Consider the following 288,358-nt stretch of genomic DNA (forward strand, 5'->3'; position numbering starts at 1 on the left):
TCACATTCTTTTTTTCCTGACCTGTAACCTGTTTTCTGCCCCTGCTCTCTCATTTATTGATCACAGCAGCATTGCTTATGAACTATCCTAATGTGGGGGGTTTCCCTTTTTGTCCAGCAGGCTCCTGTGCCTTTCACACAGTACAAAGCTTTTCTCCTGCTAAAAAAACAGGTGGGGAAAAATGCTTCAAAGGACTTGCAACCCTGTTTTTGAAGCCAGCAATAGTCTTATTCCTACTTGCATGAAATTGAACGCATTAAAACCAGTCTGGGCCACATAGAACTTTTTTTTTTCCAGTGATGTTTTCTCAGCTGTCACACATTTGTGACTGTGCAGGGCTGGCCAAGGCAGGGCAGCGCCTCCCTCAGCTGAGGGGCTGTGACCACATCTGTGCCTGGCTGTCCCTGTCCCATTTCCCACCTCCCATGGGGCTGTGCCTGGCACAGCTGGATCCCAAAATCCTTCTCCTGCATCCCGCCTGTCTGGGCTCTGCCCCTTTGCCTTACACTTAGAAAACTCTTTGGAGCTGGGCCATGCTTGATTTTGTTCATCCTCAGGAGAGACACATGCTTTCTCCTCACTCTTACTTCCAGTTTTTCTGGCATTAATCCAATAGCATTTGCTTCTTTTATAAATGACATCTAAATAGCTTGGCAGCACATCATTAATATGAGACTAAGTTCACCCCTAGTGTAAATCTAGTATTTTTTCCAAATTATTTTCTACAGCATTTTAAAGGGTTTATCAACTATTCAGCAGGAACACAGGCAAAATAAAACCAAAAAAAGAAATGCTGCAATGGCTCCTTTAAAGCTGTTTTTACAGAAACAGTATTTTAAATCACTTTTTATGATTTTTTTTAAGTGTAGAGAACACTAAACATTTCATTACAAAAGCTATTCATTTCTGAAGTGGAATCTCAAACCCCAACACTTCCCATCATGACTAGGGGTATAGGAGAGGCAAAATTTGTTAAAGGAGAGAATAAATTTTATATCAAGAGACTTAAATCAGCAATAATAATTGGTACTATAGAAAAGTCCCTCTCACAAACACAGTGCCAGTGTCAGGATAGTGCAGAACTCAGGGGCACTGAGAGGTGGGATTCAGGGTGTGGTGAAGGAATAAAGGGAATTACTTTTCACCTGGGAATTACTGTTAACCTAGTAATTTCATAACAATCTAATTCCAATCTGAGGTTTTTAGTCACAAGGCAATCATTTGCAGTACAGCCAGCAGAGGGAGTGTTTAAAGCAAAGTCTGCTGCAGCAATTTCTGAAACCACACACTGTCAGACAGGAAGTGTTATTGTGGGAATTGCAATAATATTTGGGGCAGCCCATCCCTGACTCGTGAGTTCATGCAGACAAGGCAGGGAAGTCGCGCCAGTGGGGAATTACTCAGAGTTCGTGTAAAAAAAATCCAAAAAAAACCCAAACCCCAAACAAGCACTTCATAACCATTCCATCCCAGGGATACCCCATCCCTGGAAGTGTCCAAGGCCAGGTTGGACATGGCTTTGAGAAACCTGATCCAGTGGAAGGTGTCCCTGCCCATGGCAGGGGGTGGAACGAGAGGAGCTTTAACATTCCTTCCAACCCAAACATTCTGTGGTTCCTCAGCATGAACCACTCAGCTCTTGGCAGGCTGTGAGGATGTTTTCCAGGTGACCTGGCCCTTAGTTCAGACCCTGGACCCAGCTGGGGTGTGTGCAGTGACCCAGGTTTGCTGCAGCTGCAGAACCAGAAGGGCGATGGAGTGCGCCCAGGGGAAATGTGCTGCTCTGTGCCCAGGGCATGGTGCAAGCTCATGGAGAGCTGTATTTTCAGGGGAATCTCCATGGCCTGCACAGACATCTGTCTGTGTTAGAGAGGGCTGCACGGAGGCATAAACAGCATCTCCAAAAACCTACAGAGAGCTGTGAGTGTCCCTGGAAATGGTGCAGGCTAATACCTGAAGAAGTGAGGCTATTTCTGCCCTTGTGCTGTGGCATCTCCTCTCTTTTAATGGTGCATAAGGCACCTCATTGTAAGAAAAAGGAAATTTTTACAGCCCTTGTACACCCTGCTCCTGATGCTGGCAGGAGATGACCTTTTCAAGCACCCCACTGGCAAAGCAGCCCTGATGCTCTGCTCTGGAGCCTGTGGGAGCCAGGGCTCTATGGCACAGCCAGCAGCTGGGGTTTGAGTTATTCTGGCTGCCAGATGAGTTACCTTTGGTGTTTCTGACACCCAGCCATGTGCACATGTCCCACATTTCATTAGCAGCCATTGCATCCTCCCACAAGTGTTCTGTGGGTTCTGGAGAGCTGCAAAGCCACAACAGCTCAGCACAGCAGCTCTGCACATTTACTGTGACTGCATCTGTTCATAAGGGGTTTTTTCCTCCCCAAAAAAACCTGTGCTGAGGAGCATGCAAAGGCAGGAGTCAGACATGCCTCCTCATCTCCCTGTGCAGCTGGAGAGGCTCAGTATGAGGGGTCAGGGTCTGCACCAGCACTGGGGCTCCAAAAACCCCTGCAAAAAACCAGCAAACCCTGCAAAAAACCCGAAAACTCCCAATTTCCTTTTGTGTTCCTATTTTTCATCACCAGTTCCCCTGCACAAGTGCAACAGGGCTTCCCAGCCTTTGAAATACCATACCATTGCAAATCCTGGCTTTGGTGGTCTGTGTGGACAGCCAAGGGAGGGAAGATGTCACTTGTTATTTCACACTCACAGCAATGCCCCAGAGGCACAGTCTAAGCCTGGATTTGAGCACAAAGAACCAACTGCTTAGTTCAGGTCCTGTGTGATCTGCTGAAATAGCAGGGGGTTAATCAGAGATCAGGTATTGTACATTTGTATTTCATGTTTAACCCCAGAGTGGTGGCCTACAGACAGGACATTTGGAAGGGAAGGAATCTCTTTGACACAGACACAAATTTACCTGGGTGTTGGCCAGCTCCACAGTAAAACTATGAAAAATCAAAGACGGGGTACAAAAGTGATAAAGTCCTATGGAATTACATGTCTCACCATGAGTGACACAGTGATGCTGCTCAAACAAAAGCTTTCACCCTGAGCCAATGTATATTTTTAAGCACACTCTCAGAAACTACTTGCTATAAATTATACCTGTGCATATGTATATATACACACACATATACATAGAAGTTGCCATAGTACAAACCTAGGACCACTTCATAAAGGATTGTAGGCTGGCTCTAGATTTATAATGGTCCTTTTAGTCAGGCTAAAATTACCATATTGGTATGAATTTGGGCTCAGGCCTTTTATTTTCCTAAGTGTCATCATCTTGGCTTTTGGGCTGGTGATCTTCTCACCTGAATTTCCAGGGGAGTTTCTGAGTTTAAGCAAGATCTAAACAAGTCTGTTGAGCTATCACCTTGAGGCAGATTCATACATTTACTTCATCAGCCACTCATGCAATCTGTTTGGGCCTTCACTCCAAAATGCAAATCCCAATTCTAACTTACTCTTTAGTGTCACTTTGAAATGCTACTTCAGCTTGAGTAGTGTTTATTTTTATCATGTCACCTCTCCTGTGCCTGCTCAGACCACTATCTCCTGAGCTGTAAAAAGCCATTTGCTGTTTGCATGTTAATGCAGCAGAGCCAAAACAACTGGGTGCTCTTCCTCCTAAAACTTCCTCAACAGGCTTGTTTGCTAAGCTGCAGTCAGTTAAGGGCAGCAGGGTTAACTCTGCACCTCTTTGTCCCAGCTGACAGCACTCACCACACTGTTCTGCAAACATCCCAGCAACTCCCCTTGACCCAGACTCAGTTCCCAAAGCTGGAGCTGGGAGCAAAACCAACTATCTATCCACTTCCAAAACCAACTGTCTTTCCACTTCCAAATCAATCAGGGCAATCATTAAAAGCTCATCTGTGCCAGGACCATAATGAAATTGTGAAGTCATTTATTTTCCAGATGAATAACAAGTTAAAGCAGGTGATTTTCCTGTTAATACTTCATCCTTTCCCAAAGGGCTGTCTCAGGAACCAGGGGATCTTTACTGAGTGGGAAGGAGGGCATCGAGCTTGGGGAGAGGAGAGTTTAAAAAGCAACCAAGCCAGCAAGGGTTGAAGATCAGCTCTTGGGTTAAACTTTGTGGGTTAAACTTCTGTGTCTGCCCCAGGCTGGGAGCAGATGTCCCATGGGCAGGGACAGCCCCAGCAGGGCAGAGATGGCTGTTTGCTCCAGGCTGGGCTGGGGAATTCCACCCCTCCTGTCACTGCTTCCCTAAGGCTGGACACCAGCCAGCTCTCCAGAAAACGAGAGGCAAAACAGTGGAGGCTTTTTCTCGTTCAGGCTTGCAGGAGGAGATTTGAGTTCGGTGACAGAGAGGGTTTGACAGCCTGGGGAGCTCCTTGGTACTCTCCAAGGGAGCAGCCTGAGGCTGGGATTCACCAGCTCAGTGCTCAGACACACACTCCATATGATTTCTGTCTCCTGTGCAAGGCATTGCAGAATGCACCAGTTCACCACAGTGTCAGCAGTGTTTATTCAGGCAAGGATTTTAGGACACAAAAACACCAGCAGCCAGTGGGCTGGCACTTGCTCTAACTGAGCAGGTTTGCTTTTTTCATCCTTGGCAATGCTCCTACAACACCAAGCTGGGAGCATGGAGATTAACACTCCTCACAGCTGAGGAGATTCAGCTATTTCTTAAGGAAGAATTATTTGAATATAATATACATATTGTCCTTTTAGACAATGAATATACATGTTATCATTTTAGGACCTTAACAACAGTCTGCTGAATCCAACAGAGAGATTGACATTGTCCTGAGGAGCTCTGGGGCCACAGCTGACAGAGAGGGAGCCCCAGAGCCCAGCAGGAGCTGCTGCCCCAGCCAGAGGGGTCTGTGAGCATCTCAAGCTGTGGCAGTGAGGTTTGAATAGGGATACACCTAACTCAGATTAGAAAACTCTTGCCCACATTATTTGTAGCTGCTTCATCTAATGTGCTGGTGAAGGAACCTCTGACACCAGAGTAAGGAGAGCAGTGACTGGCACAAACAAACGTGAGTGGGAATTTATCTAACTTTTATAAATAGGCAAACTGCAATACACATAGGAAAGGTCAAAACTTTTAGAGCTGGTGCTTTCCACAGTATCAATAAAATACTCAGCCAAGGAGGGAAAAACACTGCTGCTTATCTGCTCCACCCCTCCACTCAGCTTGTTTCCCTTTCCCTGAAATGCTTGAAAATAAATGAGCCAGTGTGGTTTTAGGAGAGTGCTTCAAATATTAAACAATCTGCTGCTCATAGCTAACAAGGAAGGAGGCTGGCCAAAAACCCTGCCTGTTTACTGACTCAGCCCTGCCCTCCTGGAGCCAGGAGGCAGCACTGAACAGAAACCTTGAGAAATGTTGGAAAATGTTGGGAATTGTGCAAATTCGGCCCTTCAGCAAAACCTTGTTGGAGATATCCAGACCTCCCCAGCCAAAACCAAACCCCTTACAATTGAGGAAAAGACTACTTTAACGTGCTGTGAAGTGTCCCATGAACCTGAAGTTTTGTTTGCCCTGGGTGTAGAGAGTTTCATTTCTGTTTTCTGACGGAGCAGTAATCATTAAATGAAACAAGTCCACCTGGGCAAGGTTGCCTGGTTTATACACTCTTTTACAGCCTTTATCAGGACCAACAAGAAATGATAAAATGCTGCAACAGCACACAGCCATAGGTATCTTGCTCCTGGCACTACCATTCTTAAAAAGAACCTGTTCTTCCACTAAATGCCTGTAATTTCAGCTTTTTTTTATAGCTGGGATTTAATGTCTCAGGTATTTAGCATGCAGGGCTGGAAATGCAGACCCTGGGTAAGGAAGATGTCACCTTTCTCCAGTCTGGTCTGTTTTTAACTTTTCAGAGGTGCCAGCCTGTCTGTGGTTCCATTATCTCACTGGAGATGCAGACATGTCACCACTCACTTGGACTTGTCCAGATTTGTCTTTCTCACCCTTTTATTTCTCCTGCTCTTGTTTCTTTAGACATTTGTTTTCTTTGGGAATTGTTTCTTGGTAGCAGTCACAGGTAGGGAGGAGGTTCAAACCGAGAGTGACAGGGATTTTTGTGAGGTTTTTGCAGTAAAATCTTCCTGCAGTGGTGTGTTTCTACTAGGGGTTAAGAGGTATATATTTATAGTGTTTGGTGAACTATTTATATGACTGATAATACATTCTCACCGTAAAGAAGGCCATAAGTGAGTTGAGAGGCACAAGTATAAGGCATTCGTGGATTCTCAATTTCACTGATAAAGCAAACAACCTGGGTTTGCACTGTTAATACCATTGCAGGTTTTCTTATCTTATCAGGAACTTTTTTCCCCCAAAATATTTTCACAGGGAAAGAGCTACAAAAATTTCAGTGCTGTGCTCAGCAGTGATTCCTTCCAATTTGCTGTAGCTGCTTTCTGTGCAAGAATTTGGCTTTTTTTTTGATCATGCATCTCATTTTGGGGATGAAGATTGAGGGACATTTGTACTCTCAGCACTTAGGTTTGCTCCTTGCAAGATTCCACCTTGATTCTCAAGCCCATGCTCCCTGCTGAGGGAGGAAGGATCCAGATGCCCAAATCCCATCTGAGCTGCCTCTCTCTGCTTTTCATCACAGACCAACTTTGTTTATGTAAAAGTTTGTTTACATAACAATTTGAGTTTACACACAAATATTTTCCACGGTGCAGCAAGTCAAACATGTTACCTAACAACATTGCCCAGCTATCTGCAAACATTTTGAAGCCTGAATAATATTTGCTTAATTCAAGTTCAAGTTTAGACCATACTCACCAAGAAAAGTCAGGTGAGGCTTTCCAGCATGGTGACATCTTCCTTTCCTTTCCTTGTACAAACAGGAATGCTCATTCCAATTAATGTAGTCTTCTGAGAAAAATAAAATCTGCATATGAAATCTAATAGCACAGGTAGATCTGCAGGGATTAACAACATGAAGGAGAACATTGTCAAGCATGTAATGATTTCTTTTGTATGTCTGCTACAGCTAATGCTTTTAATTGTATTTTCCAGTTTAATTCTAGTAGCCAAAGGCACGATGCACAAGGCAAATAAATGACAAGATCATTGGCATGCCCAAGTGCTGCTTCTCCACATAAATAAGGCAGACAGCAAATATGAGTTGAGCAAAGAGATCGCTGTGTTTCAGTTTAATTCACTCAAGATTTCATCAAAATTAATTTTACACTGCAGGATGGAAAAAACAGGCCTGGGAAATGGATTGAAAATGTCAGGAGGGATGAGAGCCACAGAAAACTCCTGTGACATTGCCACCTCACACAAATGTGAGAAAGCTTTGTCAGCAGAGTGGCTGGGGAGGAATGGATCAGACAGAGCATCTTGCTGGGTGCAGTTCTCCATGCCCTGCATGCCTGAGGTGCTTTACTGAGAGAGCTCCTTCTGTGGTTGCAGGTGCAATTGGTGAAAGGCTTTTAAACAGAAAGACATTCCTACCAACCTGACAGCAGCAACAGATTTAATTATCCACACCCAGCTGGGTTTTTTTTAAGACATCAGCCGTGCAAGTCCAGTGGAGGTGAACTATCACAGCACTTCCATTGGTGCTGCTCAGCTTGCTTTAATGTACCCAAGGAAAAAAAGAAATGAGTTTGACTGTAAGCCCTTGAGGGCTAAGATTACCTTTATGAGCTTAGACAAATACACATTACCAGAGCTTTGTTTTTAAGTGCATCAGAGCTTAAAGGTGAAATAAGTAAAAAGACAAGTACTTTTCCTTGACTTCTAAGTCAAGGTAGGTTTTCTCCTGTTTGATCTACAAATCCAGCCAGAGTGAATAACTTCTAAACTGAAAATAATCATTAAACTTAAAACTCAAGGAACCCTTGGCAACTCTTCACCTGTTTTTTTTAAGCATTTTTTTACTAACTATGAAGAAAAGCATGTCTGTATTTGGCTTTTTCACAGATTATTTGGCCATCTAACCTAACAAAACACTGTAGTGATACTGTTGATCACTTTTGGAAAGCCACACTTTGTTGAGAAGAGTATTTCCAGGCTGTGAGCCATAAATGAGCCTGTTCCTGCTGCAGCTCATGTGCTGTGAATTGGAACGAGAGCAGGCTCACATCCAATGCAAGGTCCCAACGACACTCACACATATTTCACACCAAAAACCATCGGCTGTGAAAACAAAACATTTGGGGAAACTCCAGCCAGGGAGCAAACTGCCAAAAGCAATGATTCTCTGTTTACGTGGAGCTGTTTCCATGCCTTGTTTTGCTCGTGGGCTGGCCCAGGGCAGGGACAGGTGAGTTCTGCTTCCTGGGAAGCAGTGGGACAGGAGCTGAGTGACAGAACAGTCCCTTGGCAGCACCCAAAGCCATTTCTGGGCTTTGCTGCAGGGCGAGGTTGCACCCTGACATTGCAGTGCTTGTTCCAATAGACCCCTCACTGTATTCCTGAAGGGCATTTTCCCCAATAATCCCATCAGCTGGGTGAGTCCCCAGCACAGGTTGTGCCTCTGGGATTCCTGCAGGGATCTCTCCTGCCCCTGATGTCTCAGTGCACAGCTCTGTGGTGCCTTCCCTCACCTGCACATGTACAATTTTCAGTTCAGTTCACAATTTACAATTTTCAGTTCAGGTCAGTGCTACGCTGAGCACTTGTTTACAGTCAAAAAGGAGGTGTTAGAAGGGATGGAAGGCAGATGTCCTGTGTTTATCCAGTGCCAGTGATTTCATAACAAGAAAGTCACAGCAAGTCATGACTAGATTATCTCAGCTGCCAGCAGCACAGCCCAAACTGTGCTCCCTCGACTCAGCACACCCACAGCACTGAACTGAGCCACAGCAATGTTAAACTGCCATGACTGGGAAGAAATGCTTCAGAAATATATGTGTGTATATATATATGTGTGTGTGTATATATATATATATGTGTATATATCTTTTTTTCCTTTTGAAAACTGGATTTCAAAAGTAGGTACCACATACCTTAAAGACTTTGTGCTCCTTGAAAGCATTCAGCTCCATGGTGTGACCACTGCCTGACCTTCTTGCTGGGGCTGCCTGAGTCAGGATAAAGCACAAATCCTTCTGCAGCTACACAGATCTGTCAGCACTGATACTGCTGGCTCAGCAAATAGTGTTGTAATCTGAACACAACCCAAAGCCTTTCTATTAATTCAGCTAAAGCTTTCTGCACCTGGACATTTCAGAAGATAAATGGCTTGTTTATGATCACCCAACTCTTACACCCTGCTCACTTTCTCTTACCCTTACAAGACTTTTGCAGTTTCCCATAACAGCTGAGACTCCACCAAAATGCAGAAATTAGGTGAGAAACTTTGGAAGCCAGGTTGGTTATTACACCCTCTACCAACATAAAGCTGAGAAAAAGAAAGAGGTGAATACAAGATGTTTTACAAGAACTGGAAATTCTCCAGATCAGCGTAAATACACATTAAACATACATCAAACCTCTGCTCCAGGCTGTCAGAAATAGCAAAGTAACTTGACAAGAAATTTGGAGAGCTACACCCTTACTGAACAGTGGACAGTATTTGCTTGAAAAATGAACATTCTCCATGTTAAGAAAGTGTAATAGAAGGTGTCCTACAGGCAAAACACATATTTTTCTCAACTCTACTATTTTCCAGAACTCCATCTGGGGATGAATGTCATCCAGAGTTTAAAGCACAATAAATCAAAGTTTTGCTAAGTGCACCAAACCAGGATCACCATACACTGGGAGCAATAGATCTGTCATATATACATTTATATATTCAAATGTCTGTGTGCAGGTTTAGGTAGGAGTGTACATCTATTCATAGAACAGACCTCTGCATCCATACAGACATGGGGACTTCAGGTCTGGAGCAGCACCATGTTCAAGGATTATCTGGTTAGCAAGGTTTTTAAGCAGTCTGTTTCTCATGACATTCCTTCCCTGTGGAAAGAAAGCAGAGGTTTGTCAATAAATCAATAATTCAGTCTTAAAAGTCAATTCCCACAAAGTGCTCTTCAGGCATGAATTCTTCACAACCCACCTGGGGGGATTGGGTTCTGGGATTTCTTCCACCTGATGGTCTCCTTGAAGACAGTAACACAGCATGGAAGAAAAGCTGAATAATCTGGCTAAAGTGAGAGGAGAAATCTGACCAAGAGCCCAGCATAGCTCCCAGGAGCTCTGAGCTGGCAGATCTGCCCCTGGGTCACATCTCCATCAGTTTGGTGCTGTTTGCTGTCTACAGAAACACCTCCTCAGAAACAGGTGAAAAATCAAGCACAGATTCAAAAATGCTTGCTTCTTAAAGAAAACAAAAGCAAGTTTCCAGCCCTGAAAGCTCCAGTAAGAAGTTCAGAGTTCAGAGAGACCCAAAACAAGGGCAGGGAGCAGAAGATGTTTTCTCTTCAGACCTGTGGGGACCTGTCAGCCTGTCCCTCTGAGGAGGGTGCAGCCACTCAGCCTTCAGCCAGACTTAGCCAAGAAATTGTGAGGTCAGAGGGAATTTTTTTCTCTCTCCATGCACTCCACCATGAGCAGTGACAAAATCTCTGGGCTTGTGGAGGCTGTTCCAGCAGGACTGGCTCTAAGGAGGGGCATGAGAAAACCAATAACTCACAAATTTCTGTCTGGTGGGATGCCAGTGAGCACCAGCAGCTGAAGGGTCACTCTGCAGACACATTCCCCACTTGCAAGTCATGCCTAAACACAGAGCATCACTAACTGCTTTGTTCACATGCAGATCTGGAGTTAAAACCACGATGTGACCTCAAGGATCAGACACAGCCTAAGTCAGACCCACAGCAAGCCAGGATTACAAACAAGGAATGCAGCCTACCCTTCAGGCCCCTCTTTTGTTTTGCAAAGTGCAAATGAAGCAGAAGCTATTGCTTTTTTCCTACAAATCTTGCCTCTGGGACATTTTTTAAATTTGGGGAATTTCCTGTATTGCATTTTAAGAACCATACTCTGGAGACCCTGGCAGTCAGCTGAATGGCAATATTGCCTCTCTCTGATTGAAGGAGAGACTTGCAAGAGAAGGAGAGAGGTTATTAAACCTATTTTTGATGTGCAATGGACTCTTTTCTGAGTAAGGCAGTGATGAATCTGTGAATCACTGCCTTTAACCTTCAAATAGATTCGGTGTTGAAGAAAACTGATTCACTTTTAACACAAAGAAACTTAAAATCTAAAGCACCTTGCTGAAGTGGTTGCATCCAGCTTCTCCCAGCTCTTTTTCCTTGTGGCAGACTCAGCGTTAAAATTCCCCAAGGTGGCAGAACCAACCTGATGCCTGCAACTCTGGCGTTGCTCTTGTTCTTCCTGCAGTGTTGCTTTTGATGCTGGGAATCAGAGACCAGCCTCAGGGATGTATTTAGCAGAGATGGAGCCTTGCTGATCCACACTCAGACTCGAATCTGGGCTGGCATCAGCGCTGGTCCTGTTTGAATGGGAGCCTGTTCCTGCTCAGTGGGGCAGGAGAGATGGTTTGGTGGAGAGAAGGGGATTCCTCTGTGAGCTTTGGCAGCTGCAGCATCAAAACCCACCTAGGAGCTTCAGTTCTGTAATACTGGGCTTGACACAGCTCTTTCAAAACAAAAAAGTGCCTCCTCAGCAGGCAGGAAGAGGTGCTTGGAAAGGGAGTTTGGACAAACCCTGTGTTCACATCTGCTTTTCTTCATACCAAAAATTTCCTCCTGCCAGCTCCCACCTCCTGCTGCCATACCCTCCCCCAGACCCAGACCCCAGCCCTTCCCCTGGCTGACTCAGACATGCTGGATTCTTCGTGGGAGGTTTCAAAAGGCTTTCGTGCTTTGTCCTGCTGATTTGCAAAAGTATTATCACAGCAATCTCTGCTGTCCCTATCCAGCTATTGTGCTCCCTGCAGAACAAATGCCTGTGTAGCTGTGCAAGGCAAGCACAACAAAACAAACAGATTACTGCTGTAAATACCCAGGACATATCTGATTTGCCATACCTGCACACAAGCGTTTTCAGGTCTGCCTGTTACTCTTTCTGAAAGAATCTGATTCACTCTGAATGTGGCCACAGGTGGCAAATGTGAGCCTGCAGGAGGCACGGCAGCCTGGGGAGAGCTGCTGAGCATCTCGTTACAGCCTGACCCTGAGACAATTTCTGAGCAAGGAAATAGGAAATGAGCATAATAAATAGGCTATTTTATTTATAAAGTATTTCCTCCCTATTAATATCTTGCAAGGACAACGAAATTGCTGTTTCATAACCAGCTGCAAAAAAAAAGTGGTTCTCTATAGCAGCATCCTTGTAGACACTTTATCAGTTTCAAGTGACAGAAATTAAATAGCATCTCTTCCATGTGGCAGAGGGGCAGTGGTGGTAAATGTTTCTTAAGAAGACACAGAAAAGTAAAGAAAAAAGAAAAGAGAAAAATATTTTTGTATGTATGCACAGAGCTGAGCACTCTGGGTCTTCACTCCCATCAGCTCTTGGGCAATCCTAATAACCCTTCTCTCTGGATTTGACAGCACCTCATTGTCTTCTGCTATCCTGAATTTAAATAAATTCTGCTTATCTATGAGCAATCAGCAGAACAGAAGCACTGGCAAACACGATGAGCTCTATAGCAGCCTCACTGCTCAAATAAAGATTGCAATTCCACTCTCCATCCTGCTGTTTCAGCTGATGGCAGTGAGTTCAAAGGTCTCATGTTAAAAATGCACATCTGCCCCATGACATCCACTGTGACCCTCTGCTGAAGGTGTTACACGGGACAAGGGACATGAGGCAGATGTTCTTCACACAGCTGGGTGCTCAGGGAGTGACATCTGCACATTTTTACATCTGTGTGGGGAGCTCAGGTGGAAGGAGGCATGCAGGGGACTGACCCAGCTCAGGCCACAGCCTTGGATGGGGTTTCTCCCCTGCCCTGCATCCCCTCACCTCTTAGGGAAGTCAGCAAAACCCTCAATGTGACCACACCACAAACCTGCCTGGGGAACTGAATTTTTCTTTCAAACACAGTGAGAAGAAGTGGGAGCTGTAAGTGGGTATTGCCACTGGGATGGTCAAACCACCAATTCAGGGAAGCTGCTGGTGATTTCTCTCAAGCTGTGTCTGACAGCACAGGTTGCTCCATTCCTGGAAAACACTTGAAGAAGTGGCTGGTGGCAGAAACAGAAAGCAGGTTCAACTGAGGCTTTGTGGGCCACTCCCTTCAGAGAACCTTGGTCAGATATGAAACTGCTAGGAACAAAGAAAAGGAAAACAAAACCCATGATAATCACACTGGAGGAAATAAGCATTGTGTTTCTCATAAAGAGAGTTTTTTCCCAAAATGAGTGTTACATAACAGGTAGGATTTTCCTCACTAATATCTTTGACAGGAAAGTTTCAGCAGCCTGAAAGCACTCACTAAAAAATTATGGGAGGGGTGATGAGAAAGCCATTCATTGACTCTTTTCCTGTAAAATATCAATTTAAAAGAAACCAGTGCCTGAAGATGAGCCAGATCCACACTCTGCACTGACAAAACCCCTCAGGAGTGGCTGAGGCTGATGCTGGATGGGCAGCTGAGCCCTCCTCCTGGCCAGGGAAGGGTCACATCCTCACCCTGGCTGGCTCCCCCCTCTCCTTGCACTGCCCTGGGCTTGTGGGCTCTTCACTGAGCCACTCCTGGCTGCTAGCACAGTGGAGAACTTTGTGGTGTTTTGTTGGAATAATGAGCTGTATTGGCTCTGATGAGCACCAGAGCTGATCCAAGGTAAGCAGCAAGACCAGGGAGTCAGGAACAGCATGGGAAGAAGGCAGCAGTGCAGCTTTCTTCTGTTGAGAAGGGGTGAGCACATCTAACACCTCACTGCATCTCCCAATCACCGCTCCCCATTTGTGCTTTGTCTGGACAGGGGTATCAGATCCCAATCCAATTATCACATCCTGCTCCTGCCACTGGCACCAGCCACACCAACAGAGGGGGGAAGTTATTTTTGTGATGCCATATCATCATCTCCTGGTGTTTTCCTTTCACAAAACTGCATCTGCCTCATTAAGGTCCATTTTTAAAAAATTAAGTCCTTGTGTCACACACCAGGACAATCTCTGTGCTGGGAACAGCTCTCTGCTGCCAGGGTGAGCGATATTTCTTCTTCAGGTGATTAAAGACCTAATTGTCCCAAATATGTTATTGGACAGGAGCCTTAGAGAAGACAAGGAGATCAAATTCACCTGCCTCCAAAAGTCATAAAAAGGGACATATTATTTTAAGGCAAGTCCCTTGGTAATTGTTTTAATTAAGTCAGTCATGGAGGTATTTTTACAATCTAACTGTGCTGAAGAATTATTTTAGTGGCTGATTGCAGTCATCAATTATTTTTCAAGTGCTCTTTGGTGATAATTCTTCCTAGTTATACAGAAATTACTTTTGCATTTATTCCTTTAGTGTAAACATGCTGTTGCAACAGTTCCAATTTTTTCTAAACCCCACAAATCCTTAACCAGTATATACCCAAATCCCCAAATTATCCAGGAGACTAAAGAAGTGCAAAATCTTACCCAGTCAGGTCACATTGGCATGAAACCAAACTGTTTCACAGACCTCAGGCTGTACTCCTGCATCTCTATTTATGTCCATGTAGCTTCAAAAAGGGCCCAAACATCTTCCCCAGCCTTTCCATGGCAATCTCAGGCACTGATTCTGCCAAAACAAGTTTCCAACACTCATCATTAAAATTATTTTACTATTGCAAAATATTTTACAGGCAAGTCTGGATTCCTTTGATATCTGTGCTCATGTTTGGACCCCCAGCACATATTTTAGCTCTAGTTCCAGTCTTTCCTCCTTCACTGTCAAATCTGTTTGTTTTTTTTTCTTTTCCTTATTACAGCCACAAATCTTTATAAACTAAATAAAGGTCACCTATATCAAGATGATGGCACCATATGGACATTTTCTTTGGCAGAAAAACTGCTTCAAGTGTTTCCTTCCATTCTTCTCTGCCCTTATGCAGTTTGTTGTGATTTCAGCTGTGTCCTTGTAGAGGTTTGGTGCTCCCAGAAAACCCAGAACCAACAGAAACCTTTTAAAAAGTGGTGGTTTTACCCTTCCTCTGTGAGCTGTCTTTGCAGCACAGGAAGGGCAGGCCATGCTCTGCAAAGGACACTTGGGACAGTGGCTGCAGGGGGCTCTGGGGGTCCAGGCTTGCCTGGCTGCTCTGCAGATGTGGGGACAGAAGGGATTTTCAAAGCCTCAGAGCCACTGCAGGACCCCTGAGCTCACCCTTTGTGCCACCTCTCACAGCCTCTCCCTCCCTGGAAGGACCTGGTGGTGTCTCCTCCTCCCAGTTCAGAAACTGTGGCTGCACCAAGGAGAGTGCAGAATTTGAGGGGTTTGTGTTTCCAGCTGTAGAAAGACCCAACAACCCTAAAAGTCCACCTGGAATCCCTACCCAAAATGAAATCCTGAATCCTGTGCACTCTGGTCTGAGGAGACACCTGGAACAATGAAGGATGATGCTTTGATAAGGTTCAAAGCACCTCTGTGAAATTTCATTCCTTCCAAGTGTTTACATCTTAAATTTTGTTTTCAGACTGCCTTTATTTGCATTACCTGAATCACCTTTCTGGTTAATGGATTACTTAAAAAAAAACTCTGACCAGAGCAGCAGTTAATCTGATATTGTTGTGGTGTTCAGACAAATAAGAGTAATGACTGAGCCAAGTTGGAAACACAAGTTGGGAATGTTTTGCCTGCTAAGATATGAGAAAAGTCTCCAGGGTTTGTTTGGTGGAGTACTCCTGTATTAAGTTACATCTCAGGGCTAGCTAAAAATTAATGGAAAAAGACAAGTGCTGTGGGTTACCCAGAACAAGCAAATTGATTGCTGTGTAGCAATCACTAACTCTTAAACCAGTGGGGTTTTTTTTAAAAAAATATGTTTTCTACCTTAAGATTTTTCACATTAGTTATTTATTGTCAGGAGCCCTTTCCAACTTCCTTTCCATATAAATAAGGAAATCCTGCTTCAAAGAGCCCAGGGAAGTGTTTGTTGTATTCCCAGACACCCAAGTTCTTGTTTTGCCAATCAATGTTAGCTTAAGTTGAAAATTAGTGAGGAAAAGCAAAAAAAATCCAGGTCCAAGAGTAAATATACTGCAGCTCGATGAAGTACACTGCAGTTTGCCTTTAGTTAAATATTGTTATAGTTATAAATGTCTTTTTTCAGTTAAATATTACACAACTTTGGAGAAGGAATGATGAAACTGAAATGCATACTGACCCAGGAGACTGCTTCACTTTCCATTCTTCCTTGAGCTCTTTGTGTTTACTGAGTTTCACTGCCATACAAAGCCAAGAAAACATCTTGCATCTGGCAAAATTTGCTATCTATTATCATGTCCAGATCAATTCAGTCTCTGTTCTTGTGGCAAACTGGCCCCAGAGCTGTTTCAATGCTCTCTTTGGCAGCACCTATGGGGAATTTCTGCTCCCTCCCCATTTTCAGGACAGCAGGCAAATGCCTTCACAGTTAGGTGTCACTGGAAACACCAACTGGTCACCAAAGATGCAGATTCACAAAATTCTATTGCAATGTCTGTAACTGACATTTATCCAGTACCTTTATAACATAAAGCACATGTATTGTTTATCATCACTGTGATTGATTGGCATTTTCACCACAGCCAAAGCTTCCTTCGAGCTTTGCTCCAACTAATTGATAACCCAGCAATCTCCACCAGTAATTCAAGTTCCTGCTGTCTTGCAGGGGTTCTTGCAGGGGTTCCACTGACTCGTGTTGCCTGCTCTCAAGCCTCATTCTGGCTAACCCTGACTCACCTGGCTAGTCCCTGAGCCAGCCCCCCTGAATTCACAGAGAGCCACATTTGAGGTACTGCAGGTACCCTCACACTGAAGGATTTTAAAGTGTTTCTTGCATGAAGAAATTCCCAGAAATTCCCCTCATTTCTCTTCCTCAGGGTAAAATAGCCACAATATTCATGGCTGTATTCTCTTATTGTTATTCCCTACTTTTTATAGTGATCATAGAGGATGGAAGACTGAGCTGAGGAGTTTTTCTAGCTACTGGCATGAAGTCTTTCAACAGACATTAATGAAACAGTAAAAGAACCTCTGTGTCTTCAAGTAGTGTGTAGAGTGAAATATGCAGCACTTGATCAATCATCCAGGAGCTGGATCCACACAGAGCAGTCCAGGATCTGTGCCACTCCTCAGAACCAAACAGCCACCAGGCAGTCCCAAAGCCTCCACAGCAGCAGGACTGAATAAGAATAATAAGAGTGAATAACAGAGTGAATAAGCCCAGGAAGTGCACACACAGCAATGGGTGCCACCTTCTATGTCCCAGTGATGCTCTTGCTGCAGATGAGCAGCTGCAGATACAAACAAACCTCTTCCCCTCTCCCATTAGTGTGCTCTCATGAGGGCTGTGCTGACCTAAATGCAAAATCCAATCCACACATCCTCAACACAGACTAAACATGTTGTAGATGAAACCCATCTATGGCAGCAGGACAACAAGATTCTCCTGAGAATTTAATTCACTCCATGCTTTTTTTCAATGACAAGAGAAGACACAGCCCATCCAATTCATCTGTCATGTCCTAGTTTGCCAGGAAGAGGGAAAAGGCTTCATGGAAGTACAAATCATCCCCACCTGCTTCTCCCCAATTGCTCTGCATCCCCAGGATTTTGCTGCCAGCTGGGAGAGCACGTCTGAGCAGAGCCCTGGACATGATGCCAACAGCACAGAGGACTGTCAATGGCAGATTCCCTCAGCAGGAAACAGAAATCTCCTTCATTTCTCTACCTCCAGCCTTGTTACTGATTTTAATCTGTCCTAGGAGGAATCTGTAGCCCAGATGAAGATAGACAGGTGTGTGACAGATGCTTTACTGAAAGCAAAAATAAGTAATTTCTCTGCATACACAACTGGCACCCTTACGAGAAATACTTGTCTTCCATTTTCAGTGGAGTTTAAAAGCACTCACCTATGGTAAAGAAAATCAAATTTCATGCTTCAAGGCTTAAGCTGATTGCATAGCAATGCTTTGCTGTGTGCCAGGGACAATTCTTCCTCTTTCTGAAGTGTTGTGGAGGCAGATGGATGTGTTATGGATCTCCTCCCTGCTCCCTCCAGAGCTGAGACTGCAATGAACCTATTTCAACATTATCACTTTGTTAGTGTAACACAGAAAAAGACTCAAGAGCATCTATAAACATTCCCTTTGCTCCCTGAGCCTCATCTAGGGCTTCACACAAGACTGGTGTGTTACAAGGGAACAGCCCCATGGCCAGTCCAGCTTTGGAATCTGCAGCTGAAAGGAGCTGCTGCTGCTTCAGGGATCTCTGGGGAACACAGGAAAGCAGAGCCATGTATCCCTACAATGAATACATTGTTGTATTCAATAATGTATCCTTATTTAATGTATTCTTATTGTATCCAATAATGTATCCTTATTTAATGTATTATTGTATCCCTGACAATGAATACATTGTTGTATTCAATAATGTATCTTATTTAATGTATTCTTATTGTATCCAATAATGTATCCTTATTTAATGTATTCTTATTGTATCCAATAATGTATCCTTATTTAATGTATTATTGTATCCCCTACAATGAATACATTGTTGTATTCAATAATGTATCTTATTTAATGTATTCTTATTGTATCCAATAATGTATCCTTATTTAATGTATTCTTATTGTATCCCTTACAATGAATACATACATTATTACAATGATAAAATAGTTTCAATTCTTCCAAAATGACGTATTCAGAAACTTTCCTTTAACCAAAATCTTTCACTCTTAGACAAACAGAAATGTTGAAATGTGAGACCTTCCCGTCAAACAGAAACTCTCTGTTGTGGCACGATAAATCCTAATTAAAACAATGACATGGGAATGATTTGTTGATAAACCCCCACTGTGAGAAGGAATTGTGAGTCAGGGCACCTTAGTGAAACCAGCTGTGTTAATTCAATAACCATGGGTGCTTTCCTGGGATGTACCTTGTGACAAACCCTGGTGCTCGAAAGCTAAATAAATACTATTGTTAGAACAAGGGGGAATGGCTTCAAACTGAAAGAGGACAGATTTAGATGGGATACAGGGAAGAAATTCTTCCCTGTGAGGGTGGTGAGGGTGCCCAGAGAAGCTGTGGCTGCCCCTGGCAGTGTCCAGGGCCAGGCTGGACAGGGCTTGGAGCAGCCTGGGACAGTGGAGGGTGTCCCTGCCCATGGCAGGGAGGTTGGAACTGGATGAGCTTTCCCTTCCAACCCAAACCATTCAGTGATTTTATGATACTAAATCTCTCAAAGAAAGATTTCACAACGAGCACTCATAAAGGACAATACACTTTTGGAAGTGTCTCTATATAACTGACAAAGTTAAGAACACACTTAAAATATATACAATATATTAACAGGCAAAAGGTATTTATTTTTAGTTAAGTATTTTCTTAACCAAAATAGAGAGATCCAAAGTTGGATCTGGAGTACTGTTTCTACAGCATTTTTGGACATGATTGTGGCATGTCCATGCACAGATATTGCCTGCTCTTTTTATTAAATCCAGTGCTTGGGGCATTAAAAGAGAGATGTCAGGTCTGACTAATCTAATCCATAGGTGTGTTTTGGGCCAGCCAAACCATTACAGTTGTTTGTGTAACACCACAGGCCAAGAGGGCATTACAGTGATAGATAGATGCTGATCCCATGACAGCACAAATCACAATGAACTCAGATTTGAGACAGTTTACAACTGACAGTAAAACATGAGGTTGGAATCTGGCGCAGGGATCATGAAGGAATGAACAAACCCAGGAGCCAGATGTGATCTGTCCAGCACATGTGCAGGGCTAAGCACCACCCTGCAAGGTTAACCCTGTGCTGGCTGCAGCCTCCTGTGCCTGCCCAACTGGGGGGCTTGGCAGGGTGAGGCTCTCCATGACCTGTGCCCTGAAGCTGATGTGCAGTGCCCCAGGGATGAACTGGGAGGCTGCAGAGGTGGGCAGGGACTTCCCTTTCCCTTCAGGAAGGAGAGGAGACAGCAATCTCTCACTGTGCTCTCAGAGCCAAACAGCAGCAGCTTCATTGGGAGACCTGATAGCTGGAGCAGCAGAGCCCAAACCCAGAGCAGCACTCAGGTTTCTGCTGGGGGGAAGGAGGAACAGCTTCATTCCCCCTCTGCAGCTACAGCGCTGTAATTACACTTTGTGATGGAAAACACCACCCCCTTTGCTGATCAGCAGAGAAATCAAAGTCAAGAACTGCCATGTACCAGAAAGTCAGCTCTGCTTTGTCTGCCTTGGAAAACATCCTCTCTGAAAACATCTTCATCACCCCAGTCACTGAGGAATGGGAACTGAAGGACTTTTACAAGTCACTCTCTCTTCATTTTTACACATTTTCTTTACATTCTCACACTGCTGGGGGACAAGGGTGGCAGGTCCCCTGCCAGGTGTTTCCTTGACATGCCAAGTGACACATCCTAAGTCCACAGGACAGATTAAGGTTTATCTCTAATTAAATGGCTCACTGAGTAACCTTTAATAGGATGAAGGAGCCAGGAAGTATCAGAGGTTTTGTTGGGGAAATGCCCTGGTCTAGCACTACACAAACACACGTGGCTTGGTTCTGTTTATAAACATGCTTACACTACTTCTTCCCGTTGGTGTCAATGCCCCAGGTTTACTGTGGCAAAATTTCATCAAAACACTCATTTTCAACTCTTGGAACCTTCAAAACAAATTATTTTCAGTATAAATTTACACTTATTAGAGACAAAAATTAATTCCAGAAAAGTGAGCATTGAAAGTAGCAAAGTGCATTCAGTGCTGGAAATGGTTGGAGTTTCACTTCTGGAATATCCTATGTGAGTGTGGAAACTCCTAAACTGTTTATCATTGTGTAATGAAATTTTCAGATCTTAAATCTTCAGATAGATAGTGAATCCATAATTTTTTGAAGAGATGGATTTGAGTGTGCTTTTCCCCTTGCTCTTTTCAAATCATACCTCATTAATTTTGCCTTGCAGGACTGGTGTTAATTAAGCAAGTATTAAATCAGAAACACCCATGGAGAATTTTAAATGATGGGTCAGGGGTACACAGACCATGCCTGACAGAGGGCAGCAAAATGAGTATATGCATCTTGAAAAAAATCTTGCCTCAACTGGTATGCTAACCTACAAAATAATTCTGTGAAAAGTCAAAGGGTGAGGAAAAAGCCATGAAGGGGCTGGGAAAATAGAATCCATGCCAACTCCTGACTCTGAACAAGAGTGCTCTGTAGTGCCCTGGCTCTCTTTCACTTTTGTTTCTATTCTTTTTGAAAGGAAACTCCCTCAAATGAGATAGGACCTCCCTAAACAACCAGAATGAAAAGCCACAAAAGCTCCCTTCATTAGGCAGGAGACTCCATCCAAGTTAGCTTGCCACTTTTTATCTGATTCTTCACGTGACTGTCTCAGATGAAATTTGGTTCTTAGGAATTTTTGAACTGTGATAAACAAAGCAGAAGAGTCCAAAGTGTCACATTGCCTTTCCTGAGAAGGCGTAGGAGGGGACCATGAGCTCACTTTTGAGAAGTTATCTTCTCCATCTGACATTTGTGTTGGAATTACACAGATCTGAACTGCTTTGGCACACAGATTGAATGTCTCAAAGAGCCAGACTCAATAAACTGTCTGCTGCCACGTTGAACAGGGATTGGGGGATTATTTTGCTACATTATGATGAAGAAAAAACAACTATTTTTCCTTAAATGGATGAATGCAATGCAGTTACGCCTTCTAAAGATTACCTCAATAGTCAGGGGAGGTTAAGAGATCTTGATTTTAATTTTCCCATGTAATTATGAGAATTCCCACCTGCATCCTGGCATTTGGATTGCAGATGTTGAGCAGGAGTCAAAATTTCATCCCATCCTGCAGCCAACAGCATGGAAGTGACCTGACTCAAATGTCTGCACTTGGATTACAAACCCCAGTTTTCCATGGCTGTCCAGTCAGCAGAGGCACCACCTGCTGATTCAAAAGTATGAGCAGTTAATCATGGATTTGCTTGTAACTCAGTCTGTGTGAGGTGAATGTGTCAGAACCCCAGGGAAAGTTCATGGGCACACCCTAAAGCGTGGACATGCCTTTGGAAAACATCTATCTGGGCGGAACAGTTTGGAGAAAAGTTTGCAAGAAGGAGCCTTAGAGATTTGAAAACCAACCAGCCAAACCCCAAAGCACCAACAGATAAAGCTCAAAATGTACCTGATGTCCATGAATTGTGGCAATAATCGTGTCATGACCAGGGTGCAGAAGCACTGGTAGCACTGGGATTTTGCTCCTGGCACTGGTTATTGCTCACAAGCACCTTTCTGTGGTGTTCCAGCTCTGCAGAAGCTGCAGAGGACAGGACACGTTTAGGACAGCTCAGGAAGGACATGGACATGTTGGAGCGAGTCAGATCATGCTCAGAGGGCTGAGCACCTCTCCTGTGAAGAAAGCCTGAGAAAATGGGGCTTGTTCAAATAAAAAAGACTCCAGGGAGTCCTCAATGAAGCCTTTCAGTATCTGAAAGGGGCTTATTAAAAATACAGGGACAGAGCCTGTTTCAATAGAACATGGGGTAAAGGTTTTAAAGCGAAGGAGCGTTAATTCACATTAGGTATAAGAAAGAAGTTTTTTACAATGAAAAGAGTTTTACACTTAGGGTGGTGAAAAATTGGCACAGGTTGCCCAGAGAAGCTGTGGATACTCCATCCCAAAGCCATGTTGGATGGGGCTTGGAGCAGCCTGGGACAGTGGAAGGTGTCCCTGCCGTGTTTGGGGTTGGACGAGCTGAACTTTAAGGTCCCTCCCAACCCAAACCAACCTGGGATTCTAAGTTTCTATTACACAACTTGAATTCGGGAAACTCCCCGACTCTCTGCGCACATAACCGGAGCCTTAATGTCTTTAAAAAAAAACAAAAAAACCAGCTTCCACCGTTCTCTGCTGGCAAACTCCCAGACCGTTTGCTCGGAGATGCTGAAGCAGCGCTGAGCGGTGACCGCAAATCTTTCAACATCCCGCTCCTCGGAGAGGCAGGTGGGAGGAAATCCCGGGAAGGCAGCGAGAGGAGGGGCAGAACAGAACAGAACAGAGCAGAGGGGAGGGACAGAACAGAGGGAGGGAGGGTCTCTCCGCCCCAGCCCGCCCCGCTCCGCCCGCTGCTTGCCCGGCGGGGCGAGCTGAGCCAGGGGCGCATTCGCCACGGGACCGCAGCCGTGAGCCCCCGGAGCCCCGGGCAGCCCAAAGCAACACCGGGCAACCCCGGGCAAACCCAGGCAGCCCCGAGCAGCCCCGGGCAGCCCCAGGATGCTGGCGGCGGGCGGCCCCAGCCCCGCGCAGTGCTGCGGGGCCGTGCTGCTGGTCGCTGTGCTGCTGCAGTCCATGTGCGTGGCCGTGACCTTCCTGTACTTCACCAGCGAGCTCAGACAGGTCTGTGCGGGCTCTGCGGGGCTGTGCGGGCGGGGGGGACCCAGATCTGCCCCGGGACAGCCCGGCTGTGGGCAGGGAGCGATGCCACAGCATCCCTGAGCGGGACAAAGAGCCGCGCTCCCTTTGTCCGCAGCACGGCCGGGGGTGAGGGGGAAGGAGGGCACGGCCGGGGCCGTGCAGAGTGTGAGGGGGAAGGAGGACACGGCCGGGGCCGTGCAGAGTGTGGAGGAAACAAAGCTGAGCGGTTCTGCGGAGATAAATGTGTTTCCCATTAGAGCGTCGCTTTTGCGCTGTCAGCTGCACAAACGAGCATTGGCAAAGCTCAAGCGCCTCGTAGATGATTCCTGCAGGACAATGCATGGTTTTAATGACCAGCCCTAAAGGAACTGCACCAGACGGCGAGCACCCTGAATTCCCCGGAATAACTTGTAAAATACTCATTGTATAGTCTAGATGCTTTGTTCTTGCAGCCTCCCTTGAGGTCTGCCAGCTGCTGCTTAACTCTTCCCTCTTCTTGCAAAAGATCGCTTACACTGCAAGAAAGTTGAGTTTAGTGATAGTCCCGTGTGTGTGGCCCTGCTTTTCAAGGACCTTTGTTACTCAGGGTTTCCATGGGTCTCTTACCCCAAATTGACTGTCCTGCTCTAAGTTGTGCCTGGATGTTGCTACTCCTGGCACGCAGGTAAACCTGCCTGCAGGTGAGAGTTCTGTACATCTACAACTTCAGAAAGTATTGTATAAATGTCATTTACTATTGTAAATATATGTGCTGGGTAATGCATAATTAATCACATCATTAATAATAATATAGATATGCATATTATGCTATATATGTATTTATATGCTATATATGTATTCATTCCATGTTAGATTTAATAGGTGGAGTCTTCTGAGATGTCAGAGTTCTCTGTGAGGCAAAGGGTGTGCAGTGTTCTGCAATAGGAGCCAATGCTCATACTTTAAAAATGTATAAAACAGATTTTCCTGATAAATTTATAGCTGTGGCTGACCAGTGGGGGAGTCACAGAAATGTGCTGACTTTATGAAATCAGGTTACACGATTGCTAATGAAGAGAAATATGTAAAAGCATCCTTGTGCACACGGTTCAGAGTCCCTTACTAACAAACGTGCCAATCTAACTACTTAGTAACTAACTTATCTTTTCCTTCCCTCTATTCAAACAAACACACCTGGGACACAACCACATCCCAAGGACTTGCCAAAAATACAGCTCAGTTTCTGAAGAATAACAAGCCTGCATTTGTTGTGAAGGGGTAAATCTGTCCAAACTGAAGTTGTGCTGGGCTGCAAACAAAGTTTGCTGGCTCTGGAGGGGGTACCTTAACACATATTCCTGCAAGTGCCATCTGGTGCACAATAAACAGGAAAAACCTCATCTAGACCCAGCCATACCCCACATCCACATGGTGCACGTGGAATAAATCTCTGTAGATAAACTATGATTTTTTGTCTGCCTATTTTTCTTCCCTTTTTTTGTTCATAATACTTGCATTTCTACACTTTCACCAAATGACAGACTGCTGGTATTTCTATCTTTACAAAAAGCATGCTAGTAACTAGCAGGGTTTGTCCACTACTGTAGTAACCTGATTAGGACTAGGAGTAGGACGTTTGTTTAACTGTTTTGCTTTAAGAGGAAGTATTGAGACAATAAAGTCCTTAAGCTTCAGGATACAGGGCAAGGAAAACAACCTCTGGCTTCCTTCTGCTTCAAAAACAGTCCAGTGACCACTCCTAGCATAGGAGAGAGGCTCTACAAGATAAGATTCCTGCAGGAATTGTGTCCTCCAAGGGTTCAGTGCTGCAGATAAACCTCATTTGAGTAAATCTTACAAGAGAAATTCCAGTCCTCAGTTCCATAATGTGCTGCTGCAAGGCTGCATTCCCTGAGGATTACTCTCCTGTTTTGGGGAAAAGTGAGCAGGTAAGGTGGAGGCAGAGGCACAGGGCTTTGCTCCCAGATGGGAGGGCAAAGCTGGGAGCTGAGCTGTGCCAGGTCTGCAGGAGAATGAACAGTAAACTCTCACCTTGCCTAAGTTTGGCTTTTTTTCTTAAACTCGTCAAACTACTTTTTTATAGAAGCTCATTGTACAGTTAAATCAGTCAGAGCCCGTGGTTTTACATCAGTGAGCACGTAATATTAATCACTGTGAGTTCTTGAAACCTGGTTTTAAAATACCACTGTGCTCCTTGGCAAAGACACAGAAACCCTCACAAACACCTTTTTTCTTCTGCTGCCTACAAAATACATAATTTTCAGTACTAGCTGAAGCTCAGTGGAATCTGCTGCTGCAAACTAAAGGTAGGACTTAGGGAGGTGAAATCTCCTCCCCCTGTAGCAGGAAATCTCTCTCTAAACGCCTTTGTTTTCCAACAGCCAGGAAAGGCATGGAGTGTGAAGGAGAAAATCCATTTGTTGCTTTCAATACCCAGTCTCAAAGGCAGCTAAAAAAGTGGTACTTGTAGAAAAAAAATGCATCTGTTTAGCAAACCAAATAAAGCTTCTTTACCACAACAAAAAAGTGAAATTGCAATGCTACTACCAGGATTCCATCTGAATGCTTTGCAAGTTTCTTGCTGTTACCTCCAAGTTCCTGTAGTGCTTTGCTGGCTCCACAAGCCTGAGCAGCCTGCAGCTGATGCAGCAGGAGCCCAGTTCAAAGCAAACAAGGGCTGCTCTCAGGTTCTGTGCTCCCACACTGACCAACAGCGCCAGCTGGAGTCACATCCACAGAGAGCTTTCCTCTAGGAAAACACTCCCAGAGTCACTTGGAGCCAAATAGAGTTCTGCCAACTTCTTCAATCTCAGCAGAAAAAAAAAAGTTTTCTCCATGACTAGAGGATACAGATATTTGATATTTTCATGTTAAAAACATCTAGCATTATAAATTTATTTGGACCCAAGTGTAATTTCAGTTGTTTGGACTGTAAGGACAAATGCTGTTAGGAGAGATCTCAAACTGGATATGGGGAGGATTTGGTACATATATATGTAACAGCAAAGGTCTGGATTATAAATGCAATTGGCTGAAAAGACAGCATAGAAAGTACTTTTAAGTTGTTGTATTTGATTTCATCGTCAATAATTGGTTTTAAAAAAATCATGTGCAAAATAAATGTTTCTTATGCAGAACTAGAGAATCTAAAGAATTTCCAGCATCAGGGATTTGGGTGTAGAATTTTCACAAAGCCTATTAAGTTGAATACTGGATGCCAGATTTATGTCCATGGAGATAATCCAAGCATATTTTCTCATGTGAGGTATGCCCTCATATTTAAATATGTGAGATTAGGATGAATTAAATCCTCTTGTTGTTCATGTAGCCCTACTTGCACCATACTAGCAAATGCTTTAGAGAAAAGTGTGTTTCTTAGAACTTAGTGAATCTAGTGACATACCACAGCTGCAACACATGGATGATAAATCCTGGTTTTCCCTGTGCTGCAGCTCCAGGACTCGTACTCCAAGAGTGGCATCGCTTGTCTCACCGGGGAGGAGATCGGGAATTCCATCCAAAACTTGGATCTCATTGAAAGCCAAGACAGAGAAGCTGATCCCTGCTGGCAAGTAAAGTGGCACCTGGGAAAGTTAATTAAAAAGGTATTTGGGAACAGTGTGCTTGGTGATGTTACAGCTGAAGAAATCCTAATAGCAGAATAAAGGAGGCTCAGATTGTTTTATCACAATGCAATTGTGTCAGGCCACAGCTCCAGCTGCAGAGTGCTTGCATTGAAGCTAAAGAAAAAACAGCCCATAAATGTGGTTTCACTGCTTTCAGGAAATAATAAAGCAAAGACTATCAGCTTTTACTAAGCAAATTCCACTGATAGGTTGGCTTGTCTGAAATACCTCAGGGTAAAGGTTTTCTATTTGACCATACAGATCATGGTGCTATCAGAGCTGCCACTGCCTCTTTGGAAATGCAGGGAGACTGGGGAGAGAAAATGAGATTAAATGTAACACAGGGAGAGCACAAAGGTGCCTAAGGAGTGGTCCAGTCATGAGCTGTGTGATGCACTGGTGGAGGAAAGAGCAAGTGAGCACACAGCATCAGGCACAGAGCCTTCCCAAAGAGCACCTGCTGCGTGACTTACACACAATACATATCATTTTGGCTACAGAGAACAAAGTCAGACTGGCTGAAAATCACAGAGGCTAAAACCTTCTGGAATGGCTTTCAAAATCCCACCTCCAGCACATAAACAAGCTCATCCATAGAAATTCTCTTCTGGCTGAAATTTCCTGGCAAAAACAGATCTTGCAGTCCAAAACAGATTCTCTGTTTGAACAAAACAGATTCTCTATTTCTGTTCAGAGATCTCAGCTCCTTTGGTGGAAGCTCTGCCAGTGAACTCCCTGAACATCTGCACTGTTCAATGCACTAAAGCATTGTTTGAGTTGGTGGATGTTTACACACCTAATATACCTACTAGCTCCCTGTAGCCTGGGTGCTAGAAATAAGTTACAATTATGATAATACTAGTATTGCTATTAGGATAGATGGATCAATGGAAATGTGGCAGGACAAAACCCATCAATAATTGGCAATACAAGCCTTATTAGCCACCCAAGTAAATCATCATCACACTTGCTGCTGCTGCACCACTGCCAATACTAAACTGGTTTGTTTCAGCAAACAGTTATGAAGAAGGGGAATGCACAAAGTAAAATGTGCTGGATTAAGAGCTTAGGTAGAGGTATAAAAATAAATAAAATGTAATTCCTCAGATCTAAGACCCTGTAGTTCACACTGCCAAGTATTCTGCAAGTGGAAGCTGATGCTTGGACACTTATTTGACAGAAGCATGAGATTCAGATTTTTCAATAGACTTGTGCCTGAGCTCTTGAAAATTATTTCCCTTGTCTTTCATTACCTAAAAGATGTAAACATAGAATTTCTGTATTACAACAAACTAATAGGTGCTTTTTTTCCCCATTTGCTTGTTGATCAAATCCAGAATCCTCTTTATTCATGAGTAAAAAAAGGTGTATCTTTTTCCTGTCAGCCCCTGCTGACAAGCTAATTCATTTTCACTGTGTTTGTTTGCAGATGATGTCAAGAAGCTACCAGGAAAACATACCTGCAATCAATGGTATTGTAATAATTTTATTAACTGGGGTAAAAAGGAGCCACTAGTGGCACTTGATGTATAATGACTTGATTTTTTAAAAGTGCAGAAAATTGACTAAGATTTTGCACTGGCATCAAGTCATCAAAAAATGATTACTTGTTGCGAGAAGGTAAATTTTCAGGAGCCAGAATTACTGTCAAGTGGTTAGAGAAAGGTAACCCAGGAGGATGCAGAGGACTCAGCCTTTAGAGTTCAGTCCCATGTGTCATGGGGGATGTTTAAAATCTCTGCCATTACCCCAGCTCCTGGAACATGCAGCACAGAGCTGCAGAGATCAGTTAAAGAATAGCTCTGCTGAAGCTCACACTAAAGACATTGGGTGAAAGCATTACAACCTCCAAGGGGAAATTCATGGGGAGATAAGGAATATTTAACCATAAAAGTGAGTACTATGGGTAATTTTCAACCATAAAATTGAGTACTATGGATTATTTTCTTTGTTGATAACTTGATGGCAGAGGAAGGAGAAAAAGAACAGAGTGGCACAAATTCACAAGCAAGAGTGAAAGCGGAATTTGAGCCTTATTAACCAATAATTAGCCATCAGCCTATGATTCACTCAATTAAAAAGTGACATACCTATTCCTTGAAGTCAAGTCAGGTGGAACAGATGTGCTTTCTGGAGTCCTGGCTTCTGAGGTGGGTGTGTTTTTCCTTGCAGTGGGGAGCACGCTGCCGCTGCCGCGCGCGGAGGGGCAGCAGCCGCGCGGTCCCGTCCGCAGGATCGCCGCGCACCTGACGGGCAGCAGCAGCAGGAGGAGCTCCCTGGCCCCACGCAGTAAGGACACACCTTCAGCAATGCTTAGAGACCACAGAATTCATTCAGTCACTCTCCCTTTGCTAGCTTTGCTGCTTGTGTTGAGTTAGGAGTAGGAAACAAATGGTCTTGCCGCACACATTGGGTTTTTTCTGCTAATTCTCACCAAACAGAGAGAAAGCCCATTTCCTCTGGGTACCTCCCCAACTCTTCTTTTGGAACCTTCATTAGGGGGAAAAAGATATTGAAATGTCCTTCCTAGTGTTAAGTTTTCCTATTTTCCTTCATTTCCTTCTCTTGGCTGTGCAAGTCCCAGCTGCTATGGTGACAGACTTATTAGAAATGTGAGACAGACAGGAGAGACTTGACATTCAGACCATGTTAATGAAGGGCTTGCTCAGCTTTCTGCAGTTTCTGAGGGCATCAGACACTAATGGGTATTTTAACTTTATTACTAAGTAAAAACGTCATTTTTTCCCCCCTAATTTGGGAAATAAAAGTAAAGGCAGTTCATGTTAATTCCCACATAAAGGTTACTTATGGACCATCAAATTTTTGAGAATGGATCTAATGAACTGCTGGGAAGAGCAGGTTTCCTGATTTTATTTCCTTATTTGTTATTAAAAACAAGGCTCTTCAGCTAGCAGACACTTGGCTTCACTACCTGTTTTTTAAGTTAACATCTCTCTCTTTTTTTTTTTCCTTTTTCAAGTAAATTCCTTGCCCAGAAGAGGAAATGGACACAAAATAAACAACTGGGAATCATCAAGAAAAGGCCACTCCTTCCTTTACAACGTGGAGTTGAGAAATGGAGAGTTAGTGATACCCCAGACAGGCTTTTATTACATCTACTCACAAATTTACTTCCGCTTCCGTGAGAACGAGGACTCAGACTTGTTGGGACAAATCAGGAACCCCAAACAGCTTGTCCAGTATGTTTACAAACAGACTGATTACCCTGAGCCCATCCTGCTCATGAAAAGTGCACGGACAAGCTGCTGGTCTAAAAAGGCGGAATATGGACTTTATTCCATCTATCAAGGCGGTGTGTTCCAGCTGCAGAGAGGGGACAGGATTTTTGTCTCTGTCAGCAACAGTGACATAGTTGACATGGACAAAGAAGCAAGTTTTTTTGGAGCTTTTATGGTCAGTTAGAACATGGAAATCATGATCCCAAACAGCCCAGTTTTTCTAGTCAGGGACAGCTTGAATTCCTATAAAATAGGGGATAACAAGCAAAAGCTGTATTGATACCAACAGGAGCAGACTGCCCTTACTCACCACGCTCTGTCCCAGCAGCAGAAGAGCAGCAGCAGCTGGCTGTGGTTGGCAATGCTCTGTGCAGGCACAGGCAGCCAGGCTGGGAATGTGTGATGGATTCACAGCCCCCAGGTGACACCTTTGGCCAGAACCCCGGGCAGGAGAGCACTCACCAGCGGCACAGATGCTCCAGGCTGGCTCAGCTGTGGCACGAGGGATGGCGGATGCTCCAGGTCTGGTAACTCAAGGCTGAGACTGGATATCAAATTTTGTGGTTTCCATTAGGACCCTTTCTTAAATCTGTCAGGAAGCTTTGTACATACTGTGCCCAAGTGTCTGTGGAATTTCTCCAGAAGTTTTTTGAACAGGAGTTTTGCAGAAGCTGCACATCTTCATCTCGTCTAACAAAGCACTTAAGCACCTAATTAATTTTAAGCACACAAACAGTCTGACTACATCAGGGTATCCACATGCTTGAAATTAAGTATGTGCTTAAGCATTCTCCAGGATCATGTCTTGAGTAAACACATTTGTCTTATGTGGGATATTGTGCATAAGAACAGCTGCTGGAATGGCACTGAAGTGCTTTTGAAATCAATCTGTGTTTTGATCAACATTTTGTAACAGTGCCTATTTACTTAATTACTGTGCTGCAGACATCTCACCAGGCTCCCAATAAGTTCAGTAATGCAGTTGCTGTTAGACTTGCTGACAGCAAGAACTGGATCCAGAAAAAAGAGGTGGGTTGCTGTAAATACTGAATTTCGTGAGAAATTTGCAGCAAGTTAGGCATGACAAGATTCTTCCATGTTTATTTGTACTGGTCTGTGTTTGGGAGGATGTAATGTAGAATAACACACCCCAGTGACTAACATTTTAAGGAAAAGAGGCACAACTATGTGTACTTACAAAAATGCTGCTTATTTAGGTAATGCTGTAAATATTTGATTTTATTTTTAGGAATCAGAAATTTTTCACAATTTTTTTTTGTAAAATACATTTTTTTAAAAATGAACAATATATTTTTTAACTCTGTGAAAATGACTATTTTGTATTAAAAGGATTTGAAAGTTTATGGGCTCAGTGCGTAGCAAAAGTCAGTTTGTGTAAATCAGCACATCTGTAGCATTGTCAGTGGAGGAATAGCAAATTGCACCATGTGTGCATTTTGCCCAGATTCAGAGGAAACAGTGGGAAAGGTAAAAAAAAAAAAAAAGAGGGAAAGGAAGACACTTCTGCAAATGTTACTTTACATCAACAGAGTGATGGCAGGATAAAGTCTGGCTTTTTTTAAAGTCTATTTTTTGAATACACTGGGGTTGCCGTGGGAACCCTCCCCTTCACCTGCATGCTGTGGTAATTAAATCACAGCAGCCCCTGCACATGGGCCTCACCAGTAAATAGGAATTGTTCATCCTCCTGCCCAGCCAACAGCAGGGGGTTTGCAGACACCAGCCCCTGTTTATCTGGCTATTCAGACAAGCAGTACCTTGGCTCACTTAAGTACCTGTGTTGGAGCAGCAAGACAAGAATTTCAGGAGCATCTTTCTTTTGGCAGGTTAGGGCAAAAAAACCCACCAGTGTAAGCTGAAAATAAGGAGTTTTAACTTCTGCCTACTGTTTAACAGTGTCACACACGCTGTTTTCAGTGGCAATCAAATATGTGAAATTCTTCACCATTTACTGGAACACTGTGGATTGCCTCCTTCTCAAATCATCTGTTTTGACAGAGAACAGAAAACATTTCTACAGTTTTCCTTCCTGATTTCAGTATTTCATTCAGAAATTTTCTCCCTGCCAGAAAAGCTGGAGAAGAGAGCCATTCCCTATATACCTGTATGTCTGTTACCTTGGAGAAATGACTTTTGTAGGGTCTCCTTGCAGATGGACTGGGCTTGATGATTTCAGCCCAGAACTGACCCCTGCTATCAGGTTTGGTCTCTGCATGCAGAGCATATTGCAACAGGAATCACACCAAATAATAATTCTCTGAGTGATCTAAAGGCATGTTTGCCAGATGTTATCTTGGGGGAAGATTGTCAAGGGATATCAGACAGGACACCTTTGAAGAAGAATGGAAAAATATGGAAATTTCTGTTTGTGGTGTGTCCTGACTCACACTTCTCATCTCGCTTTATGCTGAATGACATATGTAGCAAATTTTGATAGGTTGCATTAACGTGTGAATATTGTAAATTTTTCTACAAGCTTTTTATATAAAATGTTTTTACTAAACAGTCCTTTAGTCTCACAGTGATTATTGGTGTCATCCTATGGCTTCCATAACAACTCTGTCTTAAATAATTTCCCTGACATTGATTGGTATCAGGTATAGTCCACTAAGTGTCAGAAATGGTTCCAATGCAAAGGACAAAATGCAAACCATTGAGCAATGCCATATTGTGTAATTCCACATAACTGGCTTCCAGATGCCACTTGGTGAACAGCATCTGGAGGCAGTAGGCTGAAGAAATCACTGAAAATGATCTTGTGACCAGAGAGCATTTCTCTTGAGGTACCTCTCATGTTCCTGGGCTTTAGCAATTATTTAAGCACTGAGCATTCTTATTTAGTAGCAAAACATCTGATCCTTACCCATTACCAAACTACAGCAGAAGGTTTGTTCAGCCTGGAGAAGAGAAGGCTGTGGGAGACCTTATAGCATCTTCCAGGACTTAAAGAGGCTCCAAGAGAGCTGGAAAGGAACTTTTCACCAGGGCACAGAATGGCAGGGTGAAGGGGAATGGACTCACACTGCCAGAGGGCTGGGTTACATGGGATATTGGGAAGGAGTTATTCCCTGTGAGGGTGGGCAGGGCTGGCACAGGTTGCCCAGAGAAGCTGTGGCTGCCCCTGGATCCCTGGAAGTGTCCAAGGCCAGGCTGGAGGGGCAGCTGGGATAGTGGAAGGTGTCCCTGCCCATGGCAGGGGTGGAACCGAGGGATCTCTCTGGAGCTGGGGGGTGAGTCTGAGGAAGAGGGACAGGATGCCCAGGTGTGACCCAGTGACACAGTGAGCTGAAGCACGGCCAAAATGAGTCTAAACCTCTGAATTAGTGACTGCAGAGCACAGCTTTGCTGATTAATAAACTAGCAGTGTTTTGAAGCCTGCTTGCAGATATTGCTGCCACACAAACAACTGTAAAGTAATTTGAGCTCATTCTGTGTTTTACTTTATTAAGCTGGATTACTGCTATTCCATCAGCACTCCTCAGTGATGAGAGCTGCTAAACCATAACCTTTGAAAGCATACACCAGGTGCTACCTCCTGCTGTAAAGCACATTTATAACAACAGTCAAAACACCTTCTGTCCCTGGATATAATAAAAAATGAATTTGCTTTTCTCTGAGTTTTGGAGGAGCATCATTTAAAAATGAATCTCTACCTTGGAGTCTCTTTTCCGGTTTCTTCTTCTCTCCACAATAAACACATAATGATTGTAGATTCAAAGCCTTCAGATATTTCCATGACAACAAACACTGATATAAACAAGAATTAGAACTTTACTGGATGAGAAGAAAATTGAAAGAATGGAACAAAGGAGTGAGATCTCAAAACTCCACAAATAGAAACTCTTCTACCTCATCTCCAGTGCTCAATGCAGTTTTGAAGCTACTGAAGAGAAACAGAAATAATTTAAGACTTCCATGAAAGGTAAATGCCCAGTATAATGTGTTTTCTAAATTATCTTTTTAATATCTGGTTTGCTCATACATCCAGTGGATAAATAGAATAAAAAGTACTTCAGCCCCTTTCTCTCACTGCAGTAAGACAAATGACTTCACTCTTGTCTTGTTGCCAACATGAAACTAATGTTCTTGCAGCTGAGGGCTAGTAGAAAACTTTTTTGGGAGCCTAAAGCCATCTTCTCTCACAGTTCTTACCTGTCCTGTCGCCATTCTCTGCACCACTGTCCTTTAGCATGTGCAAAGCTGAAGCAGGAATGCAGCTTTTGTGGGATGACAAATCTTTACATTCCATCCAAATTTGGCCTGCAATTGCCAAAGAAATAAAAAAGAAAACTAAAGCTGCTTTTCTTCTCTCTTAACTGACATTTTTTTCTGGCCCTGACCCAGCCCCAGGCAGCCAGAGGAGCCCTTGACTTGTGATATCCTTCTAAGAAGGAGATCAATTGCTGGATTTGAAGTACAACTGCCAGTTCTGATCAATTTGCTCATAACACATGAAACTCCCAAAGAATTCAGGGTCAAATCATTGCATTGCAAGCTCAGGTTGTCTGGAATGTACAGGTCTGGTGCTCACTCACTGTGGGGTACTTGATTTTGGTATATACACCACAATTCAGGTATTATTCTAGAAAAGAATAAATTATTTTCCAAGGAGGGTGACAACAAACAAAAACCAAAACACAACCAAAAAACCCAATGCTTTTCTCTCCCTGGGGAAAGAGAAATGGTCATTTTTGACAAGACACAGTTCAGCAAAATCTGAAAGAATTTCATGAAGGATCCTCTCTACGTAGAAAGTCACATTTACAGATTTGGGCCATTTTCTATGGTAAATATCAATGTCCTGCAGCCAACACCACTGGTCTGAGAATGTATTAGGGAAAAGAAATTAAAAAAAAGGAGTGAGCTAATTCCTTTTAATAATGCAAACTATTTGGCAGCCTAACCACAGAAGCAGTTGCCATCTCCATAATATAAAGCAATGTCATGTGTATTAGGTTGGGGACACAATTCTGATATGAAATAACCGTATCTTAGTGGCACAAAGCCCATGATTTTTATTCAGAGACATATAACACAGCTATGCAGGCAACTAGGTAGACAAAGTGAGAAGTACATTAGGCTCTTCTTCCTTTTCAACTGCAATAATGTGCAGCCATCCCTCATAAAATTTAGCAACTGTTGAGTAACTTGCTGCAAAACTGTCTCACAGTTCACGAGCAGGAATGAGAATACTGATTCCAGTGAAACTGCAAAAATACATCATCCAAATTAGGATATGGACAAGGCAAAAAGGCTAATGCTTGCATGATTACAGAGGCACAAATTACAGTTCACGGGCACATTCAGAGGCACAGGCAGAGCAACTCAGCATTGTGTCACACCACCCTTGTGCTCTATCTGCCCCTCAGCAAAGCCCTGCAGCTGTGAAATGGGAATGTGCTGGAGTGCACCCAGGGAACAGCAGGAACCTGCCTCCCTGCTCAGCTGGGGCAGCCTGGCCTTGGAAGGTGTCCCATGGCCAGGGGTCGGAATGGGATGAGCTTTAAGATCCCTTCCTACCCAAACCATTCCACCATTCCATGGTTAAGGTGGATTCAGAGCACTGGTTGCCCCTGTGAGATGGGACACAAGAGATGCAGCCCCACTAGACAGACAGGAGTGAAAAAGGACTGTGCAGGAGCACACAAACCCTTACAATCTGTGGGGACAAGGAAAGGTGGAGAGATACACCCTGTACAGACGTGTGGGACGTTACTTTATCACCTCTGATCTCACCTTGTTCTGCTCACATCTTATTTCTCGGGTACAATATTATCCTTTAGTACAACAGAACCTGCAGCTGGGGAGGCACGGCTCTGTCTGTGCCTGCAAAGGGCAGAGCAGAGGACGGCAGTAACACGCTGAATCGAAATTTAATTGCAGGTAAATCATGTAGAAGCGGGTGACTGCTGCAGCTTCGCTGAACTGGAGCCTGGCCGGGCTCCTGCCAAGATCCAAGGGCAGAGCAAAGAGAGGAGAGAGGAGGCAGCGATCTGCGGGACAGAACCGAGAGCAGAACCCGAGACAGAACCGGGAACCGAGCCCTGCTCCGGGGGCACGGACAGAACCAGAACCAAGAGCTCTGACAAGGAACCGAGCCCTGCTCCGGGGCACGGACAGAACCAGAACCGAGAGCTCCGACCGGGAACCGAGCCCTGCTCCGGGGGCACGGGCAGAACCGAGAGCTCCGACCGGGAACGGAGCCCTGCTCCGGGGCACGGACAGAACCAGAACCGAGAGCTCTGACAAGGAACCGAGCCCTGCTCCGGGGCACGGACAGAGCTGAGAGCTCCGACCGGGAACGGAGCCCGGCTCCGGGGGCACGGACAGAACCGAGAGCTCCGACCGGGAACGGAGCCCTGCTCCGGGGGTAGGGACAGAACCGAGAGCTCCGACAGGCGGCACCGGGGAACAGGTGCACGGACAAGCAGCACCTGGGGACAGCACCGGGGACAGCACAGACAGGCGGCACCGCACCAGGGCACGGCACCGGGGAACGAGAGAACGGGAGAACGGGAGAACGGGAGCACGGGCAGGCGGCACCGCTGGGGCGGGCGGCGGGGCAGGACCGGGGGCGGACGGGCTGAGCCGTGCAGAGCCAGGAGATCGAGAGGAAAGTTTGGAGGCTCGGGCAGCGGGCGCGGGGGTCGCGGCGGGGCCGCTCCGTGCCCACGTCTCCTGTGACGCGGCAGCGCCCGCCCGCCCCGGGCCGGGGGGAGCGGCGGAGAGGCGGAGCGGGGCCGCCTGTCCCTGCCCGTCCCTGCCCGTCCCTGCCCGCCCCCGGCCCCGCACCTGCCCGGGAGAGCGGCGGGGATCGCGCGGGGCCGGGGCCGCCGCGCCGGGCGGGGATGCTCAGCCCGCGGCGCCAGGATGCGGGAGGGGAGCGCGGGCGGCCGCGGAGCGGAGAACCGGACGGGAGCCGAGCCCCCGCTGCACCTGTTCCCCGTGCCCGTGCTCACCGGCATCACCGTCGCCTGCGTCCTGCTCTTCGTCATCGGGATCATCGGCAACCTCATGACCATGCTGGTGGTGTCGCGGTTCCGGGACATGAGGACCACCACCAACTTCTACCTGTCCAGCATGGCCTTCTCTGACCTGCTCATCTTCCTCTGCATGCCCCTGGACCTCTTCCGCCTCTGGCAGTACCGGCCCTGGAACTTCGGGGATCTCCTGTGCAAGCTCTTCCAGTTCATCAGCGAGAGCTGCACCTACTCCACCATCCTCAACATCACGGCGCTCAGCGTGGAGCGGTACGTGGCCATCTGCTTCCCCCTGCGAGCTAAAGTCATCATCACCAAGGGGAAGGTCAAGCTGGTCATCCTCTTCCTCTGGGCCATCTCCTTCATCAGCGCTGGCCCCATCTTCATCCTGGTGGGGGTCGAGCACGAGAACGGCACGAACCCCCTGAGCACCAACGAGTGCCGAGCCACCGAGTACGCCATCCGCTCGGGGCTGCTCACCATCATGGTCTGGACCTCCAGCATCTTCTTTTTCCTGCCCGTGTTTTGCCTGACCGTGCTGTACAGCCTCATCGGGAGGAAGCTCTGGAGGAGGAAGAGAAAGAACATCGGTCCAAACACTGCCATCAGGGATAAGAACAACAAGCAAACTGTGAAAATGTTAGGTACGAGTCCTCTTTGTTTTTCCAAAAGGATGTGTGTGCTGGTGTGTGTGTGAGAGGGAAAAAGATGGGGAGCTCTCTGATAGTTTACTATAGCTCCTTCCAAAGGAAAGAAAATGTTTCATACAAAGGGTAAACCTCAGGCTAGCTGTAGAATAACTCTCCTCCTCCCAGTTAGATTTATTTCTAACTGGTTTGAACTGGGGACTCCCAAACAGTTAAAGAAACATTAATAACAATCCCTGACAAGGACAAATACTACAGTTATAATTAGCTTGTGCCCTGGAGATTTTTGAGCATTTTTGCTCTTTGGTTGTGGATACCAATGTTATTTACAGAGAACAGTTTATTTGATTTTTAAACAAAACTAAACCCTTCTCAATCCATGAAGTTGAGCTGCAGACTAGAGCCATCCAGGCAGAACATGATCTGCACTTAAGATTCATAGGAAAAGAGTATCAAGTTTTTAGCAAATTGGGGTTATTTCCTACTATGGTCGTGTAAGCTCATGAAAATTAATCTGCATTTTCATATTAGCAAAACCCCAGGGTATGCTGAACGTGGAGCACTGTGTCTCCTTTGAGGTCTGTGATGCTGTAAAATAACACAGACCATAAGAAAACAGGATCAGGACAACAGACACTCATTCCTAACTTTGTATATTGACACTGCTGAATGCTTTAAACACTTGTGCTTGGCACATGGAAACACAAGTTTTAATGCACTAAGTCAGTGCATGTAGTAGCAGTTTGATACATAAACCTAAAAAGTTGTCCTGCAGTTTAGTGTCTGAAAACTGCAGAATCCTGCTGCTGCTTCTGCACACTTTTATCCAAGCCAGGAGTCCTCTGCAGTGCAAGTCATCCCGTGGATTTTGGGGGGACGAGATGCTCTGCAGGAAGAAGCTTTCACAGGCTCCTTTCAGCAGGGCTGAAGTGGTGGGCTAATGAGGCAGACGAGAGATAGCAGTGAGTGCTAAGTACCTTAATTATCAAATAGGAGCCTACCTGATCTTTTTGTTCATCCTCCAATTTATTACTATGTAGCAGCAGGAAGAATAATAAAACCCACAGCATTCTTTATGCGCTTTCAGCTACATTTTATGATCAATAGAATTACTTCAGTCTGGTAAGCGTGACCTTGGAAGTAATTAATTGTTTACACTTCTAGAGGATTATGAAGTTCCACTGACTATAAGTAAATTACATATATTACTACCATCTTTATATTTTCACATACTTAACTGTAAAGAATTTGAAATAAAATTTATTCCTGCCCTGAAGTATTGCAAACAAGCATTGCAATATTTCAGGCACTTTTGTTTTTTTCTTCCTTTTACCAGGTCTGAGAACAGCCAGGCAGTGGCAAGACTGTACTCTGACAGAGAGCCAATATTCCCTAAATGATAACAGTCTGAAGCCTGATAGAAAGATGGAAATAAGTTAGTGAGGGCTCAGTGGCAGCAGATGCTCAATGCAGTGAACTCTCACTGGTGTTAATGTCCTGCTTAAAATTTAGAAGGCACTTTCTGAGGCTTTATCAAGTCATGGAACATCAAGTAAATGGGATTAGCATCAGCAGTTCTTTTAACTGTAAAGACAGGTTATGCTTCTGGGTCTGAAATTAAGCACCTAAAATGCACAGCCTAACTTGCAAAGGAGCTATCACACCCCATTCCTGTTGAAATCCATGGGATCCTGCATGCATGAAGATCAAACTGTCAAAAGCCTGACTGGGGATATTGCTTGCCTACACGTGCTTAAAATTCTAGTCATAACAGACTGTGCTTTAAACTCTGTTCATTCATAATGGCCATCATGGTAATATTCATTACATGGATTCAAATCCCCATGTGAGCTAGGGAATCATCTGAATTTTGGAGTGAAGATAGTGAGGGAAAACTGGAAGTGGTTGGCCCAAGAAGATGCAGAGCTGGAAAACCTATTCTGAAGCTCAAGCTCTGGTGCTTTCCACTCCACCACAGTCCTGCATAAGCATCCTTTTAAACTTGGGAATGCTGGTGCAGAATTTTTGGGGAAAGATGCTTCTAACGATTATTCTCAGCAATTTGAATTTTATTATTTCTGAGCCATGATATGAGGATGTAAGGGTTGCTAACACAAGCAGGTTGCTAACACAACCTGCCCACCAGGGCCAGGTTGGACTGGACTTTGAACAACCTGGTCTCGTGTAAGGTGTCCCTGCTTATAGCAGGGGGCTTGGAAAAAGATTTTCTCTGAGTTCCTTTCCAGCCCAAACAATTCTGTGATTTCATGAACAGGTTAACTGTAAAAATTGCTTAAGACTGTCAGAAACCCTTGCTCAAGTTTTCTGTTTTTTCTCTCTGTGGTATATTAATAGATACACTCAGAGCAATATGAAAAATCATAAAGGTCAAAGGCACACAGGAAATGAACAGAAACAGTTTCCCTTTCTCTCAGATGAAAATTCCAATGGGCTACTGTTCAGAGACACACACATTCCCATTATTATACAGACATGATATTTACATGTAAATGCAACCCCTGTAGTAACACAATATTACAGAAATACTGTATAACTATAATTATGCAGTTATATATTATACATTTAGTTTTACTCTTCTTGGGAGTAACTCATGTTCCAAAAAACGGTCAAACTGGAGGGGTGCACCACTCTCCTTCTCTTGGCATATGTGCTCTACAAGTCCCCATTCTGTGTTTTATTTTGGGGCCTTTGCCTTTATCAATTTTGCTTTTTGTCTTAAATAATTTTGCTTCCCAGTGATTACATTCTTCATTATAAACCACAGTGTTGAGTCTATCACTTATAATTTGCTTTTGTTAAACACTGCAGATGGTAGATGATTATACTTATTTTGTCACCATTTGGATTCTTTAACGCTCTGTTGATGCAAACATAAGTTTTATAGGTCAGAAGTTTGCTACATCAGATTAGTTGGGCAATATTCAGGCAGCCTGTTGAGATATGATCCAAGTGTATTAAGTATCACCAATTTATATTCTCAGAGAATGTATTGAGACACAACTGAAAGCTTAGGGGAGGCATTTTCACACTCTGATTAATTTGTTAGAGGAACAGAGCTGCAGAACAATGTTAATCACCTGTATGTCAATACTCACACTTAACACACTTTCTCCTGCTGTTTTTATTTTAGTCGTGGTGGTATTTGCGTTCATACTCTGCTGGTTGCCTTTTCACGTAGGACGGTACTTATTCTCCAAATCCTTCGAAGCTGGATCCCTGGAGATAGCAGTGATCAGCCAGTACTGCAACCTGGTGTCCTTTGTCCTCTTCTACCTTAGTGCAGCCATCAACCCCATCCTCTACAACATCATGTCGAGGAAGTACCGCGTGGCCGCCTGCCGCCTCTTCGGACTCAGAGCCCTGCCCAAGAAGAGCCTGTCCAGCAGCAAGCAGGGCAGCTCCCGCGGGTGGACAGAGCCCAGCCTCACCACATGACACCCCAGCATCCCCAGAGAGCCGCCAGGGCAGGGCAGGAGGGCGAGGAACGGCAATGCCAGCGCGGAGAGCGGCGCTTGGGTCATCGCTGAGAGGCAGGCACAGATCTGGGGGAAAACACCCAAAAGTTTGGGACTCTGAGAGGAGAGACGCGGTCACGGAATTCGGCAACGCTCCAGGTGTTGTTTTTGTGCTGCTTTTGCCCGTTTGATTTTTTAACTTTAGCCCAGACCTAGGCTGTGCCACCCTGACCAGGCAAACGTGGCCCACCTCACTCGAGAGTTTGAACGACTTCAGCAGCGCCAATTCGAGCTGAATTTTTCCAGAGTTAGCTTTAGTTTTGCTAAGAATTTTGCTAGCATCTAACCAGACCCTAGAGAGAGAATACTGAATTGCCTTTTAGGAATAGTAAACAGGAAATTTGATACACTTTTCATAAAACCAATTTTTAAGTAAGCTCACGTTGTTCTTTGAATGAGGAAAATTATTTCTTAAAAAAAAAAAAAGAGATATAAAATGGATCATTTTTAAACACGCTAAAAATAAATAACCTTCATGTCACATCCAAGTAGAAAGGAAACAGAAAAAATGCCTTCACAGAAGTTGCTTAGAATGTGACTGTACTGAAATATTTTTTTAAAATATATATCAGTGGGACAAGGACAATGCTGACTTCAGGCCTGCAGTGATGCTATAAAAATGTGGAATGCAATCACCCACCAAAGTCTCTCCTTTTGTTTTTTTTTTTACTAGCTAAATCATCTTTACTTGCTCTGTTCAGTCTGACTGTGAATGACTTGATGTGTTTGAACTTGGAAGCTTTTAATTGTTTCAGTATTTGTTAACGAGTCTGTGGCTACCTGTCCCTAACTGCTCCACTGCACCCCAAAGCTTGCTGAGGACAGGTATCCTGCCTGTAAACCCCCCATATTTCTGTTTAAAGTCTGCTCCCAGTGCCACATCCCCCTGTAAAGCCTGGTGTGCATTTGTGCTTGTTTGCTGCAGTGTTGAATTGAGAACATTTTGCATTTTTTAACCACCGTGACCTGAGAAGGTAATAGAAAAATCTGCATAAAAGGACACAGACAGACACATTCTCATACTTGATTCATAAACCCCTTAAATTAGATTTTTATACCTCAAGTGTGCCATTTCAAGGCGAACCAGAAAACGTCCCATCCTCTGTGCTAATGAGTATTGGCTTATACTGTCTCTCCAAAACGTGGGTTTGGTGCCCCACAGAGCTCACAGAGCTTTGGAGCATGCATGAGAGCAGCTTCCTGTTCACTTGGTTCTAGTGCTCATCCCCACCTGGTCCACAGCCCTTTCTCCCTGGTGAATTTTAATTCTCCCTGGTGAATTGTGTGTTAGCAGAACTCTGCTGCCTTCCATCCCGCTCACACCAACGGGCCACGTCCCCCTGTTACACCTTCAGCTGCTCAGGTTGAACTCCCAAGAGAAATTGGCCTCTTCTGTAAATCCAGTGTCATTTCTGTCACCTTTGCTGGTGCCAGGGGCTGGTTGCTGCTCCTTGGTGGCACCTGTGCCCTCCCCACTGCAGGAGTGCAGGGTTTGTGTGCAAACACTGAGGCACTGCAGGATCCCTCCTGCTTCACCTGCACCCACATCCACCTAGCTGTTCTCTCCCTCACTGGCTGACAAGCAGGTCTGGTGGCAGAATTCATGCAACTCAGGGAAACAAGACATTTGGGAACCACGGAAAGAGGGTGCAGATGTGAGCTCAGTAACAACCTGTCTGTAAAACACCCGGCGTCACATCGGTGTTCTGAACCTCAGCTGTGTCTGTGCTGTTAAATGTGAACAGAAAAAGAAATAAAGTGATGAGACCCTTTATAACCCTGTGGCTCTGTGGTGGGGGAGGATCCAGTATGATTCACACAACTGGATTTTCTTTTTCATATTTATATTTTAATTTTGTTCCCCAAATCTGTATAACTAAGTTGATTAGGTTATTTTGTTTAACCAGAGTAATGCAACATGGAAGCCCCACATTTGTGCACACAAACTACAAACATACTAATAATTTCATTTAGCCTAAACATTTCATCAGGAGAAAATGTAAATTTTAGCTCTACCAACACTGTAAAGTTTCCACAAATTGTGTATAGAATGAAATTGAAAACATTTGATCTGAGGTCATAGAAGTCAGAAAGAAAGGGTCTGGCTGCTCCTTGGGAGGGAGGACAGAACCTCTTCCTTCATTCCCAATGAGGAGATAGACTTGATTTTACAAATCCTTGGACAAATCTAGCAAAACACACAAATTATTATTAAAGAAAAGTAGCCACCTTCACAGACTCTTGCACAAGCAGGAAAATAGTTCATATCCAGCAGGGAACACCAACATTTAACACACTGTAGCTGTTGCTACAACAGCCTTTAGTGCTGCTGCCCTCAGTACCAAAACTTTTCTATGGATTCTCTAAAGTCAGTGGGGTCACACCAGCACATGCTGAGTGCAGATGGTGAATAGGAACTGCTGCTTCAAACTGGTACCTAATGAATTGCTTTTATATGGAAAGCAGGGAAAAAAAACCACCTAAAACCTGGATATCCCTCACTTTTGCATCATAAAATCAACTTTTGTCTGATTCCTCCAAACAGATACACACATCTCCACCTGCACTGATGGATGAATCCAGCTTTGCTTGTCTTGAGTGTTACTCAGAGAATCACAGAACATAAAAGGGACCTTAAAGACCCTCTAGTCCCAACCCTCTGCCATGGGCAGGGTGCCACCCTGGGCCTCATCCAACCTGTCCCTGCCCAAGTTGCAAGAAATAACTTCACTGGGAGAAAAAAAAAGAGTGAGCAAGATTTGAAGGGCGTTTTTTACCTAAGAACAGTGAAGTCAGTCCAAGGTAGGGATCATCAATCTGTCTCAGGTGCCAGCAAGGGGCAAAGCTCCTCCTGCCTTGTGTCTGGCAGGGTGAGCAGGGGCAGAGTGGATGCTGCAGGTGCAGAGGGCAGTGGCAAACAACCTGTGCTGGCACAGGGATGCTGGCACAGGGATGCTGGCACAGTCACTGCCTGCCTCACCCACCAGAGCTGCTCCTCATCCTCATCCTCAGCCTGGCAAACACTTCCCAGCTCAGACAAAGCCTTTCTCCTCTGCTTCCCAGGGCATTTCTGCAGCACCTCCTGTTCCTGGCAGCTTCTCCCCAAAGCCTTCCCTACATGAAAGGGCACAGCTGTGCCTCCCATCCAGATTTGGGTCTGGACATGGTATTTGAGATGCATTTTTCATGGGGGGAAGACAAGAGTCCTTGCAGGCACTGGGCTGTTCTTTGGCATGGCAGACAGGGCAGCTCTGCAGGGAAGAGTTTTTTCAGGCTGTTGAACCTTTCCATTTCTGGAAACTCTTCCCTGTGGGAACAAACCTTGCCAGTTCTGACTGGAAAAAAAAAAAAAAGCATAGAGGCTTTAGGAGTCAAAATTTTGCTGTCTTCTTAGTGACTTGAATGTGAGTAGCCCATAGAGAAAATTATTGGAAGTTCATTTATTAAACATTCACAGCTTTAGGAGTCAAAATTTTGCTGTGTTCTTACTGACTTCAATGTGAGCAGCCCATAGAGAAAATAATTGAAAGTTCATTTATTAAACATTCACAGTTTTAAAAGCTTTTCTACCTCTACATTTTGTATCACAGCTTCACAAATAAACAAGAACAATTTGGCTGCATTTTCTTTCTTGGCAAAGAGTTAAATTGAAATATGTCAAAAGGACTTTATCAGAAAGCTTCATACATTTTACAAAAGTGCCTTTGATGGAGACATGCACAGGCAGAAAATCATGTCCTATTGTATTTCTTGCAAAAAAATAAAATACACTGGAAAACCAGCACTTTCTGTCAAAATTGGAATGGATAGATATTCAGCAGTTATGTAAGTTTGTATCAAATGACATTTCCACAAGCCTCTATTAAAATCAGCAGTCTTTTAGATACCTAAACACCCAGGAGAACCCCCTCTCTGCCATGGATCTGCTGGTTTTAGGGTGATGCTGCTCTGAGCCCAGAGGACATTTCTGGATGGGCTTCCATGGAGCTTGTACCTTTGGCAAAAATCCCGTGGCCTTGAAGAGGTAAATTACCTCTTGAGAAGTAAATTCAAATTTGGAACAAAAAAATCTCACTCATCTCCCCTGCTGTTACTTCCCCACATCCTGAACCACCCTCCTCATCCCTGGCTGAAAGCACCACAACATTTTACCCTCACAACACCCAATAAAAAGCCCCAGCCCTATTTTACAAAAATTAATTCAAACCTCTTGTCATTCCAACCCCTTGCTCAAACCCTGCTGTCCCAGGGTGAAGGGCTGTGGCTCTGCTTGCATGCTCTGGGTGTCACTCCTGGGTTTGGGCTGGGTCTGGCAGCTCCCACCGTCAGTTTTGAGTTCCTGAGCTGTGCTACCAGAGTGCTCAGCCCAGCAGTCCATGGAAAGCTTTATTTGGGAAAGAAGCAGCCTGTGGGTGACACTGCAGACACCATGTGCTCTGTTTGCACAGCCCTGCTGTCCATGGTGACCCCACACCTGCAGCAGGGTTTGTATCCACACAGGAATCCTTCACAGCCCTGGGCCTGCATACACACAGGAGCTTCCCAGAAAATCCTCAGGATGAGCAGCAGGAGCTGGGTGCCCAGGGCCCCTGGCAGTGTTTGACACCATTTGGAGTCAGGCACAGGCAGCTGAGTCACCCTGCCAGCAGCAGCACCTGGAGAGCTGGAAGCTGCTGTGGTGTTAATGGGAAACCTCTGCTCCTCTGGGCAAATCCATCATTCAGAGGGCAGTGACACCCCCTCAGCCACCTCCTCCCCCATCCCCACCTGATGGACCACCTGGAATCCTCCCAGCTCCCCATAGGCTTCACAGGAACAAAAGCAATCTCCTCCCACAGACATGCTTGCCAATGGCTTTTCCCTCTGAAACACAAGTTCTGGTGAGACAGGTAAAACCCACAGGGCTTTGGCTTCATGTCCCACATCCCTGGCCAAACTTTTGTCCAAAGCAGGTGTTAGATGATGGGGTCCAGCTGTGCCAGCTCTGTCAGATCATGAAACCACAACCCTGCCTGCTGCTGTTCAGGTAAAAAAGCAGAAAAACAAATGTTAGATCAGAATCTGCCTCTTATATCTACATTGTGATTATGCAAGTACAGTGGAGAAAGGGAAAATTTAATCCATCTTGTATTAATGCAGGCTAATGATTTTCTGCAGTCACTCACTGTCAAGCCTTAGTCCAGTTGTCATTCCAGCACCCCATATAGCACATCAGCTTTATCCCATGTAACTAACACACTCTGTGGGTCTTTAACAGGATTCCTCAGTGCTTTTCCCAGCAGAAAGGTCTCCATTCCCTTGCAATTCCAGTGCTTGTGTGCTATGGCCCTTCTGAATCTCAGCTGTGGATGGGTGCATGCCATGACTTCTCCTCTAAGACCAAAATTCAGAGCCTCTCATGAACCCAATTACCTGGATGAGAACAAAAAGCACCTGGGTTTCCTCTTGGAGCTGACCTGGTGATGCTGACTGCTGGTTTCTCTGAGACCTGCAGACACACTGACCTGGTTCTGCTCACTGAGAGCACCTCCAAACCCACTGATGTTCAGCATCCCCTGGATCCCACCCCTGACACCCTGTCACTGCCACAGGAGTGGGCTGAGAAGGCAGCAGTGTCAGCAGAGCCCACAGGTGTTATGCACATCCCAGCAAACCACCCCAAGGATGGGAGGAGGAGGAGGAGGAGGAGGAGGGGGTGACTTCTAAATCAGCATCCAAACCACCCAGCTGCCAACGCCAGCTCTCATTTCTGTGTACAAATACACCCTTCTGAGAGCTACAGGGTGCTCCTCCCGTTGTATTTAACGATAAACCACTTGTGTTTCTCCAGATAAAGACGTTTTATGGCTTTCCACACCTGCTGTGATTCTTTCACTGGGAGCAAAACAATGGTTTTGTGACGTGAGTGAATGCACAGGGCAAAATTGCTGTCAGAGACTGTTCTGAGGGCTCAGGAAATGTTCTCCCAGCACTTGCCCCTATTTTTGATGCTACTGGATCAAAAGATCCTTTGCTATTTTCTCATGTTCTGATTGATTTTCACATGATTGCAGCACTGTCCATGAGAAAAAAAGGGCACGGCTATTTCCAAGCCTCTATCCACATTGTTCTTCCCTGCACAGCCTCCTTCCACTAATGACCTGGTGCTGAAATCATGGCTCATTAAGGTGGGCAGGCAGGGAATCTGACACCTCGAGCCTGCTCTGCAATGAGACTCACCAGGACGAGCTCTGAGGAAAAGAGATTTAAACAGTTTTAACACGGCAGTCTGAGAGAAGACAGCAACAATGCACACTACAAATTTTCCCAAAATTGAGCCAAGATCCACGGTCACACACACAGGCAGACATCCTGCCCAGTCAATAGCACCTTGGGGTTTTTATCAAGCAGTGACAATAAGATTGACTTTTCCAAAATTTGCTGTGCTGTGCTGGGAGCAGCAGCATGGGGCTGTGGAAGGTGCAATCACCCGAGTTAGTTGTGATTGAATGTGGAGTTCTGAACCCACTGAACTATTGTTGGTTTGTGAGGAGGGAAGTGGGCAGCCAGCACAAGGTTTCTGTGTGCCTTGGCTGGTACCCTGGCTCTGGGAGAGGAGTGCTGGTGTGGGCTCATCCCTGGGATGCCTGAGGATCTCTGGACTAATGCTGGTATGTACAATCATGGGATGGTTAGAGTTGGAAGAGACCTTAAAGCCCATCTAGTCCCACCACCCTGACATAGGCAGGGACATTTTCCACTGTTCCAGGTTGCTCAGAACTCAGTCCAACCTGGTCATGAGCACTTCCAGGGATGAGGCACCCACAACTTCCCTGGGGAACCTGTGCCAGGGCACATCACCTTCCCAGGGAAGGCACCTCAGACCAGCTTGGGGTCAAAACCCACGAGAGGTTTGTATTTACCTGCTTCCTTTCAGTCTTTGCTGTGGGTTCATGCCAGATTTCCCAATCTGGAGCAGTGCCAGTGCCACAGGCTGTGCCCAGATCTGCATCCAGCACCCCTCCTGGGACAGGCTGATGGGAACCAGGGCAAGGGGCTTGCACCATCACTGCCCACACAGGGCTCATTCAGAGAATAACCAGAGGCTGGTACAGCTGGCATGCTTTGGGATTCAGAACACTGAACCTGACACCTTAAAGAAGACAGGACAGAGCCATGAAGAGCACGAGGAACTCTGAATCCCCTCACCGGAGAGAAGGAGCAGCACTGGCTTCAGTGCTGTGATCCAGAGCAATCACTAATCCAGAGCTACAACAATACAAACTGCACACAGCAGCATCCCAGGGGATATCTGGCCCTGCTGAGAGCTAAGACCTGATTTTCTCAGCAAGCCCTGAGGAGCTGAAGCCATGGCTGAGCAGGGACCAAGTGCATCCTGCCCAGAGTGCAGCCAGGGAACACCAACATCACCAGTGCTGCCTCTGAGCCCAGGACCCCACCTCCAGCTCACAGGCTTCTCATGGAAAGAAAAGAGCAGTTGAGCTATAAATTAAAAAAAGACAATATTTGCATTGGATTAGGGTGAATTTCTCAAATCTGTTCACAAGTTAATCCTCAGAAGACTTTTGCATCCCTACTGTTTGCTCCATTTTATTTGTAGAGAGTAATAGCTTTCATATGACAGAAAGTGAGAGAGATGAGCTAATAAAATTACTAAGAAATGACATCCACTGAGCACACTGACCCAAGCAGTTATTTATTAACCATGTCAGGAGACCTAAAAATAGCTTTGATTGCATGCAAGACCATCTATGCCACCAATTAGTGCAGTAAATGTAACTACTCAAGCTAATAACAGCACATTCAGTTAGGTAACAGCAGATCCCAGGCTAATCCGCTGTGTTTGAAAGCATCTTGTGAAACTTCTTTTTATTTCACTGAGCCAAGAATCTGGGTATTGTAAGAGCAATTGTCAAGAGCAAAAATAGATGTAATTATTCAGAATGTAGTACCAATAAAATAGCCCTTTCAGGGGATCTCAGCTGTCCACGTTCATCTCTACTTGTGGTTCTCACTCCAAGAAAAATAAAGATAACATTTGCATCTTTACTCCAGGCCAGGTTAAGGACAGAGAATATAGTTCTACACCACTTCAATAAATGACAATAAATCATGAACTGTGTAATAATTCTAGAAAAAGATTTGCTGAGGAAATATAATGTATACTTCATATTACCACACAAATTTCTTCTTGTCTCTAACACCTTTGGTTGCAGGTCTAACAGAACCATCCTGTTGATGTAGATCCCAGTGCTGGAGATGATGTCCATGTCCACAGGCCACCAATTCACAGAATGGAATCACAGAATGGTTTGGGTTGGAAGGGGCCAGCCCAAGTATGTTCAGGGGGATTTTAAATACCTGAGCTATGCTTTGAGACGGGAGGGACAGGCAGGAGAGCCTTGGTCCTCTGACACAACACTGGTGCTGTGACCCACCCCCCTTCAGCTGTTTTCTTTTTAATAGCACACTGGATTTGAGCACCTCCTAAAATTCAAAGACACAGGTGAGTTTGTGGAAAAGCTCCACAGGAGATGAACAACAGGGACTGATGTCACTCCAGATCCCATTTGCTTCCCAAACTCGTCCTGGGAGCGCGTGGCTCAGCTGGTGCCACACGTGGCTCTGACCCCCTTCCATGGGGCTCAGCTCTCCTGCACCACACCAAACGTGCTGGGAGCTGGCAGGAGTGACTCAAGTAAGGAGCAAAACAAATTCCAGGCGTTGGTTTTTGAGCAGCTCAGTGATTACTGAGAGGAGAGAATCGCCGCTGCCATAGAAACGGCAGCGCCAGCCTGGGGACCACGCGCTGCTGGGGCACACCTGGCACTGCTCACACTGTGACATGTGCCAGGGCCACAGCCCTCTGCTGCACCACCCCAAAGGTTGCTGGCAACACCACAAACATACCCAAAACACGAGCTTCTGCTCTCCTCCAGAACTTTTCAAAGCTGATACTTCTCCTGCCAGCAGGTAAAGACATGCTGGTAAATCCAGCATCACCCAAGCCCGGGTCCAGTTGCTCTGTGCTCCCTCACAAAACAAAATCCATGGCAAATTTAGTGCTACTTACCCAGCTCTGCACAGTCTGGGTGTGGGAAAGGCACCCAGCACCTCTGCAAAAACCTGTGGGTGATAACAGCACAAGGTAACACTCAGAACCCCAACAGCAAATGTTTAAATCCTGCTTGGCTCCCATGGGCTCTCACTGCCCTCCAGCACCTCTGCAGACACCCCTGACAATAAACCAGGGACCACTGAAAATAAAACATCTCCTCAGATGACAAAGATTACTATTTTACATATTTAAAAGATTTCGTTAAAGAGTGTCTTGGCAAGCACTGCTCAAATAAAAAAGCTGAGCAACCAAGTGAAAAAAGTTACTGTATTCCCCTAGGAAAACCCCACTCATGTTGTAAACTGCAGTAATTAAAAAAGCAAACAAATCAATTGTGTTGTGTTTATGCAGTGACTTGAATAAAAGTATTAAAAAATTAACATGAATGTGTTTGACAAGAAACATGTATACATACTAGACTAATTCATCATGATGAGGAATTGAATTCATTGCACATAACTAGTAAGTTAAAAGCTCTAGTATTTCAAGTGTTTAATTACTAAGAGAGAATTACCTCATTTCCAGATTATCACTATAAACTCTTCAAAAAACCACAAAAATCACTCCAATTACAAACCAGAAACATCCTGAGGTAAATTCAGGGCTCCCACCCTTGCTCCAGGATGCACAGCAGCACTGACCTGCCAGAAGAGAATGTGTAGACCCAAAGGGCTATGTTCAATTAAAATAAAGAATTAAAACAGAAAGAATTAAAACATTTATTGGGCATAAATATATTACATATACACTACAGATACAGTTAAGTCTTACATACATAGTGTAGTATTTGCAAAATCTATACATTAAAATTGATATGGCAGTTTTAATATAATGCATATGAAATAGTCTAAAATTTACAATACAAGAAAACTTCTGATTATTTTTTTTTTTAAGTTGAAAAGCTTGGAATGTATGTTCCCATAGTGAGGTAAAAACATTTTATTTTTCTTTTTCAATTTAAAGAACTGTGCAAGAATAAGGTTCATACACATTCAATTAGGGCACTTCTCAATCGTGACACTGAATACTGAGCTACTGGAGCCAACAAACAGGATTAGAAAACACTTCAAGTTCATAAAGAAAAAGGCAGAACAATATAAAAACATCTCTCTCCTTCCTTAAGGGTATTAAATACTTAGTGTTTCATTCTACCTTTGTTGGTGGTGGTGATTTCTGTGAGAGCAGAGTGCCCTGGGGTTGGATCCAACACTGCTGGACCAGAGGAGGTTTGGGAAGGGCATCAGCAGTGCTGAGTCAGGGACAAGGACCTCAGAACAGAAGGGACATCAGAGATCTTTGTCCCTGACACACCAGTGACAATCAGATCAGTGTGGTAGGAGATACAGACTGAAAATGTCAAATTCACTGGGCCTGCCCCAGCACCATCTCCCAACAGCTCAGCCTTGGGCTGGGGGCTCTGCTTGGTGTGGCTACAAGAGACCCAAAAATCAGCAGTGCCAGAGATGCTTTGGGTGTGGCTGATTCTCTCCCCTCCAATTCTGCTCACTGCTTTTAGTAGCACTTGTATTTCCAACTTTCAAAATTGCTAATCTAGAGCACATTGGGTTTTTTCCTTTCTTTATTAAAGCAGTTTTGTTTTTGTTTTTTTTTCCTTAAAAAAAAGGTGTCAAGCTCGGATTTCATAGCAGCACTGCTCAAACAATATACCAAAAATAAAAAAAGGGAATCTATTCAAATTTCTGGGTTTTTCCAAACTAGCGGTCTTTTCATCCTTTTAAAAAATACACTCTTCTCCCCTCCAATGAAAACAGCTGTATACTCTTTGCTCACAAAATACAGATGCAAGGTCACAGAGTTTCATATCACAAATAAATTTAAATAAGATGTAAATAAATTTGACAAGCCATGACTTTGGCAAAAAACAAAAAAATATATATATTTAGCTCAATGCCATTAGTTTGCAAGGCTAAATCAAACTAATTATAGTCAATAACAAAATACAGAACATTTCTAATATTTGCTACATCTAGAGAGGCACACAGAATAATTCATTGATCTTAGCACTTTCTTTCCAGAGATGATTTTGTTTTTGGATACATGTAAACGTTTGAATCACTGATAATGGGTTTTTTTGGCATTTAATGTACTAGATGCTCCCATCTTCAAAAACACAAGAAAATGCAAGAAGATTAATAATACTAGGAATGCTGCCAGGTAAAAAGTTGACCTAAAGTACAACAGTATAAAACAGACAAAATGTAACATGCTATGGGGAGGATGGAGAGGGGGATTAGATTAGTACATAAGTACACTTTTTATTTTTTATTTTTTTTTACAATAAATAAAAAGATTGCACTGTAATTGGTATTTAAAGTACTGTATGCAGTATATAGTATAAATAAACCTAAAAACAAAAATAATGTTGTTTTTTTCCCCATTACTTTGGTTAAGGGAATATTATGCTAGTACAGGACACTGAATCTTAGACGATGGAGACAGAGCACAAAAAAGCTAGGACAAAAGCAAAATCAAGTAGCAAAAATATACAAAAACAAGAGGCAGGGAAATACACTGTGTCTGTTGCACCCTTTTGGAATCTATTTGCACCTCCAGCTCATTTATGTCCCTGAGGTACTCGCACAATGTTGACTTAATATAAATAACCCCATGACTCAAGAGTTAAAATCTAGTGTCTCGATGGATTAAAATGTGTCTGGGAAGGGGGCAGGCAGGAGGGGGACACTGCCACCAGAGCAGGGACCATTCCTCTGCAGGACTCTCCTCTCACTTTTGCCAGGTACCAAGTTATTTCAGTCAGCCCCATGGTAAGAACAGCATAGACACCCTCTTAAGGTATTAAAAACGAACAGATGTGATTTCTGACACCTCCAAGAAAGTTCCATAAAATAGATACCCCTCAAAAAAATAACAATAATATTAATAATAAAAAAAAGATCAACTGACAGTAAAGTTTGCTTCCATTGAGTGTAAATCTCACCTAATTCAGTAGAGGCAGTAAGCTGTCACCAGCTCGAATCATATAAATCAGGCTGAATAGAATAATATCTAGTATTAGATTAGGAATAGTTATATACAGTGACAAACAGACAAGTTAAAGCAGCTTTTAAATAGCTGAACATGGGAATAACTAACTATTGCACAATGCCCTCTTACTTAAAATTACTGCTAGGAATCAAAATGGTAAAAAAAAAAGTCTATAATGCTTCGTAATTTATATGCAGTTTGGTTATTTGATTTCTTATACAGGCAGTTTATAGTGTTTGTAAAAATAACAGGCAACTAAAAAAGTTTTCCAACTGCAGGATGCTGTTCCAATTTAAATGCACTAAACAGTTAAAACAACAACTTAGGGTTTTGTCTTGAAAAACTGGGGCAAATGTAGTGAATAATTTGTAGGCAACATTGCTAATACTGTTCAAGGAAAAACTGGTACTTGACTAACACTGTATCCTAGTCTTACCACTATACACACTTGTGACTAATGTTTAGAAGGAACATGAAGAGACAAAAAAAGTGACTCATGATTAAAAATTCCTAAATAGTAAGATAAAATAAGAGACTGCATGAACTTCAGTGAAAAAAAAAACCCAAAACAACATTGAAAAGGCAAATTGGTGACACTTTTGAAATCGTGAAGGAAAAACAAAGAAATCTTGCTTTTGGTATCTGGTTTGCTTGTTTCTCCAGTTTGACCACTTCCTAGTTCTGAATTTCAAAAAGGTGCATCAAAACACTGATTTATCTTTCTTCAAGCTAGAACCGTAAAAACGACAGCGGTATATAAAACGCACGGTAGAACGAAGGATTTCCCAAAAAAAACCAACAAAAAAAAAAAAAACGCAAAAAAAAAAGAAACAAAACAAAAAAAAAAAAAGAGGGGGAAAAAAAGGAGGAGGACTATCTGAATAAATGTGTGGATTATAATGCGTAGCATTAGTTAAACCTGTATTTGGAGCTCCGGCTGAACCGCGTCACTTCATAAAGAAGTACTGTAGGATGCAGGCGAAGATGATGGAGAGGCTGGCGAAGCCGAGCACGATGAGGGCAGCGAACTGTTCATCCGTGGGCACCATGGGCTTGGCCTTGGGGTCGTGGGCACTGCCCGGCTCGCCCGGCAGCTCCAGGGCGCCGCGCTGCAGCGCGAACGCCGCCGAGGGGCTGAAGGGGCCGCTGAGCTCCTGGCCCGTGTCCCCGCAGCGCCGGCAGGCGCACACGCGGAACCGATAGTCTGTGCTCACCTGCAGGCCTGAGATGTGGAATGTGGTTTCTTCTCCCTTGTACACCTTTGGAAACAAAGCAGGCAGCCCGGTCAGACACAGCGATGCCTCCGGCTTCCGCGCGCGAGGTTTGGCGGGGAACGCGCCACGGGAGTTCGGGCTTTTACTGATATAAAAGTTTTAGATTTTATATTTTTCAGATCCTGTACTGTGTTAGTGAATCACTCTGAACTCCACACAGAGTGTTGGCACCCTTTTCCACATTTTGGGCAGACAAAACAATCCTTCCAGGTCACCACTGCAGCCCCAGGACCCGAAAAATCTAAACAAAAATGAATTTGGGGGACCAAACTGGGGAGATGTGACTTCATTACCTGAAGCTGTAACTGGATAATTAAACCCTGATATGCAAATAGACCAAACTTATATCTGTCTGAAAAGCTTGTGACCAATATCCTTTCTTCCTAATAAATAAACACCTACTTTATTCTCTGTCTAGCCTCTGTTCCAGGGAGCCTCTCCAAGTCTCTAAGGAAATGCTTCTCAAAGGAAGGAGCTTTCTGAGTCAATGCAGGTTTTGGAAAAACAGAGGCAGGTGGAGAACTTCTCAACAAGCCCCAACACAGTGCACACAGGGACAAGTAACCTAATCTTTGTGGGTGTGATAAATGCTACAAACGTATTTCTGCACTCTCAAAGTGTGACTGTACACCCAAAACATGTCTAGGACATAATTGCCCTGTCTGGCCCCAAAAGGAAGAAAACCTGGAAATGAGGTTATTGCAAGTTATTCCATGTGTAGCTGTAAAATTGCACACAAATGTCATTTTGATGTATTTTCCCCTCACTTTTCTCTCAAGAAACAGAAATCTTGCCAGAAATTGCACTTTCAGAACTGTGGAAATAATAAAATATTATTAAGGTATGAAAATTTTCCTCTTGATTGCATTATATTTGGTTATTTACTAATCCAAACCCATCACATATTTATGTTAATCAAATGTAGGTACCACATGACTCAGAGCATAAGTCATGGTACCAGAAAGGAGAGAAAAAACTGAGTATCTGAGACAATTTTGTAACTTAAATGGAAAAAAACCACTGGAAACATTCACAAACTCTGTAAACAAATAATTTATATAATGGAGACTGATATTTCATGACATGAAAAAAGTGTCACAGAGTGCCTGTGTCTGCTGGGAAAAAAACATCCTGAACTTCAGCTGCTTCTTCCTCTGCTCATTTACCAATTCCCTTCTCTTTGCTTGGAACAGAAGTTTGAGAGCATCTCTGTCCTCCCAGAGGCAAGAAAAGGAGAGAAAGTGGGAAACTAGTCCCAAGCCCACAGAGGATTTCCTGTGTGTTACTCTGGAGTAAGAAATGAGGAGAAAAGAGAAGAAACCTGCTCAGCTCAAGAGCACTTCTGGAGCTCAGCTTCCCAGCTCTCCTGCCCTGCTTGCCCCTGAGACTCATCCCTTGCCTAAACAGCTGGTTGCTGATTTTTTGAGGTCTATGACAAAGAGATTAAGGTGCTCCTTTCATTTTTCTTCTCCTTTCCTTTCCAGCTTTCACAACTCTTCCAGATGCAGTTTGAATGATGGTGAGTCTGGGTTTCCAGACTAAGCACAAGTCCTCTAACTAGCTCATGTTTCTTGGACCCGAGGCACAGACCAAGAAACAACATTTAAATAAATATTGCCTTACTCAAGTACTGCTCAGTATTTGCAGGAAGTTCCCTCTAGTGACAGGACAACAGCAAATTCCCCCCTAAACCCCTGACACTGGGCACAGCCATGCACTGCTGCCTTTCTTCTTGTCTTTGTTTGCCCTCCCAGTGCCAGTGAGGAGTGTCACTGGGTTACTGTAATTGCAGGGAAAACAACACTGGAATTCTGTAGCTGCCCACAGAGTGATGTGAGGGATGAAACATCTGTTTGCAGAGCAGCCCTCATCCCCAGAACACCTCTGTTCTCCAAGGACAATTCCATTTCTAACACTCCCTGTTGAGGGCAACTGTGGGCACAGGACTGAGTCAGGATTCTTCCACCTAACTCCCATTTCTTTAGATTCTGAGTCAGGGCAACTCAAAGCCCTCACAAAACAGCTGTCAGCAGGATTTGCTTTCTGGTGCTGCTGTAATTAATAATCAAAAATTATAGCCAGAAAAGCTCTACATGCCTTTGCCACAAATAAGCCTTTGCAACCAGTATAACCAATTCTGAACCAAAATAAAATAATCCAATAAAATCCAAATAATGACATTTAAAAAAATTTACAATCTAAACTTCATAATTTTTAAGAGATACTAGGGACTGCACATATACAACCTGTCTGCACTGAAAAACATCCTGCCCAATAAAAAAAAATCCTTGTTTTTTTGCTTGTTTTGTTCTGTCAGGATGGTGAATGCCAGTGTAACTGGAGGCCAAATTTGGCTAAATCAAAGACCTCTATCTCCATTACAGTCTAACAAGTACAGATGGCTGAGTTCACTCAAGCCAGCTATTCAAAAACACTTCTCAGAAAAAGGCCAGACAGCCAAGTGAGAGAAGAGTGCATCTGTAAGGGAAGTTTGAAAAACTGTTGAAAGTAGACAGATGATGTGAATTAATATTCACCAATGACAAAGACCAAACATTTTCTGCAGTAGCACTAAGACAGTTATAGAAATTGTTCTGCTTTCAGTGGTTTGAGGAGTATTTACCAGCAGTGGACCTGTCAGTACCAGGTAAACAATTATTAAATTGTTCCCTGTGCCAGGGGCTGCAGAAGCACCTCAGAGCTATGGCAGGATGCCCCAGCACAAAAACATTTGGTTGTGAATAGTTACACTCTGTGAGTGGACTTTACACACACAACAGAAAAAACCCTTGACAACTATGAATAAGGTCTTTAAATCTGCTGAACAAATATGAAATCAGATATAACTCCATGAAGCAGCAATAGTATTTTATATGTAGCACATTATGCTTTGGTGGCCAGCAAGCCAAAGTGAAGTGCCTATCTAATTTATCACTTTCAGTTCCTAAAAACAGCTTTTTGGTTTGGACACTTGAGAATATAATAAAAATGTGGTGAGCTTTTTGCCTGGCTCCCTCAATGAGAATATCATCACAAGTAATAAACTGCTGCTGAAGCCTCTCGTGGTATTTGATCCTACTGATTGAGCTACAGAGACAGAGAATTCCTGCAGGCAAGGATTTCTCAATTTCACTGATCTCATTAAATAATTCCAACCCTCTCTCCCTCCTTTCCAAACAATAACAATGACAGTCATAATTGCCCTATAAGCAACAACTGCAAAGTGCAAGGTAACCTGACCTGGTTACTGAACCCAGATGCAATGGCCAATTCTTTAATAATTAATAAAAGCCTATTTTATATACTGATAAAAAGAATCATAGAATGGTTTGGGTTGTAAAGACCTTAAAGATCACCCAGTTCCAGTCCCCTGCCATGGGCAGGGACATCTTCCACTGTCCCAGGCTGCTCCAAGCCCTGTCCAACCTGGCCTGGACACTGCCAGGGATGGGTTGCAATCCATGTCAAAAACATGCCCATTCACAAGTTTAATTTCTGCTAAGTCACTTGACAGGTTTCTTTTTAAGAAACTGAATTGTAACTTCATCCAAACTCAACCTCATTTTCACTCACTCCACTGCTGAGATACTCAAACTGGCACCAGGAGGCAGAGGGAATACTCAGTGAATGTGGTACTAAATGCAGCAGGTACAGTGTAATTCTGCCATATTCTGGCACAACCAGCACAAGTGCTTTTGACTTATTGAAAACAGAGAAGGAAACCCAATTTTTGGCTGACTAAAGCTTTACAGAAATTATCATTTCACTAAAGCATTTCTGTGTCTACACAATCTAATCCAAATAAAAAACAATAATTTAATGAGAGCTTGGTAAGGCCAGCTGAGCTCTCCCAGGCACCCACCTCTCAGTGCAGACCTGAGAACTGCTGGGGGATTTTCACACACCCAGTGCATCCTGCCCATACTATTTCTTCTTCTGGAAAGCATTTGGAGAGAGTTTTTTTTCCCAGAAGAGATGTGGCAGCAGCTGATGGAACACTGCTGCCTCCAAATTCTTGGAAATTTCAAAGGTAGAACATTTTGCTTCAGTGGCAAACAATTTAAGGATAACGAAGCTTTAAAAAGCTCAATTCTCACTTTCCATGGCCAGTTGTTAGGAGGACCTGGGTCCTGGGTGATTCCATCCCCAAAGCTGCTCAACTGGGAAACCAAACCTGTTATCCCAAAGTGCAGCTCCTGCAGGTGCTGCACAGCCCAGCCCACTCCCCTAAATCCACATTAAAGCTTTGCAAACACAATTTAATACACTCTGGAGCCAAATTCTGAGTGAGTAAGCTATTCTAGATAGAAGTGCAAGAAACAGAAAAACAAATCCAGGCCACTGATTCCTGGAATTTCCTGTGGCTTACATCCTGATTCATAAACAAGGAAGATTTGATTTCCTAAAAAGAACTGTCCTATGCCATTGCTTTTTAAAAATTATCTGTAAAGATAAAGCATTCAAATACACAAAGAGGAACACACTGTGTGAGAAACCAGGAAAGGAGTAATTAGCATTTCTTAAAATACACTTTACAGGGAGCTAAAACGTTACTTGTTTAGCTCCAGCAAATCCAGCTCTTCAGGCAATTCTCAGCAGAGAAATATTTACAAAATATTCTCCCATAGGAGGGCAGGGATGGCTGTGGTCCCATTCTGAAAAAAAAGGGCTTTTGAGTACTTTTGAGTATCACCTCTGCTAGATCAAATGGTGGAAAATCAGCAGCTTTTGGGCTGTGGAGGGCTGCAAACACTGGGGTGCAGGGGAGGGAGACAGCTCAGGTGGGACAATCTTCAGAGAAATGACAACTTTATCCAAAAGCATATCAGTGGCTGATGTTGCATTCTATGAATAGCCTGAAAATCTAGAGTGTATTTCATTTGTGCCATCCTTCTAAACAATTTGAAAAATGCTATAAAATAATATACCCCATATGCAAAGTATGTATGTCACTTGCAGGGAATAAAACATATTTAAAAATAAATTTAGGACTTGCACTTCAAAGGTAATTAACTCATCACTAACATTAATGAATATATTGGTGACAGTATTTTTCAATTAAATAGTAGCAGGTGATCACAGGCATGTCAAAGCAGAGGTGAAATGCATTAGCCAGAAAATCACTGCAAGGTGTTTCTGTGTTTTATCTTCTGTGCCCATTGCAGGAGCTCAGAGCACACAGCCACTGCAGCTCAGGGACAGGGATGTGCCCCAGTGCTCAGACACCACCCACATTCCTGATGGAGAAATACATCTTGATGGGCAAAGGGGAATTCTGTGAAGGTGAAACAGTGGAGTCTCCCTCTTTACCATGGCTGGTTATCAGCCAGCACACCTACACAAGTCCCAGTGGCATTTGGAGCATCCCAGCCAGGAACTTCTTCCAGGGAGTTACTGATGAAAATTCCCACAAAACCCCCTTGTGAGGCTCATGCTTCATGAGAAATGAAGACCTTCAATATAAGAAGACCCTGAAAGTATTTTTTACTTCCTTCACTGCTGTTTTTTCCCACCACACATTCTGGACTGTGCAGATGAAGCCATCACTTCTGTCCCAGGAATATGAAGCTGTGCCCAGCTCTCCCCAAGGACCCCAGAACATTTTAAACACTGGGGCTACATTTACTGAAGCTGTACCTGGAGGTAACACACCAAAGCTACTCTGTACATCAGGCAACAGCAAAACAGCTCCACTTATCTACTTGCCACTGACATGAGGCCAGCACAGAACATGGGGGTTTCATTACCTACACCAGCACAAAGATCATTTCCTGACAAAAACAATCATTAGGTTTGTGAATCTTTATCGCCCCCATGAATTATCTTGCATTTTTTGTGTTATTTTTGATAATTCATTAGTTCACAGCAGCACTCAAAAACAGCCTGAAGAGGAACAAAACCACAGTTGTAAAGAAAGCACTACCTTATACATGTTTTTAAGAGCTTAATTAGCACAGAGTAAGAGTTTAATTAGCATAGCATATCTCATTTCCCTAATTTGGATTTATCTGGAATCCACATGACACCAAAAGAAAGCAGAGGAAAAAGAAAGCACACAGATGAAGTGCACAGAAAATCACCCAGCCAGAGGTGTGACAGATGAAATAAAAGATCCAACTGTGAACGAGCTGTTCTGTGTCAGGTGCTCTGGGCAAGTGTCCACTTGTGATGTCTAATCCAGACAGACAAGGGAAGAAGGATCAGCTGTACTTCACTGCCTTTGCTTCCACAGTGACACAAAGGATACACAGCAGTTACACGTGCATCAAAACCTCAGACAGGAATGAGACAGATGAACAAACCACTCAAAGTGTACTTGACTGAAAACCTTGATGGACAGTCTTGGAATTGGCTTAGAAAGATTCATCTTCTGACTTCATCTCATCTCCAGATAATGGTTAAGAGCAGCCAGCTCAGAAGCAAGCATGGACAGAATTGTAACATTTTAAAGGCTAGTACAGTTAAAAATAGTGATTAACCACAGAAAGAACACAAATCACTCCAATAAAATAATGATGTTCTATATACTCCCTTAGGGGAGAAAACAGCCCATTACAGCCCTTAATTTTGACTCAGCCTTTACCAAAGTGCACCTGACACATCACCATAGCTTGTAATTCAATACAGTAGAAAGAAGCAGCACAGTGGACTTTCAAAACCATTTCCATTATGCCATCAGTTTAACAATATTAAATCCAGACCATTTCCCTACCTGCTTGTATTCAGATTCTCTTCCAACCAGTACCTGCAGAACATAACCAACAGGATCTCCCTTCATGGGTGGCACCATTTCCCAGGTAACTTCACAGGAGTTTCCTCCCAGCTGTGTCACTCGAGGGGCTACAATAAAAGGAAATGTGTTCATGTTTAATATAAAGACTGCACTGAAATCTTGTTTTATAAGCACTGCAATATATATACCAGGGCATGTTAAAAATGGGAGAGCACCTCTTACCTGTCAGCTCTGTGAGCTGCTACAAAGGAGGAGTGCATTTAGAGAAAACTTTCAAAACTTAATTGCAGTGCTGTGCACTGATCTTTTCAAAGCAGAAGCCAATGCACAAACTAGACAGGCATTCATAAAAACAGCAATTTGTGAAGTTCTGAGCAAACACCTGTGCCAGTGGAGATGCCTGCACATCCCTCCCATGCTACATGCCATTGAAAGAGAGGAATAATAGCAAACATTTCATTCAGGAAAAACAGGAGAAGGAACATGAGAGGAGAGGCTAAAGAATCTTTTGTATTAGAGATGAAGTCCAGCCTGGGAAGCAAAAGGACAAGCACAATCCTCAAGACTTGGACTTGAATATAACTCTGAGCCTGACACCCACTCACTCAGACCTGCTATTTCTAGCCAGACTTAGAGCAGTGCTCTCACTAGAACTCCAGAGAAATTCAATTTGTCAGCAGTTACAAGGCTGCTGTCCTTGGCAGAGGCTCTCACCAGCTGAAAGCCAAGGGATGCTGTGCCTTGATCCACAGCAAGCTCACAGGTGAGCCCAGCACAGCACACACAGGGGCAGCACATTCTTGGTACAACAAAGCCTCTGCCACTGGAAGGCACTGGAAAAAAAACTGCAACAGCAGCCAGGGTCCACCAAGCTCTTGATCAGGCAGAGCCAGCAAGCACAATAGCAAAGAAGAGAATGAAACTGGGAGACACAGGAGTGCTGAACACTTGTACCAGGTGGTTGACACGTGCACGTGCAAGGACATGAGCTTGTTAAAGGCAATCTAGAGCCCCAACCCTACAAAAACAGACAACAGGAGGGTCTACCAAAGAAACAAATGCTGCTGCATACATTACACGAATTTTAGACTGATTTGTTACTTCCCAAGAGGAACACATGAATCATGAAAGCCCAAATGTAATCAATATCCATTTACTTCTCTCTGCACATCTGCTAGTGTTGAGAGACTGATAATAGATGCCTTAATCTTAGCTGACAATGACAATCTCAATTATTTTCCCTTCTCCTTCCATCCCTCACTTCAATACATGTAGATTTTTGTCTGACACTTACAAAACACTGCCATTAACAACAAAGCTATTCTAGGGTTGGCATCACTAAGAGAGTGATGAGGAGACCTTATAGGAGAACAAACACTTTATTCTGATAGATAAAAAGCCAAACTAAGTTTATCACATAAATTCCTTTGTATTTCTCTGAGCACAGAAGGGAATCAACACTATCATTCTGCATCAGACCACTTCTCCTCAGCAGTGTTCATTAGTTTTGTCATGCCCTTTTCTCTGGCACAGCCAGTGCTCTGCCAGGTACCCGAGGTCCCAGCCCACACACGACCTGGTATTTGCACCACACCATTGATACTCAGCTTGATACTCAGCCCAGAGGATGAGTCACATCTAACAGGGACTCAACAGGCAGACTGGGAGCTCAAAACAAAATCCCAGGTGAGGTGAGCTGAATAAAATGGGTTTTTAGCCAACAAAATGCAAGTGTGACTACAGTGCATGCTGGAATTCTGGGTGATGCCACATGAGTTCCCTTCCCTTGGCTGGGCAGAACATCTCCCACCCCTGGAAAGGTGTGGATCAGGATATCTCACCCCTGGCTGAGCATCCTTACCCTCAATCACATAGGCATGTTTTGTTGGACAGTGCTGTTCTCCCTGGGGGTGGCTCAGAGCACCCCAGCAGTGTTCTCCCCTCTCTAAATATTTGGTTACAAAAGGTGTCAAAATCACCAAAGCCAGATTTTAAATACAGAGAAGCAAACAAAACCTCTCTGATAAACTGACAGTTGTTTCAGAAAAAATCATAGGGCTTGACAGGGAAGAGTTCTTTCTTTTCAGGAGAAAAGGTGCATTTGATTTCAGCTCAGCTGCTCTGACAGCCCATAGAGCAAACCCACTGCCTTTGGAACAGGCCAAAGAAGGACTAATTGGGCCTAGAACAAAAGGCTTAATTACATAAAGTTTATAATTAAACATCTTTCACTGTGGTTTTTACTTTTGCTCCTTCCTTCCTTCCTCTTCCTCCTCAGGAGCATAATTACTTAGGAAAAATTTACACATAGTAAAAGACATTTCATTATAAAACTTCATTTAATTAGGCCTTTAGTTGTCCCAGTGGAACACATGCTGAGTTCTAAGTCTAATGCTCTATATGTGAAATACCATAATTAATTTTATACATTAAAGTAAAAATAAACCCTGAAGATCTCCACTGGACATCACACACTCAACAAAAAACATTAAACTTTACTAAAGCTTAAGTAGGTAGGTACACTACAGCTGTTAGATCCTTGTATAAATGTGGTAATCCAGAGTAATCCCTGGTAAACTATTAATAGCAGCAGTATTTTAACAATTTTTATTACAACAGTTGCTGACATAATCTTTATGTTGTTTGTGTGATTTTTTTTGGGTGGTAATTTAGCTTCCCACTATTAAGTGACTTCACAACTCAGGAGAAACCTATAGTCAGCACAAACTGGCTCTTCACATTTGTTACTACTTATGGTAACCCTTACAACCTCCCCTCACATTTACCAATTTACATAAATATTTACATGTTACTTACATGTAAAAAAAACTTACTACATACCTTTGATTGCAGGTGGGACTGACTTAGTTGTGCAGAAGGTGGAGATTTCTGAGAAAGGTCCCTCCCCAGCATCATTGACTGCCTGTATTCTGAAGGAGTAACAGGTGGATTCTGTCAGCCTCTGTATCTTGTACGTGTGACTTGGTCCCCTATAAATTGGGATAAACCTGAAACAATAAAAACAAGAGTATGTAGTTACACTGGGGTGGCACTGACTTTTCTGGCTATTGCACTCATCAGCTCCAAGAATCCTTCTTGTGAAAACTGGCAACATGTGCCCTGCAGGGCTGTTCAATGCACACATAAAAATGTCATATTAATCACACACTGATGATGAGGAGGAGGTCAGGGAAAGCAGAAGTTCATTGTCCCTTTTGAAACTACTATTACCTTGCAAAATGATTACATGAATTATCAGGAAGAACATCTGTCAGTGGGTTCCCTACTACCATAGAATCAAAATTGATTGAGCCCATGTCCTGCTACAATACACCATGTGTGCTGCTGGCTTACCTCTATGATGGAATCACAATTAATATGTTGACTCTTTAATGGATTTGGACTTCATTTGCACATTAAGACACAAAGATCATGTCTTGCAGCATCTGTGCCATCTTCCAAAACACTTCCATAGACAAGAGCACACACAAACTTGTCCAAAAATGTAACACTAAACAAAATCAATGTCACTTTAAAAAGAAAAAGTATACAGCTGCTAAAGAGAATCTCATGTCTATTTTCTATTGTTCTGCTCAGATAAATGTTTTTCACTAAAAGTTGTAAGTCAGCCAGCAATTTCTAGCTAAGCCCCTGACCCCAGGAGCTGAGCACAGTGGGGATGAAAGCAAATAAAGAGGAAGCACCCAGACTGTGCATCCATCCACTCAGCCTCCACCAGGGAACAACATCTTGCATGCAATAGTCCTGGCCTTGGAGAACAGAAAATTTGTAGGATCACACACTATTTTTTGATTATTTAGTTCCCTTATTCAAGTACCTCAACCATTTCAGAAGGTTTTAAATCACCGGGAAGCCAAGAGAAATTTTTCTTTGACCTCCCTATCTAGGTGCAAGCTTTATCCTTTGGATTTGGATGAGATACAGAGTACAACCAATTTGAGCATTTCAAAGAAACTGGGTCTGTCATTAGCTCTCAGGGACAGAAATCAATTTGTATTATGTTATGATTGCAATCCATGTAAGTACAAACAGAGATCAAGAATCATCTGCAATAAAAGGGAATATTCAGGTAATTCAAATTGCTGCAAATGTACTCTGAGGACTAATGTGACTTACTACTCCCACTGAGTTTTAGTGAGAACTACACCTTGATAGCAAACTAAAGATCTGTGCCCACAAGATTTTAAGGGAGAGCTCAGAGCCAATTTCCAAAGATTGTTTTCTTAACCTTATGCTCACCCAGTTTAAGACCTCCCTGCTATCCCACAGTTCTGAGGCTCACATAAGCAGCCCCAGCATGTTTCAAGCATGACACAAACCTGTGCTTATGGAACAGAATTTCCTGAGATTCACCATGTGATGAGTAAAGAACACATACCCAGGACAGCATTAAGACTCAAGAGACAAGAGATTCTCCCTCTGCACTTCCTGCAGCTCAACCAGGCAGCTGGGCTCAGAAACCACTGCAGTGCTCACAGGAGTGCAGAGATTTGCCTCTGACCCTGATCCAAGGGCAAAGAGAGCTAAAAAGATCCTATGCCTATTTTAGGCTAATGACCTCTTTGCAATCATTTGTGGAGTGAGGTGAGCAAGGGAGGATAAATGTATCTTCCCAGCTCACAGACCAGCACATCCTCACCCCAGGTTGGGCTCAAGGTACATTTCCAGCCATTCATATGGCCAATAGCAGTGACTCAAATTCCATTTTCACCTGTTGGATATGACTAAGGTCACTAACACTTGCTAACACTGAGGAAGTGATCTGGAAAAACATCTGAGCTCCTTCTGTTATTTGGGAACTGGACTAATATTCCCAGTTCAGTTAATACCAATATTCCCATCCAGTTCCCATCTCCACTCATTTCTACTTCTCAAAAAACATCTGTAAGGAAAGCAAGAACTGTGACAGAGGAGCTTGCACCACAAGACTGTAATGGAAGCACACTTAAAACTTCTAAGATTTGACCATCTTTGAAGAAAAGGGGCTTCCCATTTTGAAAGAAGAAAGGTTGATGGCCAAGCCAATCAAATTCAGTTGCTGTTGGGCTTTATTGTGACACTAATGCTTTATAATTGTGTTTGAAGATGCAGATCATGATGTAAGGCACATAATGAAGATGAAAGACTAACCTCAAAATGCTTGTGATTTTTTGATAAAGTAGTATTTTCCTCATATGTAAAAGTAGGCATTTCATGATCCTCCAGGATTATTTCTGTTATTTTTTAAAATATTGTAGTTAGTTGATGTAGTGGCTATAGTATGGAACAGTCTTTTTTCAGTCTCCTGGGGAACCACAATAAACTTAATATTGAGTCAATCAGTGCAACTGCACATTGCTACTGTGAGGTAGCATATGTTAAAAAATATCTTAACTAAGGTAACATGTTCACGTTATTGCAATTTCACTTTTAAAATCTAAATCTAACTTTAAAAGCACATTTGAACATGAGCTCTCTGTACCTTTGCCTTCTTGGCAAACCTGTTGCTGTTCACTGTGCTTCATCCAGGCCTTATTCCATACATTGCCTCAAGAACAAGTCAGCACTGAGCTTGTTTGCAAGGACTTAATCTCTCATGCACTGAAAAGTTGACTTAGTCTGTGTATGGAGACCTTCCCTGTGCTCTGTCTCCCTCTTACCTTCTTCAAAACATTTTCAAACATCAGAGATTTGCCCAGCTGAAATCAAAAGACAATAGGCTAAATACCTTAACTGGCACCTTGCCTTTGAAAACATGCAGCCTCTGTGGTTACTGCCATTCTCAATACAGCTGTATTTTTTTTTTAAAGATTGCACCATCCACAATTAAACCTGATTTACTCTAATTTTCCATGCTGCAGTGTTGCCTCTCCTCTCCACTAAATTAACAGCAGATACCAAAAAGAAAGCAACTTTCTCCAAGGATGGAGACACTCCCCCCAAAAGCAACTTCTCCCTCATTTCAGAGTGATCCCAATTTTCCTTTCCCAGACATTCTCACATCAGCACAGATTATTCATTTACCTGCACACAGCAGAGGAGGAGAACATCATGTTCTATAGCAATTGTTAGGGAGACACCACTGCTGTTAGATTTTCATCAATACCCTTTTATTCCCTTGTAGATGTTCCTGGAAGCATTTTGCATGTAGCAGCTCTTTTGTTTCCTCCACTTCAGTCACTTCCAGTCAGGCAGAATATGAATGTACTTGCTCTACCTCTGCTCATTAATCCCCAGCACATTTTGAGCAGCAGGTTCCCTTTCAAACTCTTGGGTTTTGTTTATATTTTGGTAACCTGTTGGTTCTTACAGGAATTTAGTTTGAAAGAAATTCTACCATACAGCACTAAGTAAGATCTTGTGGGGAGGCACAAAGGCTGAAAGAGCCACCTGAATGATTCTGTTATTGCCTCTCAAAGTATGTGGGCAGATGTCAGGATTTTGGCTGGAGAGAAATCATTCATACAGCACCAGTCTGACCTGAGGCTTCACATCAGCACACAAAGGCAACTGCCTCATTAGAAACTAAAGTACAAGAATTTCACAAACCAGCAGATCTTTTAATATTATTAATGCTACATCACATTATCTACACATTTACTGTCCCCACCTACTTTCTTAGACTGTTCCTCTAATTTGGTTGCAGAACATTATCAAACACTCACTGATTTATGTGATTTTCTCTCTCCACCAGCAGCTCCCTGTACTGTGGGTGACAACAAGGAAAGCAAAGCTTCACACCAAAACCATCCAGAGATGCAGGAGTAAAGTCAACACACTATTTTTTTTTAATTTCTGCTGTATTTTAAAACATTCTGCTCAAAGAAAGAGTTTCCCATCTGCAGCATCTCCCATCCCCACACCCATCACTGTTCCTATAACCAGGGTGACCCAATATTTTCAGCTTTGGGGCACTTTTCCAAGCCATTCTTTGGGATCTCCTTTAGCAGGCAGGTGCTGAGGGAAAGCAAAAATATAACAGGAGTTCTTCAAAACAGTTTTGTGCTCCCACAATCTCTCCCAACTCTGGTTTCCAGTCCTGAAATGAGGTGTGGACCAAACAGGTGGGATGCACCTTTGACCTGAAGATTCCTTTTCTGGGAGATTCCTTTTGGAAAGTTTTATTCATAATACAAATTCTATATATTATCTGTATTATAATAGCTGCTCACCACTGCCAGTATGATTTTTGTTTTCATGGATAATAATAACAACAACAGGGCTCAGTGAAGGAAACATTTCCCTCCTTATATTTTGAAAAGCAAAGCTAAGTGAAGAACAGAAAAAGGCAGGAAGAGAAGCGATAGCAGTCGGATGGGAAGAGTGTGGTTTTCTTCCCTGAATTATCTAGCACATCTACAGGCTAGAGAAAGGGTACTTGATCCCAAAAATCAATTTTTAGCCTGTTTCTACTAGATTATCTTTCATCTGCTGCTCAATTTGTGTTTGTAACCTATATTTACAAAAGTCACTTGTCAGATGTCTGGAATTATTGAGAGTTGAAGCATTTCAGCCTACAGAAGCTCCTCCACAGCAAGAAAATTCGGTTTTATTGGAAGGAGCATCTGGGCACATTCAGGAGGAATGGAAGACAGAGCAGCAAAGTGCCTGACCCAAGATTCCTGTGTGCAGCCACATCTGGGGGCAAGGAACAGGCAGGGAGGACAACACTGAGCACAGCTTAAATGGGAATTAACAGCACTTGGATGGAAGATGTGGGAGAAATCAGGGAGAGCCTCTTGAAATTATACAGTCAGAAAGAAGTAGATGATGAAGCAGCTACAACACCTTGTCAACAAACAACATTAGATATAAACAAGTGAACTTAAAGCTAAAACCAGAAGAGAACAAACACAGTTCAGAGCAGTAAACCAATATTCTTAGAGCCCTCCACATGTTTATGTTCCCTGTGCAGCATTAGAGCCACTTTCCCAGTGTGGCAGCACTGAACAGTGTTTATGGGGCTTCCAGTGATGCTCACTGAGCACACTGTGTCCAAGTGCTGCTGTGCCAGCCCCAGGAACTTGGGCAGAGCTGGAACAGGGAGCCAAGCTCAGCCTCTGCTTCACCAATCTCAGCAAAGTGAAGCTGGAACCTAAAAATGTGCTCTTGGAAAACTGGCCAATGTGATCCTGCTGCACTAAGCTAAACCTCCATTATACTTCAGAGATTAAATATTAAAGAGTCATTGCTCTAATCAAGGTGTTATTTTTTCTTACAAGGTTGTTAGAGATGTGCAGAAAATGGATTTTATTACAGTGACAATTTTGGGTCTAGATGCTGCTCTTATTTATGATCTGCTGTCTGGAATATTCAGTTACCCACAAAGTCTGAAGTATCTGCAGAAGTGCACAGATCAAAATAAAGGAAAATATTTTATTTCTTACCAAAGCAGGAATTTTAAAAATATACTTAGGAGTAGCATCTTACTCTGTGTCTTGCCAGCTTGCTAACAGCTGAAACACCTCATCTCACACATTTAACATGGTTTTCTCTGGCTTTACTTTGTCTCAGATAATAACACCCACACAGTTAACTCACACCTACTACAAATGTTGGTTTACTCCTGCTTCCAGGAGAAAGATGAAATGCATTAACAAGTAAGCTCTCTTACATTTGGAAACAGTTCTCTTTTTCATTTGCAAAGCTCCAAGTATCCGATCAGAATGTTGCAAATATAAATATCACTATTATTAATAGCACTACTCACCTACACAATGCAGCAATAAGAACACAGGTTAGCTTGAAAACTTTCCTGGACATTAACTTTCTATCTAGCCAGGCTTCCAGTGGAAACTGTAGAATGCCATCTGTCTTGGTGCTCATGCTTAATTGCCTTTTATCACTGTTTTACACAATATGAAAATGATTTTTTCCTGCAGGTTTTTGCAAGGATACGTTAACTTATCTGATTTTGTATTTTAATAGAATTTCACAAGCCAGTAGGACTGATACATAACAGTAATTGCTGTTAAAATGGGTGTAAATTGTCTTGATCAAATCAGGAGTGTAAACAATTTTTTAATTAGACTGCTTGAAACTTGCAGCAACCAGGGAATGATTATGCAAAAGTCATGAGGCAAGGGCAGCACATTCAGCAACTCATCCCTCTGTGTTTCTGCCTTCAAGTTAAAGCAGAGCAAACACCCATGTTGAGGCTCACACGTTCAACCACTCCCTGCTACCACCAACTGAAGACAACAGAAGTGTGGGACAATTGTCAATGAGCCTTACATTATATTTTTAAAGAATATGTTTAGGATGTTTTTCAGTCAACCTTACCAATGTCTCTCCCTTAAAATGTAATTACATGTGTATATATTGATTGTGATTCCGTATACACACAAAAATCACACAATTTACCTCAACTGCAACATACAATCATCTAAAATAAACCCAAGCAACTGATAAATGACCCATTACTAATTTACTTGCTAATTCTCCCTTTCAGACTGGATATTGTGAGCATTTTAAGACACTAAGAGGTGTAATTAGTTGTGGGAACAGCTAAAGATTAATTACCAGTACAGCAGGAAAAAAATAAAAACCATTAATTAGGTTTGTTTGTTCCACAGAGGAAAAAAACCCCATAGTATTCTGGAAAGAAGTGCAATGTGATTAACATAAATTTCTTGACATTACCACAATTAGAAAATGAAGTCACAACTGATAGTTTATTTTAAAAAAGGAAGGAATTTCACAGTCCTTACATAAAGGTCACTTACTCTCAACTAACGTTTCCATGTACTCAGCTTTTCAGAAACAGATTTTTCTTCATTTCCACTCGGTGCTACCCATAACTGAAAGGACAAGTGATGCTAATTTCATCTTCCTAAATGTCACACCCTGAAGAGCTAATGGGAGCTAACACAGGTACATCTCTGATGTGCACACCTCTTCAAGCCCTTACACTAATCAGTGCCAGAAGATTTCCAAGTATTTTGCTTCACAGGTCTTGCAATCAATGAAACATTTGGTTTCCAACAACTGGCCTATTACACCTCATTACAGAAAGGAAAAGTTGAAAACAATCCTTAATGACCAGGACACACTGGAGAGCACTGGTTATCATTACATAAAACCAGAGCTGAGTCTTTACCAAAAGGCCATTAAAGCTGTTGGGTCAGCATGGGACTTACTGAGTATTTCCTTTTTGTAAAAGAACTTGCTCATCTTTATATTTCTGCTTGTGAAAATGATTCAACAGCATTTTAAAGGTAACTTCTATTTTAAACCAAAGAAGGGACAATTTTGACACTGGATTGAGGGATTTCTATATAAAGCTGTTACCAGTAATTTCAGATGTCTCAGGGAACACAGTAACAATGTCCTCTGAAATACCAGGGATAGTCACTTTTCAGTTATCCACATTTTAAACCACAAGCTCTTTCCCTGAATCAAGTGTTGTCTCTTCTCCCAACAGAGGGGACACCATGGCACCTTCCTACAACTCTTTCAAACCATAAAATACTCCAAAACATCCTTCTAGATCATTTATTCTGTGCCATTTTTTCACCAGAGACTGGCTTCCCAAAGGGGTGGTCAGTCCCAGACCTGTCAGTGATTCAGAGGCATCTGGACAATGCCTTAACAACACCTTTTCACTTGGCCAGCACTGCCACTGCATGACTGCAGGTCCCTTCCAGCTAAAATATTCTATTTAATTACTCCCTCACATGTGCACAGTTTGCTGGGCCACTGAAGAGGCCAGTGATGCTCAGAGAGCTGCATTCCAGCATTCCAGCTCTGGTTCATTCCAGGAATTGTCTGGGTTAATTGCTCCAAACCCAAGCACCAAAGGGAGCCACTTCAAGGAATGGCTCAGTTCAGCACAGAGCAGAGGGGAAGTTTCTCTGCATCTCTGGGAGCTCATGGAGACTCTAAGACAAATTCACAGCTAAGGAGATCCAGCAGAGTATCAAGCTTAAATGCTCCCAATTAAAAGCTCATAAGAGACCATTTGTAGTGGCAAAAGCTTGTGCAAAAGCAAAGGATCATGCTAAAGCTTTGTGCCAAAACAAAGAAGGAAAAACCATTCCTTGCCTGCTGTGAGGTAACATTTTATTCTTACAAGCAAACTTACTATTTTCCCCAGTATAAAAACAGGTTAAAAACAATTTACAGTTATTCACCATCCTACCTGCAGTGCTACATGAAAGCAAAGCAAAGCAGCCTGCTGGATGTGTCTTTAGAGCTGACTGAATCCCAGGGTGCTGCAGGTGATGGGCTCCTGCCAAGCATCACTGCACTCTGAGGAAACTGTTTTTACCTGTCAGACTTTCAAATGGGTATTTGTATTCATTGGACACCTCTCAGGATTAATACAGGGGAGCATGTACCCTCTCTGCATCAGTACAGTTGAGATACTGGCAGGTATTGAGGCATTATTCATGGTGGGTTTATTAGTTAAAATTACAGCTTTTGGGCCAGATCTTCAGCTGGCACAAACTCTGCATAGTTCTATTTAAATTAAAGGAATTGTGCTAATTTACATCAAATTATGATCTGTGCTGAAGGTCTCTAAGGATTATTTACTAAAAAACTCCCTTATTTTAGCTAATTGAAGTAGTTGAGAGTGTTTCCTAGTAAATTATGAACCATCTATGATATTTATTCATTGAAGAGCTCAGACTGTTAGGCATTACTTGTATATTGTCTTTATTTCCTTCCCTTTTTTCACTGAACATATCTGATCACAACTTTGGAGCTACATTAGCAAATCTTGCCATACAAAGCTGACATGGGAAGACAGATTTTGCTTAGCACTGACTGTTTAATTTAAACACAGATTTTTTTTTTTTGTTTCTTGCACACCTTAACTCAAAATTATTGTGGAGCTACCAAGCTGATGCCAAGCTCATATTTTCTCATGCTGTAAAACATTACAGCTATATAATCAAGACCACCATGCTGCCCAAAAAACATTGTTCTGCTCAGTTTTACCTTACCTAGACTTCTGATTTGTAACCCTTGGTTTTATTAATACACACAGCAAGCTGGGTGCAGTATCTTTGTTTCATATATTCCAAAAGGTAAAGCACTGTGGCCATGAAACTTGATTTTAAAATTACTGGCAGAGAGGCGAGGGTTTTGCAGAATTTCACCAGGATTGATTTCTGTTAGACCTGGCAGTGTTGGGTTAAGGGTTGGACTCAATGATTTAGAAGTGTTTGCAGCCTTAGTGATGCCATGATTCTGTATCACAGCTTTGCTGCATAACTTGCTCAGACTACAGGCACAGAATGCCAATTAAAACAGTATTTTGTACATCATGGCAGGCACAAAGCCATCAGGAAAACAGAATTTTTCCTTCACTCACAACCGCGTTATGATGAACCAGAATTCTTTTTCATTAGCACAAGGAAAAGATTCAGGTCTTACCTTTTATTTCTGTCCTCTATCTGCAAGATATAGACCATGTCATCAGCAGAGTGAAGCTTGGAGCTGCTGTCTCCCCACTTCAGCTTCAGGCTCTGAGGCCCTGCTGCAGCACACTCCAGCCGTGGAGGTAAGGGTGGTAATGGCCTGGTTTTTGCTTTAATAAAGTGGCTAAAAGGTCCAGCTCCAATTTCATTGACAGCCTGGATCCTGATCCTAAAATGAACAGCAAGAAGATGAATGTTAAATGAAGTGCCTTCACGAGGTTCTTGGTATAAACATGTCCCAAAGGACACGAGAGCCTTCTGGGGCTGATTGCTCCATCCCAGCACAGCTCCCAGGCTTTTTGTGGCAAACTGGGAGGTTCTGTTACCACTACAAGGATCATCCTGCTTAGACTGTAGGAGCTGCAGTGAGGATGTCAGAAATGCAGCAAGGCAGAGGGGAAGGTTTGGGTCTCAGGACCTGGTGACAGCCCCTTCAGCCCCAGGGACAAGGAGTAGCAGGACAAGCACAGCTGGAAAATGTGAAGTGCCCAACCACGAGTAAATAAAAAGCTAAAGTATGTTATGGTTGTCTAACAAGTATCATGGGTTAATTTGGGTGAAACCATTCAGGGAGAGCACTGGTGTCACTGCCATGAGACCCATCCCCAGGCTGGCAAACACCCTGAAGACCCAGAGCAGTGTTCTCTCAGTGTCTCACTCTATTTAAGCACAGGAAACTGCTGGGAGGAACTAATGAAGGTTAAATCCACAAACCTCCTACACTCTGCCACAAATTGCAGAAATGCTAACTACCAGTGAACTCTCCATTAGATCAAATTAATGCTGGACCCAAGTCACTCTCACAAGATGCACAAAAGATCTCAAGACATTTGAGGACATCAAGAAGAAAAGCAGACCACCTGCCTGGTCACAACAGTTTGAACTGGGAAACATTCTTAAGACTGAGCCAGTCTTCTAAATTCTATTTATTTCTTAAGATAATGACTCCTGCTTTCTGCTTTGTTAATTTTCTCTTACCTCTCTGCACCTTAGTCTAACACTGAGACACAGTCTCTGACTATGGTAATATCAACAGCCATAACAAAAATGGGAAAATTGCATTTCCAAACACTTTTGAGGACTGTGTAAATAGAAATATTGGTACAGATGAGTCTGGAAAGTCTGTTAAATCTAAGACTAAATACAAAACATCAGGATGGAGAAAACTAAGTTTAAGATAGCTCAGCCTAGTTTAGTTAGCTGGAGAGATGCCATTTACTTTGGAAATCCTGTGCACAGCAGGCTTGCCTTTTCTCATGGGTAAAGACTCCTTACCAGAACTGTCTTTGCTTGGCAAAGCTGCTTATTTTGACTGAAGAACATAAAGTGATGCAAGTTCACACAAACAATGTATGAAAAATTACTTTGCTTTGAACAGCAAGTTTTCAGCTCTACCATCAGGAAAAGAGTATGTAAAACAGATAGGGGGAAAAAACTCTCCAGAGAGTATTCCCCATTAGAAAAAAACCCCAAAACTGTATTTTCTGCTTTTCTAGAACATAAAAGGTTACATTGCTAATAAATATATTGCAAAATAATGATGTTTGATCTATTGATTAGTCAGCTAAAGCCACTGCACACTGAGAATGCAGAGTGTATACAGTCACATGCAAATGTCTGCTTAAAAAAACTGTTCATTGACCCAGCCATTAACAGGGGTAATGTATTGTTTGGTGTGGAGCTGCATTTTCCCTTTAACCTTCCTTCTGGCTTCAGGAAATGCATCCTGACCACCTTGTAACACTACATTCCTCCTCTTCCTCCCTAAGGGTGGATGGCACAAAGTTCTAGTGGGAGCCTCCTCTTCAACTGCTGCTTGCAAGCATTTGACATGGGCTGAACAAAAGGTTTTTCTAGTACCTGAAGAAGTGTAATTAATATAAGCATTGATCTTTCTTCATATTATGTTACTGTTTTGCTTCAGATTGAAGAGTCATTACATCAATATTTAATGGTATTTCCAATTAAAAAAACAAAGCCTGACTGGTATTACTTAAAGTCCCAGTAACAACAAAGCCTCTCCTCAAGCACTGTAACTTCAGCTGGTTTCCAACTGGCAGCTACCACACCTGAAAACAAGCAGTGAAAGGCATCTCTCTCCAATATCACACTTTTGAGATATGTGCATGCACAGAAACTTGACTTGTCTTGCTTTTGCCAGGTATTTGCACAAGGTAAAAATGTGTCCCTTCATTCATTTTTTTCTCGCTTTGCTGCACAGAGTTCTTGCTCCCCCCTTCTGACACACTCAAATATGCACACACACACTCCCCTTCTGACTGTGGAGCACAGTAAGACTGATGGACATTCTTAAGCCTTAAAATAGAGACAGGCATCTTTACAAATGAGTGATGACACTGGGACAGCAGGAATTGATTTATTCGACTCTAACGTGGCTGATGTGGCCACTCTTTTCTGCTGATTGCACCACCATAAAGCTCTGCAAATTGCCACTATCATTCCCAAGGCCTGAGCTTCATCAGGCACACACAAACAACTAATTTTGTGTTTCCTGCACATGGCAGCACAACCCAAAGCCAGGTGTCACCTCCCTCTGAACCCAGTAGTGCCTGTCCAGTGGGTATCAGTCCCAAGGAAGAGGAGAAGGAAGAAGGGAAACAGAAAAGGGAGAAAGGATCATGTGGAGAAGGTGGAGAGCACCTTGTACTGCCCCATCTCTGCTCCAGCTCAGGTGCTTTTAGTGTTTAGTGTTTTAGTCCCTGCCCCAGCCTGTGACAGTGAGCTTTTCCAGCTGGGTGGCACAGCAAGGGTGGGCAAGAGAACATCCACAATTAAGTGGAAACCAATTACTGTTTACAGAACTGGTACTGGCAAATATCAACTCTTTATTTTCATAAAAGTATAGTACAGACAAGTAGAAATATTTGCAGCAAAAGCACTTCCTGAACTCCTTTCAACTTTTCAACTAATGGTTTCTAAGTGAAAATACCCCAAACATCCTCTTGGGAAGAAAGATGGTTTAACAATCTGGCAATCACAATTTGACAAGTTTTTTTAAAATGTAAAGACTGTATTTAAGAATAGTGCCTAATTCTGTAGATCCTGGACCAATAATATTTGCATTCATTCTCACATTTTCCCACTAAAACTTTTAAACATTTAGAAAGAAAAACCATAAATCAGACTAGGCAAATTTGGAAACCACAAAATGATCTTCAACAGACCATTCTCTCTTAAAAGACTCTTGACCCAGGGAAATAAACACACTAAACAGGATGCTATTTTCAGATTGGTCACAAAATCCTTTGTATAGTATTCCAACAAACTGGAAAATCAACTTTTGAATTAATTTTAGAGTCTGACATGAGAAGACTTTGATTCCCTCGTTCCCATAAGAGGAATGCCACCAGTTGCAATGCACATGCCTGTGGAAACCTGTGGGAGTTAAAATGCCCTGGACTTCCAAAGGGGAGGGGAAGCAGCATCCTCCACCATCAGCAGCAGCCTGGACACCATGAACAGCAAGCACACACTGCCCCACAAATCCCACTCAAGACTCCTGGAAGAAGACTTAATTTACACTCTGAAATATATTTTGTTTTATAGCCTGTTTAAACTTGGCTAATTTGAGCATCCACATGAATTTTTCCCTTCATCTTGGATGACCTCTTACTTGAAATGTTTTAAAAGAACCAAAAATATTTATAGAATTTTTATTCCTAAACTAAATTAGGTGCTGCTATTAAAATTTAATAATGCTACTATATATTTCTGTACACTGTGTAACTTCAGAAGAGAAGAAACATTCTTAAAAATTGGAAGTTGTTTTGCAGTGAAGTATCTCAACAGCAGAACACAATTATCTATGGAATGTGTTAAGTGAAGCTTGGGAACAGAGTGTAATAGAAAATTGGTGTTTCTGTGACTGTTGAATTTTTATTTATTGTGGAATATTTATTAACTCACTCCTAGTTACATCAGTTCACAGAAAACTAGGCCAAGTATATTACCCTATAATCTGAGTTTCCAGAGCTTCATGGCTGTGTCAATAAAGCAGAGACTGCAGAACTCAGACATATTTCTGCAGCTGCTCAGCAGCCAGGATGTTTACACAGTGCTTTGGGGAGGCTTCTGCTCTCTGCAGCAGCAGAGCTGGGCTGTGTGTGAGCTGGAATCCTCCTGACTCAGCCCTGCCATGGCCATCTTCAGCTCCTCCTGCCTTAAATGCATTTTGGGATGGAAATCCTCATGGCATGCTGGTTGGATTTGCTGCTAAGACACAAAGCAACTTGTCAGCTTGGAGCCCATGTCTGCAGAGAGTTTGGAGTTTCTCCCCTGGGCTGCTCCTGTCATGGCCATTCCCACAGAGAAGCTGGAAGCAAAGCAGTGCCAGACCCAGGCCAGCAGCTCCAAGAGGGTGGACCCACATGGACAGGCTTTCACAATCCCTATCCAAAACAACTTACATCTCCAGTTTTGGACTTGCTGGATTCATAACAACCAAGATTTGCTTTCAATTTTGGTTTCCCACAACCAAAAACATTGACAGTGGAATTTCAACTCAAGTGAAACATATAAACCCTTTGCTGATCTACTTCAATTTTTGCTGAAACTTTGGCAAGGGAGTCCAGAGCCTCAAACCCAGTAGTACTTGGCTTGTTTAGGAAAAATATGTTCACTGTTTTTAAACACAGCATGGAATAAACACTTGAGAGGAGAAGAGTAAGTTGTGCTAAACAAAACTGACATGAAAAGAAGGTTGATGAATGGGGAAATGAAGAGAATGAGAAGTGATGTTCTGAGATACTGTTCTGATTCAGCCAGGGAGGGCAGAAAATGCAGCAATGTTCAGCACACAGCTTGATAATCCTGATCCTTAAGGATTTGTTTATCTGGACAGACATTCCCTGACCAAAGACAGGTGTCAAGATACGCTTGAAGAAGAAATATCAGTGAAGAAGTTGATCTAAACACTTTGACAAATCTATTTCTGATTAGCAAAATAATACTCCAAAGTATTGATGAGGTGGGTTTGCATCCAACTGCAGTCACTTTTCTTCCCTTACAGGAATGAGATGCAAGATTTGGGGTTTCTTTCTCTGAGTTTATTAAATGAAAGAGCTTTCCTACATTATTGCTTCTGATTTGCCATCCACTGGTCTGTGCTCTTCAAGTGGTTCTTTTTAGTAGGAACTTGGTCTTACAACAATATTTAGAACAGTTAATGCTTGTGGCTTTGGCTGTTTCATTTGGACCAGAGACAGGACAAATCCTAGACTAAAACTATGTAATTTAATATGGTGCTTCTTACAAAATAACGAAATAAGAATGAAAAAGTAAAAAAAAAACATCCCAATGTCCATTTTTAAACCTTGAAGAAGACATTTCCCTCAAGGAAGCTGTAGACAATCAAGAACCAGCTAAAAAAGAGACTGAAGTAAGACTCTGGTGAACAATTTAAATGGCACATTCTGTCTTGAGTGAGTTGCTCAAAGTTCCCTTTTCAGCTTTTTTGGGTCTTGGTTGAACAAACATTTGAGGAGAAACCAGGGAACATGAGTCTGCCCAAAAATGAGGAATTTCCACCAATCCATAGACAAAGTCTTCAACTTTATATGAATGATCTGTGAGCAAGCAATGTGTGCTCCTCACTTTAAATAACTTCTAGTGTATGAATTTGTATCCTTGCTACAACAAGTTCTCTTTTCTTGGATACAGGATAAAAATTGAATTATAAACTTATCATATACAACACCTGTAGGATTGTGACCTTGAATACAAAGTTTAGAAAAAAAGAAAAATGTTACAGCAAGTCTGTGACGTCTCTAATTTTACAACTCTGTGAAAAAAATTCAGCCTTTATTAGAACAGTACTTAAAATAGAATTTCTTTTGTCACATATTCTGTTGTATTGCTGTTTATTGCCTGCATGGAGCCATTTTTCTTTCTTAATTAGCAATTAAGGAGAAAACATTTAAGTCTGAACATTAAACTAATAAAATTTTGGCAATGCCACTTATCAATTTAGACTCTGATGCAATATAAATTGGTTTTAAATTCAGATCATCTTTTCATTAATCTCTATATACCAGAGACAAAAAATATCTGTAGATATACAAATAAAAGTTTGTTGTGTGAAAATTGCTAACCCTACTCAGGGATCAATAGCTTCATTTAATCCCTTGGAACAGTACTTTCAAGTAGCTGAAAAAATATGAGATGTGACACTAATTTTAATTATTTCTTATTTTTAAAATTTATTTTTAAATTTACTATTACCAGTGTAACCTTACCTTAGCAGAGTGACTCAAAAAGGAGAGGTCAGAGGTAACGCAAAGAGAGGAGAAAAAAGGAAGAAAAAACTACTAACTAGCGCAATGCATCTCATCAAGGAATGCTGGGGATTCCTGTGCTCCTAGGCTGGTTGTTTGAGCTGCTGGTTTGCATTTTAAGGCACTCCCATGCCCTGAGCACTCCCAGTGTGAAGCTGGGCTGTGTGGTGTGTCCCCAGCACTCACCGGTACGAGGTCTCGGGCAGCAAGCCCTCGATGACGTGACTCGTCACGTTGCCCACGGGGATGCTGAGCTCCCCCAGGTCGATGTTGTAGGATGTGATCTCAGCCCCGTTATTGCTTGGCTCTTCCCAGCTCAGTACAAGGCACACAGAGGGTGAGGGCTGGCAGGAACTCACGTGCTCGTCCTCCAGCACACACAGGGTGGAGACGGCATCAGGCACGGAGGCAGGGATTCTGCAGGTCACCAGCTCGCTGTAGGGTCCAGCTCCAGCCTGGTTAATGGCCTGGGGGAGAAAACAAAAAACATTCAGTGTTCTCCTTCACATGTGTATGGAGCTCAGAATGATGAAATGTGCAGCCTGGAAGAGTTGCATGAATTCTTCAGAGGATATGCACTGTTGGCTTCCTCTCTAGAGCATGACTCATACCTCTGCTATCCTAGGGATAAGTTCCTTTGTCACTCAGGAATGTCTCAAAAATACTGGAGAATATTTCTCTTTTCCCTAACAGATACTTAATAACCTTTTCATCAGTGGCAACCTTTGGTTAGCAAGGGAAAATGTCATAGTCATGCTGCCAGTGACAGGTAACATCAGCAAACTGGCTACCCAAAATTACGGAGCCATCCAGTACAAAGTCCCCAGTATGCAGGGTGGCCCAACAGATGCTTCATGCAAGCAAAAATATCCCTAAAGATAAGGGATATTTGGCTTGTTAATAAGTACCCTGGTTCCTAATTTGGAAAATGGATAACTAATTTCATGCTAAAAAGGTTCTGATATGAGAATATAGGACCTCAGCACAGCATTAAGCCTATGACTCAACATTTTCCCAGAATCACAGAACCATTAAAGTTGGAAAAGTCATAATTCACTACCAAACCACAACCAAAGCACACGGCTCAGTATCTCCCACAAAACAGAAGAGTAACAATTTATCAAGCTTCTCATCATAAATCCTAGATCCTGAATCCCAGGGGAAACCAAGTTTCAAAAGCTGGCCCCTTTCTGCTCATTAATTAGAGGCTGGTGTCTTTGCAAGCCCAACATTGCACAGTTGTACAGGCCTGGGGTTTTATCAGCTGATGCTCAGCCAGTGGCAAAAGCTGTACCCATTGCACTGGAATTGCCCAGGGAATGAGTGATGTTAGCTCCTCAGGATTATTATAAACTCAATCACAGAGCCATGCAGGCTGGAAGGGACTGGGGGACTCATCTCATCCAACCTGCTACTCCAGCCAGGGCCAGACAATGCACACCAGGCTGCTCAGGCTTTTCTCCAGCTGGGTCTTGAAAAAATTCCAGGTATTGCACAGCCCCTCTGGACCACTGCTAGATCCTTAATTGCCTGCACAGTGGTATTTTTTTCTTTATATCTCATCTGAACATCCTTATTTCAGCCAGGAGCAACACTGGATGCAGCATTCCAGGTTGGCAGGAATGGCATGCAATGGGCAGCATCCCCTTCCTGGACCTGCTTGCTGGGCTCCTCCTGACACAGCCCAGCATCCTGCCAGCACACAAAGCATAGGGAGAGCTTACAGAACATGGTACAGCAGAAACTACAGGAGTCCAGAAGGCACAGAACTCCAGAATCAGCTTTGATACTGCCCAGCACCCTTTACATTTGGAAAAGTTAGCCCAGAGTCTCCCATCAGGTGACAATTAATTAAAAAATCCAGGCTTACAATACTGCCAGCAGGACTCTGATGGCAATGACAGGACACATGAAACAATTGTTTGATTTCTGATCTATGCTTAACTGCAGTGAATAACTTATATTTCTGCTCTGCATAATGCAAACACAAAGCCATGTTCTGTTTTTCCAGGAGACGTTTTGTTCAATTGAAGAAAGAGATAATAAAGTTACATTTGTCAGCCTTTAAAAAGCCCTTCAAAACAAATCCTGCTCAGGGGAAATCTTCTATTTAGTGCAGTGCTCCTGGAGCTGTTAGAAGTGAGCCCTGTTTTGTGCTCTGCCAATGATATGATTTGTCTTGCCCCTAAACCAGTGTTTGGCCATTTGTATCTTGCTCCAAGCAATTGGTTGTCAGTGGTGTTTTTAAACTGTTTTATTGGACAATCTCATCACCATAACTGATGGGGCTTTGCTGCCTAGCTGCTTTCCCCTGCCACCCCCAAATGACACAATATTTCCCTTTGCAGAAGCAACTACTGTTTTCAGGAATATTCATTACAGGAAAAAAGTTGAGCAACAGTAAAGACAATTGTCTGCCCTGCAGTTAGATATGTCTGATTCCTCTTTTTTACTGGGTTACTGTAGATTGAGATAACAATACTGTGTGTCTATTAGAAGGCTGAATAAATGTGGCTAGGGGGATCTTTATTTTTAAAAAGGATTTTTTTTGGTTAAAGTTGGTAACAGATAAAATAAACTAAAATTTCTGACACTATTTAACTTCCTTTCTTTGTCTGTTATACCTACTTCATGGTGAGATTTTTGTGTAATTGTTTGGAAATTACAGTGTATCTTGTAAGAAATTCTTCTCCACATAATAGAGAGGATCAGATCCAGAGGATGAAGCTCCTTAGACAGTAATACCTGAGTCACTGATGGACTTCAATAAAATATCTTCTTGCTGTTGTGCCTTTCCTATAACTTCTACCCATGGATTAAATTATACTAGCTGCAGTAAAAACTGAGTAGACTCGTGCAACATTTTTGTGGCAGGTAGTTTGAAATAAGCACCCACTGGAAATCAAAGATGCCATACAGCTGGCTGTTTCCATTTTTAACACAAAATTCTCCTTGGGCTCCCCACAGCAGTGGTCTGAGAGTCTCCTCCCTGCCCAGCAGATGCTGAATGCTCTCCCTCTTGCAGAAACAAGAGGCACTTTCTGGCTCACACCTCCCAGCCACTCACACATTCCCTGGTTCTCCTTCCCCCACAGAGCCAGAGCAAGGCACAGACCAGCTCTGGCCAAGACACAAAATACATTTGAGTGCTCTTGGAGCTGTGGGGCCTGAGCTCTTGGGCTGCTGCCCAGCTCCTCCAAACCTTCTTCTCAAAAAAATGAAAAAAATTCAATATCCTGTTTAAAAAAAATAACTATAAGAAGGAAACACTGGACAGAAGCATGTTGTCCTTGATCAAAGAGATTACCCTGGGTGGTCCACATGTTACCAGCTGGGTGGGTATTTGGGTTGGATTAGTGGTGGTTCTGTCTTCACATGCAAATATACCTTGTGGAAGAGTATCTTAGGTAAAATATTTCTACTCTACTCCCAGTTGCTTTACCTTCCATTTATTTATCAGTAGACATAAAGGATGAAAAGTCCTGGGTTTTTTACTTCCATACAGATATACAAAATATATTTTAACTGCTACTTTTTACTGAAAATAATAGCAGATCAAAGAAAAAGAAATCATGTAGAGACTCTATATGAGATTCAATCTCACAAATCTGAGAGACAAAATGGCAAAGATGGGAACTCACTTTCTGGCAGGTACCATCCCCTGTACACACAGGAATTTACTCTGTTTTGCCTTACTTGATAAAATAAACAGATGCTGGAATTCATTATTTAAGCCAGGGAAATCTTCAATATCCAGTTGGGAGGTAGATATTATTACCTCTCCTTACAATGAAGAAAAGTGTTTTTTTTAATTTTCTAAACCATTACCATTTTGTTGTGGTGTCAGAGGGCAAGGTGGCTGTTACAAGCATCAGTCACCAAAAGTAACAAAACACAAGAGCAATTTTTCAGTGGCACATCAGTCTGCATTGCTTAAAATAAATGTGCATTCCTCTTGCCTTGCAGAACACATGACTTGAGAGGGGACTAATGATAAAAAGAAGAAGAGCAGTGGAAGGAAACTGAGTTTGGATCTCAAAGGGCAATGCATGCAGCCCTGCCATACCTGTAGCCTGCAGCAGTAATGCGCTGCTGCCAACAAGTCACTGACTTCAAAGCAGGTTTCTGTGCCACTATATGCAAGCTGTAGAGATTCCTCCTCTTCTCCCCACTCTAATCTGTATTCAGAGATGTCAGTACCAGAACATTCAGGACTCTGCAACACAAATATTTATGTGGTTCAGTTCAGAAATGAGCACTTCGGATGGCTGTGTTTCACTGGGGAAGGAATAAAGTACATGGAAAAAAAACCCCAACAACCACCCTTATTTTTAAATTAATACACCATTACTGCTGCAAATAGAAATGTACTGAGTTAATGTTCCCTGAGAGGTTACTGAAACAGGACAATTCTGCACAAAAATTACCTGATTGAAATTCAGAGAAATGAGTGCACGCAGTTACTTTGCTTTCCATCAGGACACTCAGGAATAAATTGTCTCTCCACTGGCTTGGCAGAAGCTCAACCGTGGAGAACATAAAAAAAGCATCAATCTAGTGCAGCCTAGCTGAGAGATCAAAATACAGCTCTGGAAGCACTGGCCTTGGAGCCTGAAGCAGCCACTCCTGTGCTAAGAACACCTCAGCAAGGGAGGAGCTGCTCTGAGTTTCTCTCTGGCAGTCACCCATCAGTCCCAGAATGGGACCTGGAGTGTGGATCCTGGCACATTCACACCCACAGTGACATTCCCATGGGATCACAGAACCATCAAATGGTTTGGGTTGAAAGGGACATTGAAGTTCACCTCATTCCACCCCCTGCCATGGGCAGGACACCTTCATCAGACCAGGCTGCTCCAAGCCCCATCCAGCCTGGCCTTGAACACTTCCAGGGATGGGGCAGCATCTCTGGGCAAACTCTTCTAGTGTCTCACCACCTTCACAATACAGAATTTCTTCCCAATATCTAATAAAAATCTGTCCACTTCCACATATCCCCAGCAACCCTTTATTTAGAGAAACACAAATTCAATGCCTGAATGTGCTGGAGATGAGCCAATACAGGCAAAACAGCACAGCTCCCAAACCTAAATAATTAGTGTTTTTAACAGAACTACCTAGAGCTGTACTGAGTGGCCTGAAGCAGCCCAGGGAAGCTCTGCTCTGCCTGAAGTGTGGCCTACAAGGACTTTGTGAATTTGACAGGCAAGATGTAATTTCCAGTGCAAGGATCCAGAGCCTTGCTGCACACCACAGCAACAACCCAGCACAGGCCACAGGGGCTCCTCTGGCTCTGCCTCAGAGCTTCCAGCTGCTTGAGCAGGAACATTCAGAGCTCCTGAGCCAGAATGCAGAACAATGTGTAAAAAAAAGCACCATAATAGGCACCACAGTGTGCTCTCTAGCCACACTTCACAGTGCTTCACTGTTTTTCCTTCTTATTCAGATCAGCCAAAAAATGACACTCTTTAAGAAAACATAACCACTGCAAACCACTGCTTCATTTTTAGCTAGAATAAACAAATATATCCTTCAAATAAATAGAGAACCTACCAGAACCACTGCTTCATGGCAGGGGAGAGCAAATCCCTGACCATTACAGGCAACATTTGAATGTTCCATGCAATTTTTAGTTGCAAAATATATTAATAGCCCCAAACTGCACCAAATACACCTGTTTGTTATGAAATTAAATGCAGATTATGGTTGCATCTAGATATGTTGTTAACACAATTTATTTGAGCATCTTGTGAATGTCAGTGACTTCTTTCTCAACAGGGGCATTGTTTTGGGGAGGGCTGGAATGGCTGCTAGACTTTCACTGAAAGCCTGTGGCAGAACTCCAGCCCCACTGAACCACATCACAGTATTATTTATTTTTATACCATTATTTATGGTAACATCCTTTCTTTTCTGCCTTAATTAGACATTTTTTTCTTTAATGGCAGCAATCATCCCCATAACACTTCAGCTAAAAAGGATATTGAGCCCAATGCCCAAGATGCTGGAGAATGAAGAAGGAATGCACACAAACTAAAATAAAAGTAAATATTTGGGGAAGAGACAAACAGTTTTTGAGGGGGAAAAAGCCCTACATTGTAAGCATTTATGGAGAGTTAATTTCATATCAGAGACTCCAGTTTCAGCCAAAATCAAATATTTGTCTTCATAATTCCAACTGTGAACATGCTGATGTACTTGCAGAGAACACTTCTATCATCTGATGCCAGTGCAGGATGCCTTGTGTCTGAATCCTGGCCTGGAAGACTCCTGACCAAGTTTGTTAGTTCTTCAGAGCAAAGTAGAGAAGATGACTTTCTACAATAAAATAGTTTCTACACAGGGTTTCCTTACACAAAAAGCTCCAGACCAGTAAACAGCTCTTAGGTTCACCTTTGAGCTCTGTTCTGGTTTGGGTATCAAACCAGCAGGGAGCTGACTTAGTGACTCACCTCCCAGCTGACCAGGACTCGTGTGTCTGACAGGAAGGACAGGGAAGGTGCTCTGCACTGGCCTGGGGGTCCTGCTGCTGTGGTCACCTCCGTCGCCTCCGAATACGGCCCGTACTGCAGGGGAACAAGCCATTGTTATCATTATTATTATTATTATACAGGTGTACACCCATCTCAAAGCCCTCAAGGACTTTCCAAGAACAGCATGTGAACTTTTTCAGAGCACTAAACTTTCTCAAAGACAGACTGGGCTTGCAATACCCAGCACCAAACACCAGAGCTCAGGAGGAGCCCACACAAATGACTCAGAGCTGAAGTGTGAGGTGGGCTCAGGAGCAAGCAGAGAGCATGTACATCCTTTGAGCATCCTCCTGTGTGGCAGCAAGTGTTCATGAAAGCAGAAACCACCTCCAATTTGCCCAAAGGTGAGAATGAGCACACAGTAACTGAGGAACAGTTTGTGTCCCTCTGCCTTACCTCAGCACAGTGTGTTCACGTATCATAACCAGCTTCTCATGGACACAAAGAGAAGCACAGCAAGGGCAAAGCACAGCTTGGAGTTCTCACTTCCAGCTTCTTTTACATAAAATGCCTGCCCCAAGTTCCTTGTAAGAGGACAGGATGTGCTGGAGGCCCAGCTTGGTACAAGGTGCAGGGATGTGCTGCACACACGTTCTGGATGCTCCGCTCCACGGGCAGCTCAGCTCAGACAAATCCTGAGCCCGTGGCAGGAGAATAATTTAAATGCAGATTAGCCAAAAAAAAAAAAAAAAAGCCAATTTTCAGCAGTCTGGGAACCTGGCTTCAGCCAGAAGTGTGAGGACAGGAGATAGCACTGAAACAGCTTTTCTGAGGCCTCCTGAGTGGAAAAGTGAAGTTTGCTCAGTGCATCCCCAAGTTAATTAGAAATCGTTCTCCAGAACAAAGGAGCTTCACTTGGAAGCAATTAGAGGAAAACCACTGATATTTACTTATTTTGTAATGAATACTAGTGAGCATGAAAAAAATGAGCCACTACAAAAAGGCCAAATGACACAAATTATGAACCTCAGAAAATTTCTCATCAGATATGACAAGATCTGCCATCAAAGAAAGGCCAATACTGATTGCTTTGTCTTACAAAGAATGCACTTGTCAAAAAAGGCATTTACAAACTTCTGCTGTTTTTGAGGAAGAATCTGGTAAAGGACATCCTCCCCTATTTTGCATCTGGTAGAAAAACCCAGCCAAACCAGAACCAACCCCCTCAATTAACAAAGGGTGGAACCAGAAATGCTTTGCAACTGTTCTGCCAAAAAAAAGGATAAAAAAAAAAGGCAAGATATCACATATTCAAAGCTACCAGGCAGGCAATGGCTCTCACTCCAGTAAGCAAATCTAATCTTTCCATGTGCATTTAATTAATTTTTCACAAAAACAAAACAGTAGGTATTTTTATGACAAAACACATAACAGTCTTGCAGATTTTTCTAATACCCAAGTTCAGTTTTAACACAACTTCTCTCTGTAGGTGAGCAACTTTAAACCATTGTGTTATGTTTGTCATCAAGACTTCCTGGGGAGAAACACATCAATGCATGTAGTTTAGCTGGGACTTTATGTAATACCACTAGAATGACACAAAGGCAAGCATAATCAACCCAAACCTCAATGAAAAAGATCTTTCTGCAGGTCTCCCTGGACATCAGACAGAATTTCTGATGTATTTGGGAAGGAACTTCTTCCAAGGAAATAATTTAATAAAAAAATCTCATCAAATCTATAAAGCACACTTTTTTTTAAAAAAATTGAAACAAAAAAAATCACCAAGAATGTGAGTTTTTCTCAAAACATACCACCTGGGTGAAACTGCAGTTCTTGGTTTTACACACTTCAGATTTAAAACAAAAAGAAGGAAATGAACAGAATGAGGATAAACAGTCCTCCCTACAAGCTATGACTTCCAGCAGGGATTTTGCACATTTGGGAGCAGCTGATTCTCAAATCGCATCAGCACCCGAAATCTCCTTTTAGAAGAGACCCAGGTCTAAAACTGCAGCTCTTCCTCTGATGTTCCTCTCAAGCATTTACCATGAGGTTTTTCTTTTGCCCATCTCCCCCTGGCCCCCTGGCAAGCAGCAGGGAGAGCCCCCAGCCCCGAGGGGCCGGGCAGCGCACGTACCCCGCCGTCGTTGAGGGCGCGCACGCGGAAGCTGTAGCTGGCGCCGGGGAGGAGGCTGCTCACGGTGCACTCCAGCTCAGGACCATGGTACACCTCAGAAACCTCTTCCTCAGGGGCTGTCATCTCCACACTGTACTCAGAGACAGGGCAGCCACTCTCTGACTGAGGGGCATCTAAAAGAAATTGTGTAAATTCATTAGCGACATTTGGGCGCATGCAGGGAGAGCCATTTACTTCACATACCATAAAACTGTGTATACATATACACACACCTATCTCTCTTCTGTTTCACCTTTGTTTTTGCCCATGAAAACAAAGTATTTGATAATAACTGCATGTTACATTACAAGCCAGTACCACAGAATCAAAATGCCTGGGGATCAGAGAAACAGCAGCCACCAAAATGCTTCCAGAAAGCATTTGGGTGAATTTTTATACTGGTGTTGAAATATGTTTGACAGTTAGAAATTTCACTTATCCAGATTTGGCTTAACAAATGATGCTACAAAAAAAACTTGGATGTTGCAAGATTATCACTGTAAAGAAAACATTCTGTTGGAAACTTTCATGTGTCTTGTATTCTGAAAAATGTGAATTTTTTGACAATTTAGTGCCATGACTGTAGTCCAACATCTTTGCAAAATAACAGGGGTCCAATAGATTACATGTGTTATACTGTGGATGAGGATTTAAATGCCACCCAAACCCTTCAATATGTTCCAACTCAAATTTTTGAAAGAAGTTATACATTAGAAATACCAAAACGCTTCTGCCAAGCCAATATTGCAAAGGAATAAAAAAGGAGATTTTGAGTCACACTGTGTTTTTGAAATAAAAGGATAGATATTTTAATGAAGCTGATATTTAATAACCCTGAGAAGGACAGGGCTAAAAAAAATGAAATGGGAGCAGAATGTAAGACCTAAAGTACAGCTGAGCTCAGAAATCCAACCTGATGAGAAGCTGAACTTCAGACTTGCTCAGACTCCACTGGGCTTTGCTGTGCACTTCCCAGAGAACAGGACACAAGTAGCAGAAACAAAGGCTCAAGGCTCAAAGCTTTAGAGCAGCAGGATGCTGCACTGGCTTACCCCACTGCAGCTGCACCTCCCGGTGCCTTGGTTTGCCCAGGAGCCGCGGCGGGCGGCAGGGACCCGGCGCCACGCTCAGCGTACGGACAGGTAAACTCTCAGAGCACTGCAGGAGAACAGGACCAGAGCTCAGTCACCCTCTGCTGTCACCAGGGGTCAGCCACCCCTCTGGTACCAACACAGCTCAGTCACCCTCTGTTATGATCACAGCTCAGCAACCCCTCTGGAACAGCCACCACCTTTCAAAGTGAGTCACAGCTACACAGTAGCACAGGAAATTGTTTTCTACACCCACCACTTCATGGAAATTTATATGAACATTAAAGGAGAGGAGATGCTATCAAACATGTTAGTACAAATGCAATTAATAGAATTCCTTCATTAGCATTCTCAATACTGGGCTCTCTGTTTTAATTTTCCTTGGATTTAAAATAATGTCAAGGCCTAAAGTACTCAATCTTAAATGAGAAAAAATATATCAAAGCAGGAGGATTAAGTGTAGAAATACTGAAGTGAATTTAAATCAAAGAGGGGAATTACAGGAATTGGGGTCTGAAAAAAGGAACCCAGAAACTTAAAAGATTCAGTCATGTGAAAGACAACTGTTACAACAAACTATCTCCTTCTGCTCTCCAGTCAATACAGGGTCAAGCACATGAGAGTCCATGGCCTTTTTCAAGCAAGTGGCCACATCAGATAAACATGCAATGTAAATATAAACAACTACATATTGGTTTGGAGGAAACCAAATGCCACAAAATTGCAGCTTGCTGAAAAGAAAATTATGTACACATAGAAATCTAAAATTCAGCAACTTGCAGCATGAGATCAACTGCAATCAGTGTAGTTTTACTACAGGGAAAACATTTCCCTTCTTTTGAAAGAAGTAGTATTTTAACAAAATTAGGAGATAAATCTCAGAAAAAATATCAATCCAATGGCCCTTATTTTTAGATAATACCCACCTGACTGTGTCCACCAGTGCTGATACAGCATGCCCGGAGTTTATACAAAGTGCCTGGTTTCAAGTGAGTACAGGTGTATTCTGTAGCTGAGCCACTGTAGGCCACTTCCCACTGATTTGCTAAAAAAAAATAAATATATATATCCAAGTTTAAAGAAGGGGAAAGCAACACATTTAGGAGTGTCTAGAAGAAAGGAAAATCTTCAGTGTGGTCTTCCACACATGACCTGTTTCAGGAAAACCATTAGTATCACTGTGAATGGTATTTCCCTCTTGAAGACTTAATACATAGACATACATGCAAATACATTTACTTACAAATAGAAATAAATATGAGTACTATATATAATGTATAAATGTGCAAATATGTGCACACAAATATAAATAAAAATATTTCTAGATTTAGCCATATAACCTAAAATTCTGTAATTACTAGTAAAAAGAAGATACCTAAAAAACCCACTACAAAACCTTTCCAAAATCCAACCCCAGCTCACCCAGAAAACCTGCAAAGTATGTAACTCTGTTTCAGTCACATTATTAGGGCATTAATGATAATAACAATAATAACCTAAAGAGCCAGGACTTCCATATAGTAGCCACAGCGTTTTGAAATTGAGACAACTCAAGTTTACCTTCTGGACTTCCTTGAGAAATCTCCAGCAGATACTTTAGGATTTCTGAGCCACCATTATCCTGTGGAGGATCTGAAAAAATAAGACAAGAATAGGAGTGAAAGATAAAACAATTATCAAACCTGTTTCTGACCCAGCTCCTTCTCCACAAACTCCTCCACATGAACCACACCAGGTTATGTGCAGCAGAAGTGGGTGACAGATGTTATTTCTCAGCATGAATCAAACTAAGGCTGCTGGATAATGATGATCCAAAACAAAATGTATGGAGAAAAAGCTGTGTGAAGGTTTGCTCCATTAATAAAGGAAGAAGCTGGAATGAAGCTGCAAGGGGACATGAAATGGAGAGTGAAAACCTGAAGATGTGCTTGGGTAAGAGTTAATCAAAACCAAAACATTTTTGTTTCTGAATATACAAGAGTCTCCACACACCTTTTAGGATATTAAAAAAAATTAAGCTGTCAAGTTCTCCAAACACATTCAACTTTGGTCTGAGAAGGAACACGAAAAAAAAAAAAAAAAAAGCAAGCTCTGCTGCAGCAATGTGAGCTGCCTTACCCCACTTCACACTAAAGCCATGAGATGTTACTGGCCCCTTGATCACGGGTCTGGTTGGAGGTCCTGGCCTGTCTGGGCTGGTTGTGCAGACCAACACTTCACTGGGAGAACTCTTCCCTTCCACGTTGGAAGCAAACAGCTGAAACAAAACCACAATGAGTTTGCCCTTGCTCACTGCAACTGCTTTTCTGGTAGGTCTGCATCACACTTCTTTCAGTAATTGCACAAATGTCACCAAACTGGAAGGTTTGTCACATCCCAAAGTGTGTGGGATTGTAATAACAGATATTAGATTGTCATTATGTTTCTTTACAAACCACAGTGATTTCTTCCCCTCCTTCCATCAGCAATAGATCATGACATGTTTAAGACAGAAGCAGTGCTGGTTTTCCCTTTCAAGAAAAAGTCACTTTTTAAAAATAACTGTGTCAACTTGCAGTATTTTTCTCATAAAAGAAAAATAAGAGGACTGTAATAATAACTTTGCTATTTTTGTTTTGGAGGTATTTCTAACTGCTATTTACAACAAAGTCATTCAGAGTATCAGTAATCACACAATTAAAAGTCAGACCAAAGTTGTACCTGTAGCCAATGACATCAGCCTACAACTTGTTCTGATATCATTGCAGTTTTGTAAAATCCATGTTTAATTTGAAAGCAGGGCTGCAATGAAGCACAAATGGTCCCCTTTCACCAGACACAGCACCCTTCACAACACTAAGCTAAAAGGCATCATCTCAGAGTGACAACACAAAAACTTCCCAATTCTTTGGGTAGTTCAGGCAACTTCACAAGGTGTCCTGTCCCACAGAGCAATGGGAGCAATGCAGGACCACCTCACACCCTGAGCTACACTTTTACAATACCCTCCCACATGGTACTGAGAACTGTGATTGTTCCCCCAAGTCTGAGCAACAGTACCTCCTGTGTGATAAAAGCAGAAATACAACTAAGACTTTAATCTATCAGGTCACAGTATAAAACAAATTTGTATTTGATGACTCAGTTTTGGAGGGAGCACTAAAGGACCCCTGTAGTGCCTGGAAAAAAACTAAAACAGAAAACACTTCATAATAACAAGAGGAAAAAGACTTTACCCTGAATTTATACTGTGTGCTTCTTCTGAGATTCTTCACAGTACAGGCTTGCTCCTCTCCAGTGTACTTTGGGTGAAACACACTATCCTATAAAAATACAAAAATAAACAAATTCCCATAACTGATGAGTCTGAAAAAGTGTTCCCTGTGTTAGTCTGTACCTACAAAATTATAGCAAAGGGGCTGAATGCTTTAAAAAAACAAACAAGAAAAACAAACATATAATATATCTAATAATATTATTACTACTACTACTTTTAAACTGCAAGGCCATAATACTTTTTCTTTAGAAGAAACATGCTGCAGCTGCCCTGAATAATGTAATTTTGCTGCAAAACAAGCACAAAACCAATTGTGGCAGTTTAACCTGCTGCAGAACTGGAAGTGACAGATGACAGAACACAAGCCCACCAAGGAGCAGGCAGGAGGACATGGCAGACTGACACAGCTAAGGACAAGCTGCCCTGTATCTCACAGAATCCTGTGTGGCTTTGTAAGTAATCACAGATGACAGCAGAGATTTTCAGCTAAGGATTCCTAATTCTGCTGTGCAGCAGACCAAATCACACAGCTCCACCCTGCCAAGTACCCAGTACTCCAGGAAGGCCCTCCAAAGCAGCATGCTTCTTCTCAGTGATCTCCAATTAATAAATCAAAACTCAGTGCACTTTACAGCAACACAGAACTTACATTATCTTCCTCCTGAATTTCCAGGGTGTAGGAAATCACTTCCTCTGGTGTGCATCCTTCTACTTTATTCCACTGCAATGAGATCCACGTCACGCCAGCTCGGATGAGCCGTGGTGCAGAAGGGGTCTGAGGAATATTGCCTGCAGTGTAGCAAACCACCTCCTGGCTGTACCCACTGCTCAGAGACAGAGTAGAGAGAGAGGAGCATTAAAAACAAATAAACAAACCTCCAAACCCCCCCAAACAAAGAAACAAAGCAAACACAAATGAAGACCCACCACAAAAACACCAAGCTAAAGAAACCTAAACCTCAGTGTACTTAGAGAAATATTTCACATTTTCAAAAAATCTGGACAAAGTTCAAATTTCTCAGGTGGAAAAGATGAACATCCAGTTAGGAAATGCCAGAACTAAGAATAGGAAAAAATGCAGGATAATGTGTCAGCACAGTCATTTTTACAGATCTCACCACAATGATGTTGGAAAAAAATACCTGAATGACTAAAATGATAAATTTGGTATTAACTGTGGAGAAAAATCTCCTTTAACAAAAGGGAACTAAAGTATAGGAAATAAAGTCTCAAGTGTTCAACCTGAGATGTGCAGGATATAAATTCTATAGACTTTGATCAAAGTCTCAATGGAAGGTGACATTCTTGCAATTTTCAAATCTGTTTCCAAAGTACAAAACTTATTTTGTGCCTTAAAGTCACATCATGAACTCAACACACACAAAAAGCCAGATCTCCTTATTCTCAATCTTCTTTCTCAAAAATTACATATTTGATGAAATACACTGTAATATTTAAATAAACCCTATAACTAAAACCCAAACAAGACAAAAAATCATCATACTTGGTAAGTCCAGAAGCATTAGAACAAACCAAAACCATCTCATGACATGAAGTGTCAGATGACATTATCATGCCTTAATTTTGAGTGCTGCCTATAAAAGTAAGGCATGTGTTGCTGGTGCTTATCTCACAGATTAGCACAGAGCAGCTGACCATAAATAGTTTTTAGCTCACTCCTTCTCAATAGTGTGAGGGGAGAGAAAAAAGGGAGAAGGAGAATAACAAAAAAAAAACCCCACCCAGAAAAAAGGGGGGGAGGGGTGGGGGAGGAGTACTAATATATTTTAAAAATCTGGAATCTGGCAAAGAAAAGAGATGCCAGAACTGGGAACTCTGCACAAACCCAATTCCCTTCCAGTTACACTCAGCAGCTCCAGCTCAGCCCCCCTCTCTCTCCACATTGAGTATTACTTCAATGGGGAGGGAATTAATCTTGCAAGAAGTTGGGAAAAGGGAGTCATGAATGGTGCACACATGAATGGTCTCAGTCCATGTCAGGGGAAACACAGGAACATGAATAAAGAAGCTTTCTAAAGCTATAAATTACTGAGAGGCTTGTGTTTTAAAAGAGAGAACAATGCAGGAGTCTCCCTCCACAAAACACATTGTTATATACCACTGGTGTTTCTTTTGTGTCCTTGTAATAATGATTAGATCCTGTTTAGCTAAGAAGGACAATAAAGGAGTACACAAGGGCACTGGATGTTTGGCTTCTTCACAGCTAAACTTTTCCTGGCCTGCTCTGCTTTCCTGAGCACAGGAGCACACACTGCCCCTGCAGCACAGTGTCTCTACCCCTCAGCAGAACATTTAATCCCAGTGTTTCCTAGCAGCTCCCAGAGGATTGAACCAAGCCTGATTTCTCACCCATCTTCATGTGAATGCATCAGTTTGTGTGCAAGGAAAAGCAGAAGCCAAACCCCATCTTTCAGTGCTTTGCATGTGCCTCTCCTCTCTCAGTCCTGCCTGTCTCTCCCTTCTTTCCCACCCCATCAGCCAGCCCTGCCAGCCCTGAAGAAGGAAGGGACTGTACTGCTGAAAAGAGACAGAAGGGCTTTGCTTTAAACCAGAAAAATAAATATATCAAGATTCCTTTCAAAATCTGTAACTCAACTTCCCCTTGCTTGTTTTTCTTGGTTCACAGAGGTCCCTAGTGGGAATTTTACATAACAGATGTATTCTTTTTGTATTAGGAATAGACCACAAAACACCATTTAACACCTCAAAGGGAGTCTATCTGCTTGGGCTGATCTCATCATGCTGAAGGCACACAGCAATTCCCTGGGGAGGTGAAGAGTATCACCAAGGAAAGCTGACTTACCTTGAAGCATCAATAACAGAGCAAATGTCAGATATTGAACTCAAAACCACAAAGAGAAAAGAAACAAAAATCCCTCAGAAACTCCTCTTTATGCTGGCAGTAGGCAAACTTTCCAAGTACCACTTTTTCTCAAGAAAGTGTGTGCCCAGAGGAGCTCACCTCGTACCGATGTCGTTCTGGGCCGCCAGCCGGAAGGTGTAACCCAGAGCTGGGCACAGCTTGGTCAGCTTGCAATGCTTCTGGCTCCCAAAGTAACATTCTCTGAAACCACTGTTCCTCTTTCCCTAGAAAGAGAGAAATCTGTAATTGGATATCTATGAAACAAAACCACGCCACGCTCATTTGGAAAGGAGCTGTTAAACGATATCAGAGTTGGATGTTTTCATAAAGAAGCTGTGCAAGCACTGACAGCACTGCTGTGCTCTGAAAATCACACAGACAGCAGTCTGCTGCTGTCACATCCCTCCTCATCTTCTTCTAGCTGAGAGACGTGTCTACAACTCCACCTCGAAACACAATTTATCCCACTCAGGAACAAAAGTGGGAAAATTGTGAGTGAAATGAATCCCTGAATCTGCTGGGTCGCAGGAGCATGGGAAAGGTGCAGCCAACATCTCCCTGTGCAGTGCATCCCTCGCTGGGATTGCTTCAGGAATTCCCTGTCCCACAAGAGGGCTCTCGCTCCCCACGGTCCAGCAGGGCCAGAGCCAGAGGGACAAGCTGGGTGTGACCTTCCCCTGCTCTCCAGGACAAGATTTACCCATCCCAGAGGAATATTCAGCGTGCCAAGCTCTGCACCCACTAACTGCAGGAGCACATGGCATGTGCTGAGCTAACAGGAACTTTGTTAGGGGGGTTGTTGGCCAGAAGGATGGTTTATGGGAGCTGCCATCACCATGACCTGGAGCAAGGATCCATCCTGGCAAAGACAGCACAATGCAGCAGCCCAGAGGGTTTGAGACACTTCTCCAGCTCCCAAATTCTTCCTCAGGTACTGGTTTGTACCTCAGCACAAGGACACTCAGAAGTTTTCTCCCCGACCCCACCACATTTAAAACAGAACCAAACCCTTATCCATCAATCAATCAATCAATCAATCAATCAATCCACCCCAGCTTGGTACATCCTGGGCAGAAATAAAGCTGAGCTGTTTGCAGGACAGGACCCTAAAGTACCAGGGAATGTCTGGACTTATTCTGGGCCACATGTGGAAAACAGTCAGTTTGAAATCTTTCAGGAGAAAGGGCATGGACTGCTCAGCTCCTCATAAAAAATATCTACCAGAACTGGAGCAGCTGAAAGGAATTTTAATTTCAATACTCAAATACAATATTACTGGACAATTACATGATGAAGTACCCAAAAGCACAGGATGGAAGCCTGACAAAGCACATCCATGGGCTCCAGCATGTGCAGAACACAGGGTTATCCCCATCTCTGCAACTTCTGCCTGAAAAGCTCTGCTGAGCCATTTACTAGTTTTGGCACGTGTCAGTACAATTTTTAATGTTTATTTTACTATTGACACAGGCATCCCCCCGAGGCAAACAGCCTCACCTGCTCTGCTCCTTGGGCTCACTGTGCCCTCCCACACACTGCTCCTGCTCCATGCTCAGCACAGCACCTCCACAGATCTCACAGTGCCTGACTGGGACACGCATTTTTCACTGGCCCATTCTCCACCCCCTGCCACCCTCTACTTCTTGTCCCTCAGACTGTGACACAGAAGGAAAAGCTTCCTGAAATGTTTGTAGTGAATCTCCAGAGTGTGTTTATCAGCATAGAATCAACCACCCAGATTTCCAGCACAGCACTGTGGAGGCACTGAAGGGACATTTAGCACGCTGGCAAACAGCCAGAACTTTTATTTATACAGTGGGAGCCTACACTTGTTCTAGAACTCCTTCACACACAATCTCCTTCAGCTTCACCCACCTGCTCCAGCATTACTGCACAGCTCACGTAAATTAAGGAGTGGAATTGGAAAAGAGTCACGAAACCAAAGCAAAAACATTTTGTAAATGAGTAAAACCTTTTCAGATCTAAAATCCCTACCTATTGTGTGCTATGATAGAATTCCTAATTACAGAGTTCTATGATAGAAATTCTTTAGGACAAAAGTAACAGGTGAGCACACAGCTCAGCTCAGCAGTTATATATTTAAAATACAGACTATACAAAACATATTAGAAATCTCATGTTTCAGTAAAATATCCATTCAACAGTACAGCATTACTAAAATTAGATTTTTTTCCCCTATGCAAACTCTCTTTTACAGGTTGAGTTGCCTTAAATTAATTTTTCCTCAGTTCTTTAATGACTTCACTACTTATAAATAATTGAAAACATTTAATTTATTTTGGATTTCTGTTTAAGAATGCCTTTTAAAAAATAATTTTCCTATGTTTTTTTTCCAAGAGAACAAAGTCATCAATTGCTAAGCATGTGGTCAATAAAAGAATGCTGGCTTAAAAGAGAAATCATGGAAAATCTCACCTATAGCACAATGCCTGAACTGGGAGCAGTGGGCCAAGCAAACTCTCGTTTGTCAGACTGGTAGGGTAAAACTTTGCAAAGATTGCCAAGCATTAAGTTTGTAAGAGTACAAACCCTGATATTGTATATATTTCTCTTCTAGAACTGGTATTGTACATTCCCCAGACTCACTCAGAGACCAACTGGTATTCAGATTACTCAGACTGGCTGGTATTTTGGATTCTATTGGCACTAATTGGAGAGGCTGGCCGATATTTCTAATTATCCTGGCATTAATAGCCTGGAAATAGCCTCTCTGCTCCTTCTCTCCCAAGATTTATGAAAGCACTAATGCTGGCATAATTATAGACAGGAACAACTGGCAGGCTGGTACTGGCTGCCACCCAAGAGTCTTACAGCTTTCCCAGAATCCTTCTCCTATTCTTTGTACACTCGGCATCCAAGTTTTTAATCCTTCAAATAATGTTTCGTAAGTTGCTTAAAATACTCTGTATCGTTTCTGCAAGTATTTGTAACGCCCAGATTTGGGAGGGAGAGCGCTGTTGGACTTCCCCAGCCTGGGGATGTCTTCTCCTGCCTTCTCCAGCCTGGGTTCCCTTTCCTCTCCAGGACAGCCCACCCTGGGATGGACCATCAGTGCCTGTTTGAGGAAACAAGGACAATTCAGCTCCACAAATCCATTCTGCATTGCACAATGCTCCAACTCAGTGTTTAAACACAATTAAGAGCTCTGCCTGCTATTTCAACAATATTTCAAGCTGCACACTCACTTAACACAGGGTGCTGGATTGTCTTTGGAGAGTGCATTTATTGAAGAAGGGATTTGAGGTTTGAAATGGGTTTTGTTGAATGAGTTCCCTGCAGCAGACCCAGTAAATAAACACAAGAGGAGGAGGAAGGGGACACTGCAGGTACAGCAAGGCAGGAATGGAGCCCAGTCCTGCACAAGACCTCACTGCACACGACTGAGGCAAAGCTCAGGGCCACATCTGTGACCAGGATGCAGGACTGACATCTGCTGTGGCCACACCAGCACTGGCTGCTGTGTTTGGGTCATGTTGGCAATAAAAAGGAACAGACAAATTCAATCTGACACAGAGCTGCAGAGCAAACTGTCAACAATTAGTGCAGCACACCCTCAGACCTCTGCAGAGCATTTACTGTGCCAGTTATGCAAGTAACTGAATTTTCTCTATGCACAAGCACTGAGAAGGCAGCAAAGGACCTACAAAACATCTCTAAATTATACACAAACCCCAATTTTATCCAAGGCTCTTCTCCTGCAGGTCTCATAAGAGTGGCACAGGCACAGAACAAAGTCAGAGGGCAGAAAAGTGAACAAACACAAACATGCAGCTCCCTGTATCCAACTCTGGTGGATCACCACTGAGATGCCTGGCTCAGATTATCAGCTGATATAAAGAAGCACATCTCTTCCACCTTGAAGAATTTAAAACTTGGTGGCAGAACAAAATGACCCTCATTTATTTAAAATTTCATTATTAACTATCCATCATCAAATCATCAAATAGTGTGGTATTGTATCAGTCTCTCTCTTAAGCAAATTAAAATGAGCTGCTTACCAGATAAGAATTAAAGCTGCTTTGAGCTCTACACAGAACAGGGGCACACACTGAGTGAGAGGGATGTCCTTGTCTCTGGCTCAGGAGCATTCCTGCCCTTTCCCATCCAGAATGAATGGGATACTCTTGCTATCCATATACACAAGAGAAACATTTATTTACTACCACTTAAGCACACAACGAGCATTTCACATCTAATTAGTAACAAAGGCCTGGTTCTTAAAGCAGTGCCAGCAGCATTTTTCAGTGCAGTTACAGTTTACTGATTTTGATGAATGCTGGCATCAGGGAGAGCATCACCTCCTTTACAGTCATGTTTTCTGTTTGGTGTATTTTTAATGCTATTTTTTCCCCCATTAGCCTTTTGCTTACCCTGAATAATCAATCCTGGCACCAAGACATCAATTGATTAGTTCAGGTTTGTAAGTTCAAAGTTCATAGCAAAAGAGCCAGAAGGTGAAGTTTTCCTTAATTACTAATTTTAACTGATTTTATTGCCAGACAACTAATACACCTGTGGTGCAGGCATGTTCCAGTCCCTATGAAATCCAGAATACTTGAGACAGGGGCTGATCCTTACTTCTTTAGAGTAGAAATTTTCCTGGGGTACATCCAGTGTATCTGAGTGACAATTTGCTGAACTGATCTTTTACTCTCCAATTAAAGAATTAAGTGTCCTTCATAGTTCTTCAGGCATTTTAAGAGATAACAGTTTATTAGCAAGGTATTACAACTCTAACTCAAAGACTTGGATCAGTAAAGGGAAAGCATTTGTGTTTTCTAACTAAACATGTAGCACCAGCTACATTACAAACCATTCAATACAAACTGGGATAGAAAAATTAGGATAACTGGAATAGGTTTATGTACTGACAATCTTTCAGAGTCTGCATGTCAGGTAAAACCCCAAATCTCTGAACTAAACTGAAGCAGCAGCCAGGTAAGGTTGGCACAGTAATATACTAAGTAGAATAATCTTCCAGAATTGGAGAATAACCCCACCTCACCTAATCCTGGGGCTGTAAACACTTCTGCTGTCACTTTACATTTTCTGCACATACCAGTGATGCCACCTACACTCCTGGTGGCACTTTGGATGCCAAAACTGCACCTCTGCCCCATAAAAACAGGAGGAAGCAGGTGAGATACTGCTGAGCATGTGGCACACTGAGATCTGAGCTGTCCCAGAGACAGACAGACATCTGTGACCCCCCAGCCAGGAGCACAGAGGGGCTGCAGAAACCCCTCCCTTGGAGGCACAACTCTGCTTGAGCTGGGGAAACACACTGGTGTGACTGGGACACACTGGAAGTGTTTGCCTGGACACCTCCACAACTCTGCACACCTCCCATGCCTGATGCCAGCTTTGTTTCCAGAGTCTGAGCTTTGCACAAGATCCTTCCAGGACCTGTGTGCCTTGAGTGTGGTGAGGGATTTCCACACCATTCTTTCCTAGGACTCAACTTCCTAGGCAGGTTGCCATTTCAGGGTGTTTTCCCACCTGTATCATCTGACAGATTTCTTGTTCTCTGCTCTTGCAGAGCCCTCTCTGCTTTGCAGCCACGATTTAATTTCCTTCTGATCGCCGATTTTCCCGTGTTTATATTTTACCCTGTGCCTCGCAGCTAATGAATGCTGCTCTAGCTGAGATCTGGCAGGGTGTTCAGTGCTGCCTGGCAAGCCTTCTCCTGTGCCTGGATGTGTGTATTCCTTGATTTCACCAGGACACAGAGTGGCCTTGTGGAGAAGCAATGTTTTTGCCTACGTGGAGTTTACACAAGCAAGCGCGACGCTGCAGGGCACTGCAAGTGAATTCTCTTTTGTACCTGGGTGCCATAATTCCAGCAGCTAAATGCACTTCATGTCACAGCCAGCCATGGCACGTGGAAAAGTGAGTGCAGCAGCCTGCCAGCACACCACTGCATGTGATGAGGGTCCTGCACACCCAGCCTGCATCTTCAGACTTTTCCTTTCACGAGCTTTAATAGCAGGCTTTGATTTCAGTGGCTTAAAGTTGCATTTCTGGCTCTTATCAGAGGGAAAAAAAATTTAGAGAAGCTACACCTGTGGCATTAATTGTCTCAGAACCTGACAGCTACATTTCAGCCAGGAATCCTGTCAAACCATTGGAGATGTACCAAACTAATTTGTGCAGGGCCATTATTTTTTTATCTATGCTGGCTAGCTGTCCATTATAATCTCAGATTTCAGGGCTGTTGCTGAGAAAACAAGGTAATTAAAACAGGTAGACTAAGCAAACCTGGATGCCTTAATTTTTTCTCATTGGTAGCTGAACTACCAAACTGCTTTTGCTCTGTGAAAAATGGGTGTCATAACCATTCTTTCTGAAGACAAAACTCTTATTAAAGAGCTTGACGGACAGGAGGATTTTAGAATTGCCTTATATATATCCAAATCAAAATTAACATTACAGTATTTGCACTGCATTAATTATGTGCTGATGGTCCTTCTTCTGACAAGTCCTTCTGTTCATTCCCTTTTCTTTGCAGGCTGGAATAATCCATGTTTCCACTGCTCTGTGCTGCTCTGTTCCTTCAGCTCCAAGTTACTGGAAGCTTTGGAAGAAATCATAACTGCACAACCAAGGTATCATGGGTCTAACAGGATCATCCTGGCCCATCCTTTTGGAGAAATCTCTCTTTATCTCCTTTCCCAAACTTCATACTCCCTTTTTCCCTTCTTCAGTAACAACCTTTGGCTTTCCATGATGTGCAGAGGGACAGCTAGCCATTCTGAAGCTGTTGTTCAATTTTAGTTCAGGTTCTGAGGGTTTCTCACCATGCAGACCCCACTAGCTGTGACAGTGCACACAATAAATGTTTGCACAGTGAGTGCTTCCAAACACCCAACATGTAGCAGAACAAGCAGGGAATGTGTTACTACTGCCATGGTGGAAAACTATTCATAACAGAATACTCCCTTTAGAATATTTTTAGACTACAAAGACCTCAAGAGATGTTTCTCAGACTTTACAACCAAACACCCTTTCACACCCTTCATTTCCCAACTCATGACTTTTATTTACATGCTGTCTAAGCCCTTTCTGTCACCCAATATTTATTCTTTTCCTTCAGAGATAACTCCCTGAGTTGTGCTTTCTGCAGAAATACAGCTTGCACAAAGGAAAGGGGCAGAAATTAGCGGACAGAGGAAGGACTCACAAGAACACAACTCCAGCAAACCCTGCACATCATCTGTCAGGGCACTCTCCCAACAGCCCAGTGCTTGCTAACCATGAAAGATATTTAGGAGAAAACTTATTTCCTTTTGTGTCTGGAAGGGGGCTGATTGCCACTACACAAAGGACACTGATTTTGAACCTGAGTACATTCTCTGTAGACAGGTCTGCAAGATCAGGCTCTTCTCCTCTAAGACAGGAGCAAGTGTTTATTCTGCACTCAGCAGCAGAAAGAGATCAGGAACAGAACTGTATGATACATCCCAAGTAATTAAATAGTAATAATGCTAATTTACAAATAAAGCACACCAAATGAGTGATAAAAGATTTTAAAGGTAAAAAAACAGAATACTGTCACTATGTAAAATACACTGAATGGGAAGTGTTCCCCCCACTGCCTCTTTCACCTTTCCAACTCTTTACCTAATGCCATCAGGATTTCATTTTCTCATTTCTACTTTCTCCTGTATTTAATTATTTTTCTTTACTCAGCAAATCCTTGTAAAGTCTGAGTGCCATTTATTTGTGTATTTATTTCAGCTAGTTACTACTTACCTCATCCCACTCCAGAAGGTAGCTGGTGATTTTTGAACCATTATCAATGGGTGCCTACGAACAAAAATAAACAAAAGGTGATTTGGGGAATAAGAGAAAACGACTTCACCTCCCCCAGGCAAATGAGTACAGTTCCAAGTGAAACCAAAGCTTTGCACTTGGCTTGGCAGCCTCTTAAGGAATGCCAGGAAGAAGGTGGACATAATGAAACACATACATTTTAAAAGTCAAGTTGGTGCACAGGAAGGAATTTGTCAGAGTACAGCAAGTTCAAGTCCCTTACTGAAAAATGACTGTCTCAGCTTTCAGTTATTTCCAACATTTATGCTCTGTGTCAGTTCTCTTTCCCTGCTTTTACCCCAACCAAGTGTTACCTACCTTCCACTGTAAGGTTAAGGAGCTTTTGGTCCTGTGTGAGGGTTTTGGTGGGAAGGGACACTCTGGTGCTGAGCCGTGGGTGGTGAAGCTTACTGGCTCTGAGCAGGATCCCTTTACTGAGTTGTACATTGCATATACCCTGGAAACAGAATTCAAATGGGTTATAAATGTGCTGAGAGTTACAGTGGCACTGCCTCAGCCAGTATTTGAGCACCAAAGCACCCCTGATACCATCCACTAATGACAAACTTTTCACAGACTATCCTTACTTCACTTCATTTAAACAAGAATGCAAAAAAAATTACAGCAGAAGAGGAACAGTGTTTTGTGCAAATATTCCCACAGACTGAGTTATCTTCATTATCTTTTCTCCCCACCAATATTTCCTTGCCTATTGCCAGGTTTCCACACATTGTGGTAAAATCCTCCTTGAAATACAACAGAAAAAAGGTATCAGCTTTAATGCCTGGTTTACACTGGATCCACAGGGACCACGTTGAGTGCAGGTGTCTGCTGTCTCCTTCCATGGGTACAATCTTCTCCTACATAACTCAGGCATCAACATTTAGTGGACCTCCATGGACTAGAACTAACACAGGTCAGCAACACTGACAAACTAAAAATCTTCAAAACACATTTGATTTCAGGGAAATCCTCCATATGACAGCATAGTACCAAATAATAGGGGAAAGCAAATAGGATACAGTTGAGCACTTCCTCACAAGGTGCTTTTCTCTGAAAAAACTAATGATGTTATTTTTTCCCCTTCACATTTTCCATGCAGCAAAAGGAAAGTGCAAATTGGGAGTCTTCCACTCAAAAAAAAGTTCAGGCCATGACCAGACAATGACCTCTGAGCTGGCTGTAGCTATTGTGTGCTTGAATGCAGAGCTAAAGAAAGGGCAATTTCTAAATTTGTTTTTGGTAGATAAGAGTAATTTATGTACAATGGCCACCTACATAGAATCAAATCTTCTGGGGGAGGCAGACAAGAGCTGCTGTGGTGCTGCTTTACACATCACCTGTTAGCAGGCAGGAGCAACAAGAAATGCAATTAATTAATTGAGAATGCATCTGGCAAGTGGTACATGTGTGTGCTGGAAATGAGCATGGCCCAGCATCCAACACACACCCCAAGGGAAATAAAACTGTGTGAAAACGAGCTCAAGGAGCATCTCCTGCAAGCCCCTGAAACACTGAGCACAGCCAGCTCTGAGGGCACCAAAACAACACCCCTGAAGGGAAGCAGGTGGTGGTTCAGAGCAAACCAGGTTGTTCCAGGTAGTCCCAGGGCAGCAATGAGCACAAGCACCTTGTCCAGCAGAGACAAAGCCCTGGGAGATGCTGCCAAGGTCAAGGAGACCCAAGTAACTGCTGGTCTCATAAATCTCTGTACTCAACAGATTTATTTCTTCACAGTCATTAATACATATTCCCATGGTGGAAAGCAAACAGCCACTGTTCCAGTGTCAGCTTGTTCCACTACAAACAGTGCTGCTGCTCTGCTAGTCTGACTTTGGGATTTAGTCACTCCTTTTCAAACAGGAGTTACTGTTAACTATTCACAAACATCCTGTATTTTGGCAAATCAGCAAGAAGGTGGAGGGAACTGTAGGTAGGGAGGAATAAGTCAACCAGGACCTGGGGTAAATACCCACAATACCCCTAGAAATGGCTGAGACCTCAGCCCAGCTGTGCATGGTGACCTCTCTGGTGTTTGAAGTTGGCTTCAAAAGAGATGTTCAATGCTTAGAAGGAAGCTCAAGAGTGTTTTACAACCTTCTCCTTTGCTGCTAAGGCCAAGACTCCTGCCCCACTTGGGACCTGCATCTTTTCCTCACTGATGAAAAGTTCCTTCTGGTCTTATGCTTCTACTTGAAAAGTTGATTTTAGGGCTCCACTAGAAACAATCCTTAAAAATAAAAAGAATCTATAGTATCAAAGCTAGATGATTTTGGTGTTGGATTTTTTTTTAAGAGCTCAGAAAGAAGGTGTTTGTTCTTCAAAGTTTTACAAACAGGAGTAACCTTGACGTGAAACTGTGCCAAACCTAGGCCTTGTCTGGAAAAACAGAAGGGAACAATAGACAGGAGTGAAAGGAATTTTTTTTAAAAGGATATTGAGGGTAAGTGAACAGGATGTAAATTCAAAGCCTTGGTTCATAAATAAAAGTCTTAAAAAAAAGCAACATGAGCAGGTAACACAGTGTTAAAACCATCAGAGAGTAAAACTGGAATGTGTTAATAGTTAATAAAGGTGTAAAACACCTTCAGAATCAAAGAGAAATAGGTTATGAAAATATCAGCACAGTTCAATGTGAATCCTTATTTTTCTTGGAATAAATGCTGCAGTGACCATGGTCACATGGATCTGTATTCAGCAGATTTACTTCCCAAAGTGTGGCTACTTATGAAAAAAGCGTGGGGTACATTCAGTGTTCATGTTACAGGAACTGCAGAAACACCAATTGCTTGAGTCAATTTTTTAGATGACCTCAGATACTCTACTTTCATACATAAGCACTTCCAGGCCTGTTGTCCATACAGAAATACAGGTACATAAACTTCTTTTTGCCTCTTACTACAGCAGTGACAACAACACAATGAATGATATTGCTCAAAAATAATCCAAGATACAATCTATGGTAAAATATTTAAAAACCACTGAAACACACACCTACAGAGGTGACCATGAAACTCTTGAACTACACTGTGTATTTACTTTACAATCTTTCACATTTATTCTCATATAACTGAAGAGTTTGTATTTAAGTGACATTCAAATCATGCTAACTCACCTGACATGATAATCTGTTGCTGGCCTAAGGTCCTTCAGGTGATATTCTAATTCTTCTCCACTGCAGGAAAGAAATCCAAAGCCAACCAATTAATAAATTATGAAAAGGAGTATCACACTCTGCACAGCTAGTGATTTTCTAGTGATGTAACTTGAAAGAAGAAAAATAATCCCTCCTGAGAAAAACAGTGGCAAACCATATACCAACAATTTGTCAACACACTTCATGTTTCTTAAAACTTCATAAAGCTCCATATGCACAGGAGAAAAGAATTTATCACACCAATTTATTCAGTAAACTAAATATATGGGGTTATTTCAATACTCATATTTTGCTGATATTTGTATAAAGCTCATTGTGGCTTTCAACTCTCCCAGAGCCAAAAAGAGCAAAACCCAAACATTATTGTTGTAGTTTCTGCATATTTCCTATTGAAAACACTTTATACAAAGTGACCCATTCAACTTCAGAGGAAGAAGCAGAGTTTTTTGCACAACTGTGTCACTTATTGCTTTCTCCTCCAGAACCACACTCCCTGTGAGGACCACAGCAAGGAGACATTTAATTAACACCCAAACAGCTGGACCCAGCTCTCTTTCAATACCAAGACAACTTAAAGCAAAGTGTTTTAGACATTTTAAGAAAAAAACAGCGTACAATCTATTAATTTCAAAAGCAGCCAACATAGTTAGGGCTATTCTTTTTCCTTCTGGCTTGTTTGCTGGTAAATGAACACTGGGCTCAGTCATGTGTTGCCAAATCTGTGAAGATTAAGGTACGGGTCAGTGGTTAATAAGTAATAGTCATCTCATGTAAGAGCTTGGTTTATTCATGATTTTCCTAAAATATGGGAAACAAGAAAGCTCTCAATTTAGCATAAAGAAATATTTCATAGCTAGCTGGACAAATACAGGGAGATGTCTCAAAACCAATAGAACAAAATCCACCAGAAAGCACATGCCTGCTGGGTTGCCAGAAATCCACCAGAAAGCCTTTTATTTTTTATTTCATATAATACAATGCTCTGCAAAGCCAATTTTTCCCCTCTGAGATGAGTGCACCTCCTTCCAAAGACAATGTATTCAACATATTGCAAACTCTCTTTTGCCTATAGTAATAACAATTACTGCTGCTCCTGATGGAACATACCACATCAGGCTAAAGGCTGCACTCTGGCCAGCAGCAGGAGACACATCACCACCAGCAGCTTTAAAACAGATGCACAACATTTCACAACCAGGGGAAAATGTGCAGCCATCAAGCACAAGAAGTACTAGAAAGTGTCCTTCCCACTTTAAAAGCTCAGCAGCACACACTTGACTATGGAGATGCTCACACTGGCTCACAAACAAGTGTTGTAAATGCCAGAAAAAAAGAGTAAACTCAGGCAGCTTTTCCCTGGTTAATAGACCCTTTTTTGTATTATCCAAGACCTGCCTTCAGCATACCAAGTGGGATACCCTAATTCACAGGACATCTTAAGAAAGGAGATGGCTTGGTCTCAAGAGGTAATTCCTTAAATGTTCTATCACCTGGACTTTATTTAATGAGATTTGGGAAGGATTAGCTATTTCACAATAGCCAAGGTCACATCTCCAAATTCTCTTTCCTAGACGTCACCAGCAGGGAAAAAGAAAGGCATAACACCATATGTACTTGATCACAGAGTGAGCTCAGAGGATCACTGCATGGAGACACAGAGAAATCCCTCAAAACTTTTACTGAAGCCTTCTGAGAGCCAAGTATTTGGGTTTTTCTGGGGAGCCTCTGTAACCTGCTGACTGCTGTACTCCCTCCTCTGCTCATCCAAGACACCACAAAGCACCAAAGCCCTCACATTTTTCTCATTAGCTGAAATAACAAGATTTTACTGCTCTAAATTCTGCAAGTCCACACAAAACCAGCCCATTAGGAAGGCAGCTCTCCTGCCTGCATGGTGTACACGAAAGGTTTTGACATTTAGCACAAAAGAAAAAGTAACCTTTTCACTGGCAACAGGAGTGATGGCATTGGGCAGGATGTGCCACAGGCTGGAGAGGTGGGATGGGGTGGCAATTAGGGACCTTGTGACATGCACTCCACCAGCTCCCTGAAAGCTCCTCTGGTGAGGAAACAGGATGCTCAAATGTGCCTTTCTTCTGTGACTGATGGCCATGCCAGGATACACCCTGAAAAGCTCAGAGAATTTACTCCTAATGAACAAAAAAACGTGTAAAAATGATGTTTTTTACCTGTAAATGGTCTTGTATTTTCCATCCCTCCCTTTATCTGATAAGGCAACCTCGTAGGTACAGGTGTAAGGCAAACCATTGTTGTGTCTATCTGCATTGAGAAGGCCAGGGGGAGGTGACCAGGAAAGCAAAACTGTTCTTGCTTGAATATTTGTGACCTACAAAAGAAACATCAGTTAATCTGAAATCTGAATTCTGTAAGCATTTGTTTCTTGCTTGCATCTTCACAATCAATTCCTTGCAAAATGGAAATTTTGGAGCTAGAGTTGAAAAATAAAGGGTCAGAAATGATGAACAATACAAAGAAAAACAGAGATTCATGGCAAGAAATCATCTCTAACAGATGAGGAATACAGAGAGAGGTTCCCCTGCAGTGAACTGGCTCATCACTGTCTGAGCATCCAGCAAAGGATGCCTCTGGAGGTACCTGCTGCTGTGGAACTGGAACTAAGTGGAACAAAGACTTTAACCTATAGATTGTTTTATACACAGTTATTTTTGCTGGGGAGCTTGTTCAATGAAACTCTAATGGCTTTTTCAGCCATCCTGCTCCTTCTTGCCACTTGAAACCTCAATAACTCAACAGCAAATAAGTAGAAAAATCCAATTCAACCTCAAAAGTTAAGCTGGTTCAAATGCACAAGGAAAAATCATAATAGAAGTCCAACCTGTCAATTAAAAACTACACTGCAAATCAATCACTTTGTGCCTTGACAGAAGGACTGTGTGTGATCTGCAGTCACCACTGAGTGCAACAACTCCATGGCAGAGGGGTGAGGAATCTTTTTTAACAGAACAAGGAAAAATTACCTCCAACTCCTGCACCAAACCAGTTTTACCACCCCACTGTATTCTTCTGGAGAGCCAGGTTCATGCAGCTTACAGAACTAGCCTTCCCCCTGCTCCAGGAGAGCCAGGGGCACATCAGCTGCACACAGCCCAAAGCTGCTTCCCAGAGAGCAGCCTTCTGTTATCAGGCCAAGAAGGAAGAATAAAAAAAAATCCCCCCTGCCACTGTCTCAAAAGAAATAGAAATAAAAAGCAAGAGCTGCACTGGTTATCTGGGAAAGGCAGCACATTTTCACACAAGCCTGCTGAGACACCCCAGGGAAGCCTCAAAGCCACCAGAGCCTCAAATGCTCTGCCACCACCTCTCCACTCCTCATCATGAAAATAACGGTGCATTTCCTTTTTAGCTGTAGTGAATGTATAAAGAATATTTTTTTTAGTTAGCCTTCATATGGAGGAATCAGAGATTTAGGGTTTATAGTCTTTATTTTTCCTATGCAACAAATTTCACTGCATCTATAATTTTGACAGATTTTTGCAACACAAAGAGCAAGATGTTGTTATTTCAGAAGGTGTAACATGAATGCTGCAGGTGCTCAGTTACACATTTCCTAACTTTTGTTGAGACAAGTGAAACTCCTTACCCACAAATTACTTGGGAATGAAGTATTAGCAATCAGCTTTCAGGGACTGCTTGTTTACAAATCCAACTTCTGGATATATTTCTATAATAGAGAATATTTACCTTCTCATGTGGAAACACATTGCTTCCAGCTGATGAGCACTGCAACTGCTGTGTCTGATACCCATACATCAACCAGATTCTTTCTGAGCAAGTCATAAATCCATTTTTAACAGCCTGACAAGTAGGTGACACCATGAAATGTCTCATCATAAACACCATGATCTCAAAAGTTAGAGATTTTAATTTATAGCAGCACATTCAAGTCTTGCCAAAAAAAGAGAACCCTTTTTCAACCTAATGTGAAAAATAAGTTTTAAGGCAAGAAGATCTAAGTAGCATCAAGCTTTCTTTGTAAAAAACATGGACGTACAAATTTTCTTATGAATTTTCATGGCATTTCTTGCTTTCATAACATTTTCTTATCATATTTTTCTGATGCTTTAAAATCAATGTTTATTTTAAAATCTTGGAACAGTTAACCCTGATACTAGATAAGATACCGTATAAGAATCTTGAATGATTCAAGAAAAGGAAGTTAATTTTTTTGGATATATGCACATAAATGTATATACACACATGTATGTAAATGAAATTGTAGCAAAGATACTGAAGAGCTAAAAATCCACATTTAAAATAGTATTTTGATCAAAAAACTGATTAACAAGATCCAAATAGATTTTAGGTTTTTTTAACAGACATTACTACTATGCCAGCTCAGCCCATCAACATGCAGTTTCTTTTATTATGGAAATATGCTTGCATAATTGTTTTTCATAAATTCAGACAGACTTGGAGCTGGAGGCAAGATATCCTGCCAATGTTCTATTTGAAATGTTTTTCTCTATGACTACTCCCAAGGACACACGTATATATTCCACATACGGCAAAACTCTGGCCCTCCACGAACTCCAGCAATCTGTAAAAAGTTAGGCCTTGGGTTTCTTAAAATAAGAGAAAGTATCTTGTGGGCTAACTGCTAGAAACTGTCAGACTATTATTGTGAAGCCAGCACACAGAGGATAAAAGTCCAAAGGCAGTTGCTAAGCTGCTCCAGCTGCACCATTAATTTCAGAGGGAAGGAGCACCCAGAGTGGCTGCCTTGGAGCTCCTAGGTACACAGCAACTGCTGCTGCAGGTTTAAAAATAAACACCAGAAATTGTTAAATGCCAGTCTTAGCTGCACTGAGCACACACAGCAAGTGTAGGAAAGCAAGTGAGGGGTCACTGTCTGCAAGATAAGTCAGAAAAGGCAAATCTGTTCCTTCCCTGGGCTGTGCACGTCAGCTGGGAATGGATTTACTTGTGTGGCTGAGATAAACCTATCTGCTCTCCCTGACCAACAGGCTGATACCATATCACAGTCACCTGCCAACATCTCCTTTCATGGCCAAAGCCACCACTTAAGTTTACCAAGGAACTCCTACGTGGAGCAGGAAGCACTAGTTTTGCTGTGAAAAAAGCTAAGTTAAATAAATGGGCTTATGATATGTTGAGAAGAACAGGCAGGCACTTGTAAAACAGTTCAGTATCTCTAGCTCCAACTTTTCTAACTTACACAAACACCTTTCCAAAGGTACAGATCTAGACCAGCCCTCTCCAAGCTGTAAGGAACAGCCCAGCCACCACCACGATAGTGAGCTTAATGGCCCTTCTGAACTTGCAGACAGAAATACCTCACCATCAGTAAAAACCAGCTTATTGCTCATTAACAGGGCACTAATTCCATCTGACAAAATATAAGCAGCCAGAGCATCTTTTCCCAGGCTGGGCAGGTAAACCTTCATGCTGCTTCTGAGTTCCCCCAGCCTGTCTCATCTGTCCCCAAAATCACTGTGCTTGCTTTGAAGAGGGCTGGCTTGGCCTTTTAGCTGAGACCTAACAAAAGATTCTCCCACAAGGAGTTCTGTACGTCTGCTGAAAAGCACAGTTAATTAGTTTCTGAAAACTTCTCAGTTTACACAGTAAATGCCTCCTTTCTGCTCTATCAAAACTCGGTGGTGTAAATAATTATTCCATAAAAGCCCCTGGGAAAGAATCCAACTCCTGCACCACTTCAATAAGGTTACAAGACTGATGAGTATCGGCCCTTCCCATCTTTCAGGTAATGAAAAATGTTTCTGTACAACTTCCATTATCTTTCAAATTCCGGGTGAGCATTCACAGGCATCGTGTGGTTCGGGGGCTCATTGTGTGTGTGAGAACTACACTGCGAGCAACATTCATTTACTCCCTCGAGGGCACGGTCTGAAAGGCTTGGGGGTCAAATGAATTCACAGTTATTACTGGGTTGAGATTCTGCTTTTAAATTATGGCTCTAATCCTGCAATTTTAGGCAAAAACCCCCGTGATTAAATATGAGTTTTGCTGCAGAGCCAGTCAGCAGGAGCAGGCTGCCTTTTGGAAAGCCAGGCTGATGTCTGAGCTGTGGTTTGACAGAGCCCTGGTGATTCCCCATGGGGGGTGATGTCCCCCCCAGCCCCTTGGCTGTCAGATGACACCATTTCAGAAAACCAGAGTCAAGTTTCCCTCCCCTCACCAAGATATTTGTTTCAGAGAATGCTTACTTTGTCTGTGATAATGTGAATTAAAAACATATTTCTGTTGACACAAAACCATGGGGGATTGAAAGCAAAAGGTGCCTTTTAAAATTCTGGCTGTTAAAGGGACAAAGTTCTGATTAAATTTACAGCTCAGCAGCACATCCCTCAAACAGGTAACAATATCTATTACTGAAAACAGACCTTTCACGAAGTAATAATTTTAAAAGTGTGTGTATTTTGTAGTCAGAGAGGTACCTGTATGATCCAGACACCTCCCAGGGATGGCTCTCCTGCAGGAGTTGCTCACAAGGCTAATCCCTCTGCATGGTTTCATGCCCCCATGGATGGAGGGAGCTGCCCACTTGGAGAAATCAAATCCATGTGCTGCAGACACAGCATCACCCACTTGTCACTGACTCACCACTCTGTGTTCTGTTGCTTTGCATGGTTTTTTTTCCATACATTGTTTTATTTTTCACTTGTATATGCATAAGACTTGCCAAGAAACATGAGCAAGATGACTATTTATGCATAATATGATATATTTCTATCAGATGTAATACTGACTACACACACAGAGAATCATTCACAGCAATTCACAATTGGTGAGAGTCCTGTGAGTTTAATTACTCACAAATGTCAAAGTTACAGAGAGAGAATAACAGATAATCTCCAACATCACCTCAGTAAATATCATTATTATTGAACCAGCATTTGCCATGGTTTAATTTTTTTTTTTTAATATCCTATTTTTGGTACAATTAAAGGGAGACTTTTTTTGTCTTTGTTGTTGTTGTTTTTTGCTTCTTTTTGCTTTAAAGGCTGTGGTTACCATAAATTTAATTGTCCAGATCTCAGAATCCTGCAGATTGCTCTAACAGCTTGTCTTCCTACCTTTAAAGATAAAAGTATGAAACAACACATTTTTCTTGTCAGCTCTCTGGATCTTTGTAAAAGCACCTGGCTGTGGCTATTGACCAAATGAGTAACACTCAGGTGGTCCTTGGTACAAAAATATTGACTCCCTCTGTACAACAAACAAGCCTAATTCTGTACTAAGTGCACTTTCTTCCCTTCTGAGCACCCTGGAACTCTTCAGTCTTCAGCTCAGTATTGTCACTTGTTTCCACACACAGTGAAGTGACTCCTCCTTGTGAGCAGAACTCAGGCTGGTTTTATCATCTCTAGGCCTGGCTTAGAACCAGCTCCTCCCCATGCCAGGACACCAGTACCTACTGATGGAGCAATTTAAGACCAAACACCTTTTGTATTTATTCAGAACAAAGGCATCCATCAGAAAAAAGTAAAAAAAATTAAACTCAGGTGGTGTTCACACCTGGCTCTCCCTGAGCTCTGTCACTTGTGCAGCCAAGGCTCCCACAGCAGAGTGTCTCTGTATCAGCCTCAATCAGCTGAGCCAAGTCTTCCCATGAACTTTCCACCACTATTTTTTATTTATTTGCTTATTTGTATCCTATCTCTCCAGCTGGACAGAGAAAGTCCTGAGCTCTGGAGAGCAAAGGAGATAAGCTGTGCTTTGGGATTTCTGTCTCCTCTCCCATCACTGCTTCTTCCAGTGCAGGCTTGGACCATTCATTCAGACCCACAGTGCTCTTCTGGCTTCCATCTGACACTCCAAACTAGAAAAGGGCTTACAACCAGATTTATTAATAACCTCACCTGACTGCAGTCACACTCAGCATTAGGGTTATTTACAGGGTGATTTAATTCCATCATAATTCACAGGCTTTTATGGCTCAGACAAACACAGACTATAGTAATTTGCCATTGAATAATAGAATTAGCTTAATTTAATCATGATTAAAGACATAAATTGCCCATGACAAAGTTAAACCCAGGGGAGAGGGGGTAAGAGCTATACAAGTCATCCCAGTGCATTGAGTTCCCCATAACATGAATTATACTATGAATACTGGGAATTGTCCTCTGGAAAAAGACAACTGGTGCAATTCCTGGAGTGGGCAGAGCCCTCAAACACCCATGAGCACAAAAGATCCTTCAGATTTATATCCCAGTAAAATGAGTTATTGGCAACAATCTGGTAAGGGAAAAAAATCCGAGGTGTTCCCCTGTGAAATCAGCAGTGTGTTGTGACACAATCTACTTTTCACATTTGCTATTGAATGTCTGGCAATTTGGCATCACATACCTGTGGTTTCTCCATTCCAGAAAGAATGTCTTGAACCCTTTTTGTTTCTGAATCAAATTCTGTAAAACAGAGAATGTGGAAAGAGGAAGAGAAATAAATTACCAAAATTAAACAAAAGTTTCAGTTACATAAATAAAAATAGGGGAGGGAGACAGACATTACCTGCATGGGAGCATCAGTTGCCTTGTGAATTTAAGGCAAGCAGTTACATGGATTAATAGTACAAAAAATTAAAAGAGAAAAAGGAGAGAATGAAACTTCCAGTAATTACAGATATTCAGAAATGTGAGACTATTTGTAGAGGTGTCCACACAAACAGTGCTATTAATTGTGATCTGTATTTGGAGAGTAAAACCAGGGTGCTTTTTCCAGAATTTGGCTGTGAAAGAAGCCCAGGGGTTTCTCAGTTCCTGCTGAACCTAAGCCTGGTTTGTTAACCAAACCCACCCTCACTCCAGTAGCTGCAGACTGGGCTCTGGAGAGGACAAGTGTCCTTGTCCCATGGTAAACCCAGGGGAGCCACACAGGTGCCTGCTCTGAGCCTGTCCCTAAACTGGGGGATGCCCAAAGCTCCTTCACAGCCACCTTCCAGCTGGGGAGGCAATGAAGTGATGCAGGCAAATTCCAAAGTCTGACCAGCAGCAATCCCTCCTCCCTGCCTGGTACAGCAGGGGCTACACAGAGGTACCTACAGGCTGCCAAATGCTCCCCCTAAATTAAGGGATAATTGTAGAGAAGGTGCTGCAGAGGCCATGCTCTGAGCAGTGGAACCAGCTTTTCCCTCATCTTCCCTCCTCAAAACAATCTTGAGGTAAAACATCAGCTTAGAGTAATGAGGTGACACAAAGCAGCTTTATTCCTTTTGGACGACAGCACAGAGAGGCCTCACTTTCCACTACAGTACTCTCTAATGGAAAACTAGGAACATATTTTCCTGTTTTTTGGATTTTTCTTTTTGAAAATGTTAATGCAAAAAGTTTGCTCACCAAAGCAGAAGAGCATATCTCACCTAAAGCAAAATGAGCCAGACGTACTTGGCACAGGAAGCAAAAAACATTAATAAACAGGTGGGATCAGATCAACAGCTTTCACTAATGATTCCCCCAAAACCTGACCTACTTCTCGTAGCCCAAGAATGTGTCTTTATTTTTGTCTGTGACCTGCTTTAAAAAAGTACATCTTCTTTTTAAAAATTCCATGTGCTCGACTGCCAAAAAATAGAATTGGCTGAGTGCTGATGGCAGAATTCCAGTGTAAATGCCCATCTCTCCCTACAAGAATGCACCTTGGTGTGGACTGGGAATGACAGATCTCCTGCTGCACACATTCCTGGATTCCTTTTAGTCTCAGCCACTTGGAAAAGAAATGAGTAGTAATATTTCAGGAGAAGTTGAGGATAGCAAGACTGTTTCTTTTCCATAGCAGATAACCCTCAGAGTGTATTATAAAGAGCACAAACTGGCAGGATTGAGCCAGAATATGATAATACTGATTTCAAAATTACACAGATGGACTAAAATGTCTAAGGAAAAAGCTGAGATGCTGATCCAAGTGAAAATGTCAAAATTTGGGGTGTTTCAGAATGCAGGGTTCCTTTCAGCATCAGTAAAGAAGCTGAACTGTGTCACAAAAGGCTGGAGCCAGATCTGCACACTGGAGATCCTGCAGGCTTATCTCGAAGGGATGCTAATCAGAAGCAGCTTCTGCAGCTCTGAGTGTAACAAAAAAGCTGCTACTATTTCATCAAAAGTTTATGGTTATTATGTCACCCCTAATTACAACCCCCAGAAGCTGAGCGTGAATCACTCTCAACCTTCAATCCCAAACATGTGGACTGAATTTTCTTTCTTCTCTCTGCTTTCTAGCAAGGATGCTCTGTCACACTGAGCAGGAGAGGAAAACAAACCCTGAAGCCCAAAGAAATCTCATTTCCCTCTCCCATAAAGGTGATTGCTTTGTACAGTGACTGAGTCCTCTGACCCTCTGCAGATCAGGGCTGAGGGTTCAAACTGCTCCAGGCACAGGAACTGACTCCAAGGCTTAAGGGAGGTGGGTATGCCCAGCAAATAAATAATAATTTAATTAATTCATTAAACTTCTCAATTAAGTGTCCTACTGATGGAATTTTTCACATTGGTGTCCCAACTTCATATCTTGTTCACACAGAGAAGGGCTCTGGGTACCAGATACAGAAGCCTTGGGTTATTACAGACATGTGCACATTTATGTGGTCAATATGGACATTTATGTGACATTTATGTCACCAAGTGTTTGTACAGATAAGCTGGAGGAGGAAAAAGTCTTCTTCAAAGACTTTGGGGAGAGAGGGAATGGGATACAAATAACCAATAATGCCCTGTGAAAATAAAGCAAATATTAAAGGCAGAAGAGCAGTAAATATCCACAAGTGATGTCTACAATAGCATCAGAGAACACTGCAGGTTGAAAGGGGACCTCAGGAGTGGTTATCAAGAATTACAGTATTTACACTATTCCAAATACTTAGTTTCCCATTTCAAGAGCCATAAAAAAAAAAATCTCAGGTTTCTACAGATGGCTGACTTCCTTTCTGTAATAAACACGATTATTCACAGTCTCCTGAGCTAGACTAAGCTAAGAGAACGAGACCTGTCCCAAATCCCTCCCTCAGCAGGGAAGTTGCTCTGACCTGCCAATCTCTCCAGTATCAAACTCAACATCTTCATTCCAAGCCAACAAAGAGCAGAAAGCCTTCTAAAACAGAAGATGATAGAGAAGGAAAGAAACCATCTGATATGCTCTGATAAAACAAATCTGCTGAAGGTCTTTCCTCCTGGCTCTGTGCTTTACTCAGCAGCCACACTCTACACTCTAAATTAGTTCTATACCCTAAATTAGCTCACTGGAGCATGTAGGGACAAGAAGCATGGGCATCTGCTGGACATCACAGATGCAGTGGTGGAAAAGTGGGCAAGAACAGCAGCAAGAAATGGGCAAGTCTTGATGTGAAACAGTGATTTGGGTTCAGAAGAGCTACCTAGAACTGCTCAGGAAAGGTGGTGGGTGGCTGAGCATGATTCACCTACCTGGGACTAACAGTCCCTGAATAACAGACAGCTGATTTGCATTTCAATCTTCGTCCTTTCCTCTCCCTCAGCTGATTGAGCTCTGACAGGAAGACAGAAAATCTCCAAGTCAGGGGCAGGAGCTGCCTTCCTTCATTGCCATGGGGAACAGAAGCTCAGTCACGTCAGGGAAGAGCCCAGCTAACACTTCAGGTCATTGTCCCATTTTAACTTTTCCTCTCAACATCTGTTCCCCACATCTGTCATGGCAAAACTCTTCCTCCTAGGAGGAAGCTGGGGGTGGGGATGAATTCCTTGTGAATGCTCAATGGGGTCCTCTGAGGGACAGTACAAAAATCTGAGTTACCCTGCTAATCCCACTGTCTGAGAGATATTACAGCACTCCCAAGCTCCAGCATTAGGTTCTAATTCCCAGGCCATGGGTTCTTTGGATCCAATGTTTCAGACTAATCTTTTATTGCAGAAAAGCCAGCTGAAAGACCTGGACCACATCAAGTCCTCTCTTTTTTCACTGTTTTGAATCATAAACAAAACTCTATAGATACAAGCAGGAGTAAATGCCCCTAAAATCTAAACACTTTCTCAGCAGCTGTTTGGTGCTAACAGGGTTTCAGTGTCAAGCCTTGCTGAACTAAAAGCCTTTTATTCTATGCTTCTGTTAGCCCATGCCTATGTTCCTTTCTGCACGTACAGCACAAATATAATTTTCAGACATTTCCAACCATACTTTTAAACACCAAGCACAGCTTTAAAAAACAGGGGAAAATGTCAGTTCAAGGTAAGTTTGAAGTTTCCATCAATAGTTTACATGTTTGCATGAACAGCAGCTGTGTATGTAAATGGTTTGAAATAGCTAAAAGCTCTAAACTAATTAAGATTTTCCCATTGCAAATACACATTTTAGGTTTGTTCTGCATTCTTTCCTTCGAAGAGAGGAAAAGGTCCAGCTCAAGACTTAGCTTCTGGCCACAGAAAGTATTTACTGTTTCAACAGCCTTTCCATTCCAAGGGAATGACATCAGCACCAGCACTTTGCAAACTCTGAGCCTAATTCTCAAGCAGAGCTCCATGCTCACAGATATGCCAGTCATAACATGACATGCTTTCTCAGAATTTGTTCCAGATTTATCGGGGCTGTGACCGCCTTTAATGCTGGGAAAGATCTTTCATCAGTCACGTACAGCACAACCTACAGCCCCCAAGAAAATGAACTCTTCAAAACACAGCCCAGCTCCTTTGTGAGCTGCCTGCCCATGTCAAAGCCTAAGACACCACGAAGAACACATACAGACTTTGAGGGAATTGCAGAAATTTAAGTTAATAAGCTCCTTGTACAAGAACAAACCTAAAGCTGCAGATGTCACGCAGCAGCTGAGTCACAGGACCAGAGGGGATGTGACAGAGTCACCAAGTTCATCCTCCTACACTGAAACATGATCATCTATACCCAAACCATTTCTTTGACATGACTCCCTAGCCCCTTTTTCCAAAATAAATGACAAAGAAATTATCTCCTGCCCCATGATCATGGTAACCTCCAAACTTCTCAGCTAGGTGAACTACCACAGCATCTAACTCCTCATCACAGGAAAGATCACCTCACCTCTCCCTGCTGCATCTGAAGCTCAGTCCTTCTTGCCTGCACATCTGCCCCAGGCAAGTTCATCACCCCTTTCTTTGTTGCAGGAATGTCTTCCTTTAACAAACCAAGCTCATTTCTCCATACCTGTCTTTTACAGACCCCACCTGCTGCTGTCCTCTGCCACGTTTTTTAAATTTGTGTCCATCCTTGTGAAGATGTGGCACAGCTCTGCCCACCAGGTGCCAGCTGAGGTCCTGGCAGCACCAAAACTGAGGACCCATTTACAGAGCTTGCTTACAAGTTTCCTCTTCTTTGTCTTCAGAATAACTTGACTCTTGGGGTTTTCAATCTCCTATTCCTCCCAGAACTACCACCTAATTTAAAAACCTAATTAAAACTAGCTGCAGTGCAGTACATGGCTCTTGCCTTGATCAAACTTTTTCTTTGAAGGCCATTAGAGAGCTCTCCTCCTGTCTTGTCCCCCTTGCCTGACCCATCAAGCACTCTCAACCCTATCAGAGCCTGATATGGACTATAATTTAATAAGCCTCAATCCTTATTCCATCCTTCAAGCCCTTAATGAAAATATTGAATAAAATTAGACCTAGGACAAATTCCTGCCTAATCCAGTTTGATGCAGCTCTCCAGTCTGTCAGGGAAGCAGCCCAGGACAGGGCAGGGTCAGGGATAAACTGCCAGGCTACTGCTGGCTGACAGATGTGACACTGGGAAGGGCAAATCCAGGGCTTTAAAAAACCCTTCCCAGCACCACTTCCACACTGGGCAGAACAGGAAGCCCTTCAGAATAAAAAACTTGTGAAAAAAAAAATTTATATTCAAAACAGTCAGTCACACCATGTGATCCTATAATACACTAAAGATTATTAATTAAGCCTGGACGAGATTTCTAGATGTTAAATATTTCAAATTTCTGTTCATTACACAAAAGCTAATAAAAAAAAACAATGATTAAACACAACTATGGCTCCCCTGACAAAAGTAGAGAGATTGATCTTATCCAACTTTAGATACAATTGTTAAAACATGTTCTAATTCTTTAAAAATTGCCATGCACAAGTGTATCACAAGTTTTCCATTCCTAAGTGCCTTCCCACTGTTGCTATCTGATTTTTCCTGCTAGCTTACCTTAATTAATGTCTAGGAGCTTATCCTTCATTATTTATCCTTGAAGACCAAATCATACATAGATAGCAAAGAAACAAAACAAACAAAAAAGCAAAAAACAAAAAAAGAACAAAACCCACCAAAAAACCACAAACACCAACAAAAAAAAAGAAAAAAAGAAAAAAAACTCCTGCATAAAATCCAGAAAGGTACATTTTCACATCTAAAATCAGGCTCTAGTAATCCTGATTCACTGGGACAATAAAGTAAAGGATAACTGAAGTGCATTGCCTCCACACCACTGAGTTTAATGAATTTTAGCCCCATGCTGAAGAGATGTCCTGGCCATACTGACTTGGCAGTTGCATCTTGACTGCTTCAGTATCCTACTGTCCATGGGACAGGACACTCCAAAATACCTGGAGTACAAATTCACAGCTCATCCTTTAACCAAAGGCACTTACTATCACATGGATCAGGATCTGATGTGGAAGCATTCAGATGTTCATAATGAAGTTACCTAAAAAGTGTTTTCAAAATAAATGTAAGGGGAACCAATCCTCCCTGTCCCCCAATATTGTATATTGTATTGTTTTTCATTGGGGTGGAGGAAGGAAAATAAGATCAGCAGCAACCAGCAAGGGAAATAAAAGGCTGGATGCAAGGGACAAACGGAGCGTAAGTGACATGTTGGGTTTGTTTTTCTCTGCTTCTTCGCTGCTACTGCTGGAAGACAGCAAAAACAACTCCTACTTTACTGGCTGGAGATCTGAGTGAATTCCTACTGTGAACACACAGTTGGTCCATTAGAAGGCAGAAAAGGGCTTTCTTAGTAAAATACAGCAACCCCCCATCTCCATCACACACATCTGACATCTCGAGCGAGCGCTTTGTACATCTCCCAAAGCAGATAACAGAGGCACTGCACTGTGGATGCTGCAGCTGCCTGGGTTTGAAGGAACACCAAATCAAACAATGACATAACCCACACAAACAGAGGAAGCCCAAGTTGAATCTGCTGGAACAACAAACCACTAACACACAGGACCTTCTCTTGGAGCACTCTATTTTCATCATTTTGTCCTGCTTTAGCTTATTTTCTGGGTCAAAATCTTTTTTATTTTTGGCAGCTTCCCTTTTTCTATTCTGTTACAGCAGTTCACACACTTTCTGGGGTTGGGAAGACAATAAAAGCTTTGCAGATGAACCAAGCAAGCAGTGTCCACCCCTCCATCTTTTGGTCAAGTATTGGAAAAAGACTGAAAATCCCTCCTAAAACTTTCCTGGAGCTCCTAACTCCCAGTTTCCAGGTAGAAGGCTGATGTTTTGTTCTCAGTACAAACTGTGCCAACAAACACTAACCTTTTCCTAGGAACAGTGATGTTCTTAACACTCCTCAGAATTGGGATGCATGGAATTTCCTCACACTTAATTCCTTCCATTTATTTCTGTGTTGCTTCATGCTTCATCCTTCTCATTTCTCCTCATTTCCTGCGACTGTCTGTGCAGCCTTTGCCACACTCAGGGGTTATTCTCCAGGCTGAGGAACGCAGCCAAGGTTCTGCAGAGCTGCACCTTGCTGTCACCAGCACCCCAGGTGACATGGCCATAGAAACTCCAAGGTTTCCCCAGCTCAGGGGATGGTCAGCAGCATGGCTGAGATATCCATGCTCATTAAAATGTGAAACTGGCTCAAAATGATGTCTGACACCAGCCATGAAATTACACCATCTGGCATTTACAGACAGATTTCCTCTCCAAAAGAAAAGGTTCCCTTCAGTCCCGGCACCTGTCACAGCCAGGCAAAGCAGGAGCCTGAGCATCATGAACACACAGTGAACAGAGGCTCACAGCTCCTCCTTGCACTGACAAAAAGCACAACTCTGACAGCACCCAGGATTCATCTGCTCTTCCCAACTGGATCATGGACAGTTCCACTGCATCCAGCCACAGGCGTGGCTTTGTCACTCTTGAGTGTCCCTGCTGGGGCAGAGGTGAGTCCTGCACTCTCCAAGAACCGAGGTGGAAAGCACAATCCCTAATGAACAGAGTGACAAGTCACCACTGCACCATTCTGGCCTTTAAAATCCTGTGTCTGCTGCCACATGCCAATCAGGAAATATTTTTTCTTTGAAATACCATCCCCAGTGTAGGGGGACAATGGCACCAGTATTGAACACAAAATAAAACTTACTTCTTCTTGACATTCAAAAATATGACCATAGGCAATTCTGGCCATGAAACCCTTTGCTAATCTGCCTATTACACAATAAGAGCATTTTCCTGATCAAACACCAAACTAGCAAAATAACCTGCAGAACTGCATATTTGCACAGAAAAATAATCACACAGCACAGCCAAAACAGACTCCATAGGAGTTCCAAACTTGCTGGGGATTAAACAGAGCACCTCAGCCAAAATTAACAACTTCCTTGGCAGTGAACCTCACGAAGCCACTGAGTTTGCTACAACAATAGGAAGGCAGCAGAGCACTTCCCCAGTGCAGAGGCACAGCAGAACCCATCATGAACTAAAAAGATTTTAAGAAAATAATTGCAGGTCAAATTTTGCCCTCAGCCACAACTTCTCAGCCTCGCTCGAATCAAAGAAGAAAAGTCTTCTTCAGATTTCATGGTGGGCAATGCAAAGTGCTTTGGGATGCTGGGTTTTAGCAAAAACCACTATTTCATTCTCAAGAACAGTCAGAGCAAAACAAGCTATTCATCCTCTATGAGAAATTAAGCAGGGAAAACTTGCCCTAAAACAGGATATTTTCTTTTCCCTGTTTATGATTTTTGTCTAAGCATTTACATTAAAGCAGAAATTGTATTTCTGTGTACTACTCATACTATCTGCATGTCTTTAAAAGATGTTAGATTCCACAGGAAAAAAAATTGGGTTTTTTTTTTTTTAAATACAACTATTCCAAATCATGGTGTTAGAAAGGCAAAGATTTTTCATGGCAACCTAGTGAGGGGCTGCAGTCACAACGTTCTTTGAATGAACCCCAACCTAAGCTCTTCTGTTACCCATGTAAATTACTGACCTATTTTTCCAGATGAAAAGTATGATACAATGAAATTGCAATGAGTGGTGGAGGAGATCACAGTAATCCCAGAAACCAAATAACATTTTTCTCTTTCCACTCAGCCCAGGCACCACAGCTCAGAGATGGGGAAGGCAAAGAGCTTCCCCTCCCTTCTTTAAATCAACCCAAACACCTACAGATTGACAGCAGAACAGAAATAAACCATCTTCCTCATGACAGATGACAATCAACTGACTCAGGCAATCCCAGCCTAAATTGTTTTGCAGTCATGTCTGAAGGATGAACTATGACTATATAAGCCAGAAGGATATTAAACAGAACATTTAATCTTTATACTGGGGGCAAAATTTCTGAAATGCAGAAGTTAAAAAAGCTGATGTAATCTTATCTGTGCCCTCTCATGCTTGAGATGGGAAGAAGGAGCTCAAGAATGTTTAAAAAAAACTGACTTATGCCTGTACCAACTTCCTGCAGTGAGCTGAAAGAAGTGCATGGGCAATGTGCAGTCCTGTATGGGACAAGGGCAAAATGTGATCTTGGGTATTGGCACAACCAGCTTCACCACCAAGAAAATATTTAAATATTAAAAATATTTCACAGAAATATCCACCTGATTACTGCTTGCTGGGAAGGATTCAACAAAGCTACAGGAATTTCAGCTCATTCTGGATTTCATTGCCGAGATGAAATTCAGGCATAAGTCACATGAATCACAGTAAATCAAAGCAGCTGCTTCTAAGCACAGCTTCTTGGAGGGGGAAAAAAAACAACACAAAACCCAAACTCAAGCTTTTGGACAAAATCTTTTATAATAAACCTTGGAGAAAATTGAAATGGCTGCTTCATTTTAGAACAGTGTTTATCCTTTCTGTTAACTGCAACACTCAAAGCATCACCCTGCATTAAGATTCTTCCTGCCCTTAAAAGCAAATATACTGAAAGTCAAAGAAACTTCAGAAATCAAATTCCACCCTCCCTCAGAAAAGGAAGAGTAACCAATGGGGTTTGAAGCACAGCCTAGGAGTTCAGTAAACAAATCCCATTAACTTCAGGAGGACATGAAATTTAATTTCACCACCTTTGCAAATCCAGCTGGAAATACAGATGGACATTGTTCAGAACATCTGGCTACACAAGTAAGTGTTGTTCATTAAATCATTAGACTTAAATGCATTTTATTTTTTATAGTCTGGAGGGAGGAAATGTTCTACCTCTTCCCTATAAATACCCTCTCCCTTTTGGCTCAATGTCCCAGATATTGCCAAATTAGGGAAACACATTCCCTTCCCTTGTTGGTGGTCCATGTTATCTCCTCCTGAGTGGTGAGGATACACTGCTTATCTTGCTCTGAAGCTCTGAGATCTTGGTGTAACTCTTCTCCCTGTCTCAGGCATTTAATCAGTGAGCATTTAAGTAGGATGAAAATGTACTTTGTATGATTTTTTTTTTTTTTTCTGCTGGGTGGGTATCCATAAATTATGTAAACTCCTAGGAAAAAGGTTCAGATTTCAGTCTTCTGGATTTGACTGTCAGTTGCAGCAGAAGCTGCAAATTCTTGAGATAATATGAAGATCCTCTGGGGGAAGAGGTTGTGCCTTACATCACTTAGCACTGACTTCCTGATAAATGATGGAGCAGACAGCTTATCCACCTCGGCCTGCCAAGGAGATCCTGGCAGAATGAGGCAAGGGAGGGATAAAGCAGATGAGAATAAAAACAGCAGAACCTACAGAAACTGAACAGGACTGGGGAAAACAGCTTTGAGGTAAAACACCAGCCACTGCCAAAAGGGCTCATAAGCCCTAAGAAGGTCAAACCAGAACCATGGAGCCAAATTCTCCCAGTTCTTTACTATATATGCCCTACATGTTCCTCAGTGGACTTTGAGCTGTGTTTCCTGTAGTTAGCACACTTAGGAAGATTAGGGAGCTTCTGAAGATATTTATTTTGTCACAACTGCTGTGATGAGACTGAAAAACGTAACCAGAACTGTGGTGACCCATCCTGTCCCATGGATGGCTCAGAGCCATGAAACCCAGACCATGAAACTCAGAGCACCTCATAACCACGCTGGATCATTTGTATCCACACTGCCCTGGTGCTCTCTTTGCATTTTCAGGTACAAAAAGTTAGAACAAAAGCAAGTTTGAGGCATTTCCATTCACCTTTAAAAATGAGATATTAATGATGGGAGAACATTGTGAAATTAAATTAGGAGATGCTCCCACTTAGCTGATGGAGAAAATTTCTCATCTACAACTTCTGGTGCTGAAGTTTTGAAGCTGGTTCTCTAGTCTTTCAAAATGAGTGCATAAAAATAGAGTCTATCTCTTCTCTCCCTGTCTCAGCCCTCCCCAGCTGGTAGGACTCTGTGCTAACAAAGCAGGGTGGTGTGAAAGAAGCTGGGACTGCCATGGCATCCAGGCTCCCCATAAACTTTGGGTTTGTTCTTGCAGTATGGACCCAGCAAGATTATCTCCCTGCCTGTGACAGGTCACATGCAGACAAGATTTCACAGGCTTGCAAATTCCTGGAAATTATCTGCACACAGGCAACTTCTGGGAAAGAGTTGGTCAAGATGCCTGAGAAGGAAGCAGCCACAGGCAGCTCAAAGCAAACCACTGCTGGGTTTGGGACTGGGCAAAGCTATGGCAGAGGCAGGGAGTGCTCTGGGCATGGAGCTGCTTTCCAGCACCATTTGTGATATTTAGTTTTCACCCTTCTCCATCAAAGCCCCCATACTATAAGTTAAGCTTCAAGACAGAACAGGAAACAGATTTGTTTTTCCCCTCAACAGAGGGTATTTCAGTGATGCTGGATAAACATTTTAGCCATTCTTTTTGCTAAAGCAAAGTCACAAATTAAGCCTGATCTGGATAAATTCTTACAGGCACACAGACTGACATGAACTTGGGAATGTACTCTACCTGAACCCTGCAATATGTTTCTAATACAGCCATCAGTCTATATAAAGCTCACTTAAGTGGTTATTTTACGTGACGATTAGGCAAAAAAATTATTTGGTGAGAATCTGTGTGGCCCAGCTAATGGAGTTCAAGCTGGTACACAAAGGTGTATCTGACACCCATAACCACTTTGTTTACTGCCTAAATGAGCAATTCACAGCCAATTATTTCAGAGAAAATACCAAAGAAAGGCTGTTGAAGATCAGGCATATTTCCAAATAGAAACAAACAAAAGCACAAGCTCAGTCATGATGTGGGAGATAAGGTCAAGGCACAAAAATATCACACTGGAAATTCTGGGTGTCGCAAATTAACACTGGTTTCTCAAGTTCAGACTATGCCCTAATTAATGCATCCTATTTCCTCTCATGCATTAACACTTACAGGAAAACAGCACAAAGCACACAATCTTTTTCTAATGAGATATAAGTCTGAAGAATTCAGACAAGTAGCATTAATGGCTAAAACTATTAAAAAATGCAATAGGAACAGTAACACCATTTAGATTTCATGTATGATGCTGATCTATGCTCTCAAAATTCAACTCTTCTCTGGTTCCACTAAATATTATGTTTCACGTTGCATTATTTTGTATAATACTCAAATTCACTTAATCTGACAGAGGTATTTTACTCTTCCATGTGTTTTTTTCAATGCTATTAATAAAATCACTGTGTCAGTTTTGACAGGTTGTTTTCAGGAGACCATCTTATTGAAACTCCTTATTTTATAGAAACAAATACATTTAGGGACACCAGAAAAGCTGCATTTAACACAGGGGTATTTTGTATGACAGCAGGAAAAGCATTTATGACCAATTTTGTCTGTGGAACATTTCTACATTGGTATAACAAATGTCTGTTAGTAAGTACCAGATCATCAGTTCCTGGCTAAAAGAACATAAAATTTACATGCATTGCCAGTGTTTCTCAGCCACTTTGCTTATATGGACCAAAAGTGATGAAACTACTCTTTTAAGCTTTTAAATCTATAGGATATACAGGAACAGATGAATGTATGACTCAATAAACAAAATGGATTCAGGACCAAAATAGAAAAGAATTGACAGGATCTAGAATGAGTAAGAAGAGGAACTTTGGTTCCTGTCTGCACTGAATCACAGCTCCTATAATTTACCTTCAACTCTGGATTAAAACAACAACTTGATACAGTTAAACAAATATAGGAAAAACCCCACGTTTTTCCTAAGTGTATTTAAATGTTAGATGGAGGATTCAGAGAGAACAGGATGGGGCTGTACCAAGAATGCCTCAGCTCTGGTTTCTCATACGTCACCCACTCTGCATCACTTACTAGCAGCTTGCAGAGCACATCCCACCCAGGGATACCTGAGAGCACTTCTGCACCTCACAACTTCTGCTTTGCCAAGTTAAGCACTTATTTTGAAATGCTTTCAAATTAAAACCACCATTGTCAGGAAGGCTTGCCAAGCCCATTTTCTGTGTATTCCTAATGCGTTTCCCTCAAAGAAATGAGCACACAGAGCTACCCATATCTCCTGAGGAACTCCAAGTAGCAGGAATTTGAAGCCATGGTTTTCACCTTTCAGGGTAGCTGGAGCCTGCTTCAGTGCACAAAGATTTACAAAACCTCCATAATAGAAATGCAACAACTCTGAGGCTTGTACACACATGACAATAATCTGTCAACAATCTACAACAACTCTTTGAACTATTAATTGATTCTAATGCTTCTTCCTGCCTTCTCCACGTGTAAAAGCACATCAGCACCACGAGCAAGAAAGCAGCAGCTCAGAGCAGTGAAGTGCACACCAAAGTCAGCGCACACTGGGAAAGCAAGTGTGCTTTTCAAAACTGAGCTGGATGAGTTCACAGAACAGGTCAGTGAGGGGGCACCCAAAGGACTGGGCAGGACTCGACCCTCCCTGGTGCCTGGCAGGTCTGGACGCTGCTGGAGGAGCCAGGAGCAGTGCTGGGACACATTCAGGCTTCTCCTCAGCATCATCTTCATCACACTCCTGGGCAGGAAGGGCCCCTGATCCAAAGCCAGATCTCAAATGAGGACAAAAACTTCTTCAGGAACGCTTCCACAAAGGCACACGCGACCGGGCTGGAGCCACTCCCTGCCCAGGCTGGGTCTGTTTGTTCTGGCACCCAACTCCCAGCTCCCACCCAGCTCTGCACAGGATGCACGCAACAATCCAGCCCCCTTCCCACTTCTACCCATTGAAAGGGTTTTAGTTTTGGCTGTCTTGAGCTCTTCAAGCTTCAGTAAGGACTTAAAAAAAAATAAAAATCCTCATTCGAAGAGAGGAAAGAAAAAGATGTTTTATAAGAAAATAGGCAAAAGCATTGTCAGAGTGCTCAAAACTGCTTATGTTCCCACAGTACTTGCAGCCACACACAGAACTTTTTGAACTACCAGATCACTGCATGACCAAGAAGGGAGCCACTGAGTGCATGAGAAGGAAGTGACTCAGACTGAAATTCATAAAGGACAGCATGAATGGGACAGGATTTCCGCTTACAGCTCCTTTTACATGGCAAGGCTCCTTTACAGAAAAAAAAACCCCAACCCACAAAAAAACCCAACCCTGCTCCCTCCTCTCCCATTCAGTTTTTGAAACAGCTCTGTGGAAAAGCTCCAATATGGATTTTAAATCAGAATCCCAGCATCATACCTCCAAGCCTTCTACCTGTACAAGACACCATCCATCATCCTACCAGAAACACTCAGAAGAATTGCTAATTTTTCAGTCAATTATAAGCAGTTCCCCCTTTTTTTTTGCCTTGAAACAGCCTGTTTCCTAGAAATCTTTATTTACAAGTACACCACCCAACACAGCATGGTGCAGTTAATGGAAAGGTCAGAATTGCATTCATAAACCAAATCTGAAACTTTAAATTTCCTATAAAAAGAGGATGTTGCTATGTTATAGAACCACCCTCGGATAAGGGTGTGTTATAGAAGCACCAACTTATTTTTAATGTACCATCATGTTGTACAGAGCAAAGAGGTGCACAAGCTGGATCCATAACTGGAGAGCTGACTGCACAAAAAGTACTCCAGAGTAATTTTCCTAATTTCAGTACTTATAACATTCACAACTGATGATCTATAACTCCATTTCTTCTACCAGTGGTGATGAAGATTTTTTGGGGAACCCCTCCTTCTTTTAATATTGGAGGGAACCTGGAAGTTATTGATATGTGGCAGAATTTTCCTTGAGCATTTACTCAAATTTCATGGGCATAATATATGAAATGATACCTTAGATAGAATAGATTTAGATGGCAAAATACATTTTTAAATTAAATCACACGTACCGTGTTTTTTCAGGGAAAAGTGTTGAATTGTCCTTGCATTGAACACTGGACATTTTAGTATTGCGCTCATGAATGGTTTGGGTTGGACCTTAAAGATCTTCTCATTCCAGCCCTTGCCACAAGCAGGGACATCTTCCACTATCCCAAGTTGCTCCCAGCCCCATCCAACCTGGCCTTGGATGTTCCCAGGGATCCAGAACCAGCCACAGCTTCTCTGGGTATCCTGTGCCAGGGCATGCCCACCCTCACAGGGAAGAACTCCTTCCCAATATCCCATCTTGGGAAGGAAGGTATGCCCCCTTTCAGTTTAAAGCCATCTGCCCTGTCCTGTCACCCCATGCCCCTGTCAAAAGTCCCTCTCCAGCTCTCTTGAACCCTCTTCAGGGGCTCTAAGGTCCCCCCCTTGTCCAGGCTCAGCCCTCTCAGGCTGTGCTGATAAGGAAGGTGTTCCAGCCCCCTTATCATTCCTGCAGCACTGTAATAACCTCAGCCACAGCAGAGTGGGTGTGCTAAGGAAGGAGAACACACCCCTCAGAGAAATCACTACCAAGAAACAAGGAGCAGGACAAGCACCACCTTCAGCACAGGGGCAGCAGGTCCAAGAACAGAAACTCCCCCCACAAACATCCCTTTCTCTGCTGATGAAAGCAGACACTCCAACTGCCTCTCTGAGCATCAGCTGGGATTTCTGGGTGTCCCTGGTGAGCTCCCAAACCTGGCCTCAGCCAGCCCAATCCCCAAGGACAGCAATCACTGCCAGGCTGTAGCACTGTGCACTGACTCTGCTGTTCTCTGCTGCTCCAGCTGTGTCCGGGGCTCCTAAAGCCCCTCCCTCGCCAGCAGCTGGATCCTGGGACTGCTCCATCATCCAAACACCCAAAAGAAGCCAGCTCCACTGCAGGAGCACACACGCCCCACAGCCAGATAGGAAATATCATTTTCCACAGCCTTCCAGGCTGTGAAGCATATCACAATCCCAATTAAAAATTCACACAAACAAAGCCCTCAGCTCCAGCTCTCCTTCGCTTACTCCAAGTTTTACTGCAAATTCATACATTCCTACTCCCCTCCTAAAGAGTGTTTTGGTTAAGTGGTTTTCTAAAGAAAGATTTCTCCACAAGTTTTATACATATACATGCACATTTTTATATATTTATGTACCTAAAAATAGGTTTTCCAAGCTATTCTGCAATTTTGGAAGCAGCCACACAGCACCATCAAGTTTTTAACTATTAGCAGGCTTGAACAGATAGACATCCAGACAATCTGTAAGATTAAGCCCCTTTGCTACTTGTTGCTTCTGACAGATTCATTTTTTCTGGCTATTCTAAAAACTGTCTGTTTAGCAGCATAAGTCAAATTAGCAACTGTGCCCAGATTGCTATAAATTCTTACCCTAATTACCTGTATGGCCAGGTTAGTCAGGTACTCATCAATAAATCCCCAAACCATTAAAGAAGAAACAGAAAAGATAAACATAAAGTGACAGATATGATTAGAAGCATGTAAATATTAAATGGGAATTTATTTTAGGGAGCTGCTAGATGAGAGCCTTTGAGAAACCTCTGTGACCTTTCTGCAGAAATTTGCATGTGAGCTTACATGTATGACTATAATAACATACTGAGGTCAAAAACCTCACATCTGAATCCACAGTATCTCTTTTTTTTCTTTTAATATGAAAGAAATTCTCTTATTCCTGCTTTGGCCCTGGACTTGCTGCAGAGCAGCTGACACTTCTCCAGGGCTGCCACTGGCAAGTGAAGATGCAGAACTTGATTTTAGAAGGCAGGAGGGTGGGAGAAGGGATGCTTTTTTGCACAGCCTCCTGTTAGGGACTTTTCCCCAGCTGGGGCAGGACTCCATCCCTTGCTGCTCCCAGTCTGAAGGCATTCTCTGGCTGACAAGACTGGACGTGCTGTAGCCTTGACTCCACTGATTTTCTTGGCATTTTAAAAGCGCTCGTGCTCTTCAGCTGCAGCACAGCAGACCAGGCAACGAATTAGACAAACACAAGAGTAGCAGGAAACCCTGAGACAAGATGCTTTTAAATAATTTCTAGATTATTTCAGAAGTGATCAGCCAGGCTGACTCAGTATCCACTGAACCAATATTGTAAGATTATACTTTTTTCCAGGTCTTTCACACATGTGCTTCAAACACCCCATGCATTCCAACTCAAATAAATATCTAAACATAAATAAGAATATTAAAGTTTGCATAAGCTGATTGGCAAGAAATAAGGAGAAAATCTAATGCAGTGATTCATTTTCTTGGATTACAGCATTCCCAAATGCAGCTCCTTGCTAATTCTAAAGACCCTGAACCACGCCTGCAAATCCTCATTCCTTACCATGCCAGCAGCATTTTTTCCCCTCTCTTTGTCTACTGATACATTTAATTTTCACAACTATTTCTTTCAGTTTCTTAGGTAAAGTTTAGAGCCATACAAATATACATTATAGATAGATAATGGAAAATCTATGCTTTATGCATAAATTAACTCAAGATATTTCAGTGTGCTACATTATGAATATCCTGGAGATGCTGTTTTGGTTTCTACATCAAATTTTGTTCAGGCAGCTGCTGCTGTAGCAGTCAGCAAAGAGACAAGCAGGCAGGTATAAGGGATTATAACAAGTTACTAAACTAAATCTAGATAGAACTGGCTGTGTGCAGAATGGTTTGTGATAAATGAGATTTGATTACAGTAAAGCATTGGGTTGTTCATCTAAAGTTGTAAATTTTTAAATGGCAAAGAAAATTATTTCAAAAGTAGCCAGATTTATTTGACTACTGTTTCCAACAGCTAATTAAAAAATTTCTTCAGTTTTGTTTTCAAACTAATCTTGTTTTCACTGAATTTTCATATTAAAAAACCTTGGTTTTTCAGTCATCACCTCCAAACTTTCTAATAACCTCACCAGATTAACCCAGAATATGCAAAATAGTGGTTCCTAGTAGTCAGACATTGGTTATAGCTTAATTGTCCATGAATATTTTTGTAATGTGCCAAGATGCCTCTCTGAAAAGCAAAATAAAACCAAGACCTCGCCCATAAAATGCATTTCTGCTTCCAACAGATAAAAAAGAGAACGATGCTGCATCTGCCAAGGGAGCAGGCACAAAAGATGGGGAGGCACTGGGTTCACCTTACAAAACAAACCCAGCCCAGCAAGCCCAGCGTTTGGATTTACGTTCGCAGCGCATTAACGTGTGGGTGGGAGCGTTTCTTGGCACGGCCGCTGGATCCATACAGAGGAGGTCACAAGCTGGAAAGGTGCAATAAAAAGGAATTAAAAATAAATAAAACCCTCTTTTTACCGTGTGGGTCTTGCTCATTTGACTTTGGGCTGCTCCTTGCTCTGCGCTCAGGTTTCTTCAGGGCTGGGGCTCCGCCGCCGCCGCTGCTCGCCCCGTTGTGGCTCTTGGCGTACCCATTGTACACCGTCGTGCAGCTGCCTATATGGCTCTTGTAGATGGAGGAGGGAGGGCTGTTCAGGCGGTTCTGGCGGTCAATCTGCCTGTCCTTGAGCTTTTTGTGCTGTGGTTTGCTGTACTGATCTTCCCTGGTGATGTAGCTGGACATCCCATATAGTGGTATGATTTCTGAAACGGAACGGTTCACCCGCGTTAACTCGGAGCAACAAAAATCACCGAGGGTTTTATTTTTACCAGAAATTCAAATTTCTGGTCAGCTCCAAATGAAATTGCTCCAGTTGTTTCTGGAGATTTTTAAAAAGAAGACCCTTTTCTGCAACCCTATTTTGTATTAACTGTGCTCTTTTGATGACAGAATTTTAGTTTGGATGAGTGTGTAAAATATCACTATTAAGGTGATGTTTTTCCCCTCCTTTTATGTCTTTGTGCTTCAGGGACACAGATTTCAAGCAGAAGTCCAGACATAACTGATCCTTTGGAAAAAGCCTTCATAAATTCAGAGCAATTTAGCATTTTTTTTCCTCAGGGCCTGACTGGACAGAACAAGGTGAGATTTGCTGGTTTCAAATTGCCAACCCTGGATCACATGCAATTTAATTTCCTAGTATAAACAGACTTTAGAATTGTGTCAGTTGTGCTGCCTAAGGAGAGAAGTGCAACAAAGTTGAAGCTTTGGGAATTAAAACTATCTGAAAGAAGCTTGAGAATTATCATAAATATCATGCACACTCTTCAGATACACTTCATTTAATACAATCCCCACTTCCCCCTCCAAGGATGACTCTTTCTTAATCTAAGGCAGGTTAGCTTGCAGGGATCACAGTATTTCTGATTTTTTATATAATTTAATCCTTTTTTGTGCTTCACTTTGAGTGTGAAGCACAAAATATCATGCCCAAAACAGTTTTTTCTTTGTTGGCAAAATAAAAATGGATACTCAAGATGGTTACAGCCCTTCACTAAGGATATTATAGGAGGCTTCATCCTAGTAATAAAGCTTTGTGAATTCTCCACTTCATTCCCACTCTTGGTTCCCCCAGCCCCTAAACCTTGCTGAACACAAGTGTGAAACGTCAGTCCCAGCTCACCTTGTTCTCCATATATTGTCGGGGGAAGATGATGCTGCGGGAAAAACTGTGGTGGCATGTCCCCAGGTCCAGTGACAGGAGGGTAAAACGCTGTGTGGGAGTTGTGGATGAAGTGGGGATGGTGTGTCAGGTAGGGGGGCAGGTGATGGGTTGGTGAGATGGCCGAGGGGTAGCTGGGAGGGAAACACTCCGGAGACTGCGGCGTCACCACCACCCTCCGCACGCCCGTGCTGTCCTCTATCACCTGCAGAGAAAGGAGCACGTCAGGCAGCACCTGAACCAGGCACACCTCTGAAACAGCACTGCTCACAGCCTGTCCTCCCACTGGCAATCAGCTGCTCCTTGGGTTTAGCTTCAGGAATAAACACAATTCTAAAATTAATATCAGCAGAAATAACCGCGGTGGTGATGTGGCTTTTCCTGCAGACTCAGATATCCACACTAATCGCTGGGAGCTGTACTCTGCTGGGGATAACTATGTGGGTTAAGGGACAGAATAAATGACCTGCATTTAGGGAGGAAAACAATTGAAAAAGGAACACAAAGCACCAAAATAAGCATCCTCATTGGGACTGATCTCATATTCTGCCCATAAAATTTCTACCACAGATTTTGACAGTGCCCTGAGAATGGAGCTGGTAACACTTTGGAAAGCAGCTGGCAGTGCTATTGTGGAGAGGCCGTGTGCACACTGACATGTACTCTGCAGGAACCTGCTGTGCTGGCCTTTACATTTGCAAAGGAGCTGCTCTCTTCATAGCAGGTAGCTGCTCAGGACAAATCATAGGGCAGAGGGTTTGTTTCTGTTTCAGAGCTGGTCTATACATCCACACAAATCAGCTCTGGGATTTGCATAACTTGGCCCCTAACACCACAGTCAAAGCATGTAAAAACAGATGTAGGAAGGTGGAAATGTGCTTAGGCTGAAAAATGTTATTCAGGTTATAATTTTTCCAGAGTTGTATTTCTGGAGAACCAGCCAAATCTCAATCCAGACTTAGGAACCAAACTTTTCTTGAAGCTCATTCAAAAAACTGCCATTTCTTAAATTACAGTAATTTCACGAATACAAGCCGCACCAATTTGACCAAAATTTTGGTGGAAACCCGGAAGTGCGGCTAATATTCCGGGGCGGCTAATCTATTAACAAAATTCTAAAAGCTGCCAACACGGAAGTGAGAGCCCGCGGCAGCCCCAAGCCAAGCTGGAGCCCGGCCGGCCCCGGCAGAGGTGGGAAAGCCTGGCAGAGGCGGGGCCAGCAGTGTCGGGGGCGGGCGGCGGAGCCTGAGCCAGCAGGGCGGGGGAGCCCGGGAGAACTGGGGCTAGCAGTGCAGGGGAGCATGGCAGAAGCAGGAAGGCCGGCGGGTGGGGCTGCCTGGCAGCGGGGGAAGCCCAGCATAATCGGGGCCAGCAGCGTGGGGGAGCCCGGCGGTGCGGGGGCCTGCAGTGCCGGCCAGGGCGAGGAAACGCGGCGGCGGTGCAGACGGGAGGGGGCGGCCGGCGAGCCTGGTGGCGGCGGCGGCAGCCCTGCCGGCGGGGCGAGCGAAAGCGGCGCTCGCGAAAGCGCCGCCGCTCGCCGCTCGCCGCGAAAGCGCCGCCGCTCGCCGCTCGCCGCGAACCGCGAACCGCGAGCCGCGAAAGCGCCGCCGTGAGCCGCGAACCGCGAGCCGCGAGCCGCGAGCCGCGAGCCGCGAGCCGCGAGCCGCGAACTGCGAGCCGCAAACCGCGAGCCGCGAAAGCGCCGCCGTGAGCCGCGAGCCGCGAGCCGCGAACCGCGAGCCGCGAACCGCGAGCCGCGAGCCGCGAACCGCGAGCCGCGAACCGCGAGCCGCGAGCCGCGAACCGCGAGCCGCGAACCGCGAACCGCGAAAGCGCCGCCGTGAGCCGCGAACCGCGAGCCGCGAAAGCGCCGCGGGGCGGGCGCGGCGCGGGGCGGGCGCGGCGCTCGCGAGGCGCGGCGCGGGGCGAGCGAAAGCGGCAGCGGGGCGGGCGGCGAGCCCGGCGGCGGCAGCCCTGCCAGCCGGGCGAGCGAACGCGGCAGCGGGGCGGTGCTGACGGGAGAGGGGGGCCAGCGAGCCCGGCGGCGGCGGCAGCACCACCCGGCCAGCCCCGCCGAGCCGTGGCGCTGAGCTGGGCCACCCGGCCCCGTCGGCAACCATGAGCGGGCCGAGCCTGCCTGGCCCCGCCCCGAGCCAGTAAAGCCCGCTATTCCGCGATCCTCTTACTAATTGGCCAATTTGTGAAAGCTGCGCACGGATTCTCGCGACGAACGAAAGTGCGGCTAATATTCGGGGTGCGGCTTATCTATTGACAAAGACAGCAACATTGTCGAGGCACCGGGGGTGCGGCTTATAATCCGTGCGGCTTGTATTCGTGAAACTACTGTAATAAATACAACCACGTAAGAACAATTACTATCCCTCTGACTCTGTATGCTGGCATGAAGGAAGTATAATTTAATTTCAGACAACAAAACAGGTTGTTGAAAGCCCCATTTTCTCTAAACTGACTGATGGCACACAGATGGAGCAGTATCTGTGATGAATATGTTGTATGAGATGAGTGAACATGCACCAAAGGCACCTGCTGCAAGATGCTGCCACTCTCAGCTGATTCCCAGAGCATTATCTGGAGTTATCCGTCCTCAGCAGCATCAGCAGAAGAGACTCTGCTGTGGGTTTCCTACACTCCAGTGGCTCTCATCACATCCCAATGTCTTTAAACCACAAATTAAAATCTGTACCCTGGAGCAAAGGCACAGGTTGTCTGTGCCACTGTGCCACACAGCACCAGCCCTGCCCAGGGGCAATGCCCACAGCAGAACTGCTCTACCAAACACCAGCTCTTGCCTCAGGCAACAGCTGAGCAAGGCATCACAGGGGAAAATTCACCTAGGAGTAGCTGACCCAATCCTCCCCCAGGCCATGTGTGCCCTCAGGCTATGTGCATTTATGCCTGTTAGCTATGGGATGTGACCAGGACAATTTCTGTGGCTTGGCTGGCCTCTACAGAAGACAATTTTCTATAGAAAGTTAATTCATTCAACTTGTAACTTGTAATGTGTTGCTTGCTGAGTAACCAAAATAGTAATTGTTTGGCTTAACATACTTGATCCTACCCTCAAAATTTATGACTTCCACTAGCAGTTTGTCAGCTACCAGCTTTAAATTTCAAAGACTTTACAGAGTCCTCAAAAGACAGCTGAACCTCAGATTTAGATTATCACATCCTTTCAACTGCTGCATTTTCAGGCTTCCCATCTCTGCTACTGGTTCTGCTCCACAGCATCTCTTATCCTGCTGCCAGGTCTCAAACCTGCACTCTGAAACCTGGATAAGGGGGAAATCCTTTTCCGTTCAGCACATGTTTGAAAAACAGAACTACTTATCTAGGACTATGCCCAAAAATGCTGGATTTAACTCTCAGACTCAGATTATGCAGTAACTTAATTGAGAGAGCAAGTTCCTACATCCTGATGTGAGAGGTTTTCATCGTGGCTTTAACTAGTCCAAGCCTCTAAGTCAGCTCCAAGCTCTTATCTCTCCATCTAGACCAGCTACATAAGCCTTTTGTGCTCTGATGAAAGATGAATATATTAAGGAACAGATTTAGACAGAAAGCTTGTACACTGAGCAGCACATAATGTAAACCATATTTTAAATTATTAGGACTCAGCTTCCTGAATTATCATCTATAAAGCAGGGAGGAAAGCTCAGAGTCCTGTCAAAGACCTTTTTGATGAAATTACCCTGCTAGATGAAGCTATAAAATATCAACAGGACTCAGAGAAGCCAGAGATGAGGGAACAGAATAGAAAACTTCAGTTGGGAGGAACCTACAACCACCAACTAGTCCAACTCAGAGGATAAGCCAGCCTTCCAAATTACTTCAGTCAAAAAGCCAAGGCATTAATCTCTTTTATTTGTTTCCTCCCAGGCCATGAACGCCAACAGCATTTTTGTTATGCTGTGTGCATACATTACAAATGAGCACAAAAACACAGGAGACCTTGCAAAACCCACTTTATTTCCCAATCCTACAGGGCATTTTCTCTCTAAACTAGGAATTATTGATATGCATGTACATTTCTGAAGCTGTACACATACAATCTTTAAATTATTCTGTCCTTAACAAATCAAAGCTGGTAATGTGATTTATGTGTTATATGCATTAGGTAGCAATAAAAACTGGAGAGATATCCCTTGATCTGTAAAACCTGCAGTGAGTAGATTGTAGTAGTGCCATTCTGGGAGACAAGGTTCAGTTCATCAAAGATAAATAAAATCAGCTTTGATCCATGAATGAAAAAAACGTAACTTCACAGAGAGGTTCAACTTTGCTATTTTAAGGAGAAATCTGCAGTTCTTTGTATCTGCTTAAAACTATTTGTCCCAAAGATCACAAATTCATCTGGAAACACACTGCTGAACTGTCTCTACTTCAGTGCCAAGAATCAACAAAATCCTAATCCCTCTTGAGGTCTCTAGGTGCAACTGGAATATTAAAAGTAATTGCTTTTACTAATTTTAGCACTTTATATTTAGAGAAAACAAATATCTCTGGTCATTTGGAGCTCAGAGATAAACTTTCATTATTTTGTGGGTTTTTTTCAAACAGTTAGTAGGTAAATTGTCTTTTGTTGGTATTTTTTGTGCTTGCTGGTGCAAATGGCATGCCACCTCAATAACAATACTATTATAGCATAGTTCTGTGTGGGTTTTTTCCCATATTTTAGGGAGCTTAATTGCTATGTGAGGTAGGTGATGATCTTTCAGGGCAGTCTGGGTTAACATTACTCACACACAATAAAACTGCCTCCCCCATTGCTTGCCACATTTTGGGAATGGCATTTTAAATGTTATTTGTTTTCCAGTGCAGATATCACTGTAGTAACTAGAGATAATTCACATATTCAAAGTACATCACACTGCTCCATGTTGCCTCATTTTTCTCCACTTAAATTTAATATTACACTCTACAGAAAATGGCATGGTAATTGTGCACAGGTAAATTGTATCACCCTCATTCTGTAACATACTCTTACTGTATGAATTTATATGGTAAGATGCAAGTAATTTCCACTTACTTACAAAAAACCCCCAAACAACCTTTATTTCACTTTAAATTCAATGTGCTAGATTCATCTGGAGCATGCCACTGGGTGGACAGCAACCAGTACTTCATAACTAATTTGAACTTCATAAACTAATTTGAAACTTCATTCATAAATCAATCTGTACCCAAAAACAGCCCAGAATGAGCTCATCCACAAGGCACTTGGATGTCAACATTTTATTTATTAATTTAATTTCTTAAAGATGCCAATCCGAGTTCAAGCCAGTCATGGCAAGTTTGCATCACTATCTTTAGAATCCATCAGTATTAAATCAAACACCAAATTAAATCTACACCTTCAATGTGGAAAATAGATAAATATCTAGAATGCTGGCAAGCATGTTGGGATACAAAGGATCATCACTTCATGGCTTGCTCCATATGAGATCTGCACAACCTTCCTTGTATTCAAAGTTTTAATGAGGTTTATTCTGTTAAAAGATGCCTTGATTGACTGCAGTCTACAAAACAGCCAGAGCACCTCTGTCAGCAGTGAGCCACACAAAAACAAGGAGATTGTCACTAAAACCTGATGCTAGCCAAACATGCTTTTGGAGAACACCTCTCTTAGGGGACAGGATGCACCCAGGACCAAAATCCTGGTTTTCAAGGACAGGATAAATTTTCTACCATTTTAAATGTCATTTAAAGATATTTCTCTTGCCAGAAGTTATGCTTTAGCTCTGTCAAATGCCATGTGCTTGGTGCAGGAATATTGAACTGCAGGACCATGGCTCAGATTGAACACTTCAGACCACAGAAACCCTCATGGCCAAAGGAGGCTTTTCAACACATGTGCACCTCATGGTCCAACCAGTAAATTTTTTCTTTAGTCTTAAAATATCTGTGGCAGAGAGCTCATGTTAATAAACCTGTATATAAAATCAAAAGTGGCGTTTCATGCCAAATTTTCATGTCCAACTACAAGTAATAGACAAGTAACTTCTCAAATTCAAGTGGAATTGCTCCAGATTTATTTCAGAGAGAGCAGTCCTCAGCCAGCAGCACTAAACAAACAAGTTAATGATCCTGCTTTTTGATATTTTCATTTTTCTAGCTCTCCTGATAACAACACTTCAAACCCTCCTTCTCTCCTCCCAGACATACACTGAAAAGCAGGAATAACAACCCCTAAGGTTGCCCCCAAATTTAACACCTTAGCCTCCACATCCTTAATTTCATTTAACAGCTGAAGGCAAAAAAAGTTGGCATCACACAGATTTAATGCAGATTGCTCTGCCATGTCACCTTCCACAACCAACTTTTACAGCAGAGATATTGTCCACCAAGAGCACAGCAAGGAACTTCTCCTCTTGTCTGTATTTAACTAACCCTTAGCCCACAGAGAATTGCAGGACATGAACCCTGATCTGATAGCTCATATCTGCCAAAGGGGCACAGAGGTTTGTCTGCTGAAAAGATAATGCAAAATACTGGCTCTTTGAAGAGCTGGTCTTTTGAGAGCAAAACCATAGCATGAAAGATTTGAACTGGTGGTGTGTATTTGTTTTCTATTATTTTCCTGGATCATTTCCTGCCCTGGCTAAGCCCCATCATTGGGAACATCTCCTTAATATCAACAAAACCAGCTTCTAGTCACAATTATTAACATGGTCCTTGAAGTCTAGAAACAGAATCTGTGTTTGTGCTGCTTCCAGTGGGGCTGACCTTGCAGGGCTCACATCCTGCTGCCAATTTTTCCTGAGAGGTGATGAAGCACCACGTTAATCCAGGGTTGCAATCATTCGATAACTCATGTAATATTCAGGGCTAACACAGCTCACACAGGCTTGGCATAACAAAATGGAAATAAGATTTCATGCCTTTTTTTAATAGGCACTGTTGCTTCTCTGCAGGGGTATTGCTTTCTGCCTGACTCTTAGATGTACACTTTGGGGACAAATCAAACCAAAAATCAAATCTAGCTTGCTTCATGTCCCAGAGTGCATTAATTTGCTTTATGGCCTCCATGTTAAATTTAAGTTATGTTCTAATTGTTTATCATAAAATACTGAGCTTTAACTATGAAGCAATAGACAAAAGCAAGAGCAAACAAGGCAGAGATGTTGATTACAACAAAAAGCTAATTTCATTACTACAGACTTTCAACTACTATTTAATATGAAGCAGCCTGAAAGGCAGGAGGCTCACTCACCACAGAACAGAACACACATTCCACTGCAGAAAAGTGCCAAATACAGAGTTTCCCCCTAAAACTTTACAACGTATTTCCAGCTCCCTGGAAAAACTGCTTCAGAAGAGGGTTTTTGGTTGGATTTTTTTCTGGTTAAGAAACTACTTAAAGGCCTCTTTAGTGGAATTATTATGGTGCCCCACAAAAAGCTGTACAGAAGAACTGAGCTCAGAGATACAGCTGGAAGACTTTCATCCCTCTGGTTTAGAAAGCATTCCAATTATACCCAAAGCCATTTATCTCAGCACAGAGGTGGAGAGGCATAAACATTTTAATATTAAAAAGGTGTTAAAGTTATTTCAAAGGGAGAATAAATCTTTAGATAAACCTCTGCATGATATGGGCCAGTTTATTAAATTAGGTGAGCCCGTGAGGAGCATTAAGCAGCAAATGCTGTCTCAAAACTCCAACCACTCCCCTTGGGAAGGACTGAGGAGCAGGAGGGACCACCCTGACATCCTGCCCTCTCTCTGAGGCTGGCTAACTAATTCCCCCTTACTGGAAGTGTGTTTTCACTCTGTTCAGAAGTCAAAATACCACAGAGTGATTGCAGTATTTTGTGGGATTTAAGTATGACGCCATCCACGATTTTTCAGAATTACACAAGCTCACATGTTTCCTGGGGAGGGGAAGAGACTCCAGGACATCATCTATTTTCTGCTTAACAAGATGCCAAACCATATCTATCAAAAGTTCTAACACTATCCATCAAGGGTATTTTAAATACTTAGTGCACTTTTAAGGAAGCTTTTCGTCTAGGTCTCAATCAAAGTGAAATTATTGGGTTTATTGTATTGTTCACAGTTGTTATGCCTTATATCAATCTTATAGGGTTTTTTTTTCCCCCTTACCTCAGAAGGAGTCTAAATTTTGCAGAAGATGGAAGGAACAGACTGGTAATCTGCAGTTATTTACACAGAAGAGCAGTAGCTGTTCAGGAGTTCCAAAACCAAACAGCTTTGCGAAACCTTTTCCATTTTTTCCATAACTAGATAGTTAAATCACATTTATTCTTGAAAACACACCAAAACCCCCAGCTCTAGGTATGCTGCAGGATTTGTGCTGGGAAGATAGCAAGGACCAGCTGCATATTTTATAGCTACAGTGGTTCCTTCTCTCACTTCCACGGTCTCCTGCCCCTGGTGATTGTCACACAAGGACTTGAGGCATTACCCAACATCAAGGACTTCTGCCCCTCCCACAAACCACACAAGTTGTATTTACAGGCTCAGCCTGTGTGCAGAGCTTTTGCTGGTGCTCAGACCCCAAATCTACTACAAATATCAGGGTGTGAAGGTGCACATCCCTGGTCACTTGTGCAAATGTGGGTGGTATTATCAGTCAGGAGCACAAGCATGAAGATGTGTATTATTATTTTTGTTAAAACTTCCACATTAAACTTCAACCAAGTAGACTTCTCCATGTGCACCAATGCTTTTGCTTTTACATTTTAAAATTTTTATTATTTTAATTCTTCAAGAAGCATACCTGTGAGATATAACCAGGAGGCACATGAATAGGGGGAATGGATCCATTGGGTGACATCATGGGAACCTCTGCTGGTCCTAATAGAAAGAGAGTAATAAGATATCAGCTCTTTTTCAGTTAAAAAAATAGCATAATTGCTTAGAAAAGGTTAAAAATAACTTTATTTTTGAAGCCTGCAATAACAAAATGAGCAGCCCCACTAATTTCTGGTATATGGAAAATGCCTTGTGCCATCATTCTGAGAATAAGATCATTGTTCAATGACTTTACCATATATTCTGCTGAAATAATATTTTCACCATAAAACAGCTAGAACATAGACTTTATATTACCCACTGATCAACTTATACAGCATTAAGCAGTAACACAATATGTCCTTTAGCAGCCCACAATTCCTATATTGAACTCTGTTTAAGTTATTCTTGTCAAAGACATTGGAGCAGGGAACAAAGCAGAAACTGTGCAGCCTGGAATTAGGCAGCTCCCAAGGAAAGCGTCCAATTGTAGCAAAAAAAAGTCACATATGTGAAAAACTATCTATCTATTTAAGAATGCACAAAGACCAAATTCATTATCTCAGCTATTCAGACTAACCTTGGAATGTGGTTATACAAGCAAGAAGCTTATGGTTTCCACTCTGAAATCCAGCCCTGAACATGCAAGTTCCATTTTGAGGCACTGAGTACAAGTACAACAAAGTGAGTGCCATAACCACTGTGCTTCTGGAAATGGAGCCTCACAGCTAAAAGAAAGTGTCTAGATAAAATGGAAATAGTTCTCTCAACTGCTCATTGATTCACCCATTAACTTCAGGAACAACACATGCAGCAGTCAGTAAAACAAACCCCCCAAACATCAGACAGATGTTTGCCATCAGAGTTTACTGCTTGGAAAAGAAAAATTAATTTCATTCCTTCCTTATTACATATTAAAATCTGACACTGAACTGTTAATTAGCCCATTTGCCCCTATTGTCAAACTCTTGAGAGGAGCTCAGCAGGACTCAGCTCCTTGTCACTGCAAATTGAATTTCAGCTTTGACTGACAACACAAAAGGTAATTCCATCACCTTCTCTGATGGAGAAGCCATCCAACATCTCCAAACCATATCACATTCTAGGAAAGGAAGCTGAACACTAAAACATATGAAGCACTTCAGGCACAGATGGGATGCAATGGCCTGTAGGAGTGACTGCTCCTAAAATTTAGACTAATCTAATGAAATCTCCAACAACAAACTGAGTCACAGTCTGTTGTCTGATATCAGCAAAACCAGTGCACATTAAATTAGCAGTCATTCCCTATCCATCTGCATTTTTACACTCCTGCTGTTTCTGTACAATCAGCAGAATTTCTCACCTCCCAAAATCCAAGTTACATACAGGAATCCATCAGAGTTATTTTTACCTCCTCTTATCTCGGTTTGTTTTCTCTATCCAGTTATTTACAGTATAACCAGCCCCTACAGCTTTTACTACTCACATCTAGATTTCAAATATGGTAAACCACCATCAAGTGTAAAAGGCAAATGGGAACTCTGAAGCTTAAATTTAAATATTTTGGATCTTGTTTTGCTGGACTTCATATTTTCCTACACTTAACAACTTTACCTACACAGGGCCAGTAAGGGGAAAAAAGTTACTACTTATTATTCAGCTCATATGGATTTCTCTCTTACCCTATGGCCTTGACAACAATATTTTTCTCCCCAGACAGCCAACAATTTTAGTGGCAATGGAAAAAATTCAGCCTGAACAGTAAGTGATTATTGGGAAGGAGCTGCCATCGAAATGGCTTTATTTAAATCCATCAAAAATATGAAGTGACAATTGGTTCAGAACAGAAATATTGTTTGAATAAATATGTTTTCCCAATCAATAAAAATCTCTGCAAACTTCTTTTGATTTTTTTTATTTCTCTCTGAATCCACTTTGGTCTGTACACACTGCCAAGTTTTGCTCCACAGTAAGTTGGACATAAAGTACATAAAAGGTAAAGGTTGATATTGTGAAAATGCAATGATGCTGTTTTCAGGATTTAATCCACACTGGATTATCAAGAACTGTTCAGTTTTTCAGGACAGAAAACCTTGCTTGAAAATATGTAACATGAATAGTTAACAGTTATGTGACACATTCATTGTCAGTGATTCCTCGAACTCAAAAAACTTCAAGAAAAATTGTTGATATAAGTCTAAAAATCCAAAGTTCACCCTTTAAATCGACAATAATTTAAATACTGCACATAAATATTGCTCAGTAGAATGAAGCTTTATGCATAATTTGTTTCAGCCCCTCACCAAAAAATAACTACTCTGGTTTGGTAATAAACTTAAAAATGGAACAGTTTTGGAGTTCCTACATAGAGAGCAGACATATATACACAACAAACAAGCAGCACTTTTCTGGCATGCCTCATATCTGTCCCTCCAAACCTTGTGCCAGCTGCTCATATGGAGTAGTGATCTACTAGCAGGAAGAAATCAAACTCCCACACTGATACTGTTGACTGTAACACTTCCACTCGAAAAAAAAAAAAAAAAGGTAATATTGTGTTTTATCATCAGAACGTGCACTGTGCAAGATGAGTCTTAACCTTGCATATGACCCACAAACTGTTAAAGTCATTGGGATAACAAGTTTTAAAAGACTGACAGCCTGGTGATTTGCAGCTAGATTTTGTTTCCAGTGCTTTGATTTCAGGGTTAGCCAAATGACTTTAGCACACATTATTGCATTCCTCTCATCAATGGTATCAAAACAACTTCAAGTGGTAGCAAAATAAAGACCCCCCCTCCCCCTCTCAACAAGTCCCAGCAATTATTAAAGACTCTTCTTGTTATCAAACCATTCCCTAATTAACACTAAAACAATACCATACATTTTGTTTGGCTTGAATTTTGTTTGTTTGGTTTTGGGGTTGGGGTTTTTTTTCAGTATTTTTTGTTATTGGAAATAGTTTTGACCTGTTAAAAAGCAGAAGCTTAGAGGAGGGTGTTCCTCAGCTGCTTGTATTCACAGGATGGATGGAAGTAAAATACAACTCTTGGGAATCACAACTTTGTAAATTTTAATTGAAGCTCATGGTTCAATAGAAAGTTTATTTTAAATGAGAAAATGTCCATCCATCCCATCAGAGATGCTGCACACTGAAGTGAGCTCCCTGGAGTATTTTGCAAACCTGTTAACAAATGCAGATTATCTGCTGAGTTCCTGATGAAACGGAGCCAGCAGTGCTTGGCCACCTCTGCTGACAAAGCCAGTGGCCAAATTCCACACCGAGCTCCTTTCCCAGGAATAGAGCACATCTCTGCTCCTGGAGGGCTGCCCTGTCCACAATGCAGGTGCAAGGAAATTGTTCCCCCTCCTCTGAAAGAAGAGGAAGAGCAGGAGGCACCAGGCTGGAGGCACCAGTGTCCACCTGGCCAGGCAGGGGACAGACCCCACTTGTCCCCAGCTGGCAGAACACAGTTTTCCTATTTCTAACATGGTAATATTTAACAGAATAAAATGTTGAATGAGTAAAAGAAGCAACTCATTCCTATATAGTGGCAGAGCTAATTAACACCTTGACACTCCAATCTGAGCCTTTCCTCCTCTTCCCAAACACCTACTCCCTTGTGCTGCTCTGTCACCCCTCTGATGGCATTAGAGCTGATTATTTAAAATATTCCAGATAACCAACAAGGTTTTGCAAATCTGTTGCCTTTTTAAAGAACACCTGCACACTCAGTCTAACAAAAATGACAACAATCATTCCATTCCTTCTTGTGCCATGTTTTATTGGGAGATTTTATTGCACATCAAAACAGGGCTCCCTTCCACCTCTGTCTCCCACTTGCCCTGGCAAGAGGATGTTCCTGTCAGAGACTGACAGTTCTTCTGGTCATTTTATTCCTTCTGGAATAATGTCACAATGTACTTGAGAAACTTCTGTCCCAAGATTTTCAAAGTTAATTATAGCCTGGGGTTGCAACCCATGGCACTTTCAAAATGCTTGTACAAAACCAGTTTTGGAATAAAGTATGCTTTTTTCCTTGTTCCCTAGTGACCTTTAATGCATGCATTAAATATCACTTTAATCAGTTTTCTTCTCTTAAATTACAGAAGTCAGAATCTGGCATTTCAGTTCCTCCAGCTACAGCAACACTTCTTTCCTTTTTCTCTCCTTCCATGCAATATTATAGGGCAAAGAAGTCATTTTACCACACCATTTTCATGAGTGCTTGGAGAGCACTGCTTTTCTTTATTATGTCCTCTGTAGAATATTTTTCACATCCAGCTCCAGCACATGGGCATATGTTTTACACAGTTTCTAGTTTTGCAATTACCAAACTCTACCAGGCTTCGTTATTAAGTTCTCATTCTGAGAGCAGTTACTGGAAATTTCCTGAAGTTCAGGAATTTCTCAGCCCTGTTTCCAGCAAACACCAATTTACCATTTCACACCACAATACCTGCACTAACAGAGAAACATGAAATTTAGGGATTTTGCAAGTTAAGAATCCTGTACATTTTAATAACACGAACCTGCTGAACTAGCTAAGTGAAATATTAACTCCAGGGAGTAAATGCATTAAGTTTTATAAAGTTTAACAGTTATTCTGCCTCTCCCTGATCAACAACAAAACTGGTATCACATCTTTCACATGTGCTGCTTCTCAGGAAGTAAATCTATGGAGCAAGAGGTGTGACAGAATGAAAAGGAGAGATAATTAAAGGGCAAATTGGTCTGCTTTGCTAAAACAAATGACCCAGGGCTTGCTGACCTTGGCTGGGACCCAAGGGTTTGCATTTTCACATGGATGAGCAGCTGTTCCGGAACAATTTCCTCAATGAAACAAGCACAAACAGGCTCCCTGTCAGGCACACGTGTCTTCTCCCTCCACTTGCTTATTCTCAAAGCAGCTTACGGACTAAACAAGGTGATGACAAGGAAAAGAAAAAAAACCAACAACGTTGGATCCTTCCATTCATCTTCTTTCCTCCACAGCAGAGCTGTGGTGAGCTTTTTCCCCAAACTTTTGGCCACAGACTAGAGCTCCTTGTTAGCACCAGCAAACACGAGCACTTTGTAAAAACCTTTAAGACAGGACGTAAAGAGCTTTCACATAGCAGTATCACCAACATTTTGAACTGTACTCTCCTGGACAAGAGCTAATTTGGCCACTAACTTAACTCTGCTCACATACAGTACAAGGCAGAGTCAGCTCTCAGGTGTCTATTCAAGTTCCTAGGACACAGGGTTTTAAACCTGCTGCTGATCAAGATCTAAATACTTTGTCCTTAGATAAGTGTGAATCTGTAGATTAAAGCAGCTCCACATTAGAGAGAAAAGGAGTAGCTTTAAGAGTATTAAGTGCTTGAAGGGTTGACAGCTTTAAAATACCTTTGGAGAAGTCTGAAATGGCAGAACAAAAGTCCCACTCGTGCTGCATTCAACCTGCCAGTGGCAGGGTAGTGAAAGGTGCTTAAATAGTGTTACCTGTGCTTTGATAAATGCTAAGAAATCTGTCCAGCACTTGGCCATCCCCATGGCACCAACTCATACCTGAGGCAGCAGGCAGAGTTTTATCCTGCTTATCCCTACTGACAGATTTGTCAATATTTTTAAGATAACCTGATCTACGCACCAAAATGTGAATGAAAAGATGCCTGCCACAAGCCCATTCACATTCTGGCACCTCAACTGCTTATTTTCTATTCAGATCACAGTTTAGTAGTATGAAATGATTCCTTCACCTTTGAAGAGTACAAAAACCTTACCCAAAACCTTGAAGTTTAACAGAAATGGCTCCACAAAGTTCAAATTCAACAACAAATGACAATTTAAATGCAAATGGAACAGTTAAAAGAAAAAAAAATCAGCCTGAGAAATTCTGCAGGTGCATGGCTAAACCACTGAGCACAGTCACCTCCGTACTTTCAAACAGAGGGTTTGACAGTGGAGATTGAAGCACTTTTGATGTAGGCAACACTTCTTGAACTCCTCGTGACTTCCATGACCACTTCATGTTTTTTCTAAATCTCAGCACTACAAATATAGCAGTTCTTTACTCACTCTCACAGACTGTCAAGTTGATTTGCCATAAATACAATTAAAAATAAGATGCCAAACCGATGCAAGTTATAAAAAACACATTGTTGTCTGTGAGTTTCAGGGCAGGATCGTTATTAAGACCAAACTGCAAACCCCAAACGCTGGAATGACACGCTCAGCCCTTGGACTCTGCAGCCACAGACCCGACAGGACCAGCCACGCTCCAGCCCGCGTTCGACCGATGCTTTCAACATCAAAAGTCTCGCAGACAAACTCACTCAACCAAACATCCAATCCAACTGCTCAGAAATGCGTGCCAAGAGCATCCAGCAGACAGCTCCTGCAGCATTTTCTGGGTTATTTACACAGTGGCACCTTTGCTGTTTACACTGGAGCCTCTTGAAAGCCCTTTGTGCCGGTGTTTGCTGCTTGACCTGCTGCACACAGCGGGAGGCTCGAGCACGTCCAACCTGCAGTCAAACAGCAGCACCCCACGCTTTCATGGCAGAACCACAGGATTCCTGCTCAGCAGCGTGCTGGTTTGCAATGTGTGTCTCCCAGATGTTGTGTTCTGGTTTGGGGCACATTCTAGAAATAATGCAGTGACCTGTAAAAACAGGAAATGAACTAAAAGCTATCAGTTGCCCCGAACATGCCCTGTCCAAAGCTACCACGGTACTACAGCAGTCACACAGCAGCAGGAATTTTGAGCCAAGTTCTGGTTAAATGCTCACTCCTGTCCACCACAGAGCTATGAACTAATCACTTTTCAAGCATTAAACATTTGTTGTTTCAAGCATGAAGTGGTTTGAATTTGGAGATGCTCATCCTGAGAGCATAAAGAGCTGTGCTGCTCCTCACCTGCCCATCAGTTTTGGGGTTCACCACACTTCACTGATTTAATAAGCAGAGAAGGTCAACAGGCTGTTCAGCAGCCTGGCACAGCCTCTCCTGGTACATCTACAGCTTCTCCTCCTGCCTTGGGGATGGAAGGGAAGGAGAAAGTGTCTGGGGCCAAGGACCCTGTTCCAGAGCACACCCTACACAAAACATCAGTGACCACATTCTGCAGTGATGACATTTAAATTTACACATTATGAGAAACTTGGACAATCTAAATCTCACTGAAGTCTTTCAAAAAGGTTGGACAAACTTGTTCAGCCACAGAGAATGGAGTTGGAAAGGGGGATTCTTCAGGTCTCCTGCTATTCTTCAATATTCCCAGGTGGGCTTTGTTTCTTTTTTAAAGTAGACCCATATATCTATCACTGCAGAGTTTCAGTTTACAAGCAACATTTTGGAGTGGAACATTTTTTGTTATTGTTGTTTGGAACAGAAGTGGAGTATTTTCCTGTCCTAATCTGAACAAACAAGTCAGAGTCTTTTGCTAAAATAAACCCTTTCTGATGGTTGGCTCAGCAGTCGCTACTGCAAAAACACTTGCAAAGAGTATGTTGCAATACTTCAAGCATTGAAAATAAGCATATTCCCAAGGCAATTCACCAGATGGGCTACAGATTGTAAATCATAAATGTCTAGACTGAAACACAAGAGACAAACATCTGTCTAAAATCAGTTGACTTGAATGGCAAATACTGTTAAATAAATTAGGACTACTTTGGAAACAAAGAGAACAACCAACTACTTGAAAACATCTGAAATTAATCCATTAGCACACAAGCCACAACACAATAACCTGAAACTGGAGAGACATTCATTTCGTGAGGAATCCCAGCCCAAGATGACATCCTGACATCTGAGGCAGAAGCACAAAAGCGTTTCTGTGACCCAGCACCACGATACCCCACAAGGACTCACGAATCCATCCCCAGAACATCTGGCTGGAGCAGGGCTGTTGCTCCCCTCTCTTCTCAAGTGAAACTGTGGGACAAAGCAATGAGATGCCTGACGCAGGGTCACACAGGAAGTTTGTGGGAACGCAACTGGACACAAACCCAGAATAGGATTTAGGTCATAAAGCAATACTTAAGCCTGACTAAAACTTCAGGCGGCGAAAAAATTGTAGGGTATCACAGAAAAAGCACTCTGTTTTGGAAAAAAAAGTAAGTCTTCCTCCATCTACTATCTTCTTTTTCCTTTGCATAACCCTTTGTTTTATGACAGAAAAATGCCAGAACGTCCATGGATGAACAGAGAGAACAGCACTATCAAGAAATGTGAGAGAGAAGAGACTTTGCACAGAAAACTGCAGCCTTGCCCCTGCTGCATGAGGCTGCAAGAGAGAAAAGGAGACCACAAAGCTGAATTCAGAAATGGGGAAAACCCATCAAGTACCTACTGCCAAGCCACACAAATGATGGGTGATCTCTGTCAGCATCAGGCTTCACTTCAGCATTAAAATAAAATCTCATTTATGAAGTTTTCACACTGCTAAAGCTATGAAGAGCTAGAAGAGGATTAGGACCCTCCAGATGAGCTTCTAACCAGACCTACATAACCAGAGGACTAACTTTTAACCATAACTCGGTTTCAAGGGAAACAGATGTCCTGAAATGAGAATTATTTTACTTCTGCACCAGTTATCAATAGCATTTTCATTTGCATACGGTATGACAATATTCACCTGAAAGACAAACATAAAACCATGAGAACATCACTAAAAATGTTATTTTTCACTTTTCGATTTTGAGACAGCTCTTCAACACATTCTAGTGATATAAATGCTTTTTGGGGAGTGTGTGTGTGCGTCAGCTTTCAGCCACATTTATGAAAGGGCATTCACTTCCAGAAAGTTTTGTTCTCTGCAACAGGTTTATACAAATACTGAACACTCAGCTCTGAGCACAACCTCCATCAAAGGCAGCAGTAATTACACAACACCACTTTCCTGCAACAGTAGAAGAAAATGCTCCAATTATTCACAATATAATTATTTCATTCCCATGGCAACACCGGAAGGACTGTACAATCAGCAACAGACTCAAACCTGGCCAACAATGAAGTTTCACAGAATGTTCTCTTCCACCTGCCCCAAACAAGGCAGCAATTAGGTGAGGGCTATTCTTCACCTGTCCACCCACAGGGAGAAATATCAGCCAGCCAGTGAAAACTGAGCTAAACCAAACCTCCAGCCCTCCCTCCCCACCCAGTACTGCCACAGTACCACCCATCACCATCACGGGGCTGACGAGTTTTATTTGTGACATGTTTGGATCCTGAACTTCAGTGAATCATCTGAAAGTCTCTGTTTGAATGTGCTCATCAAAAACACAGCAATTAATATCCACCTGTCACAAACAAGCACTCTATCGTGCAAGGGTGGGCAGGGAATGAGAATCATCAGCACTGGTGGTTCTCAGGTATGTGCTGGGCTATTTTGTGAGGCTGTGGTGAAGTGCCATCTCCCTGGAGTAAAAGCATACTTCATATATACAAAACATACATATTTTTCATTCATGCATATAAATTCAGTAAGTATTAAAACCAAATTTCACTATATATTAATATGGTCTGTCTCTCTGTTTGGAGTTTTATTACAGTATTGCAGTTACACCAGAATTAACATATAAAAAAATGCAAGCTAAAATGTAAAGTATGACATTCAGCACAGGGCTTGGAGATGCTCTTGGTGAGCCCAGGGCTTTCCCAGCTGAAGTTTGCTCACCAGAGGCAGAGCCATCTCCTCCTTCCTCCCCAGATGTTTCACAATTTAATTCCCATTAAGAATTAAATTAAAAGCTGCATCTTAAGTGGAGAAGTCTCAACCAGAGCAATGATCTCCTGGATCAGAGAGTGCAGCAGCCAAGTATTTCCCTGAAACAGGGAGCTGCCAGAGCACCAGCTCTGCCTGAGCCTCTCCTGACTGATGCTGCTCCTTCAGCATCTCCAGTGACTGAAGCTCCACTAAATCCCACTGTGCCTTCCACTGCCTGCCTGCCTTTGCACTGAAACAAACCTGCTCTTCTTTCCTTTAACACTTTGGCTTCTTCACTGTCATAACAGAGCAGCCTTCTGCTATTTCCATTCCAACAGCCTTTCCTGAAATCCCTCACTGCCCCATCTCATCCCATCATCCCCCATACCCCTCCACAGCCCAAACTGAACCCATTTTCCAGTCTTTTCTTACAGCTCGTGCTCACTCCAGCAGATTCTTCCTCAGCTACACAGTGGCTGTCCCAGGAAGGCACTAACTCACTTTTTCACGTCCTGCTCTCATTTATAAACACTCAAGGTGAGGAGGGAGGCTGTGAGTCACCAGGTTATGCTTGAAGGGCCCTGTCATCTTCCCCTCATTTTCACTTCATCTCTCATATTTCTAAAGCTGAGCCTTTGCACAGAGCACGTTAGTTGAGTTGTGTTTAAAACATGCCTCTGGGCTACTGACAGCATTGCATCCTTCAAAAAATAAGCCATAAATTCTTATTTTCCCATGTCTCAAATAAAAAAAATATCCTAGCACACAGCGTGATGTAGTGGGAGAGTGAGACTCTGCCCTTTCTAAATAAATTAACTGTCAATGAGAGCCAAATATCATGTAATTAACTAAATTATTCTAATTATTCAAATAACACTTCTAACTAGAACAGTTCTAAGACAGTTTCTCCACAGCACATTTGAAATACTTTGAATTTTCAGGTGCAATAAAGGGAGTTTCTTGTTGGCTATAACAACTGCAAAACTAATTTAGTACCCAAAACATTCATGGTGCAGCCTGATAGAGATTAAAAGCCCCCTGTCCTCCAGGGAGTGAGCATTTCAACTGGCCATCACTCTTCAGAGTTTATTAAAAAGTTTTTAAACATGGGAGTGAAGCGTTTTCCTTTCAGCATCCCCAGGTCTGTCCCAGCAGAGGAGGAAAAGCCGAGCTTGGCAGGGCTGCCTTTGCTCAGGAGCTCCATGGGCGCAGTTGTGTTGGAATTATCCCATTTTTGGGCCCTTCCCAGGCTGAGGAGGGTCACAGAGGGATTACCAAAATGCAGAGGAGCCCTCCATGACAACTCTGCCCGCAGGGGCTGGAATCTGCAGCAAGGAGCAGAGCTGGGGAGAAGGGATTTAGCCACCTCACAACTATTCAAGGAATGCTCTTGATTTCCTCTTAACAACCTCAGGTTGAGAAACTGTCCTCTGAATGATCTGAATTTCTACTTCAGCTCTATTGTTGGGATCTAACATCTCAAGTTAGTAAAGGAAGTGAAGAGTCCAATGGGAAGGGAGGGGAAGTGGTAGCTAAAAAAAACATGGATAGTGTGTTATTTTTTAAAAAAAACCACAAGAAACGACAATTTTCAAAATTCTAAAATGCATCTTTGGTGGTTGTGGTTTGCACGTGCAAACAAGTGCAAGGACTGCGTGTGCCCTGACAGAAATGGGAGCACAGCAGCTTAAATTTAATCTTAGAATCACAGAACAGTTTGGGATGGAAGGGACCTTTAAAGCTCATCCCATTCCACCCCCAGCCATGGGCAGGGACAGCTTCCACTTGACCAGGTTGCTTCAAGTCCCATCCAGCCTGGTCTTGAACACTTCCAGGGTTGGGATAAACTGACTGATTAAAACACAAATATCACCCACCTTGTTTCATTTAATCTATTTTCAAGCAATTTAAAAAAAATAAAGGAAATCCTTCTTCCTAGCATTTCTGCACCTAAACAACTATCCACTTTTAATGTAGGTAGAAACCATAAATTCTGTTCAAAACCTCTCGAGTTTGAATAGTGTTTCTAAGTCCCCAAAACTTCTTACAGGTGTAACTGTGCAATTTGAGCATTGTATCCACAACCAAATTGCTTAACTCTCAAAAGAAGGAAGATTCCACAGGTGTGTTCTTCCTTTTCTTTCTCCTCACTTCCACTTCAGCAGTGAACAGCATTTATTTGTTTATAAACCATTCCAGTGGCCAGGCAGCACTGCCAACAGCAGTGTGGATTAAGGGACAGGAATACCTGCAGTCAGAGTTGCTGCAAATCCAAAAGTACCTGACAGGGAGCAAAACAACTCACTGGGTCATACAAGTTTGTGCATCAGCCCTCCCTGCACACAATTAAAAAAATAAAATAACAAAAACAATTTGTCCTGGTGACTCAGAGTCTCCACGGCTCGAAGAAAGCCCTGTTTCTGTTCACACTGCATCATGCTGGCTTCAGATCTATTCTCATGGGGCTCAGGCTCGTGACTCAACTGTTTTCCCCTGTATTTGCTTATGCAGTTGCCCATCAAGAAGTTACTGAAATCTGCACTGATCATAAGGTTTGGCCAACAAGAAAATAATCTAGAGAAATTAGTATCACTGGAAAATATAAAAAAACCCAATATCACTGTTATTTTCTCTGGAAATTAACACTCACCAACCTTTCTGGTTAAAGACTGCCTTGTTTACCACAAGCCTTTCTGATGTTAAGATTGCAATGATGTTCAGGAACTGAGTTGGAAAATATCAGAAAGAAGCATTTTGGAGAAACACACCTGATGCACTGGTTGCTTTATTTGCTGGGAGTGCTTAACAGGTTCATTTCATTATGTTAAACTCAAGAGCTTTTTACTCAACTTCAATCTGTTTTGTAAGTCTGCTGTGCTTTTATTTCAGACCTAGAAATGGGGTTCTGGCCAAGAAAGATGATGCATTCAGAAAAAACTACTTCATGCCATGGACATGTATTTCTCCAACTAGCTTCTTGTCTTTATTTGCAGCATCCCTAAAGACCTAATACAGTGATTTTTTCCAAAGCAAAGAGTTTTGACCATGAGCTTCTCATCTCCTTTTCTTTCTGCTTCTTTCTGTGAACATTCTCTTTATCACTGTCCTGACACTGCAGTTCATGTCCAGGTTACCCCAGCCTTGGAAGGTAAATGAGCTATCAGACAGTAAGAGAAATTATTGGGGAAATAAATACATTGTAGTGATGCTCAGCTCTCTAACTACTAAATCTCCCTCAATATCTAAGATTCAATACATCATATTACAAACCAGAGCCACAGTGAAAGAAAACAGCAAAAAATTCTCTGAAAATGTGGTTTGCCACTTCACATTTTGCCCTGCATCCGAGTTACATTAAATCAATATCATTTGCATTAGGGAAAATAATTATTCTAAAAACTTTGCTGTGTCAGTGCAATAGAAATATTGTTCCACACCACCTGTTTTAGATATTCCCCTCCTTTCTTTCCCTAATTTCTATATGTCTGTGCACAGTAATACACATACTTGTCATACATGAACTAATTCTGAAAATGATAGTCAAATCTACAGTAAACATTTATGCTGTCATACATGTAAGAATTCTGAAGAAATTAAGAACAGTGACATTTTAACCTATAAATTTTTGGTCACAGATCATTTTCAGCTATCCCATTCCTAAGTGAAATCCCAGAGAATTCAAAATGCCCCACAATGATCCACTTAGAACAATGTTTACAATGACTGGATGCACAGCAAAATGTTCACTTTTCCAATATACATCCAAACCCAAGGATATCACTATGCCAAATCAGTGCGCAGCAACTTTCAACCAAGCTGAAATCATTCTCCTATAGAAAATACAGATTTGCCAAAATTAAACTGCATTTAATGGAAAACTCCAGTGCCACCCTGATGAGAGCTGGGTAGGCTTTCTAAGTGCCATTCAGTAGCTGTTGAATGTGTGGAATCTCTCCCAGAACTCAAAAAAAACCTGACAAGCTGAAGATGCTTTCAGGATCTTCCTGTACCTGCTAGAACAAACCTGTGGCCAACTGGGGGTTAGGCTGGGCTGCACTGCCCCAGACCCAAGTCTTCTGGTAAAAACACATTATGCTTTTGTATGTCAAACAGAGAAACTCAGAGCTTGGCACAGTATGTGGTAGCACAGTCTTTACAGCTGGTATCACAGCAGCAGCCACAGCTGGAACAGTCACAGCTGGAACAGCCACAGCTGGAGCCCACCAGCCTGATGCTGTGTTTGCTGGTGGTGCAGCATCTCTGGAGGTAATTCCTACACTGGCACGCTCAGCTTTCAAGCTTAGCCCATTCTTCCTACAAATGAGGCCCAAATGAGATTCTGGTGGGATGGGGCCATAACTAAACACTTCCTTATAGGTTGCTCTGCTTTAGCATTTGGCTTCTGACTATCAAGACATATGTGATAAAAGATAAGGGAACATCTGGCAAAAATTGCTGTTGCAATTTAACTTTGCCTGCTTTAAGATAAATTTCTGCCTATCATGCACTCACAGATATTTTACAACGCAATACACCATACTGAACCCATTAGCCAGAGCCATTTACAGGTATTTCATAAAAATGTGCACACATCCAGATATTTTATCAGCATCTCATAGTACAGCAAACTACACAAACCCCAGAGAGTGAATAACTTCCACATACAATTTATAATATAGTGTGAAGAGTTTATAAACACTCTTAAGTGTTTTTTTTTTTTTCCTTTACATTTTCTTAATGATTGACTGCAGTTTATATCAATAATGCCTGGAGAATGAGCTGTCACTATAGAAACAGTGACAGCAGTGAAGTCCTTCATTCCTCTCCTGCACACAGAAGTCCCAGAACAAACACATTTTTGTTATTTCTTAGATAATGTGTGCATGCTGTCAAGTCCTGAGCAAAACTCTGGGTTTTTAACTGTTTTGAAGTGCATTTTTTATTTCCAGTCTTCACAACAGCTTTCCCTTCCATGTAAAAGGCTCCCCCACTCTGGAATTGCAAAATTGCTTGTGAAGCATTCTGAAAACAAAAATAGATGAGCACTGCACTTAAAGGAATTATAATCCATGTTTATTTAAGTTAGATACAAATATAGTTCGGGAATGGGAGAATGCTGCTTGGGGGAGGGAAGAGAGCAAGGGTGAAATTTTGCTTAGGCTGCAAAGAGCCTCAAGTTACTTCACTATGTATTATAATTTTCAGATCAATTCACCAAAATCATATCAAGTTGTCTACAACCAAATATCACAAGCACAGAATTAAGCTTGTATAAAATCCTTTGACTCCAGATAAGCCTGCACAGGTAATGGATCAATTAATGCACACGCTGCTGTGGAATCAGGCCTTACTATGGTAATTTTCCAAAACACAAGTATGTTTACAAACTACAGTTGAAGGCTTAGAAGATGAAAAGAATTATTTTACAAGCTCTATATTAGTCTACCAGAAAAGAGTTGGAATGAACTTGCTGGTGACAGCAAACATTTTTTCAAAATAAACAGTGGTATGTAAAAAATGCGCATTTACCATTTCCCCCCCAAGAAATAGCAGATACAGCAACATTTTAATGCGAAGAAAAGTTTAAATCTAAAAATATAGTGACAAATGGTAAAAATCCCATCCTTTCTTCCTAACTTCCTTCCCTTTCTGAACCCCTGCATTAAGGCAACGCTCTCATACGGTCACTAAGGGTTTTTTTGACATTGCAGGAGGCAGAAAGGAATATTTCTCTCTCTCTCTCTCGCATTCAGAGAGGTTGAGCACAAGAGGAGCTATTCAAGCCGTGATGGAGTGCCTCACAGAGACTGCAATATGTTCCCAGTTGGCAAGCAGAGATCTGTTTGGACAGTGAGCCCAGCCATCCCCTCGGCAAACAGCGGCATTCCTGGGACGCGGCGCGCGGAGCACTGCGGGCCCTTGTCAGGGCTCTCGCAGCCATCAGCTCCAGCTCCAGAACAAACACCCCTTTGTGCCCCACTCACACTTCAACGGGCTTCTCAAGGAAAAAAGCTGTCTCCTTCCACTCAGCCATAGGTTGGGATCCAGAGAAATATTCTGAAGCTGCAAAGCGGGGAGGAAATGCGCTAAAATATAATTCTGTGGTGTCTTTAGTAGCTTAAACTTCTGGACAATATTACAAATGTGCCTGTGGATACTTATCTGGTTCCTAATGCTGTGGCTTTTTGAGTGTTTCTAAAGCAATTAATCACAATCACCAAGTGACTGCAAGTCAGCAGTGGGAATTAAAACTAAAATACACCCTTGGGCCAAGGAACAGTAAACTGCAGCTTTTACCCAGTATCAGCAGGCAGCAGTGGGAGCCTTCCCTGGAAATGCAGAGATTGTGCCTGTCCTGAGCACATCTGCCTCTCAGGGGGCACAGAGATGCTCACACAGCCTCCTGTCACCCATCCTGGCAGGGCTGAGTGCAGGGGAATTGCAGGTTCATGTCTGCACTCCCTCCCCTCTGCCCACCCTGCTGCATCCCTGCAGGAGCGAGCCAGGGCTTCACCCTGTCTGTGGATATAACATCAGCTCCCGCTGCAGGATGCTCAGAAGGATCTGCAATACAGACTCTGACACACAGCACCAGGCCTCCAAGCAATCAATGGGAGTAATTAGCTTTTCTCAGCCCAACGTGTGCTCCATCTTAACTATTGCTATTTTGAACTTGTGGAATTCATTAACTCAGCCCTAACGGAGAGACCTGCAACTTCTACATCCTTAATCAAACGCCCTGCTTCACATAGATTCATGGAGTGGCAGATTCTGAGAGAAAACCCTCAAAATGACAAAAATCCATGAGAACAGCCCTGCCTGAACACACCTAATGCTACAAAGGGACATAGCTCTTGCATCAGCATAATCCCACATCCTCTTCTGAATCTGATGCTTGACCCCATTTCAGTCCCTAGCTGGGCTGCAGGTAGGGTTTTTGGTTTGTCTGTGGCTGGGATTTTAGGAGGGGAGAAGCAGAGAGTGAAAGCAGGAACAGTTTTTTTCTCTGATATACCCCAGTTCAAGAATAACCCTTCCACGAGCTCCTTGACACATTCAATGAAGGGTGGCAAATTCCTTCTCTGAAGCTTCAAAAGGCGTTGTGCAAAGGAGGAGCAGGAGAAAAGGCTAAGTGGGAGCCCTGAAACTCATGGGATGTTTTTTTCATTTGCCTCCCAGCTTCCAAGGCTGCCTGCTTGGCAGCACCATGTCTCTCAGGTACTGCCCTGCAGCCCTCAGCAGAGCTCCATAAATGTTAGGAGAGCTTGTACGTATGGAAAAAGTCTGTATTTACACAGCAATAATACACCACTCACCATAAGCCTAAACATGAATCCCAACCAAAGGGCTTTCCCTAAATGAAGGGGATGGGGGTCTCTTTAAACATTAAGTGCAACAAAATTATACCATGGAAACTCTGGGACATTATTCAAATCATCCACATGAATAAAACATACCACTTTTGCCAAGTTTTGTTCAAGCTGACTTCAGCTTTCTGCTTAAACAAACCTCAGGCAATACTGACATCATTTGTAGCAAAGGCAGCATTTTATTTAAGCTTGAAATCTGAGGGTGTTGGGTAGATTACCAAATAAAGAGTTGATTTTTCATCTAAAGAATCTCAAATGACCTGACTTCAAAGGCTGGATTTAAACTTACTAAGTCAATGGAAAACAAACATCTTTAATCTCCACACTGACATTAAACTCAAACAGAAAATAACTCTGGGAAAAGCCCTTTATCATCAGGCTACTACACAGAAATAGGGGAAAGGTAGGGGGGGAAAAGAATCCAGATTATTCTACATGAGTAGCCTGCCTCACAGGCAAGATTACCTAGTTCCTCTCCCTGTTATATTTTTCCAGCCTATTTTACTCCCCTCTTGTTCAAATGTTAAATTAGGACAGGCACTGAGGCTCGATTAACACACCTGAACACCGAGAATTTACTCCAGGGCAAATCCAGGCACTTACACACATATGCAAACAAAATTATCCATCCTCTGCATTTAGATGCTACTACACTTTACCTAAGAAATAAGCTGCATATGAAAGAAGACTGGTCTGAGCACCAAATGATCATTTTTTGGCCATGGAGATACTAAGTTATTAGACCTGAAGCCTATTTCAGTACAGGATTCAACTCTGCCTGTTCCTCATCTTTGAAAACTGGAAATCATGTGCCTGGATAAAAAATAGACACTAAAATCAATCATCATCTTCCCCATCTCAAAAACAACTGTTTTCAAAAACTACTCAGAAACCCCAAAAATACAATACTCCCCCAAAGAAGAGAGAGGGTAGGGAAGGAAAGCATCTCCTTTTCCACAAGAACACAGCACCAAATGATGTGTGGCACACGGAGGTGACAATCTGCCACGGAGATCAAACAGCCTCTGGGTTTGAAGGCAACAATGAACAATGGAAAACAATATTCAAAGAAGACACCACAAATTGTTGGAAATTACGAGATGAAATCTGTTTGGGGGAATTCCAGCGCAGAACCCAGCACATCTCTCCTTTATTCAGGCACGGGGAGGGACGTGATCTGCTGAGAGCTGTTGCAACCCTCACAACTCAGACTTACAACAACATATCCACAAGTAATAACATGCCATCGCATTTCTTTTTTAAACAACAGCATTGCCCTTCTTTTGAAAAGGAATATCAAGTTTCCTGCTGAATAAATGGAGGGAGCCTCATTATTTTTAGCATGCTAAGTGAGCCTGTCAATCACTTACATAAATACATACAATTAGTTTGATCCAGCAAGATCCTGAACACATGTAATTCTCAGACTTCAGAAACCTGACCGACCCACAAAGGCACACACAGTATCTCACAAGTATGGAATTACATGGACTGTGTGTAGCTTAAAAATACAGAGTGCTAGAAATGCTGCACTAAGTGGAGAGGCCCACATGCTCCCTTGGCACAGAGGCACTGAAGCATCCATCCAAATTTTTTGTATTAATTTTATCATTCCAGTGTTGTCAGGTGGAACACGGGGCTGAACTTCATCCCATCTTTGAGGTAGAAATGATAAATTAACTTTATTTGGTTAAGAACTCTTGAAAAGCACATGATCTTTGGTGAAGTGTTGGAAACTTTCCTCCAATTCACCTTCCAGTTTTAACAACACTGAATCCCAGTCTCCATGGGGGCAGAACAGCACAGAGAAGCCTTTAGTTAAAAAATGCAGCTGGCACTGGGCAGGTGCCCCAGCAGAACACAGCCAGGTAATTACACCTTCAGTTCATCTTCATCCTTACCAACAATTCTGGGTAGGTGTCTGAATTTGACTAGCCAAATTAAAAGTTTGAGAACACAAAATGCACAATGCTGCTAAGTGGAAAGCATTTTAAAATATTCTTGAATGGAATTGTTGAATATTTATGGACAGAAGCAGATCAGCTGTAACTGGAATGGAAAACCACCCACACTCCAACCCCCACCTTCAAAACACCAAGCTGGGAATTTGTGATGTGTAACTTCAGAAAGGTCTTCAAGGAAATACAGCCTGGGGTTTAACTACCAAGTCTGCTTTTGTCCAGATGGAGAAAATAGCTTTTGTAACTAAAGGAAAACCCATTACTACTGAGGATACAGAGCAGATGGAGCCAGACTCTTTTCCAAAGTGCACAGCACTATGATGAGAGGCAACAGACAAACTCAAACACATGAAATTGCCATCACATATAATGAGGACTTCTCTCCTTTTTTTTATTTTTTTTATTCACTCACTATGAGTGTGATGAAATGATAGGTTACCCAAAGAGGCTGTGGAATCCCCATCCTTGGAGATGTTCAAGGCTCAGCTGGAAAAGCCCCTGAGGGACCTGCTCTGTTTGGCTTTGGGGAGGGCTTCTGGAGATCCACCTAACCCAAATAATATTCTATTATTTAATATTCAATTAATAATAATGTTATATTATTTCTATTCTATTATAATATTCTATTATATTCTATTATTTAATTCTGCAGGGAAAAGCTTTAATGCTGCACGATAAGCCTGGAGAGTGCTGTCTACAAAGGCTTCTTAAAAACACAAGAATTAAAAAACAAAGACACGCAAACAGCATGAAATGTACCATAATAATGAGGAAAGTTTACACAGTACAAGGTTTCTACTCATGTCTGTTAAATGAGTTACGGTCTGTTAATTACTCCATGGCAGCCAGTTTCTTATGAACCCACCAGGCATGAAAAGAATGTGAGGAATATCAGGTAGAAAACACCTGGAAATTTCTTCTGCCACAATTTGTTTCAACACTTACTAATACTGTGTGAATTATTTATACAAAAAAGACTGGAATGCACCAGAGTACCAAGGAAAGTCTAAGAATCTTTGAGACATTTCATTTTTGTAACTTTAATCCTGCTATGTTCTCACTTTTCCTCTGATGTAGGGTAAACAGCGTGGGCAAAGCAACTTTTCTCTTGAAAGCACTGCTTCTAAATACTCCTGCCATTAGCAAGAACTCCCAAACCTGGCAGGTCACTGTTGATATGATCAAACAGCACACAGTTGTTTAATGAAGTCCACTGGATAAAAATTACCCAGCCTGCATTCATCTTTGAACAGTGAAATTGTTTTGCTTTATTTGATTTTAAGACTGCTGGTAAGAAAGCCTATTAAGAAAGATCTTTTTAAGCTCTCAAAAGTATAGCTGGATACTTTGTACCACTGCTACTCATGATCAGCATTAAAATCATTATAATCAGATAATTTCAGGGCTTTAGGGAACCATGCTCTACCATCTGGGGACTGGCCATGCTGCAGCAAATCAGGCACAACCCTATAGATGTTGAAGGAATTTGTATTATAAAATTATTTTAACTAATCTTACTGGCCATGTACCAATTTTAGTAACAAATAGGATCCAAACGATAAAGAAAAAAGCTCTTAACAAATAACAGCTGAGAGCCAGGAACAGTTTGCAGGTGGTAGGAGAACACCACCAGGAGTGTCACAGGCTGAAAATCTCCATCCAGGAGCCCTGTCCATGCTGTGGCTGTGTCCATCCTCTTCTGCCTGAGCATCACTGGAGCTCTCAGAGCTCAGGAAACAGCTGGAGAAACCATCCTGCAGGGCTGAGGAGGAGTGGGCTTAGCTAAGAGTCTCTCCAGTAAAAAAAAGGGATTTTCTCTATCACTGTGACACTGTGACAAATATTTCTCATTCCTCAGAAATACTTCACTGATTACTGAGGTCCTCATCAGCTGCATTAACCAGAAGTCTTTACTACAACATGAATATTGTGCTTAACTTATGTACTACAATATAAAATCAGATTTCACAAGATGGGGTAGAGACCAGACTAAGAAGATCCAGAAGGTTTAAGAGTTTGGCATTAAATATGTGAAAAATCAACCACCTTGAGACTGATCCCAGTAACATTTGTTCAATTTCTCCTGTATATAAAGATTCATTTTTCTATACCCAAGTTTCTTAATGCTTGGAAATGTTTCAAACACAAGCAGAGCCAGTGGACTAATGCATAAATAATCCTCAAACTTCTGAAAATTTACTTCTACCATAATTCTGTGAGGACTTTTAACTTTAGGAGAAGAGGTGCTCTAAGTGATCACAGGATTTAAAAATCAAAACCCTCCTCCAGACTTGGAAAGTGTTCTGACTGCACTGGGGTATCTCTCCAAATAAAATGTTCCCACCCCAGTGGCACAAGGCTCCCCCTGCACACACAGGCTGCAGGAGGCACCTGCTCCATCTGACTACAGGGGATGTTTATTGGGTCAGTGGTTACTAAATAAACCAGGCATTCAGACTTGCAGTCACTCCAACAAACCAGCCCCCTTCTCAAGTGTCACGAGACAAGAGCAGCTCAATCAAATTTGGAAATGAGTCTTTGATCAGCAGTTTCTCCAAGTCCAAGCTTCTCCTGTTTTGTGTCTCTGACCAAGCACAGGATGATGATTTTTGGTTTTGTTAAGGAGAAGTTCCATCAGGGTGCTGTCACACTATTTCTTTCAATCATAAAATGTATGAAATTACCAGCTGTCTATCCTGGGTTAGCACAAACCTGTGATATCCATGTGCATCCCTGTTCCAGCTGGGAGAGCCCCATAAAGGACATTTACTTTGCTCAGCAAGAATACTTAGTGCGTGTCAAAAATATTCAATTTTTAATTACAAAACCCTTCTGTTAGGTTTCCTGTTTTTCCTGAGACACAAGACAGAGTGAGTGATGTGCAAAAATCCTGCACATGCAGTAGCAGGAAGATTTCCAAAGCAACCTGGTAGAAGCATGGCAGGGGAGGACAGGCAAATCCCAGGAGTGCTGGATGTCAGAGGCATCTCTGTGACAAAGCTGCCTGCAAAGAGCAAAACACCAGGGCCAAAAATCCCCAGGTGCTGCTTTATGGCATCTTTGTGGGATGTCTCCATCCTTCCATCCTGCCACAGGCCCCTGGGAAAGGCATCTTTGGAGGGGTAGAAATACAAACAATAAAATCACCCAAGGAGCTGCCCACAAAAAGTAGTTAGAACTGATGGTGCTTTTTTCAAACATCAAAAAACACCCTGAACAAAAAAAAAACCTGCTGAGTTTTCAGCCCTCCTCCTCAGCAGCACTCTTCCTACAAGCAGAACCAAAGAATACACAAATGTGTTTTCATATAGGAAAATAATTTAAAGCTAAATTATTCTCCCTAAATTCTATTTAAATTAAATCACTTTTACTTCTTAAAAATGGAAATAAGTACGCAAACACCTTTTGAAGACGCTCACTTATTTTTGCATATACCCACCAAGGAGATAATTGTCTAGCTATTTCTTTAAAAGAACAAAAGGCTTTCCTCTGGTAAATAAATAATTAATTTTAAAATTAATCTTGTTTATTAATTGTTGCCTTTTGAATGAGCAAAGCTTTTAGTTGTGTCAAAGCTATTAACAGTGGCAGTTGTACATTAAGCAAATTAAATATTCAGCAGCCTCACTTCAGTGCCCTTTTGTAATTGCAGATTGGTTACCAAACACCTCATCTCTTTGGTAAATAAAAGGGTATTTCTGCATTTATTTTAAAAGCTGATTTCAGAATTCAGAAGAGACTTTATGCAAATTGTTATGACAATTATGTAAATATCTAAGGAATTTTTGCTTTTACAGAAAATCACGATGAGAGTGCTTTTCCCAGGAACTGTCCCCACCCCGTATTTAGAATTCCTTGGATGCTCGAGCACTACCATTCCAGCATCAGGGCAAAAGTAACTGCAAAAATAATGATATGTGGCCATGTAGATAAAACATTGTGAAATAAGGATGGTCGGAAAGGTTTTGAAATCAACATATTCCATTTCACAGCAAAACAACAGAGCACATGAAGTGGAAATCTGTTCTATTAATAAAAGCTTGAATGTGCACTAATTCTCACTATTGGTATTAACTGGGGAAAAGACTCCATGTATTCTGGTTTCCACTGTGACCAGTGACCCAACTGGAAAGAGAAACCAGGAACAATTTTTGTGCCATTTTTTGTGACTTTCTTGCTATGGCAGAGCATTCTCTCTGCTCAGCCACCAGTTTCACCTGTGTTCTTGAACAAATTGGTTCAGTCACTACAAATTGCTCCCAGGCAGAAGGAAGGTGGGACCAGCACCTTTTTTTAAAGTTATTTGATTTCACCCTCGGGAAAATGAAACATTTGAGGTCCCCTCTGTGCCAGGAGGGACCAAGAACTTCATCACCCACACTGCACACCTTGAGATTAGTGCCCAAATATCACACCTGACAAAACCATTTCTGTCTCTTATTGTACTCAAAATGTCTGTGAGATAGTGAAAGTATAATACAGAAATTAAGGGAGGGGCTGCTCTGGGACAGGTGGGCATAGCCTTGTGGAGAACCAGTGTGGTTTACCAAAATAATCAATATATTCAAGCTGTTCTAAGGCACAATAGATTATATTTTGCACATTATTACTTACATGGAGAGGTGTGTTTAATGGAAGAAGAAAACCTGAAGTCTCAGAAACCTGAGTTCAGTAAGCATTCAAGCTCCCTTTTGTTTCAATTAGTATGATATTATTTTCATGGCAATCTATGTATTCCATACTATGTACAGATTGAAAAAAATTAAAAGCACTATCCCAAAATCAAAACTGATGAGAGAAATTAAAGCTAAACAGACAATGCTGCATGCAGGATGACAAAACAACGTGGAAAAGCATCAGGAGGTTGAGATTCTAGAAAGTATTTCTGGGTCACTCACTGTTAGAGCAGCAGCTAAAATTATCCTTTAACCTGGCTTGTCTCGCAGTATCCAATAATCAGCTTGGATTTCAGGTAATGTGAACCCGCCTGCTAGGATACCTTTGCAATATGTCATTCCACATAACACACCCAGGGAAACAGGTGCAGTTAAGGCACAGTTTTATGTCTGATTTCATAAGCTCATAAAAGAGGAGCTACAAAACCAATTTCAAGCAGTCTACACCACCAGGGCACAGACAGGCAAGTTGGGTCCACTGGCACTCGGGCAGGATGTGCTGGTTTTGGAGTCATCCTAAGCAAAAGAAGTGTTTCTAAGAATTTTATAAACAATCTCCCCACAGAGATGAACTGAGATCCTTAATTTTCACTACTCACCCAAAGAGACTGGAAAGTGAGAACACAATTCTACACAGTGCTGTCACAAAACTCAACCAACAGCCTGAGGTTGGAAGCAGATTTGAAGCTGAAAATTAACAGCACTAACACACAAAGGAAGTGGAGAAGAAGCCTTAACACTTTTAGTACTATTTCTAAGTTTGCATTATAGAAGGATGAATATTATTACTGATTATCAAAGAGCTTGCACATGAACCAACTTCTCATTCAACTGAACTGATTGCTGAAGACAGAATTTATTCATAAAAAACTAACGTTTGTAGATTTTTACTTCCACAAATAAAAGATTATAAAACAAGAAATCTTGAACCAACAAGACGAATTGAGGAACTCTGTCAACAAGTTCATTTTCAACTCCTTTGGTCTAATGATTTAGGTCACTCTCTAATAAATTTTTTTGTTGGCATATAGTTACAAAAATTTTCATTTTTTTAAGGTTATAAAAAGCTGTTGAAGGAAAGGAAAATCAAAGGTGTAAATAAACCCACAAATGTTAAGTGAATGTCTGGTATTCTGATGCTGGGTTTAACAGATGCATTTTTCCTTCAATGCAAACCACAATCCTTGATTTTCAATACTTGCATGAATTTATAAGCATGCACTTCAATCCTCTATTTGCATTTTGAACAAATCAGAGATACAGATCATGATCCATTAACAGCTTATAGACTCAACACCTGAAGGAGTTGTAGAAACCAACCTCACTTTGAAAGAAGAAAATAGTTTCAGAGGTTTAAGGAACCCCATGTCCTTAACACAAGAAAACATCAGACAAGTATAAAAGGAGTTAATGCTGCAGTCTAACTTCCTTGCTTTTAATATCATTGTGTCATTGACAATCCCATTACCAGTTTATGCTCCAAGTCAAGCAACTGTTACTGTTTGAATTCTTATACTTTAAAAGGAAATGCACATATTCTGCACATTTGGCAGAATAATAAAGGAAAATACAGATTTTCTGGTTCATGTATGTTTATGTTAAACTATTTAGGGTTTGTTCTAAAAACATTGTCCTAGAACAGTTAGTATGTCAAATTTAAATCAGCTTATGAAAAGGCTGAAACAAAACACAGTCAGTAGACAAAACGCTAAATAAAGTTTAGAAAAGCATATGCAAGAAACAGCTACACTTTTAAAGAAAACCAAAGCCTTCAACTCTCAAGGACTCATGTGGATAATAAATCAGCAGTAAGACAACCACATCTATGCATCTATTTGCATCAGCTGGACATCAGAAGAAAACACTAGGGCATCACAGATGTTGCTTCCCAGCTGCACACACCCTCCCATTAGAACTCTGTATACATTCAAAACGTTGACAACACTGTGAAGGAGGCAGCTCTGACAGAAACGTGTTCATCCCAGCACCTCAGTGGACTCAGGGCATCTCCTGCAGTATGGATTTACCATGATGCTGCTCCAGCTGACTCATATTCCTTCTTGAAAACAGGTCTCTAGCCCAAAACATGAAAGACCACCTGCAGGCATTCCCTACTTTCTCTGGCTAGCTTTGAAATGAATGGGTTGTGTTTGATATTGTCCTGTTTCAAAACAACATACTTTTGTCTCCCCAGTGGTGTTTATGAAGCTTAGGGTTGGTTAACAAGTTTGAAGGACACATTTTTGCCACATTACTGAAGGAATGTGGCGAGCTATCCTGGCAACCTGAACGCTAAAAAATAATTTACATTATAAAACCTGCAAGAAGGAATAACCAGAAAAAATATTTTCACATAATTTTGCTTCCAAGTATCAAGTTAGGGATTTTTTTTTTTTATTAACAAATATTTGCTTTATTACAGCTTTATTAACATCTGCTGAAAAAGCTCAAGGTGAGGGAAAAATGACCACGCTGAAAGACAGTTTCTTTCAGCCTCCCTTGTGACAAGGGTTTTTGCATTCCTGTGCCAAGAGCATGTCTGGCTGAGGATAGTGATCTGGGCTGCTGTGATGAAAGCAGCACCGTGTTTGATCTGCCCAGGGCTCTGCCTGGGTATTGTGCTGCTCATCTCCCAGAGCCACAGGAGCACCTACCCCAGGCATTCCCCAGCATCCCACCAGCACCATCCCCATGTGCTGTGACTGCCTAAAACTGCTGCTTTTGTATGCACAATGTGTGTTTCAGCAAGACCTGGGCTGCCCAAAAGGTCCACATTGGAAAGCTCTTTGCACTTCTAAGATTTTTTTACACCTTAACTGTATTGTGTTTAATTGATGGAGTATGACAAGCACATCCTTACCTCTCTAGAAAATGAAGTGCCTGTGTTTAGAGCAGTGGCTGCACCCTCCTCCTGGCTGTGCTCCCCAGTTTGTGCCAAAAGAGCAAGGACTGAGCATCTCCATCAGCTTCACACAAACCAGCTTTGTAAAGGTCTTAATCCAGATCCACCCCACCAAATTTTCAGATTCTGAAGTGCCCATGAACACAAATTTTTCCTTGCCTCTGCTTGTCCAACACACCCCTTGGGATGCTCTTCCTGTTTTGGAGGGAACTGAGATGCTGGATCCACCCCCAGTGACTGCCTGGAGTTCATGAAACACAAAGTCTTTGATCACATTCAGCAGAGTAACAAGTGTACCTGAAGTAAAACTCAGTTATTTCATTTTCAGCTTCCACAGGATTCCTCAGATTTCTCACCTTCTGTGCTCTTCATTTCTTTCCAGTGCCACTTACTGACAACTATTGGTAGGCTAATACAAAAACAGGGGATTGAAATTACTTGTTTCTAATACATGGAAACCAGACATCTGAGAAATCTCTCCAAAACCCAAAAAATCTGAGAAATTGAGCAACTCTCAGCATGTTAGTCAGATGAAAAAAAAAAAAAAACATTACTACAGGGACATGGGAACTGGAATTGTCCTCTCTATGCTTTGATGCCCAGAGAAATGTATCCTATCTTTTAAAAAAAGTAGCTGTGATCACATTCTGCTATTCAGTACCTTGCATTTCAACAAGGACTGTTAGATATTTTTAACAAATAACAGAAATAAATCAAAACTCTATTTCTGAACTGTCTGAAGCCACATGACTTGCCCAGCTCCCCACAGTCCCTGCTGCTCTCCCTCCCTTCCTCTTACTCCAAAGGTCAAAGACCTCCAAAGGCAGTAAAAGCTTTCTGATTCTATTTAGTATGTTTAGGTGGCCCCTGTGATACTGTAGTTTAATTGTAAACAAGTTATTGTAATCACAGGTGCTTCTACTGAGAACTAAAACATGGAATAAACAAATTTACATATGTAGGCGGAGAAGGAAGGGAAATGGACTCTCACTGTCCACAACCTCACGTTATTTGGTTGTAAATATGCATTTTTCCATCTGCAAGGAAGAACCTGAGAGGTGTACAGTGGACAACAAATCCTTTACTCCCATTTTAGCAGCTGACAGTAAGGAAAAAAAGGAGGAAGCTCAGATGTGCTTGACGTGCTACAACACACTTGCATCCACAACACATTATTATTAAGTAATAAGTAATAACAAGGCAGAAAGACTTTCTACCAAGCCGTTAAAATTTTCCAGCCGATGGATCCCGATTAGTCACAGCAGAACTATTTCATCACAGGGATAAAATAAATGCATCCACTCTGGCAGGCGCTGCGGCCACGCCGCACCTCGGAGCATGACATGACGCACAGATGCTGGCAATCTGGGGAGGGGGTGGCAGCCTGCTCCACACATCTGTTATTGTGGGAAAAAGCCATGTTGGTGTTTTGTCAAATTGCTCTATTAGTAATGAATACAGCTGTTTCACATCGCATAATCTGTGTTGCAACACTTCGCTAAGTGACTCCGCACAGAACTATGCCCTGCTGTTCATGCTCAGCTGTAATTCTGATTATCCAGGGAGATGCCACTGTGCTTTTAAAATAAAAAAAAAGGTTGAGCGCAGCTGTCTGTGCTTCAAGGAATGTCAAAATAAATCGTTTCTCCTTGCTATGTATGTATTTTTCACTGGAAATCACAGTGTGTTCTGGCATTAGGGCAACTGCCCACTGGTAACACAGAGATGTGCCAAGTGTCTCTGCAGCCTTGGCTGAGAGCAAGGGTAGCACTGACCAAGGTTTTAGCATAAACACAAGAGCCTGAGAAGTTATCACCACCTCAGGCTTCAACTTAAAGCTTAAGTAAAGGGAAATATGATCATCCTCCTCCCCTTGATAAATCCCTGAATGGAAATAAGTAAACTATTATCACTGCTCACAGACTAACTGAAAATCAAAGGAACATCCCAGTGCTCGAGGTTACAGTTTTTGCTTGCTACCCTCTTGTCACATCTGGGGTTGATGTTAGTCCAAATACATTCCCTATTATAATCATTCCTAGTCTTAAGTCTGAGATAGTTACTATTACAATGATGTCTTAAACCAGGCTACAGGTGCAGCACCTTGGAAACCGCCAGCTTGCAATGTCAACGTGGAATTTGTGTCAGCTTTCCCCCCAGAGCTCAGCTTTCAGACTCTGTGCAGCTACAGACAAACCCTGAGGACAGTGGCCCTTTGTGTGCCAGGCCAGGTGGGGAGCTGGGTCCTGCTGCTGGCAGACACCTCCAAGGAGCCTCTCTTTGTCCTCAGGTAACAAAACCCTCTGCTTCCAGCAGATACAGCACAATGGCTAACAGGATAGGAAAGCATGTGCACTGGTGAAATGAAGCTGATGGTGATATTTGACACTAAGAAAGAAACACAAAAAAATCCACCTTGGTTTCAAGAAGACACTTAGAGGCCAACAAGACTTCTAGTTTTCAGGCTGCAGCAAAAACTTTAAAAAGAAAAGGGGAAACAGCCAGGTGGAAAGAAAAATTAATTCCCAGATATGCAAACCTATTTGGATGTGCATTTTTGAGATGCTCTCATTCCAGAACAAATAGAAACATCTATTTCTGTTTCAGTGGACAACATTCCCACTTGGTTTCCCAAACTAGAAATTTCCAAATTTCCACTTTAACAAAGCTCTTGGGTAAAATCCTCAACCTGCACAGATAGTACATGTGTTTATACTTAAGCACCAGTTTAGTCCTTCTGTGCTTCTTCTCTGCCTCATGCACAGACCAAGAAAAAGGCATTTTTATGGTCACCAGACCCTCAGCTGTGAAGGTGCAGGGGCACACTGGGGGTGCAGGATGCCCATCACAGCACCCACCCCAAAGCTTCAGCCCAGGATGTGCACTCTCAGTTACAGCTGCCAAGGTGGCAAAGCTGACTTGGAGTGTGGAAAAATGCTGCAGGTACAGAAGGCACAAGTGTTTCCTACAGAAGGGATGCACTGATGTGGCAAAGTACAAAACACACAGATGAAGTTAGAAGCAAGGCAGGAAGATCTAGAGCAGGGCAAACTGGCATTCCTCATCTGAATTTGAAATAAGACGTGTCAAGCTCTCTGAAGTCTAAAAGACACTGTGATTCCCCTGGTATTTGCACAGAAGAATGAGACAAACAACAGAAAGAGAGGCCACTGTTTCTGAACTGAAGAATTTATAGTGCTCTGAAATCAGAGAGAGATTTCCTCTCCACACAGCATCCTTTAGTGAAAGAGTTCCTGAGCTGAGTGCCAGGGAGGAGCAGGGACTCCAAGGACAATCCCTTTGTGCACCCCTCATTTACTCATTTTACATCATTTACTGATCCCCAGTAAATGTCTGCAATTTCCCATGAAAATAAATCAAATAGTTCCCAGATAACTCAAAGAAAAGGCACAGCCCTGCCAGTAGATCTCCACAGGACTGAAGTGACATCTGACTGCCGAGCTCAAGTGCCCCTCAGGCACCTGCATTTTCCATTTCTTTCTGGGCAGCTCAGCAGATGATCAGTCCTAGTTCACAGCAGAAAGAAGCCTGAGGTGACACAAGTATAATGCATAGATTCTTCATGGGCTGGGTTTCAAAGGCCCCACAGCAAGAGCATATGGAAAATAAATTAAAATGGTCTCACAGACAAGAGACTCTTCTGGGGTGCCCATGTGATGATGCTCACAGCCACCCAAAGCCTGTGGCACACACACCCAACAAGCACTTAAAACCATCTGTAAACTGAACAAAATAATTTAATGAGTGGCTTTCTTGTATTCTAACCCCTGTAACATGCCACTCATGTTCCTAACTCGCATTAGTTCATCATTTTCCTACCAGGGTGCATAATTAGTGACTGGATAAATAGGTTTGTGAGCTAATGCCACTAAAGTGGAAGTATCACTCTCATTTCTTCCTCCTCCTGACCTCCTCCTCTTCTTTTTTGCTCCTGAACTGTGGGAGCTGAGACTAAATGGCAGAAGATCAGTTTTTCCTTCCTGACCAGGCTAATGGGTCAGGCAAATGCCAGCACCAGGCAAAGGAAACAGTGGGAAATGATGTAAAGGGTGGAGAGGACATCATGAGGTCATGTCTTTCAGCAGCAGCCCTCCACCAGGTCAGGTCATTTGTATCAAACCACAATTTTTCCAAAGTCAAAAACAACCACTGTTTGTACCAGTAAAAACTGTCTCCTAATATAAAAATCACAAGGAAGAAAAGCACTTTAGAGCAGTACAAGACAGAACAGCCACTCTACTGAACTGAAAGCTCTACAAGTAGCAGTACATCCACAGCAAGGCTAAAGAACCATTATCCAGCCTCTGAGACATGATAAAAATAAAGGTTTTAATGCAGGTTAGACATACTGTAAGATGCAGTAATTCACAAGTAAAATACAGAAGATAAAGAAATCAGAAGGGGCCAGAAAAGAGTTCCTTGTGTACAACAAAACAGCACTAGTGGATGTCAGCAAACCAAATGACACTTGGGAATAAAATACTATTTTCACTTTATCTCTGTCCAGAAAAATACAATCAGAATTTTCAGCATGATTCTCTACAGCCCCTCATGTTTGGAGGATGTTACTTTGGCCAACGATCTGTCAGACCTGCAGCATGTAGCTTCCCTCTTTTACTCAAAAATACTCTTCAAAAGGATGATGAATCAGAGCATGCAGTTCACTCATGTGCTCTGAAACTCCTTCTGAAAGGGGCAAATTTGCTCCACTGCCCGTTGAGGAACTTGGAGGGTGCCTGGTGCCCTGGAAGGCAGGCAGAGCTCTCACCCCACTGAGCACACAGCTCCTCTGGCCACATTTCCCCGGCACTTCCCATAGGGGAGAAGCATCAGCTGTCTCCAGAGGGAATCAGAATGTTCAGCTCCACACTTTTTACTGAGGGGGGTGGGAAATCTGTAGAAAGAGCAACCTCTGCTCCAAACTGTTGAAAACAGCAGCAAAAGCCATGTGGAAACATGCAGGGCTGACAAAGAGCCCCACGCTCCTTATCAGCAGTGCTGCATGCTGCCAGCTTTTAAGGGCTATCTGGTTTGAAAGGCAATTTTTCAGCCTCTAACTGCATTTGTACTTAGAACAGAATCACTGCTGCTTTAATGACTCTCATTACATTTTTAATTATAAAAAGTTCAATTTAAAATTGCCCAGACATTTGCACAAACTGCTTTTAGCAACTCACTAAACCCAGGCAGATAAGACCAACCATTATGTCTGCCTGGCACATCCATTTTAACAGTAAAAATAAAGCAAGAAAAAAAAAAATGCTCCAAATTGGATATTCAAAATAGTCCCTGCCATGCAGCTCCCAGAATGATCAATCAAGGGGTTTAAGAAGTTGTAAGCAGAAGAAAGGCAGTAGCATTGAAGTAACATTGCAAATATACAGCCTGGGCTTAGAAAATAGCTGCAGTTCTATTTCTGACATAGCAGTTGGCTCAAACCTGATTCACTTAACCCATCTTGTGCATAAGCTTTTCTGGCTAACTATAGAATGGAAGTAACTGTGAATGAGCAGCAGTTGATAAATGCCATTTATCAGCTTGTAGACCTCCATTTCTTTTGTGTATATAATGTACTTCAAAGCAGAGCACCCAAATTTGACACTCAGGTATCTGTGTTGGGCTTAAAACTGAAATCCATTCAATTTGCTTTGCTTGCCAACAACACAACTTCAGTCTTATATTGACCCCTGAGGAAAACAACCTTCTGTTATTTGAACATGCAAAAGTTCAAATGAAGACAAGGTATCAATAAATAAATTGAAAAGCCTTTGAACACACCCCCACCTTTCTGTAGAGTTAAGCCTCACTTGCAGAGAAACTGTTGGAATGAAGAGGAGGAGAAAAACTCAACTGAAAGTCATTGCTCACATGCTCATCCAAAGCCACTCACTGCTCCAAGACCCAGCAGAGTGTGAAGTTTGTTCTAACATCCTTCTGGTCATAAACAAAAACATCCCTGATCTGCACAGCAGCACCACCCACACACAAACATTCACAGTCCTAGAGAGATTCCCCTGGTGTTTATCAACAACACAGGCTCCAAAACAGGGTGAGGTTGGCTGTGTAGTGTGGTATTTACAACATCATAATGGAGCAGGGACCACAGCCTAGCACTGCACTACCAGCAAAGTGACAACACAGTCACAACAGCATTGTTTAAACACCATCTTGACTGAGTGTATTCATTAATTCAGCAGTTTAAACCCTTTCAAGGAAACTTATTAAATTCTCCTGTAAGAAGGAAAGGAAGAAGACTTTTATGTAGTAATTGCACTGTACCCATAAGTATTTTGTAAACCAAGACTACTTGGCTGAGAAACTTCCCAGGAAAACATTCAATTCCTGTGCTAAATAATGTCACTGTTGAACAGGGTCACCAGCTCACCAAGGAGCCAGGCTGCACACTGCTCTGGCCTTTTGTAAGGAGAAATTCCAATAATACTCAAAGTGAGCTGTACCTTGGCAGAGCAGACAGTATCTGGAAGCACAGGTAATAAAAAAAATACTGAATATCCCTCATAAGTATTCTGGGGCAGGTGATCTTTTAAAAAGACTTTTATACAGTAGAAGGAAAATTTTCTGCAGACTCCAGGCAGATCTAATGTGATACATGTGACATGCAGTAAAAGAAAGTATCTTTAAGAAGACAAATGAACAAAATGAAAATTAACAGAAAAAAAAGGATCAAAACAATTAGACAGTTTCTTGTTTAGCCTAGAGAAGGGAAATCTCTAGAGAGACCTCACATCTGCAGACGCTCAGGCTTCAAACCAGTTGGGACCCAAGCCTCACTTTACCTGGGGACAGCCCTCAGCCCTCCCCTGCAGCCATCAGAGCCCCTTGAAACTATTAAAGCATTTCAAAAAGACAGAAAAATGTGCACAGACACTTGAGTCCACAAAGGATGAGCACACAGATGACTCTGGAATAATAACATTAACATGCATGTTCATTTTTCCACTGATGAACCTCTATTACCCAGTCTATTCTGATACATTAGTTATCAGAGCAGCTCATAAGAACACAGAATATCCCAAAAGAGAACTTCAGGAGAAGCTTAATTACATAATTGATTATTCTTTATGTTTAAAAAATAAATACATGCACGTACACTTCCATGTGACAAGCTCCCCAGGGAAAAATTTGTAAAATAAGCATAAAGTGTTTGTTTAACTCAGAGAAGCAATTAAACCATTAAGAAGAGCTCAAAGTAGGCATTATGCTGATTATCCCTTAATTACGTGCATTCACAGCAGTGACAGACAAACTAACAATAACAACTATGTTACCATACTCATTTTTTCCTGACCTGGGCACATTCTACAACAAATCCATCAGTGATGTATATTCAAGCTGATTTAAGAGTGATGGTCCTCATTGTTACCAGCATGGAGAGATGTATGATTGCTGCTCCTGACACCAAGTTAAACATGCCTAGAGTTTGTTTCAATACAAACAAAGCTATTACAATACAAAACTATTTATTTCTGTGCTTCTCATGATACAGCATGCAATGCTAATGACAGCCTAATTGCAATTCTCATCTCTCTGTTTACTCTGCCCTAATGGCAGCCTCTCACTCCTGCACTACACAGGGCTCAGGACCCCTGGTGTGGCAGAGCTTGGCTTGTGCTGCCAGGGCAGGACTGGCACAAAACCCAGCCCAAGGAGTGCCTGGGGTGAAATCCCAGCTGGAGGAGCCCCAGTGAGCATCCCAAACCTTCACTCGCAGGCAGGGATGCAGCTGCAGCCAGCACAGACATCAGCCTGAAAAGGACACCGTGCCCAACACCGAGCCACCCAAAGGCAGGAGCTGGAGCTTTTTCCACCCAGCAGCAGCATCCCACCACAGGGTAAACAAACAAAGTCATTTTGGAGCTCTTTGGCAGAGGGAGACGCCGACAGGAACGCGCTCCGCTCCAGCCCTGGCAGGGCAAAGCGGCTGCCAAGGCATCGAGTCGCCAAGAAAATTACAATATGATAGTCTTAATTACACTAATTGCGTTTCCTGGTATTGAGGCAGGATTAATATAGTGTTTCTTATGGTAGATTTCATAAACACAATTGGTTTCAGCTTAACTCTTCGTAATTGTATTTCACAGTTCTTGCAAACAATTAGCCACCAATTATGTTCATTCCGTTGTGCAGATGACTGATAAACATTCCAAATATCAGAATTTTCCCTCAAGGGAGGCAAATTACTTCTAACTTAAGTAACTTTAATGAAGCCTCAGTGAAAATCCTGTGGGCAAATCACCCAATGGCACTGGCTTGCCATTTCCATGTTTGCACCAAGGATTAGAAAAACTTCCACTCAGAGGAGAGCCATGGCTGGAATGGGTTTGGAGAGCTGAGAAACCATCTTAAGGTGATAAAATGATCATAGATAAATACAATTTTTTAATATGTATGTATATGATATGATACCTCTTTTATGTAAAAGTAGATGAACAGAGATACACATAAGAAATACTTGGTTTAGAAAGCAAACATATTTGAGCTAGTGTAAGTCTCAAGGCTACAGGTGCTGGGAACTGCCTAATTAATGCCCCACTCCCACCCTGCTCACCACAGTCCCATCATCAAACCCAAGTGCTCACACAATTGAGAATGGCAGGCATTGTGTTTCAGTCCCCTCTCCAGGCACAGCTCCAACATTCAGAACAATCCAGCTAGAAATGTTCAAAAATGTTATGGTGAGATAATATCGTCTGCTGAGACAAAAATAGTCTTTTATCACGTTACACCGAGGTCATCTGGAGCGACCTCGCCGAGATGGTATTCAGAGAGCCTCAGCAGCAGGCAGGGCAACCAAAACTCCACGAGTTTCTAGGAATTTTAGGCTGGATTTTTATAAACAACACATTATAGCCCTGCTTAACATGTATACCACCTGAAGCTTGGATAAGTAGCATATAGACAGTTACAGACCAAATGGTCACTTATAAAACTCTGCTTGAAAGCTGTATGGTAAAAAGAAATCCAAGTATTTTGAGAAATGAAAATAAACTGCAAGCTCTTGCTTGTCAGTGCTGGCAATACCAAAGCCTTCCCATAACATAACAATTAGAACATATTCTGCTGACAAAGCCTTATACCAGGGTTTCTGCACAGATTCTTTCTTCCATACCTGCAGGGTCACAAGCCCTTCACTTGCCAGGAGAAGCAAAAATAAACCTTGCTGATGAGTAATTTGAGTAATCCTTCCCATGCACACTGAGTTAACATGGTTCTGTGCTACCAAGCATGTTTTAGTATCTCCTATATGGGGCATACTGACAGAAAATTCACAGTAACCCAGAGGAAAGCGCTGCTTGTGACAACCCATCCACACTCAAGTGTTCCCCTACCTCATTCCCAACAGAAATAAGAGCAGTAAACCTACAAAAACACAGGAGCAAGGGAAAAAAAAATCCCAAAACACACCATCAAAACTGTTGTTAATAACAGAATCAAGAAGGTAAATAGTCGTAAGCAATAATCACACCCAGCTTATAAACAAAGCAGGTGCAGCTTTACATTATAACACATGGGGTACATTAATAAAAAACTTAATTGCAATTTCAGTTTTAAACATTGAGGGAAAAACCCAACAAAACTCCCACTCATCTCCAGGAGTAGCTTGATTTTTAAGTAGTACTTGAAGCTCTCTGACCCACAAAGAAAGGAAAAATCAAAATTAAGTCTTGTGGTGCTTAAATGAGTAAATCATGGTGTAGGTTTATTTGTTCCTAGAATAGTTGTCCTAAATAATTTGGAATATTAAGTCAGTTTCTAGATTTACTGTTAAACAACTATTACTGATACAACTGGATGACAGTCTACATACTTTGAGGTTGTCCACAGTTCTGTAATTTCACACTGGTTAATGTGGTTGAGTGGGCTTTTTCCTTTCCTTTTTGTTTTGAAGCCAGTGATGCTTTCATTTCAAAGCTGACTCAGCAATTTATTTCTGTTAATATGTTCTATTCTTCAAACCTCTATTAATGAAAATAATCACAACACACAAAGTGAGCTGTTGATGGCACAGGGAGAATCCACCCCATGGCAGTGACCACAAGAAAACACCAGTGCAGAAGGAACAAACAAGACTCTTAAAGATATGATCACACAAATTGTATCTAAATATAGAAGGGGTTAGACTGTCAGAATGAAAGCTACCAGCTCCAGAAATCTGATAACAGCAGAATCAACAGCTGATTCAATACAGCTTTCAACAACCTCTATGCCATTTCTTTTATGGTGGGAATAAGAACAATTTAAAATTTAGCAAAACCAACAATCCAATTCACATTCTTTACCATTTAAAGTCAATTCATTATTATCACTTATCCAAGCTGAGATTTGTTTCAAAATTAAAAATGAGAATCATAATAATAAAAGCCCTGCAAAGATTCTAAGTTACAAAGTGCTTCATCCCCATCCCTAATCCACATCTCCTGCATGAACAACAAACATGAACCAGAATCACAGACATTAAAGAATAAAAAGCATGGGAAAATAAATATTTGCCTGTGATGAGGAGTAAAGGAATTTAATAAGGATAATGGAATAATTTAATGATTCTTCTGGCCAACAAATATAATTACTTCAGATTAAAAAGTTGACTACAACTGCCTCAGTAATTCAGGGCTATAGCTGCACTAATACACTGTAAAAAGACAAAGCACTGACTAATGGCTTTGCAATGTCTGTAGCCTGAGTAAAGAATGTGGATCTTGGACTTGAAAATCCTGCCACCATTGATTGGAATGCACTGGGTCCAAACTAGGAGAATTAGCTGCACTCGAGCAGGGCTGACAACTCCAGCATTCCTGCAGATACCCACACACTCACAGAATTTCCCTGTGTTTTGGGGAGAGATCCTGAGATACAAGGAAAATTAAAAATTCATAGTACACTGGTACAAAACAGCCTTCCCAAGAGCCCTTGGATGTACCACAATTCCTGATATATGTCAGACATACATACATACTCACACAAGTAAAATAAGGACAGACATAAACCCCAAACACAAGTCCTGCATATTTACAAACCCAAAAAAAGGTCTGAAATTACAGCCCAGACCGTATGTTCTAACATTTGTCTTTAAAGTCTGCTGTCCTAATTCTAGAGATCAACACATTTCCCAGCAGCAGATTCTTAGGCATTCCAAAAAAATAAACAAAAATATCTCCATTTTAGCAAAGGACAAGCTTCAAGATGTGTTTCTCTGCTCATTTGGGTGCTGTTCTGCTGGGAAACAGGATGATTGGTTTTTACATATGTACAAACCAGAATGGTTCAAGTCTTAATTCATTTCTCAGCCTGCTGATGGCTCAGCCCCTGTGCCAGGAGGCCACATCAGCAGGACACAGCTCTGGCTGCCAGGTCCCATCCCAGCCTGGCCAGTGCTTCCCCAGGGACCAGGCAGCAGAGTCAGGAGAGGCTCTGGCCATCCCTCCAGCACAGATGGTCACAGACCATCAAAGCAAGGGTCTCAAAAAATCCTTGGTTTCCCCATTTCATAGAATTTCCAAAATACTTCCAGCCTTAGCTGTATTGCTCTCTTAATGTGTACTACAAAACAGTCACAATTTAGGATTTGGAAAGATTAAGCCAAACTAAAGTTTAATTACATGCAAAGATTCTTTTTTTCTTTTGTCTTGTGTCAGGGGAGCTATAACAAATAACAGCTACCAACTGTAAAGAACCAGATATTCCACCCAGCAAAGCTACAAGTGCAGGTGCATCTGGTTCAAGATTTAATCACACACATGCAAAATAAATTTCCATAATTATTCTTAGCATTATCGGATTTAAAATGGAGAAGCTAAGATTATTCACACAGTAAACAAAGCATCCCATTGTTTACTCTTGGCTTCTTACATGGCTTCCTATACTTGATTGTGGTGTGCTAAAAAAATAAAACCATGAGATGAACAGGGAATGGTGGTGTGATCTCACTGACAATAACATGGGAAAAACCTAGTCCAGGTTAGTAGCTCTTTGTTCTCTCAGATTTTAACACAAGGCTCACTAAGATCTGAAAGTTGGTTATTGCACATGAAAGGAAAAAAGAATACATCAGCAGAATCACAGTTTTCTGAGGGGACAAAACACTAAAAGGGCAAAGAGCCTATCTCTGACATACAGAGAGAAAAAACATTAAAAAAAACCCCAGAGGATGGAAGGTTCCTCTGCAAATTCTGGTATTTTCTAGCTGGGCAACAAAGTGAAAATAAAATAACAGTGTCTTATGATTATATGATTAACAGCTGGTGGTTTATAGCTATGGAGTGCACCACAGATAACATCCCAACAGGAAAGGCACAGCAGATCCCAGGCCTGGGGACATGCCCATGCTACAGAGCTGAGTTTGCTGAAACACTGAAGTAACCAAACCCAGAATTTGGTGACAATGCCCCAAAAGGATAATGCTGACTCATATATATTTAAAAAAATATACATATTTTGGTCAATACAAAAAAGGCTGTTGAGACACTGACATGGGATTCCTTCCCAGTTCTAGTTCTCAACCACAGCTTTACTCTGGAAGATGCTTATGCAGATAATTCCTCATTTGTCTATTAACAAAGAACTTGAATAAATCAAAACCTTATTTGTGCTACAGGAGACCAATGGGTATTGCAGGCCTGGCTTTTGCATCAAACACTAAATCCAGACACCAAGTACCAGGAGTCAAAGTAAAGTGATGTAAATGAGGAGTAAGAGTTATGTTTTAAAACATAATAGGATGAAAAGGACCCTTGCTGGTAAACAATAAGAAACTGAGCCAAAGCTTAATAAACAAAGTGCAAACAAAAGCTATTTAATACCAAGAGCTATGCTGTAAAACAGCACCACACAGACTGCTCTGCTCCAAGCCCTAATGACCAAAACAGTCTGAGCTGAAACTGCATTTCCTACAGAGACTTTTCCATGCCGTGTAACCAGCCTGCCCACCAGCACGTAGGTGGAAAGAGCTGAAACTCTCTGCAGAAACAAGGAGAAACAGAACCAGAGCTCACCCTGCATTTCACCCCTCCCTTCCCTGGCACAGCCAAGCACATCCATCCTGTCCTGCTGCTCTACACCCTTGGCAGATGTGCCCCCAGAGCCCTTCCCCAGGAGTCTGCCTGACCACATGCAGTTCCCCACAGGCAGATACAGAGAAAGGACCATGTTTCTTGCTGCTTTGACAAATTTAGTGTTCTGATCAATGCAGTGCTTTGTAGCATATTTTGAATACAGTGACAAGTTTATTTCTTTAAATGTAATCAAGAGCCAAGTTCTGCTGATTCAGGTGCTGCTCTGGACAGAAGCAGGTACTGAACCAAAGGGACTCCAACTCCAGCCTCTGGATTTCACCAGCACATGGGCAGTGCCTGCCCTGGAGGGCCCAAAGATCCTGCACATTTCACCAACTGCTCTTTATTGAAGTCTATCTCCAGCCTTCTGCAAGCCTCTCCAAAGCAACATGATTTGGTGTTGCTGTTCTTTCATCTCAGAGTGAAACCATGCCAGGTCCACTGATGAACAACCCAACATCTGCCTCTGCACCTGCAGAGTGATGGAGCAGGTGAACTCACAGCACTGGAAACACAGCCAGTTACCTGAGCCTGGATCCTGCTCTTCTGCCTCCTCAGCCTTCTCTCTTCCCCAGCCTCTGATGTGACATCCAAAAGAAGTGTGACCAGCAGGCCAAGGGAGGTGATTCTCCCCTGTACTCTGCTCTCCTGAGACCTCACCTAGAGTACTGCATCCAAATCTGAGGTCCCCAACAGCAAAAAAAGGTGGAACTGTTGGATACAGTCCAGAGGAGTGTCCAGAAGATGACTGTAATGCTGCTATGGAGATAGGCTGAGAGTGGAGCTCTCCAGCCTGGAGAAGTCCCTAAGGGGACCTCAGAACCCCTTCTAAAGGGGTTCCAAAGTGCCAAAAGGGGCTCAAAAAGAGCTGGAGAGGGACTTTGGACAAGGTTATGGAGTGACAGGACAAGGTTTTAGTCAAAAAGAAGGCAGGTTTACATTAGATAAGAGGAAGAAATTCTTTCCTGTGAAGGTGTTAATACACTAAAACAGGCTGTTCAGAGAAGCTGTGGCTGCTCAATCCCTCCAAGTGTCCAAGGCCAGGCTGAGCAGCTTGGAGGAACCTGGGATAGTGGAAAGTGTCCCTGCCCATGGCAGGGGGGTTGGAATGAGCTGATCTTTAGGGTCCCTTCCAACCCAAACCAATCTGTGATTTTATGATCCATCTGCTCCCTTGTATGTGGCCACCACCACCCTCACCCTGGTGCTTTGTCCCCACCCAGGAACACTCCACAGGTACCACTCACTTGCTCACACTATGTCCCATCTATTTTCAACTCTTTCCTCCCCTGCAAGAAACTGACTCACTTCCTCATTTCCAACTTCACACCATAGAGGGAAAAAAATTTACACACTTTGTTTGATTTGCTTGGATTATACTAAAAGTCTTATTTCACTGACATACACACTCTTTCTATACAAATATACAGCTGTTAAGCCTTTAATATTATCCATTCCTTTGCTCCACCACACCAAACCACACCCACCCACCAAATTAAAGGAATATTAGTTCCAGGAAATCTTTCATTTGAGAAATCACTGCTAAATTTTTTGCATACCTCTGGTCTTTTTCTTGAGTTACTCACTTTTAGAGCCATAGAAAAAGCAGCACTGAAATTTAATTCCTGCCTTTTTTTTTTTTTAAACAAGATAAAAAGTAAAGACTTCAAGTTCAGCCTCACTGGCAAAACACTTGAAAAAAAAATCACTTAAAACAAATATCAGTATTAGTAAACTGTCTATGTTTTTTATCCTGCTTTCATTTCAAAATGTAACCACCCAAACCCAATTTAGGTCCTTGTCTGCAACACAGATATTTATGCTCCAGCATAACTACAACTCCTCCATGCCACTGCACATCTGTACCTTGTCCTTGAATAAATCACAAAAGCCAGTTTAATGCAGAGCCCTGCTCACCCTATGCAAGGGTGAATTCCCCTTGTTCCAGGCCAGAATTAAAGCAAAATTTTTTATCCTTTAGCAGATTTTGTTTCTTTTCAGGCAGATTTTGTTCTTCACTATTCCAAACCTTGTGTTGGCATACAAGACAAAGACTAGAGGTGAGTTCCAAGAGAGTATTTCCAGCAGCATGGGTTAGGCAGAAATTACCAGGAATTCCAGTTTTTATTCCATCTGCTGCTTTTCTGCTACCTCTTCTACCTTGTTACAGGCTTTTTGCAGCTTTACATGCATACAGGAAAATTCAGTTTGGTTTGTGGCAGAAAGTGAGATCCAGCTTGGAGGACCATTTACATGGATGGCAATAAAAAGAGGGTTTAGCAATAATTGGGCAATTCTGTGTGATCAATGGACATACAGCCTGTATATACATATTTTCATCATGTGCATGACAAGGTCATGTAGCAGCAGAATAATCATTCTGTCCATGTTATTCCTGCCACAGCGGGTGTGACAGCTTGGCATTATTGCCTTCCAGGAGGGAAAAGCTCTGAACAGATTCTCAAGTACAGCTTCACTGCCCCAAACCATGCACAAACAGTCAATTTTGAAAGGGTGAATGACACAACTCTCAGGCAGCAACAAAAGTTTCTACCAAAGATCTTAAGATATTGCCTAAAACACTCATCTTGAATCAGCCAGCAGGGGAAACTGAGTTTCTTAAACATGCCAATTCCACATAAGATCCATTTATTCCGAAATTTAGAAAAAGGATTTTTTTTTTTTTTTTTAATTCAGGGGTCTGTTTCACTTCCATTCTGTAGTTAGCAGATCCAGGCTCTCACCCTGCCCCATATTTCATTTATTGTGGTTACCACAAAGCAGTAGCTAGAAGCAATCTTTCATACAAAGGAAATAAAAGGTCCACAGTTAACAGCTGAGTAAAAAAATGGCTGAGGATATGCCCTGCCCTTGTCCTTTTCTTGCAAAGCTAGCAACAGTCAAGTCCTGATTTTTTGACAAATAAAATGGGAATATGGGAAAAGGAAATGAAGCATTTAAAGTATTGACACATTTATGAAGTATTTAATATCTGTCAAACTTTATAGAAAGAGCAGCTTTTAAAATACTGATGCTGGAGCACAAACACATGTTCCATCTCCCAAAGACACTGAGTGCAGACCCTAAATCAGTCTCCCATGATCACCCAGAGGGGCAGCTTTGCAGTCAGAGCCCCAAGCTCAGTCTGGGTGAGCAGGGAAATCCCAAAGGAAGCACACCAATGATTTGTCATTAACACCCACATGGACTAAAGGAACAAAGACTGGCCATGTAATCACACATGGATAAAGGATGTGTTTTATGTTTCCACTTCATCCCACAGGCCAGGTGGCCAGTCCCAGCATCCAGCAAGCCCTGGGGTGTTTTACAGCACCACTGCCTCCCATCCACACAGGCAGCCTCAGGTCCCAGGTTCTACTTGATCCAGCTTTAGCAACTATTGAAAAATTAATCTCAATCCCCAACATCTCTTCTTTATTAATTTGGCTGTTGTTATGAAGGTTACCAAAGTCACATACCACAGCATCCCTTCTATCACATGGGATGGAGAAGGCAATTCCTGAGGAAGTCAGACAACAACACAACTCCTGCTGAGAGCACCTGGAACTGTTCAGATGCTTCCCTAAACAACTCACCATGTGGACTGTGCACTCAAGGGCTGGATTTCTCCAGAAGACCAGATTTATTGTGGGGTTTTTAAATTTCTTTTCTCTTTAAATCTGTCTTTCAAGGAAACCACAGATCCTCTCCATGCCCACTGACCAGCTGAACTTCTCCCAGCCACCATCATTTCCAAGAGCTGCCTAATCCAGGCCCACACCATGATCTACAGTGCTTATAAATCATTGTCTTAAACAAGCAACCTTCAACTAAATGCAAAAAATAAACCAGGAATGAAGAGAGCACTTGCTGCAACACCTTGCATCCTCAGTTACAAATACATATTTATTCCTGGTTTTTTTATTATTTAGGGTTTTTTTTATTTTTTAAGTTTTCACTGATTATCCTACTGTTGCAACCCCAAGGAACTGGAAAAAGTTCTTGTATTTGAGATTTCTCCACCATTCCAAAATATCAGAAACATTCAAATGTGCATCTGTTCTTTCTGGCTTAAAACAGTGATTACTCAATTAGTGGCTAATTACACTTCAGGGTGTTTGAAACTGAGGATATTCCATAGAGGATTTACTCAAGCAAGTGTCTTTCTTCCAACCTTGATAAGACAAATGAAGATTCACTAAGTCATCTTTGTTGTTTTTGCCTCTAAAGCACATCATCATCACCAGATACACCACAGCTGTGGAGCCAAACAGAACAGGGCTCTGGACACAAAGTGGGGCTCACAAGACTTCCAGAACTGGCTCCAGGAGCACAACCTGCAGATTTCATACTGCTCAAAAAAGTCATATGCAAAAAAGTAAAAAAATTATTCTACATAAGTCAGCTGTCCCTGCAGAACAGTCACATGCCAAAGGGAAGAGCTTTCGTATATCCTGAAGAATTTAGTGTTACCAAGCCTGACATCTCAAGTTTTTATTAACAGTGTTCACTCCCTGAACTCAGGAGAATCACCCAATTTGTAATAAAGCAATCCTTCACACTCAGAATATTCAGCAGCACATCTTATGTCAACCCTGAGTACGTGGCAGTAAGGAAAAAGCAAGTATCATCTATTCCACAGGGAGCTACCAGCCGAGAGCCACTGCCCAAAAAGAGACTTTGATGCTGCCTTAACATAGTGCTAAAATTATTCCTTATCCTGCTAATCATAGTGCAGTGTGGGAGCACTGGAAAATGCACCATTATTGTCTGAGTGCTGCCCTATGTATAGGGAATACATTCACCTTTAAACATAGCAAACGTTCTGTAACCTTTAAACATACCAAAAACTCTATCACTGGAGGAAAAAAAAATACACTAAGTTTTGTGGAACAAGGAGGGGTGTAATTTCCAAAAACACTGCACCCAAAAAAGGCTGTTTTGTATAATAACCTCAGAGCACAAAGCCAGAACTGTCACGAATCCAAATCTTAGTATATTTGCAGGCTGATTACAACAGATCTTCTGCAACAGATCACTATTAAGTTCCACAACTATATGGTATGAGCAGCTTTACCAAAACAAAAAGAAAACCACAACAGCAACACAGTCAGGTGCTTTCCTGTGTTTGAAGCATGTATGGAGTTCAGCAATAAAAATATTTTACAATAAAGTAGGATCAGAAGCTTTAGCTTGAAAAGATTATCACAATTTTTCAGGCCAAACTGCAAGGGTGTATGCAAATAAACATGAGCCTTGGCAGTCAATACTGCAGCTATAGCAAATAAAAGGAGACAATCTTATGCTGGAAATTCTGAATCAATTTTATGAAAGACTGCTGATGAGTACCAAACAAGTCCCATTGGCACAAACACCTTAAATTACTGGGAATATAGAACCACGAGGTTTCAAGTAGCATTCATTTAAATACACTGTCTGAACACCACTTTGAGCATGAACAAAATTATAAATAAATGGGGTCATAATTATATTTGTAATGGAAATCTTTCATGTACTAAGCCAGAATAAAGCATTCTTTTCAAATAAAAGGAGTAGCCAGCTTTATTCCTCTGTTAATTGCCACATGGACCAATTTCTTACCACACAGCATGTTGGCTATAAATCTCAACAAGCAGCTTTAAATTGCTGTTATTATTGCTCATCAAGACCAAATAACCCTGGATGATGTTCAGGGAAGCTTCTGTAATGTCTATCTCAAACAACTATTAATTCATCATTTCCATGGGGATGGAACTTCAAGCAAGAACCACCCACTCCTCCACCGTTTAAATGGAGGGGGTGTCACAGAAAAGATGCAAAGAGGCTGCAAGATGGGACTGATAAATAACAGAAGAGAGAAATCCTCCTGGACTTCCAAGAAATGCATGACTCATTCTGAGATGCTCAACTCCTAGAATACAGAGAGCAGCCACGTCTGCAAGTCCTCACTCCCCAGTGCTTCAGTGCATTTTCAGAGCTGCAGATCACATTTTAGGAGATGACAGAACAGGTATTCCATAGAGCAGAGCAATGCTCATGCACAGGTCTGTGCATCCTCTTACCTTGGATGCACTGGAGGGTTCCATCCTCAGCCCTTATTGTAAAGGTTTCACCTGGATTAACTTGAACCAAAAAGACCTGCAGAAAGAAAAATAAACATTTGATTCATTTAAATTTCCCCTAAACAATAACTGTGCTACCCCTTTTGTGGAAGGGGTGGGGAGGCAGGGAGGGAACAGACTGACATATTACACTTGTGGGTGTGAGATTCCAGGAGCAGGCAGAGATCTGAAACCCAACTACTCACCTACATTTTAATAGCTGAAATGAAGATGTAACTGAATTGCATACATGAGAATTATGGCTTTGAATTGCACCCCAAAATCTTAAGGTGTGTTTAATTTAACCAAATGCTGGTAGCTAAGGACATAAATCTTCAGACCATTGGCACATGAGAACAGAGTACCTAAACTCCAGCAAGCAGCACCAACCCATAATGGGATTTCAAATTCACAGGAATAAAGGTTTTTTCTGTGGTAAGTTGATCCATTATGTTTTCAAATATTTCTATTTCAGTCTTGCACATAACAAATCTCAGTTAAGCAAAACCTGTAGGCACACACACATTTCAACAGAACCAGTAATAAACGATTAACAAATATATTATTTTCTTAAATAATAAAACTGTCTCCCATTGTTGAATCCTCCACATGATGGGATCACACAAGAACCAGAAAGCACCAAAATATGTCCCAGTTCACAGTAGGTTGTAGCATCTTAATTAATTTTCAGGTGTCTGAAACAATGGGCTTAAAACCTACTATTTAAAATCCTTTCTTGAATTGACAGTTTCATTACGAACTAGAAACCATTTATCCCACATTGCTGCACCTGAAACTTTCATTAAAATACTTCAAACACACTTCTGCTAACTGCTTTGTCATAAGTTCATTCAAGATATAAATTAAATTTTCAATTTGTACCAAGATTAATCAACGGGTTTTTTTGAAAGCTCTCTCTAAATTTAGGTCTAGTCCTTATATTCTGAGACATCTGCATACAGAATTTAATCATTCAATCTGGAAAGAGAATTTGAATTCATGTTGTGTTTCTGAAATCCTTAAGCCAAATGCATAAGATAATTATTACCTAGATGACCTTTTGAATTACAGTAATCTTACAGAAACCCATTATTCCACCAACATTTTTAAAGCACAAGCTGGAAATCAGAAAATGACATATGAAAGCCATTATGTTGTCTGCAACAATCATTTCTCAGGGAGCACTGATCAGGGTGGATCTGATCCAGCATACAGAGCACAATAAACGGTTCAGAAAAGATGAAAGGCACAAAGCCATTCCATCCCTAATCTCTGAACAATCAACATTTAAGTGACAGCATTTAAGTGCTCTTTTGCTATGAATAGGCGTGAATTATCCACCACAGGACATGGGCACCAGGTCAAAAGAAGCACAGAGCAATGCAATGTCATCCAGCTTAATAAAAAACCCTAAACAACCAATAAACAAGAAACCAGAACACAGAGACCAAGAATCACAGAAATATTTCATCAGCTCATTTGCATTACATGTCTAAACCAACAGCCCTAAAGCTGGTTATTTACTAACAAATTTGATCAACATAGATCAGAAACCCTTGCACACCTTTACAACTTTGGAAGAACTTGGTCCAGCTCCTCAAAATACAGACCCTGAGACTGATGCCCTGAGCATGTAAAGCTCCATCCTTTTCCTAAAGCAGGGCAGACTGATTTACACAAGGCTACCCCAGAGTTACAGAAGATTTACAAATTTCTGTCCCAGGGGTCCATCACCAGCACAAGTGCCCACATCAGCCCACCTGCAGCCGTCCCTTAGCAATAATTCCTTGGGGTTCTGCATTAAAAAAAGGTGATGTACCCAATCACATCTGTTGCTTTTGATAGTCAAAATGAAGCAGCATCATCCTTGCTTCATCACACAGGGTTTTAAGACAAATTGTTCCAGTAACAAATTTGTTTCCTGTAAAGCAGCAGCCACACAGTTTTGCTCCCCTATCACAAGCCTGTGGGCAGAGCCTGGGACTTATCTACAGTAGCTTCTATTAAAATGTTATAGATATGGAAGTAATTCCTTATTGACAGATGCTCAAGTCAGCCACCTTTGGAGCCAAAGAAAACATTTACAGTCTGTTGCTGGGGGAAGGCAGCAATATCAAGAGCAAACAGGAATAGCCAAGGTGTGACTGATGTGGGTCAACAGTGGAGCAAGGGCTGGGCACAAAAGGAGGACATGAAACCAAAGTGGCCTCAGACCCAGGAGCAGCAGCCAGTCTCCTCAGGCAAGATGCTTCCAGAGGCTGCAACCCAGCCCCTCCTTTCCCAGAACTGGAGTTCTGGGGTGTTCCCCATGACCCACCCCACCACCCAGTCCCCCAGGCTGCACACAGCCCCCCAGAGCTCACAACTGCACAGCACTGACCAAAGAGATGCAGAGCTGAGGCCAAACCATTAAAGCCAGCACATGTTGAGTATTATACATGGGGCACCTTCCAGCCAACACCCCCAACTTGTCCCAATTGCCTGGGACAAATAATGTCAAGCACACTGCAACTTTTGTTTATGCACACTAAGTATATAAAACTAATTCCATGATTTATTTTTCCCCACGTCCTCATAAACAACAAAACCATATTCTGCAGCCTGGAACACAGCTTCCCTCTTTCCTTTCACACAAGGGATCTTCATGAGAATGCCTCGCTTCTAAAGCTTTTAATTAAAAAATCTGAGGAAAGCAATAAAATAAGTGTAAAGATAACATCTCTATTTTAATGAAAACAAACCCAGATGATCTTTAATTGTGCTGTGTCTCTTCCAATATTCATCATCCCAAGTATGCTCAATTATGAGATGGCAACAGAGGAGAAGAACTGGAAGGGTCACTTGGAGCCCTTGCTGCTGGCTGGCAGCATCTCCAGGGTGTGGTCTCGTGTCCGAGGTCACCCCAGCCCCCTTCCAGCCCTTGGCCTCCTCCCATCCAAAAAGCTGCAGCGTGTGACAGCTGGGAGCAGGGCGTCAGCAGCACAATCCCAAAGGACTTCTCTTTCCCCTAAAAAGTGTGTGGATGTTTAATTTAGCAGTTTAATCCACTTGGTGCCGAAGCCCAGCCGTACCTGCTGCATCCTCAGAGAATGCTTGTTATCTCCATACTGCTCTTTTTGCATTTATTTTGCATTTAACAATGCCATTCTGTTTTATTGAAAGTCCCATTTGTTGAGCGCTCAATGTTACCAAGTTGCATAGCTACTATAAATATTTATAATCCCACAGAGTACATCCAGACTGAGTTTTCATGACAAGCCAAGCACGTGTCACTCGTGCCTCCCTTGCTCCCAACTATCCAACTCTCACAGCCAGGGGAAGAGACTAAAGAAGTGCCCACAAAGCTAATGCAGGCATAAGCTCAGGTTCAGAAATGAACTGACTCTGGAATGTTTTGGATTTGATTTCTTTTGAGGGTGAGGATGCCCTGGCACAGGGTGCCCTGGCAGTGTCCAAGGGCAGGCTGGACAGGGCTTGGAGCAGCCTGGGACAGTGGAAGGGGTTCTTGCTCATGGCAGGGGGTGAGAAGAGATGGGCTTTAATGTCCCTCCCAAGCCAAACCCCTCTAAGATATAAAACCATACACACTGTGGGGAAACACTCTCATACAAAGGCAGAAATGTCACCTGATACAGACCAAGGACATACACTCTCTTTTATACACTGCTGCTTTAGTTACACAACAGTGGAAGCCCCCAGAAGAAAACTCACACTGGAGGCAGGCCATCCTCCCCCAGCTGCTCTGTGGCCTCTCACAGCAGCGAGCAGGATGACGTTCACCTGAATTCATGTGATGCAATTCAGTCCCAGAGCTCATTTAAACTATTTCCCCTTTATGAGAACATTTTCCTCACTAAGGTCAAAGAGCTGCTTGCAAGGCTAAGGCTTATTAAAGCCCTACATTAAACATTTTCCAGTATAGTCAATTTTCCCTTCCATGAGATGCATCATGCTTCACACAGCTGGGGAGCACAGCATCATAGGCAACACCTGGGATCCAGCCACAGGTACCTCACAAATGCTTTAAACCATTAAAATTTATTGGATTTACAATTTCTATGGCTCATAACTTACGGAATGCATTGCATCTTTTGGGGAAAGAAAATAAACAACAAAATAGCAAAAAACAAAATAGCTTGTATCCATTGTGTTATCTACTTTAAAAGACTGTGCCCCAATAAATTTCCATGAGCATCCCACAGGAAGGACCAGGGAACTCACACCATTCTGTGTGCAATACTCTTGTCAGGAATACAGCCCTCAGTCACACAGAGTAGGTAGGCTAAGCAATCCCTTCAGTAAGAAAAATCAGGGAACACGATACATCTTAAACAATAAAGCTGACTTTCTTAAATTAATACTTGAAAAATAGTGTCTGGGCTTAACTTTTTTTGACAAAAACAGAAATAGAGGCATGAAGCAATTCAGTTAGTTTACCATGGGTGCTCTTTACAGCAAAACCTACAAGTGGCAGATCCTGAAGCTCCTAATTTATCAAAACTTAAAACACATATGCCAAAGAAGCAGTAAAAATAAAATTAATAAATTGAGAAACCATGAAGCAGTAACTAAATTTTGGCTGAAAGTTCATTCACTCAGATGCTGTGGCTCAGTATGAAACCCAGCTAAAGTGCCTTCAGTTGTTTGCAAGGGGCACAGACTTGCTATGCTACAGAGAAGTACCAAATCTTGTTCCTCATTCAGCTGTAACTCGTGCCCTCATTGAAATCCTGTGACCCTAAAAGACAAGAACAAGCACACACAGCACTATGTGCAGTGCCTAAGCTTAAGCCAAGTGGTGAAACCACAGGGTTGGTAAACACAGCTTTACAAAGAGCAGGCAAGCAGAAAACCTGCTGCACCTCTGCAGGTGCAGCAATGAGTGAACCAAGCTGAAATAAAACTTCCCCAACTAATTAGCCCAACATTCTGTATAGATGTGCTGTAGCACAGCTAGCTGCCCCTCTGCTTTATACTCCAAGCTTTTTAGAGCTTGCAGTGGAGTACCTACAGGAAACCATTGAAATTCTTGGACCAAAAGGTTAATTATTGCTCCCTGAATCCCCTAAGGAGTTACAAGTGGATTAGAAGCAGAAACAGCTCTGGAAGCGACATGAAAGCATTAAACACAGTCAGCAGTAGTGGAAATAAAGTGTGGGAAACTGGGGGAAAAAAAAGTCAGTGCTAGAAATGCCATTTTGGGTAGTCTAGATGAGAGGGATTACTGTCAAGCAGGCAGAGACATTCCTTGCCCTGCCTTGTGCAGCTTTGCAGCCCTTACTCTCAGGAAGATAAAGCAAGGGAATGTTCCCATGCAATGGCCTTACACTGCAGGCCTGTTCACTGGCAGATCTGCCTTTTGCATCACTCTCCAGCTGGCTGCTGGCAAGGCCAAGGTGTTTCAGCAGCTCCAGTCTGCTTTATTTGACATGGATAAGAACGGGTCTTTTGAGGAAAGGCTTTTCCCTGGAGCTCAGCATTTCCAGGCACAGCTCCTAATGCAGCTCTGTGGTGCTGGCACAGCTGAAGTTTCACAAATCCAGTAAGACATGAGGGTGAGCAGCAGCCAGTGTACCCAGAACAGCCCATCAGAACCTCCATTCTGTCAGCCCCAAAGCTCGAGGCACTGAGCTGGAGCCTGGAGAACTCCACAAGCCTCACCTTCCACCAGCTCTGCTTTCTCACCACCAGCTTCTAATGGGGACTGTAATTACACCCTGTAAATGTGTGTACTCCTAAAGCTAGAACCTATTTATGCAGTCATATAAACCATGTTTCTTAAGGAAGTCATTCCTATGTGAATCTATCCCGAAGGCTCTTCCCACCTAAAAAGTAACTAATATAAATCTCTTTCAACAAACACTTCACATTTGTTTCCACCTTACAACAAACCATGTTAGGAGCAAATAACAGCTCATTTGCAAAGATCAAACAAATAATTTATTCCAATTTCATTCCATTTTTAGAACTGTACTTTTAAAAAGCAAAGACGTCATCTAAAGCTTTAGGAATATGATGAAAACAATAAAGCATAGAGGTAGTTAAGCTTTGCAACAGATGGCAGCACATCCAGACTAGAGTCCCAAAAAAGTCCCATGAAAAACTGGTACTTCAGCTACAGGTACTTCAAGAGATAGGAGATGAGATCTAAAAGCATCATCCAGCAAGCACAGAGGAGGGACCTGGCCCAGAGCTGTTCTACTAAGTCGTGCTTGCATAACACAACAAAAGCAAGAAGCAATGTGCTTCCAGTGCACCTGCAACTCCTTCTAATGCAGAACATTAGCTGAGAAACTACTTTACAGGCAACAGAGCCATCTGCCAAGTCAGGCTGCTGAATCATCAAAGATGGAGAAATTGAAAGATTGGGCTTAGAGCACCATCTCAAAGGAGAGCTCAGAACAATTCACTTGTTCTTTCTGTGATACAGAAGGACCCACTGACAGGACAGTGTGACCTGATAAGTGGTTTCCAGCAAGGAAGAAAGTGTGTACTTAAAGAACAATTATCCTTTCCAGTATGAATAAGACTGTTCCTTCATCTAAGCCCAATATTGGACTTGGTAAATACAGCCACTGAAAGCATTCTTTTGTGTTTTTTCAAGTCAAAGTACACTTTGCAAAAATGACTTAAAAAAACACAAACAACAAAGCACAAATGAAAATCTCCATCATAATGAGAGTCCAGATAGCCAAGAAGACTTAGAAGGTTACAAGGAAAGCAGAAATTATTCTTCCTCTTGAGGTTGGTCCAGCTCAAAACACAGCTTGGAAGGAGGAACAAATGATCCAGGGAACAAGAAGTAACAGAATGACCTTTTATATTGATTCAAGAAGAACAGCTTGCTTCTACCTTCATTGTAATACTTTGCTGAAATGTCTCATGTGAGGAGGGAACCAAATTGAGCAACACAAAAACATTGCCAGGGTAGATGCTCTCCAAAGGGACACCTTGACCCCAGATGACCTCTTTGGGAACCTACCACCCACCAGCTTGAACCTCCAGGCTATATCATGACATGAAGGCATTGCTGAGGTCTTATGACCATTGCACCAACTTCTAATCAAGTTTATTAGAGAGCATCTCCTAGAAAAAAATTTTAAAAAGCAACTGTAAACTTGTCTTTGTTCAAAAACCTACTCAAAATTCACACATGCTTCCTATAATGAAGCATAGGAGAGTGCTGGGAAAGGTATATTCAGGTAAGCAAAGAATAGCAGACATCACTGCTATTCTCCATTCTTTTCTTGCTTCCATTTTTTTCCCATTTCAATATTTTTAAAATCTTAAAATCTCACACAAAGGTAAGACAACTGGACAAGAGTGAGCACAAGTAAATCATAAGACTTTCTGCAAAGCCCTCAAATATGCAGCATTTATAACCACTGTTTCAAATCCACTATTTTTACTCCAATGAACACATATGCAAACAAACACACTCAATTTAATGGTACACTTTGATCACTGTTTTTAACGTCTTTCCACCACAAAGGCAGATTCCTACATCCCAGGAAATACCCTGCACTCCCTAGTGCTACAGAAAACCATTTTCCCCATCTTGAAAATATCTTGTTGACCCAGAAGGAGTTTAAGGAGTTTCTGACCTGCTGTGATCCATCGCCATTGACGATGTGAGGCATCATGGCCACCTCCCCGTTCAGCAACGGCGGCAGCTCCAGCGGGATTTGGTCGGTCATCATCATTGTGACGTACATTCATGGAGAATTTTCCTCTACGGACTTCCTGCAAGAGAAAACATGAGGTAAAGACCCTGCAGAAACCCTGCTGTGACTTCAGAAGGTCCTTCTGCCGTTTAGGAACTTAAGTTGAGCCCAGCTTTTGTGACAGGAGCTCAAGGCTCTGAACAGAGGTTTTGACTGTTCTGACTGTTAGATCAAGAGCATGGGAAGTCAAGTTTCCATGCAAGAATTCCAAAAACCAGTTAGCCAGATTTCCACTCTTTCCCACAATTATAAACCTCAGCCCTCACTGCTGAAATGAGCAGGTTCTGAGACGGAGTTTTGCTCTTAAATCACCATCCTGCTTGTTGCCACAGTTCTTGGAAACTACATCATCCACACAGTTAAGATGTTGCAGCAATTTCATTCAATAGCCACACTTCAAAGCCAAACATCTTTATTTTCTTTCTAGGGCCCTGTAAACAGTGTGAACTGCCACTACAAAACAAAGACCAGACACCTGACTTCCACTTAATCATGACCCAAAAGGATTAAGGCTTCTGCTGGAGCAAGAGGGACAGCATATCTTCAGTGTTCTGAACACCCTGCTCTAGGAAGGGCAACAGAAAATGATGAAATCACGTCAGGATTTGTGAAAAAAATCACACATCACTTCCAGCACACCCTTCCCCTTTCACAGCTAACTGGTGTGATACGTGAGCATCAGTAAAACCATGAGAAGTTGCCTTGTAAAGTCTTCATTCAGTGGTAAGGGTATCATCCTGCTGGTTTATGGGTCAACAACACAGCTCCAGTGAATAAAAAGGGTGATCTCATCACACAGCTTATCTAGACTTCTTGCACAACAACTCCTAAGTAAAGCAACCTCACACATCCTGTGGTGAGCAGCCTCCTTAGTACACCTCATGCCAAAGAATCCCAAAGTCAGCTTGAATAGTTTCCTATACATCCCAAATTCAAGTTAGAAAACAAATACACTGTGACTTAGGTGGTAGCATAGGTGATCAGCTGGCACAAGATGATCAGAGTACACCAGAATACAGAAAGGGGAATTTTTGGCAAAGAGCATGCAACAACTGGAGAGCCATAAACCAGAAGTTTAATTCAACTGCTCCAGAGGGGATGAAGGACTGAGCCAGCCTCACCAGGGTTGGAGCATCCCATTCCACAGACGCTGCAAGCCTTATATCCCCCTCAGCCTCAAATGCTGCTAGACATCAATTTTTTTTTTTTTTTTTTTTTTTTTTTTTTTTTTTTTTTTTAGTTCAACAACTAAATTATTAGTTTAGTTGAAATACACTGCCTTCATTGTCATCAATCTCTTCCAGAGCTCACTGCAATCCCATCACCTGCACAGCCTCATCATCAGAAACATCAGCCTGACCAAGAGCTGCTCCTCCAGCTCCTGAGGAGGAGCACTTATGTGATTTAGCAGTGATGGCAGAGCCCACACAGACTGAATCATATCTGTCATCAAACAGGCCCCTTCACATCTAAGCAGAACCAGAAGACTAAAAGTACATTAGTTTTTCAGAAGATGTGCAAACCTGGCAATGTGACCTCGAGCCACACAGCTCCAGACCAGCATTTTAATTGAACTCAGTACCAAATTTAGCACAACACTCTCAGCTCTTTCCACTGTTATCATCTGTGAGAAAACACCACTTCTCTAATCATCACTTCACCAAGATATAAACAGAGGCAATGTATTTTCTCCACCTTTAAATTAAATCCCTCCTTTTATCCAAGACTCAATTACAGGACAGAAGTTCTCCAGAAGTCTGAGATACAGTTGTTGTTAGGATAACACATCCTAAAGCTTTTGCTTCTCATTACTTCACAGTTCCAGGTTTTAATTTCAAGAAAGACCCAAGTCCAACAACAATATTCACAGGTGCTGGGATTTGGGGGTGGAGGATGAGTGGGGCAGTGCAACTTCACTTTTTGGGGGTTCTGTTTATTTAACAAGGAAGAAGAGAACATGTGAGGTTTTGAACCATTTCTTAAGTGCTTGGGATTAAGAAAAGGACTAAATGAACACCAGAGAGCACATGAATGAACAGCTTTCAATGGAAACAGACCGATTCAGCCAATAGCCTCCAACTACTCTGGCTATACATGCAGTTATTTATGCATCTATAGTTGTGTGTGCAAATACATATATTAACATTTAAAATTTATTTGAAAAGAACAAAACCTTCATAGAAACTCTTTTAAACCCATATAAAACAAAACCCCAACCCCCAAAAAATGACACATTCATTTAATCTGAACCTGAAAGCCAAGCTTTAACAGTTTAAGCACCACACTGACACAATTTTCTTGAGGAAAAAACCCATACTGTAGCTTGAAGCAACATTTTCCTGGTAATATTTCCATTCCAGGCATAACAACGGATATGTTGACATTTATTTTGCTACGTGTCATTATTTAAAGCATTGCAGCTACATTCCTTTTGCTTTATTAATGGTTTGTCACTACAGCCGTGTTTACACTTGACTTGCTTGAAAGGAGAAACAAAAGAACAAGAAAACAAATAAAAAGGGCTTCCTCTATTTGTCAGGTCTGGTACAACCCCCAACAGAGAAGATACCAACAGCAGTACTGGCTACAAGGCACAGCCACTGGCAGGAATTTTTGGCAGGATTTCACAAAGATGTACTCCAGGCATGGTTAACACATATACCATGAGACTGGCAGACTTCACTGCAAGCCAAAGCCTTTGGAAACAGGCTTCACACACTTTTTCAGCTTATTTGTTCATCCATCCTACTTAAAACAGATTTATTAGCCATGCTTTCACACCCCTCCTAAAGCCTAGTTCCTCCTCCCTCAGGGGATGCAAAGCTGATTAATAAAAGAAAGTGAGGTCTGAACACAGTTTCTTCTTCCTGCAAATTGGGAACATTGATGGAAGAAAACACCAGACACGACACAAAGAGCCAGGTCACATTCCAGGATATGAGAATTCTTCCTTAGCTAAAATATGAACTGCCAAATACTAACCCACAGCCTCTTTTTCAGGTACTAACTCAAATTTGGGGTTTTGTCTAGAAAGCTGACTATATTTAAATTTTAAAAAGATATTTCCTGTGCGTCTACATTCCCTAGGTTTGGCTGAGACAGGTCACAACAACGCCAGCGTGGAGTGAGAGGTTGCATCTCCCTGTCTAGTTTCCTCCAGGAATATGGAAATCACAGCTTTCCACTCTGCTGTAGAGCAAGGAAGAAATAACCATCCAAGTTTGATGTCTCTGTCCCCAAACAAAACTTCCAAATCGTTTGATGTCTGCAAGTTACTGTTGCAAACTGATTTTCAATTCAGAACTAGAGCCTTCCACTGATCCCCGAGATGACTCCATTTCCTTAAATTAATTCAATATGTGAATAAGTAATGCATAAATTAGTTACACATGGCACTAGAGAGAAAATTAAAGCACAGAAGAATAAAGCGTAACTATCTAAAACCCAATGTCCATGTATGGTTAAATAACATGACCCAACAGGTTACGTCAGCTTTCCTGAAATTCCACAGCAGTGTGAACCACATCAAGATACCCAATTCTACTTTTCCTAGAAGATTTCACCCATGCTATTTTATAGGGTTGGAAGCCAAGAACATTTTTCTTTCTCTGATTTTCTTCCTACCTTCTGTCTTTTACAAAGCCAAAGAACTTCTTCCAGCTATGGCAGACAAATGCAGAGAACCTGGCAGAAGCGAGAGGAGTTGTGAATATTGAGTCCTGTGACTGCTCTTTGCAAAGACCCAATTTTTATTTCCCTGCAGCAGACCGTTAAAAGTTCCTGAACAAAGTGTTCTGCTTTTTTATCACGATCATCTGGAGTTACAGAAGTTGTACTACAACAAGGACAGAGAGTTTTCAAGTAGAGCCACATAGCCAGGTTTATTTAATATACAACTAAAATTCAGTGCTAAACACACATTTTACTCCTGCAGTGCATAGGTAGGGATATTCTGCCTGAATAGAAGAAAACAGACTACAAAAAGAGTAAGAAGCTACCCCACTGTCAATCCTAGCCTTGATTTAAAAAAATACTTGAAACGGACACAGTACAAACTTAAAACAGAAGAACTTTCTCTTTCCAGCCTAAAAAAACCACTTACACTTCCCCATGATGCAGCTCACACACAGATGGTACATGCACAGAGTCACACAGCCCAACAGACTCCTTTCTAGCACTACTTTAATACATGTATACAGGAACCCCTTTTCAACCATGCTGCACGGGCTGGGTGAGCTCCTCTTGCTCAGAGGCTGCTGCAGTGGCCAGAGAGATAATCCAGCCCAGCAGGAGCTTCCTTTGTGCTTTACAACCACAGGCAAAGCCAGCTCTGCTGTTATCAAAAGCCAAAGTCTGTTGGTAACTGCCCTGCTGACCAGCAGTCACAAGGAAACTCTTCCTCCCCCCAGCCAGACATTTTCTCTGGCAGGTTCTACAGTGAGGATGTGCAGAAATTGGCAGTTCTGTGACCCAAAAAGGAAAGGATTTGTGATAGTTGATCTGCATCCTCCAAACCACATCCTAACAGCGTGGCCAGCCCAACACCTCCAGCATCACCAGCACAGTTAACGTGAACACAGGAGGGTTCCCCATCCACTGCACCAACCCTCAAACACTTGTGTTGTAAAAACCAGGACAACAGGAAGGAGGAATTGCTTAAAAGGGCTTTGCCATGGTGTTAAAAAATAAGTATGTAATTATAGGTTCATGTCAGAGGGAGTCCCACATGGCACACTGAGGGGTCAAACACGTCAGGTCCTGAAAACAGGGAAGACTCAAATACTTCTAGATAAAAACTCACTTTGAAAAAGATGTACAGTAAAATACAATGAAAATTTTAAAAACCCAAACATTTAGTATTTACAGAAACTGCAGCATATCTTATTGTTTTTCCATAAAGAGAAAGCGTCCTGAAATGATTTTTTGTTTTTCAGAACATGTGCAATTGAAGAACCCTATCAAAGTCTGGCATGTCAAATCATGTTACTGCTGCTTATTATATAGTTGAAGAAATGGGTGTTTTTCCAGAGTAGTTTTGAATAAACTTTTGAATAAGGAGGAAAAATAACGAGGAAAAAATCGCTAGTATATACAAGGAGAATATGTATACACAGTCTTATTTGTACACACATTCTCAGACACTAAGAATTTAATATGGATCTACAGCTCACTAGGAAGGCTGAATGAGGAGTGCTCCTTCTGCACATTCCTGCTGATGCTGGAATTTATGTGCAAGAGATGCAAGAACTCACACACTGCCCCATTTGCCTACTGCATTTTGCACAGCACACGTTGAAATTCAGGATTAATTAAAACATACATTACACAATTATATTTTCACTGAAAAGCAGAGGGGTAAATACAGCTGCTTTCAAGAGACTCCTGCCATGGCTTGCCACTCCAATTCAGAGAGAAGTGGTAATAATTGTTCATGTAGAAAAGCCTCTTGAGACATGAGCAGTACCTGGAGGTATGTGCACAGATGGTTGGTCAAGGCACAAACAGTCTGGAATTTGTCTTGTCTGATGTGCCTTCATTAGTTTAGCTAAATCACATCCGTCTGAAGCGCCACTGAAACCTGAACACATTCTTTCTCTGTTTAATTACAAACACGGTAGATTAATTTGGAAGCATCCAAACAGACGGGCTTCTTCATGACAATTTTCAAGAAATACATACAATTCTAAAAATCTGTTATGACTAAAGAAAACAGATTAGAGAGAATATATACACACAATCCACTGGCATTGTAGAAAAAGTAGTGAAATGCCTGCTGCTTGCTCTCTGTGCCATTTCACAGACAAGGCCACAGTAGCTAGAGCCTATCTCCAGCAAGCTGAAAAGCATAAACATCCTCTCAAAACTTAACCACTGTAATTAATCAGTGGGTTTATTCCCCTCGAGTTTATTTTAAACAACAAATTTCAGTGTGCGTGGTGCATTCCATCTCTGAAGATGGAATTATCAACAACATTCAGTTCTACGCAGGATCAAGGAAAGTTAACGTTGTTTTTCCCCCACACTGGTGTTATATTCCCAAGGCAGCAATCCAGAGGGTAATGATATGAAGATTTTCAGTAGTTTGCATTTATTTAGACCTAAAAATTGACCTCAAATTTTCCAGGCTTGAAACTCCATTATCTTAAAGAACAACAAATTTGCGGTGTAACCCCTCATAGGAAATGTTTGTCGTTCAGGAACAGAAAAACTATTGAAAATTGGTTCCTAGCTTAACCTTGGGAAGAAACTGAATAACCAAGTAACTTCAAACATGTACCAGAAATGAGCATCAGGAATGGGGATATCAGGTCAAACTGCATCATGCTGCAGTGTCTTATTTCACAAGGCAAGTACAACTAATCAGCAGATAATAGCTCTGATGAAATACTGGAATAAAGCAACCTGGCACACAAAGGAGTCTTTTACCAAAGAAAAACTTCACCCCACTAGGGGATTTTCCCCTTCGTTTTCCAGGGGGAAATCTTGTGAAAACTCGTGTAGGAAAAGCAAGCTTGCCCTCCTCCCACCTCCACCCATGCCTGGGGTGTGCAGTGCCTGAAGGCCATCATATTCATGTGCAAACCTAGTGGAACTAGATTTAAGGGACTAAAATACACCAGGGGTGAAACAGACCTTCAAAAATTTTTATTAGGCTTGTATTAGCTATGGCTGAGCAGAAAGCCACAGGCAGACAAGCTAATCCAATGGTTCCACAGCATTTCGCTTCTGCAAATAGTATTAGAGCAGCAAATTCATCTGCTGCTCAAAAATCAATTCCAAAACATGCAAACACACCACAGCTACAGCCTGCACTGCTGGGAGAACAGCGAGATGCACAGAGAACTTGTATACAACTCACTCTCACCATGAGGGTTTTTCAGTGCTTTTTCTTCAATCTGAAAATTAAGTTAGTCATTTTTGCTATTTATATTTCTTTCCTTCTTGGTTCTCACACCTTGCCTTCCTCACCTTCCTCCGTATTAATCACAACGGATAAAGGGACTCACAAGGGATGTAGCTGCAAAGAAGTTTTCAAGCACACAATTCTCACACTATTTCACAGTAATTCTTCTAAGCAGCCATAGGGTGAGTTTAATTCTTCTTGCACAATAGTGGCCAATTACATTTTTACCATGATTTTTAGTATTGTTGTTTTTGGCACTACTTGGCTTTAAAATAGCAACTACTTCAAACTTCTTCTCTTTTCAAGGGAAATTATTTTATGCACTTCCAAAAATACAAGCAGCAATTAACATTTCAAACTAATTTGTTGCTGCTTGTCCACCCTCAAACATTTGAGTAAAGAGAGTTCTGGGTGCTGTTTAATTGCAGCTGTACAACACACTCCCAACTGCACTCAGCATCTGCTTTTCCAGAAGTCACTTGAAACAGGATGCGGACAAAGCAGGAGTAGACTTGGATTATATAATTGGAAGAAATTCTTCCCTGTGATAGCAGTGAGGCCCTGGCACAGGGTGCCCAGAGCAGCTGTGGTTGCCCCTGGATCCCTGGAAGTGTCCAGGGCCAGGCTGGACAGGGCTTGGAGCAGCCTGGGACAGTGGAAGGTGTCCCTGCCCACGGCAGGGGTTGGAATGAGAAACTTTAAAGCTCCTTTCAACCCAAACAACTCTGATTCCCTGATGACATCTGCCTCTCCACAGGTCAGCAGGAAAGCACAGAGCTTTCCCAGCTGTGGTCCCCCATTGCCAGGGCAAGGAGGCAGAAGATGGCAATGGCCCAAGAGCCCTCCATCCACCCAGAGCACAAATTGGTCCCCTAAGTGCAGAGACAACACTGCACACTTCCTAACTAAATAATCACCCTTTTCAGGTACTCTGCAGTGCCTCTAACAAAAGCAATTTGCAAGTAAAAGTCACACAGTCTAGCAAGATCTTCAGTAAGCTTAAACACAATTGGAATAACCTATTTGCTTGAAGCAATTCGTGTGAGGAGGAACAAACTCCCTTCAGTCCAGACCTACACCTGTCTACAAACTGGGCCCTGATCCTGCAAACATTTGCACTAGAGTACATCTTTACACATCCTTAATACTTTATTAAGCACTGAACTCGCCCAGATCAGGGCTGCAAGCCCAAGAACGTGCCCAGGACACGGCAGAACCTCTATGCAAAGAGACGTTCTTGCACAAAGGTGAAAGTCAGATAAGGCACAGGTATGCTTTATCTATTTGCTTTCTTCCTCCATTTAATAGCCAAAGTATTAATCATGGTTACAGGTTGATAAGCACAGCATTTGTCGATAAATACCCTCCCCTTCAACTCTGCTCTGTCAAATAATAATCTCTGCAATAATACCACAAAGACCTCGGTTATCTCTCCTGGAGTTCCTGTGCAATGGGGAATCTACTGGAATCAATGGGGTGGGGATTTTTTTTTTCCCCCCTGATTAAACTACGAAGCAGAGAAAAAAACCCAAGAGGCTATCTATCATATCAATCTGCAGCTCTTGAAAAGCCTGCATACCAAATCCCATTTCCAACAAGGTCTCAGCACACCTTTGTGCAAGGCGCACTTCGCTGCTGTCGCCGTTCCCCGCTAACCTGACTCCGGGCTGACAAAGTGGCTCATTGTGTTCTTGTGGGAACGCGCCCCGCAGAGATCTCCCATTCCACCCAGGGATTCAGGAGCAGCCATTCACACGGGGCAGCCCTGCCAGGGAGCACCTCTGCATGGCTGCCAGAGAGGTTTCTCATGGAGGAGGAAAGTTGAGCCCGCTATTATCACTGTGCTCACAAAATCCAAGTACTTAAACCACAGCGGTAGCAATAAAACCAACCCAAGACCTACCACTCAAACCTCATCACTCCATGAACTTTTTCTCCTGATACTGAAAAGTTAAGTTTTATTACAATGATGGTGAGTACATGTTTCAGGATTTTAATACTTTTCTGAACTGCTTTATGAAAATGAAGCCAGCACGTTACTTATGAAGGCTTCTCCTGATTGGAGATAGACAGGAATGTACATTGAACAAAGACCTGAAAATCACCAGCTACAAACAAACCACACACACGAAGTCAAGTCACTGTTCCATTTTTGATTGAGTAATTTTGGTATCCAGGATCTTACAGGAAAGAAGCCTCTCCCACTCCAGGTATCTGATTTTTATCTCCAATGATAATAAAGCATCAATGAATGAAAAAACCTCAAATCTTTAAATGCAGAGTACTAGGGGGTTTATTTTCTTTAGGGTGGGAACACAAAGGGTCTCTATCTAGACAGAAAATGCTGTGCTGAATGTACCACTGGCTGCAGCTAGAAAGCTCAGCTAATCAATTAAATGGTTTAAAAGGGAAAACCTTTGGGGTTTGCTACCTGTCTGAAGTGGGGCACAGTTTGCAACACAGACTGAAGGAAAAACAGTTCTGTTTATACAGCAAGGACAATCCAGTGGGGTCACCCAGCACTCAGGTGGTCTGTATCCAATTTAACTTGGAACCTCACCCTTCTAAGCTCATTCCCATACTCTGCAAAATCATTCAGGCAATTGAAAGATGAAAATTATTCTCAAAAAATTGTATTGGTCTTTGATAACAAATACAGTTAAGTACTGAACAGCTTCTCTTATGAACAGCACTTAAAGCTACACCAAAACCAGAAGTGCTGGTTGAAAGGCAGGCTCAAGGCATTGCAGCAGCAGGACAGATGCTCTTCCCACCCTGGGTGAAGTCAAAAGCAGCAGCCCCAATCCTACTAGTTACAGGAGTTACTCATTAATATGTTACAAGTCTTTGTTAATTAAAGTTTCCTAATATTTCACTTATTGACTTTGATACTACAGTTTTCAGGTATGAGCAGTATTATTAAGGGGCTTAAAAGAAAGTGGTGGAAAGTTATATATATATATACACACATACACACACAAGCCAATAATAAGAACCAGGGTCAGCTAAATAAAGGAAATTCCTGCAAATTGATTTTTTTTTAATGCAAAGTTCTTATTTAATGAAAAAGGAGACAGTCATGCTTCTTTGAATTTCCCTATTGATGCAAGCACACACAGCTCCAATGCAGCTAATTAAACCCTTGAGACTCAAGTGAACTTTCCACATCCTTTAGATGACAAAATTCCAGTACATCTAAAAAACTTAGACAAGCAGCAGAAAGCAAACAACTTTCAAGCTTCATATCACATGTACCTGAATTTTCATTTTCCCTTGCTACACTTAGAGAAATTAATTTCCATAACTACTCACCAAACTTCTGAAGTGTAGGAGTCTAGAGTCTATTGAAATAGAGATAAGAAATCCACAGAAAGGAAGAACCAGAATTGTTCAGAGCTGTCTTAATGGTCTTTTCCAACGAGTTGAACTGTTAACCAAGCAGTGCCATTGTTACCACTAAACCATTTACATGTCATATTTACACATTTTTCCAATACCTGCAGGGCTGGTGACTCCACCACTTCCCTGGACAGCCTGTTCCAAGCTGTTTTCTGTAGAGGCTGGTTTTACTAAGCATCAGTGGGGTTTTGCCATGAGGAAAACAAAGTTTGTGACTTTAATGAGACAGATGCACTTTTATAACTGCTCTGTGAGATACCAGAGTTCATCCTTCCCTCTTCCTGGCTCTTAACAGCAACCCCAGTCCCATGGATACATTCCCATTTCATCTGTTTCCCAGGCTGGCATAAACAACCTGTTTGGAATTTCAAGAATTGGCTTGGTTAGCATATGGGAGTGGGGAAAATCACCTTAACAGCAAGCAGTTCTGCAGGGCTGGTGAAAAGGTACAAATATACAGTTCATCCACAGAATTTCAATAAACAGGTGAGAACAAAATATACAAGTCCTTCAAATATAAGAAAACCCATCTCATAACTCAACTGGAAGCAAGCCAAGTGATAAACACAAACTACAAGAAAGGCTAATTCTCTGGAGGTTTTTTCCTACAGTACTTTCATAAATATAAAGCATTTTACCATCACATGTCCTGACAGCCTTCAGCATTTCCTCGACATGCATCTCGCTTTGCCTACTGCAAGAAATATTCAGAGAAATCCTGATGGAGCAAAGAATGTTTGTTACACTGAGTCGAGGTCAAATATACTATATATGTATATAAATAAATTTGAAAAATTCAATGTGGCTTGACAGCAGTTTTTCTTTGACAGTGGAGGCAGAAATATCAGAATATCAGCCAATGCAGGAGTTTGCCTGCAGGGTTCTGACCACATTAGCACAGGACCTGAGCAAGAAAAAAAGCTTTCCCAGTCAAATTTAGTTGTGCTCAATTTTACCTGAATAATATAACTGACACATGACCCAACAAGATTTTATTCCCAGGGGAGCTCTATCGAGGTGCACTCAGTTCGTGTGAATAAGCTGGAACACCCAGGTGTTATCATCAAAAGTACAGCACAATCTCAATTCTTTAATATTTACATTCTGACCCAGTTCAGTCACATTTTGGCAGCACGGAGCCCACACAGATACCCACCTTAACAATACAGTACACAGTTAATCAGTGGCAAACACCTACCCATTATAACACCAGTTCTCCCAGCTAAAGGCTTCACAGGTCCCAGAGATTCAAGCAGATTGCATTTGTTCCCCAGTTTCTAAGGGGAGGACACTTTGTCATCATTTGACATGTTAATACCTGGTTTAAAAAGTAAGTAAAACTGATATTATTCTCTACCTATACCATGGCATATTACTCTTGGGGCAGGGGAGGAAGATGACATGTCCACGCAACAAATTTTATAAAGACTCCCAAAAGTAATATACTTATGTAGAAAAAAAATGCATTCCCACTCTCATGTGAATGTATTCCTCCTCCCATTTCTCTCTAGTCCCTCATCATAACTCCAAGGTTGGTACAGAAAAACAGCCTGGGTGTTCAGGGGAGGTTTAACCTGCTGATGAGAACACGAGCAGTGGTGCATGAAACCCCACAATACCGAACCCTGTTCAGCACCTCATCCTCCCACTGCTCACTAAGGAAATTCCCTCATCCTTTTCCATCACCCCAGATGAAACTTCAACCATAAGATTTCTCTCTAATTTTGCTCTGTGTTCCCAGGTGTTGCTGCATCAACTCCTCTATGAATAATCTAAATCACAGCTTGCCCCTCACCATCCCACAATTTTTGTCTTTGAATCTGAAGGGATGCTCTGATTTCCCCCCTTCTCATGGATATACGTTAGTGGTATAGAAATCTCTAAAGAGTACTTGGTCTGAACTAACAGATGAGCTAACCATATTCATCTAAATTGAGCAGATTGTAACATGTTTATTATTAAGAACATGTCAAGGTACATTAGCCTTCAAGGCTTTTTTTGAGCACTTCTTGAATTGATTAAATTACAGAAAGTCACTGTGTTACTAGTAATTTACTTCTTATGACAAACAGTAGTGGGTTGAGCCTCCTACCTGTAGACACAGTACTTAGGCTAATAATAGAAAAAGCAATTGTACAATCCCTGATTGCATCCTGCTTACAGCATTAATACTGAAGCATCATTGAGGTTTTAAAAGGATTAGGAATTCCTGAAGACTAACAGAAAGCTGTTTTTTAAAAATGCAGAAATACAGAGGTATCTAGCATCACAGATATTTAGCTGATGAGCCAGCAGGATTTTCAGACCAGTTAACAGACTGGAAAGTCACTCTCAGAAGTCACCATTCCCTCTAGGAAGAATCAGTATATGAAAAGAAATGTAGTACAGTAAAACATTATACACCAGCTGTCAGACCTGTAACTGATACTGTAACAGGGATCTACATTTGTCATCAAATTACTCAGTCACTGGCAAACTGGTAATGTAGAGCTACAGCCAGTGAGCTCCCATCCCTAACATAAATAGCTATGCCAGACAAAGGATAAAGTCTTGATTTTAGGCACTTATGTTAAAATCAATCTAGTACATAGTCAAACACAAGGTAGAGGTCACAAAGATTTTTTAAAACATGAATTCAAGAAACCTAATCAGCAGCAAGAAGATAGGAACATGTAGAACAGGTGCCCAGAATTCACTGCTGGTTCCAAACTGCAGAATCTCAAGACACGCCAGTGGCCCCAAAACCAAAACAAGGTGGGTGGGTTCTGTTCAGCACAAGTGTCACACCACCCTCCATCAATACAATAAATCTGCTAACTACTTTTGCAGCTTCCCTTGGCAATTTTATATCCTGTGGGCTTCATTCAGGGTCCTATTCTTCCCATATCTAATCCCAGAGGTTTGCCATCACCCCCCAAGTCACGAGGTGTGTACATACACACACACACATACATACATTCACCCACATAATGGGTATAAATACCTTCATTTATCCTAAGACCCTTGGAATGCTTTAAGCCGTGTTCAGAAATAAGCAAGTTCAAAGAACTACTAAAGTGGTCAAGAGAGGAAAAAAAAAAAAAAATCTCAAATTCTGCCTGTCTCTTTTCCTGGATTTAACCTGCTACCAAATCCTGTGAGGGCTGACAGTGTGTCCTTGAGCCCTGACTCCCAGCACGCCTGCATGCCAGAGCCTTACATGCGTTCCGGGGAGCGCAGCTCCTGCCACTGGCACATACCAAAGATTCCAGATCAATTTTGCATCACGACCTAAATGTTCTCATCAACTTGGATTTCTGTTATAACACGTTACTCCGGCCTCAAAAAGTGCCATCTCAGCATGGTAAGTTCAGTGTTCTTTTCACTGAGCCTTCTCTTGGTGTTGGGGGTGCAGGGAAAATGGGTTAAATTTAACACACACCATAATCCTCATGTTTCCAAAAACAAATTCCAGTTATAAACCTTAAGAATGCCACACACCTACCATATTCTTTGCTCTTTTTATTAGCATGGGGAAGATGAGGTACTTCACTAATGCTTCACCTCTTCATTACACTGCCTCCCTCCCACAAATTTTACTGAATTGCCAAATACATGTTGCTAAGTTGGAGAAACTTACAGGAAAATGAATCCTTTATGAAAATACTTGTTGCTAGAAACACACACACAAACAGGAAAATAGATGGTAAACAGTAAATTCTCATTGTATTTAATAGCCAAAGGCCTTTGTTCACAAGAGCTACCCCAGAACACGCAGCCACATTCATGGGATCGAGTGAATTCTATCTGAAGTTTACAGAAGGAAGCATATACAAACAGCCTCACAAAGGTATTTTCCTAGCAGGAAGCCACAAGCACTTCTCTGCTGCTCTGGCTGCGGCGGCCCCGCCGTCAATGGGAGAGCAGTGGCAGCAGTGCTAAGCACACTTTACTTTCACTATGGGATTAACCAGATCACAAATCACCAATTAAACCCTGCTTTATGATTTAGGCTTTAATTCATTAATGAATGCAAAGGCAAAACATGCAGCAGAGCCTGGTGGAAGTCAGCAAGGAGAGCTTTGCTCTCCTTGTCCTGAGGCTCAGCTCTCTGGAATTAAATATAACTTTAATCAACAGTGTTCAAAAGTCTCATTTTTATAAGAAGCTAGTGGTCAATTGCTACACATTGTTGACAGCAATAAATGCAAATCATTGAGTATTTATGTGTAACTGGGCATGCTGGTAGTTTGCTGCTACATAAGGGGTGTTTTCTGTTCTCCAAAGCTTATCTCTTCACTTAAGATGGGAAAATTAGGAGGTCATCATCTGCAGTGTGCAAGTTTCCCTCCCCCACTGCCATTTTGTGGACTTGCTGCCAACAATATTGTTGAAAAATAAATTCCTGAGGACAGGAAATATCCTGAGCAAAGGATATCTAGCTTTATGACACTTAAAATGTTGCGCATTCCTCTCTATCTGTCACTGCACAGGCCAGCTGCCGGCATGCCAGAGCGTGTGCAACGCCTTGGGGTGGCCAGGAAGGGCCTCCCCCTGCATATCCCCCCAGGATTCCAGCATCACAGCTTTGGATAAACCAGCTCCTTCAGATTTCGTCAAGATTTCCCTTTCCTGTGTACTCAACCCCAGACATCTCCGTGGTCCAAGGAGACGTGATGCAACACAGCTTTCCAAGCACTGCTGGCTATCAGCAGCACATCCTCCCCAAGGTCTCCTGATAAGGTGCTTTAAAGCATGCCCACAACCCTCATCTTCACAGCCTAATCTGATGTAGGTGCCTTTTCAGAGATCCCTCCGTTTAATTTCCTCAACAACTGCACTCCACAAAAGCAAACATCCTGTCCCACTTCCAGAGCCAGATCCCAGTGGTGGCAGGCGGCTGCCAGCAGCACGGGGACGAGGGGCACGGATCCAGTTCATGCTGGGCAGCTCCACCAGCTGTCCTGTTACAGAGCCAGTTCACCCTCTGGAATGGGCCAGGAGTCATGGTAATGGACAGGCAGCTGTAAAAGAAAGTTTGACAGCTTTTCCAGCAGCCCCTGGGCCCATCCCACCCCTAAATTGGGGTCCCCATGAGACCAGCTGGGGGCCCAACAAACACATTGTTATTGGGACTTCTGCAGGTAACAGCAATGGTACAGAAATCCCAAACTTGTAATAAAGTCACCAAATAAATTACACAATGTAGACACTGGGGATAGTCATACCATACCCCTGCTTGTGCAGTTTCAAGTGCCATGAAACAATATCAATGTTAATGATTCATATCTAACTTTTTTTGCAGTAGTTAATAGCTTACATTTCTCAACCAAAGGCAGACAAATCTTTACAATCACACAATGACCCATTAAAATCAGGATTCAATCCCTTAAAGGCACTCTGACACTTGAGTAGCTTTCTGTCTCTTCCTATGAGGAGAGCAGGCAGCATCCAAAGCTAAATGCAAAGGAGCAGCTGAGGTAGAGCCAAGGCTACCACCACTGGAATGAGGGCATCTGTTCCACAGGGAAAAAAAGAAAGCATTTCAAGAAATAAAAGCACTGATTCTGACAGCACAAAACCACAGCCATGACATTTGGCCCTTTTAAAAACACGTTTCTCTAAAGGTTTAAGTGCCACTTTTTCTTTTAATAGGCATCCAAATCTAGTCTCAGTAATAAAAATGCTTATACTTTACATCTTTACTAGTCTATTTAAATAGCTTTTCTTTACAAGAACACCACATCACTGTGGTTTTACTGGAGACAACAAGGGGCTAATGCTTCTGTATAAGACCTCAAAACCAGCTACATTTTTAATATGCCAGAAATGATGGCGCTTCTTGGAGGGTTCTAATACAGCCTTAGCCAAAGGATATTCTCATTCCAATTAATTCCACTTACAACATCTGACAAGTTCATGGGGAGAGGAGATCCATTCCAAGGGAAGGTCCCTGTGCACTGTTCCTTGTGTCAGCACATGGTCATGGAGGTACTGACTCTCCTGTCTTAGGGCAATGTTCAACTCCACACCCAGTGACCACCACAACATCCAGTAATGCTGCCCATTAAGTACTGGACACCAGCCTTGACATGGTGTAAGTATATATTGATTAACTGACACCAAATATAAACATACAGTTAAGAGTTTTAAGCAGCTATGTGGGATAGAAGAAAAAAATCATGACTTTCACCTGCACCTCGTCTGATGGCAGAGTACCCCTAAAGATATTTACTCAACTATGGCCACAGTTTTCATAAGAGCAAATATTCCCTTTAAAAAGCAGTTCTACAGAGAGAAATATGTATCTTGTCTGAACACCACATGCTTGGACACACTCAGGCTTCAGTCAGCACTGCAGCAACAAAAGTTTAATTGTAGTGTTTCTCATTTCTGTTGGCTTCCCCTTGTTAGCTGGCACAGGTTAGAGTCTACTTGGTGCCTCACATCAATAACTGATGTTCAAAGTAAAATGCAAAAAGGACGTCTTGATCTGCTCACAAGCACAGAGCATGACTTTTTATAATAAAGTCATGTTTACTCCAGAACACTCAGTGCCTAGGGGAAATTTGCTTCTAGAAATATCGTGCTTAAAATATTTTATAGTCCCAGCAATGCCCACAAGCAAAATTTAGTCCCAGCCAGCAGAGAGCATCTCAACTGCCCCTCCACTTCAGAATTCCCAGGTGAAGCTTGCTGGTTTCTCCAGGCATAACTCACAATGTTGGATTCACAATACCTTTGGGTCTCTGCTCTGAGATCACCTTCCTATCCCGCCACAAACCATCCAAATCCTCCAAACCCTCCAAACTAGTGGGTCTGAACATTCAAAAGCTGAAATCAAGGCATTTCCAAGGGTGAGTGGCTGCATTAGACACTGCCAACAAGCTCTGACTAGACTGCAGGAGCGAGGAAGAGATTTTGGAGAGCAGTGTCTGCTCTGACACATCTGCCCAGAGGGCACGAAAAGAATAGAGCCAACAATGCAAGCAGAGAAATCTTTGTCCTCAGGTGACACAGGCAATCTACACGTGCCAAAATCGTTGTGCAATTAGTATGTTCTTAATTCTCTACCCTTAGAGAAGTGTACTTAATCAAATGAAAACAACATAATGCAAAATAAAGCAGCCCAAATAACTAATTAGCTAAAAGATGTAGAATGGAAACAAAATGAAGTGTGTAATTATATATCTTCAGTTCAAGTGTATAACACACTAGACCTATAAAGAAACCATACCACTTGCTAATTTAATCTAAACAACCCAATTAAACATCACCGTTGAATAAAATTGGAGAGAAAAAGTTCAGTAACAAAAGGGTTAAAGTCTTTCCAATGAGTTTCATTGAAATTTTTAGTCCATTGAAGTTACATGACAAACTTGAACTGAATTCACAAGATTCAAACCCTCCTTCCAGGCAATTATATACAACACAATTCATTTGAAGACACTGTATCAAAAAGGAGGTTTTTTGAGGTTTTCTCCAATATCCATAGCAATTGTACACTCTCCTGTACACTCAGCATTTCTCTCACAGCAGCATCTCAATCTGCAGAGTCATTAAGCCTCTTGTGAAATTGGACAGGTAATAATTCATCAGGGGATAATTTCTTTCAAAAACCTTCATCCCTTCAAATTGCATTTCTTTGCCACTCAAACACTCCAACGCTGACATTCTCAGTCATGAATGTACAATCTAAACGCCAGCCATCGAAGCTGATCAGATCACTGACAATTTTAACAGCTTAAAAACTTAAGTGTTTCAGGGATAAATATCTTGAAAACAGTGAAGCTCTGCTGATATGCATCAGAGAAAAGGCCACCTACATGCTTGTCAAATTCTCATTTTTGTTCTAACCTGAACAACCACTACAGAAAACAAGCATCTGTAGGAAGGTGAGGGAAACAAAAAAGGTAATGGAGCATTTCAGAGGCCATAAAGTCCCTTCAGACATTTTTCCAAATTCAGTTTCATAAACACTAAGTGCCAAATACAATGAACATTTCTGAAGTTTGTTTCTGATAAACTGGCTTTAGTTGTTTTCTTGTTAATTATATGTCACCTTCACTACTTCAGTAACAACACCTAGCATTCCAAATCCTTCCAGGTGTCCTGGAAATGGCACCAGCACATTCAGCAGAGAAATGCTGTAGCATTTGAAAATACAATGGAAATACATTTCTTTATAAAATCAAAGCAATTGTTATTAATAAATAAGGCATTTTCAGTACAGTATACTAAGTTCAGTAAAAATCTTTTCTTGAGTAGGAATGCATGAATTTAATTGAATCAAATGGACTCGGGGCTCTCTTTCACTAGGAGTAAAATAGATTAAATGTCAGAGTACTTGCCAAGGTATTATCAATAGTTTCATGAAAATAAAGGTTAAAAGATTGGGCTTTTTTGAGTTGTCTTAACAACAATAATTGTCAATTTAGAGATTTTAAGGAAGACTTTAGAAAACCATTTTTAGAAATACTCAGGAAGCCTTAAGCTGCACTCAACGTGCAAGTTCCCATCAAGCCACATTAACAGTCCTCTAAAAAACAGAATTAACCAAAAAGATGCTTGGAATTCCTTCTGCATTACACAGACCTTCCCATCTGCAGTCTGGCATCCCAGCTCTCTCTCATGCCTACACTGAAATCCTTGAGCCAGCCTTGGGCAGACAAAGCCTGCTGCCAAAGCTGAGTCTCCCAAATGTGAGAAGGAAAAACAGAGAGGGCACAGCACCTACACCAGTGTAGGGGACCCTGTGTACCCCAGCTGAGCCCACTGCTCCAAGGGCAGACCCACACACACAGAAACATGACCCAAGGACTACATCCTGGGGTGGAAAAACCAAATAGATCTCACTAATTGTTGCTCCATATCTCAACACATCCTTTTTTGTTTTTCTTTTTGGATGCATCCCAGTAGCTGAGATTTCCAACCAGCATATTAAAGGAGATGTTAATAACAGAACTCTTTCCACCACCTCTGCCTCTAAGGTACCTGTTACCTTTCTGTTATCCATTCATACCTTGGTATTCCAGGGTTAAGAATTGTGCCTGCACTTCAAAGCTTGCTATCCCTTCCCCCATAAGGGCAGAAGTAAAAGATTCAGGGACAAGCACTTTAAGTCAAACACACCCTTTGCTATTTCAGGCTCTAACATAAGCAGATTACAGCTCAGCTGTGTCCTGTCTGAACTTTTGTTTCTCTCTTGCCAATGCTGCACTAATTATCCCTGAGAAAAGACAGACCTTAATTAACAAGCAATGACCAACTTATCTATAAACTCTTCCTTCCCATCCAAGTTCTGCCTCTAAGTAGCTATTGAACACCAAATTTTAGCAGAGAGTAATTAGGAGATATCCTTGCCACACAGAGTTAATGCAGAATTCAAAGAAAGCAGGAGACACAGGTCATGGGGGCTGCCAGGGATGCTGTGTCCATGGCAGAGCCTTTTTAAACAGCCAGGGTCCCTGTGCACACACTGTTACAGCCAGGCTGGGTGGCTGCTACCCAGTACAACCTGCTTTGCAGTGAGTGAACATAGACAGATCTCTGCCTCAAGCTGTTGAGAGGAGAAAGGAAAGATCTTGATGCCCTTTCGTACAGGGAATGTGCAAGGCCATCTCTTCAAACATGAGAAACAAGAGCAGAGACAGCTTCAAAGAAGGGAAAACTAGTTATTGGGACAGGTAGCTAAAATGAACACTGAAGGAGAACATGTAGTTTAAATGAAGACCAAGCAGTTGAGCTGGTTCTTTTAGCTGGCACATCACCTGCCAAGGAGTACCACACAACTCAGAGCAAGCTGCCCCCCACACACAGCAGAGCACTGAGAGACCACAAGACTGCACCTGCAGCACTTCTGCACTTGCCTCCTCTTAACCCTTCTCCTTTAATGTGGGAGGTGGTGCTCAGGCAGAACAACCACTGACACTGATTTCTAACAGCAGAAGCACTAAAAGACTAAAGGCAAAGCACAAAACACTTTTTGTCCACTGAACAAGGATGGTTCCTCTCTGCAGTCTCTGCCTGGGGAGCACTGGGGCAGCAGGACAGGAGGTGCCCCAGGACACTGTGCCCCACTCAGGTACAGCAGGAGCCTCACTGGACCCTCCCTGCCTGTGCCAGGATGGCCCTCAGCCAGCAGCAAGGAGAGACAGATATTCAAGGCTGGCTTCCAGAGCAGCCCAGAGAGCTTGACTCACTGAGCCAAAACAAGAATAAAAGGAGCGGGAGGCAGGACTGACCTTTCAGTAGCAGCACCAACTCAGGGCTGTGTCATCAGGGCACAAATTCACACTCTGATGTACATCAATAGTATTTTATCTACTGATATACAGATGGAGTTTGATCTCAGCAGCTTCTTTTTAATATCATTATGTTTAACTACTTGAACTACTCCACCAAGCTCTGTACAGCAAACACTTGTGAAACCATTTCCTTCCCCCACTGACAACAAGGTACTTAAAGAATTATTTGATTTACACCACAAAGAGAATTCAAACATAGCTCAAGAGCAAACAAAACTTCCTGCACCATACACACTCAACCTATATAAGATGTGTGAAAAAAACCTCAGTGTTTTATTGTCCTTGTGACTTTTGTGCACTCAATACCCAACAGCTGCAAGTTTCATCTTCAGAGCCAGTCAGAATCATCCCATGAGAACTTCTGAGTGGCCACAGCAATCAAATGTTATTAGAGTGAGATTAATTGGAGTCAGTACATACAGTTTAGGTTTAGAACAACAAATGCTAATTTCCCAAACTGATGAGAACTGAGGGGGAAAAATGGACTTGAAAAAAAATCTACAATTGTAAGTTATTTTTCTCCCAGAAAAGACAACTTGAAAAATGATGATTCCCTTGTTTGAGAAAGAGGGCAATTTAACCTAAAATCCTATTCTGATACCATGGTAAAAAGACAATAAAAACATAATGCAGCATAAAAAGGGATAAAAGAGGGAAGCTAGGAATAGATAGTGAAAGTAGTATCGAAATTTTTAAGTGAAACCAAGACTAAAGTCAAGACAAGTCAAGACAAAGAAAAATAACCATGACTTGCAAGAAAATACTTGCATTCTGAAACAAACTAAGGAGGACTGAACTCTAATAAGTGGCATAACCCCTCTGCAAAACAGAAGTGAAAATAGGGCTAATGATGTGGGGGAAAACAATTTAACAAATTCTTCTGTTTGGTATTTGGAAAAGCCACAAAATGCACCTGTTGACTTACTCCAGTGGCGTGTCAGGCCCAAAATCTTTCAATTAAGTTTTGATTCAAACCTTTAAAGAAATGCCTGACCTACTGCCAACACCAGCACACACTGATGCAAGGGATGAAGCACGGAGAGACTGTGCTAACCCAGCACCAGCAGCTGAGAGGGAAGCAGGCTGCCCAGTGCAATTACATCCCATTAGCAAGACACAGCTTTCAGATAAAACAATCAAAAGTCAATGAAGGATTCCATTGATAAGGAATGCAAAGATAGAACATAATCAGCATTGTCATTCTATATAAAACAGTGCTGTCAAACAAATCCAAGTGTGCTATGGGTTGAGATTACACCTTTGGTTGGAGAGATATCTGTGTTAGCACATGTGTGTTCTTGAGCAGTGTCTGACTTGGTACCAAGCAACACTGATAAAAGAGGGCACAATCAAAATGAAATATCTCCAATGTATCAAGAGCTGGCCAGCCAGCTGACCACAGATTAATGTGTGAGCTGATAGCACCATGTGTGAATCAGCCAGGGGGTGCAGATGTGCCCCACTGCCCAACTCACTGCACAGCACCCCTCCCAAAGGGCTGGCATTCTTATATGGTCCCAGGATCAACAAGGACTGGACATTAAAGAACAGCAAGAACCAGTGAGCAGAAATAGGAGTCAGACAAATCATAGGTGGGCACAACATTAGAAATGAAAATCCAAAGATTGGCTACTGAAGTGGATGGAATCAGCCAGGGGAAGTGAACAGTATTTCCTCACCTTATGGAAATACAACTTCACGTGCTCACCAGAAATATAAATTACAAGTAAGCCAGGATAACTTTATCCTTTCTAAAAAAGAACTATAATCTTACTAAATCAGGTGTATGCTGTACTGCCTACTGACTATTTTATTAATTTGCAAAGCCCTAGTTGGCATCTGTGAGGGAACTGTTCTTTTCCCCCTAACCACTGCAAGTCAACCTTGCACAAAAGCTTCCTACAGATACAATATACTTGCCTTCTGCTCAGCATATTAGTTATTGCCCTCTTGCCAAGGAAACCTCCTCTGGGAGAGGCTTTCAGAGGTAGGAACTGCACACAGGCACTTGTCAAGAGCTGTGTTGGGAAGGGAAGCCCCCATGCATGTGCAGACCACTAGTAAGATTTCTAGTCCAGCCTCAACTGAAAAAAGCCCCAAACAAAGTATCTCCAGTATTTTCACCTCTGTCTTGTTTTCTCAGCTGCAAAATGGGGATAATGAAACACATCACCTCTGTTAGTGCTCTGGTCTCTTCCAAGGGAAGAAGAACCAGCATACTGGTTATTCACCAGTGTTTATTTAATGATTTCCTACTAAAATTGACAGCCTGCCCTGGCCAGTAACACTAATTATCACTTCACGGGATCTGCTTGACTGTCCACATTAAAAACTACAGCTTTACACTGCAAGTTTTTTCATATTGACCTTCCTAAATCAGGAAATGCTTAGCAGTTTGTGGGCGAGACTGAAACTAAACCATACTACCCAGCCAGCATGAAATAAAGCCCCACTGATCACTTCTGCTGTGCTCCTGGCTCTGCCAACCTGCTCAGGGATGCTCCTCTGCCCCATTCCCAGCCAGGTTATTCCAGTCAGCTCCTGGCCTCCCACCAGCACTTCCACCCCTGGAAGCTGAGTTAGTTCTTGCTGCCCATGTTAACTTTTCCCTTGCCCTGAAATCCCATCAGAACAATAAAAATCAACTCAGCCACGACTGAGCAAGTGGTCACAATGTGAGATGCTGTTCCCAGTTGTTTCATTAACTCCCCAGTCAGAGCAGTTTTAAATTTAAAAAAAATAAAAAAATAAAAACAACAAAAAACATCCCAACAAAACCCACTTTTAAGTGCACTGGCTTATTGTGATTTTTAATTAGCACCAGGATTTCAGATAGTGCACACCCACGGCCCCAGAAGGGGGGTGAGGGGAGTACGTGTGTGCGCTTGTGAAACCATTGTTCCTCCGTCAAATACAGCTCATCCTCCAGCCCATCCGAGTTCCCAGCTGCCCAGTCACACAACTTCTAAAAGTTCAACAGCTGGGTGTTTTATAACCCTGGAGAACTCCCAAGCCAATCCTTACGTCGCTGGCAAGGAGCCCTGGCCAAAGGCTGGGGACCCTGCGGGGAACTTTCAGGGCTGCACCTTCCTCCTTGTGCTGCTGACAAAGGCAAAGCCCAGAGCCCGGCACAGGGAAGGCAAAGTCCACGCTCACACACCCAGCACAGTGTTTTATAAGCAGCAAATGACAGAGGCATGGGTAGTGGCTGGGATCCAGGATCTGCAACCATCTGCAAGTTTGCTTGGCTTTTGTTTCAGTTTCCAGTTCTGATGGATGGAAACAAGCTCCCAGTTCTTCTGCATTAGCATAAAGACAATTAAAACAACTTTTACCCCCCTCAAGTAGCTAGGGAAAAAGCCATCACAAGTTTAAATGAGAGTGTTGATAATATATTTAAGTAAAACCTGACTCTTTAAAGTAAAAAAAAACCTACTCCAAACCAAAATCTCAGTTGTATCACAAAAAACAGCTTTGTCAACAAGTTCCTGTGACTCCCACTGTAGATCAAGAAGCTCAGATGAAAGTCTACAGGACTCACTGCATTCTTCTCTCTCCAAAGAAACACTAATTTCTGCCTGACAAAAGCATTTCTGCTGGGAAAGGGGAACACCACAGGTCAGTATTAAAGCAATTTCAGTACAGCTACCAAGCAATTAGCTGGATAATACCTTCTCTACGTGCTGATTTTTTTCCTTTTTCAGAATCCTGGAGCTAGCAGAACTAGCCATTTGCTGGTTTTACAGCCACTTCTGAAGTTGCAGATGACCAAATTTAAATTTTCCTTTCCTTATCACTGACAGTATTTCCACTTTGGCACTGCAGTTTTGTTCACTGATTTCACATGTTTAAAAACCTTTACCTTGTATTTCAGTATAGCGTCCATCTTTATCAGCAAACAAATTGAGACATTTTGCTTTTTAAATATTTAAATTCACATTTGTATAAGCCTGACCTTGTTACTTTTTTTTCCCCTAAGACAAAGTGTAAACAAAAGTTTATCTTGCATTCTGATTTTGCTTTGAAGCCTGTGATTATCAGGAATTACCATACTCCTTCCTAGAGATTATCATTGTAAAGTTTTGGATACAAACCTCTCCACTTCTGGAAAGCACCTTTATTCTTGACCTGATGTTCAAACTCTTGGAAAGCTGCCCATCTCCTTTCCTGGAACTATGTTACAGCAGGACCTTCTACCAACAAAAGTAACAGTACCTGAAAGTGAAATTCCACCAGGATTGCATCCATCCTGAAGTTGCACCACCAGCATTGTACAGTATACATGAATAACTTCAGGTGCAAGCAGACTTGAGAAGAGAGTTGCCAGTTGAAGTTGAATGCCAGTTCATTAAAAATAAGGGTTAGATTTATAAACTTCTCAGTTGCAATGAATGCCCACAGTATTTTCATCAGACTATATTCCAGGTTCTCTGTTCTCCCACTTCTTGAAATCCATCTGCCATTTGTACACTCCTTATTCACATATGGGAGTATCACAACCACATATCCTTTAATAGCCTTGCATTAAGCCTTGTACATAAAAAGTACTTTCTGCATGCCATAAGTTGGATCCTGTTTAGATAGGCTGGGCTGATCAAATTGTAAAGAAGTTTTTATTTATTGACATATTGCATCCACACATTCATCTGCCAGCACTGGCTTTTGGCTTAAACAGTCCTGTACACCTTCAGTGTTTACCTCTCAGATGGATTTAGAGATAGCAAAGTTCATTGGAACTTCTTTCCCGTAAATATTTCTCCACCTCATCTTACGAGAAAGGCTTTCCACACTTCCAGTCAAGCTTGTAACCCTTGCCTGTAACTCTACCACTTCAAATTTACCCATCTTTCACTAACACAGGTGATCAGAATGCATACACTTTCCAAAACAAATCCCAGAAGGACTTGCAAAATAGTGTTAATCTCCCTTCCCATCTCTATTAAAGCAAAATAAGATTCCCCCCTTGGGTGGGTACCTTTCTTCATGGCTGTATAATCACTATCAGACCACATTCACACTCTGCTTGAGCAGCTGCACAACAAAGTCTCCATATCTGCTTGAAGAAACTTCAGTGCTAATATTGATCACAAAGGTCAGGGAGAGCTGATGTTGGCAGAAAAACAGAGAAAACCTTTGTCTAATATACTAGAATAGATAAAAATGGTATTTTATCTGTTTCTTCCTTCCAACTGTGTATTTTGTGTATGATGACAGAAGAGTTGTTGCTTCTCCTCCCCTTCTGCCAAATCCTTTCATAAATGCACAAGTTGAATATTGCAAAACATTTTTCTGAGAAAAACAGGGATATGCAAAAATACCCAATCAGTGATACTTTAATACAGTATATAGCCAACATAAAACACTCACTGAAGAACCAGTCAAATCTTCTTTGAAGTTTTTAAGAAAAAGTTTGATTCAAATGAAGAACCTTCACTTTGCATACAGCTCCCTCAAATTGTCTTGCAATAGGTGCAGGAGTCCTGGCAGGGAGCACAGGGAGGACCTCACCCCTACCCAGCCAGCCATCCTGGGGAGCCCTAAGGGGAACCAGCAGACCACAGTCACACCTCACTCACTCCACAGAGCCAAGACACTTCAGGAAAAAAAAACTTATACATCCATAATTAATGGAAAATAACTCTTGCGAGGACAGAAGAGGAGGGAAGCTGACAGATCCAATCTGCCAGCCCCATACACTTTCTAACTGGAGTACATGTGAGGTTAGTCCAGGCAGCAGGCCAAGGCTTTGCTTTTCCCTCCCGAAGTGAAAGGACAGCTCTGCCGCTGCCACGTTGCTCCTGTAGAGCCAGAGCAGCACCTCGTCCCCAGCCAGCACTGCCCACAGCTCTGCAGCTGCAGCACAACCACGTCACTGCTGCTCACCAGGCTGGAGCCCAGCTGCTCAAAGGTGCTGCTAGCACTGTCCAAGTGAACCCAACCACCTAAGAGTGCATTAGTGCGTTTCACTGTGAGACAACCTTCAATTACAGCAGGGCCAATAATAATAACACACTTGGTCTGCTTGCAAACTGATCCAGTCAATGCTATTTTTTCCATGTCTTCACATATCCGTATCTTCTTCGTCCCAATTCTCACATTTCACTCCCCTTGCACTAACCCAACAACTGAGGATACACTGAAATCAACACCCTATAATCTAGAAAAATCTAACCAAGAAAAAAGGGATAGAAAAATAAGGATTTACTAAGACCAGAAAGAACAGAGATGTGCTAGCAAGGGCAGGACTGGAATAGTTTAGAAGGTTCAAGAAACTGAAAAAACTTTTCGCAGCAACATTTTAGGGCATAATATCATCCTGTTTGACTGCATGATCACAAAATGCCAAAAGGAAGTGAAACTGTTGATGTGTAACTTCAGAGTTCTAGATCCACAAATATTGCCTTTACAGTAACATAGCAGCTCTCCCACAAACATAGCAGCTCTCGCATCCACTGAAACAACCTATTCAGAGGTACATAAAAATTCAAGTGTAGCCACCTTGTTCCTTACACAAATTGTGGTTACAGAAGTATCTGAATGACTTGACTCTTACGTTTTATCCAGAAGTGGCTGCTGTGGAAGAGATCAGAGATCCTTTTGGTAGCACTCGGCAGAATTGCCTAATTTCCACCACATCACCATTTCCTGCCCACTGAACAAGGCAGCTGGAACAGCTGGACAAGCACGTCCAGCCCTGTTAACAGAGGGGAAAGGGTAAAGATAAAACACCACACACACAAGAGCTTGCAGGGAGAAGACACTGAAATTAGGTACCAAGACAACTCCTGTTTCTCATATCCTCAGACATGGGCGTACAGCGCCCTGACTGCTGCTTGCAGCGCTCACTGACCCAAGGAACAGCCCTCAAGTCATCAAAAAGTTTGCACTGTACATCTAACCAAGTCACAGAGGATGTTTATGTTTTGTGCAGTCACTAAAAGCACTGCTGAACTTCACAAACAACAATAAAGATCTGTTAGAGCAGCATATGGAGCTGCAAAAATAAACACGTGCAGAGCAGAATGAAACAAGTTAATTTCACCACCAGCTGATACACAAGAAACAAGGATTAAGGCTCAGACTGTAGATCCATGAAATGGTTTGGGTTGAAAGGTACCATAAAGATCATGTTGTCCCAACACCCCTCCCATGGGCAGGGACAACATCAGCTATTCCAGGTTACTCCAAGTCCTGTTCAACCTGGCCTTGAACACTTCCAGGGGCCCAGGGGCAGCCACAGCTTCTCTGGGCAACCTGTGCCAGTCTCACCACCCTCATAGTAAAAAATTTCTTCCTAATATCTAAGCTAAATCTACCCTTTCAGTCCCTTTTCTCCACTTTTATGCCAAACTCTGCAGAACTTTTGCTTTGTGGAAAAATCTCAGAATTCCTCTTTAGCCATAAGATTTCTTGTGCATTGGTTATGGTCAGTTTAGAATAATGTAACCTGAATGTTCAATACCAAGTAAGAGTGTGACCCTAGACCTTCATCTAGTACTGAAATTCTCAATTAACCTTATGGTGCTTCCTATTTATGGCATTTTAACTTCCTGGCATGGTAGGAACAGCTGAGTGCTGCCCAATACTCCACAGCAGTCATCCAACAAGACATTATCTAGGTCTCTGGTGAAATCCATAGGATATTTCTTATTTCTGAACATGGTCTTATTACCTCAGCAACATCTAAGTCAACCACAGTGGGAAATACAAAGTCATTTGGGTTTGGTCCTTTAAGGTTTCTGTTTGTTGACTTCTGTTGTTTTGAGGTCCTGCTGAACTAAAACGTAATTTAGTTTTATTACAAATAAACCAAAAGGAAGCACACAAATAGAAAGTTACATAAGACACTATGGGAATGAACTACCTACCTGTTTAAGTGCAAGCAAAACACAGAACTATGAGAAAACCAGGCTTCACTTCTGCTTATTCTGTTTTATCAGTATTATCAGAGACCAGGAAAGTATCTACAGCAACCCAAATAACACACTTCTGACAGGAGAACAGTGAGAAATTGACTGTCAGACTGACTTATGAACATATGAACTTACACCTTGAAATGCCATAAAATTAACCCTTTATCCTCAAAAATCCACCATACATTTCCTGCAAGTACAAAAGGAGGTTGAACTCTTCAAAGCAGAGCTGAAAGCCTGCAGGGTCACAGTGCTCAAAGAGAGCAGGGGTCAGTCTTTTTTGGCTATCAAGTCCATTTGAACTGATCCAGAATCTTAAGTGTTGTTTCACTCCACAATTTCTACAGGGAATTACTTGCAACACTGACATCTTCTCTCCTCCTCCAAGCCACCTAAGGTCACCCATTTAAGAGGGGACAATGCATACATGCTCAGACATCGACACAGACATAGTGAAGCACCACTTAACTATTATTTATACTGAATTTAGATTTATTTTCTGTCATCTCTTTCTCTTTGCCTTAACACCACCAACTTTCTGCAGCTCGTCCTGCTCTGGGTTAGTCTCCAAGCCTAAGTTCTCCACAGCCACCTGCAGTTTAACTCCTTCCAACACCACCACCTCTTACACACAACAGCCAAAAAACACAAGGCCACCTCACCATACCACCAATCTCTCATTTCCTTCCTTATAAGAAGATCCTTCCCAGCCAAGCCAGGAAACTTCTGACCCATTTTCCCTCCTTGTACAGCTGTACCATCAACAATGCCTCAACCTATGATCCAAGAAGCAGCACCTGTGGTCCTTCAGCTCCTCTGAAGCACGTGAGGACCACATCCCACAGCCTTCCTGGGTCATTTGCACCCACCCTGGGGGCAAGACACAGCCACCTGGTGTGGCACACCCCACTGCACGTGTGGATGGACACGTTCCTCCCACCCAGCAGCCCCAGGTCCACATGCCTGCACTTTTAGTCATGCAAAGACCACACATCACAACCAGGGCGTGAGCAAGAGCAGGAAGTCAAAGGGAAGAGGACAGAAGGGAATGCAGAGTTCCACAAACACAGATCTGCTGCCCCTCCCTCACCCACATCTGAAGCATTCAAGAAAAGCCAGCTAAGAGCAAAGACTGTGCCAAATTAAGGATTGTGTCTCTAGCTGCTCAGTTCCCCAGACAATTGTCAGAGGGGTTGCTCAGGAGGGACACTGCTCCTGTGACCAATGCTGCACCCCAAGCCCCCAGCCTGGAGCACAAGAGCAGAAGAAACCTCACTGCATGGCTGAGGAACACCTTTAACAGCTTTGCAACCAACAGAACATAAAACACACTGAGAGATAATTAGAAGGAAAACCGTAGGATCAAGAATCATGGGTGGCTAATGAATAAGTGTGTTAAAGAAAGGATGGGCAAGTGGGACACTGAGAAAAGCAGACCTTGGAATTAAAAAAAAAAAAAAACCAAACAAAAAACCTCTCTAAAGCAGAAGCCAATTCCATAAAAACCCAGAGTAAGAAACAGTTATTTTCTTTCATTTGCTTTTCTTTGAGCTGCCACAGCTTCTAACACTTTCCAGCATTCGAAAATGAAGACTTGTTGCTCTCTCCTCCCCAAGGAAGGCTTTGAAAACAAATTTCCTAGTTAACCTGCCAAAGCAGAAGATGTGATAGCAGCTGAACATCCCTCTGCCCTGCTCAGGGGATGACTCAGTGGAAATCAGCCCTCAAGAAGCGTGTTGCCATCCTTCAGACGATGAAACCAAATAGGAACAAATTCCTCACCTTAAAAGTCGTGACTTCCAAGGTAGCCACAGCTCAATACAGGACCATATAAAAGAGGAACACTGACACGTTTGGGGGAAAATCTAAAGCTTATTTTAAACCCTTTTTTCATTTTTTAATACAGTTAATAGAAATACCTCCTAACAAGACTACAAAATCATTTCCCCAGAGCTTTAGAGTAGCACAAAAGAACAGAACAAACATACTCTAAGCAAAGTGAAATAAGAACTGGAGAAAACAAGACCAACATATTAACTGTTCAAGCCAACCAAACACACCCCTCAAAGCCAATGTATGCAACTAGGTCTCACCCTTGCATCCAGCCCAAATACATCTATAGAAGATCCATGCACATGGTACATTCCAACTTGCCTTATCTTGCCACAAAAGGAGGAATTTTTTCCACTTCAACCTAAGCCACTGTTCCTGACACTTCAACATGATATGAAAGACAAAACACTGAGCCCCCCAGTAAAGCAACACCTTAATTGAGTCAGTCAAGCCAAAGCTGCATGTTTGCTTTTCAACTCACCATTTCTATCAGTACTTATAAACAAAAAAAATCCCCTGCTTGGGAATTGCAGACCCCAAAATACTCCACAAGCTCTGCAGTTCTCACTGTTAATTAACAGTTCTCACTGTTAATTCATTCTAATGAAGTGATGCCTCTAGTTGCCATACATTTGCTAGTAACAAGACACTGAAGGCAATTCTTTCCCTTCTGTGAGTTGACATCACATGAGTCCATAAAAAATACAAGGTGACCAGAAGGAAACCTACCCAGTGCTCTCATTATCCACAAAAGCTTTCATCTTTTTTCCCTGCTGCATTATTCCACGTCAATAAATAACTAAGGAGCAGAGCAATGCCTAGCACTGAGTAAGGTACCCAGATCAGTTCAAGTGTCTGCAAGCACTTATGTTAGGTGAATTGTCATTGAATAGGGACATACTTCCACAACAAAGGGAAGTTATAAAGTGGAATGAATTCTTTCACCTAAATAAGCATACACTAAAGGAAAATGGTAAGGTCATCCTGAAACAAATCAGGACAACTTTCTGCTCAAGGTCCAAAATAATCACTCCATCTTACTTCACTACACTTCTAGGGTCAACTAAAGAATTGTGCAGAAACATTTGGGGCAAACACTGGGATTTAGGTTATAAACATTGGCATTTTGTTAGTGAGTGAGTGGAAAATGGGGAGCAACCGTGGAAAATGGACAGAGCTGCACAGAGGCCCAGAGAACCTGCAAACTAAGCAGAGCAGATAGATGGGGCTAGTTTAGATTTAAAGCATGAGTAAATCTGTGCACAACATCCCAAGCATCTCAGAGTGGCAAGGGTCATCTAAAATTGTTGTTTATTGAAGTTTTTATTAATCTCTTGAAAGGAATGTATTCCTCTCTTTTTAAAGCATTCCATATGAAACATTCCTGGAAGCATGAAGTAGATGTTTAAATATATGTGTACACACATTCTATTATTAGAGTCCTTTGCAAGGACCTAATAATAGAAATGTCCATAGTTATGGATAAGGCAATGATAAGAGACCAGGATGTAAAGCATGGTTTAAGGTATTTGCATTGCTGACACAAAATTGCCATACACTAACTCAACACAGAAAAATCAGACAGACTTATCACCTTCATCTCCAGACAACTCAAGTGTTTGCTTTCAGTTATTCTAAATCTAACAAATAAGATAAACCAAAACACAACAGCAGAAACTGCTCTCCTGAATCCATCTCACCATTGCATTGAGTACCTTCTAGAATGAGGAGCAGATGCCAGAACAAGCAAATGCCACATATCAGTATTAGCTGCAGTTTTGTCCTCTCAAAAAAAAGAAATTATAAAAAATACATTTAACTACTTAGTAATTATTTGTTGCTTCCTATTCTGAAACTAACACTATACATAGTTGCAGTTCACTAAGAGTATCCACACATCAATTTCCAGTATATTACCATTGTAAACTGTCACCACTAGAAAAACAAATAGAGAATGTTTCTTATGCTGTTGGTTTTTTGTCTGTTATCTGCTAACAAACACCACAATTTACTTGTAAACAAAGGATTCCTCAGATGAAACGCAGAAAGCATGTCACTGGAGAAGCTCTACATTTTAACCTCTAAGCTCAAAGAAACCCATCCTTTTCCCAATCAAAAAGCACCACGAAGATTTGCTCAAAGCTGCACTACCTGGGACCTCCAGGGAATATTTCTGCTCATGAACAGACTTTAACACAGGCGATGTTTTCCTTGTGTACTTGCTCAACAGCACCATCATTTTTCATCCAGAGCAAAGCACAGATTTAACATCTACAGCAGCATTTCTGAAAGGCAACTCATCTCTCCCAACACTGTTGCAAATTCCACGATAAATCACACTTAATTAGTTTGTGCCTTTTTTATTTTTTCTCCTGGCTGTCTGGAATCCAACAGCGAGCAGGCTTCCAACTTCAATTTTGCAAAGAGGTGCTTAGAATAAACTGATAAAAACGCCAAGCACCACGTCCCCACTGGAAGCTGTTTGGAGTTATCTGCTCGCTGACACACCAGCATTCCTGCCTGTAGATGGCTTTTAACTGCTGTGTATCCAGCGGCTCCTATTTCCACTGCCTTGTTTGAAGAACTTCCCTCTTCCCACATACCTTCCATCTCCAGGGACAGATCACACAGGGACACTAAACCTTGGCCGTAAACAACACGAGTTTTGATACCGCTGTTTCCAAAGGACCCTGCACCGCTCAGCAGTGCAGAGACAATCACCGAGGCACAAATCCTCCGGGCAACGCTTGAGAAACTCTTTGCCTCGCCAGTATTTTTGCACAGCTGAGATTTACACAGGGCTCTGCTGGCTTCTTCTGCTATTTATTTTATTTGCTGTACACTAAAGGCTACTGCAAACAAATGGGATTTCGATAACTTGCGGCATGTCGCTGAAAACAATTCCAGTGCGCTGGGACACTATTTCCAGACTTTAAACCCAACAGCCACGTCCTTGGTGGAGTGACAGGATGCTGTCCCAGTGTGTCCCAAACCCCAAGTGCTCCTAACAGGTTGCTCCATCTTCCCTCATGTCCTCTCTCTGGATGGAAGTGGCAGAGATTACAGCAAAGAGAAAAGCACTGTGAAGAGTAATTTGTTTGATTCAGGTGTGTTCAGGTTCTGGGCTTATTAGTTAATGACATGGATTTAGGAGGCATTTATCCTCACGTTACAAACATTTATTTGTACTGTAAATGTTGGTTCTGACAACCTACATTTTTTGAGGGAAAAAGTCAATTATACTTATTAGAAAGTTCATGAATACAACCACACACATGCAGAAGTTTGCTGCATGGGCTATATATATTTTCTTGCACAGATTTATGAACTGCAGAAGTTTGACTGCTCTTAACTGCTTCTCTTTCTCAGAAGACATAAAGGAAGCTATAAAGTGAGGAGGAAAAAAACCCAAATTCTCTGTTAAGAAAGAGGTATGATGGAAAAAACTTCTTTCAGTTCCCTAAATACTACACGTAGAAAAAACAGTGCCAGGATAAACACATTTCAGATTGGAAGTTACAAACTTTTCTGGGACTAGAGATAAAATATTTGCAGTATGGAGTTACAGCTCTGAGCTTCTTGGCTATAGCAGAATATCAGCTTATTTTGGCTGCTAACTACCTTCATTTCTTATTCTTTGGCCAACTATAGGCTAACAGGATGAAAAAACCCTCTCATTGCTGTCCCAGCAGTGACCTCAAACCCAAACCAGATGAGTCCCTAAGGCAGAAAATAAAAAAAAAATTTTAAAAAAATTAAAGATAAAAATAAGATATATATCACCTTCTACACACAGACTCATCTCTGAGCTACATTATAAGCATAAAGTAGCTAAAAGATACTGAACTGGGAAGAACAATACACAATACTTGTGGGGCAGCAGACGTTTCTGCCACAGCAGGGTCCCAACACAACCACAAATCACAACTGCTTTGAAACGAACGAGAGGGAACCACAGAAGTGCTGAAGATGAAGCGAAAAGCACTAACAGACCGCTTCTGTGCGAGACCCGAAATGACCCCGGGAACACGGCCAACAATCATTTTCTTACTGGTAGCACCGGCAGCGTTTTCTGCGACCGCTGAGAAAGACACACGGGCCCTAGGTGGGCCGGAGCGGCGGGGACAGGGCCAGAGGAGCAAGATGCTTCCACTCAGGAGGCAGCCCTCGGCCGTTCCTGAGGTTTGTGGAAGAGATGCCTTTTTATCTGGGTCGGCAGCCAAGCGCACATTGTGTCATCCGTGTCCAGAGCAGCCGCTCCCCATCAGAACAAAGCGCAGACCCAGAGCAGGACGGGCACTGAGGCACTGCCAGGCCTGGCACTCTCAGCCTTTTGTAAGCAAGCTCTGCTGCTGCAAATAAAGGTTGGGAAATAGTGTTCTGCGCTTAAAAAATCTGTGGAAGTTTGAAATGCCATTACCTAGCACATTGTTAGACTCGAGTTAGACTGGTTTGGCACCTTTCAGGAACGTCCCGAGCCCTGTGTTCTGCAGGGTAAGCGGTTAAGGGATACAGCAGCTGTGGTTAGGGCACAGGTAACTGGGAGAGTGAATCCTGTTCTCACAGATCCAGCACGGAGTTCAAACAGCAAATTAAAAAAATCCTAAATAAAATAAATTGAAATCCCGCCAACAAGGAACCCCAACATCTCCCTATCACAGTTCCCCCCACCTCCCGATGGGATAACTACCCCTTTACGGCCAGTACTTTTGTATACTCAAAAGGACACAAAGAAATACAAATGAAATACAAAATTACTAATATGGAGAGAGGCAGGCTTGCCCCGTGCCTTCTATTCTACAAATATAGATGGGATAAATGGTTCGTTACATTTAACTCCAAGCCGCACTACCTCCGCCAAAACCTTATTTAAATAGCACATTTCTGAGAACCGGGAAGGGGGGGATGCAGCTGTGGTCTTAACCTAAGAGAGGTTAAGCTTTAAAAAAAGAGTTGTTCTTTTTTCACTCTGTCTGCTGGTCGCATGCCATTTTAAAAGGTGTCTGGCAAGCAAAAATAAAAAGTTTCCAGGGCTTTCCTTCCCCAAGCCGCCTCTGCCAGGAGCCGGGCGGGGAGGACGCGGCCGAGAGAAGACGGTCGCGCCTTTCTCCAGCTTTTTCTCCAACATGCCCTCTGGATCCCGACGTTCTGGCGGCGGAGGAGCCCCCGGTTCCTCCACCTGCCCGCACGGCCGGCGGGGCTGCGGAGCGGGGCGCGGCTCGGGGGTGCCGCGGGCAGAGCCCCACGGGCAGAGCCCCGCACACACCCGCGGTGCCCGCGGCCCCCGCCAGCACCGACCGCTCCCGCACTTCTCCTCCGGGAGCCGCAGCGGGCGGGGAGGGCGGTGGCGATGACAGCAGCCGGGCCGGCCGCCCCCAGGGACAGCCGGGCGGTGCTGGAGCGCCCGTCCCGCCGCCAGCCCCGAGCGCGGCCGCTCCCGCCCGCCGGGCGCTCCCCGCGCCGGGGGGGAGCCGGCGGGGCGGGGAGAGAAACTTTCCACCGAGTGCGGCCGCGTCCCGCAGCCGAACAAAAGAGCCGGGACCGGCAGAGGCGCCGCGGGGCGGGGGACGCGGCTGGCCGGCGCTCGGAGCGCAGCGGAGCCGCGGGGCTCCCCGCCCGGCACCCGCTTCCCCGCAGCGCCGCCGCGTCCTTACCTGCGGGAGGGCGGTGCGGGGCGGCGAGTCCCGGTTAGCTGGAGACAGTGCCGGGAGGGCTCGGCGGGGATTCCGCCATGTCAGTGATGTCGGCACCACATGGGGCCCCGGCCGGCCCACGCTACCGCGCACTCTGGAGTAGCGGCTCCCGCCGAAAAGGCGGCCGAGGCGGGCGTGGGACGCCGGCCAGCCCCGCTGCCGCTCCGCCCCCCGCGCCGCCGGGGCGGGCGCTCCGTGAGGGGCGGGCATGGGGCGGGCACGGCGCCCGACCCCGGCCCTTCCCCTCCCGCCGCGATCCGCTCGTCCTTGCTTGGAATGGTAGGGTAATGGAATTAGGGGATCATCGCGGTTCGGGATGGTCCAGTCCAGCCGCCCACCCTGCAGCACCGCTATTAGCGATAAACCCCATCGCCCAGCGCCGCGTCCGGGCGCCTCTGTAACACCTCCAGGGATGGTGACTCCTCCGCCCTCCGTTTCAATGCCAGACCACCCTAAAAGTAAAACATTTGTTTCTAATGTCTAATCTGAATTTCCCCTATCTCAGCTTAAGGCTGTTTTCCTCTAGTCCTCTCACTGCAGGTGCAGGAGAAAAGAGCATCCCCAGCTGCCACAATCTCCTTTCAAGGACTTGCAGAGAGAGATGAGGTCTCACCTGATCTTCCTCATGTCCAGATTTAAACAAACCCTCCCACAGCTGTTCCTCATAAGATACGTTTTATAGATCCTCCACTTAGTGCCAAATATCATCCTGGAGCAGACATCACCCCCCGAGCCTCCCCTGTCCGTCCAGCCCCGGCAGGGCTGTGAGGCTGTGATGGATGTTGGATAGTTGTCACCAAAATGCCATTTCTGACAGGTAGCCCTTTGCCCAAGCAGTTCCAGGCTGTCAGTGCCTGTCCCCATCCCTGTCCTCCCCTTGGTGCCTGCTGTGGGTTGCTGCAAAGGCAAGGCCTGTGTTCCCATCACTGTGGTCATTCCTACATCCCCATCGGCTGGGAGCGAGGAGGAAAAGCTCTAGGCAATATTTTTCAGGGCTGAAGAAATGCTCTGACATATTAAATTGTGCAGCCCTACAGAAGAGAGGTTTATCTGCTGGCTCTGGAAGAGAGCCCCAAGGAGGGGCTGTGGTGGTCATTCACCTCTCAGCACTGCATCCAGGCCAAGGGGGAATCACGACTGGGGCTTTAATCTGCTTACAGGAAAAGCTTAAAATAGCACTTGGCCTTACCCCCACCACCGATCGCAGCCGTGCTATGAAGGGTCTTTTGATTTAGCCTTGGTCCTTGGGGAAGCCAACCTTCCTCTGCAGGAGCTCGTCGCCCACACATTCTGTGCTCTGCCTTCTCTCCATCACTGTATTCCTCAGTGGTGCTTTTCCCAACAGCTTTTATCAGTGATTGATCCACTTTATCCACCAGAGCAAAATTTCCTTTCAAAAACTGGAAAACCCTCCGGAGTCTGAGGCAGCCCAGGTATATTTTCTTCAGCTTCCATTAAAATATTAACACAAACATTTTTCCCATAAGACTCCTTGATGTTCTGCTTCTTGCTGAAACACACACTAAAGAAAAATCAGTTTGGCATCAAAGCTGAGTAAAAGCATCATGCCCAAATAGGCTGGGTTTGGGGCTTTTTTGTACATGACTAAAACCCAGAAAAATGAAAATAAAGTTATCTGAAATAGATAATTCCTACGAAAATAACAAATAGGCAATTTTCCCATGGGAAAGATTTTTCAATGTGGAATGGTCAGCCAGCACTAAGTATTGTTTGTCGTTAATTGCAAAAAACTTTTGTAATGCATAAAATCTAAAAGTAGAAAAATGTTTTGTTTTATTATTGACCCAAAACACGCAAACTTTTTGATGGTCCTGGATAGAGTTACAGACCAGATGAGATTAATTATTCACTAGGGTTGTCAAGACTTTACTTGGTTGTTTTGTGAAAAAAAAAAGTGAGAAAACACTGAAGGCATTGGTATAGAAGGGAAAAATTACTGACACAAGTTGGAAAATTATTTTTTAAAAAGATAAAATTCAAATTATTAGAGTTTAAATTTAAAATTTAAGAGTAAATAAACTCAAACCTGGAGAAAGCAAAATGAAGAGAAATAAAGAAGAGGAAAGAAATGGAAGCATAGGGCTGATTTGTAGCTTTTCTATCTGATGGGCCAAAAGTCCTCATCTGGAAAGTTGGAACAGGGGCCCCAGGCATGGGGACATTTCCAGTCTCACCTGAAACTGCAGAAGGGAAGAATCACAAAAACTAGAGCAAGGTCAGCCTGGACCTGGAGCAAATGTTACCTTCTCCTTGGATCTCCCTCTATTCCTCCCCACAACCCTGATGAACTGGAAGAGCAGATGGTTTACAGCAACAATAATCTGGTTCAGTGGAGCCTGGGCATGGCTCAGGAACCGAGGCACAGGGGAGAGGGAAGCAAGGATTGCTTTCCATCAGAGAGTTCCTACATAAATAACAGATAAAACTATTTCTTTAACAGCTTACTCCCTGAGCCAGCTCATCTAGGAAGAGCATTAATCAGACCAAGAGGAAATGTCTCTTGCCACTGGAAAAGGAAAAGGCTTAGGTTAAGTGATGACACAGCAGAGACAGACAAGTCACACTGGAGAAAATGACTGACCTAAACTATCATCCAAATAAATACAGACCAAAGCTATGAACTAATTTTTCTGTTTTGATGAGTCTGAGAGGATTTTTTTTTCAATAACATGCATATTTATCTTTTATCACAGGGAGATCTTTCTGTTTATTCAGGAAGCGAGTGGCGTCAGAAACGCGATAGTGTCTCTTCCATCTCCCTTCCCACACGTGCTGATGCAGAGGAGCAGGATGAAGGGGCTGTGCTCTGTCCTTCTTTGGTCTTTCTGTTGGATCCCTGTCCCCATGGCAGTCACTCTGAAGCCACAGATGCAGCAGGACCAGACAGAACCCCCAACTCCTTTCAAGCAGGAATTGTTTAGCCATCACACAGTAACGATTTTGGCACTGCTGACTGAGGCTGGATCCAAAGCAGTTCTAAATCCTGTATTCTGCCATCATCTCCATCAGCCATCCCCTCCTATTGGGTGGCAAAACCCAGAGAGGGGCCCATGTCTCTGTACAATTGGGATGTGGCCTTGGAGGTCAGACATCATTGCCAAGGCTGTGAAGACAGTCTTTATTCTCCCAGGATACTTCCCTTCACATTTCTGATGGGATTTGAGTTAACTGTTACTATTCCCACAAGCTGCATCTTCGGTATTCTGGAGGGCAGGCAGGCAGAGATCTTGGCATTGGTGCTGTTTGACAGCATACAGAGCATGCTTTGATTGATTTATTTGCTGAATTCTGTGTTGGTTTTTACCTGGGATATACCGCCCTCAGTCAGCTCTAACCCTGCATAGCACCAGCATGGAGGGTGGATGGTTTCACTCAAACACTGGATGGACTGTGTCCACAGGAGTTTTCTCTCCATGTGGATTATCACACCTCAGAGCAGCTGTGGGGTGAGGACTCAGTCCTCAGTCCTAACAGTTTATATTCATCCATAGAAAGAGCTCCAGGGTCACACTTTTTTCGGTTATTTTTTTGCCAGCAGCAACTTGGATGAAGAAAGACAGAAGTACTCAGCAAAACTGCCTTTGGTGACCCCTCAGGCTGAGAGCATTGCCCTGAAGCATCCCTTACTTGGACCTCACCCTGCCAATTGAGATATGGGACTGCCAGAATGCTCAAAGCAAATATCTCCTCACAAAAATATCCAGAACAAAACCATGTCTCACCTCTCATCCCTCTCCCTCCTTGTGATGATATAATTTACTCCTTCCACAGAATAAAGAGAAGGCCATATAATCTGTTCTTGTTTTAAAATGTTTTTCTGTCAGTATGCCTCCCAAACTGATAAAGTTAGTGGAACTTAAACAATTGAGTACTGAAAATCACACAGTACAATCTGGACATGGTAGTCTTTTCTCTCTTTTATGTGACTAAGAAAAGAAACCTAAAGGAAAATTAGATTGTACAGATTAGAACACGCGAATTTCCTTCAATCTTTACAATGCTATATTTTCAAGGTAGTGCTTGTGGAGACTGGCACATGCAAGAAAATTTGGGTAAGTGTATGTAGTTTATAATGGTCACTTTTACTGCAGGGAATCCAAAATTCTGCAGGACAGTCTTTCTAAATAAGTAGGGCATGTAAACATTAGCATGAACCAGGATTTCTGTCTGTACCTCTCTATTTAGAGGAAATGAATGCCAGTTATTCACCCAGCATATATTCACAAGTTTGCATTCATGAACTGACCGAGTTTGTACTCATGGTATTAATTAGCAGATTTTTCCCTTTTTAGGATAACACAGGTCTGGATTTCTCATGCTCAATACCATGTGAAGAAATTAAGCCCCAAAAATCTGATTGTTGGGATAAGATCAAAGGAGTAACCTCTGTATGATTCTGAAATAAAATTTCTCTGCCTCTTCCATTAATGCAGTGCAGGGTAACTTTGCATTGCATATCAGTGTGATAAAACCAATTATTTATTGGATATAATTTTATTACATTTAATGGACAAGTCTTTAATTTGGCCTTTGAATCTCACAGAGGTTTTACCAAGCAATAAATGCAGACACAACAAATATATCCAGTCAAACTCTACTAGAAGTCACAAAACACCAGAGAAGTTAATCAGCAGCTAGAAAAGGCTCTCTAAACACCCATGCCATTACTGCAAAGACATGATTTCTGACACCCTAGAAGTTATTGTTAGTCAGGGATATTATTCTGTTAGCTGTTTCTTAATCTTTACAAAGGCATCATGGAAAGAAAAGGTTCCTGCTGCCCTCTCTTCCATGAGAAGCACCATTGTCTTCACAATTTGTCTGTTTGCAAGCTGAGGCCTTACACGGGGCATTTTTTACATTTTTTCGTCTACGTTGGTTTTATAAGTTTAAATAAGTTCCTGTCTGCTAAGAGCTTCCAAAGAGTGTTGGCACTTCACCAATTCAAGAAGCTCGCCGTGAAGATTACACACCAGTGGTGCTTATTCAAAACAATAACTTCTGACCACTGCACCAGAAGAAAATACTCTTATTTATTGTCTCGTAATCATGCATCTCTGCAGTGTTAGTTGCAGTTTTGCCAACTAGAAGGATGTTCCTTTTGATATTTTACAAATATTTCAGCTAAATCTCCTTAACACTGTGCAGCTCTTTGGCTCGTTAGGTTTGCTTGGGGTTTGTTTTGTTGAAAGCTCTTCTTTCAGTTCAGGCTCTAAAGAAAACAAAGCAGTATTGCTTGTATTGTTAAAGCCAAAAGTAGGGCCATGGAAAAAAAAAAAATGTTCTTCTTGGAGGAGTTTGGAGATTGGCATTCATGAAACAGCTGGAGATGAAACATACAGCACTAATCCTGTCCAGTTGCTCCTGGTCATGTTGCACATTCAGGAAATTCATAATTAGGTGGTTATATCCCCAGTGTTTCCCCTGCAGCACTCTTTACAACCAGCAGTTTATCTTCTTGTCGTATGAAAAAAAAAACCAACAACAAAAAACCAACAACAAAACCCACAACTACAAAGAAAAAAGAGGGGGAGAAAATACAAGCAGGAATGAAATATGCTTAATGGATTCTTTTCCCTGTAAAAAAAGAATAAATCAGATGTTGTCATTTCTGCACATACCAGCAAACTTCTGCTGATCCATTGCCCTTTTCTATCACAGTAGTTTTCCTCTGTGCTGTATCTCCTTCCTCTTCACAGTATTTATTTTTCCGTTAATTTTTTCTTTTCCCTTGCCAGTCATGCACCCGCTTTCCTGTAAAAGGCAGCCACACCTGACAATTTAGAAATAAATGCTTTAATAAGTAAACATTTATTTTTCTTGCTGAGTGGAAGCACTAGACATGGAGGCTTTATTGCTAGCTCCCACCAAGGTTTCTAGTGAATTCCTAGGTAATTTCTGCTCTTTATTTTGATTTCTCTAGTGGTATCATGAAAGCTTTTTGCCACACACTGGGAATCTTCATACTGCACGCTACAAATGTTGTTTTGTCAAAAATTCATCTTCATTTTAAACCAGTCAAGGTACAGCTTGAAGGATTTTTCTTCTTTTCATAGCTTAAGAGGTCTTTGCAAGGCCATCCCAAAACATTTATATTCCAGACACAATAATGTATCTTTTAAATCCACTGTTAACTACACAATGCAATATGGAGATTTTTGTGTACAGGGAAATCCATGAGAAATGTTGCCAACTTTGGAATTGAACTGTACCAGTGACTCAGCAGGTTTGCTCTGCAATAGCAAAGCATTCAATATAATTTAATTCAATATAATTTAAAACAATCACAATTACTGATTGTTCTCCAAAGTAAGTTTGAAAGAAGACTGCTCAGATCACACTTGTAGTTAAAGTTCAGGAGTTTCCATGCCTGTGCTTAGGAAGCCACGCTGGTGGCTCAGAAATCTGGGCTCTTCAGAGATAAAAAAACCCACAGCAATTTCATAATGCCTACAGTGAATGCACAAATAACTTTAAAACAACAAGAGTCACAAGCCCCTCTGGTGCTGGCAGTTTCAGCCCCTAGATCATGGGATGACCATAAATCCAGGAGAGGGAAGAGCCAGCCCAGCCTTGCTCCCAACCCTTCTTATCCAGGGGAGCCTTGGCCACATTGCATGCACTTGTGGTTTCCTCCTCCTTTCAGAATTGTTCTAAGTGTGTTTTTTGTTATAAAAGCAGCAAAAATAAACTAATAATGCCTTTTTTCCTGTCTAGCCATCTCCAAACTGCTGGCTGGCAGCGTGAAAGAGAAGGCTCAGAGCTTTTGAATGGCGATGCCCAGTCATGCCCATGTACAAGTCCTCTTCTAAAACACCATGGAAGTGAGACAAATTCCTCAAAAGCTCTATATATCTGCAATAAACTGAGAATCTTTATACCAGGTGTAAGGCCCCTATGAAAAAAAAAAATCACCAACTTCAAGTATATTATCTGAAAAAGAAAAAAAAGCACTGAATGATTTAAGAGTTTCACATCAGATTCCTTTCCATCAATGGCTTTTCCAAGAGCTTCCCCAAAGCTGCATGAAAATACATCAAGTATTACTTTGAAAAGCAGTCACGTTTTGAAAATTATTTACCATGCTGCTAACTTTTCCAGACTTCAAAGGTGATGCCTGAGATTGTTTATCATCATGAAATAGATACATTATTGAGTCTGGAATATAAATGTTTTGGTATGGCCTTGGAAAAACCTCTTCAGCTAACCCTGCCTCGGGCTAGAATGATTTAAAAAATAATGCATATTTTACAATTCTATTACTTTTTTATCTGCAATAAATAGCCAGGCTTACCCTCTCCATCATGCCCCGTCACATACACTATCACACCTAAATTCTACACACTTCTAACCTTCTTTTTTTTCTAACCACGTTAAGATCTAGCAACATGCCCTAAAAATCAACAAAACCTGGAATTATTTTTTATTAAGGGAGGAGCAACTACAACAAGGAAGGCAATATAGGCAGTGTGCTGTGTCAGCTCCTGCCTCCCTGTGTGCAGCCCAGCAGATCACAGCTGTGATACACAGTGATCACAGTGATGTGAAGTGGTGTCTGCATCAGTCCTGAGTCATTGCATGGCTGAGAGGTCAAACATAGCCTTAAATCTCGCTTGAAAGCTGACCACAGAGCTGATACAGGGATGGAGGAATGATTGTAGCCTGTTAAAATAAGGAAAAAAAAAAAAAGAAGACTAGAAAAAGCCCCAACAGTGGAGTCCTCATAGGTTTCTGGTGCTGTTTTTCATAATTCTTGAAGATTCATGTGATTTAAACAAATCTAGAAGGGATGGGAAAGCAAATACAATCATTTCCATTACGCACACAATGATTATGTGAGGCTTAATTGATGGGCATTTGTAAATATGCTTTGTGATTTCTGAAAGGAAGTTGTTATGGAGGAAATACAAATGCCAGTTACAATGTAAATCTTATGCCACATACAATAAAGATAAATGTAATAGACATTTTAGAAGGATTGACAAAGTTCTCATACACATATTTCAGATGTTTCTTATTCCTCTCCCCCTACTCTACTCCAGCTTTAAAAATGGAATCACAAACTAAGCAGCAAGGTCACACTCTTCACCAGCTCCTCACCACAGAGCATGCAGCTCTGAGTTAAACTCTCTGTAAGATTTGCAGAGCTGATTCCCAGTGCCCACAGCCAGTCTACATTTGGAGCAGGGCACAGCAATCCCCCTCTCATCCCTGACCCCCAGCCCAGAGCTGTCACCCCCCCAGCCAAGCTCTGCTCCTTGATGCAGCACTACAACACCTGGGTTCCAGACTCTTGGAATGCCTTCAGCAATCCATTTGCTGTTCACTGGGTCCATTTTTACTACCAACCCTGTTTTACTGTCCCAAATTCACAAATATCCTCAGGGTCTCACAGTCTGTCTATGATTTTTGTAACTTCCCTGGTCTGTCTCAGCTCTGCTTGCTGGGATGAGGATGGGAAAGGGCACAGATGCCCAAGGAGCCGTGGTCTCCTGACCAAACCACAACTCTTCTCAGTCCAATTTGTAAGGCCATGGTTACATGAGCAAGAAAACTGGGTCTGTGTAGTTCCAGATTTGTTCTCAGCACATTTATCCCAGAGCAGATTTGTCTGTTGAGCGTGTCAGGGTCATGGTGCAGGTCGTGCTCACCCCACATCTGCTCTGGGGTTCAATGCACAGCTGGGATGGAAGTGAGGCACAGGGCCTGATCTGGCATAAAGCTTGGCTGTTCAGAGCTAATCCATCAGAATTTTTAAAATAAACTGGAACTGGCAGAGAGTTTAGACCACATAAATACTTGATCTCATATGGCAGCACTTTTTAATCCTGTTCTGTCCAAAAACTGAGTGTATTCTGTTGTCACACCACTCCCTTAGTCCTTTGCTGTTTTGGTTCTTCTGTAACTATAAAATAGGGATCCCAGCTATCTATAATGGGATTCATATAAATTCCTCATGAAAGCATGCACCTACTTGGAAGCAATGCTGAATTGATATTGAACATTTCTTTTGAATGGTACTAAAATCCTCAGAGATTAAACTGAAAATACATCAATCCTTCAGAGTGCTGGGGGCATATATTTATGTTTAACTTAATCCTGAGATTAACATATTCAAAACAGACTTGGCAGATCATTATGAGAGAGCTATAAAAGTACTCTGAAGTATTCAGAATAATCAAGTAAGCACATGCAGAATCAGGGGCCAAGATGGAGCCATTTGGAGAAAACGTAGTTCTGTCTGGCACAAAGAACATCCAGTGATGACCGGAATGCTAATTTCAACAACTGCTCAAGAGATGCCCATATCTTACTTTGCACTTCTTGTATAATGCTACACATGGAAAGACAGAAAGAGTGCTATGATTCTATTCTAATTCATCTCCTTTTACAAGCTTGAATTTGATCCTGGAAACTGCTCAGGTTTCATCAATTCCATTCATCAATTGACTTTGTGACTGCATCTTACAAAAAATGACACCTGAGTACTTTAAACATCATTTACTTAATCTAAAAAGAGTAAACTCTTGCAATCTGTAAATTATGCAACCAACACTTCGATGTGTTAGTCAGGAACTGGAGGAAACACAGTTAGAGTGAGCTGCTACAAGTGCTGCATTTTCAATAGCCAAAAGATATTGCTAAAGAAGGGGAAAACAAGAACCTCTTTTCTGGTTTTGTGATAGGTCAATCCAGTGAGCAGGTGTCTTTTCACTTGGGACACAGGTTATAAGAATGAAAGCTAAACAAGTGAGAGCAGAAGAAATTTTCGATAGGTAAACTTTTGTATAAACCTATTAACAGCTGATTGCTTTTCAGTACTAACAGACAGTGTCAGTGGAATTTCTTTGAAGGGGCTATGTTGCAATCACCTAAAGCTAAAAATAAGAAACCATATGATTCCCAGAACACACAGCATGTGGGAAAACCTTGAAGGGCCAGGGAAGTGTAGACAAATGGCGTTTGAAATGTGGGATGAAACAAAGTGATCTTTTGCCATCTCCTGATTAATTACCTTGGCAGAAACAAACTGCTCAATAAGATTTCTTTGGGTGTAAGATGCAAACCTAAATTCATGCTGCTTAATTCAAAGGCAAAAGCTGGGTTAAACCTGTGGTATCCCTGCATTGTTCAGAACAGAGACTGGATTAGGCTGAGCTTTGCTCCCCAAACTGTGGCTCTAGCTCCAGGGTTATGATGCAAAGCCTTTGGTAGGAATTTAGGCTTTAGCCATTGCTGCCCCTCACTGCTGGCTGGTACCTCTGTGCCCTGCCCTCTGGGTGCTGCTGGCACTCCTGGGGTTTGCATCAGTGCTGCTGATCAGGTCAGGATATTGATCTGGCTGTGAGCCAGCATTCCTCAAAAGGTTTGGGGTTATTTTTGCTGTTCAAACCAGGTATCTCCATGGCTGGTTTCCAATAGTACCAAAGGCAGGGGTGTGGGCTGCAGTACAGAGGTAGGCATGGATGTAAGAAGAGGACAAGTATTTATTAAACCAGGATTACTGCCAGGCACATGCAGCAACATGACTTTGAACCACATCTCGTCCAGACACGTCACATACTGAATTCCACCAGTGGGACACAATTCCCCTTCAGTTCACGTGGAAGGGGCTTGTGGTTTAGCATAGGAAAAGCTGTATTATTTCCACTCTTGCCAAATATTTCTGAGCAGCTACAGTGTTCACCCCATTGACAGGTGTGAAACTCTACCTGGTCACTAATCCCTTACCTGCTCCCATGGATAATTAACTGCTGAGCATAAATGTAGCCTGCAGCATTTTCTGTTGGGAGGAAGCCCAGGTGCTGCAGAGTGAAGATCCAAAGTTGCTGCAATACCAGGGTTATATTACCAATCCCCACACACCCTGAGTCATGTGCCTGCTGCCTCAGTTCCCCCTTTTTGCTTCCCTGATGAGCACATGCATGCACTCACATGCACTCACATGCACATGTGCACAAACCACGCGCTGCAGGGTTCCTGCATCCAGAGCTGTGCAGCCCAAATTACACCTAAAGGAGCTTTCTAGGGCTTAAGTGCTTCTGGATGCTTGATAAAACACTGAGCTAAGGATCTCAGTGAAGTCTATGGCAATGTAGAAGGGAAGGGCCCCAGTTCTCATCTCCTGCTCTGGAACTTTAGCACTGCTGTCTCTTGCTACTGGGCTCTTGCTATCATGATCCTTATAACAAGGTCTTTTTTAGGGTATGTAAAAAAATATTTTCTTTCCACTGCTGTTTCAAGAACATTCATTTGCATTTGCTTGCTTTTTCTGCACGCTGACATGCAAATGTCCAGAACACCTGAACAGATCTCCATTCAGAATTGCTGGTGTTGGTGTCTAAGAAGCAGCCGAGCACCCTTCACTTTGTGTATAGCTCTCTTTCTTCAAATAAAGCTGGAGTTAATGCCTTTTCAGCATAAATCCTCTGCAGGTGAAGACTTTCAGAACTCAAAACATCTGAAAAATTTAATACAGCAGCTTCTCTGAATATCCCAAAATCTTCAGAAAGAGTGAAGATGAAGAAAACCCACTGAGAACAGACAACAACATTGAAAGGAAGCCTGTGTGGAACGGTGGAAGTGTTTGGAAGGGAGACTTCCCCAGGGTGAAATGTTATTTAGCTGCAGGACAGTTTGAAATTACCTGTCTGTGGTTAAAATCCAGATTCAGCTCACCCAGACATGTTTGCAGCCAGCATCAGCCAGAGCTGCATACTGACTTCTCAGGAATCATTATTCTTTCCTTGCCTTTTGTTTTTGGAACTACTTCAGAATTAGCTGTGTACCCAGACCTAAAGTTATAAATGATACCAATAATGAGGGACATACCTTATTTCTCCAATGCACACACCTGTTAGAGCCATTTCCCTCTGGGAATTGCCCTAATGTAAGTTTTCTTTCCTTAATGTCCAATACCAGGTTACTTGTTTATGTGTTTCAGTAGTTTCAGGAGGGTAGAAGCACAGAAAGAAAAAGGAAAGAAAAAGGTTTTTATTTTCCTCAGATGGTATTGGTGCTAGATGCAGACTAGTTCATGTATTATTTCTTCTGTGGGACCTGTGGATTTTCTTTGCACACCTAAATTCCTTTCTGGTGCCCATGGGTTTTCTGAGGACACCAGTCATCCCACCTGGAGGATGAATTCTGACGGGTCAGTGTTTTGGAAGGACCATTCAAGGCATCCCTTGGGGCTGCCAGACACGCTGTGCAAGCTCAGCTCACCATCCCTGCTGGTGTTTGGAACAGACAGACCAGGAGGGAAGCCAGGACAGTGACAGTGATGAACAGGATGTGATCACTTTGTAGAGTTCTCAAACAATGGATGTTTTTATCAAACTGGCAAGGATCTCCTTTGGTGGGCAGGAGCCAGTAAGGTTAGTTTTGTAGGTAAAGAGATGGGGTGAAACTGAGTCTCTCCTTTGGTTTTATTTTGTGGAATAGAGGCAGAAACATTGCTGGAAACAGGAGTTTTTGTCACTGCTCCAGAGGGTGGTTTGACAGAGATTTCCTACAGAACAGAGACATCCTCCATGCACCTCCTTCCTCCTCTCATTTGCAGCTTTTCTGACCCCTGAGGGTTTCTCACAATTCAAGAACCAAAGATTAAAAAAAGAGGAGGGGGGACATTAAGCTTGGGTTTTTAACACTTCCTTCCAAACTCTTCTAGCTGGGTTAATTTTGCTGCTGTTTGGTTTACTGTGGTATTTTCTTTCAAGTTTCATGGACCCTAGAGGCCTCTTCACCTGTGATATTGCTGAGACTCTTTCTTCTCAGGATTGTGTCTCTCCATGCAGACATCTTTGATTGCATTTTACCTACTACAAGAAGCAACACACCCAAATCATTGGTGGTGTTTAGACTCCCACTGTCTTGTTTGGGTGTCCCAATTCAAGGAAAATGTGCAAAAGCAAAGACAGCATTAGCTTAGTTCCTCTTGACCTTCCCTTATCTGTAGACAGAGACATGGGTCCATAAACTCAGTGTTTAGTTAAAACATAACTGCTGGTACTGTTAAGTTGGTAATGAGGAAAATGAAGCAGAGATCAAAAGATTCGCTTTTTTGTGGATTTAATTTTCTTCCTCATCTTTGCACTTTGGTCATAAACACTGCCATTCCCCCTCTGCCCTCCTGTTCCACACACTGAAGATTAAGTTGGGAAATATTTTTAGAAAAGACATGAGTCTACAGAAGGGAGTATTAGACTGTGACCTTAAAGCTGCTTTTAAAGTTTTTGAAAGCTTCATGGCAAACATTCCCAGCATTTCCAAGTTCTCAGAAAAAGGAGATTCATAGATTGTTCTTCATTAATTTAAGTGTACTAATTGGCCACATGTATGTTTATCCCCTTTCTCTCATGCATGCACACACAGAGCAAAGCCAACACATATATTCCAAGATGCCTGAAACAAATAATGGACCCACAGTATTGCCTCAATCGCTACTGGCATGGGAAGAAAAGTAAACAGCAAAACAGGAAAAGGAAGGCTAAAACTAGATTAAACAGATTGCTGCATTCAAGAGTATGCAGTCAGCTGGGAACTTCATGAAAAAAAAAAAGAGAGTTGAAAGGAAAAGTTAAATAACATACAGTCCTCTCTTGTATTTGTGAAAATCCCTCACCAGCTGTGTGGTAAAATGCCCTTAAACTAGCATGCAGTATAAATCTTGGATGTACAGAATTAACCTTTCATTCACGAAGGTAAGCAAAATATCAGGTTATTCCTGATCACTGGAATTCAAATTAGGCCCAGATTGTTCAACAGGAGCTGGAAGATGACAGGGATAGAGAAAAGGAGATTCTTTGTCTCAGTTACAGGAGAAAAAAGAAGTAATTTCTCAAGATAAAGACATGTTACCAATGGAAATTCATGCTGCATATATGTAACACAATATGGTTTCAATTATCTGTAAGAGGAGGTGTGCAAAAATCAAGGTAATTTAAAAACCTGACCTATCACCAAAGCCAGCAAGATCCCTCACTGTTTCTATCATTTGAAGCCAAAATCTCCTGCTGAATACTCTAGTCTTTTTAATCCTGGTTTGGATTTGAACTTGAACCCGAGGTCCTAGAATAAATCAAACCCACATCTTAACGTGCTCTTTCCAGACTGTTTCTGATGATAACACAACCTCAATTAAAATAACCTGGCTTTGCTTCTGCAGTGATTTCCAAGAGCTACAACCAGGAATTTTGCTACTTTCCTGACTGACTGCACAGATATACCTTTCCAGGTTAGCTGGCTGAGCCAAAAAAGAAACCCTAGCCTCCTTCACCACTGGTTTAGACTTTTACATTTGGAAATACGAAACTATTTTAGAATAAAGACTCTGTTGGGACAACCTATCATGTCAGTTAGGGAATACTTCTCCCTCCTGTCTGATCTTCAAGAGCAGTTAAACAATTTGTCTGCAGTATTTCTGAGTTCTGCTGCAGCCTCATAAATGGAAAGAATTTTTGGAGTGAAACGTGTCGCTGCCCACTGGTCAGAAGGCACAGAAAGAGACTTTTCAAGTAGGTTAAGGAGAAATGCATCTGTTGTTGCCCTGGGAGGAACAGCTGTAAGTAACCCTAGGGACTCTTTTCATCACAGGCTAAACCCAAGATGTTCTCCTATTGTGCTACCAGAGTATTATGTTTGGGCAATGTTGTTTTTCTGATAGAATGTGCAGCACAAAGTCTTCTCCTCCAGGTCAGGAAAGAGCTTTCCATTAGATTAGCCCAGTTTGGGCAAGTGAATCCCCCAGGTTCACCTTCAAGCAGTTATGATGAAATTACTCAAGTGCCAGATGTCTCTCATGAGCTCAATCTTGGGCAGCTGAGCCTCCATGTCCAATGATATTTTGCATAGGACATTACTTTTTGTTTATCTTAACCAAAGTCCTGCAGCAGCACTTGGCTAACTTGTTTCTAAAATAAGCTGCATTTCAATTTCCAAGTGATGGAGATATAGATAAAACTATATATATATATAAACTGGTCTCCAGTGCTTCTGGACTCCTATGGCCAACTTGTGCTGACTTCTATTAGCCCAGATTCCAATGGATTGGGTCATGGTTGGTTGCTTAGGTCAATGCTGGGTGACTTTGTGCTGTAAATGTCAGATCTATATCTGACCTGTAACAAACAGGAGGTCTGAAATTCTAGGATAGCCAGTATCTGAACCTTCATCTCTATTTTTCCAGTAACGTAGAGTATTTTTTCCACAAAATAAATTATGAATGTACATGTTGTTTTTCCACCTGTATGAGCTATAGACAAGCAAAAATTATTTCATGGAACTGGAAACACTCTTATCAGATTTGAAATCATGATATTACAACAGAGTTTCTATATATAGAAGTAGGACAGTGGCTCTTTGGTTGTTATCATTAAATTTTGTTTTATTTTTCTGAAGATTCCAGGTACTGGTACCATAGAAACAACATTAAAACACTAAAACCTCAAGATGTAATGCTCATCATGTCTCTCTAATATTAGATTTTAGCCTTTGTGCTCCAATGGCAGGGAACGGTGCCTATTTCAGCAGCTGCATCAGAGGAGTTTGCAGCCAGCCTTGCCCTTTTTCCCCAGCTCTTCCCTCCAGTACCTGATGGGTTTTCAGCTCCTGGTCCATGAATTCCCACCTCTCTCCCTGTCCCAGAAATGTCTAAAGATCTGAAAGTTTCCAAGGAGGGTTTTTCCCCTTGTGCTGAGCCTTCGGCTGCAATCCCTGTGCCTGGTGGAACGCAGGTGGCAGACAGCAGTCTGTGATTGCTTCAAGGACTGCAAATACAGGAGAAAAAAGTACTCAAAGAGATGAGACCCTGGTACAAATGAAATCAGAAGGAATTTAGCTGTTTACATGAATGGAGCCAGGATTACCCTCCTAGCCAAGATGATAAGATCCTGAAGTTTATCTATACATTTACTCTTGTTTTCTGCCAGCAATAAACACAGTGAAGGGTAAGATAAAAGCTGTATCAAAGAAGCTGACTGAGCTACAAGGGAGGTTTCTCCAGGCTTCAGGCCACAGGATTATCTTGCACAAAGCAGTATGAAGGAGAGCCATTGTGCAAACACTACACACCATTGTTTATTTTGTCACATCACAGCTCATCAGAGCCCCTTCCAAACCCTGAGCAGATCTGGGGAGTGGGAACTGTGGAAGGTGAATGCTGCAGGATGGGAGAGCTCCCTCCAACCACTGCAGCTCATCTGATCTGCAGAATGAAAACTGATTAAGGGCACAAACTGTTCTGAATATGGACCTTGCCTCATTTACTATGCTGTAAGTGACACTGCCATAGTTTTGGTGTACTGTTAGTCCTGCTTTGGCAAGGGAAAAAGATTCCATCACACAGCTTTCCCCAACTTCATTAACTGTGCTGTCCTACCACAGGCATCTGAGGGAAACACTGGAGATTTTAAGACATTACTGGTCACAGCTGTCTGTTCAAGAAGTGTCTGGACAATGATCTTGGGCACATGGTGTGACTTTTGGGGATGGTGATGTGCAGGGCCAGGAGGTGAACTTGATCCTTGTGGGTCCATTACAACTCAGCATATTCTCTGACTCTGTGAATTCCTTGCATATGAGATAACATGGATGAAACATCCATTCGTTTGAGGCTATTTTACTTTGGATCTGCTCAACTTTAATTGTCTCCTGTAAATCATGAAGAAGTGACCACATGACCTGGAACAACCATTGATGATTTACATTGTGATGATTATCCAAGAGAATCCTCATAAGGGGAAAGAAGACAGCGCTGAGGAAACAAAAGAACATGTGCCACCTTGCTGCTGAGGCTGCTGCCTTCCTAGCAGAGCTGGCAGCTCCTGCCTGCACTGCCACAGACTCATAAAGGACTTTTCCAGCCTAACTGATTCTAAGATCAATGAGTCCACCTCTAAACCTAACTCAGCCAAATCCAAGAAGCTAAAAGGACATCAGCTTTCCTGGTTGTGGTGGATCTGACATGTTGCAGGGTTCTTTCTTCCCATGCTGTGGCCTGACACAAAGGGAACAGACAGATTCCCAGAGCTCCCCCACCCCTCCTGGACACCTCCCCATGGACACAGAGCCCTGAACTCAGCCCATGTGTCAGCAGGAGCCAGCCCCATTTCCCTTCTCCTCCTTGTGGTGAATAATCCCCAGCTCATACCAGGCAGCAGTAGACAAATGGAAAAATTTACCTCTTGGTTTATCCACCAGCAGTAATGTAAGATTTAATCATATATCCCCTGCTATTTGTGCCCTGAGCTTGGCACCTGAAACTGTGCTGCAAGTTCAAGGCAGCTGCGCTCAGCATCCATTCCCTGCGGTAAGTTCAGGAGCAGCCCAGCTGTGGAAGCAGGGTCATTTTTCAGTTCTTGCACTGTTCCTGGAGCCAGTGACTGCCCTCCCTTTTACAGCTACAAAGCCAGGCATCGGCGTGTAAATCAGCCTGCTCCTGTCTCACAGTCTGCTAGACAAACTCCCAGCAGAGGTGTGAACTTCCCCAATTAATCTTAATGAAGTGTTAACTTCAAAGCAGAGCTGAAGCCATTTCTAGGTTAACAGAACCTTACAGAAAAAAACCTCCCAGCTTGACTCGTTAAAAACAGCTCCAAGGTGAGAGGATTGGTCAAATTTGGGAGTTATTCTGGGAGCTGGAAAAAATCCCACTTCAGTGGCAGCCTTTGCTCATGCACCACTTCCATTGCAGTTGCATTGTTAGGAAACCAAAGGGTCAGGCAGCCAGACTGGAAAAACTGTACAGTGAATGCAAGCTAAAAATATCACTGGAATGGAGCAGATGGAGCAAGATAAGGAGGCCTGGATGATAAAGGCTGTAAGGAGCTGTGCAAGCTCTTTGAGCCAAGTGATGAACTTGATCACACTGTCTTTTACCTTATTCAGGTCAGTGAAGTGCAGAGCAAGACTCAAATCTTGAGCCCAGATTTAATCCATGTATTTCCATAACCCTCAGTTACCCAGGGATGCAGATCTCTTACCCCCAACACAAGGTGGATTCCTCAAATTAGTCTCAGACACTTGCAGTATTGCCATTAGCTTTGCCAGCACTATGATTATTGTGGTATTAGGCATTTGGAAGTGTGAATCCACATAATGAACCCCAAATACAGGTCTCTTGGAATAAACCCCTCATTTAGAGAGCCTTGTACCCTTATTATCCTGATTAAATGCCACAAAAGTGGCAATGAAACCTTCCCTTTCATGTTTCTGTCTGGTTTGCCAAGGAGCCCACCTAATAACTTGGAAAGAAGGATGCAGTTTTGGGAGTTAGGCCATGACCCAGCAGTGCACATTCACTTCCTATTCCCAGCATGAACTGGTTGATCTTGGTGCTCATTTGTTACTCACAAACAGGACAATTGAGCAGGTCTAGTTATAGGGAACAAATCGACAGGAAACACCCTCCCTGGAGAAAAGTGTCCCCAGATCAGACTTGAATGACTTCCACACTCAGGTACTCCAGCAAATGAACACTCCACTGCCTCGTTTTTAACTGTCAAAGGCAATAGGAAAAGCATTTCCTTAGAAACAATTGCATGGATCTGTTTGATACAGCCCCCTAAAGCCAAAGCTGCTGTGCTGAGCATTTCTGATTTCACTCTGGATACAAGAATTAAAAGAGGTAGATCCTTTACAAGCTCCCTTGAAGAACTCTGACTCAGCTGATTACTAATTGCCAGAACACACCCACATCTGCCTGTGTAAGCTTTTATCATATAAAAAAGTAAAAAAAAAACCCAAAGAGCAAAAAATAAAGCCACAAAGTAAAAGGTTAAATTAATTATTCCTGCTTTGAAAAGTTCAAGAGTGACTGTCTGTATTTCCATGGACGCTGGTTTGTTTATGGTATTGTTTTTTCCTCATTATCCTCATTACTATTTTTCCTCATTACTATTAAATACCATGAAACAAGAGTTCACCTCCAGCACTGTGCCATGGCTCTGACCTCCAGGTGCTGCCAGCAGCTGCAGTGGGGCACAACACAGAGAATTTTACTTTTGCTAAAAGATGGATGTAGATCAGGTGATGCAGAAGCAGTAGTCCTTCCAGATCCACAAGATTTTCTGCTGGATACCTCAAACCCAGCTATGCTCACCAGGGTCAGGAAGCAGCTATTGCAAAGTTATTTCATGCTGGGAGCTGCTTTGTGTTCTCCTTCCTCTGGAGTGTCTCATCAGAGAAGACAGACAAATAGTCTGAGCTTGGCAGCAGCAGCCACAGTGGAGAGTGGAGCAGAGCAAGAGGTCCCACTGGTTTTAGGAGCCTTGGGTCATCCCTGACAGGAATAGGAAGCAGTTGTCTTAACTTGCACAGTTATAAGGTAACTGGGAAAAGGGGGTCTTTGATCAGCCTCGGATGTGTTGAGCTGCTGTGACACAGCTCAGTCATTAAACCAAATTTACAGCTGCCAACAAGTTCTTTCCTAAGTCAGGGAGGCTTTATTTTTCCATTGGAATGGGATTATTAGTGGATATTTACTATGGCACACAGGCTGCACAGGCTGACAGAGCTCTGCACTGCTTTTCCTAGTCCTGTGCCAGCAGGAAAAGAGCAGTGGTGCTTGTCCCCACCAGCAGCACAGTGCTGATGCTGCCCCACTGCCATCCCCTCCTTGCCCAGGTGTGTGTGCTCTCGTGGAACAGTTTGGGCAGCACAGATTGCACTGTCTTCATTAATCCTTTAGAACTGAGCATACAGCAATTCCAAATACAGCATTTTTTCCAGCCAATTCAGTATCCAAGTCTGCTCTGTGTTGCGTTTGCCAGAACCTGATCTATAAATAAATAAATACACACATATAAAAAATTATAAATATATGGAAACACAATGGAACAACTGTACTTGAGCTAGATTTGTCAGATACATTCTATGCCCTTTTTAGATTTGATTTCATACACAGTGTGTTCCTCACTTAGAGAAGACATTATAGAGCTCATGAACCAATTACTAACAAAAATAATGACTCTGCATTTTACACATTAATTATTAATGTTTAAAAACTTTGCATTATTCCCTCCTCCAAATTTTCACTTGCATAATAACAGCAGGAGGGAACACACATCCCACAAGAGAGCAGCCCCTACTGACTGGGGAGAAGCTGTGCTTCCCCAAATGCTGCTCTCAGGGCTGCCAAGGCAGATGTAAATAAGTGATGCTGCTGCACTTTTCTCAGCCTGCTTTGCATAAGAGAGCTTGCAGGAGTTCAAACCCACACCAATGCACACATGCTTTTGGGTACCAAGTCACCACAGCCACGGAGGGACAAGTTCTCAGGCATCCCTCAACTCCCAATTAATTACAGTACTAATAAGCAGACGAGTGTGTGCACATATGCTCATGCCTGCATCAATTTCTGATGTAAATATTATAATAATTAGCAATAAGAATTAAGTAAACTGTGACTCTTTGGCCCCAAGTGAGATGACTAAGGAGTACATTAGAGGTTTGCACTGTAAAGTGATACACAGGAGGAAAGTAAAGCTCAATTGTTCACATTCTATCACTTTCAGAAGCAATGGGTGTCACACAGAGGGAGCAGATATGAGGTTTAAACCAAATAAGATATTTTCACATCACATATGGAACTCCTTGCTGCAGGACACTGTGGATGCTAAAGGTTTACATGTGTTCAGCCCTCCACGATGTGGCCTGGATTTTAACAGACTGTGGAAAGCCAGTTTTAATGGACAATCATGTGAATCCCTTCCCTTGCATCTCTGATCACACAGGGACAACAACAACACTTATGGAAAAATAATGGTAGTCTTATCATTGAGAATTAAGCTGCTGAAAATAAGAACACCAGCACCAAACTATCCTTTCTCTCTGTGGACCACTAATGATATATTTACTAAGATTGCTGAGCCATGGGAACATACAGTCCTGTACTTAATAACATGAGTCATTCAAATGGAAATTTTCTACTCTGAAATTTTATGGCTCTAATTAAGAGCATTAACAAAAATCTATACTCGCTTCATGCTTTTTTGCTAACATCTTTGTTTTGAACATTACCTGTATGATATTTCCATTTAGAAGAATCATAGAGGGTAAGTGTTGCAAGTTCTGCTTGCAAAAAAAGGAGAGTTCATTGGCCTAAATTCATGTCAAAATCCCCCACACATATACAATTAAGAAAACAAGTATTTTTCTTGGTTGTTTTTTTTTCCCTACTGATGTAGCAGTGAACTCTCCTCTCAATTAAAAGTGCCATTGCCAAAATGGCAGTTAAGGGTGTTGAGACTTTTGTTGTTTTACTATTGTGTTATTATTTTATTTTGTTATTAACACAAACTGGGGTAAACAAAGTGCATAGAAAGGTCTGAGCACTGAGCATTTAAAGAAATGCCTGGGTTTCTATAAAACTCAGCAGAAATGGATGACAGTCATGACATTGGTGTCTGTAAGAAAACAGATTTGGCTTATCAAATCCAGCACTTCATCTCTGTTAGGAAAAGTCTCTCAGAACGGGGGAGGAAAAAATGGGAGCGATGGACTGCAAGTGACACACTGCAGAGGCAGCAGTGACAGCAAGCCCAAAATATGCTGCAGGAAACATTGCTGTCTTAGCAACTCTTCATGGAAATGGCAAGGCCAACAGCTGGCTGGAGATGGAAGACTCATCCAGACATAAAGAGAAATGACCTGAACTACTACTTGCAATTTGATCTCCAGTCAAAGAAAAAAAATGTAGTTTGTATTCAGAACAGTCTGTGCTGTCACCTCAGTGTTTGCTGTTCTCTGGGCTCAAGGTTCCAGGCTGATGTGTTCTTCCCATAGTGCCTCTACAGAAAATAAAAGCTATGAAACTATAGTTATAAATGAGCATGGATCAGCTCTCATTCAACAGCTTCTTGTTAGTTTGCACTTGATCACTGCAGCTTTCCCCCAGCCTGCCTTGGCTCCTGGAAGAATGCAGTGAAATGCAGTTTATATTTGTAACCAAGGCACTTTTCATCCCTCATCACATTACTACCAGCTCACCCTGGCAGACTCAAACACAGTGTCATAGAACAGCTTGGGCTGGAAGGGACCTTAAATATCATCTACAATATCTCTATTTGCTTTCTTAAATCTAGGACATCTCAACTTACTTTCCTGATTCTGGGCCAAACTGCACATAAAGATACAAGACTATGAAGCTAATTCCCATACACACCATGTTGTACCTTACATGCCCAATCTTACTCTTTCTGTTCACCAATGGTTCAGCATTCTTCAGACAATACTGTTAGTATGTTTTCTGGCAATAGTTTTACACACTTGAGACAAAAAAAAATGTGGTACCACTTCTTTTCCAATTTTCCTCCACCACTTCCAGCCACCAGTGTTTTCTTTAAGACTCAGCAGTTTCACAGACATTCAAAATACTGCAGCCATACTGAGATCAAACAACATAAAGCCAGGGCATCTCCATCCTGGCTTCTCAAAACTGATCCTTTTCTGGATTTGCTAATAGAACTTGTCTTAATTGCATGAATGTTTCAGCTAGATAATTCATCAAGGAGGTGGCTTCTGATGGGTGTGTGATTTAATCTGGGTCTTGGAATAAGCCTCAGGGGCTGGTCAGGTTTATAGCTGAGAAATGGAGTTTCATGGAGATTAATGTAGGGTTTTGTGGGGACTAAGGGGGACAAATGGGAAGAGATCTGGGGCAATGTGGCAGAGCATTGGATACTGGCATTTATCAGTTTGGTAAATTGCAAACATAAAAAAATCATTGTTTTTACCGATTTTCCCCATATTAGAATTTGTATAAATTACACATATAATACATAGTATACATAAATATAAAATATATTATGATTGATCATTTAAATATAGTGAATCAAGCCCTGAAAGGGACCTCTTATTTTCCTGCTGGGAACTGAGTCTTCCATCCAATTTCCAGTCCTTTCATAGGTTAGCTGCTCTGGAAGGCAGTCCCCAGGACTGCTGGTCAGCTCAGCAGTACTGTTCACATGGTGCATCCATCACTCAACTTCCTCTGCATTTTGCTGAACACCACACAATGTAAAAAAATCTTTGCTTTTGCCTATTATTATGATCTCAGTGTCCCACAGCACCACCTTTGTTTCACCACAGCCCTGAAAAAGTTAGGAATAAGACACCCTTTACAAGAATATTTTTGCATGGAAAATGAAAATTGTATCTTGAAGCTCCATTTAGAGAGATTAAATAAACTGTGAAATTTGTCACCTGCAGATACTTCTGTATTCATACTGTTTGGCAAAATTCTATTTAGAGATAAGCCTTGATTTCAAGAGACCATGGGCTTGAATCAAGTACTCAAATCTGGGGCAAGACTTTTAGAAACTCTACAGCCCTGAAATATGAGCAGCAGGGCTGTCTGGAGTGGGAATAACTGGAATTTATATCAGGGTGATGGTGATGTAATTTGGGACAGCTTGGACATCACATGAAAGGCAAAGAAAAACAAGAGACAACACATCCACAAACACAGACGCAGAGATTAGCAGGGAGTTTCACCTCAGGAAGTCTTTGTGGCTCCCTGTTCCTGACAGTAACGTGTCTGCAAATGTCACCCAGCAGCAATGCATCACCCCACCAGCAGCCACAGAACACAGAGGCAACCAAAAGGGTGATGAGGAAGAGATTGCCAAATACTTTTGGAACAAGTCAGGGATTGGGCCTGTTGGGAGAAAAATTACGCAATCAAACAAGCAGCTTTTGCCAAGAAAACCAAGACTGAGGGAGGAAGTTGCCTGTGCCAGTCCTGGCCACAGAGGAGAAGGCTGTTTCTCTGGGAAGGACAGTGAAGTCAGATTAAATATTTACTTCTCCTCCTTGTCATCTTCCTTCTCTACTTAATGTCTCTGACAATGAAGTTGGTCTCAGACAGCAGATTTGGTTCACCTGGTCCTCAGACCAAAGCTCCCCTGTGAATGGTGTGTGGTCACTGAACTGAATTTTAACAGGTATACGTGGCATGGGAGAATAATTACCCCTAAGAAGCTCCATTTCCTTCTTCCCTTTACAGCAGAGCTCTGTCATCTGCCATTGGAAGAAAGTCCTCTTTTATCTTTATTAGAGACAAACAATTAGAGATAAAAAGGAAAAACCACACTCCCAGGAAAGGCTAAATCCATTCTCTGTTCTGTGAGCACATCTCTGTCCACTGAAACAAGAGGAGGGTTGGCACACCATGGCAAAGGATGCACCTCTGTGAAAAATTAGAGCTTCCATGGGCTCAGTGCTGGGAAGAATCTCTGGATTTCATCTGCTGACGCCCTGTGCTGGTGAGCTGCCCTGGAGCCCACAGGCTGGAGAGCCACTGTCACTTCTGGGGACACTCAGCCAACATTGCCACTGCAATCTCCAGTCTGCGAGGAAATGAAGTCACAGCAGCCACTGGAATCACTGCAGGAAAGCTTTCCATGAGGCAGCAGGGATGGAAAACCATCAGTGCAAGGGGTGAATGAGAAACAGTGGAAAACTCTGTGTGTCATTAGCAGTTGCCACAATGTATGGACTAGGAGGATTGATCTGGCTGCTGGTGCCCTGTGCTGCTCCAGGTGGGCTGAGGGAGGACTTGGCTCCTCCGAGCACTCAGAGTTTTAACAGGTTAATACTGGCAAGTTTATTTAGTGCACTGAGCTCAGTTCCTGTTGGCTGATGTTAATGTTGGCACAATGAGGCTGATGAAAACACTGTGCAGATGTCCTCTGGTGATCCAGTCCCTCCCCAGCTCTTGCAGTATCAGATAATAAACTCTTTTTCCAAGGTGGCTCTGGCTGGTGATTCACTGCAGATTCCTTGCACTGGTTCTTCACTTCCTTGTGGAATGTGTCTGGACTCCTCACCTAACTCACTTCTTTCTTCTCCACCACCCTTGTCAGTGGCCAGTCACAATTTCTCTGGGATTTCTTCCTGCCTGCAGAGTGGAGATGAGCTGGGAGCACGGGGAGGCTCCAGGACTTCCCTGGTGATCACATCTCACTGCTTTATTTTAAACTGCTACAAACACTTCAGCTGGCTGGATTTTTTTCTTCTTTTTTCTTCCATTTTTCCTTCTTTTTTTCTTCTTGTTTTTTCCTTCTTTTTTTCCCCCCCTCTGTTTTCTTCCTTCTTTTCCTTTTTTCTCCTAATTAAACTCGTCTTCTATACAGCTAATTCCCAGCTAATATTTACTATATTGTTATATATTATAATAAAAGCATATTAATGAAATTGATGTTCATTATGTTGTTATATGTATTATAATTCTTTATTATTAATATAACTGTTATTTATATTACTATTAACAGTGAAACACAATGGAAAATTCAAGCTCTTGCTTTATTGAAGCCTCCATTTAGGATATGCAGAGCAAGTACCAGTTTTCCTATGGGAGTTTGATTAATGCTTGTCCATGATTTTTCCTTCTTACACATCAGCTTTGCTATCTTACTCCTACTTCTCATGAAGTTCACGTTTCCTACAATCATTGGTAAGGGTCAATAGGAAAATTAAGGGAAGATGTTAAAAAAACAGTGGCTCTTTATAGGTACCTGTTGTTCAGTATTCAAGTGGAGATATGGAAAAAGCAATCCACAGGGCAATTACTGGCTGTAAGATATTGGGAGCATGAGCAAAAAAAGTCAAAACTATATTCTCTTCAGAGAATAAAGAGGTGGCATCACATGGTGGGACCACTCTTCCAGTTCTCTTGGCAGCACCCTCTATCAACATGAAATCCAGGACAGATTTTGGCTGCTCTGCTTGACCTCATATATGTTCTTTTCCAGCTCAGGAATAAATTCTGAGATTCTGAAGCACATCAGCTTTTTACCATTGTTGTGCAAAGGCCTGTGTCAGTGGGGTGGGAAGCAGACTGTCAAAGGACATGTTGGAAGCAGTTTTGTGCCTGCAAGGAGGAATAAGTGTTTCACAGCATTCAGACAGCTCCTCAGCCTGGGTGTGTTGTCAGCTCAGTGCCCAAATTCCAGGTTTTCTCTGTATTTTCCTTTCCATGGGGAGGAAATTTGTATGTCTGGCCAGATTAAGGTCTCTGAGCTGTGTAGTCAGATTCTGGGGCAGAATAATCCAGGTCCAAGAGCACGGGACACCCAGGGGTGTATCCCCACAGCTCAGCTGAATTGTCACCTGGTAGCAGCAGCCCTTCTTGCCTGTGGGGGACAAGGCCCTTGATGTGATGTGCAGAAGGCAGGCTGCCCCGTGGTGCTGACTTTTCTCTGATTTTCAGCTGCTGGAGCATATTAAACAAGCCTTTTCCCAGTGTTACTCTGCTTTAGTTGCCATAGGGATGCCTTGTGCCTGCGACTGGCAGGGATCTCAAGGCCATCTCTCTGGTGATGTGATGTCTGCTGTCAGGGAGTGAAAGCCCTGACTCATTTGCATTTCACAGCTACACTGATGTTTATTGCCAGCATCAGAGCAGAAGAAAAGAATGATTTGTTTTACTTAATTTATTTTTTTTTTCTATCAGGCCAGTTACAATTCTATTTTAGATTCCCTTTTAATAGAAGTCAACATGGATCAAGCCTAGAAACTCATCATCTGAGGCAAGAAATGCAGTGGTGACCTTCTCTGCAATCTAAAGATGTCACACAGATTTCCAGGAAACATAAAGCCTGAGGATTGATCTGTGCATGGAGGGAATCAGAACTGATCTGTGCATGGTGGGTGGCAGTGGTCAACTGTGTGCTTCAAAAGGCATCCTCAGCATTAACCATTCATCTGCAAGGGAAAAGCAGCCCTCCTTCCACTGTGTCATTTCAATCTGCAAAAGGACATGGTGGTAGCATTGTTCCTTAATTAAAAATATTTTGGGAGTGAGCTGTGATAAATACAAACCTCTAAGGAGAGAAATAAAGTGAATATTTTAATAATCATGCAAGCTAAGTGTGAGTTGTGATTCAGCAAACAGGTCTGGGGAATTTGTCCATATTTTTTAAAAATAACTGTCTAATAGAAGTAGGAATTAAATCTGTAACATTTTTGTCACAACTAACCATGCTGCACCTGGCACTACAACACCCATGGACTTAAACTTAATCTGTAACAGGGTGAGAAATAGGGGATTGTTTTAGCAGTGTTGAGGAAGGGAGTTAATTTCCCTTGATGCCTCCTCCCCAAAAGTTAACAGTTAAGGTGAATTTTCTTCTGCAGGACCACTGCACACAGGAAGGGCAGGGACCAGGGAGCAAATTGTGAGGCTGAAAAAGAAAAAGCAGGAGAAAAAAATCCAAGGAGAATAGACACATGCCTATATGCCCTGTGGCATCCCTCTGACACTGATTTTGTAGTGATTGTGACTCTGAATGTAGAAAGTAATGAATCTTAATAATGCCTTGTCCATGAGAGGCTGAATGAGTTTTGTAGCTGAGTGGTTTTAGCTGAGCTTTTCCTGGAGGAACAGAAGTGCAAATTGACCTACACTTTCATTAGGGGGTTGTCTCCCACATGAGCCTCTGAGATGATGGAGAGAACAAAGTGTAACAGGAAGAATGGATACTATCAGTGACCTCTGAAAGCATCTTTAAAACAGCTTTCAGATTGTCTCCAAACTAGCTTGGCAGAAGATAGGGCTGCCTGCCATTCCCTGTCCCTGTGAGCAGATTTGGGGACAGACTATCCCAAACTACAGGGTTTTCCCTGTAGTGCTTTCCAGCCATGGGTTACATGCAAGCAGCTTTCTACTCTCTTCCTCTGTGTTCAAATCTCTGTGAAAAGGAAAGGCAGGAAAGAACTCCCCATGCAGGTTCCCAGCTGAAGACCCCACTAGAAATCTTTAAAGAGTATTTCACACTACACATCACCAGAATGAGCACCACCCCATCCCTCTGGTGTCATCATCTCTGTCACTCCCTGCTGGTCCTAATCATTGCCTTCTCCCCTTGGATCTTTCCACTGCATTCCTACTCGCTGTTATCTCTGCTTTTTCCTCTTGCCCATCTCATTTCCCCTCCTGCTCCACCCTGCTCCTTCCCTCACTTCCCTCAGTCTTTGCTCCTCACACGGGTGACAAATCCTGATGGAATAGGGAGGATGCTGCCAAACAGGCAGGAGGAACTGGCAGAAGATAACTGGATGTGGATGTACAAACAACTTCAGACTGTCACAGTGCTGCCTGTCAGGGAAACAGGGCTGCATGGCATGGCAGAGTAGGAAAATGATGCTGTACCCATGAATGCCAGCCAAGGCTGCCAGGGCTGAACTGAAGAGCTTCAGAACACCCACGCTATCAAAGGGGTCCCACTGAATGACTCAGAAAGGCAAAAAGCTTTCAGGCTTGACAAATAAAATTGCCAAGTGACATCCGTGAGAAGTAACAAGGCTGAGTGCAGCGTTTGGAACTTCCCAAGGCTTTGCTTGCCCTGCTCCTGGTGCTCTGTGTGTGTCACCTCCCTGAAAACAGCCAGGCCCGTGGAAGCAGGAGACACAGGGCAGCACAAACATTTGTACAGTGAGTGACTCACACAGAAACAAAACCATTCTTGCAACTAAAGCCCAGGAAAGCATCCTAAATCCCCCTGACTTCAGTATCTCGGGGTAGCCGGTGCACACTCCATAACTGATCCCTGGCTGCTGACCCGGGCTCTGGTTGCTCTGAGCATCCAGCCTGCTCAGGGCTCAAATAGAAAACTTGGAAAAAGCATCTCAACTTTCCATTGAGAGGCTTCACATGTCGCTGAGAGGCCCATTTACATTTTCAACCCCCTGACTGTTGACGTATTTGCTGTAATAGCAGACAAACCTGGGAAGCTCGGGGGCGCAGAGTGCTCCTGATTTCATGTGGATTGCTGGAGCTTGGAGCAGACATTTACCAGCAGCTGGGAGCTCGGAGATACAGCATCCATTCTTTCCTTTCACATTTGCCTACAAGAGCTGTAAATGTCAAAGCCTTTCAAGTGCCCCTCAAACAAAACGAGTTAGTAAATCAGCAAATGTGGCACTGCACACTCTCATGTGGTGCATGTTAAGCTACTGTACTTCATTCACTTCTTTATCCCATGGCTCCGTGAGAAACAGAGCTCGCTGAGGCGCCGAGATGCCTTAGTCATTTTGTTTGTTTTTTCACATGGCTACTGTTCTTGTTTTGTTTTTTTCCAAAAGCTGCGTCAGATGTGCTCAGCATTCAACTCAACTCGATACATTGGATGAAAAGGCCATTTTCTGTTCACTGATGAAATATAATTGAACCCACTTATAATGAACTCACATACCAAATAATGAAACTCCATTTGTGCGAGCGGGGCTCTTTTCTGAACCCCACAATTCCCAGTCCCCTAAGGGAATGTTTTATGTGCTTTTCCACCAGTTTCACTGAGATCACGATTTGGCACATCGGCTTTTTGCTTTGTTCTTTATTGTCTCTATACCAGAGAGAAGCAAGTTTGTAAAAAGAAAAGACAAAGAGTCGGAGCAGTTTAATTAGCAATCAGTGTTGTTTGAAAACCGTCACTTTAGCACACAGTTTTTTCCCAGTCCTGTGTTTCAGCATTCCACTTCACTGCATCTCATGGTTTCCTGGGTGTCTTCTTCACCTTCAACCTGTTTTAAGATGTCTCCTGCAAATTCTGCAGGAAGCTGCCAGTTTTGGCACAGCCCTGCAATCTATTCCCTTGAAAGCCTTGTTAAGGAGCAGAGCAGCACAAGGCAAACACTTGTATTGTGTCTTTGGGGCTCCCACAGAGATAAAACTCTCCCTTTGGTTCAAATATGGGAAGATGTCCCCAACCTCCTCTATGTGCAAACATCGTGGATAAGGAGGGTACTTAGGCAGAAAGTCTCTGTTTGACCTCATGAGTGTATCTGGAGAATGTCAGAGCTGCTGGCTGAAGATAAGGAAGAAGGCTCAGCCCCAGACGGGGAAGATGTGGAAGGAAGGGTGGGCTACAATATCTATACATGCTGGATTTTAGGAAAAATAAATTTATTGTGCACTTATTAAAATCTGACTGCCTAAAGCCAGGCATTTCATTTCTTTGAGCTCTGCCCCAGGGGAACTGGTGAGTGAGGAAATCAAACCAACTGAAACAGTCTGAGGCTTTAAAAGGAGTGATGTTTTTTTTTTTTTTCTAAGGTGACATTAACCCAGAAAATTTGGGAACTTGCTAAAAAAATCACTAAATTTGACCACACTGGTATTGTCTGTTACCAGCTGAGCATTTCTTGATTGGCTGATAATCCCAGGTAATCTAGGAGGGAGTTGCCACCAGAGCCATGAGACTTTACCATGCAATCATTTTGGGAGAGGTCCTGATATGTGGCTGTTGTCTTCTTTTGGTGTCACACAGGAATAAATTTAGCTTCATGCATGGTGTTTAAAACCAACACCACGATCAGGTTTATTTGTGAACATGCTGCCCTGAGCAGCCTCACCTGGGATCTCAGCCCCACCTGGCCTTGGGCACTATTTAAGCTCAGCCCAGAGCCCTTCTCTGTGTCTGAGCTGTGCTTCAGTTTGGGTATGGTCTGTGATTCTTGGGCTGTTGCTGTAAGTGGTCCTGAGAAGGGACATAACTTTTTTGAGCTAAAAATAGTAGATAATGAGTTCTGGACTATGTGGTGCTTCATTCCTGCTCTGAGAGGGCCATTCTGGCACAGGCAGGGTCTCTGAACATGTTTCTGTGACAAGTGACATTTCTGACCATCTAACTGTTTGGGTTTTTTTCTGTTATAAAATTTATTGTTATCAAATAATGCTTTTGTAGACATGGACTTTAAATTCTGGAGTGAACAAATAATTCTAGTTCGTGGGGAAGTCCTCACCTTCCCAATTGAAGCACACATCTCTATGAGTGACTCTCAGCTGTGGGTCTGGCTGGTGATAAATCACATCTGTCAGGCTAAAAAGGTGGCTCTACCTTTGCTAAAGCACTGTGCAGGCTGAGGAGAGCTGTTGTGAGTGTGTGTATGCCAGCCTGAGAGCTGAGAGTGGACTGGAGACAGGGAGAGGATGGTGTCTGGGAACTCCTCCCTTTTCCTGGCTGTAGTTTGGGAAAGTTGGTTGCTGGATTCTGATTTTCTAATTCCTGGGACTACAGGGGTGGCAGCACTAGACAAAACTCATCTGATTTGTTTTTCCTGGGCTCTTTGGCTTTTCTGAAGTCTCATTTTATTGGTTCTGTGTCTAGCTGACCCCTCATTGTGCTGGGTTTCAGATCATGTTGAGGCAGGTCATGTCCCTTATTTATCACTCTCATCTTCCTTTGGAAACTGCTGAATGCCTGTACTTGGTGAGTTAATACCCAGTTAAATTTGCTCTGCTAAGTGAATTATTACTAATATCCATGGAAGGAGCTTCTTGGAGGTGCTGCTGAGGTAATACAAATGTTATACAAAATATAAATGAAGGTAGAGGCAATGCCTAGCAGAGAGCTGTTACCTGGGTGCAATCATCTAGCAAGGTCTGTGCTGGGAGCTCCTTGGTTTCAGTAACTGAAATAGAGTTTCAGTGTAAATCCTGGAAGCTGGTCTGGCTTTGGTAAAGGCTGGCCTTTTTAAAATCAGTGCTGAGAAGGGTATCAGCTGCAACTGGAATCAGCAAAGAATTAGTGTGAGAATGAATAAATATTTCTCATTTCTTAAAATGAATTAGCTGGTGTTCTGCAGCCTGGCTCCTGAAGCCCCTGGAGCTGCAGACAGGCTCCCCTGCTGATGTGCACCCCCCTCACTCTTCAACAGGAGCTGGAGTGGCAACTCTCACTTGAGTTTCAAAGAAAATTGCACAGCACTTCAAACTGGGAGCTGAGAGTGAGGATGGAGGCTGTTGGTTGTTGCTGTGATGAAACTAATCCAGTCCGAAGGAGGATAAAGGGTTGCTTAGCAATACTTTAGCAGTGACTAACAATGCCTTACGAGGCTTTTACTGTTGACTAAGTCTTTAGTAGTGGCTCAGTGGGTTTTTTAGTGGAATGTCTTTACTATTTTTGTAATGGTCTTGCTTCTTGAGAAACTGTCAAACTCATCACGTATAATGAACAGACAGCAGTCAGCGAGCATTTGATTGCTGCTCATGTGTTGATTTTTGGCCTGGCCTCATTAAGATTCCTTATCTCTACCTTCTTTTTCCCTAGGAGTTCTTAAATTAGCTACAGAGATTAGATTATTGAAGTGCTTTTCATATAAATGCCTCCTAGTCTGTTTGTTTCTCCTATGACACCCCAGTGCCCGTGTGGAGGCTCATTTTGGATCTTAAAGGAGATATGCAAGATTGTCTGAACTAGTGCAGAGTCACATCTTGGAGAAAACTTTATCCTGATGTTCTGTAAAGCTCTTCAGCAGGGCAAGATGTGTATTGCTCTGCTTAATATTCCTTGACTATTAAGAAAATTGCATCTTTGATGGCAAGAGGCTGCTGTGTACTATGCAGTAAATTAAAATAATTCCCATTAAAAGGTGTGCTGAGGGCCAACTGTTCTGCTTATGGTTTTGGGGTTCAGTTGCAAGCACACCCCAAATAAATTCCTCTTCCTCTTACCTGCTGAGGTATCTGAGACGTGGCTGTCACTGTAGGGAAAGTGTAGCAGTCTTTTGAGGGAAGGAAAACACATTAAGGCTGAGGACTGCATCTGGATTCTTTAAGCATTCCCCATGGCCATATCCATGCTTTGGAGCTGATGCTATCAGGGGAAGCAGTAACAACACACTAATCCCCAGCACAACACTGCTCACATTTTAGCTGTGCTCAGAGACTACTGTGCAAGTGAGTGCTGCTGTGGGACCTCAGTGTGCCACGAGAGGAGCCCACCAGCCAGACCCTTCAGCATCAGAGCCAGAGCTCTTTGATCCAGCTGGGAGCAGCAATTCCTCCCCATCAGTGCTGTGGGGCTTGTGGCAGCATGATGGGTTTCCAAATATTGGTAAACAGGAATTTTCACCTCAGGAGCTCTGCAGAGAGCAGCATGTGGCAGGGCTGCCAGGGCTTTAGCAAACCCACCAGGTGGGATACAACAACCCTATAGAGGATGTGGAATTCTGAATAACTGTCTCTGCAGCCTTGTGAGCATTCCACTGTTATAATGTTGCTTACAAAGAGATGGGATGAGTCTCTGGTCTTGTGAACACAGTACAATTCCCAGGACTCTGGAGGATGCTGTCCCTCAGTCCTTTGGCTCCAATCTGTGCAAATCAGGAATCAAGAAGAGAAGAGCTCACACATTAATGGAAGCTCCTGGTGCTTGCTGTGTTCTGATACTCACTTTAATTATCACAGAATTTATCTGTCACTATTCAGCTGCAAAGCTCAATTCCTTCCAGCACTACTTGCTCCATTAACTTCTTAAACTTCAGCACACTTAGGAAAAGTGGAATTCACTGTCTGGAGGTCTGAGGCACAGCCTGGTGTGGTTTTGTGGGCACCCCAGGTGAGCTGTTCCCCTGTGATGTGGTGACTGTGCTGCTGCTCCTGGTGTCCCCAGAGCTGAGCCAGCTGCCCTGTCACCCCTCTGTCACCGTGCTGAATCACCCAGGGAAGGCTTGGTGGTTACACACTGTGAAGTCACCTCTGCTCTTTGAAGTTTCTAGAGGTGGGATGAAGAAAACTCTCTCCTTTTGTATTTTCTTGCAAGTCCATAGTGTAGCTGCAACCTCAACAGCACTGCCATGGAAAGAGAATGAGAATGGACTTTGAAGTTATAATTCATGTTTTAGCTGTTCCCAGCTCTAACATGGATATTACCCCAAAATCCAAAGCTTTCAAATTTGTTGGAAATTGCTTTAAATCTGAATTTTGACTGCTAAACCCATGAGTTAACCACAGAAGTGACCTGGATAAATGTAATCTTTGATCCTTTAACAATATTGTCAGAGCCTTGAGCACAACAAGGAATTAGTGGTGACATTTCTAGTGAGATGCTGCTATCTGAGTCTCCCCAAGAGTCCTTCAGGCTTGTTAAAATTGGAAGGACATCTTCCAGGTTAGATTTAAACAAGAGAATCACTTTACCACTAACCTCATACCACTGTTACTTAATGATGTGTGCTCTGTGTATCAACACAGACATTGCACTTGTATTTTATGGCTGGTATTTTTATAAGGTATTTGTCCAGCTATCTGTGGGAATCCTTCAGCACAGAGCTATTCCTGCATGTCTGTTTTTAGACAGTCTCATGAAATCAGTGTTTTGGTGCTTTCTTGCTGTGTGTAGACTAATAAAATCCAGCATATTCATCTTTTCTGCTCACTTTTTCCAAGCCTGTCTTTCTCAATGGCCTTCAGTGAGTACAAATGTCTGACACTGGAGGCTTATCTGAGGCTTTTCTAATACCCTGCTGTAGCAGACTGCAGTCATTCCACAATATTTATTACCTGAATGTAAGGCTTAGCAGCTGTGAGAGGAAGGGAAAGCCACACAATAACAACAATATGTGTGAGACTTAGCACATTCCCACCAAGTGCAAACTTCCACTTTGGAAAAAGGATGATGATTCCTAATAAAAGCCAGTTTGGGATAGGTTTCCCAGTATGAGCCTGCTGTGATAATCTGGGAAGCCTCACTTGGCAGTGCTCAGTAACAGGGGTGTGTGCAGGCACGTCAAGTTCAAACTCCTTTTGGGTTCTGGGGCTTGTTTTTCTGTTTTCTGTGCCCTCCCTAGAGGTGTAAAGAGAAGAGAAGTGTCTGCACCTAGCACAGGGTAACAAAAACATCACTAAACTTTAGGGATTTCTCTGGATGGGGTAACCAAACTGTTGGAAGCTGCCTGAGGTTTAGCTAAGGGTGCCAGGCTTGCCTTCTGCTCTTTATTGACCCTTGTATGAAAGGGTTGAGAGGATGATTTTTAAATTAGAAAGAGATTTTCTCTGAACTATTTTTAGGAAAGGCAAGAAAAGATGTGTGATCTTTCCAAGAGAAGCATATAGATCAGGGAAGAAGGGACGGGGATTCCCTCATAATCGGGATTTCATTTTTTTTATGGGGATCTCCTATGCACGCAGAGGAACATGCTTCAGAGCAGAGGATTAGGCACATGGAGAGGAATTTTAATCCCCCAGAGGTAGGAAAATATGCTTGAGGTCTGTATTATTTGTCCAGGTTTTTATATTCCTAATCCTAGCCAAGCTGTGCTTGTTTTGGGGCTGGCCCACTGGCTGTGCATGTGTCACACACCTCTGCCCTGTGGCTCAGAGCATGGCCAGGAGCCCTCCAAAAGCACAGGGCTGAGCAGTTTGGATGGCTTAGTGAGCTGAATCATCTTGCCCAGGGATCAGACAGGCAAGGTGAAAGGAAAGTGGTAGGAATAGTTGACTTGGATCAACATAACCTATGTGGGTGCCACTGAGATGGTGAAGTGACTCAGGTACCCCATGACACCCTTAGAAGTGCTGGGGGAGAACAGAGGGAAAGGCTCAGACACCAAAAATGCAGTTTCTGATTCAGACTAAGAGTCTGTGTGGGTCTCAGCTACTGAAAAGAAAATAACTCTACCATGGCTGAAAACAGGACGATACCCTTCTGTCCCTGTGGCCTGGCTCAGCATTTGGGGCTTTGGGCTTTCTAGAAGGTAAATGACTTCTGCTGCATAAGGAGACTCCAGCAACTTGGTGTTACTGGGGTGAGTGAGAATTTGCCCTGGGAAGCAGACACTTATCAGCCAGGTATCACTTAGGTTGGCATCTTGGTTTTCTGTTGGGTCTGAGCTTAAATAAATGGGCCAGTCTTCAGCTCAGTGAAGGCAAGCAGAAGACTTCAGCAGGATTGAGCTAAATCTCCAAAGTGGCAACTCTCAGGAAATAGAAATTGTTAAGCCAGCTTTGCCATCAGATTGTTTGTGGAGTAGGTGTGTGTCCTCAAAGGCTACTGACACTACAGAAGTTACTGTAAGAGGTTTTAGAAAATATAAATAATAATGCCAGTGTTTGAAATTATTTTTGGAGTGTGCATGCGTACCTTGTTTCAAATGAACTTTATAAGAATTGGCTCATCGGATTCTTATTCATCAGCTATTGCCTTCAAAGACAGGGCTTATTTTTTTAAGAAAATACAGCCATTAACTAATGCCTTTACCTTTCTTTTGATCTTTGCCAGCAAATTTTTTTCCTTTAATTTCTTCTGTAGTCTCTCTCCCATGTACAGTTTGTGGCACACACCCTTATTTGTTCTTCGATTGGTTTCCAATTAATTATCAGAGGCAGTTACAAAAACTTCCATCCAATATTATAAAAAGCCCATTTCTTTTTAAAGAGCTGTAAAATCATCCACACTGTTTCCTTTCATGTGGTTTGACTTTAACCTACACTGCCCTGAAGGTAGGAGATGAGCAGATGAACTGCTCCCGAGTTCTGACGGGCATTTGCAGTCGAGTCGGATGTGAACACAAAGCAGGAAGCACTTTGTCAGTAATAAATCAGGTGTCCCAAGGAGGAAGAGGTTGACAGGGCCTTCAGTGCTGTTTTGTCTCCTTATTAGTACCTGCACAGTAGGATTAATGCCTGGTGTGATGTTTTTTTGAGGCGAGTCAAGTGTAAAAGCTTGGAGCTGGATGGAAGCATCAGGGTGTGCTCAGCAGGTGGAGGGGGGCTGGTGTGGAACACCCACACATCCCCCAGCACAGCCCCAGCCTGGGGTGGGAGTGTGAACTCCTATAACCTCCCTGCACACAAGGAAACACAACTGCACTTCACACACTTGAAAATGTGACCAATATTTCAGTAAAACATCTTGTTTGCTGACGACAGCTTTCTTAGTGCTTTTCCTGGGTAAGGATTATTTGGCTTTGTTTATTTACATGCTGTGTTATCAGAATTAAACCTCTCCATCTGTGTGAGGAGCAAGAAGCCTCAGGTCAGTCCTCTGCACTGGACATGTGTCATGGCAACTTTTTCCAGCCCTTCCCTTCACAAACCTTCACACTTGTCACCATTCCTGTTTTGCCATTTACATTCACACAGTGGCTGGGATATTTCAGAAGCCTCTTCCATTTCTCCAGAGCAGGAGCTGCCAGCACTTCAATTTTACTGTCCTGCTATCAACACAGGTGACCATGGCTGGTGAGGTGCTCATGAAAACACCACCCAGAGACAACAGAGCATCCTGTGGAAAGCTGGGGTGCTGCTGCTAATGATTTCCTCCTGATGTGATAAACAGGTTTTTATTGTCTAGAATTCCACATTTAATGCTGAAGGTATTTTTTTAATAAGTTACCTGTCTCTCAGTGCTGTAGCACTACTTAGATCCTGATTTATCCTACAAAGGAGGCAACAGGTTTTTGGAGAGCAGGAAAAGGGTGGTAGACTGGTTATGTCACCTGGAACTGCTGTAGCAGAGTCTTATGTGGCATCTTCATTAGAGCCCTGGAGGCATTAATTACCCAGAAAACCCATTTGTGGGCAATGACAGGTCAATCAGGAGGCGTGCTGAACCGAGATGGAAATTATAACACTTGCAGGGAAAATGATTCTGTGAGCTTGCAGCCCCCAGGAGCAGAAGTGCTGACTGGAAACCCCAGAGCTGCAGAGGTTGTGGGGCAGGAGAGTGCTGATTACCTGCCACAAAGCCCTGCACACCATCACCTGCTGTTGTTTTGCCTGACTAATGATTACAGGTTTAGGCTTGAACTCTGCCATCTGCTCTGTGTGCTGATGGACACCTGCACTGGCTGCAAGAGGAGGACCCACACTCAGGGATGATTTTTGTTCCCTGAAATGCCTCACAAATTCTGCCTTTCTGTTTTGATAGAGATGTCTCTTAACACATTTAAGATTTATCCAGTGACTACGATAGCTCAAGACTCTGGTTAACCAAGACCACTGAGAACAGTGTTGCTGTTTCCAAAATCTAAGTAACGTTAATGTTTCCATAAACACCAAGCAGCATATCCATGCAGTTTAGAAACTGCAGCTGAATTATGGGGAGTGAAATTGTAACACAGGCTTACGTAGGTCATTAGCTATCAGGGCTTCCAGACTTCCCTTGTCTGGACGAGATAGAATCTTGGCTTGAGCTGTGGTTATTGTCCCTCTGGGCAAAAAGACCTTGGGAGGTGAGGTTGGCTGAAGCTGCAAGGAACTTTCCTTTGCATTTCTCGTTAGGAACTGGTGGATGGAAAATGTAAGCAGTGGGATAAAGGATTCCAGGGTGATGCTGACCCTGAGCCACAGGCTGAAGAGTCAGGGAGAACAGATTTGGGGAAAGGACAGTGGTATTTGTGTGGGAGAGGGAATGAATGAAGGTGATGGGCTGTTGCATAGAAAGTGAGTCAGAGCTGGGAGGAACCCACAATCAGGAATGATGTTTGGAGCTGCAGGAGTCAGGGACACGAGGCTGTGATCTCATGCCTGGAAGGTGGTGCTCACGTCTGTAGAAGCATCAAAATGTGAGGCTGGGACTTGAGTGGAAGTGGCAGCCTTACACACAGAGCTGAAGGGTTTTTTCCTGAAAGTAATGCAGCAACCCAGATCTTTCTACTTTGCTGCTGTAAATTAAGGTGTTTTCTGGTGTATAATAAATCCTGTGTCTGAGCAGGCAATGGAAAGACTTCATTGCTTCAGGTGATGTATTGGCATTCCCAGATGAAACCCAAGGTTTTACAGCATAGCTGCATTTTAAAATCCCATCCAACTTGCATCCTGATTATCACCATATTAGTTACAGCATTTGTCAGGCTGAGCTCAGCAGCATCACTCCTGTCCATAGGTCTGTGCTGAAGAGGACCTTTATACCTTTATTTTTAGGCCAGGAATATAATTTTAGGGGTTTTACCACTTAGGTGTATCTAAGTGTCTTACCCTTACCTTCTACTTTTACCTTTGTGTATCAGTGTGATGTAAGTTTGATAATCAGTAAAATGGATGCCACCTATAGTAAAATTCAACTGCATTGAAATCAAATAGAAAAATCAACTTTTCTGTTGAGAGCCCTTAGCATCAGGGTTAGATAAAACTGTGTGCAGCATCTTACCTCTAAGTGGTGGGAGTGGATTAATCCATCCATTTTTGCATTGAATTCAACTGGAAGGACCTGCAGGATCTGTGGAGGACATGCTCTGTCTCTAGAGTCTGAATCAGCTACAGTCACTTAGATTTGAAAATATTCTCCTTGTCAAGGGCAGGGTGTTTCAATTTCTGCTCTGTCCAGAGCTGCCTGCAGTCAGTGCTGCCCCAAGCAGATGTCAGTGCTGACACTGGGCTGTGAGGTTTCCTTTGCTGCTCTATGCTCCTGATGTAATCATTGAATTAACAGCTTCCTCTGAGGGAGCTGGAGGTTAACAGGATGTCAATCCATAGAACAAATTTTCTGAATGTCAGCCCTTGTTGTCCCTTTTATTCACAGTGCCAAAACAGAAAGGTGTTTCTGCTCACAGGGGATCCCATCCCCAAACTGGTGTAACTTGTCAACACCCTTCCACTGATTCCTGTGGCTTTTGGGGTCAGCCTTTGAGCATGGAACAGTTTGACCCTCTTGACTAATGTAGAAATCATGTTTGGAAAAGCTCTGCATAGAGCTGATTCCATGCTGGGTGTTTTTTCCTTGTGTTTATAGCTATTGAGCATTTTAATACTGGTAATTATTCAAGAGGGTCACCTGGAAAGGCACAAGCACTCCAGCTCTTGCCAACAAACCACTTAAGCACCTGTTTAGAGATAAGCACACACATTAAGGTAAATGAAGTTGCTTCTGGGCTTAGTGTTGAGCAGATGTTTACAGTTTCAGGATTAGGTGAAACTCTTTGCTTGAAATCAGTCTTTTACCCTTAATGAGTGGAAGTTAGTTTCTAGTATGAGACTTTTCATTAACAAAATAGAAAACTCTCCCTGTGATGAAAAACTAGATGGAATAAGGTAAAAGTTTAGGTTAAAGCTTCTCCATCAGATCCTCAGAGCAATGCCATTCATTAGGAAGGAATGATGTTGTGTAGTGAGAAGTTATTGCATGTGCACTTCAAATTATCTTTTTGGATCTTAAAATATCCAGGTTTAAAATTATAGACCTGCTTTGGATGTTGCAAAACAATGTATGGAGAGACAATATCTCACTCTGAAGCATCCCTGACCTTATCCTGCTGGGAACACTGCAGGAGTGTGCAAAAGCTGAGCTGGAGAGAGCTCCTGGGTCAGTGGGTGTCCTGAAGAGAAAGAAAAATGGCAAGAAACACTCTGAATCCTTGTCCCTTGGAACACCACTGCTGTGCTGAAGTGTCAACATCAAAACAGAGGAAAGATCCTTCCAGAGAAGTCCAGCACAACTGAGCATTCCCCCTACCCTCAATGGGAAACTTCACAACCCTGGCCCTTTTCTTGGTGACTGTTTAATGTTTCACAGGGTGGAGTGTTCCAGCTGAGGTATGGGCAGTGTGTGCTGCCATGCCCTCCATGAGCAAAACTGAAGGGGAAAGAAAGGTAGGAAAACCAATCATCAGATTTTGTGTGGGGAATTGTTTTGAACATTAAAGATGGATAACCTGTTGTCTTGGGAGGAAGGCAGGGAAGGGAAGGTGGGGAGTTGAGCAGCACTTATGTTACAGGGATCTGCAGCATCAGGCTTTAAACCAGCTCATTAAAATCTTGGTTTGAGCTGTGCCCACAGTGATGGAGGAAAGGGCCTGCCCTGCTCCCACGTGCAGATGAGGATTTTCAGGACTAGAGCTGAAACATTTGGCGAGTGAGTGCACGAAGCTGAAGGTTACCTGTAGGCAGCTGCTGCTCAGCCTGGGGGTGTTTATATGGCTATTTAATTCCATGTTGCTCAGAACTAAATGAGTGAGACTTGCATGAATAACCACAGCAACACAAGTGCTGCTGCCTCTGAGATAAAGGATCTTACTTGAGAAACAAATGCTGAACTAATAATACCCCAGGCCCTGTGCACTTTTAAAAGTCTGTACTTATCTCTGATAGCAAAGAAATGGTCCAGTTCTTAAAAATAAACCCCAAAGCATTTGAAGGATGTTTTTTCCCCCCTTCATTTTTCTATTCTTTTCCCAGGTTGCAAAAATAACATCCAATAATGAAATGAAAACAAGCTGAATAGTTACATGGAGTGGAGGAGGGAAGAGGTAGTCACAGACAGCTGGAGCATGTCTGGGCCAGTGTCTCGGTTCCTTTCTTTCTGCTCATTCAGTGCCCCTCCAAGAATGCAGACAATGCTGGCCACGACTGTTTCATATTTGATTTCCACACTTGAATCTGTGCCTGTTAAATGGAAACCCATTGTCAGGCTGGCACACACCCACGCTGCCTCCCTGGGTGCCACTCCAGATCCTGCTGTCTGCTCCAGGGTCCTGCTCCAATCCCTGCAGTGATGATCAGGTATGCAGAGAGCACTTTGCTGCTTTTGTGCTGCTTGTGGCATTGCAGCAAAAGCTTCTGGACTCCTCTTGCAGCCACATCCATGGATTGGCCTCATAAATCTTGGTTTGAGGGCAGACAGTGCTGCAGGGAAGGGATGAGGGTTTGGAACTGGCTGGGGAGTGGTGGATCAATGGGGCACTCAGCTGGAGTCAGTCTCTGGGAAAGGTATTTGGAGAGAACACTTGGGTAAGCAGAGCCTGATTCTGCAGAGGGCTGGTGCCCTGCTCAGGGAGAGGGGGCAGGTGGGGATGCCTTGGGGAGGTCCCAGGGTGCTCTGCTGGGGCAGGACCATTGGGTCCAGCAGTTCCAGAGCTTTGCTCAATGTTGGCAGGAGAAATGTTGTGTGTTGGGGGCAAAGCAGGGAGTGTGTAACAAAGGATCCCTTCATATCCCCTGTAAAATACCAAGGAGGGCATGAAAACTGTCAATCTGGTTAACAAGTTGTCCAGTCCTTCAGGCTGCAGACCCCTCTGGCCTTTCTCCCCCACAGGCTGGTTCTGTGCTCCAGTGCCTGCCTCTGCACCCCCTGTGACTTGTGAGCATCCTCACTGTGACAGGGATGGCACAGCTGGCAGAGCTCTGCCCAAAGCCCTGTGAGCCCACAGCAGCCTGAGAGAAGGGGGAGAGGATGGGGCTGTGCTACCATGGGGTGTGATGATGGAGCAGAAAGAAGCACTGGCAGTGTTTTGCTTCTTCAGGTGTCCTAGAGGAGTCCACAGCTGGGCTGTTGTCATGGAAACATTTATTTTTGGGGGTTTCCAACCAAAGGTTAAAGAGAAGAAAAACCCCAAGGGGTGGCATGTACCAAAGGTGAGGTTTCTCTCAGCACAGCAAAATTTGTGAGTGTCTGAAGCTACAGCAAGCCCTCCAAGGTGGAGGAGTGTCAGGGCTGGAAATCAATGCCATGCTCGTGCAAGAGCTGCTCAGGGGTGTGGTGCTGAGCTCTGGCTCTGCTCTGGCTCACTCAGATCCATTTCTCCTCCTGCCCTCACCTCTCATCCCCCTGTCAAGGTGCTCCTGCCCAAGGCTCTGCCTGGAGCAGAGATCCCACATGCTGGATGGTGGAGATTCCTCACACCTCTCCTGCTGCTGCTGTCTGTGTTGAGATCAGGGCTGTGTTTATCTCAGCTAGGTTTGTGCAGGTTTTGATGGCTCTGTGTGTTACTGGTAGAGCAATGTTAACAGTCACAAGGAAGAGCTGAGAGGCAAATCTTCAGGTTCTGCTTTCTGTAATGTCAAAAGACATTTCCATAAAATTTTGCCGAGCCTTTAAATTCAGAGGTCCAGGCTATGCATGCAAAAGGTGTAATGGGGCTGAAGGGCCAAATTAGAGGTTCCTAAGATCTAATGGAATGAACCACATGGCTTCAGGGGTACTTCTGATGTGAGTGCATTCAGGACCTGTGTTTGCCCAGCCATGCCACTCTCCTGGCAATCCCCCTTCCCAACCATGACTGACTCTTCTCTTAAAATGTCCAAATTGGAGCAGCTTCACAAAAGTCCTCACAAAACCCAAAGCTGCACAGAACACAGCCCAACCCAAACATGGGCCCAGTGTTTGCAGGGTGAGGGGATTCCACTCCCAACATCTTGGGTGTTTGCAGAGGCTTGGGGAGGCAGTTTGGGAAAAGGGAGCAGGGCTGTAACCCAGGTGGCTGCTCCCAACCAGGGAGCAGCAGCAGGATGGGCCAAGGAGCAGGAAAGCAGCAGCAGGAGCAAACTGCACTGAGGCTCCCATGATGCTCAGGATGTTAAAGGCAAAACTGGCTTCCCACTGAAACGGAGACAAAAGCATTTTATCACTTTTATGACCCACTGAGTGATTATTTATTTAAAGGAAAATCAAACTCTTTAAAGAGTATTTTTGTATTTCTTCATTTCCAACTTGGATAAATCCTCTTTTAAAAAATATATTTAATCTCCTTTATTCTGTGTCCAAAAAAAAAAGGCTGTGATGGTAAGGAAAATTAGTAGCTTGAATGTCATGAACTTATTTTTAAAATAATTTATTTTGCAGGGAAGACCAAGTCTTTGAAAACCATATTTTACTACAAATACCAGAAGAATAAGTTGGAACAGGTAAACAGTTTGTTATATAGTGTTTAAGGACAATGGGTGGCCTTTAAAATTTAAATTGCATAGTTGAATACAAAAAAATTCCTTGTTATAAAACAGAAGATGTGGTAGGAAGTGGGAGATTGCTGGTGGGACATTTAATGTGCACCTCAATGAGCCCTGCACAGCACATGTGACCCACAATATTAACAAGAAAAGTGGTTTTCTTTTCCAAGGCATCACCCAGGTTGTCTCTGCTGGTCCCTTCCTGCCTCCTGCATGTGGCACCCTCTGGACTCCTGGACTTGTCCCCCTGCCTGATGGCACCACCTACCCCTGCCCTCAGCAGGGTTTTAGCCTGGCTAAGCTCAGCTTTGGGGTGGGTGGGTGAAAAGCTTTGCTGGGTGCTCAACTTCCCTGGCTGTGCCTCCTCCTTGTCCCAGCACATCCCTGCCCTGGAGGGGTTTGCTATGGAGCCAGTTCCACCCCTTGTGCCAGCTGAGAGGCTTTTCTATGCTGGGGGAAGCCTTAGAAGAGTTTTAGGAGTAATTTACATTTTCTTTGATCCAGCAGCTCTGCAGGTAGAAGAGTTATGCTGTTGGAGCAGGCAGTGGCTGCTGTGCTGGGGCCTCTGGGGGAGCAGAAGGGGCTGGGATGATTGTTCCATGTTCCTGCCCTGTCCAGTGCTCGGGGAGGGCTCTAAAAGGGATGGGAATGAGCACAGCAAAGGCAGGACCATAGCTCTGCTGGTGAGCACTCAAAGCCAGCTGGGAGGCCTGGGAGGAAAGGCTAAAATTCACCTTTCATGGACTCAGGCATGACACAGTGTCCTTGCTGTGCACTGCATGGTCACACAGAGGGTGTTTAGTGCTGGTTGCCAAAAAGTGACTGCAAACTGTTCTGTGCATCTCCTGCCTCTGCTGTTCCATGCTCCTGAGTGTCCTGACCTGGGGAGCCTCAGGGCATTGGAAAGACGTGGCCATCCCTCACAGGACGTGTTCCACGCTCCATCTCTGCACACCAACTTTCATTCTCATGCTGAAAAATGGGGAGCAGGGAAGAAATTCAGGATGTCACAAACAGGAGTGCCTGAAGGAGACTCCAGACAGTGCAGAAGGAAGGTAATAAGGTTATTTTAATTCCTGCTTTATGCTGTTTTTTTCACTCTGGACAAGGAGTGGTTTTGGGGTTGGTTATTGTTCCTGAGTGCTACCAAAGACCCAGCAGACACTGTTATTCACCAAATCCCCATCAGGGCAGGGAATGCTTCATCCCTGTCCTTATTTCAGAGCCAGTTTTGTCTGGGAGGAGTATCTGTGACACACACAGGCACATGCTCATGTAAATACAGCAGCACTATCTCTGCCTGGTGGGGTGGAATCTTTTTCCCAGTGTGAGCATCTTGGACCCACGTGTGCCTGGGCTCCTGACTTGAGGCTGGTGAAGGGGCAGAAGAGATGAATTTGTGCTAAAGGCAAAGTCTGAGATGAGAGAACAGCTCAGTCTGGGCTGTGATTTCTGGTTCAGTGCAGGAGGCTGTACCAGCACAGACCATTGAGCAGCATTGTCCTGTGGTTGTTTTCCATTCTGGCATGCTGAAATGCTGTAAGAACCCAGGGGTTTTTTTTGTGGCACTTTCCATTTTTGATTTAGGGAATTTGAAAAATACTTGTCTTGAGGCTGAGCCTGAAGTTATGATCTTGGCATGTCCATACCATTAAATTCCTGTGGATAAAAGCAGAAACATCTGGATTCATGAGTGGATGTTGGCTAAATCCACCAGGAAAAAAAAACTAAAAAAAACCCCTTCAGGGGATCCTAGAGGGTTCTAGCCAGAATAAATAATACAACAAAACAAGAGTGCTTTTAAGAGTAATTGTAATACTGAAGCTGAATTATAAGATGAGGGCCAAGCTCTTTACACAATCTGCTTTTCCACCAAAGAGTCCTTCAATTTACACTTAACACACATGTGGCTGATGGAACAAAGGAAAAGTTGAAGGAAGATGAAAGCAGGGCAGAGATTATTCAGTCTTACTGGTTTAGCTCCAGGCACATCATTTAAATGAGTAGATGATCAGTTTCCATTTTGTTTTAAATTTTTCTGGCAAGAAATCCCTAAGTTGGATGTGCTCAAACTATTGTGTTTTTATTTTAAGGGTCTGCCTTTTTTTTTTTTTTTTTTATTTTTTATATTTCTGAACGCAAGGCTCTGGAAGTGCTCTGCAGGATACACCTGAGTGCTGGGGCTGGGGGACAGCCCAGTTGTGTCACCAAGGGAGCCTTGTCCCTGTTCCCAGCTCCATGGGGACCCTATGGGACAAAAGTTTCTACTTTTCTCCCACACCTCTGGGAGGCTGAGCCCTGCCTTGCTGAGCCACATTTCACAGCATCCAGAGTCAAGGGAAATGGCCAAAATTATGTTCTACCTACTTACAGCCTCTGTTTCTGCACCTGGCTGTACCAGCACTGCTTGCCTGGTTTAAAGCTAGTGGATGGAGAAAAGTTTGTACTGCTTTCCCCTTACATCTCCTTTTCAAGTTTTCAGGATTAAAACCTGCTGAACAGCTCATCCTCTGCCACCCAGCCCCTCTTTTGTGATTCTCCTCCTTGTAACAGGTCCCCAAAGCTGCCAGCAGCACCAGGCCATGCAGGATGTCCCCCTGGGATGGGGTGGATGACACCCATGGCAGATGAATTAAAAGCAAGTTGCATGTTCCTGAAAATGCCCCTAGAACACAAACCCTTCCCAACCACTACAGCCAGAGCCTCTCATTGCCTGCACTTTGTCCATCATCCTACCCCATTCCTGGAAAACCTTGGGTCTTTGCTCTGTCCTCAACCAATGCATCTCAGGGTGAGTTACTTCATTGGAATAAAACCCCCATTGATCAGTCCTTGTCCCATCCTCCTCCTTTGCTGCCCTTTTCTTCCTGCTGTCCATACTGAGGGAGCTGGTCTCTTGGTTCCTCTCCAGTAGGTCCTTCTCCATGGCCAGGCTTTAGGCTGTCCTGCATGGAGATGTTTTTTGGGATGTACTGGCAGTACTTCATGCTCCCTGTAGGCTGCTGGGAGGCTCTGAATGGTGGGATACACACTCAGGGCAAGGCAGGACTTGAAACATGCCTGGGAATACCAGTGATGCACAAATGATGACGTTGAGGCTGCCATATGTCCCACAGAGGGAATAATCCTGTTTACACTGCAAGGAGTGGGAGTTCAGTCTGCCTTAAAATAGCCTCAATGTATCTAGGAAATCCATAAAAAGGATACACCAGCATTTCTTAGGACTTTATTTTCAGCAGCTCTTGTTATTTATTTTGCTGCCAACATCTGTCATTTCCTGCACTGTGTCCTTCCCAGCACCCACAGGCTGTGTCTGAACTGAAAGCTGACAGGACCTAACACTAAATAATGGAGTGCTGCTTCCCCTGAGCATCTTGGCCATCAAAGTGAAACAGGGAAATGCTTCTGCTCGTAGATGTTGCAAAATATTTGTTTTAGATTAGCTGCCATCCCTGCCACAGTCCACGTTGGCAGTGTGCTCCTCCACCCAGCTGGAAGGTTTGCTGGAACTGCAGGGCTCTGGGCTGTTTGAGGAGCTGAGGAATGAGGGATGAAGCAGTGCTAAATTTAGAACCTGAGATAAGAAAATAGCTGTATCTTCACGGTGCACTGTGGTTTTATTTTGGGGGACAGAACACACCTCGGTGTTGCACGGCTGTTTGCAGCTTGTGCTGGCTCAAAGGAGGCTCGTGGGGAAAAAAGGCTTTGATGTTTCAGTAAACAAATAGCAGTGCTAAAAGATCTTCAGTTCTTGTTAGCATGCTGCAAACAGCTATGTTTGAAGGAAAATAAACATCCCAAGGTTGATGGAAGGGTAGGGAAGCCATAAAGTACAGCAGTCAACTCCTTGCTACAGGACAGCAGAAGTGACAGTGCCACAGCAAAACCTTTTCTTTGTCCTTTTGGATTGAAAAGAAAAGCATGGACAGTGTCAAGGCTTGCCAGTTAGGTGGTGGGAATACATGGGTATACAACCCCCTGGCTAAATCACTGCACTGAAATCACAGGAATAACCTCAAGTCCCCTGTAAAACCAAGAGCAGGATTCCCCTGGAGATCTCTCTCCAGCTGCTGGGGTGAGGGGGAGAAGGTGCATCCTTCCTTCAACCTCCACTTTGACTCTGCCACAGGGCCACCAGCCCCTCTGAACTCCTGCAGCTGTGGGGCCTCACCCCAAAAACCTCCTCAGCTTCTGTGCTGGGCAAAGAGCCAGTTTCCAGGAGGAGGTGAGGAGGATGAGGATTCCCCAGCCATGTGCCTACCTCAGCTTTTGCTCCTTAAAGCTTGTGCTTGTCTCACTGCATCGCTTAAAGCATCCCTTTGGAAATGCAAAAACTTAGGCAAAGTACCAAAGCAAAGCACTGAACAATTATCACATTAACAACCAGCACAACCTGGGTGATCCTAACTTACATTTATACCCTTTCAACAGTCCAAATCAGGGTAAGAAAGACGTGGTTTGGGGGTTCTCTGAGAAGGGAAATTTAAAATCAGCAGGTCATGATAATAATCAATATGCCAATATTTAATGTAAATTTGAATCTTATCAAGAGCCTCCAGGGAGCCTCTTGCTTTAGTTTCATGTAATTCCAAGCATTTGTCTGTTTAAATGTAGTTCACAGAAACTAGGAAATAAATAATTCAGACATAGTTGACTTTTTAATGCCTTGGTAGGATCACTAACATCTTTCCTTTGATAACACTTTTGTTCTGCCTACCACAGGTCCATTCTAAACGAGTCTGGTGAGACTTCATCCAGAGGACCAGAGCTGATACGAAAAACCACAGGGGTAAAGGTGAAAATCCAGGGGGGAAAAAAATGGGCTTATAATCCCAAAGGTAATAAGTACCCCTCTGGCAGCTCCATACAAAGCTCTTCCCTTCCTTGTGAGCCTCTCCCTGCTGGGTTTGCAGGGAGGGTTTGTCACTAATGCCGAGGCAGGGATGGCTCATAATAAACAGCAGCTCCTTAGAGACTGTAGCCATGGCATGCAGGAGCTGTTTACCTGGCACCACAAGCACTATTCTGTTTGTCTTCAGATGTTCCTACAGAAACAGAAGGTTTTACACTCTGGTGAATAAGGCTCCTTCACCCCCAAGGAAAGTTTGGGTGGTTTTTATTTTTTTTCCAAATGTGCTGCTCTTCCTGTCAGCTGCAGAAAGCCTGTCCTGTGATTTCTGAGTTGCTCTGCCTCCTCAAGAGGAGAGACTGCATCCCAGTGCAGAGAGACAGGAGTGCTGACAGCAGCTGAGGGGTTGTTCCCAGCACTGATCTGAGCCAGCATGAATGTCAGACTGGGATGTGTCCTCCTGCACTGGGCCACCTTCCCCCAGGACACTGATTATTGGTGGTGTGTGTGTAAAGAGTTGGCTTAGAGGGAATAGGCTCTAGCTGGTGGCTTGAAATCAAACCAATCCTATACCTAATGCTATTGGTGCCTTTCATTGACCCAAATATGAAAGATAAGGGGTCTGACACCCCTGAGAGATGCTTTGAAGGTGGGAGGTCACTCTGAGGATCTGCTGCTGGGCACAGAGAGAAAAGGCTTTGGTTTTAGAGGGAATAGAGCAGGGCACCTCCTGCTGCTGGAGCACTGTGTCTTCCTACCTGCCACAGCAAATATTTTGTTTGTAAGAGCCAAAGCAATTGTGTACTTTATCATCTGCAATCCTATCCTCAAACTCATTTCAGACCTGTCAGCTGCAGCTGGATGCTGCCAGCAGCCAGGGTGACCCTGGGCACAGCCAGGGGCCCCAGAGCATATCCTGTTTCTCCTAAAGCAGACTGGACTGGGATGATGGTGCTTCAAGCCAAGCCTGTGTGCACAGTGGTGGCACCTTGGGCTGCTGAGATGGAAATGTCCCCTCTGCATGCTGGGGAAGGCAGGGTGGCAAATTTAGTAGGAATTTAGTAATTAAACTCACCCTTCTGAAGATCCCTTTATACCAAATTGACCCCATCAGGAGGAATCCAGCACTGAGCTGATTTATGGCTGAGTGCAGCGGGCTGTGTGGAGGGTGCTTGTTCAAATAACACCAGCCCCCTTTACCAAGCACTGTTTTATTTCTAGTTAAATTAAAACACAATCAGCAGGGCTTGGAGTTTTCTTAAATGCACCTGATCTTCAATGAAATTAATATTAATGTCTGTCCAGTGTGCAAGTCAGTAAAGAGACATGTGGAAAATTGCACATTCTTGACTCAGCAATGCAGTTTGGAGGATGACTTCATGCCCCTGAATGAGAGGATCAGCATGCCAGATGTGCTTGGTGCCTGACCCCTTTACAGGCTCTGAAAGACCACACATCACTTTAAAATGTCATTTCATGCATGCAGGAGGAAGAAAGAGTCTGATCTCGCTTCATGTTACTGAGCTGCCTGTTTAATTTTGTTAGGGTGTGTGAATGTCTTCATAACATGAGGCAGAGCTCTGATCTCTGGTCTGGCTGTGTGTTTCCAATAGACACCTTGATGCTTTTTCAGGACCAGAGTGGGTAACAATCTGTATTTTCTTGCTGTTAATGATAAGGGTGCATTTCATTCTGACTTTGAATGAGCCTCACAGTGTAGGTGACAAGCCTGGAGTCCTCACTTCCAGTCAGGCACTGAATTCTGCTGAATTGTTTCTTCTCGAGGCAAAAGCAGCAAATGTGAGTATAGCATTAATACTTTTAAAAATTGTGATGGCATTTCTAAGCCACAAAAGTCAGGTGGTAGTCAGACTTTGCTGCTCTTAACCCTGTTCTCTGTGATAGACATGAATGTCCTTTCTTCTTCCTTGCCTAGCTGCTCGCTCCCAAAATCCTGCTGAAAAGAATCCCAAGAGTGATCCAGGTCTCTGTAATAATCATGTTCCCATAGCAAATTATATAAGAGAATTTTGTACACTTGTATTTTTCTCTCTCCTCCAGTGCATTCCATGCACCTACACAGTCATGCTAATTAAGTCATGTAATAAACTTAAGTGTGGCAAAAAATCTGTTCACAGGGAGTTGCAAGACAGCTGGACTTGGAAAGCAGCCAGTCATTAATTTTGTTTTGTTTGAGAAAACCTAAAGGACGTTATCTTACTGAAGATGAAGCAAACTTCATGTAGTAGGAGCTGTAATCTAAGTAGTCAAATTATTTCATTTGAATAGTCCAAAGTGAATCTTGATGTGAAGGTTTGCTCATATGAAAAAAACAAAATTGTGAGAGTTTAACAAAGTCATTAAAAATTAAACTAAAAAAAACTAATGTTAAATTAGACTTGATTAATTTAGTTAAGTTTAAGTCATCAAAAGCTCATCCATAATGTATACCTACAGAAGAGTTAAGTAGTAACAACTTAACTTTGAACCTCAGGTGTCTTTTAAATAATAATATGTGTCTACATGAGATATGCACCTCAATTTAAATTTTTTTTTTTTAGATTGTCCTAAACTGTGTGTAATACAGTATTTGTGGGGAAATACAGGAGGGTGAAAGCAGGGCCTGCTCTAAAACACCACTTACAGTGGCAACTTTACACTTGTACACTCATTTCTAGGGAAGGGAATAACATTGAGTGTTCTGCCAGTTTGACAGCAGTGTTTACTGGGAAAGGGATCAGCTCTGAGGCAGGAATAGCTTTCCTAATTTCAGTTCAGATGTGAAAGTTTTGGCCACTGTTGTGCTGAATCACATTTAAATCTGTAGCTCTATTGAGCTGGTGCTGAAGTAGAAGCCCAGTGATTCTCCTGATGGTCCAGGTAGACTGGGAGCACTCCCAGGTTACAGCATTCTGCAGATCTACTCCAGGCAATGATGTGGAGCTGACACAGTAGGGAGCACAGGAGAGAAGGAACTGAGGCTGGGCAGTGGTGTCATGGTCCAGGAAACATTTAATTTCTTCAAAATACCATTAACAAAGCATGTGATAACTTCCAGCTATATTCCTGATCAACACTAGATGTTGCTGTGCTGCTACTCATGTAAACTATACATTAGCAAGGTTTTTACAATTATTTACTGCAATTTCCTCTTTCCTGTTTCTATTAGTCACTATATCCTGACACTATATGCTGGGGAAGCAGCCACTTTAATTTACTTTTCCTTTGAAGTTTCAACTTTATTTGGATAATATCAAGTTTATGATTCCCCCTTGAATGCACATGTAAAACTTTACAAGAAAAAGAGACTCTTCAAGTGATAACATGAAGCAACTCCTATATGAATGTCAAATATTTACTTAACTCTGTTTCTGGATTTTTTGCAATCCAAGGGGAATGACATTGTTAACCGGACGATTCCGGGAACAGACTGACAGCTGCAAGGCCATGGAGGGAAGTTTGTTTATAAGGGGACAAAAAAATATAAAAAAAACAATTTAAAAAAAATGTTTAGTCCTGCTGGGTTTCAGGCTTTCTACTCCCACGTGTTTGAGTGGGAGAAAGGACAAATCTTAGGACGTTGATTTCCCCATGGCAACAGAAAACGGAAATTACTTTAACCCCATCTAGTGACAGATGACTCATTGCTCAGCCTGCTGCTATTTTCCAAAGCACTAAAACAATACAGCTGCAAAGAAAAGGCCAGCCTGTATTATCTCATAGGCTGAGCACCAGGCTCGTGGGAGAGGGCAGTTCTCTGGCTGCCTTTCTGTCGAAGAAAGGCAGAGCTGGAGCCTTTTTGGTTGTTTTATCGTGTAAAGCAAACGTGCTCTCCATCCCTGTGCTGCTGGAAGGCAAAGCCAGGGTGTCCCCAGGGTGGAGGTGATGAGGTGCTGGTGGGTGTTCTATTGCTTGGACCTGCTCACTCTGGATATTGTGGAATGGTTTGGGTTGAAAGGGATCTTAAAGATGATCTCCTTCCAACTTGCACTGTCCCAGATAGCTCCAGGCTCTGTCCAACCTGTCCCTGGACACTTCCAGGGATTGGGCAGCCACAGCTCCCCTGGTAAACCTGTGCCTGGGCTTTACCACCCCCACAAAGAACCTTTTTCCAATATATAGTTTAAATCTCTCCTCTTTTGGTTTAAAACTGTTCCCCCTTGTCCCATCTTGCACCCAGTGGTCTGACAGGACATTGCCATGTTATCTCATTCTGATGAGATTTTCTTTCAGTTTGAATACAGCAATGTCTCATTTCCAAATGCAGCCTGGGGAGGGGACAGGAGGGTTGAGCAGGGTTTCCAGGCCCTATGTATCAAAAAGATATCTGGTGGCAGAAGTGCATTCTGTATTGCTGGGGAAGTCATAACAAATTCCTCCAGGGTATGCTGTAATAGGAATATTCATCTTTGGAAGCTTGTTATGGGTGAAAGGTTGGTACCCTCTCTTCTTGCTGCTTTTCCCAAATCCTACTAAGGATTCTGCAAGGCTCAGAAGTGAGGCTGTAATACTTACTGAGCCTAAGGTTTGTTTAGTGCACAGGGAAGGTATCATGCTTCCCCTGAAATGATAGACTGAGTAAGTGGTCAGTTAACATCACTTTATTCACTGCAAACTGGGATCAGATGTCACAGTATTAGGAAATCCAGGTTCCCAGGAAAACTGCATGGTGGGATGGTGTCATGGGATATGTGAATCATTTTCTTTCTGAGAAAGACCGCCTGAACTGCTGGTACAATAGCTGAGTCTTTACTCAATCTTGTCATTTGTATGCTGGTATGATTAGTTTTCTTCTTCTAATAGCAGAAAGTCAGGTCCACAAGGTTCTGTTTGGACAGCACAGTTAACAAAAAGAATAGCTCCATTACCAGGTTGTTCTGGAAACCAAAATCTGCCTTAGCAGCACAAAGATTATCTTCCTGCAGGAATCAACACATACCAACGTGAGCTGCAGGCTAACCCCAGACCTTGAATGAGGGCTGCAGCAGCACACTGCTATCTGTTTGTTATCTGGGAACACCCTGGGGTTGGCTGCAGCTGTCCCAAAGCCCTCATGTCAACAGCAGCTGGACCAGGCTGCTCAGGCCAGCACTGATTACTGGAGAATGAACCATGAGGTCTGGCAGGGAGGTGCTGCTGGGCTGTGAGGTGTTATCTCATTCTGATAAGATTTTTCTTACAGTTCTGCTCAGTGCTGTCCTGCAAGGTAAAATGTCCCCTTCCAGAACTGCAAGAGCCCTGTGACACTGCCAGCTGTGGGGAAGGAGAGCCAGAGATCACCATATCTTACCTCTGAAACAGAAATTATGACTATTCCTGCCTAAACTTACAGCAGCCTAGTAGAGCCAGAGAAAGATGTGGGAAATCAGATTAAATTCCACCTTTTGAGACTCCATCCATCAGCATTCTGCTTTAGAAGCCCATGAGTTATGACACTGAACAAAAAGACTGCTCCTATTGCCAAAATGTCCATGTGGAAAATGCCAATAACAGTTCTAATATAGGTTTTTCTGCTTCAGTGTTCACTTATTTACCTAGAAAATGGCTGTATTACCTGGAAAAAATATTTTTGTATTTTGCTGCTTGAGGGAGAAAGAGCTAATTAAATTTGTAAAAGTGGAAAATAATGTTAAGAGGTCTTTGTAGGCCTGTGGTTCTGTCTGCTGGTGTCAGCTTTACTGCTAATATGTGCAGATGGTAATGAATGAGCTACCATCAGGCTCCCTTTATTGTCCTAGGGCCTCACTCAGCCCATAAATGTCTTCACTGGTCATTATTTCCAGTTATTTAGTGTTCAGCTGGCAAGTGCAGCGCTCACATTGATGCTGCACCCCAAACCCCCAGAGCAGGAACAGCACTGGCAGTTTTTCAGCCCAGCCCAGAGAGGCTGCAGAGGATGTGCTGCAGCAGCCACACGTGAGCCAACGTCAGTGCCCAAACCAAGCCCTCCCCAGCTGAGTTGTTTGTACATAAATATGACTTTCTAGCAACAGCCTGGGCCCCTGGGATGTGCAGAGCACTGAGCCAAGGCCAGGCACAGCCCCAGGGGGGGCTGCCTGTGAAAGTGGCTTGAGCAGGGTGATGGAAGGTGGTGGAGCTCCCAGTGGGCTCCAGGAAGTTTGGATAATGCATTTAGGCTTTCTACAGAACATGCTGTGCAGAATTTTGCTTAGCCAGAGGACAGTATTTCTCCTCACAAATGAGGACATAATAGTCTTTTCCAGAATAAGAGTATAAATTGCTTTCCCTATAACAGCATTTCAGGCTGCAGGCACGTGTGGTGTTTGCTCTCTGATTTACCAGCCTGGTGCCTGTGCTGGGTTCAGCTCTTCAGTCCATAGAAACACTTCCTCTGCCTCTTTCAGCCTGCAAACACTGCGGTGGCTTCTGGAAACCACAAACAACCGCTGTGCACTTTCTGTCAGTAATTCTTCACTCGTACCAACGGGTTCTTCTTCCAGCTCTGTCCATATTTCTGCTCATCCCCAGGAAGAGCAGCTCTTCTCCTCTGCCAGGCT

General features: G+C 42.7%; 3 protein-coding genes across 5 annotated transcripts; 2 read left to right on the forward strand and 1 right to left on the reverse strand.

The window, feature by feature from the left end:
• The first annotated feature begins 23,209 nt into the window (after window positions 1–23,209).
• Window positions 23,210–32,871, forward strand: TNFSF10 (TNF superfamily member 10). The gene is made up of 5 exons (XM_033068547.2): window positions 23,210–23,459; window positions 26,930–27,082; window positions 28,533–28,575; window positions 29,276–29,392; window positions 30,084–32,871. The coding sequence occupies exons 1-5, from the start codon at window positions 23,337–23,339 to the stop codon at window positions 30,524–30,526; spliced, it is 879 nt and encodes a 292-aa protein (XP_032924438.1). The 5' UTR covers window positions 23,210–23,336; the 3' UTR covers window positions 30,527–32,871.
• Window positions 32,872–37,185: 4,314 nt separating this feature from the next.
• On the forward strand, window positions 37,186–43,300 carry GHSR (growth hormone secretagogue receptor). 3 transcript variants are annotated; one of them, XM_033069301.2, is made up of 2 exons: window positions 37,186–37,987; window positions 41,142–41,540. In XM_033069301.2, the coding sequence occupies exons 1-2, from the start codon at window positions 37,234–37,236 to the stop codon at window positions 41,444–41,446; spliced, it is 1,059 nt and encodes a 352-aa protein (XP_032925192.1). In that variant the 5' UTR covers window positions 37,186–37,233; the 3' UTR covers window positions 41,447–41,540. The 3 variants fall into 3 exon arrangements, with proteins under 3 accessions (XP_032925192.1, XP_032925193.1, XP_032925190.1); XM_033069302.2 differs by having other exon boundaries at window positions 41,190–41,540; XM_033069299.1 differs by having other exon boundaries at window positions 37,205–37,987; window positions 41,290–43,300.
• An 8,049-nt stretch (window positions 43,301–51,349) lies between these two features.
• FNDC3B (fibronectin type III domain containing 3B) lies at window positions 51,350–233,729 on the reverse strand. The gene is made up of 26 exons (XM_033069139.1): window positions 233,551–233,729; window positions 197,442–197,580; window positions 189,799–189,874; window positions 144,043–144,119; window positions 135,246–135,489; window positions 134,041–134,325; window positions 115,622–115,680; window positions 109,438–109,595; window positions 107,207–107,266; window positions 104,410–104,548; window positions 104,032–104,085; window positions 96,358–96,482; window positions 94,024–94,198; window positions 93,334–93,420; window positions 92,237–92,375; window positions 91,679–91,750; window positions 91,045–91,163; window positions 90,080–90,185; window positions 88,989–89,161; window positions 86,828–86,941; window positions 84,442–84,591; window positions 80,562–80,842; window positions 74,039–74,251; window positions 64,499–64,665; window positions 61,637–61,764; window positions 51,350–54,909 (listed from the first exon to the last, which is right to left on the reverse strand). The coding sequence occupies exons 2-26, from the start codon at window positions 197,550–197,552 to the stop codon at window positions 54,598–54,600; spliced, it is 3,624 nt and encodes a 1,207-aa protein (XP_032925030.1). The 5' UTR covers window positions 197,553–197,580; window positions 233,551–233,729; the 3' UTR covers window positions 51,350–54,597.
• Window positions 233,730–288,358: the final 54,629 nt, after the last annotated feature.

The sequence above is a fragment of the Catharus ustulatus genome, chromosome 10, assembly GCF_009819885.2.
Source record: "Catharus ustulatus isolate bCatUst1 chromosome 10, bCatUst1.pri.v2, whole genome shotgun sequence".
NCBI lineage: Eukaryota > Metazoa > Chordata > Aves > Passeriformes > Turdidae > Catharus > Catharus ustulatus.

Coding starts and splice junctions, on each gene's coding strand:
- TNFSF10 (XM_033068547.2), top strand. CDS start 23,337: ATGCTGGCGGCGGGCGGCCCCAGCCCCGCGCAGTGCTGCGGGGCCGTG. Junction 27,083..28,532: donor TGGGAAAGTTAATTAAAAAG/GTATTTGGGAAC, acceptor GTTTGTTTGCAG/ATGATGTCAAGAAGCTACCA. Junction 29,393..30,083: donor GAGCTCCCTGGCCCCACGCA/GTAAGGACACAC, acceptor TCCTTTTTCAAG/TAAATTCCTTGCCCAGAAGA.
- GHSR (XM_033069299.1), top strand. CDS start 37,234: ATGCGGGAGGGGAGCGCGGGCGGCCGCGGAGCGGAGAACCGGACGGGA. Junction 37,988..41,289: donor GCAAACTGTGAAAATGTTAG/GTACGAGTCCTC, acceptor CTTCTACCTTAG/TGCAGCCATCAACCCCATCC.
- FNDC3B (XM_033069139.1), bottom strand. CDS start 197,552: ATGTACGTCACAATGATGATGACCGACCAAATCCCGCTGGAGCTGCCG. Junction 89,162..90,079: donor GGAGGTGCAGCTGCAGTGGG/GTAAGCCAGTGC, acceptor AATTTCTTTTAG/ATGCCCCTCAGTCAGAGAGT. Junction 84,592..86,827: donor GAGTCCTGGTCAGCTGGGAG/GTGAGTCACTAA, acceptor TTTGTGTTGCAG/AGTCCTGAATGTTCTGGTAC.